Source organism: Leopardus geoffroyi, chromosome C1, assembly GCF_018350155.1.
Source record: "Leopardus geoffroyi isolate Oge1 chromosome C1, O.geoffroyi_Oge1_pat1.0, whole genome shotgun sequence".
Taxonomy (NCBI): Eukaryota; Metazoa; Chordata; class Mammalia; order Carnivora; family Felidae; genus Leopardus; species Leopardus geoffroyi.
The window spans coordinates 178,324,491-178,612,848 of NC_059328.1; the positions used below are offsets into that span (position 1 = coordinate 178,324,491).

A 288,358-nucleotide genomic window follows, 5' to 3' on the forward strand; every position below is an offset into this window, starting at 1 on the left:
ACTTAAATGTAATCAACATTCACTGGGCTCAGAATATACCATCAAGAAGAGGAGTTTTAGTCTGAAGTGCTAATGTAAAGCTGTGGCTATTTACCAGATGTAAGATGGTCACTAGAAGCAGAAATAGGGATTTAGCATTTGCAATGAGCTGGTCATTTCTCTGTGTCCTGCTGCAAAGATAAGCAAGGCAGGTATTACCCTCCCCCTCATGAAGCTTCTAACCTAGTACGGAAGATGCGTGTTAAACAAATACCGACACAAAAGTAAACAATTACAAATGTGCAAAGTACCAGGTCTTACAGGAACGTAAAACAGATGAACCTAACCTTGTCTTCAGCTCAGGAAAAGTGCCCAAGAGGAAGTGATAGTACAAGGTGCTCAGGATAATTAGCCAAAAGGAGGGATGTGCATTCCAGGCGAAAGAAATGATATTTGCATAGGCCCGTAAGCAGGAAGTAGCCTGCTCAAGGCAAACAACTGAGAAGGTTCCAGGATATATAGCTCAAGGGGAGAAAAAGTGGGACAGAGAGGCCAGAAGTTGAAGAGGTTGCCTGCTGGGCAGTAAGTATTAAAGCATTTTAAATAGAAAAAAGACACGATCGTGCGCATTGTTTTTAAAGGATGTTATGACTGAAGTGGGGAGGCTGGGTCGAATATGTAAGACCGGATGGGAAGGAACCAGTGCAAAAGCTTTTGTTTTACTTTAGCCAAATGATGATGGCAGCCTGAACCAGCATGGCAGGGTGAGAAGAAGGGAGGTGATTCATTCTCAGAAATACCAAATAAAAGCTGTGCTAACTAACAATAGGTTTACAACCTATTGTTATGTACAAAATACGTACGAGCCCATCCCCCCCAGTGGAGTCCCAAACCCTTGGACACTTCACTTCCTGATTCTTCTTTCCCTCTCCGTTTCACGGGCTTCTTTTCACAGGCCTTGCAATGCGTATGAACCTAAGAACAAAGGGAGGAGAGACTGAAAAATCTCCGTGTCACCTCAGGGAATGTACATTTGTTCCAGTTAGACTACTCTTTACCTTGTATGGGCATGGGCGACCTCCCAGTAAGGCTGTAGCCTATGTAGTACTCAGCCAATGAGAAACCGGGGGGGGGGGGGGGGGGGAGGGAGGGAGGCGGTGGGGGGTACTTGCATGCTAGGAGATAAATTGTCTGCTGTGACTGTCCAGGGTGTGCCTGTCTTTTGGACACGTGCTCTTGCAAGAACATTGACTAAAGCTCCACTTCACTGTGCTCTGGGTCGCCACGTCTCTCCTTTGATCGGGTTGATGGGCTTATTTCTTAAAAATTTTTTTTTTCAACGTTTATTTATTTTTTTGGGGACAGAGAGAGACAGAGCATGAACGGGGGAGGGGCAGAGAGAGAGGGAGACACAGAATCAGAAGCAGGCTCCAGGCTCTGAGCCATCAGCCCAGAGCCCAACGTGGGGCTCGAACTCACGGACCGCGAGATCGTGACCTGGCTGAAGTCGGACGCTTAACCGACTGCGCCACCCAGGCGCCCCATTGATGGGCTTATTTCTAACAGCAGGAAGCGAGGGGCTCTGAAAGCCACTGACAGCATGGATTCATTGATGGGATGTGTAAGAGGGAGGAGTCAAGGTTTCTGGCTTGAACAAGAAGATTGATGACATTACCATTGCCAAGGTAGAAAATACTGGAGAGGTAGCAATTTTGGAGGAAAATTCTTGTGTTTATTTCAGGATATTTTGAGTCTGAGGCACTAACACTCAAGAGGAGTTGTTAAGAAAGCACATATATATGTGTCGAGCTCAAAAGAGAGATTGTAACTGTTCATCCAGATTTAAGTCTTATCAATATACAGATATAATGGAAACTCTGAGGAGACCTTCTAAGGAGCAAGTCAAGTGGGACAAGGGAAGTTGTCCTGGGACAGTTCTTGAGGGAACTTCACCATTTTCCAAATTGGTAGCGAATCAATAATCAGTAATGAAAATGAATTAGGAATCAATAATTAGTAATGAAAACAGAGGCTGAGCTCAGAGCTATAGAAGGAAAACTGGGAAGTCCAGTTCCCCTCCCACCGAAAAATGATTATCAAAGAGGAAAAAGTCAATGGTATTGACAGCTATGGAGAAGTCAGGGGAGCTAAGAACTAAAATGTGTTCTTCGGATTTGGGGACAAGGAGGTCACCGGTGAGCTCGGTGGGATCAGTTTCTACGGCACATTGAAGGCTGGGGCCAGAGTGCAGTGAGCTGAGAAGTTAAACGTGAGGTAAAGAAATGGTGATAATACATGCTAAAAATATTTTCTAGAAATTTGGCTAGGAAGGTGACGTAGAGGAGGGAGTTTTTTTTTTTCCCCATGGGAGAAACACAAGCAATTTTAATGCTGATACAGCAAAGCTAGTAGAGAGAGAAAGAGAGAGAGAGAGAGTGACCTTGAAAATGCAGGCAAGAAAAAGATTCATCAGAAGGCAGCAGGGGATTGGACCCAGGACCCAGGAAGAAGGACAACTTCCTCCTGAGAAGCACGAGAATGAGGTAAGCTCAAGAACGCCTACAGCATCGGTAGCCGGAAGTTGGTGTGGTTGTCTATGTGGTGCTGGCGACTGGCTCTTAAACACAAAGGGTGTCGTCAGCTGACAGTCAGCGAGGGTGGGGTGGGAGCAGAGGGAAGATCTGAAGCAGTCGACGTGCTAACTAAGCAAGATGAGCACCCAGGTGAAATTGCAGACCCCTGACGTGCAGCCACACGGATAGAAGGTGAGCGACGTCTGTGGCCCAGAGGTCACCCGGAGATGGTGAACTGTTGGGCATGTTCACTCTCACATGTGCATCTGCTCCGCGCCCGCCCCTCTGCCGTGTGCCAGGTCAGACGATGGCAAGGTAATGCTGGGTGTTAACAAAAGAGTGACTTCAGTCGGGAACCACAGAATCTGAGCCGTGTGGGGGAGGAAAGACTTTTCCTTTGGCCTCGAAGGTTCTGAGCCTGGGCCTGGGAATTAAAGTGACAAAAGACGAGCATTCGGGTCTTACTTGGTGTGCCTGCTTTCCCGTGGCACAGGAGCCTTCAGAGAAAAGACAGCCAGACCCGAAGGAGCTGAGAGTTCAGAGAGCTCACAAACCACTTCAACAATGAACCATATGTTGCAGAGATGTGACAAACCAAGAAAAAAGGGTTTGGGGCAAGGGGCAGTACATTGTAAGACAGTGACAAGTACATATATGGGGAAACTAATGAAAGATAAGGGTTTTTTTTAGTGGTCTATTTATACAGATTCATCTCGTTTCCAGTGATAAGAATGTTCTCCTTTTCCTAGTACAGAGGGCATCTCTCTCATGGGATATTTACGTCCTGCTTTTAGGTAGAAAGGGGGAGGGCAGAGGGCCCTTTCGGCACATGCTGTTTCTTCTGCTCAAAATAATCAGTATGCCAAAGTGCCGTATTTGGGGGTGGCAGGTTCTGATCCCCTTCTGCTAAACGGGGGGAAAGTGAAGGAAAGAGAGAATCAATGAAAATGTAGACAGCAGAGTGAGAAGGCCACTGGAGGTCTCCATGAAATGAAAGAGAGGGTATCCTGGGGTATTTGTTATCACCACAGAAGAACAGCACTTTGTGGCCAGTGACTGAGGTTTCTGAGTGACTGACGTGAACTGTTCATATGGCTGTAAGAACTGGTGGCTGAGGTGAAGGAGGGATGATGTCCCAGCAAACAGAGTGATCATTTAAAAAAAAAATTTTTTTTTAACATGTATTCATTTTTTTGAGAGAGAGAGAGACAGCACAAGCAGGGGAGGGGCAGAGAGAGAGGGAGACACAGAATCCGAAGCAGGCTTCAGGCTCTGAGCTGTCAGCACAGAGCCCGATGTGGGGCCCGAACTCACAAAACGCGAGATCGTGACCTGAGCCGAAGTCGGACGCTTAACCGACTGCGCCACCCAGGCGCCCCAGAGTGATCATTTTAACATACAAATGTGAACATGTCACACTTACACATAAAACTCTGGGTTGTTCTTAGGAAAACCAAACGGCAAACAAACAAACAAAATTCTTAACACTTTCTGTAAAGTTATGCTTTCTGCTTCCAGCTTCACCTCATGACACCTCTTCCCAACCATTCTGGTCTCTAACCTTTGAAAAATGCTGTTTCTTTGATGTGGGCTCCCACTCTCTCCTACCCCTCAAGTCCTGTCAAGTTAACCCCTACTCAACCTTCAATATTTAGGTAACTGCGTAATGTCCCAAAAAGAGCCTCCTTTGCCCTCAGGCTGGTTCCACGAACTTTTCCCTCATAGCAATGATTGTATGTTATCACGTATTTGTGTGATCCTTAAAAAGTTATTTTTGAGGGGCGCCTGGGTGGCTCGGTAGGTTAAGCGTCAGATTCTTGATATCGGCTTAGGTCATGATCTCATAGTCATGAGACTGAGCCCCGTATCGAGCCCCACATCGGGCTCCATGTACACTGTGGAGCCTGCTTGGGATTCTCTCTCCCTCTCTCTCTCTCTCTCTTTTTTAAAAGGTTATTTTTGTGTCTCCCCCACCAAATCACAGGCCCCGTGAGAATAGCAAATATGCATGCTTTACTTCTAATTGTTTCCCAGTCATGAGTCCTGTGCCTAGTACATACTATGTACTCAATAACTATTTGTTATTTAGTAAGATTTAATTGGATAAAAGGTGAACTTACCCAAAGCCATTGATTGGACTTGCTAAGAATAACAACATTAATGTTGATAAAATGTGCTCATTAAATTTTACACCCTTGTGACGTTTGCATGTATGTCACAGTGGATGAATGACACCAACAGGCATGACTGATGGCAGAGAATATGAAAACTAAAGCAAACAAAAAGAATACAAAAACTTAGAGATAGTGATGTAACACGAGAGGTAACACAGCATGGAGGTTTGATACCCAGGAATCTTCCCCAGGATTTTGCCTGTAGAATGAGGGTTGCAACAGAGCAAAATGACCCCTTTTCCATAATCACAGGAGGCTGTATTCTATTCTGATCTTTCTTCCTGCCTGACCGTTGTGGAAATTCTAGCCACCTACATGCCTACCCACCAGGAGCAAGTAGCATGTGTGAGACAGCCAGTGCACATCCTTGGGACTCGACTGCCAGGCTGAGTGAGGAGGTCAGGTTCTCAGGGGTATCCCCCAGCAGGCTCCAGGCCTGTCTGAGGTCTAAACCTGCCCCCTCTCCTCCCTTATTGTCTTAAGCATTCATTTAAACAATTGATAGCACGATCACTTTGACCTATTACTTAAGAATTGTGTTCATGTGTTTTCTTGCAACCCTATGGCACTTCTCCCATTTTGCAGCTAGAGCACAGGCCATCCACTGACTTAGAGAAAAAAAGAAATATTTTCCTGACTTGAGTTCAAATGTATAAACCCTACAGAGAACAAGGTGTTCTCAGGTGAAGTTAATGGATTTGAGAGCATACACAATGATGCAGGAACAAGATTTTGTGCCCCAAAGGATTGTTTAATGAGTTAAGAGTGAGAAGTTTCCCTGAATATCGGAGGGGAAACAAAGAACATGAGCTACTAGCTTATTCCTAGAAAGAAGGCATCTCCCCCACCCTCGGTGTTGGATGAGAGACAACAGAAATCCCAAGTAAATACAGGTAACTGCAGCTAGTTACAGACAGGGCTTGAAGAAGTTTCAAGATGTCAGAATAGAAATGGCTATGCAGTTTGTCAATGAAATGTGTCTCAATTCATCGGCCTGACACTGTCTCGCAGAGGGCCTCCCAGCCCAGACTTGATGTGGTTTTGGGGAATGATTCCAGTTTGCTCATAAAGAGCACAGAACTTCTGGAGGACCTTGGACACTCTTTCAGGCCATACCACCTGACATTCAGGCTTCAGGAAGGGCTCTGAGAGCAAGGACAGTCCCCAACCACAAGGGGCCCTTTGGATAGGAGCGAGGTCCAGCCAAGCAGCCATCTGGCTGGCCAATCCCCAATGACCAGATGAGACAACAGACCTCAGTGGATGCGGCTTGGGCACCTACCTATGCCCCCATTCTTCCCCCATCGTGTCAGCTTCCTCCAACTTACAGCGGTACCATGGACAAGGAGAAAGAAGGTCTTTGAATTGTCTAGGATTACATTTCTGCTCTTGGAAGAATCTGAAGAAATGTACCTTTTTACTATTATTCAGGAATAAAACTTCTGTTTCTTGCACAAGTGAGTTTGTGAAAAGAGATGGATTTTCTACACACATATTGCCGGTTATCTTTTCTTGCATTGATGTCTAGTCTCTACAGCTGGACTGCAAGATATCCAAGGCTGGAAAGTAGCCCTTTCCTGCCTTCTTTTTTTTTCCTATTCAGTACCCTGTACATAATAGGCCCTGTTTTTGAGAGAACCCCTACGGAATAGGATGTGCATCGCTGTTTCATTTACACATTATTGGCCAGACCATCAGTTTAAGAGTCTCTTGGCTCTGACTTCATTTGTAAGTTACCGCAGATATTCATTTGTCACATTAAGAGATAGCAAATATTTGTCAAGCCCTTACAACATACATACAAGGCCTTACTTCTACCTCTTCCTGGGGTGCAGTCCTTGTTGCTAAGTAGCTCATTATTGGAGGTGCAGACAAGATGTAGTTGCATAAATTGAACATGCACTGACTTTAGGAAAACACCTAGGAGGTTTGTTGCTCATTATTTTAAATCCATGTATAATTTGATTACAAAACTAACACATGTTTATCTGAGAAAATTTGCAAAATTGAGAAGTAAACATATTGCACCCAATGGCGCAGAACCTGTAAAATTAGAAGCAGTCAATGTTAACATTTTGGTGTATATCACTAGGTATACATTGTAAAAATGTATCCTTATCTATTGGAGTGTGTTTAAGAAATCCCCGATACACTAGGGTGTGTGTGTGTGTGTGTGTGTGTGTGTGTGCGTGCGTGTGTGTGAGTGATTTTTGCTTCCTCCTTTTAAGGGAATGGTATTTAGGGGATGACGGTATTTGAGAGTTTCAGTGACTAAATGTATTCAGTGACCAAATACAGTAAATCAACAAAAGACATTTGAAAATGTATTGCTGATTAGAAAAAGTTAAGGGGCACCTGGGTGGCTCAGTCGGTTAAGCATTTGACTCTTGATTTCAGCTCAGGTCATGATCTCATGGTTTGTGAGATCAAGCCCCACATTGGGTTCCTCACTGACAGGAATCTGCTTGGGATTCTCTCACTCCCCCTCTCTCTGTCCCTCCCCTGCTCTCTCTCTCTCTCTCTCTCTCAAAATAGATAAACTTTAAAAAATCTTTACCAAAAAAAAAGAAAAAGTTAAAAATTAGATTTCTGGTGACTGGGTGGTGGAAAACCAGATAAGGCATATATTTGAGTCTAATCTGTGATGTATCCATAAAAATAGCTCTGTGGGTTAACTGAAATGTCACCCCCTCCCTGAGGCCCTCCCATTTTTCCTCTAGCTGGGTTAGCCAACTGGCTCCTCTAAGCTCCCAAACATTTTTACTCTCTATGTTTTGCCATATATTCATTATTTTAATACAAATAATAAATACTGCTATTTCTATATTATATTTTAGGGAGGACGCATAGTGTTGTGATTAAGAACATAGATTTTGGATTTAAACAGCCCAAGTTCAAAGTCTAGCCTTATCATTTGCTAGCTATTTGGCCTTGAACAAGCTATTTAGCCTCTCTGAACCTGTGTCCCCATCTGTAAAATGGGAATAATAGCACTTACTTCATAGAACTGTTGTGAGAGACAACTAGGACAATATTTGCAACAATGCTGACCCGCCCCCAAACACAGCCAATAAATAATAGGTATAATTATTTTTATTACAGAACTTGCCATGTTGCATTGCAATAACTGGTTTAGGAATGCTTTTGTCCCTTGACTGTGAGCATCCAGAGAGCAGGCCCTGCGTCCTGACCTCTCTCCTTCCCTGCAGAGTAGCTCATAAACAGTAAGCAAAAAGTAAGTAAATCTATATGTGTTTGCTGGAAGATAAGATAGTCATGGAAAGTGCCAGACCAAATGCTTTATCCTCCAGGGTACTGTACCCATACTGAGATTTTTAGAACAAGTTCTAACTACAAACCCTTGACTCTTAAAATCAATATTATACAGGGCCATTTCCACACTTAACATAAGCTAACACTTAATGAGCACTTACTGTGTGGCAGTTTTTATCCCAATGGTTTACACTGTATTTAAGCCATTCTGTGAGGTAGATATTGTTTCTTCTTTAACGAATGAGGAAATTGAGGCCCAGAAAGGGTGAAGTGAGCTCTGTGATTTCTGAGATTTTGTTAGGGTCCTCGGGAAAGTCCTGGCTCTCTATCTTTCCACTTGAGCTCCTAGGAAAACAGTGAGGAAAAGAAGCGCCCAGATGTTTTTCTTTCTCTTTAGTAAAACATTTTATTTATTTTGCATTCCCTTGTCTCTTCTGGAAAAACAAACAAAAGAAATTCTTGCTTCATTCATGATTTTACCCCTGCTGAGGTCCAGGGCAGAATTTCTTCCCTGCAGAGCCCCATTAGGGCACTAATGGAGGTGACAATACTCCGCTGAGTACCCCAAGCAGTAATTATTTTTTTAAGACCGGTTTGAAATAGACTTTCAATACATTAAAATAATAATAACAATAATTCATATCCCACCTATGTGTATAAAAACAAATCACCTGTGAAATCGTAAAACTACCAATAAGCTAAATGAAATTGAGGGTGGAGGGTATTAAGAATTTTTCAGAAAGCAACTTACTCTCACAGAGAATTTTTTTTTTCCCACGTGGTGGTGCGGTTCCATTAATGAAATTTATCAGTCACTTGTTCCTGTTGCCTACACGAGTGAAAGATGTTTTAGAAGTAAGAAAAACCTTGAATTTATTTTACTTCAAGGAAGCTGATTGGAACCTGTCCAGATTCCACATTTGTTCCTATTGACCAGAAGTCTTCTGACTTGGGAAAATATTTTTACTCCTCTCCCCCTTTTCCAAATGTCCTACAAAGACCTGCGTTAGGATGGGAAACATTTTCTGAGTCCCTAAGGAGTCTTCCATTGCCTGAAAGAGACAGTGGAACTGCGTGCTGTGAGGGGGCCCCTCAAGGACGAAGATGTCTCAGAATAACCTTTTCAAACATTCTATGCATATTTTCTTCATTCATACTAACATCTGCCGTACGACAGACAAAATGTGATTCTGGACAGCATTTACGATTTCCTTCCACATACATATTAAAAGATGCCCCCCCCCCCCATTGTCACTTTTAAGACAACTATTGCATGGGGCCTGGCATATTTATTACTTAAAAAGTTGGTTTCAAGTTTACTTCTGGAATCAGAGAAATAGCAGAGGCCACTACATTAGAGAGAGCTCAACTTTTATTCCTCTCTCAGGAAATAAATAAATTAAGAGGAATGAGGGAAAAGACCGACCAGTTCCCTGAAGTGGGAATTTTGCCTTAGTTTTACTAACATTCCCATAATAGTAATAAGCTAGAACACCTTAAGTAGGAAACTGAATTCCATCTACTGAAACCATCTTTTGATGTACTAACAAGAATTCGCACGTGAAATATGTAGTGAATTTTTAAATCAGTTTAATCATAATGGTAGCTGGTGTCATAAAGGTAGCAGCGTTTTCTGTAGTGAAACAGGTAGCCCTTCTTTGGAAAAATACTTCGAGAAATACTATCGCTGTAGAATTTTGTCCTGAATTTGCGGATGGGGTTGCTTCTGGCTTTAACTCTTGGAGGGAGATGATATTCTGAATGGATGAAATAAGAAACGTGTACTGAGAGTGGCAGATAATGTCTTCACTCAAGCTACTCATTAAATGTTTGGTAAATGAATGATGGAGAATGCTATTGGTTGTTTGGAGCATAAGGGTTGCCATTTGGGATACTCCAGAAGCAATGTGTCTCATTCACTTCCTTTAGGAATAGGTTCATTCTTCCTTTCTTCCTTCATTCATCTGTTGATGCCTGCTGTATGTCAGGATCTGTCCTTGGAACTGAAAATACAACTATCACTCTTAGAGACATTGCTCTTAGAAAGCTGACATCCTAAGAGGTGGAGAGCAAAACAAACAAACAAAACTTTAGTCAATAACCTCAGGTCGAACAAGCGTTCACGGCTCTGATCCTGTCTGTGTCAAAGTTAGGACGTGCCTGGTATGAGAAGCAGCAAAGATGGCCGGCCTGTCTTGGGAGCTCCTGTCTCTGGACCTTTCCTAGGGGGCTGATTGGCTCAAGCTTTATCATCTGAAGCTTGCAATTAAAACACTGGAATCAGAAGAGGGCACTGCACTGAGAAAAACCCAAAATTGTCAGGATAATAAATGAATCTCTTATGCCTTCTTTTTTGAAAAATGCTCATTTAGGAGTGTTAGGCTTTAGTTTACTTGGTTGTATCCACCATCAGAAAAATAGGTCATTTTATTTTATTTTATTTTTTAAAATTTTTTTAACGTTTATTTATTTTTGAGACAGAGAGAGACAGAGTATGAACAGGGGAGGGGCAGAGAGAGAGGGAGACACAGAATCTGAAATGGGCTCTAGGCTCTGAGCTGTCAGCACAGAGCCCGACGCGGGGCTCGAACTCACGGACCGTGAGATCATGACCTGAGCCGAAGTCGGATGCTTAACCGACTGAGCCACCCAGGTGCCCCAAAATCGGTCATTTTAAAGTGAATGTATTTCCTTGAGGAGCATGGATATTTGATCGGGTCTGTAGAACAGTGGTTATCATACAAGTTTCCTGTCTTCCCTGACTGCCCCTTCTCCCTACCCTTATCATCACCATCCTTCCTTGTTTTGCTTTATATACTATCATCAAGTAAAAAGTAGGGTTTGGAGTCTGCATTTACAATGAGGCTAGCCCACATCATCTTCTGAGACCAGACCATTTTCACTTCATTTGTGGCTCTGTAAAAAGGGTGCTATGTCCCTCTAGCTTTCCATGTTAAAGTAGTCATAATTTGCCTTTTTAAAAAAATAAATGTTTTATTTATTTTTGAGAGAGAGGAGAGAGAGCGGGTGCAAGCCAGGGAGGGGCAGAGAGAGAGAGAGGGGGACAGAAGATCCAAAGTGGGCTTTATGCTGACAGCAGCAAGCCTGATGTGGGGTTGGAACTCAGGAACCATAAGATCATGACCTGAGCCAAAGTCAGACACTTAACCAACTGAGCTACCCAGGTGCCCCATAATTTGCCTTTTATGACCAATATTTTTCTACCATGCAGAGAAGGAGGGAGTCAAAGTCTGGTTTCATTTGTTGCCAGTGGTTCTAGTTCAGGCAAGCCCTTCAAGTAGCTAGCTACAGATGGGGGAGGTCCCTAACCAAGAGATTGACTCTCAGTCTCAGATTTTAAATGTCTGGGCTGTTGAATTAGAATTCCTATGTATGACTCTAGTGCTTGGATGTTATTGCACAGTGAGTGTTTATTTATTTTCCAAGTGGGTCCACGGTTGTCATGTGTGAGCCATTGTTACCTTTCCTATGAACCGGCGTGACTGGATCCTGAAGAACAAGGGCACGGAATGGAGCCAGTCCAGCAGCACCTGGGGACTGCTTATCCTCTTCTTAGTGCTCTGGGCAGGACCATGCAGAGTCAGGGTGGCAGCAGGAAATCCAGGCTGCTGTAGGGGAGCAAGCGCTGGTGGCCCAATTTCAGGCCAAGCAGATGGAAGAAATGCCATCAGTCACCTGACGTACAATTCCGGGCCGTGTGGCACAGATGTGGGAGGACTGGCAACACCAAGATCAGGACACTTCTTAATCAGAAGGGAGGTGGCCTTGGGGCAGTTGGGTGGCTTAGTCGGTTAAGTGTCCAACTTGGGCTCAGGTCATGATCTCGCAGTTTGTGGGTTCGAGCCCACGTCGGGCTGGGCTCTGTGCTGACAGCTCAGAGCCTGGAGCCTGCTTCAGATTCTGTGTCTCCCTCTCTGTCTTCCCCTCCCCACCTCGTGCTCTATCTCTCTCTGTCCCTCAGAAATAAATAAACGTTAAAAAAAATTTTTTTTTAAGAAAAAAATAAATAAAATCAAGAGTTTGAATCCCAGCCCTCCTACTTAATAATTGTGTAACTCTTGGGAAAATTACTTAATATCTGTGAACTTGAACCTCCATTTTTTTAAAAAATGGGCATGATTAATTTACCTTCCACTTAGGGTTTCTGTGAGGACTGGATGATGTAATTACAGTGCCTGGCTTGTAGGAGGTACTTGAAAACTTGTGGATATAATGATTACCTTTGTAAGGAGCTCTCCGGGGTGCAGAAGAGAAAAGAACCACTGAACCGATAACTCAGGTTGGTCATTTAGCTGATCCTCATAAACTCGGAATAGTATCTCATGCTCTCTGCTCTACCAACATCTCTTATCCCTAGCACGGACCCATACGTTCATGAGTTTGAAAACTGTGTCCCGCAAATCACAACAGGAATGGCCAAGGTGATGTGTTTCAGAAATGGCATGTCTTCAACATTCGAAACGGTAGAACCGAAGCTACTGTTTTAAGAAAACCCGTGGAAGAAGATCATTGGCCGTTTTAATGCTAGGAACTTATTAGTACCTTAGAAATGGTTGCCATGAACTACTTTCTATTAATAACTCAGTTGATTAGGCTGAATATTGAATGGGAACTTTCCCATAGCAATAGTCTCTTTGAGCGGCTCAAAACACAAAAAGCAAAAACTAAAACTATTCCTGGATGAGGTCTCGATCCTGGCAAAATTATCTTATAAGACACTTTAGAGCTGCAGGCAGGCTTTCTGCTTCCTTTCTCATGCAGTTGAGCGTAGCCGGGTGAAGCGAACAAGGAGACGGATGGAGTTTGTACAAACTCCACACCCACAGTTCAGATGTGCCCTGCCTGACGCTCCTCCTACCCTGCTTTACAGGTTCTATTTCACACCAGCCAACTGGCCTCCTTCAAAAAACCTGTCACATGTTTCCACATGGCCATCTACTAGGCTCTTAACCAAAGTACATGGTTGGGCCCAGACATCTTTGCGCATCTGACGGAACTCACATACATCATCCCACACAGTAGGGTCCATGGAGCCCAGGAATCCAGTACTGGGCTTTGAAGTCCTACTCAATGGTGCCCAAAGGAACAGACACAGGTTCCAGGGATGCCTTACTTGCTTCTCCTAAAAAGATAGTCTCATCAAAGGCCTGAGTAAGGAAAGACAAAGATAGCAGTTATTTATCTGCATGAGCAGATTAACAGGAAATGTTGAGAAAAATAATGTGGGCTGAATTCTTTGCACAGACACATTAGCATCACAAAATAAACAGGCCAGGTGTGTGAATAGACCTTTTTTCCCCACTTAAGCACGGGCAGTGCTGTGCTCTTAGCAAGAGTCTTCTCTTTCTCAAGGAACTTCTTTATTTATTCTCCATTCCAAAATTAGTTCCCTAATTTGAAACAGCAATAAACAAACATTACTGAAGAAATCCCTTGGGCTGCCTTCTCCCACACCCTCTCCCCCCACACACATTTTTTTTCTGCCGCTTTGTTTGTTCTCAGTTCTCTTTGCCTTTGTGCCCAACACAAGGGCCTGCAGTGGTTTGACTTTCTGAAATCTCTTTAGAAGAATCTCAAAAGATACTTAAATTCCATTTTGACAGGAGGGAATTAAATTCACATTAATTTCAATCAATTACATATTAAATCCAAACAAATCTCGGTTCCATCAAAGTAAGGATTTTAGTACTCTACTGGTTTTTAGGGCTCTGTAATTCTTCTGTTGGCCTGTTCTAGATACGGCTGTACAGGGATACAAATGGAGCCTCTGATCTAAGCAGTTACTGGAGCAGACTTGGAGAGAGATCCTTCCCCTTCCTCCTATCTCTTCTTGACTTGCAATCTTTGCTCCCTCCTCTTTCTTTCCTACCTTTCTTCCTTTGACCTCCCCTCCTTCTCTTCTCCCGACCAGCAAAGAATTCCATAGCCGTGTGGCTTTTCTCTTCAGGCTCATCTGAGCACCGTCGACATGTAAAAGAACGCGCTGGTCACGTGCCTGGTTGCTCTGGCATTTCCCCTGCTCTGCTGTGTCACAGGGGACTACATTTTCTGGTTTCTTTGCCTTCTGGCTCCCACATAGGCTGAGCCAAAGGGAGGGATAGGTAGAAGATCGGGGGGTGGAAGGAGGGGAGAGCCAGGGAGTTTCTCCTCTTCTCTTTCTGTTCGGAGCCGTTTCTCTGGCAGTGGCTCCTTCTCCTCCATGCTTCCAACTGCTGTCAGACAGCCCCTCCCTTCGTGGTCTCAGCATCTGCCAGGAATCCTCCTCTGCGCTTCCGACTTCTCTCTGATGGTTCCATCTTCCAGTCTCTGATAGCACCACCTTCTCCCTCGGCTCCTCCAGCCCTAGGGGGTTAGCGCTTTCTGATTTTTGTTAAACTTTGGGTTATCCTCACCATCTCTGCTTAACTCTTTGGTTCTGGTTCTTCCATCACGTGTTTAACAAGTTCCTGTAATAAAATCCCTTTGCTTGAAACACCCACAGTAGTTTCCATCTTCTCACCTTGCTCCTGACTGAACAGAGGGCTAACGATGGTAACAGCAGCTAACGGCAGAACCTTCTAGATTGGTGCACACGTGGAGGTGCTGGGAGAGGGGTGTGCTTGAAGAGAGCGTGAAGTTCTGCGCCCTTTTCCACATACTTGATCCTTTGTGTCTCTTCCATCTGGCTGTTCCTGAGTTATATCCTTTTATAATAAACCAGTAATTGGGGGCACCTGGGTGGCTCAATCGGTTAAGCGTCTGACTCTCGACTTTGGCTCAGGTCGTGATCTCACAGTTCATGAGGTCAAGCCCCGCATCAGGCTCTGTACTGGCAGTGTGGGGCCTGCTTGAGATCCTCTCTCTCCCTCTCTTTCTGCCCGTCCCCCTACCTCTCTAAATAAATAAATACATACATAAATAAACGTAAAAAAAAATACAAACCAGTAATCTAAAATCAAGTTAAGAGATTATGACCTTCTCTGAACCTCTCAGTTCTCAAGTCTTACAAAGTCTTCATGAACTGAATCCAGATGACAAGAAGTCAGAGAACAGCAGAGCCTTAAGATGGAATGAACCCTAAATGACCACATGGAGGAGGGCAGCCTACTGAACTCACTCACCACCTCAAACTGGCCCGTGCACAAGAAAGAAGCTATTACTGCCTTTGTGCAGTTGTGTATTTGGATGGTTATTTGTTATAACTGCATATTCAGCTCCACTAGAGGAGAAAGTGAGCTGTCTGTGGAGAAAAGATAATTCTGATAATTCTCGGACAACAGCTTAAATCTTGAAAGTATAATTTATAGGCGTGCCTGGGTGGCTCAGCGGGTTAAGCGTCTGACTTTGGCTCAGGTCATGATGTTGTGGTTGGTGAGTTCGAGCCCCATGTCAGGCTCTGTGCTGACAGCTCGGAGCCTGGACCGTACTTGGGATTCTGTGTCTCCCTCTCTCTGCCCCTCCCCTGCTTATGCTCTGTTTTTCTCTTTCTCTCTCAAAGATAAATAACATTTAAAAAGAGTAGTTTATATAAGTAATCATAAAATACATATTCAACTGTTTACTGACTTTTGGACTAATGAGCTCATCAAATTTACACGTGGTAATGAAATTTTCCTTGTGTATAACTCAATCAGCTCGGCAAATGTGTTTGGACTAATGTGTTAGTAGGTCTGTCAATGTTGAAAAAGGAATACAAAATTCCCAGACACAAGGGGTTAATCATAATTTTGATGTAGTAAAACAACAAATGTGAAAATAACAAATAGGGGCGCCTGGGTGGCTCAGTCGGTTGAGCATCCGACTTTGACTCAGGTCATGATCTCATGGTTGATGGGTTCAAGTTCCGCATCGAGCTCTGTGCTGACAGCTCAGAGCCTGGAGCCTGCTTTGGATTCTGTGCCTCCCTCTCTCTCTGCCCCTCTCCTGCTCACACTCTGTCTCTCTCTCTAAAAAACAAATAAACATCAAAAATAAAAATAAAAATGAATTAAAAAAAAAAAAAAAAGAAAGGAACAACAGCAACAACAACAAAATAGCGACATCTCAGATCAATGGTTCTCCAGGATGGAATGCTGCTATGGAGGACCTTATTCCATGTCCCTTTGGGGGTTTTATACATGCAACAAACCTTATAAATTTTTTTTGATGTTTATCTATTTTTGAGAGAGAGAGGGAGAGAGACAGAGCACGAGCGGTGGCGGGGCAGACAGCGAGGGATTCACAGAATCTGAAGCAGGCTCCAGGCTCTGAGCTGTCAGCACAGAGCCTGATGCACGGCTTGAACCCACAGACTCTGAGATCCTGACCTGAGCTGAAGTCAGACACTTAGCTGACTGAGCCACTCAGACCCCCCAGGCAGGAAACCTTATAAAACTAACAGCTGTCAAAGGTAGGTTGGGGTGCCTCTGAGGGGTGCCCTAGGGAAACAGGTGAAGCGTCTTTTCCTCTGTGTGCCTGGGGCACCCTGTTGCTTGCACTCTTCTAAACATGGAGAGGAAGATTTTCTGGCCTTACCTCGCTAATATTTGAGTTTCCAGCAAAATGTTATGTGGAGTTCGTGAGCGATTTTCTTTCTCATTCCCATCTGAGTGGGCAATCCCAGCTGCTCGGCACCACTGTCTCAAGACCCCAGTGATGTGGTTTTGTTCACCGCTGTGTTCCATAATCTTGAATCTCAGCTGACGGTAGCATATCTTTGTTTATGAACCTGGGGAATATTTGCCAAAGAACAGTGGTTGGTAACTCTTTGCGAGTCGAAAGTGTTTTGGGAGAAACTGAAGACTGGTCAGAATCCTCCCCCAGAGAAATATGCATATGTGCCATAATTATAAGCAAGCATGTGCACACACAGGGGCATGCACATGTGCACACACGCACACACACACACACACACACACACACACACACACTTTGACATAACTCCCAGTAGGCTTGTTGATCCCAGATTAAGAATCTCTCACTCCCCTACCCTGCCACATAGTCTTTGGTCATATATCGTTCTTCTATCCATAATCAAGATGCCCTGGGTATGGCCTATGTATGTAGCTGCAGTTTTATAAATAATTTATTTTCTTCCCGTTCATCCCCCTTTTTTAAAGAAAATATAAAACCTGTTAGACACTATTTGGAGAGAGCCTTCCTTATTTTGGACTTATCCTAAGGCAGATAGTTCCATGTCTTACTTATGTTAAAAGATTTCTCTACAGCGATATTAAATGTTTCTGCACATGAAACAGTAATTTCTTCCTGCTGTTTTAAGATATCTGTCTTTCTTATTGGCACCACATGAGATAAAGTTCTGTAACTGGGACAGAGATTTATGGAGCGTTATTGTTGAATGTATGTTTATGTTGCTTTCCTGTGGTGAAAGACCCATAACACAAGACTTCCGTTTGGGGATTGATTTGGGGCCTAGTGTAACATGTAGGCTGTAATAAGTCACAGCAGATGCTGCTTACTCAGTCCCTGCTATCCCATGTGGTTTCCAGGGTGGATAATTTTGCTCATTCTTTTGGCCTTTGCTATGGCTTGTCAGGGACCGGACTCACGTTCATAACTCTGAGAAGTGCTCGGCTGTGAAATCAGTACTGAAAAGATGAAATGCAATTGATCCCGAGCCATTGTGATCTTTCAATCCCATGTAAGCAAGAAATAAGTATTTAAAGCGGCCCGATGCATCTTTTTGAGTTTAAAAGTTCATAGATGAAACGTATTTATGAATTGACTTGGGCAAGAAGGCTGGGGAAAACATACGTATTGGTGCTGCAAACAGATGGGAAGAAAGCAGTATGGAACATCGGTGATAGGCTGAATGAGGTCAGCCTACGGTGTCTGTTTCTATCGAAAGAAGACTGCTTTAGCATTAAAGTATTCTTTCATGTGCATCAGAAGTATAGGAGATGGCAGTTCCAAGATGGATTAAAAATGAAAAATTGGCTTTACAAAAACATTTAGAGCTATTTGTTGTATTTGAGCTTATTAGCTCAAACATCTTACTATAAGAGGAAAGTGGCAATCTTTCAAATTGAGCAATAAAAGCTGTACAGGAGCCACAAAAGAAGATCCTGGAAAAACTTTGCATTCATTCACTCATTTCACATCATCCTTTCTCAGAGGAGGTGATGTTTTCCAGAATGAGAAGGCGTTGGCCAGGAGAAGAGGGAGGGGGAGGCATCTCAGGCAGCAGAGACAGCGTGTGCAAAAGGTAAGTGGTACTGAGAGGTCCGGAGCTGGAAGGACTTGGTGGGAGAAGCCTGGGCTGGGGGACTGGTGTAGCAGTCACAGGTATGCCAGTGGAATATCCTGAAGTCAAAGGCTTTAGGAGAAGAAGGCAGAGCAATGAGTATGGAGAAAAGAGCATGGATACCTGAGTCAACTAGGAGGTAGAAAAACAACAGAACTCCCAGAGAGGCAGAGTCAGACGATAACTGAGAGAGCAATTTAGGATGGCGTTTACTTCTGGCTTGGGTTAGTGGATTGATGGAGGTGCCATTCACCATGACTGGGGATAAAGGACGAGCACTGGGGTTGGGATGGGTGGAGATGATGATTTCTCTTTTCATGTCGTTTCTCTTCTGAATATATTGGGCTTGAGGTAGGTGCTCAGTAGATACGCGAGTATTTGGAACTTGAGCTTAAGAGATAACAGATTCGGGAGTCATCAGTAGTTGAAGCCTTGGGTGTGGGTGAAATTAGGGAGAGGGAGGGTTGACAATAGAATCTAAGATAACATCATATTCAAAGGAAAAAGGCAGGGAGAAAGGAATGATAAACAATATTGAGAAAAAGCAGTGAGACCATTAAGAGGACAAGAAAGGGAGGTAGCAAACAGAAGCCGATAAAAAGAGGGTCCGAGAAGGCGGTTGGGAGTCATGTGATACAAGGACGTAAAACTGCCTTTAAGATGTGACAACTGAAAGATTGCTGAGGACGTTGGTGAGATCAGTTTTACTGCAGTCATAGGAGCAAAGGATTGAGGAATGAAAGGGAGGTGAGTAAGCAGATGAAAACCTACTACACTTTTGTAAAACTTGACTGGTGGGAGAGAGAGCTTTTAAAACCCAGGCTCCTTGTTCAACAAACATAAGAATGCAACCTTATTACCTCAAAATTCTGATCAGGTAGAACTCCCTTCTTGCAGGGGATCATGGCTCAATCTTCTGGATATTTCAGTCAACCAAGCAGATTGTTTCTAACTTTACTTATAATAATTTATACTATAAAATAATATTTTTCCAAAAAGATACTTACAGTATAGAACAAAATATCATCTGCTCCCCAAGACTTTGATATGCCCTGCTACCCATTGAGGTTGCTAATGGAGACCTCACTTGGACAGCTCAGCACCGTGATAGGGGCTTGGGGGGTTGCTTACACTCTTTAAGTTTCAAGGTCAGTTACAAAAGCAAAGAGTCATGGATAAACTATTATTAAATGGAAACCATGTAGAACTATGGTGTCTTCAATAGCAACTAGCCTAGGAAACAGCTAATTGGGAATTTGAAGATCCCATATGTAAGTTCTCACATGTCTGTAGTGAGCCAGCCACTTTTGAGGTTTCTAAGAGACACATGCCCTGATGCCCCATCTCTATCAGCTCTACCTAAGATCTTGATTCCATTTTTTTCCTTTGCATTAAGGCAAGGCCATCACACTGGCCCAGGGATTTTGGATGCATTGCCCTTGGCAGATGTGTCTCCACAGCCGTCATTCTCCTTTGAGGTGACCATCATAGCCAACCACCAAGACCGTGATGGAGAGACTTCCCCGAGCACTCCTTCTCACCTCTTATCCCTCCCACACGCTGCCCACTATCTGTGGGCACAAGGCAGATAGTGAAGCAGAAAGGACCTCTTCCACTGAAGAGTGTCCAGTAAAGAAATCCAAGGACCTTGCATTTAGAGCAAATGCTGTGTGTCCTTAACACAAACCCTCACTCGGCAGGAGTTGGTTATCAGATTTGCCAGTTTCTGACATATCCTGATGGAAGAGATCACCAAGTACGGAAATACTGATGGGAAGGTATTTTTAAAAAGTGTGTGTGCAATATTTATGTGTTTGTTTACCTACTAGGGCCAATTCAGAAAACACCACCCCCCCAAATTTATAGGCTACATATTTTGCCCAAGATAAAAATAGCTTTATTATATTTCTCTGATTATAAATTAATACATGCTTAATTACTACAAAAACTTGGACATCATTTGTATGAAGAAGAAGTAAATGTAGTTTGAAATTCCAAAGCCCATAGGAAGCCATAGTTTAAAAGACAATTCAAGTGATTTCTTAAATATTTTACTTTATGACTAGAAAAATGTCAATGAGTGCCTTTTAGCCACTAAATTTTTGAATATTTGAAAATTTATATTTAAATGTATGAAATGGAGGAACATAAAGGCAGCTTTCTAATCTTCCATTGAGAATGGAAATCCTGGACTGCACTGTAGCCATTGATCAGTTGCCTATCATGATCAAAAAAATGCTTGGGGCAGCATACGAAGGGCTGGGTGGATGGTGAGGCCTGAGGGTATGCAGGGGCAGTATCAGGACTCCCATCGCCTATAGGACTTGGAGGGCATTACAAAGGAAAAGGGAGTTATATCCATGGGATGAAGGTGCCAAAAACCTGGAAAGTTAGACCGTCCATTCCTGGAAGTTTCCAGACCCTGACCATCATGTTCACCATCCCATCCTAGTTATGGGCCAGCACAGGACTGAGTAGGCACTCAAATACTTCTTGATGTCGGTCAAGTTCCATCTTCTTCACTATTTGGCCCTGGGGTAATGATGGGAGTCCCCAGTGATGGGGCAAGAATGGGAGTCCCCAAGATTGAGCTTCTTCCATGGCTGATAATCTAGAGCAATTATGTAGCAATCAAAATCACTCAGTGGGACCAGACCATTTAGGCATGGAGAGCCCATGTGCCAAGAAGTAATGAGATTCTTTTTCCTATGCCCAAGCTAAATCTGGATGGTGACAACTGCTTTAGGCTGATAAAGATTCACAAAAAAAAAATTAAAAAGTTTTAAGCATGCTTTCGGATTCAGTGGAACTGTGGAAGCATGCTGGACCCTGCAGGACCCCTCCCGGAGTAGATGCTAGGGTTTTTATTTTTATTTTTAGCTTTTTAAAAAAAGTTTATTTATCTATTTTGAGAGACAGAGAGAGCACGCGTGCAGGGGAGGGGCAGAGAGAGAGAAAACTTCAAGCAGGCTCTGCACTGTCAGCATGAGTCATGGCCGGAACCCACAAACCACGAGATCACAACCTGCTGAATTCAAGAGTCCTACGCTTGACCAACTGAGCCACCCAGGGGCCCCGATGCTAGTTTTGATACGAGTTGTAAGACGACTTCAGGAGGTTAGGAACTCTTGAAGCAATTTATAGGTCTAATGCACCACAGAGGAAAAGGCATTTGAGACCACTGAGCTGTGCTGTGTCAGGGTCATTTTAGGTGCAGACTCAAGATTTGGGGAGAACTTGTCAAGCACCCACTTGCTGAAATGGGGGCTGGTGCAGGTGAGGCTGAGGCATGGCAAAAAGGCCCCAAGGGGGTCAAAGACATAGGCCTGTGCTCCCTTCCCTTAATCATATTGACACGTATGGATTTGGGGAGAAACATCCACATTTTGGTATGTCTGATGGGAGAGGAGGGTATGCATCTTTTCAATAGAAGTTACACTTGTTTTGGAAGTTGAGTTACTTTCTAGTGCCCTGGCCCATGTGGTCTCCTTCTTCCTCTGTATAGGGTGGACTATGCCTTGGTGGTATTCTCTTTAAAGTTTTTCCAGCTTTATTCAGAATTGAGGTAGATCATCACTGTGAAGCCATCATAGGACTTGTTTTGTTCTACCTTGCTGTGAAAGTCCTTGAAATTGCTCTGAGATCCATCTGGAAATAATTACTGAGATTATAGGCCAGTTCAATTTACTTAAAATAATAGTACACGAAATTCGTTTATCAGTTCAACAATATTTATTGAATATCTTGTATGTTCCCAGGCTCTGGGGCATACAACGGTGAACCAAAGAGACAAAAATTCTGCCTTCATGGAGCCTCTCACACAGATGTCAAGATTGAGAACACTGCGGAAGCGATGAGTGAACGTGCTATGAAGCCTTGGTTTATATTTCCAAGTTACATTTCAGTTGATTAGTCAATAGTACCTCAGCCTGGATTATATCACCTTGGTTGTTAATAAATTAATTTTTTTTTGTTAAGCATTTTCATATGCTACCACTAGTGAGGAGTGTCTACACTGGACTCAAATAAATGGGCATCTAGTTTTGGGGACCTACAGCAGAAACAGAATATTTTTTCACGTTTGCTAAATTGCTCTTCATTTGGGATAGACAGCCAGTACTCTTTCCCTCTGCCCTAATATTTGCTTTTCCTTACGGTGCTCCTTGAGTCTCCTCAGCAACGAGATGACAGCTCCCCAGTTATCATCGGAAAAATGAAAATACTTTTTCAAAAAGATTGGACAAAAGTCTGGCTGTTTTTCAGACAGATTTATTGTTTAACAGCAAGGTTTTGCCATAATGCTACAGCTTGAGAGGAATTTAAAAAGACAATTATTTTAGTAGTTAAAATGACAGAATGCCAAATTATAAAAATGTCAGGGGAAAAATGCAGGCAATTTAAATTTCCTGGCAATGGGTCTATAATTTATTTGTAGGATCAGAGTATTCTGAGCTACGGACAAATGCAGTTTGTGGAGAGAAAAATTACACCCAGAGTTTCACTGCCTGATTTTAGTGCTCAATTATACTGTTATGTTTTTATAAAGAATAGTTGCTTTTAATCTTCACATAGGCTAATACCTATAAGGAACCCTATCTGTGAGACCTTTGAATTCTTCTCCTTTTTTTTTTTTTTCATCTTCAAAAAGCTTTAGGGGCGCCTGGGTGTCTCAGTTGGTTAAGCGTCTGACTTCCGCTCAGGTCATGATCTTGCGTTTCATGAGTTCAAGTGTTGCATTGGGCTCTGTGCTGACAGCTCAGAGCCTGGAGCCTGCTTTGGATTCTGTGTCTCCTCCTCTCTCTGCCCTTCCCCTGCTTGTGCTCTCTCTGTCTCTCAAAAAATGAATAAATGTTAAAAAAAAATTAAAAAAAAAAAAAAAAAAAAGCTTTAGTGCATGTTCCTGCCCAGGAGAAATTCTATCAGTCATTTTACCCTCTAACATTCTTGTTGTCATTTATCTACAGTTTTTAATTTTTTAATTTAATCTTAGTTTTTATTGATGTATAATTGAAATTGGTATAACATTAAAGTAGTTTGAGGTGTACAATGTAATAGTTTGATATTTGTATACATTGCAAAATGATCACCAGTTGACAGTCTAGTTACTATTGTATTTTTTTCTTCTGATGAGAATTTTCCAGATCCACTCTCCTAGCCGCTTTCTATATACAGCTTCTTAAATACTTAAAGTAAGAGTAGTGTTTTTTGTCCCGGAGGCTGAAAATGCCACAGAAATATTTTTTACAATACCTAATGTGAATTTCAAATAATACTTTCAGTATTAAGTATTTATTTTCAAAGCACTCTTTAAATACATAAGAAAGATTTTCTTTCGCAGGAAACTACATAAGAAATACTAATTCAGTGTTTACTGTATTTAGAGCACTATTCTAAACTAAGAGATAAATACTAAAGAAATAAGACAGTACTTGTTTTTTGACATAAAAGAAACAAAGAGCTCACAGATTAAATGCTCACAAATGTGAGAGGAGGTATAGGGTCCTGAGGTGAGAGACTGAGCCCTGAAGCAAGACCGGCTAGATTGAAATCCTGGCTCTGATGTTACCATTGTGTAACCTCATGCGAGTAACTTAATTTTCCTCTGCCTCAGTTTCATCATCTGTAAAATGGGATTAATGAAAATTAAAGTAATGATCGTATTTGCTGTAATTATTGTGTATCACAACAATTTATAATTAATAACCCACCTCCTTGGGCTGTCGTGAGGGTAAATAATGAATTAACATACATTCAGAGCACTGAGAACACTTTTGAAAACAGAATAAGCTCTCTGAGATCATGCTTATTGTAATGGGCCTGGTGCTTTCAGACTGCATTGTTCTATTCATTCATTCATTCGTTCATTCATTCATTTCCATTTTACAAGAGGGAGAGAGTGCCTGAGGGAGGGACAGAGAGAGAGAGAATCCCAAGCAGGCTCCGCGCTGTCGGCCCAGACCCCGATGCAGGGCCTCGGACTCATGGACTGTGAGAGATTCTGACCTGAGCCGAAATCACGAGTCAGATTAACTGACTAAGCCACCCAGGAACCCCTGAATTATTCCTTTAATCTCGATATCCATCATCTCTAGTTGGAGAGGCCAAACATTTATAAGAGAAGAACTAGAAAGATGTTATAACCTGGAATACAAGAATAGGTACTGAGAGTCTGTGGCATTAAGATGTTACCCTGGAAGAGAATGCAGGATGCATTTCAAGAAGATGGTGAGGATAGAGGAGAACGGAGTTTGGTCCCAAAGGATAAGTAAAGCGGGGGAAAACTAAGTCTTTGGGTAGGTAGATGAAGAGAGAAAATATGGCAAAAACAAAGATGCTTAGGTTTTTTAGAACTGGGAATCCCTTAACACATTCAGGATGATGTAAAATAACTAAGGACAGAAAGCATGAAGCTTCTGGTTAAAATTCTAAAGCTGGCTGCAGATAAGGCCAGTGAGAACATGTAAAATTATGACTTCCAGCCCATTATTTCTTTTGCTACACCAAAATGAGGTAGAAGCAGGTCATATGGTCGTTTTGTTGTTCATTTCCCCAAAATTGAATTAAAATATTTTTTTTAGAGGGCTCCAGTTAAAAACAACTAGGATAAAAGAAGAATAAGAAATCCTGTGCATTTAGTGGTAATTCTCTTCCTGGGACACACAAATGTGCTTTATATATACATTTTCCCACAAGGATGGCAGGATTTCCCTTGTTTTAATTTAAATCACTGCATGTTTTCATTGAGGTGACGTGCACCTCTTATAGTCACTTTACTCCTATAATTTGACAATTTATGTCTCTCACCCTAAAATCATAGTGAGTCCATCTGCTTCTTCATACATTCTACTTCCTTTAAATAGACTGATGGGAAAGTAAAAAAAATGCTTTTGTAGTTGGTGGATTTATTATCCACGCTTGACAGTTATTATACCTGTAGTCTGCTTCTCTTAAATTCGAAAGTTGTTGATTGATTGACTTTTGAGAAGAATGGCCAGGAAGGTGAAAGTATTTAAAAACTTCATGGTATGTCTTCAGGAGTTGGATTTTGAGATTTATGAAAACTATAGGTTAATGGTGTTTTTAAAAGACAGGCAGAACTTTGCTCTGGAAACCCTTTTGGCTTTCTAATAGCTTCTTGGTTCATTTTCTCAATGTTTATCGGGATGAGTTCAACAGTTTCTCATATTTTCTTGTCTCAGGTTGCTGAAAAAGAGGGAGAGAGCCTCAAGTGTCCCCACTATGATAGGTCCTTCCAGAGGCAGAATTGTCCCAACGTAACCAAGTTCCCAATCTTTACCTTGGGGCAGGAGCTCCGAAGTCTTCCTAAGAGCCCCTCTCTCAGTAGTCCTATTCAGCACATACTTGTCCCAAACCTACTTTTGAAGAAAACTTGGCCTTTTTCAAAGGTGAAAAGGTTATAGAGTTCCCCTACTCTTTCAAACCATTTGTTCACGTTTTGTGTTTGCAAACCTGCCACTTGAATTTCTGTTAATGTTTGAAAAGCTGGACTGGATAGAGAGGTCAGGGGCCTCCTTATTGCCAAACTGCTCTAAGCCGTCTGTTTGGAACCTGATATCAAATGCACAAAATGGAAAAGTGAGTCTAAACGTGTCATCAGATGGCAGGCCCATACACTGTTGTGAATGCTGGTGTTCATCAGGCTGGGTTATCAAGGTCTGAGGCAGTAGGATTGTGGCGGAGACTGTGGAATCAGACGGCCTGGGTTCAAATCCCAGCTCTGCCACTATTTTCAGTTCCAGTTGCTATGTAACGACCACTCCAAAGACAATCTCTTTTTATGGTCCTCTCTCCTGATTCTGAGCACGGACTAGATTTAGTTAGGTTTTCTAAGTCTCTCGTGCAGTGTGGTCAATCAGTGAGTGAGGCTGGAGTCATCTCAAAGGCTCAGTAATTCACATATCTGACTGCAGGCTGGGTTCTCAGCTGGCACCATCAGCTGGAGCACCTACACATGACCTTCCATGTACACCAGGCTTCCTCTTAGCATGGCAGCTGGGTTCCCAGGGTGAGTGTTTCAATAAAGGTCCAGGTGAAAATTGTAGCTTCTTTTATGATCTAAAATCAGATCACATAGCATCACTTCTGCTGTGTTCTTTTCATTAGAATCAAGTCACTAAGTACAGCCCACATTCAAGAGGAAGGCAATTACACTCTTCAATGGGAAGGGTGCCCAAGAATCTGAGAACGTGTCTTCAAACCATCCTTGCCACTTATTAGTCGGAAGACCTCTCTGGTTTTGGCTTTCCCGGTCAGTAAAAGAACAATGAGAGTAACTTATCTCAGGACTTTGTGAAGATTAAACAAGAACAGAACAGTACCCGGTATTCAATACGCCTTAACTTAGACCACTGTCATGCAGATCTGAATTGATGCGGATAGGGTCGTCAATGATGATATAGCTCCAAGCAGACAGAGTCTGGGCAATTGCCACCTTTCCAAAATCTATTGGTGACATTTGACAAATCCCAGTGCCTGTGTTCTTATGGCTCTGGGAACAGAGTTACTATATATGGTCTGAATTCTTTGGTTCACCTCATTTTAGTGACAGTTTCCAGATATAGGTCAGTCCATTTAAACCTGGCCCCATTTATGGCAATTTATTTCGTTATAGGATAAAGTAGTTAGAATCATGAGTAATAATTACTGTGCCTATATTGCTTTTCACACCTTAGCCAAGTAATCCTCACCTCACCCAGTGAGTAAGGTTGGAGGAGCACCCTTCCTTCCTCCGGGATGAGGAAACCAGGACCTTGGTTAAGTGGCTTGTTCTACATTCCACAAAGAGGCAACAGGCGGGCTGGAGTGAGAAGCTGGAGGTCCTGACTCTCTGGCCCCTCCAACATGCCTAAATAATATGTAGACTAATACCCCATCACTGATCATTACCCAATGGCAGTTAATATGCTATTTTCAGATATACAGGTATTTGAAATTCCTTTTAAACTATCTTTCATTTTTTTGTAGCAGAGAACTGGCCAGTGTCTACTCAGCATAATGTGAGATATTACAAATCTTGTAAGTAAAAGCATACTTGGCTACTCAATACACCTTTTTTCCCGTTTCGGTCAAATTAATCCTTTCTGATATTCTTGGGTATCCGAACTTTTTTATCTAGGGCAGAAGGAACTGTTGAGAACACTCCCAGTCTTTGCTGGCAAGTGCCCCCAGGCTGGCTCCTAGGCGTCATCCCTCCTGCCCCAGTTATTACATTTCTAGTTTGATGTTAGTGAATTCAGGAGTAAAAAAAGGTACAAGGGCCATGCTCTCCGTGGGCGCTGGGCGGGGACGCCTCCCTTTCCCTCTCCTCTCCTCCCCTCCCGGCCCTATCTAGGCTTGCCCTCGGGTGCGGAGGCTGCCGCTCGCGCTCACCGGGGGGCGCTGTGCAGCCGGCACCGGGCGGCCGGAGGTGAGTCGGCTCGGAGGCGGCGGCTCCCGGTCCTGCAGGCGCGCGGAGGGGCGAATCCCAGGCGGCGAGGTCGCCGCCCCCGCCCCTCGGCCAGCCCCTCCGTCTGCCGGGGAGAGGGGAGTGGCCGCACGCCTCCCGCCGCAGCCCTGCTCTCCGCAGCCGCCGAGCTCTCTGCAGTCGGGCGCGCACCGGAGCCCAGCCTCGGCGCGTGGAGGCGGTGCGGGAGCGCGGGGCGCGCCAAGGGTCGGCAGCCGCGGGACAGCGTCCGCCCAGCAGCCTCCGCCGAGCAGCCGCCGCGGGAGCCCCGCAGCCTCGCAGTGGGCCCGCGCCCCGGAGCGCGAAGAGGACCAGGAGGCGGAGTGGCGCCCGGCGAGGTAGCGCGAGCGCTTTCCCCCTCTCCCTTGCCCTGCCCGCTCGCTCCAGCCGCGGCCCGCCAGGGGCGGTAGAGGGGGCGCCCCGCGCCTTTGTGCCCGAGGTCCCGGTGGCCCCGCCGCAGCCCGCGGGGCACAGGTCAGAGGGGGCTGCGGCGCTCTCGTCCCGGCGTGGCCGCGCTGCGGCGAGAACTCGCGCGTGCTGGAGGTCGCGCCCGGTGGTCGTGACTCCGCAGTCGTTTCGGGGGCGGGTGGGAGAGCAGGCTTGTGAACTAAGTTGCTCTTACTTTGTCCTATTCTCCTAGCACTGTGGGCAAAGTGGAATCCAGATCTTCCCCGTTCTCACCCACACCCCTCCATTTCCCTGGCCCACAGCTGTTTCCTGGCCCCCTGGTTCTTTGGAAGTGGCCTCCTCCGGGAAGGAAAACGGAGGGAGAACAATGGGGCGTCCTGGGGTGTGGGGTTCAGGTGCGGCGTGCCCCGGCGGCGGCTGCAGGGGAGAAGGGGGTCCAGGACCCGATGGGGCGTCCCGCGCGTGCAGCTGCGCCTCGCTCCTTTGTTCCGCCGCAGCGGAGGGGGCTGCCCTGGGTCTCGTTTCCTGCCCGGGATGGGATTGATTCACGGTCGTTGAGAGGGAAGGGGAGGGAGCGGGGCCGGAATGAAAACCAGATTAGGTACGGGAGCCCTGGAGGGTGCTAGCGGGGGCCGGGAGGAGGGTTGGGGAGGCGTTGATGAGAGTGCCCTGGAGAATGGATTGCAAACACACAACATTTTGTCTAGGGGCCGTGTGGGTTTCTGAAGCTTCTTTGTAATGCTTTGTTCAGGCTGTGGCCCGAGCGTTTATTGCCTCAACAAGTTGTGCACTTCCTTGAGTTCTAGGCGCTCCCGGTGTTAGTTTGCTGAAATCAAATCTTAGTTACAGTGGAGGAAGACTTTTTTTTTGTTATGGATCAGGGTATTTGTGTGTATGTGTGTGCCTCTGGATCTGTGTGTGTGTAGCCAGTGGATATTGGCTTGAATGGGTATGAGGCAAACTTTATAGAATTGATTTTGACATAAAATAATTTTCTCTATTGTAATATAGTATATAACAATGTTCCAGGAATGTTTGAGGGGAAACCACTATAAAATTAGACATTGCTAAATAAATGAATCAGATTATGTAACACTTGAGTTGAAAAACCCTTTTGCAGGCTTTCCCAGAAAACACACCCCACACACCAGTGTTTGGATTTTGAGTTGAAAAGCCACTGCTTCTGTGCTTTCACTCTCCCCATGTGGGCCACCTGGAATAAGAAAAAGAACTCTTACCATTATGGTGAATGGGGATTTTTTTTTTTAGGGGGGAGGTAGAATTAAATGTAATATATTGGCTATTTGTTGAGTGACCCTTTTCTAGATTGGAATCAAGAAACCCAGGAGGAAACAAGGTTGACCTGCTGAGGGAGCCAGGGGGCATTGAATGATGAATGTTGTTTGAATGGGGTATTCCAAGCAAACCTGTTTTGGGAGGAGGCTGACTTTTCCAGGCATTCATGGTTTGTGTCTATGGGACAGTAGTGGAAGGATCCCAAAGTGGGACTGAAGGTTAGAGTTACCGTGGTGATAATTTAGGAGACATTCAGGTATAGTAGTCTGGCTGCAGGCAGGGCCAGGAATGTAGTCCGGCTGCAGGCAGGGGCGGCAGATGACCCAGTGCTGTGTCTTTGACAGCTCTGAGGACCCGCTGTGAAACCACCCCATTGGGCATTCATGTTAGGACAACCAAGTTTGAAAGCCTCTTAACCTTAGCATGGGAATTAGGAGCTTACTCCAGGGGGAAAATATGTTTCCTGCCCACTAAGTGGTAATGGAAAAGAGCTGTGCAAGCTGCTGCTGAGGGTTTGTCTTTTTCGTGGGGGGATGTGGTCACATTTTCAGGCCGGGCTGAGAAGCAGTGGGACTTGTCCTCAGGAGCCATTATGATGTGAAGCTGAAGTGGGATGTAGTCCAACCATCAAGCTGTTTGTTGTTATAACTAACACATTGCCTGGCAAAACATTGTGCCACAGGCAGCAAACAGAGGGAACAGAGGGAGACTCCTTCCTTATTGTTGTGTTGCCATTTTGGACTCTTCATGTGTGCTGTGAATAACTCTGTAAAATGTAGCGCCGTTGGATTCCTCCCAAGTACTCCTTGGGATATACATTAACAACAAGCAAAGCATGAGACTGTGTTAACTGTTGCTGGGGACACGGGGTGCGGGTAGGGGGTTTCTCTTCCATAGCTTGTCTCTGGCCAAGGGCTCTCCCCGTGGAGCTCCTGTTGTGCGTTGAGGCTGACTACTGGCTGCACCCCCTTCATGGGATGGGATGAATCATCACTTTGTCAAGCCTGGCGTTAAAGACTGACTCTCCGTGGTTGCCACACAGTAAGGCAAAGCAAGGAGGAGCTGTGGATGTCAGTGGGGAAGGATTGGGGGTGGGAGTGGTTTGGCTAACAAGGGATCTTCAGAGTGTAAGATCCATGTGTTTAACATTTGTCCTTCTTTTTGGTGAGACTCTCCTCTCCTCCCCTTCCCTTCTACTGTTTTCAGTAGCTGGATATTTGGATTTTAATTAAATAGCCTAAGAGTAATTGTCACTATCCTTTAGTAAGTGTTTACCATGTGTGACGGGTTTTGCATACGTAACTACGAATCCTTAGAGCTTGATGAAGTGGATGTTATATCCATTTTACAGTTGAAATGAGGCCTAGGGAATTTAGTAGCTTGGCCTCTTACACCCTACTTGTGTAGGTAACTAGTGAGTGGTGGACGGGGAATTTGAACCCTGATCTCTGATTCCAAGGTCCCTAGTCTTTTATGTAGACACTGTATGGTATGATATCTGTTAATAATAGGAATAACAACAGTTTGATTATTTGATTCACCTTTTGCAAAGTTCGTATCACTTTCCCGTGTATTATCGTAACTGATCCTTTGAGAAACCTCTGTGAGATAGGTTTGGAAGGCACAGTTAATGACATCACAACCCTTAAAACTGTGTTGTTAAAAAGCTTTATGCTGTGTGATGGCCTGTGTGACTAAGCTTTAAGTGAAGGAAACTTTATTTTTAAAAAGTTAGGCTGCCAACACTTAAAAATACTATTCTTTTTTGGAGACCTTTAAAAGTGGTGGAATAGAATAGATCTTACGTAGTGTTTAAGCATTTTATATTTATTGAAATCCATTTTAGCTCCTTTTATCTTACAGCCTTTTCATAGCACAGCACACTTTGGAGACCCAGTGCCAGAGTGTCTTTTTAGAAGAGAAATAAGGAGGGAAGGAATGTGATTATGAAGAGGAAGTGGGGCATCAGAATTGGAAACATACGCAGCAGCAGGCCGTACATTTTCCCAGCACATGCTTTGGGTCCTGGCAGGCGCCTTTTACAGAAGACATCCTTCCTTAGGGAAGTGTCGAGGGCCCTTTTTTTACAATACCTCTGAGATCATCACATGTCTGTGCTCATGGGAACACATATTTCACGGGACTTCTGTGCTCATCCTTCCCCACAGGGGAAGCAAACGAGCTTAGTTGTCCGTGTGAGAAGGGAATGGAAGCTGTCTCCAGTCCTTGGGGTGGAATGGAGAGCGGTCGTGGGCAGGAGGCACCTGTCCTTGACCTGGCAGTGACCACCCGGTGTAGGAGCGGAATGGATTTTAACACTTGACATCATCGTTTGTTTATGGCTTTCTCAGAATGCTCCTGGGCGAATGGGAAAGTCAATATTGGTTTTGTTTCTAAGACAAGAGTGTGAAGACTGTAAGTTCTACTTACGTGTGTAATTGTTTCAAGCTAGGACCTCATTTGGGGTCTTCAGGGAGTATGGTGCAGATGCAGTAACTTTTGTCTCCTCCTTTTCGCCAGCTATTTGGAGGGAGCCAGACACGAGGTCTGCTGAGCTCTATTGGGGAGCACCTTCCAACTTAGCAGCTGAGCAGGGTGAGGGATGAGTAGCAGCGTCTCGCCCCTGTCACCTTTTCTGGGTTTCTCTTCAGTTTTCAGCGCCTTCTTCATCCATTCGTATTTTATTAAGCATAATGATGGGAGGCCATGCATTAAAAAGCAATAAAGGAAATCCATTGTGCCTCAAAGGACACACAGCAGGGCGGGTCACTGTGCCCAGAGTGGATGTTGGTGACACGAAGAAAGTGACTGTGACAGCTGTGGTGACCAGGGCCACGCCAACACTTGGTGCCAAGACAAAAGCTGAAAACAAAAGCAAGAGAGTGAGGGGGACCCTAGCACAGTGCCCGCTCCTTCTTTGTCGGAGGTTTCATTCCTCCAGCCTTTGATGGTGCGCAAGGGCCCGGGATCTCTGAACACCTGCCTCTGAAGGTTGGATTGGCTGGGATGTTAGGAAGCAGCATCCTGGAGGAGAGCCCGGGGGATCCTTTTGTGGATCCTGAGGATGTCTAAAGTGCCCTTCCATGGGGGAGGGTGCCGACCTGCGTGGTTGGCCCTGGCGTATTGTAGGACCTTGGTGCCTCCTGCTTTCTTTCCTTCACACCTGCCAGTGTCCTGTCCTCCTCCTGTGTTCAGCCTGGCTGGCGATTCAGTCCCGTTGAGGCTATTCACAGACTTCGGCTGTATTTGCCTTGTGGACAAGAAATGCCAGGTCCCCAAAGAATGAAGCATTCATATTTTATATGACGGTCATTGCTCTTGGGTGCTTTCTTTGTGTCAGGCCTCATGCTGGGTGCTCTCTACAGCTGGTTTTGTTGAATCCTCCTTGCTCTCCTCCAGTAGGAGATATTTGTGGATGAGGGAACGGAGTAAGCCCAGGAACTGTGTGCTTTCCAGAACAACATGCTGCCTCCTGGTGCAGTGTTCTTTGAAGCTTTGGGCCACTTTTTTTTTTCTTTTAAGTTTATTTATTTACTTCGAGAGAGTGTGAGAGAGTGGGGGAGGGGCAGAGAGAGAGAGAGAGAGAGAGAGAGAGAGAAAGAATCTCAAGCAGGCTCTACACCGCCAGTGTGGAGCTGGATGCAGCCCTCAAACTCACGAACCAAGAGACTGTGACCTGAGCTGAAATGTCGTCTGACGCTTAACCTCCTGAGCCACCCAGGCGTCCTGCGTTGGGCCACTTGTAAGGAGTATATTTTAAGGAGTTGGAGGGAGGGCCTGCCCTTGACAGTCCCTCCCCGCTGCCTTCCTTGCTTCCTTTGTCAGCTGGAGTCAGGGTTCCCGTGGGTGTCCTTGGCCAGTCCAGAGCTGGGCCGTTTGGTTGAAACGCTTCTCAGTTTCTCCTTCTTTTCTGGGCCTCATGCTTGGCTCTCCCATCGTGCCTCAGTCTACCCCAGATGAGGGCAACTTGGGGAACAGGATTTAGCCTGCTGGTGAAGACCCGTTCCTTGCCTGTGCTCTTTCTTACTCTCTCCTGGCACTTCTTTATCTGCAGGAATGAGACGGCCATCTGGGGCTTTGCAGGGGCCTTGTCTGGTCTCTGGTCTCTAGTCTGTCCGAAGGCAGACGGTGTGCTGCTGGTCATCCAGTTGGAGGTCAGGGCCCGACGTGTGTGAGTGGAATGGTGTGAGCACCGCTGTGGAGCTGGGGCTGAGGGACCAAGACTTCGGACCAGGCGGGGAAAAAGAGGGTTGGTGTAGAATTTATATTCTTGCAAGATAGGCAGTTTTAGAAGTTGAAGTCTGGAGAAAAGTGAAAATTGACATTCTTTCTTTTCTTATCAGATAAACAACACTGAGCTTCTAAAAATACCAGGTGCCTGGCTTTCCCTGATAGTTTGAGAGGCCAAGAGGAAACCAGGTCTGTGCCTTCCAGGGACTTTCCCACTGATCCTGGGTGGACCCAGGAAGCTTGGAAATGCACAGGTGTCTTCATTTTGCTGTGTTAAAAGTGAAAATACAATTCAAAATTGTACTTTATGTATTTTTAAACTTGTTAAAGAGAAAAGAGAGGAATTCGACATCCTTAAAGAGGTTTTCAAAAATTGAATGGAAAAGACGATGGAACAGGTTGTTAACTACTGAGTTTTGTGAACGGGGTGTTCATGTCATTTCCCTGCTGATTTTCACTGGTTGCCCGAAAGTAGTTTTCGTACACTTCAATCAAAACAAACAGCAACAACAACTCTTGGTTTTTTCAAAAACTTTTCAGCCTTGATGGAAAAATCCCTGCTAGCCTGCTTGCATTTTCCATCGCACCTTCCTTCTTTCTTCTCCCTGAATGCTGCTTCCTTTTAAGTTCTTTGTTATTAGACCCTACAGGGCTACTTGCGGTTCTTAGCTGATCTTTTTTTTCCCCTTGAAAGTACTTCAGAAGGATCATCATGATTTTATTCATTTTAGAATCCCAGGCTAAATGCTTTTAAGAAAAGCTTAATTTTTAAAAAATTTTTTAAAGTCTATTTATTTTTGAGAGAGAGAGTGAGTGTGTGGCACCCAAGCAGAGGAGGGGCAGAGAGAGAGGGAGACAGAGAATCCAAAGGAGGCTCCATTCCAGGCTCTGAGCTGTCAGCGTAGATCCTGATGTGAGGCTCGAACCCATGAACCGTGAGATCATGAACTGAGCCGAAGTTGCACGCTTAACCAACTGAGACACCCAGGCACCCCAGGAAAAGCTTAATTTTTATGAACCCCGGACTTAGGTCAGTGTGCATGGCTAGTGTTTTGTAGACACTCTGCTTAACAGTTGTAATAGGCTGACCACAGTTTTGATCTACCCCTGATGTGGTGAGCCATCTAGGAAGAAGTTCTCATTTGCCTGAAATCTTCAGGGTGTTGAGAGGTATTCATAAAAACATATGAATTGTCACATTGGGTGAGATTCAGCCTTCTGCTTTGTGCAGCAGCAGAATATAAGTTAACACAGTATTCTGTGACATCGGGGCAGGGGGCTGGAGTTAGATTTCATCGCTTCGTAGGTTTCATGGATAACTTTAAATATCTCTAATTGCATGATCTCTTAAAAACTTCTCATTCATATATTTAAATTCATATATTCAGATTCTTGAATATTTATTTTTGTTCTATATTCTATACATTTCACATCTTCAAAGGACCTTGATAGTATTGGTATTTTGACTCTCAAGTGCCCAATTTTTGGAATAGTAGAGTATTAAAGTTGAAAGAGCCTAAAGGTCACTGCTGTAACCCCTTCATTGTATCTGAGACCTGCTTAGGTTCATGAAGTTGACCTGGGACAGATCTGGGAACTTGACCGTAGCCTTTTCTTTTCTTTTCTTTTCTTTTCTTTTCTTTTCTTTTCTTTTCTTTTCTTTTCTTTTCTTTTCTTTTCTTTTCTCACTGCCCCCCGCCCCACGCCAAGAGTGAGCATGTGGGAGAGGGGCAGAGAGAGAGAGGGAGAGAGAATCCCAAGCAGGCTCTGCATTGTCAGTGCAGAGCGCTAGGTAGGGCTCGAACTCATGAAACATGAGGTCATGATGTGAGCTGAAGTCAGATGCTTAATGACTGAGCCACCCAGGTGCTCCTTGACTGTAGTCTTTTAACTTCTTGCTCAGTTTTCCTTCTAGGGGAATATTTCATTGTCTCCCCAAGTCCATCTAAATTCAAGCTCAGTACCCAGTACCTAATAGTCGATCCTCTTTTGACTTGGCTGTTTATGCTGATAGGATTCCCATCATCATCTGGACTTGGGATTCCAGAAGCATTCCCTACTTCTCCACTTTCTGTGACCCATCCATTCAGTTGTTTTATTTGGTTGATTATTGCCTTTAATTTCCAAGTCCTTAAGCCTCTGCTCTGGCTCAGGCCTCTAAAATGCTGGGTTAGTAGAATGTAGCAATTACCAAAGTGGGTTGTTCCATAAAAAGTTAGGTTGAAAAAAAAAAATCCCATAAAGTGAGTACATGTGTACTTCAGAAAGGGTTCCTTGGAGAAGTAGGTGTTGGTTCAATAACATTTTAAATAGGTTTCTTTGCAGAAAGACTTGTTACGGCCTTTCATTTGTGGTTGCGGACTATGACTATCCAAGAGAGAGATACAGTATGCACATGTCCCCATTGTGTGACCACTGAACCCCTTCTGGCAGGGGTCATTATTTGACAACACTGCTATAGTTACTTCACAGTACCATTTCTAGAGCCGTTACCAGCTGACTTTGTAGGAGAATGTGTATTCGTTTGATGTGAGCCACACTTGGTTCACTCTCAGATGAGTCTTAAGCTTTTTGACCTCATTATTCTCCTGGAGCTTTCCTTCACCCTGGAAGGCCCTCTCCACCCTGTTACACGTCTTTCACAGCCAGGTTTGTTCTCATCTCAACCACTTTCCCCCAGACTCTTGCTCTTCTGAACTTAGAGCATTTACTGTTTCACTGCTTAAAACAAAGAGAAAATATTTAAAACAGTCAAAATATTAGAAGGAATGTTGCACACCCCTAATAGTTAAATTACTGGAATTCATAAAAATGACACTTTCCCTATTTGTGTCTGTTGATGTGTCACACACACATTACACTCTTGCCTCTTTCTCCATACTGGGGAGCTTGTTCCCATTAGCTAGGATGTGGCTTTTTTTTAAAAAAAAATTGTGTTATTGTTATTACATTGCATGTATATAGTATGCAGGGAGAATTGAGATCTTTAGGGCTTCATGGCTTACCATCTGTGACCTGATATACCTCTCTATTTATTTATGTCTTTTATGTCCTCTGGTGAAATTTTATCATTTTGTGTCTGAAACTCTTACATCTTCTGTTAGATTTGTGCCAACGTGCCTCATGGTTTTCGTGGTCATTGTGAATGGATTTGTGTCTCATATCTCTGATTGGTGTTGCTGGTGTACAAGAGTGGCATTGACTTTGTGTTTGTTTGTAGATCGGTCTTGACTGATCAAGTTTCCGCTTAAACTTGGGTTTGTGCTTGGAGCCTGAGGTTGGGTGGCTTACCTAATAGAGCACAAAATACACCCTGTGGTGGAAATGTCACCTTTCCCACTTGTAAGATTACTGCAGTACTTTGAGAAGTAAGGGGAGGTGACTTTTTTAAATTCTTCAGTGTATGCATTTATTCATTCATCAGATGTTTGGGTGCTTATTATGTGCCGGACCCTGGACTGGGCCCTGTACTAGTCTTCAGTGGTGGTAGCACAGGCATGATTTCCGCTCTCATGGCGTATGAGGGGAGAGAGATGTTGCAGAAATGAACGCAGATATTTATGATTTATGAACTGTGATTGGTGCTGTGAAGGAAAAGGACAGGGGACTGTGAGAATAAGAAAGGCTAAGAGAGGTGACGTTAGATTGAGGCTCCAGGGAGGGCCTGTCTGAGGACGTGGACATTGGTGCAGTGGTCTTGAGAATGAGTCGGTGCTGGAGGAAGAGAAGCCCAAAGAGCTTTCCAGACCCTCAAAAACAAGCTCAGAAAGCCCCAAGATGGGGCTCTGCTGTTAATGGTAGATTGCTGGAAATTTTAGTAATCAGTGACTGAAATCAAGTTACTGCCTCTTAGTAAATCATCATGATAGTGGTATTCAATAGTGTGTAAATTATGATGACATGGGAATATTTATTTTTGGTCAGTAATTTCCTCTTCCGCCCCTTCCTCCTCAAATGAAAATGCTTGAGGGGTGCCTGCGTGGCTCAGTCAGTTGAATGTCTGACTTCGGCTTAGGTCATGATCGGCTTCTGAGTTCGAGCCCCATGTCGGGCTCTGGGATGACAGGTTGGAGCCTGGAGCCTGCTTCAGATTCTGTGTCTCCCTCTCTCTCTGCCCCTCCCCTGCTCATGCTGTTTCTTTCTGTCTCAAAAATAAATAAACATTAAAAATATTTTTTTTTAAGAAGAAGAGAAAACGCTCGAGTTAAGAGAGTGCCCCCGTGGTACGGCTTGAACTGGGCTGCTGCCCATCCTCCATCCCCAGTTGCCCATCTGAGTGCTGCCATTACCCCGTGTACTGGCACCTGCTGGGCACATCAGAATCCTGCTCAGACTGGGTCCTGCTCTGAGTCTGGACAAGCCCTCTTCCCTTCCCGGGAGGGGTTTGGAGCAGGGCCACCTTTGGCTCTTTCAGTGGCTAAGCCCTTACCCCCCCCCCCCGCCCCCCCTTCTCCAAAGATACACTGAAGGCTTTGGGGTAGGTGGAGGGGTCCTGTGTGAGTTACACTTAAGCCCACCTAGACTAACTGCTCTTTGGTCATTGAAGCTTTGCACCGGGGTAAGTGTGACTGAGTCTGGTTCTTTCTTACATGCCTCAGTGGGAGGCAGTGTGGTGCAGTGGTTACAGGCTAGTTCTAGAGAAAGTATTGGTTTGGAGACTTGACTCTTCTGCTTAATAGTCCATGGCGTTGGGCAGGTAGCTTAATTTGTCTATGCCTCTGCTTTCTCATCTGCAAAATGCAGGTCACAATAGAGCCTTCTTTTGGGGCTTGTAGTAAGGATTCAACGTGTTATCACGTGTATGTGTCTAAAACAGCGTCAGGCACAGGCATCACTCTGTGTAAAGGTTAGTTACTACTCCTTGGTCTTTCCTGAAAATGGATTCCTGGGGTTCTTCCTCCTCCCTGCCAGACCCCCAGACCTGTTTGAATCCGAGCAGTGCACCTAATTTATGATTTGATACGGGACTCAAGTTGCTCCTGAAAAATAATTAGGAATAAAGATGGCAAAGAAAGAAACCAAAATGTTCACGGCGATTGTGTTGGTGTAATTGTGGTGACTTACTTTTACCCCTCTTATTTTACACGTTTCCCATAATCAGGTTATGTTACTTCTGTACAGATGATAATATAATAACATCTTATGGAAAAAGGCCAGGCTGGCTCTTAACCCTAGTGGTTCTTTAAAGTGGGGCAGAAGAGGAGGGATGCCTGGGTCCTGCCTGCTCAGGTTGCTTTGACATGTGGTGGAGTACCTTCCGGTTTATGTCTCTCCGGGCAGAAGTACAACGGTATTTAAAAGTCTTTAGTAGAGATGGCCCCGAAAGTTAGAAGGTGGGGGATGTGGTTCCTAGTGAAAGGAAACTCTTCATTCTTTGTTTCTTCTTCTGTTTTTCCCTTTGTGTTCCTTCTTGCGCTCCCTGAGCAGGCCTCCAGCCATCTGTTACTCAGTCTCTTTTGGGCTCCTCATACTCCCCTCCCCCTCGAATATGTTCTGTTTCATCCCCCATCTTTCTCCTTTACTTGCTGTCGTGCAGTAAAGGAGATGCATACGTTTCTACGATTTAAAGAGTATTTTTTCTTTATTTTTAATCGTAAAACTAAATGTAACTTTTTGCCTTCAAAAATCTAAATTGAGTTGCCTTTTATTTACTCACACCTGTAATTAATTGATTGACTTAGTTTCTAACTAAATCACTAAACTCTGGGGGCGGGGGGGAGGTGGGTCTGTGCCTCCTGATAGCTCCAGGAATCATGGGGGATTGGGAGTCTGAAAGAAGGGAAGATTGAGGGGATGAGGAAGTTAAATTTCTCCTCTTTCCCTGTTTTTCTTAGGATGATCTGTATTGTTACCATTTCATTATGTGTCAGAATTTTTAAACGTTTCCAAACTGGAAGAACAGAATTCTGGACAATTACCAAGGTGCATTTTTACAAAGAAAACCTTGCCAAATCTGACACATTTCCTCAAAAGTCCGTTGTTTTTAATTACTTTTTAAAAAGTTCAGCAAGCTTTCCAGCTCTCCTTTCATGCTCCCTTGTATAATTGTGAGTGGAGAAATGGGCTTTCCTGCTAAGTTTGTTTTATCTGCAGGAATTTATGCGTAAGCAGGGGTATTCTATGAGTATCTCAAAATAATACCGACACAGGTTTCAAAGAGGATATGACAGCCGTGGAGTGGAAGAGCTACTTCCTTGAGAAATATTGCTAATTTCAATGAGATTTCACAGTTGAATGTGAAATCTAGTTGAGGGGATTTGAATGAGGTGATGCCTTCCCATCCCATATTTCACAATTTATAATGTTTTTCATCTCTCACCACAAATGCCCAATTTGAATGTGACATAAATATTTATGAGCATTCTTTCTGTGCTGTGAGGAAGTCTAGTACAATTACAGTAAAATCTAGACTTATAGAATGGGTATCACCAGGAGTTAGTATTTCTTTTTCAGAAGGATTCGTGATTAGGAATCCTTTAAATTAGGAACAATACACATACGACTTTTGAGTAAGGCAGCGGTCGGAGAAGGTATGTATGTACATGTACCTGTGCAGCATGTACCCGTTTTCGCACGGACTCACCTAGGTATGCGCAGGACTTTGTACATGTTTGTGGCTGTTGCCTGTTTCATTTCATTTGCACCAAAACGTGGAGAAGGAGAAATTTGTTGGGTTTGTTGGTATGAAGTGTACCAGGAATAGGGCATGAGCATTGAAGAAATAATGGTAAAACTGTCAGCCCAGTCTTAATCCTTGCCTTTTGTTGCTCATTTGGAAAACAAACAAAATGGTATGTGTAAAATGTTAAAGGAAACTTGTACCCGGTTACATCCTTGGAAGGGGCCAGTTTTCCGTCTCATGGATTCCAGGATGGAATAGTTGACAACTTGCGGGAGAAATGCCCCTCTTTACCTGGCACACAGGCTGGCGACATTGGCTAGGGAGGTGGCTTCACCTGTGATTTAGCTTCTAGCCTTACGCGTGCTCTCCTGGCCGCGGCTGTGCGTGATGATCTTTTCTTACTGGAACATTTAATTACCGTGGCAGATGTGGGGAGCTCAGTTCCGCAGCCGTACAGCTGTTTGTATGTCCAGTTGGATTTCTTGAGAGAATTAATCACTTTTTCGAGGATCTTATGCTGAGGTCTACAAGTATAATAGGATTTAAGGGGAAAGTTTATTGCATGGGAGTTTCCACTGGATGTTGTAACAGATGCAGCATGGAGGTGGAGTGACAGACAGCTGAGGGGGGTTCTGTAGTAAACTTCCCATTTACCCTGAGGCCAAGCAATTCACAAAGTCCAAGATTGCTAGAACTCTCATATGGACGTTCTGTCCTAGAGAGTCCTCTTAAGAACCTTACACAATGTTTGGAAAATGGAGCTAAAAAAGACACCTCTTGAGCCAGCTACTCTAAAATATCAACTGTAGTCACTTCTGAATATTCCTTTCCAAGCTTTTGATGTCTGTGTTTAAGATCTATACTGTTGCCTAGTTTTTCAAATAGATTTTATAATTGTATATTGTTGCATTGAGTACCATAATGTCCCCAAGCATTTTTTTTTTTAAGTTTATATTTTGAGAGAGAGCTTGCAGGGGAGGGTCAGAGAGCGAGGGAGAGAGAGAATCCCAAGCAGGCTCTGCACTGTCAGCACAGAGCCCGAGGTAGGGCTCAAACTCATGAACCGTGAGATCACGACCTGAGCCAAAGTTGGACGCTTAACTGACTGAGCCACCCAGGCCCCCCACACCAAACATTTCTTACTGTTGGGCATTTGGGTTGCTTCCACATTTTGCCGTGGTAAATAATACTGTGATAAACACTTTTGTACCTCTACCCTTTTCCATAGTTTGGATGCTTTTCTGACAGTAGACGCTGAGAACAAGCTGATTGGATCAAACACTGTTGTGACCATTTCGATAGCTGGAGTGTGGGATGGCTCCCTGGATTCTGGCCTGTGAGAGGTCGGGAATGGCTGGCACACACAGGCCCGAAGGGGGATGGGTTTGTTTGGGCTGCGGGGCCTCAGGGCGGTGTGTGAGGCTGAGCAGACCGCTGAAGTCCAGGGCCTGACGCTCAGGGACAAGCCAGGGCCTGAGGTCCAGATGGAGGCATCACGGGTATCTGGTTGAAGATGTTAAGATTGCTGGAGGGTGGAATGAGAAGAGAAGAAAGCGGATGATAGAACTCTGGTGAACCTTATTTTGTGACAGGCAGAGGAAGGAGAGGCCATTAAGGAGAATAAGGAGTGAGGGGGGGTGGGAAGTGGGCCGCCAGGGAGAAATGGCCAGTGGAAGCCAGGGCAGGAGTGAGTTTTGAGGAGAGAGTGAGGTGGGCAACAAACAGGTGGTGACATTTTTTCCGAGGCTGTTTCGGCGGCGTGCGCCAGGTAACGGGTAGCAAGTGTCAAAGGCAGGCCTCGTCAGAAACCTGAGGTGTGGAAGGAGAGACTGGAAGTAGGCAGTTGCCAGAAGGGATTGTAGGACGGTTTATTAGTCCGTTGGGGCTGCTGTAATAAAATACCACAGACTGGGTGGTATAAACAACAGAAATGTATTCTCTCACAGTTCTGGAGGCTGGAAGTCCAAGAACAGGGGGTCGGCGGGTCTGGTTTCTTCTGAGGCCTCTCCTGGGCTTGCACACAGCCCCCTTCTCTGTGTCCTCATGTGGTTGCCCCTCCATCCGTGTCTTCTGTGTCTGAGTCTTCTCTTCTTATAAGGACACCTGTCATATTGGGTAAGGGCCCACACTTATGGCCTCATTAAAAAAAATTTTTTTAATGTTTATTTCTGAGAGAGAGAGAGAGAGAGAGAGAGAGAGTGTGTGTGTGTGTGTGTGTGTGTGTGTGTGAGTGAGAGCGGGGGAGGGGCAGAGAGAGCGAGGGAGACTCAGAATCTGAAGCAGGCTCCAGGCCCTGAGCTGTCAGCACAGATACCGACACGGGGCTTGAAATCTCGCAAGATTGTGACCTGAGCCGAAGTTGGACGCCCAACCGACTGAGCCACCCAGGGGCCCCCAGTGGCCTCATTTTAACTTAATCACTTCTTCAGAGACCCTGTTTCTAAATCTGGTCACATTCTGAGGTCCTGGGGGTTAGGGCTTCAACAGACGAATTTGGGAGACAGACACAATTCAGCCCCTAACACGTGGATTCAGGCCTGGGGATCCACATGTCTCCCTCCGTGCTCCCCATCTTCCACACGGTTGATCATCTCCTTCTTGTCACGCTCATCTCTTGGCTTTGGTGACCTGTGCTCCTCTGGTCTCACCCCTTAGCTCCTTCTGACCCTTTGGTGTCCAGGTTCCACAGGGCTTGGGCCTTGGCCCTCTTCTCTTCCTGAAACGAAGTTCATCTGTCTGCAACTCCTTCTCAACTGCCGCTTTTCATCCTGTACCAAAGTGTTCATTCTTCCAGGTATCAGATTAACCCTTCTGTTATTTTGATGATGTTTTATTTGATGAGAGACTAAATCATTTTGTGATCCTGTCCTTATGGTTGCTTATCTCACAGTTAAAAAAAAAAAAAAATAGCAGGGGACGCCTGGGTGGTTCAGTCGGTCAAGTCAGACTCTTGATTTCGGCTCAGGTCATGATCTCCCAGTGATGAGGTCGAGCCCCGTGTTGGCCTCTGCACTAGGTGAGGAACCTGCTTAGGATTCTCTCTGTCCCTCTCTCTCTCTGCCCCTCTCTTCTTCTGAGGCAGAATTATTTTGGCAGCTATGGTATGACTGCCTTTTTTCTCCAGATGTAGTATTTTTTTTTTTTTTTTAATTAAAGCTATAGAGGTTAAGAATATCATATCTGATGCTGAGGAGGGAGCCTTCACATGCATATTGGTTAAGGGGCCGAGGTTGATTTGTGAGTAGGGTATTTAAACTATGTTTGGTTGTTTTGGGGCTTCTGGTATATGTGTGTTTACACAGTGTTTCTCTCAATAGCCTATTGAAATATATCAATAGGATTTCTACACAAAAGTTCACATTTTTATTGAAGAAGCCGAGTATCAGATTTCTAAAAGTATGTAAATTATGGAGAGATTTACTATTTGGCTACCTAAAATAGAAACACCCAGATTTTGCTGGGCAACCTTGAGAGGAACATTTATCTCTGTGGACAGTTTTAAAGAAGTATATAATTTTAAAGTATGAAACTCAAATTTAGTTTTTAATAGTAACTTACATGTTTATTCTGTCTTTAAGAGCAAGGTTATGGAATGACATGTGACCTTGTACTCTTGACTCTATGTCTGGCTGTGGGTTTCAAGTGTTATTTTTGTGCTTTCTTACATGACTTAAGCACTTCTGACTACATTTGGGACAGAAAAAAATACGGCAGTTGGATATAGTTTTGAAACACCAGCCAAACTTTTAACCTGGTAATATGATAGTACTACTCATTCTTTTACTTTTCTAGGCTCACAGCTTTAGAAAACAGTATAAGGTCTTAGTGACCTCCTGACTTGCTGGATCAGTTGGTGTTCTTTTTCTCTGTAAAATATATCAACTGGTGGCCCATAACACGCTAAAGGCTCAGAGTTAGAGGGCTACCCTGTAGTATGTTCTTGAGTTTCTGTTCCTTCCAGTGGGGGTGTGTGCATATCCAGACTCAGCTGTGTTTTCTTTCCCCCAAACCTTATGCCAGTTGCACTTACTACTCTATAATATAATGGTTTTAAATTGATGTGCAAAAAGAATTGCTGTTTTTGTGAACGTTTGTTTGAATTCATTTCAGTGTTTTGGAGACCACCCGATAAAAGTACGTTTCTAAAAAATGATTGCAGCTGATTTGAGAGTGGCTGAGGTAACTATAAAGGATTTGGGGAGACCCGAAAGAACAGTATTCCCGCTGGTATTGTCAGCCATTCAGGATAGGTGGGTTGAGTTGTGATCATGTAAACCCCAAGAATTTCGAGGCGCCTAGGTGGCTCTGTTGGTTAAGTGTCTGATTCTTGATCTCTGCCCAGGTCGTGACCTCACGGTTTATGAGATCGAGCCCCGCGTTAGGATTCTCTCTTTCTGCCCTTTCTTGCTTGTGCTCTCCTTCTCTCTCTCTCGGAATAAATAAATAAACTTAAAAAAAAAAATAGGTAAAAAATAAAACCCGAGAATCTTAGCGGCTCGGAGGAGTAATCCACACTCACAGGGTGCGTCCACTGTAGGTGAGGTTGTGGCTGTGCTCCGTGTCACCCTCACTCGTCCCCTGTCCCCCAGGACAGAGTCTGACGGAGCAGCGCCCTCTGGAGTGTTGCTGATCCCTGGGCTGGAGGGAAAGACAGCTGTGAGGTACGTATGACGTACGCTTACATTCAGTGAGGTGGGGGTGTAAAATCTTCCCACAGGGAGGAGTGTTGAGCATTTGTCAAGAATAATGTGGTCTGCTCCCTGTTGTTTCTCTCGTGTCTTTACAGCCTCACTCTTTCTTTACAGAGATTAGACCTGGAAGGTGGTGCCATGAGATGGCTTATCAAAGAAAGTACTGCTGTGTTACTATAGTCAGTGGACAGAGACTCAAAGAAAAGGCCTCAGTTTTACAGCAGAAAGATGGACAGATAAATGTATGATTATAGGGTTTGATTTAAAATAATATGTTTTAGGGGCGCCTGGGTGGCGCAGTCGGTTAAGCGTCCGACTTCAGCCAGGTCACAATCTCGCGGTCCGTGAGTTCGAGCCCCGCGTCGGGCTCTGGGCGATGGCTCAGAGCCTGGAGCCTGTTTCCGATTCTGTGTCTCCCTCTCTCTCTGCCCCTCCCCCGTTCATGCTCTCTCTCTGTCCCAAAAATAAATAAACGTTGAAAAAAAAAATTTAAAAAAATAAAATAATATGTTTTGGTTTATCTTTTTTTTTTTTTTTAATGTTTATTTATTTTTGAGACAGAGAGAGACAGAGCATGAATGGGGGAGGAGCAGAGAGAGAGAGGGAGACACAGAATCCGAAGCAGGCTCCAGGCTCTGGGCTGTCAGCACAGAGCCCAACGCGGGGCTCGAACTCACGGACTGTGAGATCGTGACCTGAGCTGAAGTCGGACGCTTAACCGACTGAGCCACCCAGGCGCCCCAGGTTTATCTTTTTAAATGACTTCCAACTTTGACTGAATTTTTAAAATTTCAACCCAGCAGCCAAACTGTCAATCCTTATACATTTGGATGAGAGAGCCTACTGTAGTCTCAAACCCTCCTGTCCCCCTTGCCCCCTCCATCAGAATTCCACCTTTTGTGATAGATTCATCTGTTATTTCTCTTGCACTTATTCTCTTATGTCATTTCCATTAGTTCTACCCTAGTTCTTATTCCTGAACTGCTAGATTTGTGCCCCCCACTGGTTTCCCTATGGCTAGCTCGTAAAGCGCCTTTACACAGTTAGACAAAGGTACCCTTCAGGAGTGCTTGGGTGGCTCATTTGGTTAAGCATCTGACTCTTGATTTCGGCTCAGCAGGTCATGATGTCATGGTTCGAGAGTTTGAGCCCCGGGTCAGGCTCTGTGCTGACAATGTGGAGCCTGCATGGGATTCTCTCTCCCCCTCTCTCTTCCCTTCCCCAACTCATGCTCTCCTTCTCCCTCTTTCTCTCTAAATAAATAAATAAACATTTAGAAAAAAAAGAAAAGAAAAAGGTACCCTTCAAAGCAAACACTATCCCACAGGAGCTTGACTTGATGTCAGTGTCCATTTCCCCCCTTGGCCCGGCCCACTTTTATGCAGTGCACAAACTGAACAACTGCACAGAGCAATCTTGCTTCCTGCTTCTAGCTCTCTCCCAACTAATTTCGACTATCCACTGATAAAACCTCCTTTAGATTTTTTGTCGTCTGTCGCTGCTCAAGGCATTTTTGATGGCTCTCTATCATCTATAATGGCTGTCTTTGATTTTATTTTCTATTGTACTATCACCAGTGACCCTCAGTCACACTTATTGCCCTCTGGATGTGCTGACTGCCACATGGACATCGTAGATACTCTTCCCTCTCCTCTCTCACCCCTTCCCACCACATTTCCAACTATAAGCTCCTTAGCTTGGACTCTCAGTCTTGTCTCAGTGTACCTTTCCTCGCAGTGTCGTGGCCTGCCAGGGCCTCGCACCTGCTGTCTTCTGCCGTTCCGCCTAGTCACTATCTTCTGAATGTTTTGTACTTCGTGCTTCAAAGTTCTTTTCTGCTTGATCACGTACTGCTCATCCTCAGAAAGCCAAAGTCAAGTTTCATGCCTTCAGCCATCCTCCTCTGATTCTCCTACACCATAATAGCCCCACGTCTAAACATAAACCCGCGTCTCTATATTGCTCCTTTGGAGGCGAATCATCTGCCCTAGGTGAGCGCTTATTTTATTAGTTATATTGCTCTGAAGTATTTTGTTTTCTCAGATTTCCAATGACTGGGAAGTAGTAGATGCATGTCTCATTCTTTTCTCCCAGAGTCTGTGTATACCAGCTACACGGGTCCCAGCAGTAGCCTGGAGAGAAGAGAGTCCAGTCTGGTTAATCATATAATATAGTCCTGGATGGAAGCTCAGGCTGCTTCTTCCTGGCCACAGGATATTGACCTACTTTTCCCTTCTTATCTCTGTGCAAAATATTTGTTGTACTCAGTGTGTTCTCCCTGTCACAACGAATGTTTGTCTCTTCCTTTCATACGAACCGAATGCTAAAGTGCTAGTTAAATCAGTGGAAAAAACAATGGAGAAGAAGAGTTGGTAAGCAGTTTTAATTCCTAAACGAGGGGATCTTATAATTATGTCATTTAAAAAGAACTCTATAGTTTTCCTTTAATCTCTCTGTCTGCCTGCCTATTGAGAGTCATGATTAAGGGTGGATTGTGAATTTTAAGTTTTTATGCCTTTTGATTTGATGACTTACAATATAATAATGTGTTATTTTGAAAACCTTTTATTTTGATAAATTACTTGTAGAAGGAAATCAACTTTTCTTAATCAGGCATATACAGTGCAGTTCACTATTGAATATTTTATTTCTTACTAAAATTTCTTTTGCAAAAATTTATTGAAAAATTATTTTGTACATGGCCAAGCCGATTAACTTTAAAAAGTGTATTTTGTGTAGCTTTACAGGTTAAGTGTGCCCTTCTGTTCAAGGGGAAAAAAAGTATGTGTATGGCAGCAAGGGGGGAGATTTGCATGTTTGTGTCTGTATATAAATATTTGAAATAATTGCTATATTGTACCGAACTTTTGGAAATTAGAACTATTCAAACTTTGTTAAAATTTATAAATTTAAATTTAGTAAACAAATTTTAGTAAAAAACATTTTAATTTGTGACTTAAAAAGAGTTATGAGTTATGGCATGCCTTATAGGTTGATTTGTTGTATGTTTGTTTTTCATAAATACTTTAGAATGTACTTGAGGCAATCTAACATATATGTTATGATACATTTGATTTTAAATTTAGTAATGCTTGCAACATGAGAAAAATTAGAAAAACACTGGCCCAGAAAATACTTCCAAATTCTGATTGTTGATTTTAATCTAAACTTAGGTGAAGTAACCCACTGCAATTTAGCTATTTTCTTTAAAAATTCTTTTTTAATGACAAAGTAGTTTTGCCTTCTGAATTTACATCATCAGTGTCTTTTTTGGAAGCATCTTAGCTATTTTTGTTTGATCAATTCTCAACTAATAAACACTCATGAAATCCTAATGTAAATGTATAAACATCTCTTCCTTTGATGACATAGTTTATTTATTAGACTCTGTTTTAGCGGGTAACTGCTTGAGGAAGTTTCTGAGTTTTTATTATTCTAAAAACTTTTTTTTCTGTTTTTTTTTAAGTCTTTTATTCTTTTTTAATTTTATAGAGAGAAAGAGCAGCAGCAAGGGAGGGGTAGAGGGAGAGAAAGAGAGAGAGAGAATCTTAAGCAGGCTCCGTGCTCAGCATGGAGCCCCATGTGGGGCTTGAACCCACGACCCTGGGATCTTGACCTGAGCCAAAATCAAGGGTCAGATGCTTAACCGACTGAGCCACTCAGGCGCCCCTACAAATTTTTTCTTAAGCACAAGTACAAAGATATTACCGAAGACATACTATTGAGTAATACATATTTTTTTCTCTCTTTTTTACTAGTATATAGGTTCCTTAGTTTGTAATCGTTAGACCCCTTTTTGCTTTCATGACTGGATTAACTTTTTAAAATAGTCCGTGCCATTCTGTAGCTTGCCATATAGGTGTAAACAGAGAATGCATTCACACCTGCCTTGATGCCTGCAGTTATGAAGATCCTGTTGACTCCATCCATTTCTTTCTGTGCTATGTATGATTAGACCCTTAATACATTTTTTTTTTTTTTTTTTTTTGCTGATGAGGTCAGAATAAAGAGCTAATTTCCTTAACCTCTGAGTAAATGTCATTGAGAAAGATTCTTGTGGACTGGCATTCTTGGTTTTCAACATTCTTTATAACCAGACACAGGATGCATGTTCACCCCAAAATTAAGAAACTCAGTCTTTCCAGATTTGAGCATTTTTTGCTGACTCAGTAATGACGGACTAGGACCGGCCTGGGAGATGATGTGTTCCCCCTTTGTGGGTAAACTGAGGCTCAGCGTTGGCAGTGTGCCCAAGGTCTCGCTCTCAGCTAGCTGCAGAGCTGAGTCTGCGACTTGGATATTCTGGGTGTTTTTTTCCTGGAGCGGCTTTGGGAGTCACGTTAACCTCTGTGGTCTGTTGCAGAATGCAACAGCTGCTGTTTCCCTGCGAGATAACTTGCTTCCTTCCCCCAAAGAACAAATGCACTAAATTCAGTACGTTTCCCTCCATTGTCACTTAAAAGAGCCTGAATGATAGGAAGGTACCTTTTACAATAAGGTAGGTCTGCTCTGACATACCCTGGGCTGTTTTATTGTGAGTGGCTTTGTTCAGCCAGATGTCTTCAAAATCTGATCCATGTACGGGATCCGACAGGGACGGGAAACCCTGTGTGAGTGCCTACCAGGTGCAACACACTGTACTTCTAATTGTAAGGGAGTACCTTGATGGGATGATGTGATCAGGTATCAAGAGAAGAGAAAGAAAGAATCTACAAGCATCGTAAGCACCTGAAGGGGGCAAGGGACAGGATGACTTGGTCGGGATATGAGCCTGTGGGATGAGATCTGGACCCTCAGATTAACAAGCCAATTAATTCATTTGGAAGGAAAGTTGGTTTTCCCCTGGGGGCTGTATTCAGTTTAATAACCACTGGTCGCACTTGGTGTCTGTGCACCGGCCAGGAACGAATCAGAGCTGTCTGGTGTGCCAATTAAATTTGAGCCGTTTTACATTTACCTAGGGGTCCTAGGGTCTCAGGTTTGCCAATCTAAACATAGTCAGCTTCTTGGAATTTTTTTTTTTTTTTAATCTACCTTGAGGGAACACATCGAGAAGTCTGTGGCTTATAATTAGCACATCCCATGTGCAGCTGAGTTTGTGTTTCTGGCCGTAACAGAGGTTTATGGGTCTTGGCTACCTTGTTCCATAGGAACTCATAGGACTTTTCAGACGTTAGCTCATTAATTCTCCTAATACCCGGTGGGAGTAAGAGAGTGTGACCATCACTTCCCCCTAAAACCACACGGTTTACTGTCCATTCTAGATCTTCTAGGGTTTTGGCTGGTGAGGGGTGCCAGGGTGGGTGGTGGGTGCTGGGTGGAGAGGGAGGGTTTGGGAGGGGCTTTCAGACCCAGTTTTGGTGGGGTGGTGGATGGCATTCTCCGATGTTGCCTGCCCTTTGGCAGTTGTCCCTGCCATGACTGTGTAGAGTTTCCTCTGGGAAATGATGGTGGGACAGTGATGTTGGCTGCATTTCCTCCTCAGGGCACCGAACCCCATGGAATGCCTAGTGCAAATGAGGCAGCTCTCTAGGTTTGTTTTTTTTTTTTACCTTGGAAACACCTGCCAGAAGGCAGCACAAGAAGAGTACGTGAGCTCCTCAGGGCCAGAGGAAGTGGGCATTGGGAAGGGAGGGATCTAGCATCCAATGAGACCCTGCCCTCTTCGGGGCTTTGCTTCCTCAGCAGCCTGCGTAATCACCCTGTGGAATGGATGTTGTCATCCCTGAGGTTTTAGATCAGAAGTTCAAATTCCAGAGATGAATTCCCTTGGATTTGAGCCCGGATCTGTGATCCAAAGCCTGTGTTGTTCCGTGTTGGGGCACATCAAAAGGGAATTCTCAGTCATGGCAAACTCTTGCCCCAAAACTTCTGTAGAAAATGATGCTTCCCAGTGTGGAGGTGAAGCTTCTCTGTAAAAAACTCGGTGTGTTGTGAAGAGTTTGCTCATTTGGGAATCAGATTGATGAGTGTATGTAATATAAGACGGGTGAAAGACCACTCAGACCAGTCAGAAAAGCTTCTTCCTCGCCTTGCCTCTTCCAGAAACCAGCTGTGCAACACCTTCTGGGTCCATTTCTCTCTCTCTTCACAGAAAGGTTTGCCTGAGATCTAAAGACGTTTTGCTCAGACATCAGAAGAGATAGTTGGTAGCTTGTAATCCAAAACCTTCAATGTTGTCATAGCAGCCACTGTTATTTTTGACTCAAAAATCCTTCTAATTAGTCTAGGTAATATACTCACCATTTTCACAGTTGGAAAAAAACCTTTCTTTTAACCTGTCACGTTACGAATTGTAAAGTTCTGTGCTGTCGTTCAAATCCTTAATAAGCAGCCTGTTCCTGGGATGGAGGGTAGCTGAGCTCCTGGTTGAAGGTGTGTGTTTGTAGGCCAGCCTTTTTATACCCAGACTGAAACAAACCTTAGCATTAAGGCTGGGTGGTTCCTGCCCCCCATCTGCCTGTGGGGAGATACCCCATGGAGTGTTAACTCCTAGACCACCAGGATGTTGACTTAATTGCCCCTCCATTAGACAGAACTTTTTAGGATTGGAGTCTGGCTTCCTGGCTTATAGGCTTCCGAATGCTTTTAGCTATTTGTTTTAAGTCCCTGTCCAAATCTATTCTACCTTATCATTGATAATTTAATGTTCTTTGTATTATCCAGTGTTTGAACACCTGAGAACAACTTACTGTATAGAAGTTGCCCAGTAGCTGGGCCTATTTCTTCCCTAATCCAAGATTCTAACAAAAGCCAACCTGTAAGAATCCATTAAATATTAGTAACAAAAAGCTATAGAGAAGGGAGGACCTTCAATACGTAGTGGCTTTAATGATGGAATAAAGAATTGGGAAGTCATATAATGGTATATTGTGAAGTAAATGCCGTGAATTGACATACCTTATGTCAGTTTCCCTAAGGAAGTATGTTGATGGGAGTGAGAATCAGTCACCGAGCCCTTTCACAGATGCATGTCAGTGCCCACTTTCTCATGTGCTCTGGGGAGCCTTCCAGAGCACCCTCTGTGGTTCTGTGTGGCCCCCCAACTCTCTCCTCCTTTGAAAACCATGCTGCTGGGGTCAACTGTCCTACCGCTTTGCCTGCCCTTTCGGCTGGTAAATACTGCGAAACCGTCTTGCCCTTTGGTTTCTGTCCCAAGTCTTTCCATTCTTGGGGGTTTTCTGATTATCCTGTGCCTGTTGTGGCCTGTATGGGAGGGGTAGAGGTGATGGATACAGTCTTGGAAGGAAAAATGGCTTGTGTCTCTCTTAAATGCGTTCATTCATTTGCTCTCCACCCTGGAGCTGTGGGTGTCAGCCGCTGGGCCGGGCAGTGGGGCGTCAGCACCCGGAGAACTCAAGCCTTCTCCAGGGAGGATGGGATCAGCGGCTGCACCGTTGTGCAGGAGGTCTACTGGCTTGCTTGGAACTTGCTGCCTGTGAGGAGTGGCTACTCACTCTAGCCCAGGTCAGGGGGTTTATGAAGCTTAGCTGAACCTCTTGAGAGCCTTCTACTAGAACTACTACTAGAAGTAGCTACTACAGGAGCTAAAGCATTGCACGAGGTTCCGTGCTGCTTCTCTCTGCAATGAAGCGCTCATTCCTCTCCTCAGATGAGCTTCCTCTGCAGGAGTCCGGCAGATGCTCCCCTGAATGACACATCCCATCCCCTGGATCTATGCTGCTTGCCTCATAGCCTCCTGACTGTAGTCTCTGTCGTGCCGATCCTTGGAAGCCGGCATTGTTCGGGCTGCTGTCTACCCCCAGCCCCATCAGCAATGGCCTGGGCCAAGGAACTGTTGAAGGCCTTGGCATCTTTGCGTGTTGTGCGTGTTGCCATGGGTGGTGGGCTCAACAGGGAGAGAAGAGCCTGAGGAGGAGGGCTGGGGTCAGGTTGTGAAGTCTCGATCCCTGAGGAGAAATTTTTATGTGGGTGGTGAAAGAGATACAGCATAAAACTTGCCACGTTAACCTTTTTAAGTGTACAGTTAGTTCAGTGGCATTAAGTGCACTCACGTTGTTGTGCAACCCTCACCGCCATCCGTCTCCAGAACTTTTTCTGAAACGCTGTGCTCATGAGACAACTTCTCATCCTGGCCAGTAACCGAAATTCCACTTTGTTTCTAGGAATTTGACCACTCTAGTTCTTCACGTAAGTAGAATCATGCAGTGTTTGCCCTTTTGTGACTGGCTTATTTCGCTTAGCGTAACGTCCTCAGGTTTGCTCCATTTTGTGGCATGTGTCAGAATTTCCTCAGGTTTTAAGACGGAATACTCTTCCATTGTAGGCACATACCACATTTTGTTTATCCACTCACCCGTTGGTGGGCCCTTGGGCCGCTTCCACCTTTTGACCATTGTGAATAGTATTGCTTCGAACGTGGGTGTGCACGTATCTTTTTTGAGTCCCTGTTTTTATACCCCAAAGAGGAATTGCTGGGTCATATCGAGGTGATTCTGTGTTTTCTTTTCTTTTCTTTTCTTTTTTTTTTTTCTTTTCTTTTCTTTTCTTTTCTTTTCTTTTCTTTTCTTTTCTTTCTTTCTTTTTTTTGAGGGTCTGCTAAGGAATTTGAATACTGGCTTAAAGGGACTGGAGAGTTATTGAAGGCTTTAAAGCACGGCTTACCTGATCAGGCTGTTTTCGAAAGGCAACTTGGGAAATGTGACCCATGCATGGGGGAAGCAGAGGGATGGCAGAGGCTGTGGCAGCAAAACAAGGCAGAGAGAGAGAGAGTGACCAGCGAGAAGGCTGTTGTCTTCCAGGTGAGAAAGGATGAAGGCTGAGCTAGGGCAGTCACAGTGAGGAAGAACACGGAAGGGATGAGAAGGGAGGGGGAGAGACAGGTTGGCTGGGGGGGGGGGGAGGGGGAGGGAGAAGTAAGAGACAGGGAGTGGCCAAGGATGAGAAACTGGGTGTGTTGAGACTTTACGGGATTTGGGGGTGGGAATAGGAAGGTTCTGTTTTTGTTTGGGGGGTATTTTAGTATGGGATGGTAGGAGATAGAAGTTGTGGACATGTGTTGAGATGTTAGACTCAGCCAAGTGAGCTAGATGGTTGATGGGCTGGCTATTGACAATATGGGTTGCTAATTTGCGGGGAGGGGAAAAGGTGAAGAATAAAGGGGCAGATGGCCAGGCAATGTGGCTGAATTGGAAAGCGGTGGGGTCGTTATTGGCGGAGCTTAAGAGTTTCACAGCTCCTATAGATCTGCTTCACATTCCTACCTCGAGGCAAAAATATATCAAAATTTATAAATTTATCAAAATTTATGTCAAAATGTATAAAACCAGAAATGATGGCCAATTCGTTGGTTGTAAAAATCGGGTTTCATAAGGGTTCTAATGAATTCAAAAGGATTCAGACTAAAATGTGAGAGTGTTGACTTTGGCTTGTGTTTTGCTCATCTGTATTTTCTGATTTTTTTTTCCTATAGTGAATATGTTTTGTGTTTAATCATTAAAAAGGTTATCTGCAATTTCAAAAGTGGTTTATTTTCTTTTCTTGCCTCATACTGGACCGTGAGCTTCTGGAGGGGATACTGCGGGGAGGAGGAAGTGCCAGATTATTCTCAGTGTGCCCTTCGCACTGAACACAGTGCCGGAGACCAAAGGGGCTCAATCCTGTAAATGGTGGTTGAGCTCAATTGCGTGGAAATTTAATCTAACTGCTCTCCGAGAGGAGATTCGTGCTGTTTTAAAAGATCTAGGAAGGAAATTCCAGTTTTTCTCAGTCACTTAGCTCATCGTATTAGGTACTGAACCACGTCCTATAGACTTGGCCCCTCTTTTGCCTTTGTTTTGCCATCAGGATTTGTTGAGATTTATTTTGTTCATGAAATCTTGCCACACTGGCCCAGTTTTGTTGCTTAAATGTATTTCTCATGTTATTCTTAAAAGCTTTAGTAATCTCTTTGGGAGTGAAGTGGCTCAATTCTGTTTCCTGTCCTTTGTTGATGATATTATGTTTTCAGAGGAATGGATCAAAGTGGCTTGAAGCAACAGTCATTTTTTGCCTTCTGGTCAGACCAACCATGGCAGCTGCGAGAGACCGTGCATTACTAAACGCAGTTGTCAATCGTAAATTTGCATACTTGTTTTCCCTTTGTATTTGTCTGAATGCCTACCATGTGCAAAGGCAGTGCACTATGCCTTTGAGGAAATAAAGATGAATAAGCTGTGATTCCTGACACCAAAGAGCTGATTCTCCAGCAGAGGGGCTATCATGCATACTTGACCACCCTGCAGGGAGGTCAAGAGTGGAACCAGAGTCAGATGGGAACAATTGTGTTCTTATGCTAAGAAGACTCCCCGAAGGTGTTCCCTTCTGACGTATACTGCTAATGACATTATAATAGATGTGTTTCAGATGTCCTCATTTACAGTTGCCAGTGCAATAGATGTCTGCTTTCATTAAGTTTTCCGGCAAGTGGTTTTTATGGCTTGGTATGAAAAGTTCCCTCAAGTTTAGGGGCACCTGGATGGCTCATTCGGTTAAGCATCCCACTCTTGATTTTGGCTCAGAACATGCTCTCAGGAGCCCTGTGTCAGGCTCCACATTGAGCATGGAACCTACTTGGGATTCATTCTCTCTCTGTGTCTCTGTCTCCTCTCCCTTTGCCCCGCCCCCATGCACACATATTTTCTTTATCTCTCTAAAAATAAATAAGCATAAAAAATAAAAATTCCCCTCATATTTAAAATTATGCTAATGACTCGATCTTAATCTTTGTTAATTATGGCAACCTCAGCTCAGTTTTGTGAATGTCCTTTCAAATTTTACGATAAAACCAGTTCGACTTAAAAATATATGTTTGTTCTCATCTGTGTTAACTCTGAGAACTCTGGATAACATGGGAGACCACCAGATGCTGTATTTTAGTTTATCCTTCATCTTTTCTTAGTTGTTAAATTGTTAGCAAATTAATTAATTATTAATTTGGAATAACTTTTCGCTGTTGCTGTTTTGCTATTGAATGGAATGACCACGCATTTCACGGGGGAAGTGCCCCCTGGTCTGGCTGTCTCTGTGGGGCTATTGGCTTGGAGAATGCTGGTCTTGACTCCCAAGCACAGATGACATTAAGGTGGTAGGTGCCTTGTAATTTAAGGGTGGTGACAAGGGTAGATTACTTACATTTAAATATTAGGCTACAAGTGGCCATTTTAAGATGCTACAGGATGTTTATGCTGTATTCTTTTGGATTTTGAGGAATTTTTGAAATGCTTTCAGTGTTTTAAATGGAATTTTTACACTCAGAAAGATGCCAGTAAATGAATTGGTATACATCGAAATATAGGTAGTTATTTTGGAAGTTTATGAGATTATAGTAGGTTGGGAAAATAATGGTTGCAATCATGTATTCTGCTCTTCTTGGATGAATAAACAGGTGGAAAGCTGGGGCACCCATGGAATCATCTGGCATCTGTAGATGGGCTGGTGCCTGGGCTAAATCAACACTTTTAGATAAAGAGACCCTGCCTCCAAGCTCCTCTGTGGTTCCTCCAAAGGCTACCCCAGTGATTGTATTTTGTAGATTGCTTTCACCAATGTAGGGAGAAAAAGGTTAGGTTTTACATAATAATGAAGCTGTAACAGTGGTATCATACTGTATTTGGGTACTGTACTGCACGTAGTGTTCCTGTCAGTTAGGGATCTTGGTTGCTTGCAATGCAGGAAGGATGTAGACACTCACAGAATTGCAGAGAGGTTGGAAGCCCAGGAAGGATACAGGCTTGGAAGATAGGCAGGAACCAAAGAAAGGCTAGAGGGCTGGGCAACAATATCCATAGCAGAAGCCATGCTGCAGGAACCTTCTGGTATTCATGCTGCTACTGTTGCTGCTGAGTGAGGAGTATTGCCTCCAGCTGTCACCCCCAGCTTTCATCATCACCTAGGACTCAAAGTCCCAGGAGGATGAGATCGACCTGTGCATAAGCCATGTTCCTTGGGGTGGAGAGAGCAGATCTATCTCCTTTGAATTCTGAGGTGGTGATTGGGTCCTGCTTCTCACTAGATTACTTCTCAGCACAAGGTAACTGGGGACTTCCTGCAAGGGAGATTAGGAGCAAATAGGAACAGGACTGTGTACTGGACAGTGACCCTTTAAAAAGAAAGATAAAGTCTACCATGGCTCTCCCCTTTAGCTGCCCAACAATCACATACACTTTTCTTACCATGCTTATGCAAGTAACATGCCCCAGCCAACATGATGCGAATCTCCCCTGTATGGCCGAAAGCTTAGCCACTTCCTCTTCAGAGGTGCTCCTCTTCAAGATCTTCTTTGTCTATGGCCTTCCATGGCCACATTTAAGATGAGCATTGAGGAAGATTGCTTTGGCAGGGACTGCAGTGCTTTAGCGTTTTATTGTTGTTGTTCCTGAGTTGGAGGTCTTGGGGTTGATTGTTTTAAGGATAAAGTAATTGTGGGGCGCCTGGGTGGCTCAGTCGGTTAAGCATCCGACTTCAGCTCAGGTCACGATCTCACGGTCTGTGAGTTCGAGCCCCGCGTCAGGCTCTGGGCTGATGGCTCGGAGCCTGGAGCCTGCTTCCGATTCTGTGTCTCCCTCTCTCTCTGCCCCTCCCCCGTTCATGCTCTGTCTCTCTCTGTCCCAAAAATAAACGTTAAAAAAAAAAATTAAAAAAAAAAAAGGATAAAGTAATTGTTAAGCCCTGTCAGCCAGACTTCTTTGGCAGCATCGATCCCTTGAACGTGTTTTAGCAGGGACGCCTGGGTGGCTCGGTCAGTTGAGTTCCCGACTCTTGATTTTGATTCTGGTCGTGATCCCAAGGTTGTGGGTTTGAGCCCTGTGTTGGGCTCCACACTGAACGTGGAGCCTGCTTGGCATTCTCTCTCTCTCCCTCTGCCCTTCTCCCCCACTTGTGCTCTCTCTTTCTCTCTCTCTCTCTCTCTCAAACTTGAAAAAAAGAGTGTTTTGGTTTTTAAGATTTATTGCTTTCCATGGAATAGTAACCAGAATCAGAGATCTGCCAACTGCCAGTGTTTTGAACCTAGGACATGGTCTGAGAACTTGTCTCCTGGCAGTGGGACCTAGCCGTGGATGCTGTGCAGAGTGTCTTAGCTCTTGGTTAATAGAAACCACCTGGGAACAGTTAAGAAGCATAAGAAGCAATAGAACAGATGATGCCTCTCCTGTGCTACATCTTCAAGGTGGGAGTACTATCCCTTCCTCAGGCCATAGAGGCAAAACAGTGGGCAGGTCACATCCCCTCATCATCTCCCACCTCCAGCCAAAGTGACTCCTTTAGCAGCACCATATATTCTCCGCCCTGGCTTTCCAACAGGCCACTTTCACAGCAAGCTTGTCTTTTTCTTGAAGATCCTTGAGAAGTAGCCAACACATACTCCAGCATCTGAATTTTCCTTGAATTCGCTAAAGTTGGAGGCACAAGGTCCAAGTCATAAGGTGTGACAAGCCACGGTTTAATCAGTTGTTTGCTATCACATATCAAAGACGATCATCTTTCCGGGCCAAGATGGTAGTTCCTCACGCCCCCACCCCACCTCGTAGTCTTGGCTCAGCCAGTCCATGCTCTTTGGCGTGTTACTTAGAACACTCCACTTCCTTGTACCAGCTTCTTCTATTAGGTAAGATGCTTACTGTTGCAAATAATAGAAAAATCCAACTCAAACAGCTTAAACAATAAGGAGAATTAATTGGCCTCCGTGTGTGTAAACTTAAGAGCTGTGGAGCAGGTTTCTATTGTAATTTGATCCAGAGGTCTGTGATGTTATCAGGGCTCCTGCATTAATTCTCAGCTATTTATTTAGTTATTTTTGCCTTGCTTTCCTCCATGTGATGCCATTCTCCTCGGACTACACACACTCCCAGTGTGAAAGCAGGCATGACATGGCCATGGCAGTTTCAAGTATCACATCTGTAAATTGTGCCATCCAGAGGTAGATAGAACCCTTGTCCTGATATACCAAGCCAAAGCTTGAGGCTCAGTTAAATGACAAGCCCCGAATCAATGACAGTCGCTGGGAGATGGGGATGTGTTGGTTGCCTTAGTCTAGATCATGTGCTACATTCCTGGCACAAGGGATAAAATTGGCTTCCTTAGAACAACATGGGTTTCTGTGGGGGGTCTTGGGAAGGGTGGGAGTGGGTATGTATGTGTCAAATAAGAAGTATCCTCGGTGCTCTATATATGTGCCCATTGAATTCTCCCATGTGACTTCTGATAGTTCATTGAAATCTTGAGTTTTAGCAGGTGATTCTGAAGCAAACCAAGGCTGGATATAGTAGTCACAGCAAGGGGATTCAGTCTATGTGTAGCAAGCTAGGGAAGTGCCTCTATGCCATTTCCCCAGTGTCCATTTTTACCATGAGAATGAGGGAGAGGGTGTCACTGTTTCTTCCCCCAAAGTACTTAGATGCTAAAAAAGACCAAACGAAACAAAACAAAACAAAACAAAGTGGGAATGGAACAAAACTGTGCTTGAATAACTAAATGAATGTTGGTATCTCCTTATCAGCTGGTTTATTGTTGTATTTTGGTTTGCAAAGGTTGTGTTTTCAGAATTTTTTTTGTCTGCAACTCAGCATTTGATTTGTCTTCTCCCCCATTTTGGATTATGAAGTTGAGATAGAAATGTAAAAATCAGAACCCCTACAAACGTGCTTGAAACTTGTATTTGAAAAGATGGTAAAGCAGGCTTAATTACAGAGAAAGATTACTTAATTATTGTTACCTGCAGCGAAGTCCTTGTCTTTCTGCCTCTGTTTCCATAAATAGACTTTATATACAGCCTGGAGCAAAGAGTTCCCATTCAGCCTCTTTGCTTAATTTAAATTGCTGGTTTGAGGTGGTTATTTTTGAAACCATTCTCAGGTTGACTTCCCCCTTAATCCCTAAACCTTCTTCCCTCATCTGCCAAATTATATGTAATGCATCGCAGCTAGAGTGCTTTTGGCATTTCATGAGTCTGAGAACTGGAGATTTGATTTAAATGTTAATTTATTGCGACAAAGGTTGAGCACTCATGTTCCTGTTCCTGTGCAAGTCTTTCTATGGGCTTGGCATGAGACCAGCTGCTCTCCCTGGCTTCTGCTCCATCTCCAGAGACTGGCAGGTGCCCCTCCCCCGCCTCCCACCCATATTGTTTTAAAACAGAATCTGGCCTACTTCTAAGCACATGAAACCATTCTATTGTTGGGCTTTAGTGATACCTAGGGCCATTTATTCTAGCTGTAGTTGGCATGAAATTAAAAAAAATATACATATATGTAAACAAAAAAGTTTGATTTTTCTTCTTTTGATTATTAAATACTTCCTTGGTGGGTTGTTTTTGTTTATGAGAGACCTTTCCTCTCTGCTTCTTTTAGTCTCTATATCTTTGGCTTTTCAGTGCACACATAAAAGATTTTTTTTTTTCTTAAAAGGGTCAGAAATAAAGGATGTGTTTGTGGATTCATATAAATCATCGGTAATTAATAATAAAGAATTATATAATTCTCACCCCTTCCCAGTTCTCTTGAAAATAGCCCAACTAGAATTGCAAACTGGTGCAGCCACTCTGGAAAAACAGTGTGGAGGTTCCTCAGAAAATTAAAAATAGACCTACCCTATGACCCAGCAGTAGCACTGCTAGGAATTTACCCAAGGGATACAGGAGTGCTGATGCATAGGGGCACTTGTACCCCAATGTTTATAGCAGCACTCTCAACAATAGCCAAATTATGGAAAGAGCCTAAATGTCCATCAACTGATGAATGGATAAAGAAATTGTGGTTTATATACACAATGGAGTACTACATGGCAATGAGAAAGAATGAAATATGGCCCTTTGTAGCAACGTGGTTGGAACTGGAGAGTGTGATGCTAAGTGAAATAAGCCATCCAGAGAAAGACAGATACCATATGTTTTCACTCTTATGTGGATCCTGAGAAACTTAACAGAAACCCATGGGGGAGGGGAAGGAAAAAAAAAAAAGAGGTTAGAGTAGGAGAGAGCCAAAGCATAAGAGACTCTTAAAAACTGAGAACAAACTGAGGGTTGATGGGGGGTGGGAGGGAGGGGAGGGTGGGTGATGGGTATTGAGGAGGGCACCTTTTGGGATGAGCACTGGGTGTTGTATGGAAACCAATTTGACAATAAATTTCATATATTGAAAAAAAAAAGAAAAAAAAGAAAAAAAAATAGCCCAACTAAATATAGTTTCTGTTGCCTCTAGGAGATCTGCTAGATGTTCTAGACTAGAGTGGGAAGACATTTGTTTAAATTGTTATCTCAAGGAAGCAGACCAACCTTTGTATAAGATGTAATGTGCCTGAGTGACACCTTAATGAGAAGAATTAAATGTACTTCCCCTCAGTGTTAGGGACATGAAGATATATGAATATTTGTTAGTATCTTGAGGTATTGTTTAGGATTCATATACTGAAGGTATACAAAATTGACTTCTGCATTGGAAGCATTTAGAGGGAATGTCTCAGATGAATGCACTTGTATATCCTGGTAATATTAGAAAGAGTAACACAAAACACATGTACTCTACTTTTCCGTGTTCGTATATTTGAAAGAATTTTAGTACTTTTGGCAGCGATCAGATCTGAAGGCATGGGGATTTACCATTCTACTTTTGGGTGCATTCATTCATATTAGTGGTGAGGGTAGAATGCTACCTTTGTATTGTGCCTCTGTTTCTACTTGGTAGGGTTTCTTATTGAGCTAGAGAGAAACTAATATTTCTGGTCTGTTCATTGCATGTTCATTTGATTTTGCTTTTGTAGTGGTGTGTCTGTTGGGATGAGAAGAACATTGAGGTCACTCTTGGCAAGTTATGTAAGCAACCTTTGATTTACAACACGGTTGTGTTCCTTTGTTTATGATGCAGTGTTGATGCCTGGAATGAAAGTTCCCCCCTTAGGTGCAGTGTTATAAGTGGTGATTGAGTTCTTTAACATGAAATGTAATACTCTCTTAAGTAATCATAAGCAAAATTTCTTACCTCTCTATACTTCCTTATCTTAAAATGGGGATAATGATAACAGTATCTACCTCACAGAGTTTTTGTGAGGATTAAATGAATTAATGCATGTTAAGTTCTTGATATAGTGTCTGATAGGTAGCTCATTGGTGGTATCATTTTAAAAACATTATTTCCTACTCTTGAAATCATTGTTGCACTATATGATAACTAACTTGGATGTAAATTTAAAAACTAAATTTAAAAAAAAACAACAAAAAAAACATTATTTCCTGGTGCCTGGGTGACTCAGTTGGTTGAGCATCCAACTCTTGGTTTCAGCTCAGATCATGATCTCACGGTTCATGGAATAGAGCCCTGCATCAGGCTCTGTGCTGTTGGCAGGGAGCCTGCTTGGGATTCTCTCTCCCTCTCTCCCTCTCTTCTTCTTTCCCTCTCTCCCTCTCTCTCCCTTTCTCTCCACCCCTCCCCAACTTGCTCTCTCTCTCTCAAAATAAATAAACTAAAAAAACATTTCCTGGGAAAATGCATTCTGAATTTCATCATGGAGTACTGAGGGATGCCATCTTGGGGGAAGCAGGTTCCTATGGGTTCAAATCTGACATTGGTATGCAAGGGCTGGTGGAATGGTGTGGGTTGGGTTCTCTTTTAGAGTTTTGCAACCTCTGGCCAGGGAGAGAGGATGGTCTAAAGAGGTATAAACTTCTGCTTCTAAAAAGTCACAGAGATGAAAAATACAGCATAGGAAATAAAATCAATAATACTGTAATAACTTTATAATAATACTGTAATAACACTGTGGTGAGCATTTTGTAATATATGTACCTGTTGAATCACAGTGTTATACACCTGAAACTAATATCACATTGTATGTCAGCTATACTTCAATTAAAATAAAAAAGAAAATGGAGATTCCAGTTTCTTAGTAGCTCCTTCTGTAGATGGAGTGAGCTTGGAATGGTGGACCGGTAGGGAGGTTCAAGCAACTGGGGCTTCTGGCGGCTTGGCAGGGATTGCGGCTAGCTCAGAGGCTTCTGATTGTAGGTTGTAGGGAGGGGACGTTACGGCATTTGAGAGGCAGACGAGGGCCATTTGAAACTACTGATGTTTCATTTCTCCAGTGGTGCTGAGAACCCATCTGAAATAATTTTGCCCATTTAAATTTTCCCTTTTCCCCCTCTTTCCTACAGCAAGAGACAATGGCCAAAATGGAGGTGAAAACGTCACTTCTGGACAATATGATTGGGGTTGGAGATATGGTTCTTTTAGAGCCTCTCAATGAGGAAACCTTCATCAACAACCTCAAGAAGCGCTTTGATCATAATGAAATATATGTGAGTATACACACCAAAGGTCATCTGTGGGGTTTGGACTTTGTATTTTGTGGCACAGAGCTGGCTTCTTTTCTCCAGACTCTTCTTTTTTCTGTTTGTTTATTAGAGTCCAGAGGTATGTGTTTAATCTCTCAGAAAGAGTTTTATGTTTGCTCATTTGGCACATGAGTAATATCGATTAGAGTCAAGTGAGTGTGTTTTCCATGTGGTATTTATAGAGTGCCAACCCTGTGCAGAGGATTGTACCGGGTGTTGGAGGCATCCTAAAGCAAGTAGAATGTTGAGTTCCTATCCTCTGAGGAACATATATTCAGGAGGAGTTTTAAAATCTATAGGTATCTTCTTGGGTGCCTTCATAAAATTAGCATTCTAACCTTTGAGAAGCTACCGATTAATATGCAAGGCAGTGAACTGTCAAAAAAGACATGAACCTTGTTGATATTTGCAGTTAATAGAGACAGGGACAGATTATCAGTTAAGAATATATATTTGGTTCCTGGAGGTTTGGGAATAGTCCTGTCCTGCTACAGAGAAGCATATCGTCATATAAAAAAATGAAAACATATGAAGATACATGATAAAAGGAGAAAGTTTATGTTGTAAGAATTCTTTATAAAGGATTTTACAATGTTACTTTACCTATCTGTTCCTTAAATATATTTAAAACATGAGTAAGTGGTGCCTGGGTGGCTCAGTTGGTTAGGTGCCCGACTCTTTGATTCTATCTTGGGTCCTGATCTCATGGTTCGTTTGTTCGAGCCCTGTGTCGGGCTTTGTGCTGACAGTGCAGTGCCTGCTTGGGATTCTCTCTCTCTCTCTCTCTCTGCCCTTCCCTTGCTTGCACTTTTCCTCTCTTTCAAAAATAAATAAATAAAAATAGTAACAAAAAAATAAAACATGAGTAAAAAATACATTCATATACAGCTTTTCAGGAATTTGCATAAAGCACAAAAGTTTGTATCTCTTCAGGTACGGATGCGTTGTTAACTAATCCAAGAAAACGGGGGTACCGATTCCTTGTCCCAGCAGTTGAGAAAGAGACAGCATGCTTTGGATGGAAGTGGGTTTTTTTTTTTTTTTTTCAATTTTTAATGTTTATTTTTGAGAGAGAGACAGAGTGTGAGTGGGGGAGGGGTAGAGAGAGAGGGAAACACAGAATTTGAAGCAGGCTCCAGGTTCTGAGCTGTCAGCACAGAGCCCGATGTGGGGCTCGAACTCCTAAACTGTGAGATCATGACCTGAGCTGAAGTAGGACGCTCAACCGACTGAGCCACCCAGGTGCCCCGAGGTGGAAGTAATTTTGTTAGATTCTGCCTTGCTCCTGAGTTCTTTCCCCCTCTTTTTATATCATATCTGTGTTTGCAGATGAATTGGATTATTGGGTTATGCTGCATATTTTCCTATCACTGTGGGAACAGTAGGAAGAAACATAAATAAGTGGAGAGATCATATAAGTATGATCACTTATTACTTTTGTGGAATTAATATATGAAAAAAATTATCTGCAAAGCTATATAATTTTATGCCACATGTAGCTTTCCTTTCCAGTTAGCCAGTCATGTTTCAAGGATAACTTTGTATAATTAATTTCCTAAGGAAGTGGTGGTTATCTTCTGGGAACTGAACTTTCTTATCTTTCTTGATTGGCGTTGCTGCAAGTAGGGAGGTTGACAGTCACTTGAGATGTGTGGATACTTCTTTTGGAATATTAATTTGACTGCTATGTATGAAGTTCAGAGATGCAGTTATGTAAAATGTTGATTCAAATGGAAAAGGTATAAAACAGCGCTGCAGAGGAGGGAGGGAGGAGGTGTCTTTTGGTTTGGCTGTGAGGCCCGGGGTGTCACCTTCCCTCAGAGCGTAGTGGCTCAGCTTTCAGGTGGGAAAACCTTATGTTTCTGCAGCTTTAACTGAAAGTATGGTCTGATATCGAATGAAAGACCGACTTTAAACATCGGTCTTTGAGATGGAGATAGGAGGAATCCATTCTATCGTTAAGTAACGTTGCTGATCATTTTTCTTTTTGGCTCTAAGAAACACAGTTCACTTTTCGAGGACTTGAAAATAGGAGGGAGACTGGAACATTGCATGCATTCAAATACCTGATTGTTTTTGTGCCCACTAAAATAAAGCAGTCCCCTTTTTAACAAAATGCCAAATGTTAATGTTCATGAGTCTTCAGCAGACGAAATGTCTGGGTTTCAGCGCTACGTAATTTTATTTTCTAACCATTTGAGGAATGCCCTTTCTGGTATAACAAAAACAAAAGCAGAAAATTGCCTTCTGCTTCTAGATAGTCATATCAATTAATGTTTTCCATGGTACATTAGGACTATCTTTTCCATGAGATGTGTGCCTTCATTTTTTGTAACTAAACATGCGTCATGTTGGAGGGTTGGGCATTCTCTATTTTAAGCCACAAAAAAAAAAAACAACAAAAGGGTGGAGGGGGGTTATAGAGTAATATGTAGAGTATGATCCTGTTTTTTTTTAATGGGGGGATATGCACTCAGGTCTGTATACTTGTTTGCACATAGAGAAAGGCAGGCTAACTTTGGGCATCACAGTGGAGTGAGCTGAGATACGGGGACAGGGAAGGGTTACTGTTTTAGACCTCTGTATTATAGAACTCATTAAGTCAAGCATGTATTGTTTTTGTAATTAAAAAAAATACTCTACGCTAAATTTGATGACCACACCTTTGGAACCCCAAATGTCAGGTATACCACCCTTGAGAAATCTGTTTCTGGCTCTTATTCTAATAATATTCCTCCTCTGCTTTTGTTCATGGATTGCTGCAGAATTGATTAGCCTGATGCCAAAGGTCGAGTTAATATGACATGTAGAATTTTACTATCTTGTACTTTGCTTGTTTTTAAATTCTTTCCCAGAAAATGAAGGTGCAGTGTTTTTTGTTTTGTTTTTTTTTTAAAATCTGTTTTGTGGTCTCATAGTTTAATACTATAAAAGTGGGTGGAGGTCTATGATGATCCATCATATGAACAAATTGAGCAGTCATTTGTATGTTCAGAAGCCATGGTTGATAAAGGAGCCAGTGAGTAGAAAGGCCTTGGCTCAGACTTTTGAACTCTGGCTGTACCCGCAGACTTAGTAGCCTCTTTTGTGAACCAGCTCAAGGTCAGAGGACCCTCTTTTTCCATTCTGCCCATCTATCCACTTGCCCTTACACCCCCAATATCTATTTCTTAAAATAGTCTCTGCCTTCACACAGCTCTCACAAGGGACTGGTTTGTCTCTAGATATGAGTTATCACCTCTCAAGAGCATTTATAATACTTAGTGATTTTCAGGATGCCCAGCCAGCTGACTCTGGAAGTAGAGTTCCTTGTGATCCTGTCATAATAAACCGGAACCTCTGGGTAGACCACTTGATTCACACACCTACTGCTTGGACCACTGATTGTGGCCTGCTGACCAGAATGAACTGAGTGGCTTAAGAAAATGATGTCCTCTCCTAAGATTGGGTAGGGCCAACTTTTTCCAAAGGAGGTGGGGTGTGTGTAAGTATGTGAATACCCAACCAAATATATTAACATGTTAAGAAGAGGAAAGGGGGAATGAATGCTCATGAGGTCACTGCTGTAAACCCATCACATGTTGGGTTGGGAGTTTGTAATGAAGTAGCTTTGTGGGTGTTGATATGAAAAGGATATGCCCCGTGAGAAGGATTTGTCATTTGTGTTCCAGGCTTCAGGTATACCCAAAGGCATGCTTCTCAGACTTTCTATTGGAGAACTCCTAATGGCAAAGAAGAGTAAATAGTTGCCTCCAGGGACTCTGGGGCCATAGTTGAAGTCCATCCACTTCAGAGAAGTTTTGTCGAAATACTTGCTTCCAAACTAATTCAGTTGTATTCTATTCTGTAACGCATATGGGTTTGTTTTATCTAATATGCTCCTTGCAACCCTTTGAGTAATAAGGTTTTTTTGGTGCTGATAAGTACATTTAGTTTGTTTTCTGTCTGAATTGTCAGATCGGGGATCATGTAGATACAGAGGTGTGAATTTGTCCATTTTAGGATTTTAAGTTAAACTAAGTTGTAATTACGAGTAACTGTTTTGACAATCTAGTAAAAATTGTCTTAATTTTTAGAAGTTAGTGCTACAATTGGGATCCCCGTAGAGATGGAATCAGATACTTTTCCGAAGGATACTTAACATGCACGCTCTAGGAACATCCATCATTTGCTTTGAGGTGGGTTCATGCACTGAAGCACTGGGTTGGTTCATCATCCAGTGTGTGGCCAGGCAGCGTCCCTAAATCAGGGATGGTTCCGGACGTTGATGTGAGCTTTGCAGTAAGAGCTGTTCAGTTGGACAAGTGGAGGATCGGGTGAGAAAAGAGAGAGGCGATGTTGGCCTGACGGGGTAACATGCAGGGTCAGAGACTCTGTTTGCTTTTATTCCTCCCTCTTGGCTGAGTGCAGTTCTGGCTGGGACAAGCTGCAGGATGTGATGTGCCTTTTGGTCTCCCAGTCTGTGTGGGGCCAGTGTTGGGAAATGTCGGTCGTGACATAACTGAGCATTGCTCTTCTGTATTCTTTCTGCTGCCTTGGTCAGACCTTCTTCCGGCCTCCCCACCCCCACCCCCCACCAGACGGAATGGTGGCAGGATTTCATGCGGACTTGTAACGTAGGAGACCCACCCAGACATGATTCTGTTTTTAGGGTGACTGGTCAGGACTGTGGTTCTGTTCAGGAACAGGAAGGCTGCAATTTAGGCAAGAACAAGGCCCAGGGCAAATTTGGAAACTAAAGAACCGAGGTGTCTGTTCTCCGACAAGAAGTATTTTTGGTGCTGACAAGTCGATGTAGTGTGTTTTCTATCTGAATTGTTAGTTTGGGGATCATCCAGATATAGAGGGCTGAATTAGTGTAGTTTTAGGATCTTAAGTTAAACTAATTGTGGATGTAAAAATGACTGCTTTGCAAGTCTACTAAGAATTTTCTTAATTTTTAGAAGTTGGTGCTAGAATTAGGATCCCCATACGGATGGAATCAGATGCTTTTATCAAAGATACACAACTATAAGTGCACAATCTCTTTGGTTTAAAAGAGTGCAAAGTAAATGGGGTTAACATTTATATACTTATTTGAAGCTCCAAAAACACTTCTCATTTACACACATGAAAATTCCTACCTACTGGCTGTAGATCTATTCCTGGGAATTTGGCATAATGATGTATTAGTTTTCTATTGCTGCATAACAGATTTCCCCCAAACTTTGCAACTTGTAATAACATACATTCCTTATCTCAGTATTTCTGGGGCCAGGAGTTTGGGCGTGGCTTACCTGGGTTCTCTGCTCTGGGTTTTACCAGGCTGTCATTGAGGTTTTGGCCAGGACTATAGTCTGATGGGAGGCTTGGTCCTTGTCTAAGCTCATGGGATGTTGGTGGAGAGCTAGAGTTTAGACATCCATTTTAGTGTTATTCTTACTTTACTCGGACATTCTCCAATCTTTTTTTCTCTTAAAATTTCCTTTAAAATTCTTTTTTGGGGGTGGGGTGGGGGTGTGTCTGGGTGGCTCAGTTGGTTAAGCATCCGACTTTGGCTCAGGTCATGATCTTGTGGTTTGTGGGTTCGGGACCCGCACAGGCCTCTGTGCTCACAGCTCAGAGCCTGGAGCCTGCTTTGGATTCTGTGTCTCCCTCTCTCTCTTCCTCTACCCCACTCATACTCTGTCTGTCTGTCTGTCTCTCTCTCAAATAAAAACATTAAAAATTTTTTTCTAATTCTATTTTTTTCATTATAGAATTAACAACTACTTTTAGAAAAAAAAAATCAGATGGTAAAGGGATGCATAACATAAAAATGTAATTTTCTCACCTCAGTGTCCCAGTCTCATTTCTAGAAGTAATAGTAGTTAAGAGAGTAGTAGGGAATTTTCCAGATTATGTTATCAGCTTGATTAAAAATTAAAATTTTTTTGTTCTAGAATTGGAAGTAGGAAGAGGTTCTTTTTCACTGAGATGAATGGCTCTTTACCCAGAGAACCCAGACCCAAAAATATTTGAGTGAAAAAAGAACCATTTTTACTGCCCCCTCCCCTCCCATCTAGACCAAGCAGGGAAAGGAGGAGGGATTCCCTGACCTGGTGAAAGAAAGTGCCTTGATTTGAACATGTATGAACGGTTCACCATGACTAGACTCTGCCTGCGTGGCTCATTGAAAAGGTGGATCTTTCAAAAGACATGAAGAGCAAATTGTGTGTGTTTTCAAGGGTATAGCTTTGGTGTTTGGAATGGAGACAGCGTTAGAAGGCTGGATAAAGCTGGTGAAAAATAGCAAATCACAAGGCTGAAGAGAAATGTTGTGTCTAATTTCTGAGCATAGTCTATCTCTTGGACAGTTTTATAATATTTTTCCAGAAAATCATTTTTGGTGATAACTTGCCAGTTTCAACCTGTGTAAGCTCTCTTAGCCTTTGGTGATTGGAAAATTTCGTCCTTCTTTGAACTTGCAAAATGGACACATCTTTATCTGTTATTTACCAAGCTTAAGAGAGTTGTTTCATCATACAGGCCCTATACAGTACTTGAAATGTTTGTGTGATATTTATAATACATAATTTAAATGTTCTGCTCAAAGGCCATATTTGAAGTTTATTTGGAGGAAATTAAGGCCCAACCTCGGGCCTGCAGAAGTGTCGTCTTTTGATGGCAATATGGTGGGTACTAGAAGCAAAGACCTGAGCCCCGTCCTGGCACGACCACTTATTTGTTCATTTAATTTTCACTGGAGTCCTAGGCATTGTAGGTTTTTTTTTTTTTTTATGTTTTTATTTATTTTTGAGACAGAAAGAGACAGAGCATGAGTAGGTGAGGGGCAGAGAGAGGGAGACACAGAATCCGAAGCAGGCTCCAGGCTCTGAGCTGGTAGCACAGAGCCCGATGCAGGGCTCAAACTCACGGACTGTGAGATCATGACCTGAGCTGAAGTCGAATGCTTAACTGACTGAGCCACCCAGGCACCCCCGTAGGTTTTTAAATTATCTTCATTTTACCATGAGGAAGCCGAGGCTCAGAAAGACTAACTAACTTGTCCAAGGTCACATAGCAAGTAGGTGATAAAGCTGGGATTCGCATGCAGGAAATCTGGCTCTAGAGTTCATGCGTTTAATAGTCCTGTTGACTGTATATGGTTGCTATGAGCATTCAGTGATACCATTAATATGCAGGTATTCACATTCTATAATGTGCTATTCAAAATAATTATGATATGTATAGATTACATACATGAGTATGTATATGTATATGAATGTATAGATTTGAAACAAGGCAGTCTCACCAATCCAGATGAAGAATTCAAATGATAATCAACATTCCTGCCACATGTTGAGTTAGCATTTAACAATGCAGTAACATGAACTGGCGTGACATGGAACGAGTGTGTTCAGTTCTAAAGTTGCAGGTGCCCACTAGTCAAGGAAAAGCGATAGCAACCGTTAGGATGATGTTTTTCCTTCTGGAGGGTGGGACAAGATCTTGAAAGGAAATTGATTTTCATCACGTTCACTGGATGGCAGGAGATTGACAGCTGCACGTGGCCCATCACTTTTATGAGCAGGAAGTAGAGGAGGAGGAGCAAATCACAGGGGACATGTGGCTGATTCACATGACCAACTCAGCTCCCCCCCCCCCCCCCCCCGCCGTGCATCTATTTCTGCTGTTAGACCTGTAGCACAAGTATATATTAATGGGAATCATAATTTCTAAAGAGACGCTGTTTTGTTTCTCAAACTCTGTTTTGGAGGGTTGGAGGCTGAGATACGAGGTGGCATGTTGGAAAAGGCATATAGAGCAAAGGTGGAATCTCGGCCACTTGCAACCACCGTGAGCGCTGTGAGTAATTGAGAGTCAGTTTTCTCATCCACACGTTAGGTATCATGATACTTATGTTGTTGAGATGTGATGGAGATTAGGGAGCATCTTAGCCTGGTGCTTGGCACATAGTAGGTGTGGAGTACCTGGTAGGTGCCATGACCGTTTGAAAAACTTGGAAACCAGAATGACTTTTCTTTTTTTTTTTTTAATTTTTTTTTTTTTCAACGTTTATTTATTTTTGGGACAGAGAGAGACAGAGCATGAACGGGGGGAGGGGCAGAGAGAGAGGGAGACAGAATCGGAAACAGGCTCCAGGCTCTGAGCCATCAGCCCAGAGCCCGACGCGGGGCTCGAACTCACGGACCGCGAGATCGTGACCTGGCTGAAGTCGGACGCTTAACCGACTACGCCACCCAGGAGCCCCCAGAATGACTTTTCTTTAAGGGCTCAGACACTGCGATTTCCTTGTAATTACAGTCTTTCTCTTTCTCCCCTCCCCCAACTCTCTCTTTTCCTCCCTGTCTCCCACTCTCTTCCTCCCTCTTTTCCCTGCCCCCCCTCCCTCTTTGGTATTCATTGAACAGATTTCATTTTTGTTGTATTACTATTTCAATTGCCCACAAATATTATTTTCAGATAGTAATAGACCTCTAACACAGGACTGCTCTGTACCTTAGTTAAGAGTTTTATTAGGCCTGGAGAATGGTACATTTTTGGAAAATACTTTTCTCATTGCAGAGTTTATCTCAACAAAGATATTATAGTATTGTGTTACTTTGCTCTAAAATAAAGGCTGCCCGCGGTGATATTTTTAGCCAGTATTTCAGCGTGGCATAGAACTCATATATAGTTCTGTAGTTCATAGTCTGAAATGACTGGCAGCCCAGGAAGAAAGGGTTGTAATATGATGGTAGTTAAGTCAAGCCTCGGACTGCTCTAACAGTGGCCATGGCTGACTAGCCTGCTTGCCTTCCTTGGCAGCCATGATTTGTATGACCCCCGGACTACGTGTGGGCTCCTGCTCTAAGACCGGTCATTTGTGGGACAGCAGAGACAAGAAGATGAACAGCGCTTGATTCTTTCCTCAAACTGTGAATTGAGAAATCCTGGAAAAATAAAACTATCAATGAAAGCAGATGCTGGCGGTCATGAGGTTGTAGGGCCATGGTGGGCCATGCTACAAGCAGGCACTGTGAGTAAGCCTCTTTGAAGTAGACCGGCTATAGAGTAGAAAGTGAGAAAACCAGTTAGGAACAGGCCCAGAGAAAAGCAGAAACATGAGCAGGGGATGAGCACACCGAGAGTGGAATTGGACGGGAAGTTACCACCAACTTGTGTTGCCTTAGTATGATGCCCTGCACTCATACTCACTCTTGGGTCACAGGCTGCTCAGGGGTTCCTGGGTGTGTTCCTTCGTTCAAGAACTTGGTACTTGAGGTATAGGAACTCAGGACTTGATGTAACACGACAGCATCACTGTGCTGAGCGGCTGAAACAGTCTGACCGAATCCCACTTCTCTGTTCTAATGTCACAGACTTTGGCGTAGAGCTTTGGCATAAAACTGTCTCTTCCACTCATGGGGAGACCTTGGGCAATTTTTTTTTTAAATCTTCGAAAGCCTCAGTTTCTTCTTCAGTAAAAATAGGCTGTTATTCATGAGTTCTCTCTATATATTTTGCATACGTATCACAAATATGTTCTTAGACCGGGTATGTGCGACGTACACACTGAATGACATTGTGTTGGATATAAGACCCAGAGAGAAGGCTACATCGGTATTGACCTTACGTTTGTAATTTTTTCACTCAGGCAGCTTTTCACAGTTTTGGACTGTGTCTAAAAAAAACCAAAGTGTTGGCTAGACCAAACTGTGTTTTTCAAAAACCAAATAAGACAAAAGTCCTCTTTGGGGGAATCTGGGAAATCTTACGGATGTCTAATGAAAAACACTGTGGCATGTAATATCTTCATGTCTTGTGATCAGATTCCCAGGATCTGGGACTCAAGAAGAGGATAAATTCCTCCTCATGAAGTGAGTCACGTGTTGTCATTTCTGAAGATCCCATCAGCTTATCCTGTATCATCATTTTCTCAGGATCCTAGGCGTTTAACATTAGCTTCATTAAGACGTACCTCACGTGCTCATCTGATAACTCTTCAATGCTCTGTATACAAAGACCATTTTGTAAGACTTTGGCATCATAGGATGCCTCGAATTTAGCTGAGTTACTAACGTATATTATAGGCTTTCAAGTCCTGGCTCTCTACGATGGCCAGCAGATTCCAATAGAGTGAAACTGTGAGGTTCTGTGATCACAGCAGGTAATATTTATGGGGCACTTGATGTATCTCAGGTGCTGTGTTTCATGCTTTAACACAGAATCTCATTTAATCCTCAGATGAGGGAAGAACCAATATTCTCCTCCTTGTTCAGATGAGGAAACCGGGGCTTGGAGAAGTTAAGTAGATTACCCAGGAAACCAGAAAACTGCCAGATAACTTGGAACCATAGTTAAACAAAATTTCAAAGGCATTTGAAGCAGATTAAATTCTGTATGACATAGAATCTGAGCAAAGAGCTCAAAAACCCTTAAGTCACTCTGATTCAGCATCTGACTCCCCCCCCCAAACACACACACACACACACACACACACACACACACACACACACACACACACACACACACTGACTGCTCTCAGACTGGATGGAGCTCAGTCCCCTCACTTTGATGTTTGAGGCTCTCTGCAATTTGATCCCAGTCTTATTGTCTGGGTGATTACTCACAGGAGGTCTTTGCTCTAGGCAAGCTGTCTCATTCCTGTCTTTGAAATATGGGTGGGTGGGCCTTTGTACCTCTGTCCATGTTTAATCCATGTTGGAGCATGTGTCAGAATTAACTTCCTTTTTAAGGCTGGATATCTTCCACTGTATCTGTATACTTCATGTTGTTTATCCATTCCTCCACCAGCAGATGCTTGGGTTGCTTCACCTTTTGGCTGTGGGGAACGGTGCCACAGTGAACCTGGACGTACAGAGAACTGTTTTGAGTCTCTGGCAATTCACACTTAAAAAAATTTTTGTTTTGAAGGATGCAACTATCTTAGTAAAATTTTAGAAAAAGAGAGAGGGGTTCAATCATTACCTAAAACCTGAATTCTCCTATGCCACTCTTTGGGGGAACATTACTTTATGTGAATCACGCCCATCCTTTTAGACCTGCTCAGATCTTCTGACTTCCTGGATCATCATTCTTGGACCTCTGCAGTTCACAGTGACCATTCCCTCAAGCAGACCCGACCCAAAGCACTCACCTAGGCAGTAAGAAGACTAATGACTCGGGGCGGCTGCTGGGTGGCTCAGTCGGTTAAGCATCTGACACTTGGTTTCAGCTCAGGTCATGATCTTGTGGGATTCTCTCTTCCCCTCTCCCTTTGCCCGTCCCCTGCTCGCTCTCTATCCCTCTCTCTCTCAATATAAATAAATGAACATTAAAAAAAAAAAAGATGACTAATGACTCATTTAGCCAAGAATCACTTAGATCTTATCTTTTTTTCGTGGCCAGACTAGTTAACTCTTAAATTTTATGTTTTATGATGTAAAAGTCTCACCTCCTGAGCTCTATTATAAGCTCCTTGGGAGCACCATAGGAGCGTCTTTTATTTCCCACTCTGCCAAACACGATGTTGTGCATAAAGAAGGCTCTTAGTAAATGTGTTGCTTGCTTGTTCAGTGGCTGTACCTAAATTCTGTCCAGGCAGTGCAGCCATGTGAAGTTTTATTTTTCCTTGGGTCCAACCCATCCTGGATTTGAACATGGCTTGGAGATGGATTTGGAAGAATCCTACACATGCTTTTGATACTTCCTTGGTGCCATTTTAGGCTAAATCATCAGGCATCAAGTAAGATACTTCATTAAATATTACCTGTGGCATTGCCACTCTCCTGGTTTATTTCTCTAAAGTTAAGGAATGATTATTATACATTGTTTTGCATTTCTTCACGCTGGAGGTACAACTTTGTGTGCTGGGATAAACATTAAAAAAAAGTTTTTATTGGGGCGCCTGGGTGGCTTCGTCAGTTAAGCATCCAACTTCGGCTCAGGTCATGATCTCACGGCTTGTGGGTTTGAGCCTCACATCCGGCTCTGTGCTGGCAACTCAGAGCCCCGCCACCTGCTTGGGATTCTGTGTGTGTCTCTCTCTCTCTGCCCCTCCCCTGCTTGCTCTCTCTTTCTCTCTCAAAAGTAAATAGACATTAAAAAAAAAATCTTTTTTTTTTTAAGATGAAAAATTTTCTCTGTAACTAGGTCTTTTCCTCCCCCTCCTCTTTTTTCATTTATCCCCGGTGACATAAGGATTTCAGCATTCCTCAGGTGATCAAATAAGAAGCTTCTGCCCAACAGATGGCTCTCTGTTACACAAAGGTGAAGATGCTGCCGAAAGGCATTGCACGGTGCAAGTTTCTCTGATTAGGCATTGCTCTTGGCCACTTTCCTCGAAGCTTCGGAGGCCTAACTGATAGCGTGGATTGAGTGCTCTGATGAGACGAAAGTGGACTCCTCGTCCTGACTGCACTTTTGTTAGATAATGTGCTGATACCGCTTAACTTCTTTGTGCTCCATCGTTATGGACCTTAAGGTGGAGACTTCATATCCATCTCATGGGGATTGAAGAAGAGTTTAGAAAAAAGGTGTTTAGGGGCGCCTGGGTGGCTCAGTTGGTTGAGTGTCCGACTTCGGCTGGGGTCATGATCTCACAGTCTGTGAGTTCGAGCCCTGCATCGGGCTCTGTGCTGATGGCTCAGAGCCTGGAGCCTGCTTCACATTCTGTGTCTCCCTTTCTCTCTGCCCCTTCCCTGCTCATGCTCTGTCTCTGTCTGTCTCAAAAATAAATAAAAACATTAAGAAAAAAAATAAAAAAAAAAAGAAAAAAGGTGTTTAAGTGCGTATTTTATACCAGCACTTTAAGATTTGGGGATGAGTTTTTTTTTTTTTTTTTTTTTTTTTAATTTTTTTTTTTCAACGTTTATTTATTTTTGGGACAGAGAGAGACAGAGCATGAACGGGGGAGGGGCAGAGAGAGAGGGAGACACAGAATCAGAAACAGGCTCCAGGCTCTGAGCCATCAGCCCAGAGCCTGATGCGGGGCTCGAACTCACGGACCACGAGATCGTGACCTGGCTGAAATCGGACGCTTAACCGACTGCGCCACCCAGGCGCCCCATAAGATTTGGGGATGAGTTTTTAAGGAGCTGCAGAGATGGTAAACAACTAACTGAAAATCATCCTGAAGAAAATAAGGACACTGGTAGATAGGCAGATGGGATGCCTAGTTAGAGCCTCAGCAAAGCAGGGGCTTTAAAAATATATTTTGGAAAAAACTGGTATTGAAAAGAGGTGCCAAAGTAGTCATCATGGTGAAAACAAGTCATCGTGGGGTTTCCATTACATGTATTTTATGGTTTAGTTACAATTTTATTTTCAATTTCATGTGGGGAATTGAAATGTAAACTTCTAGGGGCACCTGGGTGGCTCAGTTGGTTAAGCGTCTGACTTTGGCGCAGGTCATGATCTTGTGGTTTGTGAGTTCAAGCCTTGCGTTGGGCTCTGTGCTGACAGCCCAGAGCCTGGAGCTGCTTCGGAGTCTGTGTCTCCCTCTCTCTCTGTGCCCCTCCCGCCCCCTCCACTCTCTCTCTCTCTCAAAAATAAATATTAAAAAATTAAAAAAGAAATGTAAACTTTTAGAATTTTAGGTGTCTAAAGATCTTCATGTTGCCCCAGGAAGAGCTGTGGTACGAAGGACGTGAAACTGTTCTGACTTTCCTGTGTCTGTCTACTAATGTTTCGTTCACCTAGCATTGCGGGCTGCCACGCAATGGAGACTTGGAAAATATTCAAAGTACGTTTCAATGTTTAACTTGAAAAAAGTTTTTTTTTTGGTTGGATATGTTTCCAAAACGTGTATATCCTTGTCCTCAAAATCATAATACTCTGTCTCATTTCAGCCTTTCATCATCCTTCTTTGTTCTGACAAGATGCACTCAGGGCCAGCGGATCTGAGATGCAGGCTCTTACTCTAAACAGCTCTTCATTTTTATGCTCTTAAAATTATTTTGATCCCTTCTTACTCCTTTCCTTTCTTTCTTTCTTTCTTTCTTTCTTTCTTTCTTTCTTTCTTTCTTTCTCTGTCTCTTTTCCTTTTTTCCATTAGTGGCCATTGTGTCTTCCCTTAGGGTAGGAGTTCTTAACCTGGCATATCAACTGTATGCAAACTTTTTTTTTAATTGTTAAAGTTTATTTTATTTATTTATTTTGAGAGAGAGAGAGAGAGAGAGAAGCAGCGTGCATTAGCTGGGGAAGGGCAGAGAGAAGGAGAGAGAGAAACCCAAGCAGGATTCACGCCGTCAGCATAGAGCACCAACACAGGGCTCGAACTCAGGAACCATGAGATCACGACTTGAGCCGAGATCAAGATCCAACACTTAACCACCTGCACCCTGTAGGCACCCAGCTGTATGCACATTTTTGTTTTTTTTCTGGGGAGAAGCGTCATAGCTTTCATTGATGTTTCAAAGGGACCTACAACTAAAAAAAGGTTAAGAAGTGCTCTGTAGCAGTATTTTTCCAGCTGTAAGTTTCAACCTATTAATGGGTGATAAAAACCATTTAATGGGTTAGGGCCCGCAGTTTTTTTAAAAAAAATTGTAATGAATAGAGTTGAACAAATAATATCAGTGCATGACATGGTAAGAGTATTTAGGGTTTTGTGAGAGTTTGGTTTCATATATGTGTGTACGTGTGTGTACATATCTACTCAAATACACATACTTTGTCGTGATGAAAATTTATTTCTCACAATGAGTCGTAGTCAAACATTTGAAACACGCTGTGACAGAATGGCCCCAATTTAGAGATGTTGTTGCTGTTTCTCTGTAGTGTGCTGAGAGACCGTATGCCAAGTTCATTAGAAATGTGGCTAAAATGAAAGGACGTGAAGCTAGAAGGACTTTCTTTCCTTTTTGAAATATTTGCAGAATTAATTACATAGGAATAAGAGAGGAAAGTAAGATAGAAGATAGGTCAACAGTGACACTATCCCAGTGCTGCCACTGGGAGTAAAACACAGTCGTGTGGGTCCTGAAGGCAAACACCACAAGCAGTGGTTTTCACCTCTGGTTCCACATGGCCTTCTCTGGGGACACGTTAAAAGATGTGAGAGCCTGTCTGCTCCCAGACCATTGAAATTGAATCTCTGAGGATGGGGTTCTGGAAGAACTCTCTTCTAGAATAAAATGCATGGTCTTTGGGGTGTATATGTATCAGGGGTCTTTCTTCTGGGTTCTGAATTGCTGGATGCACGTCCTCCAGAAAAGACTTCAGTTTTCACTGTGATCACAATAGGAATACACAAGTATTATTTGGTTATTCACAAGGCATCTGTTCTGGAATGCTACAGATATCTGAAGTATGAAGACGGAGATTGTTTTGACCTGGGAATGTTTGAACATTCTTGATTTAATGTCTGCCCTTGAGAAGTGAAAGATAAAAGTTGCTAATTGTGCCCTTTGTGAGAAGGTAGAGCCTTTCCTCTTTCTCTTCCCTTTTCTTTCCTCCTTACTCCTTCCCCTCCCCTCCCCTCCCTTCCTCTCCTTCTCTTCCCTTTTCCCTCCTGGATGTCAGAGACTGGTCCCATAGGGCGGTGGGAATAAAGGGAACTTCCCAGTGTCCTGGTGGTGGAGTGCACATGCTTGAGTTCTTGGAGGTGCCAAGGGGTGGGAACATGGAGGTGGTGAGCTCGGTAGTGGCTGAGATGGTTAGGTTGGTTATACTGAATAAACAAGTACATACATGCATACATATGAGGCTAATGAGAGCCAGGCTTGTCTCTGTTGGAGAAGGTCGATAGAACCTAATTGGTAGGTGATCTTGGCCATTATGTGAAAGGAATGCCTTTCAGTGTAATTAGCCTAATGGAAGAACGTCCTCTGGATTCCAGTAGGAGTTTCTCTGTGCGAGTCCTTTGGGGCACAGGGACAAGGCTGAAGTGTGAGCCCAGCCATAGAAGTGGCCTGCTGGGAAATGAAGTAGGCTGTGAGACACCTTTCTGTGGGCTCCCTTGGTGCTGGCACCATCTGAGCTCTATAGTAGTAGTTTGTTGATGGACACAGGATCTATGCACCTCTTATTTCCAGTCAAGTAAGTAAGTGGAACTCTAGGGACAAGGGATGGATCCTTGTTGCTGCTCCCTTTTGTAAAGATTTGTAAGTATTTCTGTGTTTCCTTTTTTTTCTCCTTGGCATATTCAGAATAAAAAGGACACACCCAGCCCTTTTATGTACTTGTCTTTTTTTTTAAATTTTAAGATTAAAAAATTTTTTTAAAATTTATTTTTGAGAGACAGAGCATGAACTGGAGAGGGGCAGAGAGAGAGGGAGACAGAATTGAAGGCAGGCTCATGCTGTCAGCTCAGAGCCCGACATGGGGCTTGAACCCATAAACCCTAAGATCGTGACCTGGGCTGAAGTTGGACGCTCAACCCAGGTGCCCCTTTATGTACTTGACTTTAAGAAACTCTGTGTCTTGGGGCGCCTGGGTGGCGCAGTCGGTTAAGCGTCCGACTTCAGCCAGGTCACTATCTCGCGGTCCGTGAGTTCGAGCCCCGCGTCGGGCTCTGGGCTGATGGCTCAGAGCCTGGAGCCTGTTTCCGATTCTGTGTCTCCCTCTCTCTCTGCCCCTCCCCCGTTCATGCTCTGTCTCTCTCTGTCCCAAAAATAAATAAATGTTGAAAAAAAAATAAAAAAAAAAAAAGAAACTCTGTGTCTTATCTGCAACCTCTTGATGCCGGTGGTTACTTAATGAGTTCGTTTGTAGTTCTTTCTAGACCATGGTGCAATAAGAAGATACTAACTTTAGATAGTATACAGTTGCTTGTTAAAAAAAAAAAAAATGTCTGTCAATTGTAAGTCCAGGTGTTAATTGATGTAAACATGAACTATCTGGTCCCTGTTGTTCTGATCCCCAAAAGGGAGTTTTAATCTGGTATTGCAGTTACCTGAATGGAGAATGGATAGCTGCCTAAAACCAGAGTAGACCTGTAAACTCCACCCAGCCAATCAGCTGCTGCTAGGCATTCTTTCCTGTCTCAGACAAAGGAGGACTGTGACTGAACATTTGAGTTATTCTCTTGGTACATGTGGGAATATTTAAATCTTCAATTAATGCACATAGACCCTTCAAGGAAAAAACCCTTATAAACAGTAAGGGCAGGTGTCATGGTAGAGGACAAACCTAGTAGGAATTCATGATTAGAGGATACATATCTGAAACATATACATAAAGTAGAATGGAGAGATAGCACAGTTACTTTTACTGTTTCCTTATTGAGATTGATAAAACTTGCCCTTTACTGATTTGTTGAGCTCTGTTGGTGTATCAGTAATTGTTGCTGGGTAACAAACCAGCTCCCCAAATGAGTGGCCTAAAACAACAACCATTTATTTGTGCACAGTTCTCTGGGATAGCAGTTTGGGCTGATGTCAGCTTGGTGTATTTTCTCCTGGTCTCACCTGGAATCACACATCTGACCTTAGGCATCTGGTGGCCTAACTGGGACTGGATGGCTTAGAATGGCCTCAATCATATGTCTGATGGTTGGTTGTCAGACTGTGCAATTCAGGGCACCTTGGCCATCTACGTGGCTCAAGTTCATTTACATCCTGGCTTCCAGCCATAGCCATAAAAAAGGGGTTCATCCTATACAGGTACTACTCAAGCCTTTGCTTGTGTCTCATCTTATTTTTAAAAAAAAATTTTTTAACATTTATTCATTTTTTGATAGAGACACTGTGAGTGAGGGAGGGGCAGAAAGAGGGAGACACAATCCGAAGCAGGCTCCAGGCCCTGAGCTGTCAGCACAGAGCCTGACGCGGGGCTCAAACTCACGAACCGTGAGATCATGACCTGAGCTGGAGTCGGATGCTTAACCGATTGAGCCGCCCAGGTGCCCCTTGTGTCTCATCTTATAATGTCCCATTGGACATTTGACAGTCAAGTCACATAGACAAGTCCAAACTGAAAAGCTGGAGGAGTAAACTGTATCTCTTGATAGAAAGAGTGGCAAAGTCACATTTCAAGGGGGTCTGCCTGCAGGGGTGGAAGGAATTGTTCTAGCCATCTTTGCAAACAACATCCCACAGTAGGAGCCTGAGGAAAAAGGGTATACTTTCAAGATTTGTTCAGTGGCAACACGTGGCATATAGGTTTAATAAAATATTAGGCACTGTATACGTACTTGCTATTATGTTTCAACAAAAGAACAGTTACACGTGAGTCACTTTCTTAGGTGAACTGGCCCTGTCTGCATTGGTCGTTCAGTTAACCATTATTTATGGGTCATCATTAAAAGGTCAGGCCCTTTCTAGGTGGTAGGGAAAGAGTTGGGGAAAAAAAAGCACACGATTCAGTTACGTATAAAAGTCACAAGTAACACAGAGAAACGTATTAACTCAGTAGTGTGGCTTTTGATTTTGAGGTTGAGGTAGCAGAGTTTGCTCTTTCTGTAAGAATGCCACAGAGGCAGATTTTTATCAAGAGGTTAGCCACCGTGAAGTGTGGTTTTAGGGAGCACCTTGATCGTTGGTTTCTCCGCCAACAGCAAATACGTATTTCAATTATTGTGTTCGAGAAATTACCTAAAAAAGGAGAGTCATGTACTTTTCTACTGAAGAAGGCCGATCTTTTAATCAACAGATACTAAAAGAATAACCAGTCATTATATTTTCGTATCTACCAGTGTAGCTAGTATTAGTTCGAAGCTAGTGAGACAGTATTTCCATCTCTAGCATCCGCTGGCCCAGGTAGGTTGGAGTGTGAAGAAACCTTCTTGAAAAAGTCCTATCCAAATGGGGTAAGTGAGGAAACTTGGAGTCATCTCTTGTCAGGCCAGATTAATTGGTCCTTGTGATAGAATGTCAGAAATGAATGCCAGAAATAAATGGAGAAGCTTGCGTGGGAACAGAGTTTTCTTTCATAACTGTGGTCTTGTCTGTGCTTGATAGGATGAAAAAGTATGTGTAGAAATGACCTGTTCAGTTTTCCAGGTTGGGGGAGAAGTCTTTTGTAATTAAAATAATTGTGACCCATGTTAGAAAGAAATCCTAATGTTAAAGAATATTAAAATGTTCGTACTGTTTTCTATTCTGTTCAATTTTCTGGAAAGATCTTGACAGTCTTGAATCCAGTAATGGAAATACTGGACAAATTTGTTGCTCTAAAAATGCCACCTTTTGTTGCATGCGCTGGAAAGGTGGGGAAGTTAGAGCTGACTTTTTTTCCCCTTCTTTTTTTTTCTTTCACCTTTTTCTTAAAGCAGTTTTTATCACTTAATGTATTTTTGTTAGTGTCCCCTGTAATGTTGAAACTGAAAGGAAAAATGAAGCCACTAAAATGAGTTCCAGTTACGTGACTTTGGCTTGTGGCATTGTGCTAGTCTTTGTACAAAATGAACTGAACCAGACTTCTCTTGCTTGCCAGGAATTCCAGATCAAAATGGAAGGGAAGATTAATAGTGTTCCAGTTTGTAGTGTGAGAGGGTTAATGTGTGCTAAAATAAAGTATTGGTCCCTCCAAAAGTACATTTAAATTCTACCTTAAATTTAAATTCGACATTAAATGTACCCTCCTTTACAAAGTACATTTAAATTCTGATATTACAGTACATATAATATGAAATTATGTTGTTTGAAGGCCCAAGGGATAACTGTGGCTCTCAAATGGAGTTGGGCGCTGTCTGAGCCCTTTGGAGAGATTGAAAGGCTGGTGTAAGAGCAGTGCCAAAGTAGAGGCCTGTTTGATAGGTGGGGATGTGGCTCAGGAGGAGGGAGGCCCTGGGTTCCAGTGGGCTCAAACAGGAGGCTAAAGATGAGAGAAGGAAACACCAGTTGTAATGAATAAGAGAGAGCCTAGCTGTTGCTCAAAATTAGCTGTGGCTGGTGACGAAATTTTTGGCAAGCGTCACAGGATTTTGGAGAACTCTTATCCAAGATCATAAATTAATCTGGAGATTTATTTTGAAAGGTATTTTCAATGTACAAATCTATGCCTTCCACTTATCAACAAAATGAATGAACACTATTGACCATCTGCCTTCAGAGATATTAAATGTTCTTGAAAAGTGTGAATGGTCAAGGAGTAGAGATAGTTTTGTGTTTCAAGAGGGTGAAACCATGAGATACTGACCTAAGTTGTTAAAATACATCCTGTGTAATCATGGGGGATATTTTCTTCTTGCTTTTGCAGACGTATATTGGAAGTGTGGTTATATCCGTTAACCCATACCGGTCCTTGCCCATTTATTCACCAGAGAAAGTGGAAGATTACAGGAATAGAAATTTTTATGAGCTGAGCCCTCACATGTAAGTATGGTATTAAAGCATTAAGTTTCTCTTTCACTCCAGAGATGTGTAGTTGACAGATGTGTCCAGCTGTTTCCTTTGAGTCTCCGGAAAATGTTTTCGTCATTTTTTAAAAGTAGATAAAGGAATGTGGAAGTTAATTATTAATGCCTTATTTTAAAGAAAAAAAGACAGAATACTTCATTGGGCGTCAGGCCCTTTAAGTTCTGAAATATTTGGGTTCAGTATGTAAAATATGTTCTGTTAAAAATTTTGTGTAAGTAGCAGCTGCTGCTAATTATTGCTGCAAATAAAACAAGAATGTGCATTGTTTATTCTTTTAAAGAGCCCAAGCAGCATAAAGTTGGATCCAGAAAGATCCCAAGTGTTGAGTTGTGTGATGGTTTTTGAGCAAGAGGAAGAAATAGTACCTTCAGTTTATAATCTTCACAGACATTTTTCACCAGATGTGTATATCAGACCAATGATTTCACCTTCCCTGAAGCTGGACACTTGTTTGATTTTTCTGAAGGTCACTTGTTAGTGTAAAGAATTTTTGTAAATAATAATCTACAATAATCACATAGTGCCAAGGTTGAAAAACCCTGCACTAAAGTGAAAGAGTCTGCAGAGTTTCAGTTGTGTTCTAGCAGAAAAGAATTTTCTCTCTGTGATTGAAGATGAACTATGGGCTCTGTTGACTTTGATAGAAAGTAAAAGCTAATAATTAAAAGATATACATACCCCTGTCTTAGATGTTTCCCTTGTTAATAGAGCACATAGTGACATTTTTGGACTGTTTGGAACTAAAGATTTAAATAATTCCTTAAAATGGTTGTTCAAAGCTAAATGTTATCTATTTTACCAGTCAAGTGGATTCTGATTATTCTGTTTTCTTCCAGAAGTAGATTTTGCGAGTACATCTTGTTTCATTTTGCTTTGAAATTTGTTTTATAAAGTTATCCCTGAGGTTAAGTCCGTGTCGTGAAATCTTTTATTTGATGCCTGAATATTTATTTTAAATTCTCGGCCTTGAAGCCATGCTTCCCAAAATAAGATGCTTGGATAAGCTGTGTGAGAATCCCCTAGAAGCTTATGAAATACCTAGCTTCCTAGGTCTTACTTCTAACAAACCAGGAATGTACATTTTTCACAAGCTTTGCAGGCGATTCTTAAGTACGTGCACATTTGAGAACATGTTGTCCTAGATGTGTATTTACAGATGTTTTCCTTTCCTTAACTGCTTATTGCAAATCGTGATCTTTACTGCAAATAGTCTTAATGATATAACAATGGCTTGTATTCATTGAGCACTTACCGTGTGCAAGTACTGCTCTAAATACTTGACGTGTATGATAACTCATTTTATTCTCAAAATAATTCTGTAAGGCACATACTGTTACAAACGGGGAAGTTTCACCAAAGCCACACAGCTCATGGATGGGGAGCCGGGCTGTGAAAACAGTCATCTGCTGTGCCTCTCAGCCAGAAATGGATTCTGCCCTTTTCGTGGTAGGGACTCTTGCTGTGCACTTCTGTCCACACACGAGGCCCTCCAGGGTAACCTTAGCTATGCCTCCGTTTATCTCCAGAGACCATTCTTCTTCCCTTTGCAGCTTTAATTTCCAGTTTGGGGATATGTAGATATATAATAGATGTCTATTCTAGAACGAAGAGATTCACGCCCTGTTATATCCATGTTTATCCCTGCCCTTGAAAGATTTCTAAGAGTCTGTGTGGCACTGCTATCCCTAGTTTACCCCTTTTACTCCCCAAGGAAAACAGCTACGATCAGCTATAAAATAAATATCCAATGTGCTTAGAATAAAAACAAAATCTTTTTTTTTTTTTTTTTTTAACTCAAGAAATGTTTATTAGATTGAGTTAGGTGACAAAAACTTTTTTCCTTGGTCTATAAAACACTGCATGGGGTGACTGTGCAAGGTCCAAGTTTACCTAATGAATCTGAATTTGTGAGATATCGATCACACCCCTTTCCCATCTCCCTTTGTTCCTTCACTCCTTCCTACCTGTGTCATCTTTGCATATTCTGTGCCTTGGCCTGGAATGCTTTTCCCTCCCTTCTCCCCCAGGCAACTCCTGTTCTTCCTTTAGATCTCAGATTGCATTAGACCTCCTCGGGGAAGAACCTGCCCTCACCCTCTCTGGCCAAGGTCAGATCTATTGCCCTTGTCACAGTTACAATTTAACAGTGCTTTATGAGATTATTTGATTCCTGTCAGCCTCACCTGCCATGCCAGCTCACCATAATATTCTCAGCATCCGAAAGCAAGTTCAGTGCTGGGAACATGCTGAACACTTCCTTCCTCCACTTACTTGCGAACTGTGTAATCTTGAGCAAATTGAAAAAAACTTCAACTCAGAAATTAAGCAGTTTGATCTGTTGAATGGGAAAATAATTATTAACTCCTAGGATTTTTGTGAGGGTTAACTATCTGGTAGATGTTTAGATAATAATCTGGCATACGGAGAGTGCTTAGTATGGAATGGGCCCTGTAGTGAATTGATAGTGGCTGCTATTCACAGTGATTATAATTGTGTGTGGGACCCATTTCAGACCTCTAACACGCTCTTTCTTCCCAGTTTCTCCTCCATGGTGGGACATTTTCCTCTCCTTTAAGGCATTTTCCTGCATTATTCTTTGTGAATGTCCATCTTTGACAGTGTCTGAAATAGGGTCAGTGATACCTAGATTTCCTACTAAAACCTAATCTGACGTTCTCAGGTAGTAGTTGTTACAGTAATATGAGACAAAACGAGAGGCCTCTGGGTGGCTCAGTGGGTTAAGTGTCTGACTTCAGCTCAGGTCACGACCTCATGGTTTGTGGGTTTGAGCCCTGCATTGGGCTGACAGTGCAGAGCCTGCCTGGGAGTCTCTCTCTCCCTCTCTCTGTCCCCCCTCCCCCACTTGTGGGCGTGCTTTCTCTCTCACTCTTTCAAAAGTAAATAGCAATACACTTTAAAAAAAAAAAAGATAAGATTAGTTTAGGCTTTTGATGCATTCTAGCCATAACTATTTCAAGAATTTGGTCCCAGTTTGAAGAAAAATCTTAAATAGCTGCTCAGACCACATATACTTTGAGAATTTTGCCAATTAATTTACCTCAGATTACATTTGGAAATTAACTTGACCTGTTGTTTGCCGTGAGTCATCAGAACCTCCAGATATTTCCCTTACAACTCACGTTTTTAAAGGTGTCCAGAAATTATCTTTCTTTATTTTTTTAAACAAAATTTTTTAATGTTTATTTTTGAGAGAGAGAATGTGTGTGTGGGCAGGAGAGGGGCAGAGAGAGAGGGGGTGGAGAGATAGAATCCTAAGCAGGCTCCACACTGTCAGCACAGAGCCCAAGCGAGGCTCGAACCCATGAACCGTGAGATCGTGACCTGAACCAAAACCAAGTGTTGGATGCTTAACTGACTGAGCCACCCAGGCGCGTCTTATCTTTCTTTAAATGCCAGACAACTGAACAATATTTGCATTTCATGTAAGTATGGGACTTTGAGATAGCGGACATGTATAAATGAGTAAAATGAAAGTAAATAGTGGCTTCTTACCTACACTCCTTTTCAAAGGTAGTTTTATGTTGTCATACCCCTTCTCCTCTCTTCTCTGAACTCCTATCCGCTTTATGTTTGGAGTCACCCCTTGAACAGGCTATCCTTGGGGGGCATGTCCAGAGAAATGAGGGGTCCACAGGGCAGCATAGATGACACTGTGCCTTTCTCTTTGTGTAAGGAGTGTCTTTCCCATGTGATTTTCAAATTCTTTGCACGTAAGGAATTTTTTTTTTACCACGTCCCGGTGAGGACTTAGTACGTTTCAGGTAACTCAGGAACTGCATTCATGGAGAACTGCCTCAGACCACAGAACCTCATAGATGGGAAAGAATGGCGGGAGCGATGAGGAGACTAATTGACCTACTTAATCTCTTCCCATTCAGAACAGCACCAGGACAATACACCTTCTGAGATTTTATTTACCAAATCCACTTCCTTTTGGTGGATGATTGCTTTGTGATCTTGCAGCCCTAGATACCACTCTATTACCATTCTGTGGATCCTCCTAAAATCAGCACAGGCTACTTCCCTTCCCAGAAGCCTTCCTGGGCTCCCTATTACTAGTTGAGTGAACTCCCAAGTTCCGTGGCTTAGCATTCAAGCTCTGCACCGTCTAGCCTCAGTTAGTGCTCTTCTCCAGGCCCCCACACACCAGCAACCTCCTTCATGCAACCTCCTTCTGAGTCCCAGCCTTTTATGTCTCCTCCTGTTGCATACCCATTTCTGTTGTTAAAACCTCGCCGGTCTCCTCGGGTCTGTCTGAAAGCCCAAACCACAAGTGACTTCTCCTGCCTCTGAGTTACCGGAACCACCTGTGATCCCACACCCCACTTTTCTTACTGCGGTTTGTTGTGTTTCTGTGTCATCCTCTTTAATGAGATGGAAGTTACTGTAGATCAGGAACCTTGTCCTGCATACCTCTGTGGCTCTCTCAGTGCTTTTTCTCTTAAGAGTTCAGTGACAATAGAGCAAAAGAGCTTTTATAATTTTTCATTACATTTTACTTGTGTTATCTCATCTCTGGCAATTCAATGAAATAAAACTATTCTTAGTAGGATATTTACAGTGTTCAAAATTTCATGGAGTATAATGGGAACTTCTTCACATTCTTATAAAAGAAGTAAGCTAAAATAGTATTTTTATGGTGCCCTTCAACCCTGGGTGTTCAGATCCAATTTATTCATGATACAGAGCACTTTCCTGACATGTCTAGCCAAGGGACATGGTGACATAGAAGGAAGAGTGTGTTGTAGCCCCAGCCAGCAACCCCTTCAGGTGGTCACAACCCGAGAGAAAGCTGAAATGTGTCCGTAGCTTAGGATATAATGTGGTAGCCATATTACACGGGGCATTACAAGCACTGTTTGAAGCAAGCAGTCTTTCCCTTTTAGTAAATGAAAAAAAACCCTGCAACAAGTTTTAAAAACGGAGAAAACTGGCTTAAGGCTTTGAAAAATTTTGTTATTCTCACCTAAAAATGAGAAAGTAATGGAGGATTTGGACAGTGCTCATGTCAGTGGTCCAGACATGAGCCCTCTGTCACTAGGGAGCTTTTGACCCCTAATTCAGTGCCAGATTGATTTTATAGGACCACATGCCATCGCCCGTAGAATGACATTGCTGGAAGGCTTGTGTGTTTTGAGTCTTTGTTTCTTCTGTTATCCTTTTACTCAAGGTAAACCAGATAAATGTTATAAAGAACATTTCTGGCTATATTTCAAAATATACTAGTGCTGTGAGTGTCCAAAGCTTAGGATAAAGGTCCAGGACAGAAGATCCAGATGTTGTCCCTTCTAGGATATCAGTATTTTTTCTCTGCAGCAGACTTGACATTCTGTGAATAAAATTGTATTTATTTTGAGAACTCTTATGACAGTTCGATCCTGAATTCTCATAGAGGTTGCTTGTGTATCAGAGTGTGAAAGTGCTGTCTTAAGGAGAGACAGAGAGAGAAAGTTAGTTGATGCGATACCATGTTGCTGAGGCTTTTGTATTATTTCTCTCGTCTTACTTTTGGAGTAACTGAGCCTCTGATTGGTTCTGTACCTCTCCAAAAACCACTTGCAGAAACAGATGTGGGGCTTTCCCATTTAGCATTCTTTCCACTTACTGCTTTAGGAAAGTTACTCATTTACTGAGCAAATATTTATCGAGCGCTCCCCCTGTGCCAGGCTCTCTGTCCGGCCCTGGATGCAGTTGTGAGCAAAGCAGATAACATTCCTGTCTCCTTGATGGGGAGACAGTCTTCTGACTCAAGTATATAGAAACCCAGATTGTTGCAGCCATCAGTTAGGAGGGAAACCGACAGAGCAAAGGCAAGGAAGCTTTTGTGGAAGACAAAGTGAATGTAGATAGTTTTCTTAGAAAGCACGGTTGGTTCCCGTTCTCTCGGGTGGTTTGCGTCAGGAGCCGATAGGTTGTCGTCTGGAAGGTTTTGCATCTGTGCGGACCTGTGACCAGTGTGAGTGGCTTGACAGAGTCCACACTCCATCTTGAGTTCTGGTGTAGGCTCCTTAAGCTGACATTTCCGTGGAAGGACACCGCCATGAAAATAGTTGGAATTGCCTTGTACCTTTCTGCACGACTCTCCTGGCTCACGATGAGGAGAAGGCAGTCACCGTGCTTGCTTTTAGTCTTGCCAGACATTTGTTTGATTCTGGACAACCATGGATTAGAAAACTTCTTGATTTGGAGAGACTGTGGAGTTTCATATTAGCCGGACAGCTGTGCCGTGGAGGTGGGTGAAGGACAGCTGTTCAGTTGAAGGCTTCCTGAGTTCGTGGTGAGAAGGACCATTTCTGGGCCTAGCCCAAACTCAGTTTTTACAAAGCTCCGTGTACTGACTTCCAACCTTTGATGCCCAAGCCTTTATTCTCAGTTTACCTTATTTTTAAGTTTATTTATTTGAGAGAGAGAGAGAACACGCCTACAAGTGAGAGGGAGAGGGGCAGAGAGAGAGGAGAGAGAGAATCCCCAACAGGCTCCATGCTGTCAGTGCAGAGCCCGACGCAGGGTTCAAACTCACAGACTGTGAGATCGTGGCCCGAGCGGAAATCAGGAGTCCAGTCAGACACGTAACCGACTGAGCCACCCAGGTGCCCCTCAGTTTATTGTTTTATTGGGTATATATTCCTGGCAGAGAGACACCTCAACTAATTTCTCTTTCAGATTAAGAACCTTTCTAAACTAAAGTTGGAAGGTTGGATCTATGCCACCAGAATGAGTTTATCATGAAAATCATTGTTTCTGTATGTCTGAGAAGTCTCAGAGTCCTAATTTCTAGATCCCTAATGAGAATTTATATCACTTCTCACAGAGTGCACATCTCAGACTTGGAAGTTTATTTTGAGAAGTCTGTTGGCAATTCCTAGCACACATGCTACCCAGCATGCATGGTTATTTCACTGATACCCTCTTAAAGGGAAAAGTTTGGTTGTTTTTTTTTTTTTTTTTAATTAAAAAATCAAATGTTACTGATATTTTTTTTTAATTTTTTTTTTAACGTTTATTTATTTTTGAGACAGGGACAGAGCATGAATGGGGGAGGGTCAGAGAGAGGGAGACACAGAATCTGAAACAGGCTCCAGGCTCTGAGCTGGCAGCACAGAGCCCGACGCGGGGCTCGAACTCACGGACCGTGAGATCATGACCTGAGCCGAAGTCGGACACTTAACCGACTGAGCCACCCAGGCGCCCCGGAAAAGCTTGGTTCTTAGCAAAATAGGTTTCTTCCTGCTGGAGTGTTACAGGTCTTTGACAGGCCCTGAGAAATTCTCCAACATTCTAGAAAAGATCTATTTCATCCAAAGGAGTGGCACTGAGGCCTCAGCCCTGAAAAGGATTAATCTAACATTTTACTCCCAAAAGAGAACTATAGTTGGAGCCCGTGTGGGGAGCCCTGTCTAGAGAGAGTGTGTTTAGGGTAGGTGGCCAGGGGCACCCCCTTTGTTGTCGAAATGAGAAGCATGGCCATGTCTGTTGCTGGGGCTTGTGTGGCAGCAGGACAGGGTAGGTAGGGCAAAGGGAGCTGTGTCGAGTTTGTCTAAACAGGGGTCAGCCCATACTAGTCCTGATCCAGTCTGGGGCAGTTAGCAAAGCCAGAGATAATGGAAACAGAGTTTAGTGAAGCGTGTCGGGTCCCACACTTTGGAGACTGGAGAGGCAGGGGTGCGTCCTGGGGCTCTCCTGGGATAGACAGCCCCAGCAGGGGTCTTCTTGCCGCCGCATTGTCCAAAATGTGCTTCCTTCTCAGCCCCAGCCCATCTCAGGGATCCCACGTCCCCACGTGGAAGTGGGGACACCAACCGGGTGTCTAACCATCCACTTCAATTCTGACATGACTCAGATTTGGGGCAGGTTTCCCAGGCCAGGGCCTCACATCCCTGCTTTGGATGCCTGCTGCGAGTGGAGTGCCCCGGCCACCCACACTTCTGCTCAGCTGATCACAAATTTGGGGGTTTCCACAACCTTCCTTAGGTTCAGTAATTTGCTAGGGTGATGCCTAGAACTCGGAAAACACTTTACATCTGTTGGGTTATTACAAAGGAGAGAACTCAGGGACAACCAAAAGGAAGAGATGCATAGGACCAAGTGTGGGGGAGGAGGGGTGCACCGTTTCTGTGCCCTCTCTGGACATGCCAGCTTGCCAACACATCAGTGCTTCCACCAGCCCGGAAGCTCCCTGAATCTCCTTGTTTGGAAGTCTTTATAACCCAGCCTGCTGCTCCTTCTTCCCTTCCCCGAGGTGGGGAGATGGGACTGTAAGTTCCCACTGTTTCATCATGCATTTGGTCTTTCTGGTTAGCAGCCTTCATCCCGGAGCCACCCGGGGGTCCACCTTGAGTCACCTCAGTAGCATAAACTCAGGTGTGGGTGAAAGGCACTTGTTGTGAGTAACAAAGAACATTCCTATCGCTCAGGAAATTCCAAGGGTTTTAAGAGCTCTGTGCTAGGAGACCAAATACGTTTCTTACACCACAGATGTGGACATGTGCATGCATCATTCTTGAGGGTTAGCTTCCTGAAACCAAGTTGCTGCTGGAGTTTCTGTATGATGCCCTGGAAACCAGAATCAGTGCGCCTCCTTTTTCCAAGAAATATCTTAAGGGTAGTTCACCAGTTCAACTCAATAAACACTGAATGTCATAAAGACCCAACTGTCAGCTCCCGGCTTAGGCGCCCCCCTCCACATGGGCCCTGGATCCCATCCAGCCCTTCTTGTAGTCCTGAAGGACATCACTCGAGGATTTTCTCTCCACTGTATCCTCAACTCTTCCTTCTCCCTGTTCCCTTCCTACCGACCCACATGCTCTAATGGTTCTTGTGATTCTACGACTCTTAGCTGTAGCAGTTTCCTTCTGTCATGAAACTCTTTGAAGAAGTTGCACATACTTGTTGGGTTGGACTTTTATCTCCCCACTCACCTATGGCTATTCTTTTCAAGATCACTTGGGACCTCCGTGTTGCCAAATCCAGCTGTCAATTTTGAACCCTTATCTCCCTTTAAATATCAGTAACACTTGGGGCGCCTGGGTGGCGCAAGTCGGTTAAGCGTCCGACTTCAGCTCAGGTCACGATCTCGCGGTCCGTGAGTTCGAGCCCCGCGTCAGGCTCTGGGCTGATGGCTCAGAGCCTGGAGCCTGTTTCCGATTCTGTGTCTCCCTCTCTCTCTGCCCCTCCCCCGTTCATGCTCTGTCTCTCTCTGTCTCAAAAATAAATAAACGTTAAAAAAAAAAAATTAAAAAAAAAATAAATATCAGTAACATTTGACAGTATGACCAATTCCTTCCTGAAATCCTCTTTTAAAAATTTGGCTTTCTGGCCTCCACAGTTTCCTGTTTTCCCCGAGCCCACTGGCTGCTCCATGTCTGGCCTCCCCTGGATGTGCCTCTTCCTCGTGCTCTGAAAGTGAGCACGTCTGAGGGCCTGATTTTGGACCTTTACTTTTCTCTTCTGTAGGCATTGGTTACATGAGCCTCTGTGGGCTTTAAATACCCTCTATGTGCTGATGCACCCAGAATTAGGTGTCTAGTTTGGACTTCTCCCCTGAGCTCCTGGCTATTCAACATATTCAACTCTTCAGTATCTCCTTGGGTGTCCAAGAGGCATCTCCTTAGACTATTTTACTTTTCTTCATTAATCATTATCTGACATTTCACTAGGTGTTCATTCATTGATGTCTTTATTGTTTGGTGGGTTTTTTTAGTGCTTATTTATTTTTGAGAGCGAGAGACCTAGCACGAGTGGGGGAGGGGCAGAGAGAAAGGGAGACACAGAATCCGAAGCAGGCTCCAGGCTCTGAGCTGGCAGCACGGACTGTGAGATCATGACCTGAGCCAAAGTCGGACGCTTAACCGACTGAGCCACCCAGGTGCCGTGATGTCTTTATTGTTTGTCTCCTGGGCTGGAATGCCCTCTCCATGAGAGCAGGGGCTTTGTTTATTTCTCACATCCACGTATCCACAGCAGTTGGAATAACACCTGACAAAGAGTGGGCACTCCATAAAATATTCGTTGGGTGAGCGGATGAATGAATGAATCTGGGGTCTACTATTTGTTAGAAACTGTGTGTAAAAGGCACACATGGTTGTTGTCTTCAAGAAATTTCCAGTCTAGTTGGAGGGAGTGGGGAATGGCTACGTAAATGGGTCATTTTATTATAATAGCATACTTGCAATGACAAGGAACAAGTGGGAAGTACAGAAAAATTAGTGGCTTCAGGGATTCTGAAGACACCATCTGTGTTGAGTCTTGCAGAAGGAATTCTAGAAATAGGTGGCCACTATAGTGTAGTAACTAGCTATGTAGAAGATAAAGCAAAAGGCCAGTTTGGGCTACAGCACAGTGAACCAGGAATCTTAGGAAGGCAAAAAGTGTTTGAGTTGAGATGATAGCTACATATAGAACTTTTTTTTTTTTTTTAATAAAACATTCAGATACCAGTCTACTTGAATCCTTGGGAGTATTGAAGGGTTACAAAGGTCACTCCTAAGTAATAGGAGGAGAATTTGAGATGAGGGCAGTACTTAAAATTACAGGCTTATATGTCTGGAAAAATTGTCATCTTGCGTTTTCAGTCACCAACTGGAAAAAATGTTCAGACTTGTTAAATATGCCTAAATATGTATGTGTACAAATGCAGTGTTTTAATGAATGAGTGGTGAGTGGCTGAATGTTGAAATGACTTATAAGTGGAAACAAATGTTAATTCATTATGTTTTATGACAGAACCTCTAGTTGCTATTGGTGATCAATCATCTTATTCAGGAGGAGGAACATGTGATACAGACCATCAAAATCAATATACTGAATTTCAGCCATTATTGACTTCCATAAAGGGTGCACACTCCTTTGGCTATGAAGCCATTCCCTTGAGGTAGTGTTTGCTGTCTAGATGCGTGGGTGTTCAGCTGGTGGTCTGAAAATCATATTCTCAGTTACATTAGGAACATTCTAAGCCTTATAGGTGGCTTGGCCTAATGTAAAAAGATTAGCAATAGAGAAATAAATTAGAACGCATACACTTTCTATTAATCTTGTTCCTTCAGTCCACCTCGACTGCAAAAAATTAGAAAGCACCTGGAGGGAGAGAGGATTTGGCTGGTTTGCACCATGGATCTCTCTACCTTTGGGAAATGCATGCAGGCATATGCTTAGGTTGCCTCCTTTTTAAGACTTTAGATTGCCATTAGAGGGATTCATTCCCACTTTCGTATTCTATAGTTTCGTAAAGTATGGATCTCTAAGAGCTCTTGGATGTTTCTTTAGGATTGCTAATTTAAAAATTAGCAAAAGCTGTTGCTTTGATTGCTTTCAAGACGTACTCTCCTATTCATAGGCCCTACCTCACATTCAGTCCTGTAGTGTTGCTGTTGCTTCTGTGTTTATAACTGTCTTGTCCGTTATTAAGAATGGAGGCTTATATATAACTTGCCCATGTGAATAACATTATGGATAAAAACAAGGACATTGAAAATAGCAGAATCCCATTGAGGTCACAGAAAAACTCATTAAAAATGTTACTGAAGTATAAAGATGTTAAGTCATAGATTTATAAAATGAACACATGTGTCTGTTTAAGATAACATGATATGGATGAGTCATTGCCATCTGATTACTCATTACCTGGAATGTGGGTATAAGAAAGGAGGAAGTGTCGACATGTGTACGGGTGTTTGTTGGGCGTTGTTCCTAAAACAAATAGAAATGGTATATAATGCTTTGCATATTTGCTTCCTTTTCATAATGTAACATAATTTTCACTATAATAATATTGTGTCTATGATTGGGAATCACTCTGTCTTGCAGGCACAGTTAAGGTAGCATAACTGTTATCTTAAAACTTGAAAATCTGTCATTTTTTTATATTTAGGGACTTCACCTCTTCTTTGGTGTTCATATCTGGCATTGATTGTGACCAGAACTTTGACGATGAAAATCAGTCTTAAGTGAAGATTTTGGCTGTGGAACTAGAGAAGTTGAGTTTGCATGAAGTTGTGGCTGGTGATCAGTTGGTTGTGAGCTCTCCTTTACTTGGCCTCTTCCTGCCTGCCCCGCTGTTGCTTTCGTTTCTCCTCCTTTCCCGTCCCGTCCGCCTGGCCTTGTATTTTGTTACTCTGGCTCCACGCTTCTCCATATCCTCACATGCTCCTCCTCTTTCAACATGTGTCAGGAACACACCTGCATTTTCTTAGGGGTACACCTGCATTTTGCAGCTTCTTTCTAAAAGGCCACTTCATGGCCCTAACACCTATTTTCCACAGCATGCGTCATATCACGATTATATGGCACATTATTGTGTGCTGTCTTATATATTTCATTAATTGTTTCCTATTTGTGTATTGGACTTGAGCAAGAGGAAGCATCTTTTGAGCAGGGACTATGCACTATGCTTATTTTGTTGCCTTAAAATCCTGGTCTTAAGATCCATTCAGTGTGGATATTTATATACGGTTGAGCACATAATTAACTATTCAAGTAAATACCATGGAAATGTACTGTGTGCATTATAAAACGTACACAAGTATAGGGGGGAAAAGATGAATAAAGACATTAAAATAGAAGTTCTGATATTTTATATCCATACTCCAGTGGCTCATCTTGGTCAGGTCCTGGACCCAAACCTCACTTCGGAGGCCTAGTGTTAGGTACACGTTAGGGTCTCAGCACCTATTTATTTTTAACCTTTAGCGATTCTGTGCTGGTTGCTAACAAGATTTTTGACTGTCCTAGTGAAAGTCGGGGGTATAGGCTAAATAAGGCAGGTTACGCTTGGGTAACAAACCTTCACATCTCAAGACGGAACATGTGAAAGTTTGTGTCTCACTAATAGCCCCCGTCTGATGAGGGGATTTCCTCAGAGGCTCTCCTGCAAGTGGTCACACATATCCAAGCTGCTTTTAGCTTAGAGTTGTTAACAGCCGCAACACATGACTCTTAACTTTGCTGTGGAAGATGAAGAGAGAGCACAGTCAGGCCTCGTTCTCTGGCCCGGGGCACTCGGCGTGAGGTCACATGGCTCCGCCTAACTGCAAAGGTAGCTGGGAGGTACTTTCTCCCATGTACCCAGGAAGGGGAATAAGTGATGGGATTTGGTAAATGTGTTGCAGGGCCCCCTGTTTGCTGGGATCATCTGTTCATTTCAGTAGGGTTATTACTATTTCATAATTGAACTCACAGGTATTGTGTAAAGCAAACTTCTGTGCGAATTTAAATAGGAGTTCAGTCATAGAATATAGAAAGAAAACAGATCCTCTCTCAAGTAATTTTTCCTTGTAAGGACTGTAATTAGGGTGCATTTTCACGTTTCCACTTTAATCTTATTTGGATGCAGTTTATCTTATTTTTAGGATTTTATCTTTTTTTTACAGTTGTTAGTTTTTATTTATTTTGTAAGGAATCTCTGTACCCAACCTGGGGTGAATGCATTTAAACTACAGAAGTAAAACCGTTCACTCATTTTTCATGTTTCTGTTGTTATTCCTTTTCTTTTTTTTTTTTTAACGTTTATTTATTTTTGAGACAGAGAGAGACAGAGCATGAACGGGGGAGGATCAGAGAGAGAGGGAGACACAGAATCCGAAACAGGCTCCAGGCTCTGAGCGGTCAGCACAGAGCCCGACGCAGGGCTCGAGCTCACGGACCGCGAGATCATGACCTGAGCCGAAGTCGGTCGCTTAACTGACTGAGCCACCCAGGCGCCCCATTATTCCTTTTCTTTCACATTGCTGTTCAGCATAGAGGCTAGTGGCATATTGGTTTATTATGAACAAGGGTTTTTAATAGTGTCACATTTCGTTGTTCTTGTTCACAGGAGTAGTTAATATGCGAATATTTGAAGATGTGTTTACATGCTTTGATAGTTTATGGCAATATATCTGTCTTTGGTGCAACTCCCATATTTTTGATTTTCTTAGAACCAACATGTTTACTGGGAGTCTTAGAAAATTTGATGCTGACCTCGTCTGTATTAATTACATATTCATCTATTGGGAATTGTGGCAAAATAGTTCTAACAAGCTTTGAAATTTAAGCCAGTGCAGTGTTAATTTTTTTGGATTCAGGTCTTTTTCAGATGGGTAGTGAATAAATAAAACTCAATTTCCCCTGTACCGGGGAGTTTAAGCTGTGCTTACAGGATAACTTAGTTAAATTCTATTTTGCAAATACGGATGTAGCCAAAGATGGAAGGTGAAGAAGTATTAACATTTTAGAAATGATTACAGAACTATAATTCTTATTTTTAAGGCAATTATCTTGATTTTCATGGTAGGCAAACCAAAACCCATCTCTTCAACCCCCAATATAATGTCCCTTTGTATTTTCATATTATACAATGTAGATAATATGTTACTTCTGAATTTTACTGACAAATTTATATGATTCTCTTGTTAATTTTGGTCATGATCCAAGTACTTGCAAAAATACTTGAAGTATATCCTTTATATACTTTTCTTGTATCCTCTTAATCTGGACAAGTGTACTTTTTTTTTTTTTTTTTTTACAGTTTTATTGAATATAAAAAGCAAGTTCCAGTTTATGTATCTCTAAGCATTTATTAAAAAGCAAATCAATGTTCTTATGTCTATATATCTTGTTTTACCTACAACACAGTATCGCTTTTTGGGAACAGGGTAAACTTTCTGTTTTCTTTGAATGATTCAAGGGTACCAAATCCAGTATCTTGCTCATTGTCAATATTTGTAAGTCAGTGTATCCAAAGATATGGTTAAAATTCAATGTCAACCAACTCTTTGAAGGCATTAAATAGGGTATTAAAGCAGGATGGATAATTAGAATAAGATTCCAATTAACTATTAACACACTTGGGTGTTGGGAGCTTTGTACTTGCTGTTCTTCCTGCTTAGAATGCCCTGGCCCCTCAACCTGTGTGTGTGTCTGTGTATGTGTCTGCCTATATATCTATCATCTACCTACCTACATACCTATGTATGCCTGTGTATCTCTGTATGCCTCTATCTGTCTATCCATCCATCATCCATCCATCCATCCGTCTTCTTCACATGTCCTTCTCCCTCATCTCCTTCAAGTCTTTGCTCAACTGCCACCTTAGTGGGTCCTTCCATTGTATCCTCTCTAACAGTCGCAGCCTATTCCCCTTTTCTGCTCTGTCCCAACACTCACTATTCCTCTTGCCTGCTTTATTTCTCTTCTCACCACCTTCCAGCAAACTGTACTTTGCTTCCTTTATTATTGCCTACCTTCCATCTCCATCTCATCCCATAGAATGTGTAGTGTATCCCCAGTGCCCAGAACAGTGGCTGGTACAGGTTAGACAGTCTGTAATATCATTTCAGTAGATTCAATAAGCCTTAATCACATCATTCAAAAATGTCCCATGTTCCAGGAATTCCAGGATACATTGTAAAGACTTTATCTTAGCTTGATATTTAGCAACTGCCACAAAAGGAAAGAAAGAAAGAAAGAAAGAAAGAAAGAAAGAAAGAAAGGAAGGAAGGAAGGAAGGAAGGAAGGAAGAGGGAAGGGAATTTCAAATGATATAATTTTCAGTTATATAGGAGACAACTTTAAATATTCATAATAGAGAACAGAAAATAATAAAGTTACTCAAGTATGAGTTTTGAATGAATCTTGAGGTTATAGCTAAATATTTACAGATTAACTTGCACCATTAGTACAATCATTTGTGGTGTTTAAGAATTAATGATTTTTGAATGGGAAATACTCAACAAAGAATCTATGAATGGGAAATATTTAATTCTAAGGTTCTTTTCAAATGTAAAATTCTGTGGATATATGATTTTCCTTTTTGAGAAATGTATGGCATATTTTAGGAAAAATCATTAGAAATTTTTTTATGTTAATGAGGAAAAGATTTGCATCAGTTTTCTAGAGTAGTTAATGGGGCATATGTGGGGCAGTTTCATTCTGTGGAGTTTCTAAACTAGAGGTCATGATCTAAAGTGGAGTAATCACAGATGAGTTAACAAATCTAGATTTGAAGCTTGGTTTTGCCCTTTTTCAGCTTCATTGTCAACTGGACATTGACAGAATCTCTTCTGTCAACTTGGAGATGTGACTGAGGGGTGTTATTTATATTAAAATGTAGGCAAATATTTTCCAATTCTCTTTTTAGAGATGCCTCTCAAGAAATACATGTTAATTGTTTTTGAGTTATTGGTGGCCAAGGGTTGGTTTATTTACATTGGGGATTTCAGTGAATGGAACAATACATTCTCATAAGCATATTTTTCCTTTGTAGTGTTTCCACAAAAGCATGTAAGGAAAGAATCCTCTAGGAATTAGCAAGAAAGAATAATAATACTGGATTTTTGCAGAAGAATTGAGGAGGTTTGCGGTGGTTGGGTGATGGATTAGGGGATAAAGCACAGAATTAGGAATGCACAATTTGAATAGATACAGAATCCATGTGAACAGTCATGCATTTAGAATTCCTGTTTCCATAACATGTGGCAGGGAAATAGCCCTATGAAGTTTCTCTTGACTCAGTGTTGCTATCACTTATTCTGCTTGATACTGATGACTGGAGAACAGTTTTTGAATGTTATAGTTGTAAGTGAAAGTGAATAAAAGAAAAATTTCTGATCAATTGCCTTTCTTTTTTTTTTTTTTTTTAATTTTTTTTTTTCAACGTTTATTTATTTTTGGGACAGAGAGAGACAGAGCATGAACGGGGGAGGGGCAGAGAGAGAGGGAGACACAGAATCGGAAACAGGCTCCAGGCTCTGAGCCATCAGCCCAGAGCCTGACGCGGGGCTCGAACTCCCGGACCGCGAGATCGTGACCTGGCTGAAGTCGGACGCTTAACCGACTGCGCCACCCAGGCGCCCCTCAATTGCCTTTCTTAGCCGTGCTTATAAAGGAGTTCCTATATTTTGAAGCAGATTTATCTGTCTACTTACCTACCTGCCTACCTACCTAACCTGTCTGTGTATCCATCAATGTATCATCTCCCCCACCAAACAAACGAAACCCAAAGAAGAGTTGTTACTGTTTACATGGATTTCAGTCACGTTAGTCGCATTATTGGCTTTTTATAGTTCAAAAGTGTGTGAGGAATGTGAATGAGAGCTAATTATTATATCTCCCCACATCGAAAATTGACTGGAGGCAGCTTACTATTTTACAGTCAATATTATAAAGTGACTAGCTTTTTAAAAGTCAGAGCAAAGGAAACAGAGAATGAATGAGGCCCAAACAAAAGTTAATGCCATGATGTCCTGCATGTTTACTGAACTGGGATTTTCATTTGCTGGTGGTCAAAACAAAAAGGGAAATATGATCAGTTACAAAATAATTTTTGCACATAAGATCAAAGTACTTGAGTTGCTCAAGAGAGGTAGAGTTTTCCTTACCAGTTAGATTTAAAGAAATTTCTCTTATGGGACTTAGGATGTGAAGAATGTCATCTTGAACAACACCTCAAAATTTCCCTGCAGAAAATAGAGTCGTGAATTTTATACAGCTACTTCTTTTTTTTTTTTTAAAGAAAGGCATTTTTTTTTGTTTTTAATGTTTATTCATTTTTGGGAGAGAGAAATAGAGCATGAGTTGGGGAGGGACAAAGAGAGAGAGAGAGACAGAATTTGAAGCAAGGCTCCAGGCTCCAGGCTCCACACTGTCAGCACAGAGCCCAACACAGGACTTGAACTCACAAACCGTGAGATCACGACCTGAGCTGAAGTCAGACTCTTAACCGACTGAGCCACCCAGGAGCCCCTATATAGCTACTTCTTAGGCCACTTCACTATGTGGAAGCTAACCGAAGCTATGCCACTAAAGAGGATGTAACACCCAAAGCACAGGTTAGGAAGAGGGAGTCCATAAGACACATAAGTCAGTGGTTGTCATCCTGGGCTGCTTAGAACCGTTGCAGAATTTGATCAGGATCTGTGGAATGTGGAGGAACCGAGGAGCAAGGCATCAGCACCTACAGTGATTCCAATGTGCATCCAAAGTCACGAACCACCAATACAAATACCTAGCTTATTGATGGTTTGAGTTGATTCAGGAATGCAAGGAACAGAGAGATTGTGTTTCCTCCTTCCAGCGATGCGTCTGTGACAGTTTCGTATGTTCCCGTATTTGTTTTCTGTTTCCTCATAACTGGGTTTTGGATTAAAGGTCTTCTGCAGACATTTAGAGATTGTATTTTCTGGAAAAGTCCCAGAGTACACAGTCTCTGTTGTCCGTAAAAGAGCCTCAATTTTAAACCCACCAAGTAATAGGTTGGGCTGTCATCATTTTATGAAAATTGATGGCGCAAACTGAGACTTGTTTGAATAGGCGGCCCCCTCCTCTCTGTAGAGAGGTGGACTGTAACACATGATAAATAGAAAATTCCCTAGACTAGAACTAGTTTATGATGGTTATGAAGCAACTGTGTTAAGATATAGACATGGTTCCAGTCTTCAGGCCTGGAGAGTGATTGCAGACATTGGTATTTTCTCAGTCAGTAGGTTTTTGAAGTACGTATACGAGGGGAGAGCAGTTACATATGTGCACGTGCATGTGGGTGTGCATGTGTGTGTGTGTTTTCTTTTTTTTAAACCTTAGCCGTAAGGTTAGGTACATTAAATATCTTTAGGAATTGGGATTCCCTATTTGAATGACTGTTTACACAAATTGTAGAGAAGTCATCCTCCAGTATGTTCGCAGTTCTGAAACCTGAGGGGTGTGCCTTTGTTCCACATATTGTAGATTTTCTTTTCTGTCCTAAGCCTGCTATAGGCATATAGAAAGCTCCAGCAAGGGTTATTTGCCATCATTCTAGGACCTGTCACTAAATTGGTTGGATTCAGGGTGCTTGGGTGGCTCAGTGGGTTAAGTGTTGGACTCTTGATTTTGGCTCAGGTCATGACCTCAGGGTCGTTTAGAGCAGCTCTGCACTGACCGGGTGGAGCCTGCTTTAGATTCATTCTCTCTCTCTCTCTCTCCCGCCCCCCCCCCTTCCCCCTTCCCCCACTTGTGTGTGCATGCTCATGCTCCCTCTCAAATGAATGAGTGAATGAATGAATGAATGAATGAATGAGTTGGATTCACTATTATGCCAGATCTCAGTGGCGGGAAAGATACATGGAGAGGAGCAGAAGGATATTATCATAGGTTTTCCAGGCAGTGTTTTTACTCGTTTGAGTTATGAAGATTTAATGTGAGGAGTTTTTGAAGATTTGTTGGTTTATTAATCTAACAGAAATGTTGAGTGCCTCACCTCTGCAAGTCCCAGTGATTTTTTTCTTGGTGCAGAAAATCTGTCCTGAAGAACATAAATTTCAGGACATTAACTGTGTGCCTTCTTCCAGGGAGGAGATGAACTTGTTTGGGGGCCAGAAGGGGTCTGTGATGCGTGCGACTCTCAAGAGGCCATGGTGGAGGGAGAGGCTTGAACTTGAGAGTCTGGAGAGCAGAGACAGCTCCATTTTCATTTTTATACCCTGTGATGCTGGGTCAGTTCCTGGCTGGTTGTAGGCACTAGGTAGCTAGTGGCTATCAACCTTGGGAAAGAAGTTAGGTAAACATGATAATTTGCTCAGCAGGGACCTAGAGAAGCGACTGTACATACTTTAGAGAAGAGAGGTCCTATCAGGTGGGTCTCTAGGAAGGGTAGGAACAAGATATTCTCACAGCTAGCCCTAGAGATGACTGCTTTTGCCTGTTAGTTTAGGAACTGGCAAGATTCTGGAGTGCAAATATAATCACACTTTGCCTTTCTAAAGCAGAAGATTTCAGGTGATCATTTTGCCTGTGCCTTCAAACAGAACCTGCACAAACCAGCATCAGAGAGAAGTGCCGAATACTAAAACATAACCTAAACGAAGAATTTCAGCTGGCAAGCATGAAGTTTCCCTTTAACTTTCTTTTTCTTCTTTGAGTACTTTAAATCCATAGAGTTCTTTCTTGGAAAGATATGAATATGCACTTACATATGCATACTCGAGTAACAGTTCTCTTGATTTCTCCCTTATTAGGTTTTTTTTATAAATAGTTGGTAAGCAAACACAGACTCTGAAAATGCCATAAATTAATTTTTGTCCATTTTTTTTGTGTGACTAGGAGAAAGGACTGTTAGGATTCATTATGCAAATTTATTCTGAGCATATATGTCAGGCACTGAGATGGTGAGTCATAATTCCTGCTCTCAAGGGAGAGAAACTGTAATTAAAAAAAGTCCAAAAATTAAAACACGCTGGGGGTATAATACACGTATAAGTGGGATTTTGCAGGTATAGAGTCAGGGAGCTCCTGGAACAAGGGGAATCATCCAGGGTTTCCAGGGAAGAGGGTGTTTGGTGGGGGCAGTTGGGCAGATGAGGAGCCAAGAAGGAAATGAACCATTTGGAAAGAGAGCTAGACTAGCTCCTGGGAAGGATCTTGCTTGCTTTTTCATGCATCACACACCCATGAAAACCAAAGCTCCTAGAGACTAGATCCTGTGTGAGAAACTGCCTTATTTTTACCTCTCTGGGTAACCAGAACCCAGTCGAGCACCCATGAAGGAAGTTTTTAAGTTCAAGATTTTGTGTTGAAGATAGAAGCTTGTCTTGAGCTTATATTCTGTAACAAAAACATCCACCAGCACTATGCATAGCTCTCAAGGACCCAGTATTTGTATCCAGAATGCCTTAGGCACAGTCTGTTCTCATCTAGGGTCTCTCGCCCCTCCCTAGCTGATAGGGGATGGTTGCTGCTGGCTTTCAGGACTTTATTCTTAGTTTTTCCAAGGTTGGTCTCTAATGACAACGCCTTTATCAGATAGCTCACCCCCCCTCCCCGACACGTGGCAATAAATGCTGCCTGCTTGCAGATTGCAGTGTTTCTCAAATAAATATGTGATCTGTGTATGTGACATGTCATTTTCTTGCGGCCACTCTGCAGACAGTGTGACATGGCTTAAAGTACTTGAAAGCAGATGTTTGAGGGCTCTGTATTTGAGTTCACTTTGGAGCTGTGCTTTTGTGGGATGGAATAATACAGGAGTTGTATTTGATCCTTTTGGGAGTGTTAGGGCACTTCTTCTGGATCAACGTTAAATCTTCCTCCAGCAGAAGCTCAAAGCATTGCTGTTGCATCATTTCCTGCGAGAGTTCTGGACCCCTCTCTGCCAGAGTGGTGGAGAGCCAGGGGAGTGCGTCCAGGAGGGAGTGACCCGTTAGCATTTTAGAAGGAGGAGGGTTGCAGGGAAGCCAGCCTGCAGGCGGAGTGGCGTGTGGTATTTTTGATTTACCCATTCTTATGTGGCCACTTTGAAGCCATTTTAAAGTGACAAACGTTTCAGCGTTAAAAGAAAAATGCAACATGTAAGAAACAGTAACTGCTGTGTAGAACAGATCTTCTGGCATCTTGAGCCTTTCTTTCTTACCTTATCACGGAAGTCCCTTCCTCCTGGGTGAGGACCAAAACTGGGGTAAGGGAGGGAGAGTGGGAGTGAGAACCGTCTGGAAGACATACCCAATGAGCAGTAGTCACCCCTTGGTTCCCCACCCTGGGACCTTTTGGAGAGGGCCATCAGTCATCCCAGGGGTAAAGCCTGTGTGGGACTGTGGGGGTGGGGGGGTCGTGGAGTGGGGGAGTTCTTTCTTCATGGTCTGATTTGTGGTCCTCTGATTTCCCTCTTTCAATCACTGAGTTTCTTTTTTTTTTTTTTAATTTGAGACATGGATTTGACTGTGTAATAATGGACTCATTTGTTTTCCATATGGAAGCCCGGAGGAAAGGTTCCTGCATTTTGTTTATGAGCTGAATTTGCAAAGATTGGAGTAGATTTTAAACCCCATATTAAAACATTGGGGGTGTGGGAGGGAAGGGAATCTCTGGGCCACTAGGATCACTTGAGTCCAGATTCCTAGGAAATCCTCCAACATGTATCTAACACTTCTCTCTGATGCCTAAACAATGTAAGTGGGTGATACTTAAAATGGAGAATACTCCATAGAATCATAGTTTTGGAAGACAGCAATGATACAATTTTGCTTTACAGAAGCAAGCTTTAACAAACCTGGTTACAGAAACACCTAAAAGCAAGTAGTCAAACCTGGCTGCAGTGAGGACAGGATTAGGAATAGAGAAAGAGTCATGGTAATAAAAGTGACATTATATTTTAGCAGTATCGTATCAGGATGGCTTGTGAAAATATCTTGCCTGGTTATAGAAGGCCCCTTGAGGAGTTACTGATGCTCAGGCCAGAAGTGAGGAACTTGTCTAAGGCAATAAAAACTGGTGATGGGGAGGAAAGGAAGGGGTGGATTTGAAAGGTGTTGGATACCTGGATGAGTCAAGCAAAATTTTAATTCAAAAAATGTTTTTCCTGGTACCAGTATCCCTCATGCTTTAGAGAAAGTTTTTGTTGCTGTTTTTAGGTAAGCCACAGACCAAATGACCTGTCCTCAAATGATTAGATTATTATCTAGTTAGATAGTAGATGATTTCTCTACCTGGAGTGTGCAAGGGGAGGGATGATGTCACATGTATTCCTCTGCCTGCACACAGAATGCTTATTGAATAAATGAATACTGAATTCTCTTAAAATTATTTCCAAAATGTTTCCTCCTTTATGGTATCATGATGTGAATTTAGCTAATAACCGAAGTATAGTAGTATAGTAATAATAATAATTATTATTATTTTATGTATTTACTTCCTTTTCTCTGTAATGATGTGTGCAAACCCAGATGTTTCATTGCATATGCACAGTGGTCTGTGTGTGTGTGTGTGTGTGTGTGTGTGTGTGTGTGTATGTATGTATACATGTGTCTATTTATTATCAGGCATCTTGGTAATATTTGTTGATTTCATTGAATTTTGCATTCACTCTATGAAATGGGGGCAGGTCTCGCTTTCCAAAATGTGAATTGATTTGTGACCTCGATTCTTTAAACATGCAAACTTGGCCCCAGCTGGCCCTCCAGTCCTTTCCCGAGTGCCTGCTCCATTTCAGACACTGTTCAGGGTGCTTTATAAACATCATCTGCGCAGCTCCGTGGGCTGGAAGCACAGACCAACGCTTGAAGAAATTGGTAACCTCCCACTACTGCTCACTCCCTCTCCTCTGTGCATTTTTAAAGAAATAAAGCAGTGTGTACTTGGGGTTCCCATTCAGATGCCATCTCCATCCAGTCCTTCTGGGGTGGCCACAGCCAGATTTCGCTACGCTTCTTCATTCAGTGCATGGCGCCACGAAAGGCCCCCAGCATGGTGTCTTCTACTGTAGACAAGCATCCCTGTGTTTCCCGCTTCTCTTGGAGGAAAGCTGAGACTCTGCTTCATTGCATCCTGTGTCCATAGCAGGCACTGAGGGGCTATCCGAATTAAACGATACAGGTTTATATTTGAATGTTGTAAACCTGAAAGGTTCACTTCACTGAATTGACTTAACTATTTGGGATGGTGACGTGAGGTACCTTAGATCACAGTATCTGTTCCAAGTTAGACAAAGACACACAGAAGGTGCACATTTTTAGGCCTTAAATCAGTAAGGAACATCTATCTGGAAAATCAGTTAGCATCTTAAGAATGTGAAGTCATTCTGTTTACTTTAATGAGTAAAACATTAAGTCCTATGGGTGATTAGGAAGGTCTTTGGAGTAACTTCTCTTGGGATAACTTTTTCCAGGATTTAGTTGCCTGTAATAAAGTCATAAAACCTGACTATGAGATTAGTTGAAAATAATCCATTTTTCCAAAAGGCTTGGGAACAGTTGTGTTGGGAATTTGTTGAAATTGTGTTTACCTTGAGCAGGAAAGGCTGTTTTTATAGATTATAACTGTGTAATTATTTGTATGAGAATTGGGTGATTGTTAGTATTCTTTTGTTAAAACGGATACTAAAAATACTTGCAGGGCTTACTGAATTTGAATTAAGAGTCTAATTGTCTCTTTGTTCTTTCCTCTAAATCAGGTGTGTTTTGTTAATTTCTGGACAGGGGAAATAACATAATTTCCTCCTTGGTGTCTGTGTTCTCCCAGCCTCTGTCCTTGCATATTGCCTTGGGGTTCAGATATTGCAGCTTTCCGTGATACACCTTTCTCAGTAAAAGTCATTTCTCCCCTTTCTGAATATCTTTAGGAGACTGCTGATGTGCTTATTACCTTCTCCCACCTCCATTTTGGGGGACTTTAGTGTCTTTCTTGTTAGATTTTAAGCCTCTAGAGGACAGATTTTCTTCACCATTGTCCTCAGAATTTGCCTGGTGAGTACAATGCCTCCTTTCTCATGGGTGCCCATGAACTCCCTGGGAACCCCTTCCTCCACACACTCTTCCATTTTACTTATCAGGGCATTGATCCATTCTTGAATAGTAGGAACCATTTGCCCTTCGCTAATTTGAGGGATAAGGCCCTGCAGCAGTGAACACTGATGAAGGGGAATCAGCCTCTTTGCTTCCGGATGCTTGCCAAACCCAAAGCAGGATGCTACCCCAGTGAGGGCTTTCCCCCTGTGGCATCTCATGCTCAGGGCATCATTTTCAGAAGGAAGTCCTGAGCAGCACAAGGGATTACTACTAAATTCCAAACAGCAGCTTCCAGACCCTGAAAGCAGATGTTTCCTCCTCACTGCTTGCATATCTTAAGTCCAGTCCTTTTCCTTCCTGGCATAATTTAGTCTCTCTAAACCCCTTGTCTCTTCCTAATGCATGTCTCCAGTACCTGGGTTTTGCAATCCACCTTTGAAAAAGTATTAGCCCTTGGCCCAGTCCACCTTTGTATCAGTCTCCAGAAGAAGTGACTTATGGCTGGCTGACCCCAGATGGCGGAACACATGAGGATCTCCATGGTGATTTTGATAATGGTTAAGCACATAGGGTCAGAAGACTGTGTGTATACCTCAAAGCTTCTTCATCACAGGAGGATTATAAATAAAATTTCTAGGGGCGCCTGGGTGGCTCAGTCGGTTAAGCAGCCGACTTCGGCTCAGGTCACGATCTCACGGTCCGTGAGTTCGAGCCCCGCGTCGGGCTCTGTGCTGCCAGCTCAGAGCCTGGAGCCTGTTTCAGATTCTGTGTCTCCCTCTCTCTGACCCTCCCCCATTCATGCTCTGTCTCTCTCTGTCCCAAAAATAAATAAACATTGAAAAAAAAAAATAAATAAAATTTCTAAAATCTTGAAAGCAATCTTTGCTGTTTGTTTTAGATTATATTCCATAATTGGCATGTTGAACCTTTGAAATAAAGAGCTGTGCTTGTAAATTCTAAGAAGAGTTTCTTCCCCAATTACACAGGGATTTCTGCTGTTACTTAAAACATTATAACACAAGTGACTCATTTTATATATACAAGACATTCAGATACTGTGATTTTTGTCACCTTGGTGATTACCTTTGATTGTTAAAGATTAAAAAATATTTTTGACCCATTAAGAAATGGTGAGAGACCAGGTGTACATTGAGGTTGACTCAGCAATCTATGGAATTTCACAAAAATCCTGTGGGAGTCTATTTTTCAAGAACCAATGTAATTCTAAAGGAAGAAGAAACTTTCTTGTGCCTATTTGTCATATCCTATTTTAAAGCCTGACTTTTGAGCTTTATTTGATGCTTTACTTTTGTCACTTTAGAACAGATGTCATCTTAAAATGATTCATCCCTGATGAGATTATTTCTGTTTGGTAGCTAATAGAAACAGGCCCTTTCCAATTGTGTAGTGAAAGAAAGCTGTGTGGCTACTTAAGTTGGGGATATACAAATGTCTATGAATTTGGAAAATTAAGTATTGATTAAAAAAAAAGTGTTCTTACAAAAATGATTGTAGCCTATATTTTTAAGATAATTAAGTCTCACCTGCTCTCTGCCATATGCTGTGCCATTGCCTAGCATCCCTCTTAGGTGACAACTAGGGACTTCTTTGAGTTTAAATATATGAAAAAAAGTACAATATTGTATTTTTAAGCAATTGCTTATTTTAAATCTTATTTCCTTTCAGCCTATCTATGTCTTCCTATTTTAAATGTGGCCCCTATGGGCAACATATAGGTGGATTTTGCTTTTATATCTGTTCTAACATTCTCTGCCCTTTAATTGGAGTATTTTTGTCCATTAACATTTAATGTAGTTACTAATATGTTTGAATTTAGGTCTACCTTTTAATAATTTATTTTCTGTTTGTCTTCTCTGTGTTTATTCCTCTTTTCCTGCCTTTTTTTGGATTATTTGAATTTTTTTTAGAATTCCATTTTAATTTTTTAGTTACTTTGCAGCTCTTGTGTTATTACTTTTGTTGTTGTTCTAGGCATTATAATACACCGTTCAGGACTGTTATTGAATTAATATTGTATCACTTTATGTAAAATAAAGGAACTTTACAGCCATTTGAGTCCATTTACCATCCATCTCCCCTGAACCTATTCTTTATGTTTGTTTTCATCTTCTGTCCATTTTTACTTATAGTGTACATTTTGCCCATTGGTACTTATTTTGAAGAGAGACTCATTTTTGTTCTCTATCTTCTGTTGTTCTGAGGCTTGGGTTATGAGGAATGCTCACTGATGACGTGGCTATGAAGGATAACTGTACTGTGAAAAATATGTTAGGTTACCATGTCTGGCATAGGACAAGAATGCAATAAAGCTTTCCAGGATAAAAAGTTATAGTAACTTGTAATAAATAACTACAAACACTTATTTTCCCTGAAATTCTTCCTTCAGATGTGATATGATGAATGTGTGGTGGTAGAGCATTACACTAACTTAACAAGGTGATATTTTTCAGGGGGGTGAACATTTTCTGAATTACGAATAGGAGGGTGGTGCCCAGAGGGTTCAGTTGATTGGGCGTCTGACGTCAGTTCAGTTCATGATCTCACGGCTTGTGAGTTCGAGCCCTGCATCAGGCTCTGTACTGAGAGCTCAGAGCCTGGAGCCTGATTTAGATTTTGTGTCTCCCTCTCTCTCTGCCCCTCCCCTGCTTGCTCTCTGTCTATCTCTCCTTCAAAAATAAATAAACATAAAAAAAAAAAGAAGAGGCAACGATTGATGTCTGCAATAATGTTTTACATGGAAGGCCAACACTGAGGAGGGCACTTGGTTGGGATGAGCATTGGGTGTTGTATGTAAGCCAATTTGACAATAAATTATATTAAAAAAATAATAAGCAAACAAATCAACAAGCCTCAACGTTTCCATGTAATACACTCCACACATAATTCCCTTTCTCCTTTTCCTTTTCTCCCCTGTTCTTCTTGTGGACTGTCTCAGCCCTTGATTGGAGTTCAGTATGAAGTTAGAAATTGGTGGAACACTTGAAGGTTAGGAATTTTTGAAAAGACACTTATTAATTTTTTTTGTTATGTAACTTTAGAAGAACGTACGGCTGAGCCAGAGCTAAAAAGAGAAGAAATAGTTGAGATTTGTAGATCTAAATTGTAGATGAGAATTTTGAGACAGGTGATTTTAAGAGGGTTAAAATCAGAAGCAGAATTTCCCTAGTATGATTCTAAAATATTCTAGAATTCAGGATTAGGTGAAAGGGAATACCATCTTGAGAGCTTTTGAAGAAAATGACATGAAACAAATAGGTAGTAACAGTTTCGAACATTCAGGAGAGTTTTCTTAGACAAATTTTGTTCTGCTGAACTTTGGCTAATGGAGATAACAAGCTAACGAAATGGATCAGACTGTTTTAGGGAAAAGATCTCAAGCGACTCATTATGAGGTGAGCCAGAGACAGTGAAAAATAGAGATCTGCTTGGAAGAACATTGGCTTTAGGTAGTGGTGGTGATGTATTTCATGTGACATCTTTCCTGCTTTGCATTATAGATGAAATAAACTTAGAAAGCAGGTGGCAGGGTGGAGAGCCTAGAGTTTTGGGGAAAAAAGCCCTGCTGTCACCTTTGATGACCATAAAAGCAGAACCGCTGTGGAGATGGACATTCTGAGCAGAAATAAGATGGAGGAGAAGCATACGTACTGGCTACTTAATTTTTCAACGTGCAACCCAACATTGCGCCCCGACAGAAAATAACAGATGACCCAAACCAAACATCTAAAACCAAAAAGCAAGAGATACAGCTCAGCTGTTTGGAAATGTGCAGTAGGCATGCGTGGTGGTGTTCGGGAAAGTTTGGCTCTCAGTTAACAGCTGTGCAGCTGACCTGGAAATGAAGGGGGGACTTGCTTTCAAGCGTCAGGCTGTCTCTATTCTTAGAGCTCAACTAGAAGACAGAAGAAGTGGGTGAAACCCACGCTCTTGATGTGGTGGCATCAAACCCATGCTTGCCCCTGACGTTATCGTCACTGCGTTATAATAAACCATTCATTTCTGCGTGTGGTAAATAACAATGCTGACATGCTCACAAAATAATGTGAAGCATATGGGTCACAAGTGTTTTGAAGGAAAAACTTTTCTAAAGATTTATTTAGGTTCCTTAATTACAGAGTGGTTTGGAAGACTGGCATGTGGTTTCAGTTTATAGTTATAAATGTTGGCCGTGGCAATGGGTACCTGCTAATGTTGCCGGAGAGGAAGAGAACAAGGCCGGGGGCAGGGCTCATGTCCTTCATGGCCTGCCCTTCGGTCATTTTTTTAAATAAGTGAAGTCAAGGTCTGAGTTCATACGAAGTACATATACGATCGCATTTATAGTGTGCCTGGGCTGGGTGTGCCGACAGTCCCAGCCCATTGTTCCAGTGCTTGAGTACTTCAGTTGATAAATTTTCATGGCCGTCTAGAGTCTTGAAAGAATAACTCTCCCTTTTAGCCTTTATATTAAAATTTACTCCATTATAAATCAAACCCAGTTTTGGGAGACAGCAGTTAACTATTTCTGTCTGGACAGACAAGAAAAAAACTAAGCATTCAGCATAAGTGTTTTGACGTGACATAAACCCATGGCAGGGTCATTTGGTGATCTTCTAAAGCCTCGTGTATGTGTGTTTATGTGTGTTGTGTGCACACACACAGTCATATATTGTTATTCATGTTAGAAATAATTTTGAATCATTAATGGTGTAATATTTAAACCTAACTTGCAGTCTTAGGAGCATAGGAAAGGCTTGTGTTGAACAACCCATGAGGAAGTCAGTGAATATGTACAGTGAATATATATGTGTGTGTGTGTGTATGTATATATATATGTGTATGTATATATGTATGTGTGTATGTGTATGTATATGTATATGTATATGTATATGTATATGTATATGTATATGTATGTATATATATATATACACACACCATATATGTATATATAGTAGGAAAAGTTCATTTGTATTTGCCATAATGTGTTTTCCTGCATTTCTTGCCAGTGATGATAATGATAGTGGCATCTCTGAACTGTTGTCTGGAGGTGAGAAGAATGGCAGGGAGAGTGAAGCTAGTAAGAAATCTAAGCTCTGCTTTTCTTTCCTGCATCAAGGTCATAAGAAGAAATGACTTTCCTGTTTACCATTCTGCGGGGCTCACTCCAATAGTGACTTACTTTGTTGATATTTGGAGAGAATTCACTCATCTATTCTTTCCTATTTGCGTATTTTTGGCGTCTTATGCTTGTAACTCTGCAGGACGGCACAAAGATTAACTAGAAAAAAGGCGGTGCCCTAGAGGAGCTTACCTCCTGGTAGGGGTTGGGAAGATGTGTACATAACTGATTGTAGCACAGAAAGAATTCACACGTTTATTTAGGGCTTTATAACACTTCCAGAGCTTTTATACACCTTTCCTTAACCTTCTAAGCTGAAGTATGTGGTATGTGGCTCTGTTCTCCAATTGGTACGTGAAGAGACTGCCATGCAGCCAGGGTGAGGGACTGGCCTCACAGTAATGTAGGTGGGGAATTGTGGATCCGGGGCCTAGAGAATCCTACCCAGGGTGTCTTCTGTTCCCACAGTCATTGTATTTTTCACTGTCCTTACTGTGCATTGGTGTGTGCAGGGGCATGCTTGTTTTTACCTGAGGACATCAGAGAACACAAGAGAAGGAGGAGCCCCGCTGAGTGGTCTAAGGGGGTGAGCAAGGTGCTGGTTAGATAGGGAATGGCTGAGAGGGATTTGAGGAGAGGGTAAGACCTGCTGGGCAGAAGATCACCCCATGCACTGGTCTTATAAATGAGCTAAAGCCACCTGCTACTCAAAAAAGTCCCTTGTGCCAGATAGTTCCATTATTTTTTCCTTTCTCTTTTCATATTCATATGTTCATTCAACAAATGCTTTCAAGAATATACTTATTAGGGGCAAGGGATTGGATTCATTGAAATGATGGTTACAGAATAAGGCTCATGGTGGCTCTTTGAGGTCCCACAGTAGCTCTGCCAGAAGATGAGATCACAGATAGCCCTAAGAGGATGTGACAAGAAGGGAAGAATGTGGTACACAGTATTTCCAGGTTCAAGTTATGACTGTCCTGGGAAAGGGGTCACGGACACGTTGTGTCATTTCTCGGTCTGAGTTGGATCATTTATCCTCAAGGAGGCCAGCGTTTACTTCATAGAGCTGTTTTAAGGATCAAATCTGATTATGAATATGAGAGCACTTCATCCTGCTCAGTAAATTGTCAGTATTAATGATGCTCCTACTCACCTTTTCAAGAAGAGCCGGTCATTGACTGAAAGGCTTTCTGTGGTCTGGTCAGCGAAATGTAAACTCTCCCCGTATCGCCAGCCCTCCACTGATGTTCCTTATTCCAGATTGGTCTCCTATGCATTCTTGTGGCCCTGCCTGCCATGAAGCGGCAGGCTATCCCAGTGGTCAGGAGCAGGGGATCAGTTCTGGCTCTACTGTGTCCCATTGGCAGTGTAACCTTGGCAAATTATGTCTTTATTTTGTGCCACAGTTTTATCATCGGGAAGTGGGATTAATAATAACTTACCCTTAGTAGTTTGAGTTAAAATGATTAAATATGAAGGGCTTGGAGACAGTGCTGGTAAGGTTGCCATTTTTAGCTCTTATTACTATCTGAATCCTACCTGATCCTGCCACTCTCCTGCTTACAGTCCCGGAGTATGGCACCCTTATCATCTCTGCTCCTATTTGGAGTCTGCCCATCTATCTCCCTGGCTCATTGCTCACCCCTTCTTTATGCTCTGCCTTCCAGCAAGAAGGAACATCCACACTCTCGATTATTTTGTTTTTTGCTTTTTTGCCTACAAGCCCTTAGCCTTGTTAATGTATTCCTTAGGACTGGTTTCCTACTTCTGAAGAATCTGCGGCTCCCTTCCCCATCCCCTTGGGCCCCTGTCTTGTTCTGCAATGTTGTGCACATATCTTTCTCATTGCTCTTAACTTGTTGGGTTGCTGTTTTCTATTTGTATCTCTCTCCCCTGCTTTTGACTGAGAATTCCTGGAAAAGGGCTGAGTCTAGCTTACCTTTATATTTCCAGCATGTTCTTTACACAAGGTAGACTCTTGATAAATACTTGTTGATAAATGAATAGGGCTTTACCTTTTTTTTTTTTCTTTTTTCTTTTTCAGTTTGAGAGAGAGAGAGAGAGAGAGAGAGAGAGAGAGAGAGAAAGACAGAGAGAAAGGATCTTAAGCAGGCTACACACACAGTGAGGAGTCCCTGCTCAGGGCTCGATCACACAACCCTGGGATCAGGAGCTGAGCTGAAATCAAGAGTCAGAAGCTCAACCAACTGAGCCACCCAGGAGCCCCTGTTTTAAACACAGTATCATACTGTCAAAATTATTTCTCAGTTAAGGGCGCCTGGGTGGCTCAGTCAGATGAGCGTCTGACTCTTGGTATCAGCTCAGGTCATGGTCTCACTTGATCGTGAGATCAAGCCCCGCATTGGGCTCTGCGCTGACAGTGTGGAGCCTGCTTGGGCTTCTCTCTGTCCCTCCCCTGCTCATGCTCTCTCTCAGAATAAAAAAGTAAACATTAAAAAAAAAAAAAAACCCAAACAATTATTTTTCATTTAGCTGGCGGGGGCAAATTTTACCTTATTTATAAATTTTGAGTCAAGGAAGATCAACCTGGGGACTGGCCTGGTCTTGATAGGGGGCCCTGTTGTCAGCACAGGGCCCCGTGAGGAGCTTGAGGGCCTAGGACTGGAGCAGACCCCTGGCCAACCCATGGTCCTCCTTGCCTTTGGTGGGCGTTACAGTTTGTTATCTGTTTGTGAAGGCAGTAGTTCTGTATTTGGCTCAATGATGGTAATATCAGCCATTTGGCATTTGATAGAATTTTTTCTAACATTCGAAAAAATTTTTTTGAAATTCCAGTGTATTGTCCTGAAAACCGCTGCATCATCCAGTGTTGGACATGTGATGTGACATTTTCTTCTTGGTTCTCTGAATTGCCAAGATTTTAATAAAATGAACCATAAGTATCACATGTGGGTTAAATAAGCCTATCTTTAGAGGATGGTAAGTCAGTACCACTTTGTTTACTAGAGGATGTGAAGGAAAAGGGACCATGGGCCACAAGGATGGATGGGTTTATTTATTTCCTTTAAGAATTTGAAGGAAATAAAATCTGACGTCTTGGCTTTCTATCTGCAGCATACCAGTGTCCTTTAAAGAGCCTCTAGTTACATCTCATAAACACATGAATAATGAGCTGAATTTTAAGGACTTCTCTCCCATTCTCCCCTACAGCTTTGCCCTGTCAGATGAAGCGTACAGGTCCCTAAGAGATCAAGATAAAGACCAATGTATTCTCATTACCGGGGAAAGCGGAGCAGGAAAAACAGGTAAGGCCAGCCCCAGCCTACCTTCCTTTCTCCTCTGTAGAAGGTCAGTGCTGCACAGATGATGGTATAGCAAAGAGGGCGGGGGGGGGGGGGGGGGGGGGGGCCTCATTAGCATGAAGCTGCACTGGGCCACTGTGACCGATCCTTTGTGGGAGGCTGCTGATTCGGATCATGGAATGTTCTCTGGGAAGGACTTACCCCATCTCTCACATGATGAAACAGGTACCTGTCAAAGGGATTTCAACCAATATGGGAGTCTGTTTCTGGATTCTGGATCTTCTGGTGCAGTGAGCGCTTCAGGGTCTCTTACCTTTCCCATAAGACACCAGACCTGTGAAGTCTTACCACTTCTGAGGAATGACAAATTGTTTGGGCTTTGGAAGACCACAGGCATATCTTATCTCTGCTAAAGAGTGAGGAGGGGGGGCATCTGGGTGGCTCAGTCGGTTAAGCATCCGACTTCGGCTCAGGTCATGATCTTGCGGTTCGTGAGTTCAAGCCCCGTGTCGGGCTCTGTGCTGACGGCTCAGAGCCTGGAGCCTGTTTCGGATTCTGTGTCTCCCTCTCTCTCTGACCCTCCCCCGTTCATGCTCTGTCTCTCTCTGTCTCAAAAATAAATAAAGGTTAAAAAAAAAAAAAAAAAAAAGAGTGAGGAGGGAAGGCACCAGAAAGATGCTTAATTTCACTCTAGAATAAAGTCTTTGAAGCCTAACGAATTGAGATATTTCTATATATTTTTACATTTATTTCTTTATTTAAGTGTTTATTTATTTTTGAGAGAGAGAGATAGCATCAGCTGGGGAGGGGCAGAGAGAGGGAGACAGAGAATCCAAAGCAGGCTCTGCATTATCAGTGCAAAGCCCAATGTGGGGCTTGAACTCATGAACCGTGATATCATGCCCTGTGCCGAAGTCAGATGCTCAACCCTACTGAGCCCCAAGATTTTTCTATATATTGTTAGATGGGTTGGCACCTTTCCATAAAACAAACCCTCGAGTGGAGAGGTTGTGCTGTTTTTCATGTGCTTTTAATAAAAACAATTTGTATGATTGATGTTCTCGAGTGAAAAGTGATTTCACACATGATGCCCAGCCACCTCGAAAAGGTCCGAAAGAGCTGTGCTCTCTGAGTCCAGACTGGGGCAGGTTGAAACTGCTGTTATCAGTGAGCTTCTCTGATGGAAGTGCTAAGCCCTGAAGAAGGAGAATGTGAGGGAGATGGTATTTTCACGATTTTATCTGTAAAATGTTCTTGTTTTCTTCACAAGATTCTGATGATTCTACTAGTTTGCCAGAGTGGGATTTAAATGTTTGTACTTTGCTTGGCTATGAAGTGATTAGATTAGCATACTTTGAGTCTCTGATTATTAAGAAAGTTGCCCATGGATATTTCAGTCAACTGACTGAAATGAGCCCCTCCTAAGATTTGTGCCTTTAAAGTCTCACTATCAGCTCTGAGAGGGCTTTTCCTTCTGCACCTGTTCCTTCCTCCGCTCTCTTTAGGAGTATTCCCTCCCTGCCCCCAGTGTAGATAAATGTATCCAACTTCCTAGAGCCCTCCAGAAACATAGCAAGTACACACTTTCTATGCGAGGTTCTAGGCCCTGGATGGGCAGAAATAGGAAAAGACTGGTATATAAGAAGGTAAAGTAACAGAAGACCCAGTCTCGTATGGTTAGGAAGGATTGTAGGTGTAGACCACCTACTGTAGGGTCCTTCCCATAGAACTGCCAAGCTCCTTGTTTTATTTTCTTTTTTTGTTTTTCAAGTTTTTTAAATGTTTACTTAATTTTGAAGGGGAGGGAGAGAGAGAGAGAGAGCGAGAGCGAGAGCACATGTGCACAAGCAAAGGAGGGGCAGAGAGAGAGAGAGAGAAACAGGATCTGAAGCAGGCTCCGCACTGGCAGCAGAAAGCCCCATGCAGGGCTTGAACTCATGAACCATGAGATTATGACCTGAGCCCAAGTCAGATGCTTAACCAACTGAGCCACCCAGGCTCCCCCAAACTCCCTTGTTTTGTGGTGATAGAGGGATCACTGCTTTGTTTTGTTTTGTTTTGTTTTTTTTCAACATTTTCATTTATTTTTGGGACAGAGAGAGACAGAGCATGAACGGGGGAGGGGCAGAGAGAGAGGGAGACACAGAATCGGAAACAGGCTCCAGGCTCTGAGCCATCAGCCCAGAGCCTGACGCGGGGCTCGAACTCACGGACCGCGAGATCGTGACCTGGCTGAAGTCGGACGCTTAACTGACTGCGCCACCCAGGCGCCCCTGCTTTGTTTTGTTTTTAATTTTTTTTATTGTTTGTTTATTTTAGAGAGAGAGACAGAGCATGAGCAGGGGATGGGCAGATAGAGAGGGAGACAGAGAATCCGAAGCAGGCTCCAGGCTGAGCTGTCCGCACAGAGCCCGATGCAGAGCTCGAACCCACTAACCGTGAGATCATGACCTGAGCCGAAGTCGGATGCTTAACTGACTGAGCCACCTCGAGAGCTTACTGCTTCGTAAAGCAACCTGCTAAATTTGTCATACAGATTCAGCTATCACAAGTTCTTTCTTACCTAGATTTGAATTCTGCCTCTACCTAATGGCCTTAACTCTGCAGTCTGGAACCTCCCCAAATTAGTGTACTTTCTTTTCTATAGGACAGTCATTGGGTTATTTGAAGTCATCCATCATAGCTTGCTAGGTCTAAACATCCTTGGCCTTCAAAAATTTCCTGTGTGATGCACATTCATTTACTCATTCATCCAGGAAGTAATTTTTGAGTACCTTAAAGGAATACTAATAAGGTGAAAGTACTGTACTAAGTACTAGTGACACATTGGTGAGCCAGACACCATCCTTGTCCTTATTGAATTTTGTAATCTAGTGCAGGAGATAGACAATAGCGCTCTGTTACATGTGCATGTGCACAAGTATGGGTACTGTATATACACATATACCTATGTCGCATGTGTACATGTAGTTTATATAGAAAAGGAAAAGTATGGGGTGCTTATAAGAGCATATAATATGATCAGATCTCATTCTCAAAACCCTCACTATCATGGTCATATTATTCTCGAATGATCCCTGTTTGTCAGTATGCCTCATAAAATTACATCCCAAGGAGAGAAATAAACCAAATAAATACTTCAAGTTTGGTCTTGGTTATGGGGGAAACTGTTACCTCTCTTAATATGGATACCAGGCTTCTGTTAATATAATATAGCGTATGTATTGAGTCTTACCAGTCTTCCCATCAGGCAAGATACTGTAGGTTTCTTGTATGTCAGCTTCTGGTAGGTCAGATGTGCTCAATCTAGTGTTGTCCAACAAAGTTATTTTAAGCTTACTGATAGAATCTTTATTTTTATAAATTTAGACCATTGTTAATAGCCTCTTGTGAAACTGACAAATTCTGATTCTGTTCCCTTCCGTAGAACCACTGCCATGCCATTGGGTAATAAGGGTAGCTGTCCCGCATAAGTATTTCCATTGTGCTGGGCATTGTGCTTTAGTGTGTTACACATAGAAGTATTCTTCTTACCCCCATTTTTATCATGGGGAAATTGAGCCACACAAAGGTTAACCAAGTTGCCCAAACTTCCCAGTGAGTAAATGGCAGAGATGAGATTTTGAGCACAAGTAGTATATATAGCTCTAGAGTCCCCACTTTTCTTAGTCAGTTCAGCCTGCGTTAACAGCATACCATAGACAGGGTGGCCTAAACAACAGATATTTCTTTTTCTTTCTTTCTTTCTTTTTTTTTTTAATGGTTTATTTAGTTTTGAGAGAGTGAGAGAGCAGGGAAGGGGCAGAGAAAGAGGGAGCTATAGAATCTGAAGCAGCTCCACGCGCCGAGTCGTCAGCAGAGTCTGATGCAGGGCTCGAACCCACGAACTGCCAGATCATGACCTGAGCCGAAGTCAAGACACTTAACCTACTGAGCCACCCAGGAGCCCCCAGACATTTATTTTTAAGTTGTGGAGGCTGGGATGTCCAAGATCAAGGTTCCTGCTGATTTGGTTCCTGGTGAGAACCTTCTATCTGTGTCCTCACATGGGAGATAGAGATGGAGATGGCGGGAGAGGGGGAGGGAGGAAGAGAGGGAGGAAGGGAGGGAGGGAGGGGGAGAGAGAGAGAGAGAGAGAGAGAGAGAGAGAGAGAGAGAGAGAAACACTAATCTCAGAGCACCTGGGTGACTCCGTTGGTTGAGCGTCTAACTCTTGGTTTCGGCTCAGGTCATGGTCTTGCAGTTTGTGGGATGGAGCCCTGCGTTGGGCTGTACTCTGGCAGCAAGGAGTCTGCTTGGGATTCTCTCTCTCTTTCTCCCTTTCTCTCTCTCTCTCTCTGTCTCTCTCTCCATCCCTCCCTTCCTTCCTCCCTCTCTCCCTCTCCTTCTCCCTCCCCTCTCTCTCTGACCCCTCTCCTGCTCTCCCACACACGTGTGCTCTCTCTCAAAATAAATAAATAAACTTACAAAAAAAAAAAAAAAGAACACTAATCCCATCATTGGGAGTTTTTGAGCTTTTGAGGAACCTCTGTACTGTTCTCCATAGTGGTTGTACCAATTTACATCTCCTCCAAGGGTGCAAGGGTTTCCTTTTCATCACATTTTCTCCAACGCTTGTTATCTCTTGCTTTTCTTCATTTTGGCTGTTCTAACAAGTGCGAGGTGATAATTTTGTAACTCTGAATTGGAATTTTGAATTACATTCTTGAATTGGAATTTTGAATTACATTGCCCTGATAGTTAGTGATGTTGACTACATCCTCAGGTCCTTGGTAGCCATTTGAATATCTTATGTGGGAAAATATCTGTTCAAGTCCTTTGCCTATTTTTAATCAGATCATTATTATTATTTATTGCTATTGAGTTGTAGGAGTTAGTTACATATTTTAGATACATGATCAGATACATGATTTGCCAAGTATTTCATGCATTTTGTAGATTGCCTTTTCTCATCGATTGTTTCTCTGGCTCTGCAGAAGCTTTTTTGTTTGACGTAGTCCCACTTGTGTGGTTTTGATTTTGCTGTCTGTGCTTTGCATGTCATAGCCAAGACAATATCAAAGGGCTAAGACCAATATTAAAGGGCTTTTTCCGTATGTTTTCTTGTAGGATTTTTATGGCTTAAGATCTTATATTTAAGTCTTTAGTCCATTTTGAGTTACTTTTTGTGAGTGGTATAAGATAAGGGTTCAGTTTTATTCTTTTGCGTGTGAATATCCAATTTTGCTGGCACCATTTATTGAAAAGACTGTCTTTTCCCCATTGAGTATTCTTGGCTCCCTTGTTAAATATTAGTTGACTGAACATACATGGCTTTGTTTCTGGGCTCTCTATTCTGTTTCTTTGGTTTATGTGTCTTCAAAAAAAATTTTTTTTAATGTTTATTTATTTTTGAGACAGAGAGACAGAGTGTGAGGGAGGGAGGGGCAGAGAGAGGGAGACACAGAATCTGAAGCAGGCTCCAGGCTCTGAGCTGTCAGCACAGGGCCTGACGCGGGGCTCAAACTCACGAACCATGAGATCATGACCTGAGTTGAAGTCAGACGTTCAACCAACTGAGCTACCCTGGCGACTCTTGGTGTCTGTTTTTATGCAAGTACCATACTATTTTGATTACTGTAGCTTTGTAGTGTGGTTTGAAATCAGGAATTGTAATGCCTCCAGGTTTGTTCTTCTTTCTGAAGATTGCTTTTGCTATTTGTGGTCTCTTATGTAGTTCCATATGAATTTCAGGATTGCTTTTTCTTTTTCTGTGAAAAATGCTATTGGAATTTTGATAGGGATTATGTTGAATCTATAGATTACTTTGGGTAGTATGGGCATTTTAATACTATTAATTCTTCCAGTGCATGAACACAGGATATTTTTCCACTTATTGTGTCTTCTTTAATTTTCTTTCATCAATGTCTTATGTTTTCAGTGAAGAGATCATTCACCTCTTTGGTTAAATTTTTCCTAAATGTTCTGTTGTTTTTGATGCTCTTGGGAATGGGATTGTTTTATTTCTTTTTCAGATACTTTGTTGTTAGCATAAAGAAACACAACTGATTTTTGTTTGTTTATCTTATATCCTACAACTTCACTGACTTAGTTTATTATAACCTTTTTTCTTATGGCATCTTTAGAGTTTTCCATATAAGATCATGTCATCTACAAAGAGACAATTCTACCTCTTTCTTTCTGATTCTGGTGTCTTTGATTTCTTTTCCTTGCCTAATTCTCCTGGCTAGGACTTCTACTACTATGTTGAATAGGAGTGGTGAAGGTGGGCAGCCTTGTCTTGGGCCTCATCTCAGAGGAAAAGCTTTCAACCTGTCACCATTGAGTAGAATATTAGCTGTGTGCATGTCATTTACGGCCTTTATTATGTTGAGGTACATTCCTTCTATACCTAGTTAGTTGAGAGTTTTTATCATGAAAGGATATTGAATTTCGTCAAGTGCTTTTATGCGTCTCTTGAGATGATCGGATGATTTTTATCTTCTTATTCTATTAATGTGATGTATCACATTTATTGATTTGCATATGTTTGAACCATTCTTGCATCTCAGGGATGAATACCACTTGATGATGGTTTGTGATTCTTTTCACAAGCTGTTGAATTCAGTTTGGTAGTATTTTGCTGAGAATTTTGGCATCTGTATTCATCAGGGCTATTGATCTGCAGTTTCCTTGTAGTATCTGGCTTTGGTATCAGGGTAATGCTGGCCTTGTAAAATGAGTTTGGAAGTTATCTCTTCTTGAGTGTGTTGGAAGAGTGAGAGGGATTGGTGTTAATTCTCCCCTAAACGTTTAGTAGAATTCACTAGTGAAACCATCTGATTTGGGGTTTTTCTTTGGGGGGGAGGTTTTTGATTATTGATTCAATCTTATTTGATATTAATCTGTTTACATTTTCTATTTTTTATGATTCAGTCTTGGTAGTTTGCATGTTTCTAGGACTTATCCTTTTCTTCTAGGTTGTCCAGTTTGTTGGCATGTAACTGTTCAGAGTACTGTCTCTTCAGGTTCTTTGTATTTACATGATATTTGTTGAATGTCTCCTCTTTCATTTATAATTTTATTTATTTGAGTCCTCTCTCTTTTTTCTTGGTTAATTTAGCTAAAGGTTTGTCAATTTGCTGTATCTTTTCAAAGAACCAGCTCTTAGTTTTATTAATCTTTTGTGATTTTCCATTTCTCTGTTTCATTTATTTCTGTTCTAGTCTGTATTATTTCCTTCCTTCTGCTAACTTTGAGCTTAGTTTGTTCTTCTTTTTCTGCTTCCTTGAGGTATAATATTAGGTTTATTTGAGGTCTTTATTCTTGTATGCACTTGTGACTATAAACTTTTCTCTTAAAAGTTGCTTCTCAAAAGTTTTGGTATATTGTTTTTCTGTTTTCATTTGTCTCAAGGTATTTTTTATATAAAAATTTTTAATGGTTTCTGTTGCACTAAAATAAATGTCAAATCCAGTGTGCTTGTTAAGGTTCTGTGTGATCTTGTCCCTACCTACTTCTGCACCTTTCTCTCATGCTTTTCTCCTTTTTGGTAATTGCACCTTGTGCTACTTTTTGTTAAAAATTTTGCTCCGTATTATATATAGATAGTATTATGGGGCACCTGGGTGGCTCAGTCTGTTAAGCGTCTGACTTCAGCTCAGGTCATGATCTTGCGGTTCGTGGGTTTGAGCCCCGCATTGGGCTCTGTGCTGGCAGCTCAGAGCCTGGGGCCTGCTTTAGATTCTGTGTCTCCCTCTCTCTCTGCCCCTCCCCTACTCATGCTCTGTCTCTCAAAAATGAATAAATGTTAAAAAAAGTTTTTTATATATAGACAGTATTTCATTATTTAGTGTCCCATCCGTTTTTGGATCATTCATCTGAATCTCTGGGTATGGGCTCTTAAACCTCTATTTGCCCAGAAGTTTGTGAGGTCTTTGTTCAGAACTCTTTCTTTACAGTAGGTACTTTAAGAGGACACTGGTGTCTTGGGAGAAAGTGTTTGCCTCTTTTCTATCACTAAGCAGTTCTTTCTTATGAAACAATTTAATTCTTAGAAGCAGTACAGCTTCTTGTTTGTTTCCAAGTTGACCAATGAAAATGGTAGCAAGGCAAGTTAAAAACTATGCCTCTTGACAGAAGGCATTTGTATTGGTGGTGTATCTCATGCCGCCTGCCCCTTCCCCCAATCCTTTTGACTGTATCTACAAGCCTACTCACTTCACACTTTCTTTTTATTTAAGTGTGAAGGAGGAAGAGATGAAAATATTCCTAAGCCTATTAATTTTTTTTAAGTTTTTACTCATTCTTCATCGTGACTAAAGATACATTTTTTGAGGGTCTGATTGTATCACTTTGTTCCTAAGTGAGTCATCAGAAGTGGGTTGTGGTCATTGGTTTGATTGGTGTTGGCCACGTCTTCATCTCCGCTGGAACGTACATTCCACGAAGACAGCGCATCTACTAATTAGCCATGTCAGTGTATGACCTCCTCCTTCTCAGAGTGTCATAAACTGCACTGCTCCCTCCTGGAGAAAGATTCTATCGCTTGGTGGGCTCGTGTGTCTTCCTTATTGAAAAACAAAGTGGAGGTTGCTGGTACTATTTGAGAGGATTGGTGTTCATCCTTTTCTGAGAAAAAAAAAACGCCTCATTCCTCTGGGGGAAATCTAGTGGCGTGGAGTTCATTCTTCTTTTCTGTAGTTTTCTCTTCTCTTGATATTTTTTTAAATTAATAACTTGTCCTTTTGGTTTCAATATCGCATTCGCCACTTGGAATCCTTTTCTCCCAATTGTCTTCCCTAGATTTAGTCCTTCCTTGGATCCCTTTGTTCTCTGTCATAAGAATAGGCAGCTGCTTGTCAGGGCCTTTGCTTTTCCCCTCCAGTGGGGCCATTCTGTTTATAATAGAATAAAGCATTCTGGGTACTGCTTTGAGTGGGAATCTGGAGGAGGGTACCATACACATGCTAGGATAGTGCTTCTCAAACCCTCTACCGTGGAACACCAGTCTCCCTCCTTCCCAAATCTCTTCCTGACTGATGCCAGAAAAAGGAAATAAAGGTATGGAAGAACCAATCTCTAATTTTTTTTTTTTAGCTTTAACAGGCAAAATGAATCACCAAATTGCTGTAAAAACTTATGAGAGCCTACTCTCATGTGCAGACTGGTAATAGTCCATGGAACAACCAACTTTGAGTAGCACGGGGTTTTGGATCATACTTTGGGTAGTACTGCCTAGAGGTCGTTTGATGCATTTGTCTCCATTTTGATCCGCTGTGATTCCTGGACCTTGTGATGCTTTGGTTTTCCATTATCACTAAACCTCCTAGTGCCAGGAGGTAGACCCTACTCCTGAGAGTTGCTGTTTTTCTTTTCTTTTATTTTCTTAAAGTTTATTTATTTTGAGAAAGATGGAAACAGCACGAGTGGGGGAGGGGCAGAGAGAGGGACAGCGAGAGAACCCCAAGCAGGCTCCACACTGTCAGCATAGAGCCTGATGCCGGCTTGAACCCACGAAGCTGTGAGATTGTGACGGAGCTGAAACCAAGAGTTGGACGCCTAACCAACTGAGCCACCCAGGCATCCCAAGAGTTGCTGTTTTTAAATATCCACTCAACTATGCTCTTTGGTAGCTGCTAACAAGTTCTTCCTTTTCATTTCTAGATCCCAGCAGCATCTCCTACCTCTGTCCCCAGGGACACATCGTGCTTTGCTTACTTATTCCATTTTTTCCTACTTGTCTTTCATTTTGAAAGCAGTGATACAAAAATTGCTTCAAATTTTATCTAGGTTTTCGTTGTCATTAGACTATACGTTCCAGTAAAGTATAGAACTTATGTATTAATTAATGTCTGTTTCATGGAGATTACTTCCGGGAAAATGAAATGATGGAAAATGATACAGAGATTGCAGCATGGTAGTGTGAGGAATTTGGAGAGGGGGTTTAGTTATGTGGGAAAGAGGGATGCCAGGCTGTTTTTGAAATGTCACGTCATCTTATCCACTAAAATTGTTTCTGAGTACACAGTCACTAAAAATTTTGTTACTAATTAAATGAAAGAAGAAGAGAACTAATATTTATTGAGGGCCCAGAGTGTGCTATGTGCTTTATACGTAGTGTCTGTTTTCAGTAAGAATCTTTACTTGACAGCTTATACAGAAGTACCCTGCAGTATCAGAGGGCTTAGTTTATAAGAAGTAATTAATTTAACGAGGTTGTAAACCCCCTTGGCAGATGATGATGTTATTGGGCTTAAGCATCGGGTACACTCTTATGCTGCATGATTATATAATGTGGGCACTCAGGGAGAGGCGTGAACTCTGAGTCCTTTGGGGCCCTATTTAATTCATTACTGCTGTGCTAAATAAAAAATTCATCGTGCCTCATAAAAGTGCCCAAGTATTTCTAGGCAGTGAACTCAGAATTCACTACCGTGAATACAGATAGTTTATGGAGAATCATTCAAGCCCTGATAGGGGGCAGGGGGGCAGAACATGAAGGAATCATCGTAACTACATTTTTCAAAAACATCAAAATGAATCTGTGGGCCTAAGAAGATGATCCTGATGTGAGAAAACATTATGAATTATTTGGTTTCTAATTTTACAGTTACATCGGTTTCTAGGAACTCTCTAGCCGTCTGCTAAAAGAGTTATGGAGCCTGCCTTGCTCATTAAGACCTTTGGTTCTGAACCCCAAATGACCTTGTACTACTTTGCATCTCTTTACAGAGATATCACATCGAAGCAGAATAGCTAAGCAAACAGAAACCCCAAATACAGTGAGCTTTTGTTTTGTTTCTTCCCCATGTGAGAAAGGCCTCTCTCGATCCACGTTTTATATGAATTATCAGAGATCTTGTGGCCAACTCTCAGAAGCAAAGCCACTTGTATACATAGTTGTATTTCAATAAAACGTGGCCTGTCATGACTCCTCTTAGAGTAAAGGCTGCGTTTCTCATTGCAAGACCCATGCGTTGTGTCCCATGCTTGGAACAGTTTGCGGTTGCCTGTCTGGTTAGTTTGGATATGCTGCAGCTGGGTCATTTGACAGCATTGCAGACAGATGACTGCCAAGAAGGGTGTTCCTCCGTGTTGCAGCATCCTTGTTTCATTGTGCACAAAGGTGGCCTCGTTGACTTGGGGAGTCTTACTGTTGAAGTCCCTGGGCCAGCAGACCTATGTAAGCTCAGTCCGTAGAAAAACTTGGGTATCCTAGCCAAGGAGATAGAGAGGTATAGGAGCAGATAAATCTGTCAGTTTTTTTTGTGTGTGTGAATGTATGGTTCTCTCTGTTTGCTGTATGCGTACGTGTTACATGATCTATATGTGACACCGATGGTGTTGTGTGTGCAATGAACGGATACATGGATACCTGTTAATTCCTGGATGAATTTAGGAGAAATTCTGGGAAGAAAACCCAGAATAAGCCCTGCTTATATTCATACCTTAAAAAAAATAGTTTTTAATGTTTATTTATTTTTGAAAGAGAGAGACAGAGCGTGAATGGGGGAGGGTAGACAGAGAGGGAGACACAGAATCTGAAACAGGCTCCAGGCTCTGAGCTGTCGGCACAGAGCCTGACGCGGGGGTCGAACTCACAAGCCGTGAGATCATGACCTGAGCCGAAGTCATATGCTTAGCCAACTGAGCCACCCAGGCGCCCCATAATCTTTATTTATTTTTAAGAGAGAGAGAGAGAGAGACAGAGTGCAAGCGGGGGAGGAACAGAGAGAGAGACACACACACAGAATCCAAAGCAGACTTCAGACTCTGAGCTGTCAGCACAGAGCGCAACGTGGGGCTTGAACTCACAAGCCGTGAGATCATGACCTGAGCTGAAGTCAGAGGCTTAACTGACTGAGCCAAGCAGGTGCCCCATACTTTTTTTTTCATGATACAGTGACTGAGTCCACGGGAGTTTGCTGTGAACATGCCCTGGTTTTGATGTTTTGGTGCAAATGTCTTTCATTGAGATGTTTGTGTTTCCCTTCTCATTCACCTACTGCTACTTCATGATGCTTTTGTTCATAAAAATATTACTATATAATTATTATGTAATAATTGCCTAATAACATATAATATATATTATTCACAGCCTTTTGCAAGGTACCAGAGAATACTGAGATAAATTAGTTATCATGTGTTTCTTACCAGGAATTTAAAATGCCCAGAATCATAAACTGTCTTCTGTAACCCCTTTACATTGTTTGTCGAAATGAATTTTGATCTGGATCAAAATGTTGTAGGCCATTTTCCCATTAGTGCAGAGTATCTATTTAAGCTGTAGGTGTTCTACCATTTTCTGGTGAGAAGAAATGTTTACTTTGAAGACTCAGTATTTTGTTAGTCTGACTGTTGATGAATTTTAGGGTTCAAGTTACATTCAAACATATATATGTATATAAATTTGTATATGAGAAGTATCTATGAGTGAAAGAAAATGATGAGCTGAGAATTGATTCTAAGCAAATGCTGTTACATTTTGCCAGTTTTATTTTTATTATTAAAAAAAATTTTTTTTAACGTTTATTTATTTTTGAGACAGAGAGAGACAGAGCATGAACGGGGGAGGGGCAGAGAGAGAGGGAGACACAGAATCTGAAGCAGGCTCCAGGCTCTGAGCCATCAGCCCGGAGCCCGACATGGGGCTCGAACTCACGGACCGTGAGATCGTGACCTGAGTTGAAGTCGGACGCTTAACCGACTGAGCCACCCAGGCGCCGCACATTTTGCCAGTTTTAAATGCCAGTGGACTCAGGGCTAAAATAGCAGTGCTTTTAGAATTTTGAGTACACGTGAAGAATATACCTTTTTGTCTCAAATAGAATCATTTTATATTTTTACAGTATACATGAAAGGCATTGTTGTTAGTATGATTACTGGATTAAAGTATCCACAGTCTGTGTTGCTTTGGAAAATGCTTATAATTTTATGCTGTGATTGCCAAGGTCATGGTTAGTTGGTTTCCATTAACAGTCAACATAACTCAAAAACTAGACTTTGAAATGCAGAAGATGAAAATTCTTGATTCTTAGAAATATATTTCATTCATAGAGGGTATTGCAGCAAGTTTTGATTTGGATAAATATCTAAATACGTGAATGAAGATATAAATTTATTTGAACTTTAGCACAGAGGGGCCAAAAGGAAATGAAGCAGAAAGCTTCATGAGATGACTCTTATTTCCTGTTTCCAGCATGGTGAAATATTATGAGAACAGTCTTCTAAACGATGTTGGAGCTTGCAACTTCTCCTTACTGTTCTACTTAATTCTCTAAAGTAGTGAGTAGCTCATGAACTACTTAAGTTAAAGAGCAAGTATTATGTCAGGAAAAGAAATTATAAGTGTTGTCTCTGTGAGATCATGAGACTGTTTAAAGAAAACTACTCTTAATCCTGGCTTCCAGAAATGAATTATTAAAATAAGCCCAGTATTAGATTTCCTGAAGATAGTGAAGAATTGAATGTACAAACTTTTTTTTAACAATTTAGGAATAAGTATCCTTGAACAGTATTTAAAAATTGTATTTGAATGACTTACATAGAGTCAGTAAAGGTAATTCCTAGTTTCAGTGAAGTTAACTCATCTTTGTATCTCAGTAGATATTGTGAGTTTATATGCAATTCAACAGCTAGGTAATGTAAGTCCAATTCAGATTCCGAAAGATCTATATCTTGTACCATTTTTTAACAGATGTGACTCTGAGAAAACTTGATTCTGTTTCATACTAGCTGTTAAAAATTCTCTGAGAGGCCAAGTCAATTACAACAGCCACCAGACAGATTTGATTCTTGGTTGATTCCCACCCTCCCCTCCCCATCCAGCATTTTGTTCCTTAGAGTCCATCCTGGACCAGAACAGGATTTCTAGAGAATTTGGTGTGGTCATGTATCTGAAGTTTGAGGTTTGGCTGCAGTGAGGTCCATAATCATTGGAATAAGCAAAACAGCTTAGCCTGGACTTTTGATATTTATTGTCAGTTTACCTAAAAGGAAACTTACCTTTTCATCTAAAATATGTTTATGTATGTGTGTGTGTCTAAGTGTAGTTGCCACTATCTGAGACAGTTTTTGTGCCTGTGAATGTTTTTAGTCTTCTAATAGTATACTAAGTCGAAAGACCAGAAATTCTTGCCAAGAAAGAATATAGTAACCTATGTGAGGGTGTAGGTGAGTATGGGGAATGAAGGTAACACTGAGAAAGCAGAATGATGAGAAAGCAAGCCTGGAGGTGAGTTGCTTCAGAGGCCGGTACAGAGCTGGGACACGTGGGCAATTCAGGAGAGGTGGCCCCGAGTTGGAGACCTGTCAGCACCGGATGTCAGGAATTTATTGGGAGGGCAGCGTCACTTGAACTTGAAAGCCAGAGAGTCTAGAAAGAAAATCCCCTGATGGGACCAGAAAAAGAGTTCTAATTTGGACTGATGGGTGGAGGGAATTGTGGCACCAGAAGTCAGAGGACATGTGATAACATATAAACTCATTGTCCATGTATAATTCCCCAGCTTTTAGAGACTGGGAACAGTGGGAACATGTGGTTCGGGAACTTTATACAGTGGACAGTGTGTGCAGGAAGGGACCCTGCCCTTTGGAGGAAGGTAATCGCAAAGATGAAAAGACTGGCGTTTCTTGGTTACAGTCCCTAAAAGGAGACAACTGAAATCAGTCATCACAGACCACTGGAGAATCTCTTTGGACCCATTTTCTTTACCCAGAAAGCAAATTGGAGGAAGACTTAACTCCGACCATCGCAGAAGTCCCCAGCCTCCCATGTCATTCCTCAGGGCTCCACGAGATCCTTTAACTTTCCTACAACCCTGCTTGCTCGTACTCCGTGAGCAGTCACCTTAGGCCTTGAGAGCTTTGTGTGATGTGCGTAGATTCTTTGTGCTCAGTGGCTCTGTTAGTCAGTGCTTTTGGGTTGCTCTAAAACCCTAAAGCAAGTGTTGGCAATGTGCCCAAGGTGGAATTCCACTTGCTCATTTATTACCTCGTGGTGGGGAGTGGGACTGGAAGCCACCTGCCTGTCATAGTGTGAGAAATGACAGTGTTGACATTTGCCCCCTTACACACCTGAGGGCACAGGTATGGTCACTCACACCTGAGGAAGGCTTCCTGCTCTTGGGCAGTGGCACCAGTCCACAGACTTCAGAGAAAGCAAGATTTGGGCGACTGGTCTTCTAACCTCAACTGCCCAAATGAGGGTGTGTGTTGAATTCTGCTGACAATTAATAGTTGAGCCATTCCCAGACCTTGGTATGGAAAATCAGAATGAGGACAGCTCAGTGAGAAACAGATTCCATAGTAAACCAGTTTAGAAAACGTAGCATTCAAGATCCTTCTCCAGAATTCCACAATGCACATGATCCTCTGATAAACCCTTTAAAAAGAAACCCATTTCACTTCCTCTAATTCACTGTGACTCTAAATTCAGTTGACTTTGGACCTCATTTCCCCTGAATATCTATTAATGTTCCTTGGCACACAGTATTAAAAGATCAGGTTCTGGGAGGCAGATGCTGGGAGGGCCCACAGGCTGATAGGTAGACACCAAAGAATAAAACCACCAAAAACAAATCTTGTCCTCCTTTGAGCTAAGAAATCTTCGTGTGCCTCAGGTAGCCAGCTTCTTTTAGCAGGTTACCTTTCAGAGTTACGAGTGAAATCTATGAATACAACTGTGCCCTGAAAAAGCTATCTTTCTTGTTATCAAATCCTTACATTAGCGGCTTAGGGTTTTTGTTTTTTAATGCTTATTTATTTATTTTTAAGGGAGAGAGGGAGCATGAATGGGAGAGGGGCAGAGAGAGAATCCTAAGTAGTCTCCACACTGTCAGTGCAGAGCCTGACACGGGGCTTGATCCCATGAACTGTGAGATCCTGACCTGAGCTGAAACCAAGAGTCGGACTCTTAATGAACTGAACCATCCAGGCACCCCTAGCTGGTTAGTGTTTTAACTGAGTTGAAGAGTCATTAATTTAGTCTAGTTGTGAGCAGACCAGTCGGATTTGGAAATATTTTGGGGGAGAACAGTTCTTTTAAACTTTGAAAATACTTTTGTGGGGCACCTGGGTGGCTCAGTTGGTTGAGCGTCCGACTTCAGCTCAGGTCATGATCTCACAGCTCATGAGTTTGAGCCCGCATCGGGCTTTGTGCTGACACCTCAGAACCTGGAGCCTGCTACTGATTCTGTGTCTCCCTCTCTCTCTGTCCCTCTCCCCCCTCATGCTCTCTTTCTCTCAAAAATAAATAAACGTTAAAAAAAAATACTTTTGTAAAGCTACCAAGTTATTTTTGAGTTGAATTACTGTGTATGATACAGTCATCGTGTATAAATGATTGCTTTAAGAAGATAGTTCTGACATGTTGTTGGCTGTATTACTCAGCAAAATTTTCTTCTTCCTGGTGATAACCTTTAAGCACAGTTCCTATTATATCTGAATTGATGACATGTCATTGAATACAAAGCATAAATGTTTTATTGTTTTTTAGTTTTTTTTTTTTTTCAACGTTTATTTATTTTTGGGACAGAGAGAGACAGAGCATGAACGGGGGAGGGGCAGAGAGAGAGGGAGACACAGAATTGGAAACAGGCTCCAGGCTCTGAGCCATCAGCCCAGAGCCCGACACGGGGCTCGAACTCACGGATCGCGAGATCGTGACCTGGCTGAAGTCGGACGCTTAACCGACTGCGCCAGCCAGGCGCCCCTATTGTTTTTTAGTTTTTACATTTTTTGTTTTTATTTAAAATCAGTGTTAACATACAGTATAATGTTAGTTTCAGGAGTACAGTACAAGGATTCAGCATTTCCATACAACACGCCGTGCTCAACACAGCATGTGCCCTCCTTAATCCCCATCACCCATTTTACCCATCCCCCAGCCTCCCCTCTGGTAACCAACAGTTTTTTATCTATAGTTAAAAGTCTGTTTCTTGGTTTTCCTCTCTCTTATTTCCCCCTATGATCATTTGCTTTGTTTCTTAAATTCCACATATGAGTGAAATCATGTGGTATTTGTCATTCTCTGACTTATTTCACTTAGCATTATACTCTCTAGCTCCATCCATGTTGTTGCAGATGGCAAGATCTCATTCTTTTTTATAGCTGAATAGTATACTCATTCATCAGTTAATGGACATTTGGGCTCTTTCCATAATTTGGCTCTTGTTGATATTTGCTATAAACGTCAGGGTTCCTGTATCCCTCCGAATCAATATTTTTATATCCTTTGCGTAAATTCCTAGTAGTGCAGTTGGATCATAGGATAGTTCTATTTTTATCTTTTTGAGGAACCTCCATACTGTTTTCCAGAGTGGCTGCACCAGTTTGCATTCCCACCGACAGTGTAAGAGGGTTCCTTTCTCCGCATCCTCGCCAGCACCTGTTGTTTCCTGTCTTGTTAATTTTAGTCTTTCTGACCGGTGAAAAGCACCCATATTTTAAAATATTTCCAAAACATTATTTACTCCCAGGTATAAAGACATCCTGACACATTATTAGTGGATCTTCTACCCCTAATTTCCTTCCTTTAAAAATTTTTTTTACAGATTTCTGCTTAATTTACAAATACGGTTTGTTTCATTCGCAGAGGCCAGCAAGCTTGTTATGTCCTACGTAGCAGCAGTTTGTGGAAAAGGAGCAGAAGTGAACCAAGTCAAAGAACAGCTTTTACAGTCCAATCCAGTCCTGGAAGGTAGGATTTCCTGTGCACACTGGGTCAGTGTGACTTGAACAGTAGAGCCAGTCTGCAGGGCCCTTCAGGTACCTGGTGGGCTGGGAGGTGGGCTGCAGGGGAAGAGGAAGGAAGAGATTCAGGCCCTGACCTGCCAAGCAAGTGAGCTGTGTCCTAAGAACTCTTGCCTTCAGGTGCTTCCAGGAGGAAACCGTTCACTCATCCCAAAGGAGCTTTTCCACTTACAGTCACTTTTTTCCGTTTCAATTTTTATTTGACTCACTTTGACTTTGCCTAAAAATAATCAACTGATGTTTGCATTTGATTTGATGGCTAGGAAAAACTTGGTGAAAAAGAGCAGCGTGAGCACGGTGCTATTTTATCATTCAGGATAGCACATGTGAACGCTTCTTTCTTTTGTTAGAAAGACTGTGCCAGAGAAACAGCTAAAGAATAGTTTTTTTTGAGGGTCACAGAAAGTCTAAACCTGACTTTAGAGTTCAGATTCTATGGTTGGCCATCTGTGTTAGTCAGGTTGGGCTGCCATAACAAAATACCAAAGGCTGGGTAGCTTAAATGACAGGAATTTATTTCTGGACTTTAGGAAGCTCAGAAGTCCAAGATCAAGGTGCTGGCAAAGTAGGCCGCTTGGCTTACAGGTGGCCACCATCTTGTTCTGTGCTCACATAACCTTTTCCTTGTGTGTGGTGGTTGGGGGCAGGGACCCTGGCTGGCTCTTGACCTCATCTAACCCTAATTACTTCCCGAAGGCGCCAGCTCCAAATACCATCACATTGAGGGTTAGGGCTTCAACATAAAAATATACATACATGTAGCTCATGCAACCATCAGAAAAAGCCAGAGGTGAGCCCCTAATGCCATGGAAGTTGGCATAAAACATAGGTATAAGCCGTTCTTTGCTTTGGAAACAATAGATCAGTCTTTCCCTATTGATGGCAAGCCCTTAATGTTGCTTTATATTGTAAGCATGCCTTTGTTGTCACTTAATACAGTTGTTGGGATAGAATAGGGTTTCTCAACCTCATTTGGGACTGGATCGGTCTCTACTACGGAATGCTGTCCTGTGCATTCACTGGAAGACGTTTAGCTGCATCCCTGGCCTCTACCCACTAGGTGCCAGGATCACCTCTGCCCCCAGTCATTGCCATTGAAAATGTCTCCAGACATTACCAAATGTCACCTGGCAGGGAAGGGTCAGAACCATGCCTGGTTAAAATTTTTGGTCTAGAAGAGTAGGTTGGCTCGACTCTTTGTTCAAAGTCACTGAGGGTCAAGGCTTAACAGGGATTAAAGCAGAGCTGCTTTGGGGTGAGTTGGATACCCCCTCCCCAGTGTGGAGGGACAGAACCTTGCCTGTTGTCTTTATTTCCTAGACCCAGCCCCTCTTTCCTGCTTTATTCCAAGGAGATACCAGGCATCTTTATCCCTGCAGAAAGTGAAATAAGACTACTGAAAATACTTTAGCCTGTGAAAAGCAAAGGCTGAAGCATCTATTCCATTGTCACCGACCTTTCTTCCTCGTCAGTACCTTAATGAATAAAGAAGCTATTATAGAAAGTGCTGTTATCTTCATTTTATTTGGCTTTTTGTTTACTTTGTCTTTTGCTTTTAAGTGAGGGTGATATACATGTATTTCTGTATTTGTTTACTTTAAGAATGCTGTGATATAAAGGAGAAGCACTGTGGAATGCTCTAGCTTGCATCTGTGATTAGAATCTGACCCTTTATTTGATGGTATTTGGAACTAGGCCCCAGCGCAGGAAATGGAAGAAATGTCTGCTGTGGGCATGTATTATCTTTTATGGGAATACTTTACTTTTTAACTGGAACTGCTACTGTAAATGAACATTTCAAACAATGAACTTAAAAAAACAATTGAGGAATGTGTCTCAAGTGTTCTATAATGAAACACTTGTTTTTGATCCTGTGGCTCACAATAAAAGACCTTAGTGTTTAGCGCTGTGTATGCAACTCAGATTTGTTTGATGAAAAGATGGTTTTATGGTGTGCAAATGGCGCCCTGAATAAAGTTTTTTTGAAGCAATTCCTTCACTTGCCCTTGACCTTCAAACCACAATAAACTGTCCTTTATACATCAGCATCTCAAGTTGGACTTTGGGCTATGCAAGTTAGTTAACTTGGCAGGCCTACGTGTTCACACCCACCAGGAAGACTAGCCTGTGCAAACATGAACGATGTCATGGTCTTCATGACAACTAGAGCAGCGCTCTGCATTTTCAAGGTTGCATTTATGAATGCCTCTCAGCTGGTGGTAGACATGGATAATGATGCGATTCTCTTCAGTTAGCATCCTCTTTTGAGTATTTCCTGTGTGCAGGTTTCCCCACTCAGTAGAGCATCTCAGCTTATTTTCTACTGAAGAGAGAACTTGGCATCTGGGACCTGCCAGGCGGTTCCCGCCCCAAGCAGAATCTCTGATACAAAGAACTTTCCCTGTGTTGACTTTGTACATTTTGTCTTAAGTGAGCAGGAACCAACTATTTTTAAAAAATCAAAAACCTGAAAAAGCCAGCTAACATGAAATAGAACTCATCAGGTTTGGTTACTGAGTATCCCAAGTGAACTTCGACTTTATTATTTTTTTAAATGTTTATTTTTGAGGGAGAGAGAGAGAGAGCCAGAATGAGTTAGGGAGGGGCAGAGAGAGAGAGAGAGGGAGACAAAGAATCTGAAGCAGGCTCTGGGCTGTCAACATAGAGCTGATGCAGAGCTCGAACTTGTGAATCGTGAGATCATGATCCAAGCTGAAGTCGGACGCTTAACTGACTGAGCCACCCAGGTGCCCCCAAATGAACGTCAACCTTAAACACAGGTCTGCACCTAGATCATGTGACTGCTTTCAAAACTTGGATCAGCTTTTAACTCTTAGTAATCATTTGAGCTCTTGTTACTCTTTTCTTCCCTCCCTTTAATTTAATGCACTTACGGGGGGGTTTCCAGGGATTTGATGCCTGGCCTCTTAATCCAAAGATTTGTTTCGGGTTGCCATCTCACTGTGTGCTCTTCAGTCCTTGCTAGCTGCAGTGGGCCCATGGATCCTAGTAATAGCCTGGGGGTGGGGGTGGGAGTGGGGGTAGTAATGGTAGAAATGCAGAATTTCATGCCTACCTCCAGGCCCATTTAACAGGATCCGCAGGTGCCTGTTTGCACGTTGAGGTTTGAGGTACACTGCTGGGCCTCCAGAGCATCAAAGTGGGATCCCTCTGCTCTTACACCTTATATTTATCCCATGTGATCCTCAGATCAATTTGCCCCTCCCTTGTGCACAAGCTTGGTGAAACACCCCTTTCTCCTTATGACACTACGAGCCAGAGGTATTGAACAGGATCATTCTGTGCCTGAGCGGCATCAGCCTGTGGTTCTTACACTTATGTGCCTTCATTTTCTTAAAAGGGACCCCAATGGGAGGTTGGGCTCCACACAGCAGCTAATGTTGGAACAGACTTGGATTCTGCGTTATGGGCCAGTTTGGTGTTTTTTCTTTTCTGGAAAGTTTTACTTAGGTCTGATGGATGTGGACTAATGAAACCATGTAGCATTTTTAGCCTATTGGAAATGATGTTAGTTTCCAAACCTCTTACTCTTTCTGTGTTTCACAGTTATATATGTAATCACATTGAAATAGGTTTGTTTTAAAATTAATGAAAATTCAAGTTTATTGTGATTTTTCCATCTGGGAACCTCATCAAGTTCCCCAGAACCTTTGATAACACCACGTAGATGTCTCTGAAATAACCTTATTCACCGATGAAAATAGTGGAAGAGAATACAAGCCATTTTTGCCAGCCACTCAATTGACTGCTCTCAAAGCAGTAAAGATATTGAATTATACAGGATTACGGTTATAGTAATATTTGAAAAAATTCCATGAATCAGAGGAATGACTCTCTTTTTTCTGTGAACTTATGATAAGAGATGGTAGATATAACAACTTCTTTTTTTTTAATCTTTTTTTTTTTTTTTTTTTTGACGCGGTAGCAACTTCTTAAGACTTCTGTTAAGTATGTTTCTATGGGAAGTTTGGACGGAAATGTCATTGCTACAAGTTGTATTTTCTAGGATTTATAACTGTCAAATATTCCATTCGCTTTAAACTGCTGCTTGAAATTATTTTTCTGTCAATTTTACCCACGCATCTGTTTCTTTCTTACTAGCTTTTGGAAATGCCAAGACTGTAAGGAATGACAACTCCTCTAGATTTGTAAGTATTTGTATAAGCATAAGTGTTAACACTAATATTTAGGTCATGTATGTTTAAACAACCAGTAGATGTTTAGTGTTTCTTCATATACACATTTGAAAAATGAGAACACCATTGCTATTGAGACACAGCTCTATAAGGCCTATTTTTGCCTTCTGGGGTTTTTCTTTTTAATTCTTTTTGGATGACAGCTATTTCTTTCATATTTTCTTGTCTTCTATCATACAACCCTGTGGGCAATTTAAATGAGGCTATTTATTTATTTTAAGGAGGCTCTGTGCCAATGTGGGGCTCGAACTCACGACCCCAAGATCAAGAGTCGCACAGTCTACTGACTGAGCCAGCCAGGCGCCCCTAAATGAGGCTATTTAGAATAACTCTTTACTTATCTGAATTTTGGTATTTAGAAATCACCATTAAGAATCAGATTAAATGAAGTAGAAGGAAGGATAAACTGGGTGTCAAGCTTGTATACAGCTTTTGTCCTTTATTCAGTGGGACTGGAGAGGATGGAAGGTGTACTAGAACTTTATAGAAGGAAGGTCATTAGGTTTGACGACCAAGGGCAGGGGATGGGGAGGGGGACTGGATGGTCAAAACTGCCGCTAATGGATGTTTTGGCTTTGGCTGAGGCGGGAAATGCTAATTCCAGGAATACAAGCCTTCCTGGCCTCACGCCCCAGCACTCTGCAGCACGTACTATGCACCGCGGCCCGCTGGGGTCTCTCCAGCTGTACACGTGCTGTCCTGTGTTATGGGGACACAGGCACTGCCTGGTGGCAGCGGGGAGATACATGTTCAGTGCGATGGTGACATTTTTAAATTGGCCCCTTTTTTCTATAGTTTAGCCAGCCGTATACATTTTATAATAAAAGGTCATCTACTTTATAAGCTCTCTTCTCATATACATGGGACCATTTGGGGTGGTTTTTGTGCCTCTCTGTCGGAGACTCTTCCTGCCCTTTCTCCCCCACTACTTTTAGCCTCCTTTTTGCTTTTTTCTGGTTACCCAGTGCTTAAGGCAAGACAGTGACCTCAGGCAGAGGTAGTTTTGATAGTTCGGAAAGTGGAAGGCTGTGGTTCCCAATTCTAGTGCCGTGAATTTTTTCCGTTGGATTAGCCCCCTTACGTTGCTAAAACTGATTGGAGCTGGGCCTTCTCCTGTTGTGGTAACATGGCTAATCTCTTTATATAAATAGAGTTAGAAGCAAAGTGTGGGCAGATAGAAGTAATTCCAATAAATCAAGCTCCCTTATGGAGGCTTTATTTTTGCTGTTTGCAAATTATACATATACATTTTTAAAAGATTTCTAAACATATTTAGTTTCAGACCATAAAAATGCAGAAAACTATATTGCTTAAAGTGTCATTACTACTTTGTGATGTTTGAAATCAAGCGAAAGGCTTGGCAGGTGATTTGGCTTAATAAGTAACTTCAGAAAAATCCCATTATAATATGGGTATTAGGATATGAGATTAATACTTGATTGTAGGCTAAATCATTTCATGCCCAGTTTTTAGTAATTTCTCTGCTTTGTAGCCTGTGACTTGACCAGTAATATACTGAACTCCGTGTTATGATTGGATAGTAGGACTCTGCTATATTTCACGTCCCTACTCTATATAACTGTGGCTTATGTATTATATGTTTGTGCTCCAAGGGAATTGCGTTTCCTTTGACCGTGTTTAATGGGTCAGCCTAGAATGAACTTCTTGCTCTCTTCCCTGAGCAGTGTGATAGAAGCCGAGGTCATGTACTTATGCATGCTTGTCGTAGCCGCCATAGTGGAGTGCTTCTCAGTGCGCCCCACCCAAGTGCCTCTAGTTGGATAGATTGAACTTCTACTGAGAAAGTGACCCAGCGTTTTTGAAAAGAGAATCACTCTTCCCAACCAAGGATTTCAGAGGAGGGAAGAGGGGTAATAGCTGAGTGTGTACTATCTGTAGAGAGCCAAGCTGGGCACTAAGAGGAGAAAATCCACAGGGTCAGGAAAATTCCATTACCAAACCTCTCATTCCGTAAGGATAGAAAAACCCATGCAACATATCCATTTGTTTGAAACCTCTGTTGTTTTTTTAAACACAGTTAAGCATAGGTCTCCCTGTATCTCCTCTTGGAGCCTTCAGACCTTTCCCTGTTGGCATCCAGAGTGACCTTTATAAACTTAAGCCTCATCACGTCCCTGCTGAAAGACCTCAGTGGCTTCCTCTTGGACCTGGAATGCAGTACAGGCTCCTCCTGGAGCTTCCCATGCCTGCCTACATCAGCCAGGGCTTGCTCCACCCTGCCCTCGGCCTCGGTGGCACAGGCCCTTGTGACTGTCAAGAGTGCTGAGCGCCTTCTTGCTTACATCTTTGCACTTGCTGGTCCTTCTGTATGATGTGCTTGTACCCAGATCATTACACAGCTGCCATCTTGTATCATTTAGATCTCACCTCAGGTGTCACTTCCATGATGCTTTTTATAGACTCTGACTTCATCCTGTTTTTGTTTTTTTCGGGCATTCATTAGTCTCTGGAATTATTTTTTTTTTAATTCTTTTTTTTTTTTTTTTTTAAACGCTTATTTATTATTGAGAGACAGAGAGAGACAGGGCATGAGCAGGGGAGGGGCAGAGAGAGAGGGAGACACAGAATCTGAAGCGGGCTCCAAGCTCTGAGCTGTCGGCACAGAGCCCGATGCGGGGCTCGAACTCACAAACCGTGAGATCATGACCTGAGCCAAAGTCAGATGCTTAACCGACTGAGCCACCCAGGCGCCCCGTCTCTGGAATTACTGTATTCACTTTCTCTGTTTCTCTCTGATCATGGACCTTAGAGAGTAGGGGCCATGGGAGCAAGTACTCCAGCCTTCGTATTCACGGTGGTGGCCCCACAGTGCCTGGCGCCATAGTAGACACTCAGAAATCATTGATGAATAAATACCTATTTTTAAGAAGCTTATAGACTTAGTCCGAAAGAATGAACATGTCTAAAAGTGTTGTGTTCATAACACAACACATAAAATAGTAAGTTTCCCATGAAAGGTACAGGTTGCATTTTATGGAAGTTCAGAATAGAGAAGCTGGAGGAGTCTGGGGCAGGGGACAGTTCTGAGTGGGCCCATAAGATTGAAATGTGCCAAAATTGAGTAGAAAGCAGGAAGAGCTGGTGGCACAGTATGGGGAAGCTGAGGGGAGAGACCAGAGAGGATCTGCACTTGTCCAAGTTAGTGGCTGGATGAGAGGGTCAGTGAAGGGAGCTGGGGGCCAAAGGCCTGGAAGGATGGGTCGGGGCCTCAATTGGAGGGCTTGGAGTTTCAGGTTCAGGTCTTGGACTTTATTTTCTAGGCAGTGGGAAGTAATTGGTTTTCTCTGAGTAGACTCATGACATGCTCATGGGAAGAATGCCATTCCAAGATCATCTGAATTCTCTGTGCTGCCCATTAGTTTATTCCTGGTCAGCTTCCTTTTCCATGCTCTGCAGTGTTTAGTCTACTGTCTTCAAACCTCCTATCCTTTACTCTGATGGTGTTATGCTTACTTCATGGAAATCATTATCATCATCGTCTTCCTCTTCCTCCTCATCCAAGTCCTCAGCTTTGGTGCCTCACCTGGCCCTGTATCTACATAGATACCCTCCTGTCACACTGGGAGATTCTCAACTCCTGTCTTGCACTACTCCCTCCACCTGTGCTCTAGATCTGGTCACTTCCTGTGTCTAGGAACCACCCTCCATCAAAATCACCCCCTCTCATATGGTCAGCCTCTGACTCTCCTATGAAGTTATGCTTTCTCCCTTCCTTTGTGTCTGCTGCCATCATGGAGGGCATAACTGATCACTAAGTTGCCTGGGCCACATTCCTGGACTTTTTAATCATTGCGCCTGTCTTGTGTTAACCTCGTATGTCCAACCGGGATCCGTCATTGTGACTCTCAACTCCATTTAATCTTCCCTTTATCGCTACTGCTGCTGAAAGCCACCAACATTTCTCCCATGACTACTGTAACTTCCTATCAGCTCTGTCTGGTTTTGTTCCTTTCAGTCCATTCCACATTATCTAGGGTGATCTTGCAAATAGGCAGGTCTGATCATGACTTCCCTGTTTAGGAATGTTTATTGACAGGACTTTGCTGTCAGGTGAATGTTCTGATGCCATGATACGCTCCAGCGTCCCTCACCATCATCATGGATGCCAATTCTTTTTTTGTTTTTAATGTTTATTTTTGAGAGAGAGAGATAGAGCACGAGTGAGATAGGGTCAGAGAGAAGGGGAGACATAGAATCCAAAGCAGACTCCAGGCTCAGAGCTGTCAGCACAGAGCCCGATGCAGGACTCAAACTCACTAGCTGTGAGATCATGACCTGAGCCGAAGTCAGATGCTTAACCAACTGAGCCACCCAGGTGTCCATGGATACTGATTCTTATGCCTGCTCCTTCCTGCTCTCTCGCCTCCTTGCTGCCTTACTTAACCCTGATACTTAGCATTTAAGCTAGGGTTGACTTCACCATTCGTCCCCCTTTCTTTGTGCCCCTGACCCACCGTAGGATCTATCTCCAGACACAGAAATCTCCTCGTTACCTACCTCAATTCCCCTCAGGCTGTAAGTTCCTTGAGGGTGGGAACTATGCTCACTTTTTTCCTTGTGTCTATGTTAGTATCTAGGAAATGCTTAATAGGCATTTGCTTAATGAATAAGAGAAGACTTAGGACAGGTGACCCTTGACCATGAAGAAAGAAAAGGGCGAGGGAGCATATATAAGCTAATAAAAAGTCACAGATTGCATTGTTGACTGAGTGCCATGTGATCATGTTTCTTCCCCCTTACTGTGATTTTGAAAACAGAAGGAGTTAAAGTGGTAATTCTTTGGGAGAATTATTTACAAGCCATCTATGTGACTATTACTAAAGTAGAACATGAAACAAAAGGACCACTTATTAGATCAACAATCCCTTTTCCAAACAAAAAACAGCTGTCAGGGTTACTCTGTTATACTTGTTACTCTTTAACTAGATAGTTATAGACCAGTTCTTTAAAAATCATAGTATGAAACTCCATGTGTGTTTCTGTGTGTTTAAAATACCATCTATAAAATGTAATAGGAACCTGGGATATATATATTGCTGTATAGTCTAGATCAAAAACCAAAGAGAGTAATAATGATCAGTCTTTGATTCTGGATTGGCCACACCATATAATCATGCATTTCATTTGAGTAGATATAAAAACAGTACTTTATGTGTTCCATTTTATCCACTATCCAGTATGCTTGGGAGTTTCTTAGCCATGGCTTAAAACCATTTTGCTTATAAAAGTGAAATAATTTATATTCCCGACCAGTGCATATACAAGGAGTACTGCCTTTCCCCAGTTTTTATTCTTGAATTGAATACACACACACACTTCAGAGATTTGAAACACGTATCTGAAATGGAAAAGTCACATGTTGCCTAAGAAGATCTATTCTTAAATTAGCAGCATGATATGTTAGCTTTGAGCTAATGGGGTATTTAGTATGAATTATTTATGGAGGCATATTGTTAGCCTCATGGTTACATAAATTGTCTGTTAATTACATTTAAACAAATGTATAAAGGGCTTAGTATGCTATTTTCTGAGAAGATGTGCTGACTGAATATTTTGAGGTCAACTTGAAACTCACAAAGTCTTTCTTTGGCAGGGCAAATATATGGACATTGAATTTGATTTTAAAGGCGATCCACTGGGAGGAGTGATAAGTAACTGTGAGTATTTTACTCGAATCCTTTCAAAGAAGTTCAGAATAGCAAAACATATATTAGAATATTTTAGATACTTGAGTCTTTAAGAGATAGATATAAGAATACAATTTCTTTTTCTTAGACAATGTGTTTCAGACTTTGTGTTATGTTAGACTGTGATTTCAGATTGTTTTAGCATGTCTAAATCTTTTTTAAAGATCACTTAAAGTCTTTGTCTTTGAAAATCTTTAAAAGTTTGCTAAAGAAATAAGAATTAGTCCAACCGTATTTTAGATTCTTTAGGTCTTTAAGTTAATTCATTAACAAAAAGGATCCTGCGATGGTTCATTTCTTTAACAAAATTATTTCATGATTAAAAGTAGAATATAAATATGCGGCACCTGGGTGGCTCAGTCAGGTAAGCATCTGATTCTTGATTTCAGCTCAGGTCATGATCTCACAGTTAGTGAGTTCAAGCCCCTTGTCAGGCTCTGTGCTGTGTGCCTGGAGCCTGCTTGGGATTCTCTCCCCCACCCCCACCCCCCGCCCCTCTCCCACTAGCATTCTCTCTCTTTCTCTGCTCTCAAAATAAATAAATAAACAGTTAAAAAAAGTAAAATAGAGTTTTTTTAATTTAATAACTTTTTAGTAACTTTTGGGGTAACATTTATTGAATAAAATGAGTGGACCTGTACTTCAGATTTTATTGTGGGAAATTTTGTTTGTCTTGGTGTAATTAGATAATTAAAATGTGATAAACCTGGTGGGAAGAACTACAGATTTATTAGCCTCCCTTAGTCATGATTAGTGATTATGGAAGTGAACTGTCCTTGTCAAAGGTGAAAAAATGAACAGCCCAGGTCCAGAGTTTTCTAAAGTGGGCGTGATTGTTGTAAATATGGCCCCTTCTCCAGTGACTTTGAACCTGCAGTACGTACAGCACTGCCCTCATATTTCTGCTCGTATTGATTTCGTAGTTGCTTCATTTGGAAAATAGGAAATGACAACTTAGGGTTTGTGCACTTCCTCCCGGAACCACAGCCTGGTTATCCTCTTGAATCCTCCTATGTTTTTGAGGCCGCACCACTGAACCTCCCATCACCGCTGGCCTCCTCACCACCTATTGGGATTGAAAAAAATCTAAGTTTGCACTAGAAAAAAAGGTAATAAATTGACTCAGGTGTCCAAAACAATGCCCTTTAGATTTGTTATAGCAGTGGCATTCTTCCTTCAAATGAAATTGTATGCCGAACCCCAAATAGGAAATAGAGGAAACAAGATCTGATCTGGTAGAGAAGATGAGTAACCAGAACCCCAGAACCCCTCTGGGGGCCCCTGAGATCTTTGCTGGTGAACTCGAACCAGAGGAATGCCATTTGAAAATTAACATTTTAAGTGATTTGAGGAAAGTGTGTAGCTGATTTTTTGTTTTTAAGTTTTTAAATCACATTTCAGAGAGAAACCTAGGGCTAGGGTTTCCTTATCTTTGTGTGTGTGTGTGTATGGTTTTTTTTTTTTTTTTTTTTTTGAATGTGGCAGAGGGATATGTTTTTTAAATGTTTATTTTTGAGAGACAGAGCACAAGCTGTGAAGGGGCAGAGAGAAGGAGGAGACACAGAATCCGAAGCAGGCTCCAGGCTCTGAGCTGTCAGCACAGAGCCCGATGTGGGGCACGAACTCACAAACCGTGAGATCATGACCTGAGCTGAAGTCGGACGCTTAACTGACTGAGCCACCCAGCCTCCTCTAGAGTTTCCTCTCTTTGAAACAGTGGGATTGAAGTGGAGGAATTCTATGGTTCTTTCCGTTCCCACTGTTCTGTAGTTTTTACATAGTTTGATTTTCTATTTTAGTTTCCACTTTGTGTGCCATACATTGGGATTAAGCCATATTTTTAAAAATACATACTTGTCAGAGAAACGTTTGAAGAGAATCTTTAATGTGAAATGAAAGTGGCTGCTTAGGTTAAATGGCTTTATGTCAAATATGGAAACAAAAAGTATTCATGCAAACCATATATGATGTAACCAGAAGCACTGATGACCACCCTTGTAAGCTTTCCGCACAACATCCGGTGGCTCACGATAGCTGTGAAGGCAAAAGGATTTGACCCGGTTTGAAGACCACCATTTCAAGGAATGCTTAATTTTTATTCTGAAAGATATTTATATATCTTTAGCACTTTATACAAGACAGATGAACTCTAGTCATTAATTTAACAATACCCTATTTTTAAAATGAGGGTAATAATCTAAACATTGTGGAATGACTGAATCAAAATTGCTTTTGAGGACTCTAGGAAAATATTTAAGGATTATTTTATTGTAAGTATTAGAAAGTAACTTAGGTTTTACATTTTGAAGAGTATGTTCCAAACAGAAATGTCTTCCTGCCCCTGATTCTTGCAGTATCCATGGAGAATAAATATTAAACACTCATTTCGTTTCCAGTTAAGATTAATATATCCTCATGAATGGATTTTTTATGGTGTTCGTTACCATTTGTTCCCACAATGAAATTAGATGGAAATTTGTCGTAGTGGGAACACCCTGTATTTTAGAGTACCCTTTGCTACAGAAAGGAAAGGACTACATGCGTGTTAAGAGCAGGAAATTTCACCCTATGTACACAGAGCACTGACTCATAGGTGGTCAGTGGGAGTTGCTGTCTCCGGGCTTCAGGGGTGTAAAGCAATGGGCAGACTCATTCTTGTTCTCTCTAAACTGCCAAAAGTTAGCTTCTTGTAGTCCAGAAAAGAGGAAAAGATTTGCCATTTTGTGGGAAGTCTGTTTTGCCTCACCTTCCAGCAGCCGTGTAGTAACGGTGTAGATCATCGTTGCTTGTACTTAATACATGGAAGAAGACACGTGATCAGCCAAGCTAGTCGGGCTCCCTGCGAGTGGAAGAGAAAGCCCCATAACTTACTCTCTCTTTCTAGAAGAGGGATGCTTGAAAACCTAAGTCTTGAACTCGCCTGACAACTGTATCTCTAAGGTTACTATCGTTAGGCAAGGGGCATTATGGAAATAGAAAATGGCACCCATGCTTCAGTAGGGAAGATAAAATGTGGAAGCACAGTTAGCACATCTTATTTTATGAGGTAGTATTTCTGCTACTTTGTTAATGCTTGTAGGTGTCATACGATTTATACATTTGTGTTTGAGGATTTTGGACCTAGTGTTATGAACTAGAAACTTTTGGCAACCTGTTGCTTTAATTAATAGTCTAGGTACTTTCTTATAGCTGTGGCACTTGATGGCAGTTTTCGCTGTGAAGAAAATGTGAGAAAAGTCCGGAGGGATTTTATCTCCTAAAAGAAGAATAGCACTGATAGATATGCTGTAAAAAAGCCTCATGTTTCAGGTGTGCATATATACTTGTCCTTATAGTTTAAGGACAGGAGGTATGGCTTTCCTGTTCACAAGAGTGTATGAAGAGCTCGTGTAATATCTGACACACAGCAGGTGCTCAGTAAATCCAGAACTGAAGATGGAATTGGTTAAATATAGGCAGGCCCTACCTTTCCCTGCTTCATTATTTGGGGCTTATCTATGAGGCTACTTGAGCAACTCTTACCATGTGGGTTCTCATGTCTAAACAACGAGACAGTAAGTTACTTATTTCTCTGTGTCTCCCAGTTTTTCATCTTTGAAATGAGGTAGTAAGAGTACCGATCTCATAGTGTTGTGAAAAGGTGTAAATTTTTTAACATCTGAACTCTTTTAACAATGCCTGGCACCTAGTAAACATTCAGTAAATGTTTACTTTTTCTCGTTATTACATACTTACTTTCTTGTTGTCTCTAGCCCCTAGCCAAATATATGCCCTATACGGACAGAGACTTAGTTTGTGTGGTTCATTGCTGAATGACACCAACCAAAATAGCGTCTGACACCTAGCATATGTTTCTTGAATTAATTAATAAACACAAGTACACAGGAAATAACAAGTGATATCGCTGTGACATAGACAGATTTATCAAGAAATAAAGCTCCTGCTTTATTGGGTAATTTTATCTGGAATATTTAAGACAATTTTATATTGAGATAGAATTGACGTACAGCATTATGTGAGTTTCAGTGTACAACATAGTGATTTCAAATAAGTATTGCTAAATGATCACCACAATAAGTCTAGTTAGCATCTGGCCACCGTACATCGTTACAGATACTTTTCTTTCCTGGTGATGAGAACTCTTAAGGTCTGCTCTCCTAGCAACTTGCAAATATGCGGTACAGGATAATTAACTATAATTGATATGCTGTGCAGTACATCCCTATGGCTGACTTATTTTATATATCTGAATATTCTATGCTATTCATTTTTAAAGGCTTTTTCTAAATCCCAGAAAGGCAACAAAATTATTGGTATTCAAACTTCATCTGTCACTGCCTTCTCTTTTTGGCTTGAAAGAAATACTATCCTGTGAATTATGAAGGAAGGCAAATATTGAGATTAGTTTGTTGCCCACTTATCAATCCACCCCAAACTTAGTAGGGTGTAAAACAATGGCCCTGTCATAGGCTGTTGGACTCTGGGGATCGAGAATTCAGGTAGGGCACACTAGGGTTGGCCTGTCTCCCTAATATGTGGGACTTCAGCTGGGAAGACAACTGGTTGGGTGTGACTTGCGTGAGTGGATGTTGGAGTCTTCTAGAAGTTTGATCGTATGTCACATGTCAGGCTCCTGGGCTAGGATGATTCAAAGCATGTGCTGAACTGGGACTGTTGACTGGAGCCACCTACATGTGGCCTTGTGTGGGCTCTCACAGGTGGCTAGGTTCTGAGAGAGAGTGTCCCAAGAGGAAACATCCTGCAGTAGTCTGAGAGACCATACAGTGTTACTTCCACTGTACTTTATTAGGTCAAAGTAGGCACAAGCTTGCCCAGAGTCAGAGGTGAGGCACGTAGTTCCTGCTTCTCAATTGGAAGAATGTCAAATAATTTGTCACCATTTTGTTTTAATAAGCTCCAATCTGATAGATTTTTTTCAGGAATGGTTACAATAATTTCTCACCTTGTGTCTACACCCTTGAGCAGTCCCCTCTCTCGGTGACTCAGGGTTTGGCCATGAGTATTGTTTTGGTCAATGGAACAATAGTAGACGTGGCACAGCCAGAGACTTGAAAGTTGGTTGCATACTGGAGTGTGTCCTCCCATGCTCCTCTTGGGAACCCTCTCATTACCACCATGTGGGCGAACCTGGGCTAGTTTGCTGGATGGTGAGAGACCACGTGGAATGTACCACCAGACATATGAGTGAGGGCACCTTAGATCAGCCAGCTGCCCGCAGACCACCAGCCTATGAACAAGCCCAGGAGGGATCAGCCAAGCTGGCTCAGACCAGAACTGCGAAGGTGATGCTCAGACTCATGAACTGATAAATGGTATTATTAGTTCAAGCTGCTAAGTTTGGGGAAAATTTGTTATGCAGCAAAAACTAACCGATGTAGTGGTCTAATAGACAATCTACTTTCCCCCACCCAGTTTGGAATCCTGAGAAATAGGCACAGGACTCACTTTGGAGAGGATGCAGCTTTCTTACTGTTAGAGGCAAGGTTGAAGAAAGTGGCTTGTGGTTTCTCACCCAAGCAGGTGTGCTAGTAGTCCTGTGGCACCCTGGCAAGACTTAGGCATCACAGCGTTAAGCAACCCCTGGCCTCTCCTTGTGTGCGTTGCCCCATTTATCTTCAAGCGCTGGTAAGTAGAGCTGACTTACTTACCAGAGTAAGCTGAATGGGAACACAGTGTGGGGAACCAGAAGGCTGAAGTGTGTGTGCATGCTCACATCCCTCTCCACACCTCACTGCTCAGAGAAGTCCCTCCTCCTGCCTGGGTGAAGAGTGAGGAAGAGGCTGAGAGAGGCTAGGGAGTTAGTCTAAGGAGATCCTTCCACAAGGCATCCTTAGAGCAGGAAGGAACAAGGACCCCACTCACAGGGGAGAGGGGGGACGGAGCCAGTCTCTGAACTCCTGTTCTTTATATTTTTTTGAATTTATGATACAATTGGCTTACACTTTTATGTGCTGTCTACGTGTTTATATATATCCACATCCATGCCATTTGTAGGAAATGGAATATAGTTTTACTCTTTTAGATGGTTTGGGATTTATAACTTTTCTTTTTCCTTTTGGATCATACCTTTGCTATTATTGATGACAAGGTGCTGACTAGGAGCAAAGCTGCCTGTTGGAATACTTCCTAAAGGAAACTCTGCTCTGCTTTGTTTTCTGAGAATATGTAAATATTGAGGCAGAGGTGGAGATTACCTGTACACGAGTCTGTTCTCAACAGCGAGTGAATATTCATCAATAAACAGTGTCTTTTTAACCTGTCTTCTTTAGGATCGAAATTCGCCAGAAACTAAGACACACATTGTCTGGTTTATAATACAAGGCTGGGCATTTTTTAGTGCTTCAATATTCAGAGCTTCCAAAGAAGACAGAAATAATCCATCATTGGTTGTGAAGTATCCGTAGCAATAAGACAAATTTCCAAGAGCAATTCTTTTACCCTGTAATGGATGGCTTTGTATAAAAATCCATGCTTTTCTTTTTCTTGGTTTTACTGTGGCGGTTTTTCTTTTACAAAAATATTTTTACTGGAGCATTTCGGTGGCTCAGTCGGTTGAGCGCCCGACTCTTGATTTCAGCTCAGGTCATTCTCTCACGGTTCATGAGATTGAGCCCTGCGTTGGGCTCTGTGCTGACAGTGTAGAGCCTACCTGGGATTCTCTCTCTTTCTCTCTTTCTCTGCCCCTCCCCTATTCTCTCTCAAAATAAATAAATGAAACCTTAAAAAAATTAAAAAAAATATGTTTACTCTAAAGAAAGACTGTATGTTTACCATGAAACAAGATTATATACAAATATAGAAGAAGCCAGGTGTTTGTTCAAATATATCTAAATTAATTAGGATAGTATATCTAATAATAAGATATCATGGGCTGTATCTCATTAATTTTATTTCAGAGTTGGGTATGGGGTTTTAGATTCAGGTATATACCTATGCGAGTAAATTTTTAATCAATAACCGTTAAACTTATATTAGAAAAAATCAGTTGTGAAAATACACATGTGCTATATGTATGTAAACAGATGCTATAATAAAAAACAGTAGTTGATTAGATAGATAATAAGCCAAGTTTGCCTGGTGTTTTAAAGCCCAGTTTGCACATGCAGACACAGAAACCCTTTCATAGCTTCTCATACACTGAGTCCAGCTACCTATAGTGTTGACTTAATAATTCCAGGACACTGATTTTTGAGAAAACTTTAAGGTGATTTCTGAAACATTACAATGCCGCAGTGGAGGTGAGGGTCAGGGTAAAATTGTAATGTTGTGGCGTACCACGTGGTTCATGTGTGTCAAGACCTGTGGCCTGCGGGTGGATGGAGATTCCTGTGATCCCCAGACTGAGAGAGAGCCCCATGGCGAGCGTTCTCATTTGCTCTCCCTGTAACACGCATGCACGGTGCAATTTGTAAGAAGACCTTTGTCCCGTCTTTTTGACTTTAAAATTTGTTACTAGTGAAACTTCCTGATTGTCATCCTTGAAGGCTTTGTTGTCTATTTCCAGGAAAAGTACAAGGTTGACTTTAGAATGTACACCCTAATCCATGAGCACACTTAAGCTCATAGAGTTTTCTGCTGAAACTACCATCAGTCATGCTCCGTAACTCACTGGTTACTTAGAGCGCAGGCCCATCGGTATTGGTAAATGCATCAGTGAAGGGGCATAAATGGATTCGAAAAACCTGAATGCCACTCAGACACTAGATCCATAATATTTATCTCTGAGCAATTGGAGAGGAGCACAGGATCTCTGGGGGTGGGTCAGTGTTGTGCATCATGGGCTTTTTCATTGTCATTCTAGCCTTCCTAGCAAAAAAGCTGATGATTCCTTAAGTCTTGGACTTGGACCATTTCTTTTTTTTCAGGAAGGTAGACTATACATAAAATACATTTAATCTTGCCATCTCATCCTTCATCTGTTATGTTCTAAAGTAATGTGATGTTCTTTTTTCTTCCAAACCACTACTTATCCTGCTATTCCTTTGCCAATTAAAAGACTTCCTTCTCCAGCAGGTGCAAAAAACACGGACATTTTACTTCTTTCATGTCTTGTACTGAGGGGAGGCTGGCCTGTGCTGTGCACAGGCACATGTCCCTGCCGTAGACTAGCTGGTAATTAGTCAGGACTCGGAAAGCCCCTGAATGACAGGCTCATTCTGGTAATAGTCAGGTGGCAATACCATGCTGGGGTAGGTGGGGAAGTTTTGCTTCCAGAGCCTGTGTCCCTGTCTGTTGGTTTTCTCCTTTAGAATGGCTTGATAGATTTATTTCTTCCCTTAAAGTGTAAGTTTGTATCAGATTTAATGGGAACTTAAGTTTGTATTTGGAGAAAGAAATGCATCTGCATTGGAATACATGGAGACTCCTACTGTCTTCTTCACTAGATATCTCCACTAGATATTGGCATATCCTGTACTGTTCTTTACTAAATCTTCTGAGCAGAGGCTCAATCAGTGGTGGCAGGAGCATGCGAGGCCAAAAGGAAGGCTGAGCCGGTGTTTGCTTTGACTTAATTCAGGGGAACATTCAGTAAATTAATTTGGTCGGGTAGCAAGTCTTTATAGTGAATTTAATTTATGTTCTGTGCTTTGAGTAATTATTTGATATGGCTTCATACTCTTAGATTATGTTGGTGCATGCGCCTTTAAAAAGGTAGAATAGGGGGGCGCCTGGGTGGCTCAGTCAGTTAAGCGTCCGACTTCGGCTCAGGTGATGATCTCGCGGTCCGTGAGTTCGAGCCCCGCACCAGGCTCTGTGCTGACAGCTCAGAGCCTGGAGCCTGTTTCGGATTCTGTGTCTCCCTCTCTCTCTGACCCTCCCCCATTCATGCTCTGTCTCTCTCTGTCTCAAAAATAAATAAACATTAAAAAAAAATTTTTTTTTTAAGTAGAATAGGGAATGGTTTTACGCATCAGCAAATTATTTGGGGCAAACCTTTTCCCTGATTACTTTTCTACCGAGAAGCTTGTAACTTAGGAGAAAAGTCATAAAGAAATAGGAAGCTCTGGAGTAATAGACTAAGCATTTTAGGTGATAAAACCTTCAACTGCTTTGTAATAAAAGGTTTTTTATTTTGTGACTGAGTTGCTTAGGTGAAGTCATGTATTTTATGTAAAGTATGGCCTTTCCTAGTGTTTATGGATTTTGCATTCTTTTTGCTGGAAAATTACAAACAGCAGAAATGTGATATCTTAGTCACCTGAAGCTTTCAATTCTGGCTGTGTCACTTAGTAACAGTGTGATGTGAGCCTCATTTTCTTCTGTATAAAATAAGGATTATAAAGCCAACTCAGGGGAGGTGTTTGGGGTTGAATAGGATTACGAATGAGAAGCACGAATGCAGAGCAGGTCAGTGAAAGTTCTCTTCCTATTCCCCTTTGTACCTTTCCTTTTAAACACACATTGTAGTATGTTTTGTATTTGAAAATGATAGTAATCACTGATCGTATCAGCACGTGTGGTTCAAGAAGTACATCGACCAACATTCCTTTCCACGCTGTGCACATTGTTCTTGAACTTGGTGGCTGTTCTCTGCTAAATCTTCTAGCCGTCGCCGTTTTATACTCTTCATTTCCTGTCAGCATTTGTGCAAAGAGCGCCAAGCATTAGGCTGGCAATGCATTGCCGTTGTACAGTGTGGCCCTGTCTTGCTTTGAGGGTGTTATTTCATGTCTTGAAGTACCACAATTTGCTTGTTGGACTGTGACCAGATAAGTGACATCAAACAGCTGTCATCCTTAGTAAGGTGCGCCTATGAAATGAGAGGGAAGCAGGCTGCCAGTACTCTGAAGGTATATGGCAGTATTCTTAACGCTATGGGAAGAGCCTGGGGGTTGTGGGCTTTGACCCACATGGTCATTCTGCCTTCCCCACCCCCACCTCCTGCTCTTTCTTAAGGGCCTCGCCATCCCACCTTGGAAAGAGTTGCTGCTGTTGGCTTGGGTGCTGGGAGAAATCGGGAGCAGGTGTGGCTCTCGAACGTCTTCATATTAGCAGTCGGTGCTGGGTGCATTCCCAGTCCTGGCGCGTAGTGGGTGAGCAGTAAGTGAGCTGATTTGAAGGAAATGTGTGTGAACAGATGAAGTGAACCATAGCATTTGTTTATATTTTTCATGTAGTTGAGTTACTTTCTTCGAGGCTCGAGGAGTTTCCTATGAGGATTAGCTTCTCCATGAAGAATCTGCTCATGCTCTGTAGATTCTTTCTTCTGAAACTGTGCCTGTATTCTTAGAACCCCATAGAAGCTTGGTCACATGATCGGTACAAGCAAACTGCATTTTTATCTTATCTGCTTGTTCTGTCTTCTGCTTTGTGCATCAGTATTTACTTCTTAACTGAAACAGTCAGTCCTTAGAGATGATGAGTAGTACACAACCCCTTCTTTTCTAAATTTTGTCTCACTGGTGCTTTTCAATTTTCAATTTTCTTTCGTTTTGCTTAATATAAAGTCTTCATTATCCTCCATGTATGATTTGAGGGAGGGTGTTGGCAGTTATCCAAGTCAAATGGGCGCTGGAGATGAAAATGAAAACTTGGGAGCATCCCGTTACTATAATTTTTGAATTTACATATTTTTGTTCTTGTTTTAGTCAATTTAATTTTATGTGTCCTTGTAATCCATCTCTTCATTCTTATAAATGACCTTGTGTCTGGGGAACACCCTAGGACTTCTCATTTACCAGATCCGCACTCTTTCATTCTACCTAGGCTCCTCTTTCCATGCTCATATGGATTCCAGAAATACAAATGGAGAAGTTCAATGACCATGCCCAGAGAACTTGCACGTCTTTTCTCTCTCACTCATTTGTTGATAATGTTTAGATTTCAACCTGATTGGAAATCAAATGTGTGTGTTCTCTAAAATTAATAATGGGATCACTGATTCAGAATTTTGTAACTCAATTTGGCTTTTGCCTACAGAATCCAGAGCCCCTGTTATATCACTGGTCGGTGGTAAGCAAGACTTCAGACAGGAATCCCCTCTGCCATTGTACTTACTTTGCCACCTCTTGTGTACTGCCACAATGTCTCTTTTTTGTGGTTGGTTGGCTTTTTTTCCGTCTCTCCCTCCTTCCTTCCTCCTTCCTTCCTTCCTTCCTTCCTTCCTTCCTTCCTTCCTTCATTTTTGCATGAAAGTTTGAAAACTTGATAAGACATCTCATCACTGGATAAAAGTATCTGGAATCAAAGAAAGTATCACATATAACACCAAAAGAATATTAATATGGAAAATGTGTTGTCTTTAATCAGCTTGTCGAATGTATTGTTGAACTTATTTTGCATATTTGCTATTGTTTGAAAAGAACCTGGTTTGTTTAATTTGGTAATTTTAGTTATAGTGAGGCTTCTTCCTGAAAGAACTGAAAATGTAGTTTCTGTTATTATTTCATTAAACACAGAAAATGAAAAAGAAAGTGGGGGGGGGTGGGGAAGAAGAACCATGGTAGATTTGAAAGCAAATTAATAATATACTATGATTTGACTCTTTTCTCTTTAGATCTTTTAGAGAAGTCTCGAGTTGTTAAGCAACCGAGAGGTGAAAGAAACTTCCATGTGTTCTATCAGCTGCTCTCTGGTGCCTCTGAAGAGCTCCTCAGTAAGTCCCTTTTTCTGTGTTTTAATTTAATTTTTAGTGTCAAAGCATTTTCCAAAGCATTCTTTTTAATTTTCTTCAAAATTTTCTATGACTGTGGTTGAAGTGAAGAACATGGTATGTTTGCTTCTGTCATCCTACCCCAGAATTTGCTGGCTGTACGTCCCTGTGTCTCACCAGATGCTGTGCATAGGTCTCAGATGGTTTACTCAAAGAGCTAACTGAATATTGGAGGAGATGGATCATAATTTTGTTTTGATGTTTTATTTGTTTTGGAGAGAGAGAGAGACAGCGCAAACAGGGGAGGGGCAGAGAGAGGGTGAGACACAGAATCCGAAGCAGGCTCCAGGCTCCAAGCTGTCAGCACAGAGCCTGATGCCAGGCTCGAGCTCCTAAATCACAAGATCATGACCTGAGCAGAAGTTGGACGGTTCACTGACTGAGCCACACAGGCACCCCAATCATAAATTTAAACAATAAAATGGAAGAATATAATTGTTTCACTGTGGAAGAAGAAATTAGCAGGAGCCGGGAGAGGAGAACAATTATTAAAAAAAAAAAAAAAATTGCTCAGTGAAAACTTAAAAATAGTGGGAAAACATTTGTAATTGATAAAAGAGTTAAAAATCTGACCTCTGGCTATTTTAGAGAACTAATACAAGTCCATCAGAATAGTATCCAATAACTAATAGCTAAGTGATAAAAGTTTTGAGCAAATAGTTCAAATTGTAAGTATGGAAAGTAAATGACATTTGGGGAAGAATCATTCTCACTAATAATCAACAAGTGTAAGCTAAAACAGCACTGAAGTGTTCACTATTTACATGTATTAGCAAAAGTGATTAAAAAGGACAAAGCTGGCAGAATTGTCAGGCCCTGGTCGGCTTAGAGCTTGTGGGTGTCACTTCAAAGTGAGGACTTCTTCCTGGGGACTAATTAGCAATCCAAAATAAGTCGTAAAATGATCAGAGCCAGGCGCACCATTTTTTAGAATATATCCCAATGAAGTAATTCAAAAGAATCCAAAGAACATTTTATATGAAGACCTTTATCGCTGCCCTAATGTTCAATGGCACGGAAATCACTAGGCAGACATCATGTTACAATGAAATAGTATATTGAAGATGTTTTGTATTATAAAAATATGGAAGGGGGCTCACTACAAATAAATGTAAAAAAGTAGTTTGAAATATGTACAACAGTGGTAAAGGTGGATTTTAGAAAAATGCTGTTGGTATTTGGGTATCAATTTTTGTTCTGTTGATTCAGTATCTAATATATGAAAGTCACTTTCATCTGGAGGTTTTAAGGAATGAGATATTAAAGACGGTTAGACTTACTGAGTAACTTACCAACACGTATGTGTGATTCAATAGATAAGCTTACACTCGAGCGAGATTTCAGCAGATATAACTACCTGAGTTTGGACTCTGCCAAAGTTAATGGAGTGGATGATGCAGCAAATTTCAGAACTGTTAGGGTAAGTAAGATACAGTCCTTTCATTACTGTTTAACGAGGTGCTGCCTTCACCTTATTCTGTGACTGAACATAATCAAGGTAAGCAGCATTCCTTTTCTTTTTTCTTTTTCTTTTCTTTTTTTTTTTAACATTTATTTATTGCTGAGAGACAGAGAGAGACGGAGTATGAGTAGGGGAGGGGCAGAGAGAGAGGGAGACACAGAATTCGAAGCAGGCTGCAGGCTCCGAGCTGTCAGCACAGAGCCCGACGTGAGGCTCAAACTCACAAACCATGAGATCATGACCTGAGCTGAAGTCGGAAGCTTAACCTACTGAGCCACTCAGGCGCCCTCCTTTCATTACTCTTTAAAATGAGTGACACTCTTTTGCTCATTTGGAACTGGTAACAATTCTGAGTTTTCTTAAAACCATAACTCATGCCCCCTAAGGTTTTAGAATTATACAACAATTTATTGTATTCTTACTAAAATCCTACAATATTGTAAAGGCCCATGCTTTACTGGAGCATGCGATTTTGCTATTTATCAACAGGAGCTTTCTCATTATATTATCCTAACTCTTTTAATGCTGTTTTTAAATTCCAAATATTTTTGTAGCCATAGCTTAGTAGTTAATTTCCAACTGTAAGAACTGTCCCAGGAAAGCATTAAATCAATACTGTTTTTGAGAGAAAACTTCAAAAGTCACATGTAAGCCAGAATGAGTAGCATTTCATGTTCATTAGAAAATAAATTATTTTATTTTTATTTTTTTAATGTTTATTCATCTATTTTGAGAGAGAGTACGAGTGGGGGAGGGGCAGAGAGAGAGAGGGTGAGAGAATGCCATGGAACCCAGCGTGGGCTCGATCCCACGAACCCTGCGCTCATGACCTGAGCTAAAATCAAGAGTCGGATGCTCAACCAAATGAGCCACCCAGGCGCTCCTGAAAATAAATTATTTTAAACAATATCCTATCTCCTATGTTTATGTGCGCTTCAAAAATTACTCCTTTATGACATGATATGGTAACTGTACTTTAGCTGTGGTGGTGGGGAGGCAGGAAGTAGGTCAGATTAGCAGAAATAAGACTGGCATCAGTTGATCTTCAAGGCTGAGTGAAAATAACTTGGAGTTCTTTTCCTGCTCTCTCTACTGTTGTGTATGTTTGAAATTTTCCATGACAAAAAAATTATATTACTCCCATTGCTAGGCTAGGTAGTCTCATCACAAACAAACAAACAAACAAATAAAACAAAACAAAAAAGCTGTTGGCATTTATTCTCAAAAAGAGTATTTCTCTGAGTATGTCATTTGTTAAAAACTCTGTAAGCATCCTCATACTGCAAGCGTCTCGCTTCCTGGACATGAATTAAGAGTTGAGTTCAAGTCCAGTTCTATAACTGCCTTGCCTGGCAAATCATTGGCACTTAATAAAAGCTTATGACTGAAGGAATGTTCCCTGTTACCTGTAATGACTTGGGTCGGGCACTTCACCTTTGCAGACCAGTTTTTCTCTTGTAAAATAAACGAGGAGGTTTTTATATAGGAGTCATAAAAGCTTTTTGTTCGGTTTTATTTCTAGCAGCAGAACCCGGTATAAAAAAACAACACGTACTCACACGCATACACGCATGTGTGCACACGTGCACACAGACACACACATACACACCGAGCTGCTGCGGATGAAGCGGGGGGTTGGAACCCAAGGCTTGGCTCTTAGCCTCCTCTTCTTCCAAATTCCTCTTTGCTCCCCTCCACCTCTTTGCCCCAGCATGCAGCGTGCCCCAGGGACCCTTGAATCACAGCTTGAAACCATTAAACAAGCTACAGCCCCAACTGGTGCTGTCAGGTCTGTTCTTAGGTTTCCTCTTGGAGGGCTTATTCTGGGGCGCTTTGTCTTTTTTGTTATTGTGTGTTTAGAAACAAATCTGTTGCATGATTCATTAAAAAAATAATATAAAGAGTGACAGAAAGAAAACAGCTGCTTTTCTCCCCCCACTCCCAGAATGCCATGCAGATTGTGGGTTTTATGGATCACGAAGCTGAGTCTGTCCTGGAGGTGGTGGCAGCCGTGTTGAAACTGGGGAACATCGAGTTCAAGCCCGAATCTCGAGTGAACGGTTTAGATGAAAGCAAAATCAAAGATAAAAATGGTAAGTCAGCAGAGAGTCAACCTTATATAGCAAACTTGCTTTTGAGCATCTGCCCACTTCTTAATCTAGAAAGAAAACTTCTGTTCACTGGAAAACTTCACTGGAAAATGCTTTCCAGCGAAACTGAACAGAAGCATAATTCGAGCTGAGTTTTAAGTCTTCTGAGTTCTACGTTTTATACTATTTGATTTGAATGTGCTTTAGGAAGAACATCCTAAGCCTTGACAAGGATTTTTAGCAGCACATGTGTAGTCACTTTTTGTGTCCGTCCCCCAACAGAGTTAAAAGAAATTTGTGAGTTGACCGGCATTGATCAATCAGTTCTAGAACGAGCTTTCAGTTTCCGAACGGTTGAGGCCAAGCAGGAGAAGGTTTCAACTACACTGAACGTGGCTCAGGTGGGTGAAACATCGTGGCCAGAAAGTGAGTTTTTAAAAAGTCTGTGATATTTTTACATAAGTGGACGCAAAAATTTCATTTTGCAGGTTGTTATCTTAACTGTCCATACTGTATTGCAGACATCATTCTAAGCACTGGGAGCACAGCAGTAAACTAAACAGATAAGGATCCCTGCCCTCGCAGAGGTTAAAATTTTGGTAGGAGGAGTGGCCATAGCCAGTAGGCCTCATAAATAAATGAATTTATACAGCAAGCTAGCAGCAGACAAGGAGAAAAACGAGAGCAGAGTAAGGGAGACCCACTGTGCTGGGGCAGGGAAGTTGCGTCTGAGTGAGCTGGGAAATGATACCACTGGCATGATCTGCCTTGTATTTCAAAGGGTCATTCTGGCTGCAATGTGGAGAGCAGAGTGCAGTGGGAGAATGGGTAAAAGCGAGGTGTCCTAGTTGGGCTACTATAACAGAATACCATAGTCTAGGTGGCTTAAACAAACAAAAAGAACCATTTATTCCTCAAAGTTCTGGAGGCTGGGAGTCTGAGATCAGGGGACCAGCATGGTTGCATTCTTGGTGAGGGCCATCTTCCTGGTTGACAGATGGCTACTTTCTTGCTGTATCCTCTTCATAGGGCAAGGGGTGGGGGAGGGGAGGGTGTGCTCTGGTGTCCTCGTCCCCCTATAAGGACCCCAGTTCCATCATGGGAGCTCTGCCCTCATGACCTCATCTAAATCTATCTCCTAAGGCTCCCACCTTCAAATACCATCACATTGGGGATTAGGGCTTCAACTTATGGATTTGGGGCTGGGAGATGATACAGACGTTCCGTTCATGGCACCAGGAAGCTGCAAGGAATTGTGTGCTAACCTAGAATTGATGGTGTTTGAACCAGGTGGTAGCAGTAGAGTGAGAAGCGGTTACACCTGGGTACATTTTGATGCTGTTGGCTTAAGATGTGGCATGAGAGAAAGAGAAGAGTCAAGGATGGCTCCCAACATGTTTCACTCAAGCAACTGGAAAAGTAGGATTGCCATTCACTAATTTGGAGAACACAGTGGGAGAAGCCAGTTTGGAGAGGCCAGATTGGCTTTCCTGCCTTCCTTTTCGTATACCGTCCATCTGAAGACAATGAAATCTTTCTAAGACTCAAGTCTGATTTGCTTACTTCTGTCCTTTGGTTCAAGTTCAGTGGATGGATGCATGGATGGATGCACATGTGGATGTTACACCAAGGAAGCTTCTGAAGCCCCTTTCAATGTAAAGCCTTTGTTCTACAGCTTAGACATTTTCCCACCCGTCTGTGCTGATCTGCACTGGAATTCAGTGACTGATTCAGCACTTTTGGCACAGAGGCCTACTTTATTCTCACCCTATAGTCCAACTGTATTCTCCTCCTCTTTGTAAGTGGCCTTAAGCATCTGTAAGACAGTAGGTGGATTTAGTCTTTCTCTTTGCCTCTCTGAACTGGTCTTTGCTACTAACCCAAGGATGCCTATGTGTCTGTAGCTTTCAGTGTTGATTTCTTATTTCAGGTGAGGTGCTTTGACTATGAAAAATACTATAACTTCGGTTATATGTAAATTTGATTTGTAACAATCCTCTTCTGGTTAGAACTGTTGTGTGTCCTTCTTCCTAAATTACTGCTTCTGCTGTCATGTCTGTCCAGGTCAGTCTCACTCATGCAAAGTCAGATGGTGAGTCACTGACTTAATCAAGAAAAATTCATTGAGAGCCTGCTCAGCACAGGCCCCCATCTAGACCACTAGCAGGGACATAAGGGATGAAGGAAGATGCCATGGAGAAGATGGTTTCTGAGCCAGCCTTGAAGGATTTAGATGAATAAAGAATGGGCAGTAGGGGGTTTCAAAAAGAAAACTGTGAGAAAAGCCAAGTTTGGAGTCCACATCAGGGGGAGGGGCGGTCTAGCTTGGCCGTAGCTTTAGACACGCGAAGGGGATTCAGAGCAACGTGGCTGGGAAGGTTCAGTGTGGAGGTGGTTCTCAAACATTAAAACTTGAGTGTACCTCAGTGCCACCTGAAGGGTTTGTCCAACACGGTTTGCAGGCTGTGCCCCTAGGCTGCTGTATTCAGTAGGCCTGAGGTAGGACTGAAGAATTTGCATGTCTAACAAGTTCAGTGCTGCTGCTGCCGGTGGTCCAGGGACCACATTTTGAGAACCACTGTACTAAGGTCACACTGAGTTTAGACGTTTTCAATAGGCAGAGTGGGGATCGTTAAGTAAAAAGTATTGCAATGAGAAAATGCCTCCTGTTTAAGAAGGTCCTTTAAGAATATCCACATGTACGTGGATATATATGGAATATATATGTGGGTAAATGTTGGTCTGTTTTTACTGTGTGTTTTACTCTCGCTTTTTAATCATCCTCTCCGGAAACCGGGCCCAGGTGCGTCTTACTTTATAAGCTTGAGTCACCTTACATCACTGGGTTAAACTTTTCCACATTGTTTTAACCTTTAGCATGAAAGAATTTGGCTTGAGGTCCTCGATTTTTCAGTTCCTTATTCAAGTTCTTTTTTTTTTTTTTTTTTAATGTAGGGTTTAGGTTTCTACCAGTCTTACTGCCTAAAAGGTTTTGGTTCCAGCAAGAACTAATTTGTTTTATTAATGTTTCCTCATAGCTTCAGTTCTTGGACCCCATCATCATCCATATTGCCCCATTCCTCATTTTGCCCAAGGCATTTAGATCTTTCCTCAGATACAGTGACTCATGGTGAAATGATAGGAACTCAAGACAGAGTTGTAGTTCAGCTTTTGCCACATCCTCTCTCCTTGGCTTCCAAGCCCTCAGTAATCTGACCCTGCACCCTTTCTTTATCTCAGTTTATTCCCTGCTTCTATAAATGCCATGCTTATTTTTACCCAGTGCCTTCGCTCTTCCTTATCCCTTCCCCACATGGCGTGGCTAATTCTTCCTGCCTGTCTGAATGGTCCATCTAATTACCCCTCATCCAGGAAGATCACATAGTCCCCCTCTTCTCCCTTCTGGGAATTCCTTTTTCCCCTGCTGTTGGACACTCGTTCTCTGATTGTTTCACTCATGGATTTGGTCTCTACCACTCCACTGTAAGCTGCTACAGGGTAGGCCCCCCCATGGCCATGCATCTCTTGTGTTTCCACCTGGGCCACACCTAATCCCAGTCATCGCTGAAGCACATTTCACTTGGGATTTTTTCAGTGCACTTCATGCCGCTGTGGAAGTGCAGTCTCTTCATATTGTGCTTAGAATCTGAGATGGTGAATCCATGCTCTCAGTGTCTTCCTTGATTTCTGTACACCTTGTTAGTGATCCTCAAATGAGAATAAACATTCCTTCCCGTACTGTGGAGGATGTTATTATGGCGATTCGGTGGCATGAATCAGACTCAAGAAATCAGGGCTGGCAGATTGGCAGCCCCTGGTACCAGATATAGCTCAATAGGCATATTTTATTTGATGAAAGGGTAGTTTTGTTGTCTTGTTGTTCTGTTTTGTTTTGTGTGCTTGCTTTTTAAATTTTGAATTTGAGTGCCTTTAGTGTGGAATGCGTCTACAGATCATACTATTTCCCATTCATTTCTGTCATGTAGTCCCTGGAAACATTTGAGTTTGAGACTTCTGGAATAAGTATTTGTTTGAAAGAAATAAAGAAGATGAACATGGGCTGTGAATACATTTTAAAAAATATAAAGGAGTTTGCCAGAAAGAGTTGTCACTATTAGTTCGGTTGCATATTGAAATGGTGGTTTGTTGAAATCAGCACATAGCTAAAAAAAACTGGATGCCATTATGATGACATTCTGTTTATAAATAGGTAATGTTTTGAGGTTATGCGGTGTTTTGAGATAACTGGAATTTACGAGAAGAAAGGGGAAAGGATTAAGAAAGAATTCTATAGGCTCACAAGTGGGATAGGAAAAGGATACTTCAGAAATCGTAATATAAATACATGTATAGGCTTACTCTGTGCCAGGCGCTGTTCTAGGCACTTATATGGCCTATGTGAAGAAAGTAAAAACTAGAAGGAGGATAGAGAAAAGGCATTCATCTAAATCCAGGCTTCTTTCCCCATTTCAGCATATATATGCATTTTCTGCAGTGGAATCATTAACCACTGTTACCCTCCAAGATGACATTGTGTGCTTGGGTTTTATTTTTTTTTGTGCCAATTTATTGATGGATTTTCTAGGGAGAGGTTCAGGATTAGCATGGAAGTGTCAGATGAACTGGAAAGGTACCATAAGCTACGATTTGTTGCCAACGAAGGGCCTATGTTATTAAAGCTGTTACACTTCATTTAGAAAGAAATGTGGGAAAAGAATTTCTGTATAATCTAATAAGTTGTGTTCTTTGTCACATAAAAATGTAAAGCTTTAATAGTAATGCTCAAATTTCTGCTTATAAGCAGTGAAATGCATGCATATGGCCAGAGTATTAAACACAGCAGCAAACTGGAGCGACTAGGTGGCTCAGTCAGTTGAGCATTCAACTCTTTTTTTTTTATGTTTATTTATTTTTGAAAGAGGGAGAGAGAGCACAGGAGAGGGGCAGAGAGAGAGGGAGAGAGAGAATCCTAAGCAGGCTCTGCACTGTGAGTGCAGAGCCCAATTCAGGGCTTGATCTCACGAACTGTGAGATCGTGACCTGAGCCAGAATCAAGAGAAGCGTCTGACTCTTGATTTCAGCTCAGGTCATGATATCAGGGTTGTGGGATCAAGCCCCAGTTGGGCTCCGTGCTGAGTGTGGAGCCTACTTAAGGTTCTCTCCCTCTGTCCCTTTCCTCCCCTCATGCGCTTGCTTGCTCGCTCGCTCTATTTGTAAAACAAAACAAAACAAAACAAAACAAAACAAAACAAAACCCAAAATCCCAGCAGCAGACCGTCTTGCTTTCCTCCCCAGAAGCTGCTGGCGCTCAGGCCTCCCCAAGAGCGCTGCATCACATTGTTGGTGTGCACTAGCTAAATGCTCGTGGCACTCGATATGTGCAGGGGCTCTTAGGTGCTTCCTGGCAAGGCTGACTTTCTCCAGGGTGTGCCTTCTAAGTCAGGGGTGGAGAGACTATGTCCTCTGCCTCTTCTTTGGCAAGTAGCTCTGAAGAGCTTCAAATAAATGAATAAGCAAATAAAAGCATTTATTTGTATTATACTGTATATTGCCCACAGTGTATCGTGACTCTAGCCTCTAGATGTTATGGAATATCTTTTTTAAAATGTTCGGAAGGGGTGCACCTGGGTGGGTCAGTAGGTTAAGCATCCGACTTTGGCTCGGGACATGATCTTGCGGTTCGTGGGTTTGAGCCCCGCAGTAGGCTCTATGCTGACAGTGCGGAGTCTGCTTGGGATTTTCTTTCTCTCTTTCTGTCTCTGCCCTTCCCCTGTTCGTGTTCTATGTCTCTCTCTCTCTCTCTCTCTCTCTCAAAAATAAATACACATTAAAAATTTTTTTTTAATGTTGAGAAGGTTGAATGAAGGAAAACATTTCTGAATCACATCAGTCAAAACCATTTTAATGTTTTTCCGTTGAGTTTCCTTTCCTACGTGTAGGGGTTAAAAAGATATAGTCACTGTATTAAATAGACAGATTTTTATTTTCACAAAACATAAGCATTTTCCATTTTATTACCTAATGTTCATAATGATCATTCTGTGATAACTGTGTAACTTCCCTTTCAGTAGGCTTTCATTTATTTTTCTTACTATTCCCCTGTTGTTGGACTTCTAAAGTGCCTCTGATTTTTCTCTGTTCTGTAATACAGAGATGAGTATCTTTATGGAGAAAGTGTTGGCAATATTTAGAATTAGTTTCCTGGGATGCAAAAAAATATAATGATTGAGGATAAATAATTTGCCCAATTCTCTTAACGGTTTAATTGTTCATCCAGAGTATAGTAAAAACTGGCTCTGAAAATAACTTGAAATACAAGAACTTTAAATATTTAAAAAATACCTTTATTATTTTATTGAAATTAAGCATTGTGACAATCGTGGGTGTTGAGTTTTTCTTGTCTTTTCTTTTCTTTTTCAATAGGCATATTATGCCCGTGATGCTCTGGCTAAAAACCTCTATAGCAGGTTATTTTCATGGTTGGTAAATCGAATCAATGAAAGCATTAAGGTACTGAATCTCTGCAACCAGATAAATCAGCTGTAATAGATGTGTTCAGATTATAAACGTTAAGTTAAAGATATTTTAATTTTATAATCAGATAAGACTGTTCCTTGAAAATAATTTACCTTGCATAGAATTGAAATTTGTCAGGACTCTGTTTTGTTTTGCATAGATGTTTTTGTGAGAAATCTCACGGGTCAGTGGCCTCATGGGTTTTGCAGAGTTAACTCTGAGAGTCTGCATCCCAGGTCCTGGTCGCGGCTCATCTAACTAGTTGTACACACTTGGCTGAAAAGGTCACTTGACCTCTCAACCTACTGATATGTTTGTCAATAAAATGAGGGTATTGGAGTATTGGGAGTTTGAAAGGCCCGACCTATTGTAAGATTCAGTGATTGTTTATTATAATTAGGCGTCACTAATGCCTTCTTTAAATAAGTCATCTATCATTAAAATTTCTGGAAAATTCTATACCAGTATCCTATGTCATAGATTAAAAAACAACAACTAAATTATAGTTATTCTAGTTGTGAAACACAGTTAACTTGTAACATAAGTCTATCTTCCTTAGTATGCTTTTAGTGTTATATTTCAGGCCTAAATTCAACTCATTATTTTAAAACTTTTTTTAAGGCACAGACAAAAGTGAGAAAGAAGGTCATGGGTGTTTTGGACATTTATGGTTTTGAAATTTTTGAGGTAAGCTTTTTTCTATTCTTTGTATTGTTTCTATTCATGCATAATAGTTGGAAATTAAATCATATATTCTATAGACAGCATTTAATATATAGTTAATATAACTTTGAATCTACAAAAAACCTCTGTGCTGATGTAACAAAACGTGTGTGTGTGTGTGTGTGTGTGTGTGTGTGTGTGTGTGTGTGTGTATGTATTATATGTGTGTGTGCTTAACTGCTGAGAGCCAGCATTTTGGAGACAATGCTGTTTAGGAAGAACTTCTTGTATCAGTATTTGACTTTTGTAATTGCAGATTCAAAATTCTTACCGGGCAATTTCCAACAAGGTTTATGGACATCGTGCCTGTAGTCATTCAATCATTTGTAGGAAAGTGAGACAAGATGATGCCATGAAAAAGCCAGGGACGGGAGAGCCAGATGCCAGTCTGGCCTGGCCAGTGCTGGCATTTCATCCTGATGGGCTCAGGCTCAGGGTCTGGATTGGGTGATTTGTTGGGTCTCATCCAACTGCAGTCTTACAGTGTGAGTTCTGTTGGAAAGATTGAAAGAATTTCTGGTAAAGTTCATAATGAATTTTTTAAAAAGACTGCATGCTTATTACAAATTAAATATTTAAAAATTATATACTTATATTGGAATTTCCTATTTATCCTTTTGCTTTGACATTTAGAAGTTGTTTTAAGAATTTTTGTTTCTCTTTGTTTTGCTTTATTTTTTTGTTTTTTGTTTTTTGTTCGTTTTTTTGTTTTTTGCTCCTTTCCCCATTGTAAGGATCTTTTAAAACTCTTATTTCTCGGGAGTGGTATTTTAGTTTGGTTCAGGAAAATGACAAGTAGATCAGGCTCCTCCTCTCTTCATTCTCCCCATAAGTAATGATTTGTGAATTCCTTTAAATAACCAGGCCCTGCCCAGAATGACCACCAAAAGTGTTTATGTGTTCCAAATTATCAGGTTCACAGAACAGAAAAAAAAACATCAGCCCCCTCCCTGCAGCTAAGCCAGGACTTTCCAACAAATATCTTTTTCTTACAACATTTATTTTTGTAATAAATTTTTGTAAATCAAGATCCCTGCTTGATTTTGTAAATCAAGATCCCTGCTTGATCATGTTCTGTATTTAGTAGCCAGGGGTAAATCATTCTTGAGGGCTGACTGTATGCAAGCATTGTGGGAAGTGTTACATATATTGTCTGATTTAATTTTCACAAACACTTCATGAAATAGTTACTACTATTCCTGTTTTACAGGTGAGTAGGTGAGGCTCTGAAGGTCAAGTCACTATGCTGGAGTTACATGGCTACAAAATGGCAGACTCAGGACCTAAATCCTAGGCCCCCTTCATAAATAATAAAAAACCTCTGATAGGGCCTTTTTGTTACTTTTCTCCCCAAACTCACAGGGTCCCCAGTACCTGGAAATAAAGGAGAAAACCCAAACATGTTAAGTTTCTCAATCCCTATTTCTGTACCATTGTCCTCATTCCAAACTGACCAGCATGGGGAACACCCCTGGAGTTCTTCTGCGTGCTGGTGGCCAAGCGTGGGACACCTGTGCTGTGTCCTGCCTGCTGCCCCCTGTCCTGCCGACCATTGAAAACTGTTCTTCAGCACAATGTCCACTTGTATTGATGCCTCTTTAGCAGACTACGCAAAAGAAAGTTTCTGGTCTTGTGGCAATGGGGAAGAATTTGAGGTTTGTGAGTGAGGAGAACTTCTTGAGTATACTCAGAACTCATGGTGATGAAATTACTTTCTTTCTAGCAAGTCCTCAGGTTACTGTTACCAAAGGGCAGCCGGTCAAAATCATTGTTTATAGTTGGCAGGGAAAATGATTTCTTACCTAGCACACTGCTGATCTATATTTAGATGGTTTCAAGAACAGGACAAAAGTAGAGATCTTACTAGAAAGTTAGAAGGAAACACACACACACACACACACACACACACACACACACACACACACATTTAATGATGTATCTAAAATCAAAGAAACTGGTTTTATTTTATTTTTATGTTGCCATAAGAAGATTTATTGATCTGTTAGGCCAGGTGCCTAATGTCATGTCACAATACATGAAAACTTTTTTTGATAGGATAATGGGGTCATGAGGGGACATCAGCTTGTCTTTACATTCTGGTCTGTCCTAAGATCTAATCAGCCATGTGGTAAGTGACCACACAGCACTCAGGGAGCTGAGTTATACCCCATGAGCAGTTTAACCATGCCTAAGTGAGGAAGTCATTTGTCATTATTTATTTACTGCCTAATAGGAATCATATTCCTGCGCTAAACAAGACAGCTGTTCCTTCCCTGCATGGAGCCTACAGTGATATTAGCCGACCCTAAGACGGAGGGTCTGTTCCTGGCTGAGGGCACATCCTATCTGGTAGGAAGGTCTAATCAAGAAACTAGGTTACTTTTTAAAAATGCGTTTGCTACAGATCTAATCCAAACAGAAGTTAGAGGGGCGCCTGGGTGGTTCATTCAGTTCAGCTTCGGACTCTTGATTTCGGCTCAGGTCATGATCTCGTGGTTCGTGAGTGTGAGCCCCGTGTTGGGTTCCATTCTGTCAGTGCAGAGCCTGCTTGATACTCTCTCTCTCTTCTTCTCTTTCTGCCCTTCCCCTTCCCTCCCTCCCTTCCCCCCACCAAATAAATAAACTTAAAAACAACAACAACGACGACGAAGTTAGGTGTTCTGAGTGGACACAACCTGTAACTTGGGACGGGGTAAAACATCCTGTAGCAATGTGGCAATATTTTTTACTTAATGGCCAATTCAGGTTTCTCTCCAAGCCCATCTTGATGAATGTGCTTCACTTCTGCAAGTTATATCCTGATTTTACTCAACACTGTTACAATTATGGACTTCAGTTATGAAAACGCCTGCATTATATTTGAAAATGCCCTTCTTTCTTCTTCAGAAGAATGTTCCAGCTCAGTAGTTCCTAAACTTAGCAGCATGTTGGAATCACTTGGGGGAGCTTTACCCAAAAGCAAACAGGTTATATTTTTATTCTTTTTAAACAGAACTTTCAGGAGAGCCTGGGTGGCTCAGTTGGTTCAGCGTCCTACTCTTGGTTTTGGCTCAGGTCATAGTCTCAGGGTTTGAGAGTGCAAGCTTGGGATTCTCTGTCTCCTTCTCTCTCTGCCCCTCCCCCACTCGTGTTCTCTGTCTCTCTCTAAATAAATAAACTTAAAAAATAATAAACAGAACTTTTGGCACGGCATAAGGAATATAGTCACCAATATGGTAATGGCATCCTACGGTATATGTGCTGCCGAAGCGAGCACTAATGGCATCCTATGGTGACAGATGGTAGCTACCCTGGTGGTGAAAACAGCACAAAGTATAGACTTTTCGAGCCACTATGTTGCACACCTGAAACTAATGGAATGTGTGTCAACTGTACTCAAAAAAACAAACCAGAAATTTCAATCAAGGCCAAATTAACCAGTCATGTCTATAGCAGATCTTATGATGGCCCTAAAATCATGAGAAGTTATTTTTCCTTCTCCATGCGATAGATGCTTTGATTTTTTTTCCGTTTCCTTGAGAGAATTAAGACTTGTCTTTCATTATAACTAATCGTTCTCTGCATTTTCCTGTGTAAACTTTCTCAGATTAATCTTCCAAACATCTTGATTCTTAGTAAGCTGCTTAATTATTTATTTTACAATTAAATTTATTTGGGGAAGCACAGAATAGAGATTTGGGTGTATGCTTTTAGATACTTTTACCTGCTCTTTGATACAGAATTAGAAATGGTTTTTTTGCTTGTGATTTATTCACATGCGCACCCCAGATGCCATCCCATCGTTTTCCTGGATTCTCAGCAAAATTAGAAAACATGGAAACGTCAGGAAGTTCATACTGTTGAACATAAGGAAGCCAGATAATTAAGGACTTAAAAGTACCACAAGCTGAAATATAAGGGCGCAAGGTCTGACTTAGGGAGAAGTATTCAGAATCCTCATCAGTGCATAAATGAAAATTTCTGTGATACTGTCTACCCCAGCGAAAATAAACTGATAGAACATAATGAAAATTCTGCCTTTACTTTCCTTGAAATTGACTGCAAGAATTAAGGGTTCTGCCTTGTAGAACACCCTGGGCATCACTTTAAAAATTGGACAGTAAAGGTCCAGAGAAGAAAAAAAATTTTAATGTCTCTAATTCTGCCTCCTGACCCCATTGACAGTTCCCATGAAAACACTTTTCAGCTGAGCTGGTGGAAACCTTTCATCCATTTTGGTCCGTCTCTAAACGGAAGAGGGAAACTGATGCATTAAACCATGGGATGGTGACACATGGATTTGACTGCAGAGCATTCCAGGGCCAGCTGTGTGAATAGCCCTGCCTTGCTGGCCGCATGTGATCTGATGTCAGTTTGGAAAACAGATTAGTGGAACACTGATACCAAAAAGAAGGGGAAGTGAGTTAAAATCCACAGAGAAGAAAAATCTAGCCAGAAATCCTTGTTTAACGTCAGTCCGATTTTGTAAGGGAAGAGAGTTATATAATCCAGACACTCCAATTCCACACAATCAAGTTTGGATGTTCTTGGAACTGATCTCTGAGAGACGTTCGTAGCATCACCATAAAAGAACAACAGCTATTCTTTTTAAAAAATTAAATTCAAGACTAAGTTTTGAGCCATCTGAATCGATTTAGCTTCTTGCTAAGTGCTTATCTGGGAAGTACTACAATTGGCAGGTAGTTTACTGGGAAAATTAATAAATTATTAGCATGCCATAGGCCAAAACAGAACAACAGGCTGGATATTTCACTTTTCATACAATGGAGCTAGTTTCGTGCAGGCAAAGGGCTAGTTATTTTGAAGGGCTAGCTCTTTATTCATCTTGCCCTTTTGAGCCTCATATACATATATGCACCTCATATACATATATTGTATATGAACCATATACAGTAAAGATATGAGAGGCTAGATGCAATGATTGTTCCAAATCAAATGACCTAATAGTTGGGTAAGAGTCAGTATAGCTTGGTAAGTGTGCCTCGTGGTTATGAGATTTGTTTTCTAAATTGTTTTTAGAAGAAAATTGATCCTGGTTATAGGCAGTCCCTTCTGTTCCAGCTTTTTTCCTCTGATTTCGTTCTCCATGTGCTAGAGAACTTGAAGGAGAAGATTTAAAGTACCCTTTAGAGTGAAAATGGAGGGAAATAATATGGTTCATAATAGTATGGACGTCATTACTCTTGCTTTAACCTTTTAAATCAACGCTTAAAGTATTTAAGAAGAGCACTATCAGGCTGTTTTTCTTAAAACTTACCATGTTTGTGTACTGGGAAGAAAAATGTTACGTATTTAAAGAATACAAGACTGAAATGTCTCCCTGTCTCATAGTGTATAAGATATCATTAGCCTCCTCTGTTGCCAAGAAGATACAAAGAAATTAATAACAGGCCAGTATTTTTGATCCATCTTTCAGAATCCTTCCAAGCAGAAAGTTCATAGTTGATACTTAAGAGTATAAACTGGTTGTGAACTTCATTGGGGGGTATGGTTTGCTGCTTCTTTGATGTTGAAAAGGTGGACTCAAACTCAGGAATTCTTGACAGAAACCCTAGACTTTAAAGTTTTGGTATATTACATACTTCTAAACCTACCAAGTTCTTCCTATCCCGGTATACTCTTAGTGACTACAGTGTAAAACAGTATCAAACGTAGACACCTTGCTGTTTACCTGTTTTTCCTAGAGCAATCCAGTGGGGGTGGGATGGTTCTGGGCTCCATTCAAGGAGATGGTATAATGGAAAATTCTGGATGTGCGTATTTGAAGATGTTCCCCAAAGTTTTAGTTTTCTCCCTTAGCCTTTGGGGATAAATGTGACTTAGACAGTGGAGACACATTCCATGCATGGGGCATGGGTAGAAAACTGGAGACGGGAGGGGAGATGAGTCATTCAAGTTCCTGCCCACTTCCTCCTTAGGAGACTTTGATTCATGAGACTGACATGTGGGAGACAACGCCCAGCTCAGGGATCTCTGGCCACCCACGGTTCTCGACACACAAAAAGCATCCAAATATCAAATTGCTTCGGGGCCTTTGTATTCATGTGATGGTTCCTAGATCCAGTTTAGCTGTTTTCTAAAGGGAAGAAGGACCCGAGTGGAAAACCCAGCGGTGTTTAGTGCCTGTGTGCGTGAAGTCACGTTCAGAGCCTGTGCAAGGTGCAGCTATAGGAACTGCTACCAGGCTGCTCCTTAATTTTTTTTCTTTTTTTGCAAATTATAAACTTTTGCATGTTATTTTTAATGATTCGTGAAGTCCCATTTCCCCAAACATTTGGACAATGTCAACAACTCAAACACAGATCATAAGAAATGCGATGGCCTTCAATTTTGGCAATAATGATTGCTCTGGTGATTTGTAACACGTTTTGCAGGCTGTGAGGTATGTTTGCAATAAATGCTCAGATACTTCTGTGGGGAAGTAAGCTGGTTTCTGCCTTGGTGATTGTGCTGTTCTATTTTGTTTTTGTTCTTTAAGCAACAGGATAAGGTAGGAGAGACCAGTTTTTTTCTTAGGCTGTCTCCAGAACGCTCTCTCCTTACCACATTGTTTATGTTTGAAGGAGAGACATAGCAGGGACAGCACGGGGGGTGAGGGGGAGTGCGGTGGTGAGAAAGAGGAGCTGCTTCTGGATCTTGCTGGATCTCTTCACTCTTGTGGTGACCTGCTAATTGCCTCTGTCTCTGACTCCCTGGGGCGATGGGTTATACATACACGTTTTTCCTGATAATTTAGAATTAGACGCATTAAATCCTGAAGCCTTGGGACTTCAAGCAAGTCACATGAGGTATTGTCTGAGTCAGACTTTTTATCCTGCGTAGCTCACGCCTCGCAGAACCACAGTTCAGACACCACTTGTAGGTATTGTAGACCTGTGGTTTGAACTGGTTGGACGTGTGTCTTGATCTCGGAGTTTTATGCCAATCAGAAACATAGCCCGAATGGTAAAATCTGTCATTTGCACCAATGAATAACTGTCGGTAAGTGTTTACTGTTAGAAGTTTATGGCAAATTAAGAACTGATTGCATTTTGTATAATCTGTCCCTTTTTGCACCAGAATGCAGTAAGTATGAACTGTTTGCAGTGACAGTCTGTTGCATGCTCCTGTGTTAATGGCTTCTCCAACTGTGTGGATTTTGCAGTAAATGGCCATTGATTAACTGTGTGCAGATATGAAATAGAGAATTCATACAGGAATCTTTAAATGTTGAAGGGAAATCCAGTTGAGTTCTAACTTACTCCTTGAGTGGCATTGTAATTGTGAAGCTTTGCCTCTGATTTCTAACCTGCTTGTGTGTATTTCATAGTCCTGTTGCAGAGCGTACTTCAAGCTGTTCACGGTCATGTGATGTGTCCAAGGACACTACTTATTCTCCACTTCCTTTTCCTCATTAGTTACCATATGAAGTTCAGCATCATTTTGCTTAAATGGCTCCATGAGCATAGACTTATTAAATTAACAGAAAGGATTTACTCCATGAATTTCATGGAAACCCATTAAAACTTTAATTTTATTTGTAAGTTTAATTTGGGGTAGTGGTATTCTATAAGGATATATTTTACCAAACTAAGAAAGCCAGACTTCCTCATTGAGAAATGACCTTATCCTGACCATAATCATAATAAGGCATCAATCCCAGATGGGCTTGTGCTTCTGACAAAAATTGTTAAGTTCCAAAGATTAGAACACATAGCTTTTAAAATTTTATGTGAAAATGAGTATTGGGGAAGTCCCTTTGTACCTAAGACTGTGTTCGTCTTTAAAATCAGCGTGTGCCCTTTAGTAAGAACCTGCAACATTAAAAACAAAAAACAAAATAGCTTTTATCCTTGACCAGATTTAGCATTAAAAGATTAGTCAGTGATAGTGTGTATGTGTCATTTAAGGTTTAGAGGTAGAAGTTTTCCCTGATTAATTAGTTCATCACTGGTGATAGGAAACCCTTAGCTGACTTCCGGCAAAGAATGTGGTCAGATACCGCGTGACTTTTTTGCTTTCGTCACTCACGGAGAGATTCGAAGGCCAGTTGCTCTGTGTTTTCACAGGAAGCGACGAGCTTCAGTTTCACGCCTGGACACTCCTAGCTCATTAGGCCAGGAATAGCCACCTCAGTGGGACAGGAGTCAGGTTTATCAGTGGTGAGGTCATACCATCCCTTGCTCCCGTGGCTACCATCTCCTGTCTGCAAAGACATATGATAGAGGTGAAGAGAACATGTTTTCTTACCAGATCTACCTCTTCCGGAATGGTGTGGTTCTTGGCAAATTGTATTCATTCCACAGGCACGCATTTTGTGCCCTCAGTATATATGTCAGTACATTAAACCCTGCGGATTGTTCAGAGATGATTTAGGTATGGATCTTGCATCGGAGTTCATAGGAGGTAACTCTAACATGAAGAGAAACTGCTGAGGGGCCGAAGGGTGATAAATATGTGAGCCTTCTGAGAGAAGAGAGATTGTTTCTCGCTGGGGAGATGACTTTGATGTGCCGATTCCCTTGGGTCTCTTATTTTTTAGGCACTTCACTCATTCATTCACTCATCAAGAACGTGTGGAGAACTTGCTAGGTGCAAAGTCCTGCGCAAGGCATGGGCTTACGTTGGTCAGCAAGAGAGATACATGGTCAGCCCTTGCCCTTAAGGAACATACAGTCTAATGAGACAGATGAGGCTGAAACTAATCAATACATGTGTACACATATGCACACGCACACACGTATATACACACAGCATGATTTTTTAAAAAGTGCTGGTATCTAAGAGTTTGAATGAGGGAGCTGACCTCAGAAGGGGGCAATAAGTGGTCAGGTCAGGAAGACTTTCTTGGGCTCTAGAGTTTCACCTGAGAGTGGAAGATTGAAACTTGGGTGACAGAGATTATAAAGCTCACTGTTCCTTTTCTGATCCTTTAGGAGAAACTTTTTTTTTTTTTTTTAACCACATGTAGAGTGCTTCTCTGTCAACTAAAAGTCTTCATCTTTCAAATACTGCATAACGTGTGTATACCTCATTCATTCACTTGACTCGTGAACCATTTCTTGAGTGCCTGCGGTGTGCAAACCCTCTGTGTGCTGGGCCTCGGTGTCCCAGGAGCTGTGTGCTGGGCTGCAATTAAATCTGCGAGATGGCGTGTGATGTCTCTTATGGATTGAGCTGTTGGAGCATCGCTGCTGTGGGACAGCTAGTGCATGGTTCATAAGGCCGTTTTCATTTTTCTCCATATAGGACAACAGCTTTGAGCAGTTCATTATTAATTATTGTAATGAAAAGCTACAACAGATCTTCATTGAACTTACTCTTAAAGAGGAGCAAGAAGAGTATATACGGGAGGTAATGTTGAAATATATGTTTTTTAAATGTTCCTTTTATACTCATAATACAAATTGTGGATTTAGAAGCCTATCTAAACATGATCCTAAAATCAGATTTATCTGAGTTTAGCCATGTTGTGTCTCTTAAAAACCCATTTGTTATGACATCTAAGCTACCTGGGAATATCTTTGCTGCTCTGCTGCTAGTGCCTCGAACAATGCCTGGCACATAGTAGGTGCTCAGTGAACATCAGTTGACTGACTTGAGTCCTGGTGGATTCTAGTGCAATGATGTAAAATAATAGTGTGTTTAAAAAAAAAGAGTCTGAGATGAATGGACCAACAACTGTGACATCCATACAAGGAAACACTACTCAGCAGTTAAAAAGGAACAAACACGGGACGCCTGGGTGGCTCAGTCGGTTGAGCGTCCAATCATGATCTTGCGTTCATGGGTTCGAGCCCCGTGTCGGGCTCTGTGCTGACAGCCCAGAGCCTGAAGCCTGCTTCGGATTCTGTGTCTCCCTCTCTCTCTCTGCCCCTCCCCCACTCGTGCTCTGTGTCTCTCTCAAAAATAAATAAACATTAAAAAATTTTTTTAAAAAAGGAAGAAACGCCATTTGAAACACCAGGGATGGACCTAGAGGGTATTATGCTGAGTGAAATAAGTGAGACTGAGAAACACAGACACCGTATGATTTCCCTCCTGTGGAATCTAAAAAACAAAACAAATGAATAAACAAAAAGCAGACCGATAAACACAGAGAGCAAACTGATGCTTGCCAGAGGGAAGGCGGTGGGGGATGAGCAAAGTGGGTGAAAGGGAGTGGGAGATACAGGTTTCCAGTTATGGAATGGATAAGTCACAGAAATAAAAGGCCCAGCATGGGGAATATAGTCCATGGACTTGAAGTAGTGTTGCATGGTGACAGATGGCAGCCACACTTGTGTTGGGCATAGACTAAGGTATAGACAAGTTGGGGCACTAGGTTGTACACCTGAAACTAATGTAACAGTATGTCACCTCTACTGAAAAAAAATTTTTTTAAACCAACAAATACTTGATCATGTGCTCATCTGAAGAATTTTAATCATGGCTTTTCCAGAGTAAAACATATTAAACATGAAAGGAAAAAAATAATAAAATAAAAATGGTGGTCCGTTGTCCAAAAAAAAAAAAAAGGAAAGAAAAAGGAACAAACAATTGATAAACACCATAAAATGAAGGATTCTCAAATGCACTAATGCCAAATGAAGGAAGCCAGACTCAAAAGTCTGCATACTGTATGATTCCGTGATATGTTGTTCCAGAAAAGGCAAAGTGACAGAGACAGAAGAGTTGGTCATTGCCAGAGGACGGGAGTCGTGAGAGTGTGACTACCAAGGGGAAAAACAAGGGAATTTTGGTGGTGGTTACATGACACCATGCATTTGCCAAAACTTATGAGAACTATACACCCAAAAAGTCAGTATCACTCTGTATAAATTTGAAAATATTTTGAGGCTTTGTTCAATCTTGAAAAGCACTGATTTCCTAAAATTTTATAATAAAAACAGGTAATACTTATTAAGCTCTTACTGTATTGCCAGGTGTTGTACAAGTGCTGTGTATGGATTATCTCAATGTAATTTGAACGTAATCAGAATTAGTGTTTACAAAGTCCTTGTATCCTTAATTGTAAAACCATACTTTGTTTTCATCCTTTCATTTTTTAAATAGTTAATGTTTTTGGAAGTATAAAATTATTTCAGACAAAAGGAGAAATCATTATATTCTGCATATGTTGTGTTATATTTTTGTTTCCTTTTCATTTATTTGCTTTAATATTTGAATAATGATACTACCTATTTTTCTTCATTTTCTATAGCATAGTTGTAAATCATTAAAGACACTGAATCCTTTTTTTTTTGCCTCAATATAGATTTTTCTAATGTGATTGTTATCCCCAGTGACTTAGTAAAATAACCCATCTACTTGAAAGCTACATCATAAATATTTCATCTTTCTTTCAGAATGATCATCATGGTTTAGAAACGTTTTATACTTTTCTGGCACTTTTTTAACGTAAACTTCCTAAAAGCCAGATTCATTCCCTTCCTGTCTTCTTACCATAAAGAGATTGCCCCAACTTTGATGTGTAACTTAAAAGTTTGTACAGATTGTCTGAGACACGTCTAAGAATATATAGGAAGATCCCTAGCTTGCTGTATGAATTAAATTTCTTCCCCTTAGAAGAAAAATAAATGTTTACACTTATGGGCAGAGTATAAACAGATCCAGAACGATTACATTTAGCCTCACAGATTTGGCTTTGTAGCTAGCATTAGAACCAGTGGGTTGGTTTTTTTGTCTTTCCTTATGTTGAAAATATTTTGTCTTAGCACTGGGATATTTTTACATTTGAAATAGTCAACTGCCCTACAACATGGGATTGACTCTAAAATTAATTTTTTCCTTGTGATTACAAATCAAGAACAGAAAAATGTAGGCCCTAGATTCCTGGGATCAAGTTCTGACTTATTTCCTTATAAACATTGTAAATATACACAGAGTAATATTGACCCAAGGGCCTGTTGAGTCCGTGTTTGGCACAGAGCCAGGGGAGTGCATGGGAAATTGTCACAGATGGCAGAGTGGAATGAGGGGCAGTCTCAGAACAGGTCAAGGGTGTTCCTTCAGTCACATCGTGTCAATGGCGGACTGCTACAATTAGGGAAGTTTTGGGAACCGGAAGATGACATTTGCTGCATTATTGTGTAAAGGAAATATTCAGAGAGGAAGTGAAATATATTAAGATGGCAGAGTCTGTTTTATAGATGGTAGTGTTGTAGTATCATCATCGTATGGAATCTGATTTTGTTCTGTTTTCTTTCTCAGGGCATAGAATGGACACACATTGACTACTTCAATAATGCTATCATTTGTGACCTGATAGAAAATGTGAGTATTAGGTATAATTTTCTAAAAAATTCTCAGTAATAATTTACTGCTTACAAAAGACCTCACTGCCTTGGTGTCTTCATGATTTTGACACTTCTGAGAGCTGTGGAGTTCTAGAGACTTTATTGTAGCCATGAGGAATCATACACAGTTCTTGAACACACATATAGACAGCTGGACATTTTGATCCTTGGCTAGGATTTCCTGTGCTCATCTTGTGGTCGCATCACAGAGCCCTTTAGGGCATTAATATGCCTTAGATGCATCATTCTTTTCTGTATACTGGTAACCCAGGTCCGGTCCGTGGCTCCTGGGAATATGAGCACTGGTCAGAGGAGGCTCTGAAAAAAAGGTTTTCGCCAAATCAAATATCCATTTCATTTCTAAAACTCTAGTAACTTCTTCATATCCCGTTCAGTGGTTATTACCAAAAAGATAATTATTGGTGAGGATGTGAAGTAAAAGGAACCCCTGTGCACTCCTGGTGGGAATGTAAATTAGTGCAGCCATAACAGAAGATAGTATGAAGGTTCGTCAAAAAATTAAAAATAGAACTACCATACGATGGTAGCAATTCCACTTTGGGAATATATCCGAGGGAAACGGAATCAGGATCTTGGAGAGAGAGATTTACTCCCATGTTAATTACAGGGTTGTTCACAATAGCCAAGATATGGAAACAGCCTAAGTGTCCGTCTATAGATGAATGGATAAAGAAGATGTGTGTATATACAATGGCATGTTATTCAGCCACGAGAAAGAAGGAAATCCTGTCATTTGTGACAACGCAGATGGACCTTGAGGGCATTACACTAAGTGAAATAAGTTAGTCGGAGAAAGACAAATGCATGACATCATTTATATGTAGAATCTAAAAAAGCCAAAGAAACAGAAGAGAATGGCAGTTGCTAGGGGCTGGGAGTAGGGGAAATGGGGAGATGTCAGTCAAAGGGTACAGACTTTCTAGTTGCAAGATGAATAAGTTCTAGAGATGTAATGTGTAGCATGGTGATTACAGTTAACAGTGCTATATTATGTATTTGAAAATAGTTAAGAGGGTAATTTTTAAATGTTCTCATCACGAAAAAGAAATGGTAATTATGTGATGTGATAGAGCTGTTAACTAAGGTTATGGTGGTAATCATTTTGCAATATTGAAAGGGTACCAAATTATCGCCTCGTATACCTCAAACTTACACAGTGTTATATGTCAATTATATCTCAGTAAAGCTGGGAAAAAATTTTAAGTAAATAAAGAACAGGGGCGCCCGGGTGGCTCAGTCAGTTGAGCGTCCGAGTTCGGCTCAGGTCATGATCTCACGGTCTGTGAGTTCAAGCCCCACGTTGGGCTCTGTGCTGACAGCTCAGAGCCTGGAGCCTGCTTTGGATTCTGTGTCTCCCTCTCTCTCTGCCTCTCCCCCACTCATGCTCTGTCTGTCTGTCTCTCTCTCTCTCTCTCTCTCTCTCTCTGTCTCTCTCTGTCTCTCTGTCAAAAATAAATAAACATTTTAAAAAATTTTTAAGTAAATAAAGAACAACAAAAAAACATGCCCTTCAAGTTAAGATAAAGGAAGATGAAGGGAGAGTCATGGGAGCTGAGTTAAGTAGGACCCCAGGAGTGGCTCAAGTATTGACCTAGCCTTGGTTCAGAGAACCTATGTGGGGGATGTCTTGTGTGTGACTTTGCAGGTGGCCAAGAGCCACAGGATTTTTCAGGTGACCACATTTGTCTGTATATATGTGAAAAGACTTTTGAAGTCTAAAAAATTACTAGATATGTCTTAGATTCCAAAAGGTTACTAAATATTTTATTTTTGTATCATCGTCTGTAGTTTATTATAAATCAATTGACTGCAGGAAGATTGATTTGTATGTGAAAACCTGGAAAAACTTATTTTATGCTTAGGATTACTCTCACTCCTGGCTTTGATAACAAAGTTATTTGAAACAATGCATAAACTTTATTGTCCTCCAGTGGTTTTAGTTGTCAGTGGTAGGTGAGTGCTGTGTTTTAGGAATAGAATCACAGGCTCTACATGTCACAACAAGTGCCTTTCACAAGACCTTTTGGAAATTATATAATTAGCCAGTTATCTCTTCTCTCAGTTTTCAAGATATTCCTGAAAGCTGCACCTTTAATTAAATTGAATATGCTGAAGCGTTACTGTTTTTCTATTAATAAGTAAACTTCGTTTTGAAAAATCTGGACAGTGTTGGAGTGTGAATACTAATGTTCCATGTAAGCAGTTCAGAACTCTAATATCTGGGAAATCAGTAGACTGACTGGAAAGTTTTCCTGGTAAATTTTGTGGAACCCAAATTGTGGGAACTTGACTTCCAGAAGTCATGACTAGCACATTTTCCTTCATAAATAATAACCTTGAACTTAATTATTTCCCTTCAAGAAGGAAAAAAAGAGAAAACAGTGTTCATACACTTAGTTTAATTAGATTATCTCAGCCCTAAGCACCCTTGCACATATGTTTGAAGAAACTCATGTTCACATAGGAGCCTGGGCCCATAAAGGAAGTGTTTCCTTCCAGCGTTACCTAAAAGTAATGTTTACTCTGGGGTTGTTATGAACATACTTGATTCCTGAGAGTCCACACTTCCCCTGGGTTTTGTGTGGAATCAACAGATCCTGGTCAGAGGATGTCCCGGCCTTGTGGGGAGAAGGAGAGAGGAACCCGGGACTCTTGCCTGGTGGATGTGGGTGGGGCTGATGGTCAGTAGAGTGGATTATTCTCTTGGGAACGGAGACATATGAGCCTATAGGGGCAATCCAAGGAACAGCGGCCTTTATTTAGCAAAGTAGAAGATTCCTGATTTTTTACTCCTTTTAACTGGGCTGGCTGCTCTTGGGATAAATACAATCATAGGGTCTGAATACATAACAAATTCTCACTCATGTTCAACACCCGTTTTGAAATTTTATGTGGAATACGAGTTTTATTCTAAACAGATACTCTTGAAATACAGCTTGATTGCATTGATCCCAAATCACATCTTTTTTTTTTTTTTACTACAAAATAAACCGTATTTTGAACACAGGAACAATTTGAAAACATCTGAAACCAATTTCCTTCTCAAGCTATGAATCAAATAATGGCCTTAGAAAAGACTGTGCTTTGTGATTTATGACCACATGTTGTAGAGACAGCATTGTCACATTAGTTTCTGACGTTTAGATTTGTGTTTGAATGTGTTTTGAATATGAGGTCTGACTTGCCTTTTTTGAACAATGTGACTTGCAGTCATCAGCCCGCTGAGGTGGCTGAGGTGACTCCGTAGGTCCTGTTCTGAGGGCGGAAGGGAATGGGGGAGGGCAACTGATACAGACCCCTCCTCCCCAACATCACACACACACCTGGGACACTGTGGAAGGGGACCGACTTCTGTGGCTTTTTGTTACTTGTTTTGATTGTCTGCTTTTCGTTGTAACTGAACGGAATTTTCTCGTGACTAAGTTTTTTAATTGTGTTTGACGGTGTAATTAGGAATCATTATGAAAACAATACAGTGAGGAAGGAAGGAAACCTTTTCACTTCCTTTCTCGCAGAACACAAACGGAATCCTGGCCATGCTGGATGAGGAGTGCCTGAGGCCTGGCACGGTCACCGACGAGACCTTCTTGGAGAAGCTCAACCAAGTGTGTGCCACCCACCAGCACTTCGAGAGCCGGATGAGCAAGAGCTCTCGGTTTCTCAATGACACGTCCCTGCCTCATAGCTGTTTCAGAATTCAGCACTATGCCGGCAAGGTATGGGGGAGCCGCAAGGTATGGGGGAGCCGTGAGCGCTCAGCGGGCCTGCGGCTGTTCCCCCGAGGAGGCCATGCCTCAGAGGTAGCGTTCTGACCAGTGCCAACTCGTGAGGAGAAGTTGAGTTGCTAGAAGAGTAGAATCAGTAAATGTTCAGTAGAAGTAGAATCTGGGTCATGTTGAGCAAAATCTTACTAATACTGAGAGCTGAGAGGAAAGCCAGTGGACTTCATGAGAGAGTTGGAATGTATTTTAAAAGTCGATTTTGTTGTTTCTCAGCTCTGAGATATCCTATAAAAATAGACCCGTCAACATTAATAAAAGGAGACGTGGTAGTAAAAATTAGGAGACACTAAAGACTTACAATAAGGTTTTACAAGCACACAAATATTATGAGTTCTTAGATTGAGATTTTGAAACAACAGTGGGGAAATACTGACTTTTTAAGAAAAGCATTATTCATTTGCTTTTGTGAGGGAATTTTATACCATCTAAGATACATAAAAATGTTAAAAACAGATTTGACCGTAGCTTAATTTTCAGAGTCCTGAAAAAGTATTGATTGACTTTAATACCTCCTTTCTTCTAAATAAGATTACAAACTTCAAAGAGGAAAACATTCTCAATTATGTAGCTAGTAAAAATTAAGTATATAGTATCTGAATTACTGTTAATTTCAAAAAGTTGGAACTTGGTACTCATTCCCCCCCTCCCCAGCTTATGTTACTAAAAGATACTTTTCTGTTCAATTTCTCTGCTCACCTAGGATGTCTGAAAATATCAGTGCTATCTCTATTTTCTCCTATCTACTTAAGACTAGAATTGGCATATGTGAACTTAAAAAAAAAAAAAAAAAAAGTAAAACCTCAAAAATGTGCTCAAACACCAAAAAAGCCTAAAATCCTTTGAAAATGTTATGAGAGCATTTTTGGAGTTTATTCTTGCAAATCCTGAAGGGTAATAGAATTTATTTTGAACTCTTCTGTGATTTAGACAGATGGAATTTAAACTTGGAGGCTAATTCGGTATTAGGAGTGTGACTAATGTGTCGGGGGTTTTTTGATGGAGAAAGAGGAGGCGGCAATAGAGATAGCCCTGGAATATTTTTAACGGTTATATGACGTTCTGGAGTGCAGTTTATCAACTGCGGAGTCTCTTGTGCTTCTCGTAGGTGCTGTACCAGGTGGAAGGATTTGTTGACAAAAACAATGACCTTCTGTATCGAGACCTGTCCCAAGCCATGTGGAAGGCCAGCCACACCCTCATCAAGTCTTTGTTCCCAGAAGGGAACCCAGCCAAGATCAACCTGAAAAGGCCTCCTACAGCAGGCTCTCAGTTCAAGGCATCCGTGGCCACGCTGATGAAAAACCTGCAGACCAAGAATCCAAACTACATTAGGTATTTTTGGCACATAAAATTCTCTGACAAGTTCATCATGAAGGCACTTTCAAGGAAGATCATTTTCCTGTTTGCCTTAATCTGAATTAGCCCCAGCAGAGGATAACTGAAGCTCTTACACATCGAATAATGTGGTATCTTGGGTTTACTTAAAAAATACTCCAGTGCCCTTTACCTGCCTTCAAGTAAGGAATTTCAGACTGGGGGAAAAAAGTGTGGTGCGGGATGGGAATAGATATTTAATGAAATCGCATTGTTGGCTCCTAGGGTTCTTAACTTTCTGTATCTCTTTTTTGTTTAATGACAAAATCAGAAACGTATACTTTTCTTCTGGTAAGGGTTTTGCATAATACTCTTTATTGGATTCGTTTTGGATTCTTGTTACATTAACTTAGAATGCAGCATTAAAGCAGGTGGGGCTTTAGTTAGAACTTTGGTGTTAGAAAATATGTGCCTCTTTCTTTCCTAGGAGACTTGTAGATTTGAAGAAAGGAATGACTCCCCAGACAATCTTACATTTTTCAAAGCAACAGAAAGAATTCCTTAAGAAGCATCTGGTCTCTTTTTTCTTTTTCTGGGCATCTTAGATCTCAAGATTCAGTAAAGACCAATTAGGATTAGAGTTTTACATGTGTGTATTTGGTGAACTAGATAATAGGAGATGTGTGTCTAACAGGTCAGATTTCATATAATGCATACACACCCACACATACCTTCCATAATTGCCTTTGAAAATACAGTTGCGAGGAAACTAGGGTGAAGAACATTTTTGTGTCTGGCTTGTTTACCAAATATTGATATTAGTAACAAATGTAAAGAGTCAGAATCCCCTGGTTTGATTGCAGTCAGTCAGGTTGGAGCATATATTGGGTAAAGATCCTAGTTTCAAAACAGAAAGAAAAAAAAGGAAATTTTCTGTGGTCAATTGCTTTTGTTATTCTCAATTAAGTGGACTTTAAAAAAATCATTACTTAATAATAATTTACATGACATGGTATGCACAGATCCTAGGTGAACAGCTCAGTTATTTTTTTCACCAGTGTATATATACACTTTGGCAATCACCACCCTGGTCCAGATATGGAACACTCTGTTACCCCAGAATTGTTCCTTCATTCCCCTTCCCTTTTAGTGGTTTTAATGTATTTCTAAGAAGTCTTAATGAACTAAAGTTTGTGAATATTATCATATTTTTTCCTAGAGTCTTTGTAGTTTCAAATTTCATATTTAAGGTCCATATTTTTCCATATAGATAACCTGTTGCTCTGGCATCATATATTGAAAAGAAAAAAAAAACTCTTATTTTTTATTCAGTTATCTTGATGTCTTTATTGAAATTCAGTTGAAAGCACATGTAAGAGTCTAAGTCTAAACACACTAGTCTGTTCCACTGATCTGGTTGTCTATTTTTTTTTTTTTTTTAATGTTTATTTACTTTTGAGAGGAAGACACAGAATCTGAAGCAGGCTCCAGGCTCTGGGCTGTCAGCACAGAGCCGGACATGGGCTTGAACCCACGAACCATGAGATCTTGACCTGAGCTGAAGTCGGACGTTTAACAGACTGAGCCACTTAGGCACCCCGTGGTTGTCTATTTTTAAGCCAAAGAGTGGACATTATTTTTACAAATGTTAAAGGAGAAGCATAAAAACACTGAGGTCATAAGATTTAATTGTTCATCTATTACATATGTGTGTAGAATTTATTTAGCAGTTATAGGTAGGCAAATGTAACCATAAATGTTTAGCAGCAGTGTTAATGAAGATACAGAGGTTGCTTCCATAAGATCCAAACATAACAATGGCTTAAACAAGATTGTCATTTATTTGTTATGTAACTTCTGAGTATAAGGACTCCAGGGCTAATACGACATCTTTGTTTTGTGGCTCTGTGATTCCCAGGGTGTTTCTCTCATCCATATTGTCAAAGATGGCTCTCCACCATGGCTACATTCCCAACGAGCAGTTAGCAGAAGAACAAAGGGAATGCAAGCCCCTTCCTTTTAAAGACACTTTCGGAAGTGCCATATGTTAATTCTGCTATGATCCTAGTGGCCACAGTTTTAATCACATGGCCACACCTGCTTGCAAAGGAGGCTGGGAAATGTTGTCTTTCTTTGAGCAGCAAAATGCCCTGTTAAAAAGGAGGGAGAGGGGCACCTGGGTGGCTCAGTCAGTTAGGCATCCGACCTCAGCTCGGGTCATGATCTCACAGTTCATGGGTTTGAGCCCCCCATCAGGCTCTGTGCTGACAGCTAAGAGCCTGGAACCCGCTTCGGATTCTGTGTCTCCCTCTCTCTCTGCCCCTCCCCTGCTCACACTCTGTCTCTCTCTCTCTCTCTTTCTCAAAAATAAATAAACATTAAAAAAATTTTTTTTTGAAAAGGAGGGAGATATGGGGTTATAGGGAGACAACAGTGTTTTTAATAATGTCACTGAAGTATCTAATACACATACAATACAGTAAAGTGTATGACTGTTCATTGTACAGCTTGTTTAAGTTTTAACCCCATCTGGACCAAGATATAAAACATTTCTATCATCCCATAAGATTCCTTTATGCCCCTTCCCTGTTGATCTGTACCTCTAATTCTCCCCAGAGGTAACAGCAAACTGGTTTCTAACCATAGATTTATTTTTCTCGAACTTCATATAAAAAATGTACTCTTTTATGTCAAACTTATTTCAGTCAACAAAATGTCAGTGATACTCATCCATTTTATTGTATGGATTGGTATTTTACTCTTTTTTAACTCACATGTATGTCACATATTTTCTGTAAAGTGATTTGAAATAATTTTAAAAGAAATGACTAGGTTACCCAAGAATAATAAATAATTATCCCAAGCAGTAAATAACTATATACTATATTTTATAAAACACAGACAGATATATCCGTAAGAGACAGAGTTTAAAACCTAAAATCTTTGTAATCTTTTAGGTGCATCAAACCAAATGATAAAAAAGCAGCACACATCTTCAACGAGGCTCTTGTGTGTCATCAGATCAGGTACCTGGGACTTTTGGAGAATGTCCGAGTCAGGAGGGCAGGCTATGCCTTCAGGCAGGCCTATGAACCTTGCCTAGAAAGATACAAAATGCTTTGTAAACAAACATGGCCTCATTGGAAAGGACCAGCAAGGTAAGAAATTCATTGGTTACATTTAATAATGAAGTTATAAAGGATACAAATAACATGCTGTTTTCTTCACGTGCTGTTAGTATACAGAATTTGACGGAAAGTTGGATGTAACCTCTGTATTGGACCATCTTCCATCTGGATACCATTTTGTATTAATTATTGATTGATTATAGAGGTCTCAATTGTAAGGTTTGGATGGGGCTTATCCAATCCACGAATTTTAAAAATACTCTGTGGCAAGTTAGTAGGAAGGGATCTGTAATTGCTAAGTATTTTTGTGTAGAATCATAAAAGGGTGGAGTTAGAGGTATCTTGGATCAGTGCTCTCACCCTTTTGGTTTTTTTCTGTAGGGAATTAACCCCAGAGACAGACAGTGGGTGGGGGTGAGGGTCTTTCTCTTTGCACGAGGTCCGCACCCATGGAGAAATAGATATAGGAGCAGATTGGACTCAGAGAGTCAGTGTTATTGCTGATAAAGCGGGATTGAAGAATATGGCAGAATCTGGGCCATGCAGCTTTCAGTTTATCTTCCCCGAATTGTACTTAGCCCTCCCGTCCCAGACAGAGCGCTGGACCACTACAGGCCCATCCCATGGAGCAGCCCCTGTGAGCTCTCCACATGCAGAGAGAATGTGTGTGCTGGTTGGGGGGGGGGGGGGGGGGCTGCTGCAGAAGAGAAAGTGGGCTTTGCCTGTCTGGTGGTCTTTCTTCTGCTCTCACCAGTCAGAGGAGTTGCCCCTTCTCTGTAGGTTGTAGAAGCTCTCCCAACTGCCACAGGAAGGCCAACGTGCCTCTTTTACGGGCCCGTGCAGAGACTAGGGATTTGATTTCACCGTACTGGTATTGCGTCCACATTCTTACTGGACTGGCCTTTAATAGGGACATCAATAGTATTAGACACTCACCCTTTACTACGAGGAGATGAACTCCAGACATATGATGGGGTCTCTGCTACAAAATTCAATACCCAGATGATATAGAACGTGGGTACTGTTTGTTCCCACTGCTAATTTCCAGGTCAGAACATGTATTCACTCCCTGCCTGGCACCTAGGCCATAGGTTGTTGGGATAAAGTTTAGTTAGAAATTGCTGTTGAAACCGGGGTCCAGGATGGAGAAGTCAGAGCCAAGTTCAGGCAGGCCTCGCTCCTACCACATAAGGCCTATGCTTCATGACACCCCATTGGTCTGGCACTTAGCACTCTCTTCTTGGGTCCTGCCCACACTGTGAGGCACGGAGGCGCAATATTAAAAATATTTTGGAGAATTAACCATGCGCATTCAAAATAGGTGTGAATTTCTTACACACCCTCTGGGTTCTGACTGGTGCTTTGTGATGGGTATATCTGATTCAAAGATTACCTCTGCTAATGAAATCAAGATACGATTTTAATACCCTATTGTCTTAGACTGCATAGTTCTGAACCCAAATTTACTTTTTTAGTGTTACCTGGATTTGGTTTAATTCGTGGAATTCAGTCTGAAGATTCTTTGATAGAAGGCTGCTTACTAAAAGACCAATTATACTTGGAAAGAAAGCTATTATTTTATACCACTGAGAACCTGATACTGTGATTTCAGAGAAGATAACCTCTTTTTGTAACTCAGAAAAACTATTTTTATTTATTTTTATAGGGCTGGCGTGGAGGTTCTCTTTAATGAGTTAGAGATTCCTGTAGAAGAGTACTCCTTTGGTAGATCAAAGATATTCATCCGGAACCCAAGAACGGTACGTAACCCAAACCTTTACAGACTGAACTTATGTTATAATCATATAGGCAAGTTCTTAAACGATATTTAACTTCATAACATTACCCAAGATGCTGCCGATAGTGCCTCATTCAGTTTTTTCTGCAAATGTCCGAGAGGATGGGCGAGAAGGGGGCATTAAAAGAACACGTGTATTTGTTTATGAAACATCAAAATCTTAGATTGTACAACACTTCATAAATCATAAAGGAACTGTTGTTACAACAACAAAACCTTCTTAACTCATAGGAATTGGAGGTAAATTCAGTCTGTATTTATAATACCTGAATTATGCAATAATCTTAGGAAAGACAGCCCTATTATTTTGAGGTACATGAAAGCCCTCATATTTAAAAAAATTTTAAGCTGAAAATTTTAAGCTTAAAATTCTACTTAGGAACGTCCAAGGGAGCATTTTTTTATAAATGAATTGGCATGAAGTATAACGAATACAACAGTGTTTTGGGTAATTTGGAAATTTGGAGAATCTGGAAGAATGTTTGAATTGTTAAACAGAGACCTTATCAGCACTTCCCTGCCGTAACAGTTGCATTCTCCTGGGTAGAGTAAAGGTAAATCTAAGTGCCCAGTTCAGCCCTTCTCTGATTTGTCATAAATTCTATATCACGTAAGATAAATAGTGATCTTGTATGAATTCATGAAAAGAGTTTTCTCATGGGTTATTATCCATATCATCCATAATCAAGACAGTTATTCATTTTTTTCCTCAAATGGGGTTGACTTTAACATCATGACATTTTTCTGCCTGGGGATGTCTTTCATGTATGTCATAAGGTTTTGGTAGAGTTTTGATAAATCCAGCTATCTTTTCTTATTAGTTATTCAAGCTAGAAGACCTGAGGAAGCAGCGTCTTGAGGACTTGGCCACTCTCATTCAGAAGATTTATCGGGGGTGGAAATGTCGTACCCACTTCCTACTAATGAGAAAAAGCCAAATCGTGATAGCTGCCTGGTACAGGAGATACGCGGTAAGAGCCTCCACCCTTTTACTCTGTAAGAATGATGCTCATTGGCTAGTATTTGTTATGTACTTTGCGTGTAAGTTTTACGTATTCAGTCCTCCCAGCAACCTCATAAATTGAGTGCTTTTGTGGTACCTTTGTTAAAGGTGGGAAAACTAAGGCATGAGCCGTTGAGTAACTTGCCCGTGGTCACGCAGCTGCTAAGTGGCAAAGATGAGGTTTGAATCCAGGACTATTTCATAGCTCAAGTTGAGTATATCACACTGCCTTCCAGTGATAGAGGTCCACATAGTGGGAAATCTAAATCTTGAATTTGCTCATCGGATTGGAAGAGACGGTGTCATTTAACCCTTTTCGTGGGGTAGGCTCAGTTTTCCAAAATAATTGGCTGTTTTCCATGTATTGTAGCAGCACTGAAAGTGGCTTAATTCCAGAAAACTGATGCCACATTTTAGTAGAATTCTGGATTTGGTGAAAGGATTGGATTTCCTTTAGTCCTCAGATTGCTGGCCCTATTATCTATGGGAAAAGACTTAAAAATAAAGTATGTTTAGTTAATTGACATGGAATTTCTTTTGGGAATTTTGTTTCTCACTTGATTATAGATATTTCATTGGAGGCATAACAGGTTTGAGGGAAATCTGAAGGTTTGCCTTTAGGCTGGCTTAAACTTAGGCTGTGTTCTCACAAATGAATTTTGTGATAAGAACACTACTTCTGAATGCTTTTTCATTCTGTGCTTTTTCTCTAAAGAATCGGAAGATGAATTGAATTTACAATCACATCTCCTTTAGGATACTCTCTTTTTCTGCTCTGGAAAAGTTTTGCTATGAAGCAGTGTATAATCAGGACACAGTTTTGCTGACCTATTCCCATGTAATACATTTTAGTGTAATATGTCCACGTTTGAGAAATTAATGAGATATTTAAATGATGAAGCCAAAGGAAAAAAACTGCTTCAGCTTTAAGGGAGTATCCTTAAAATGGTTTGAAAGGGTACAGCCAATGGTACTACAGCTGTTCACGTATGAACCTATCCAGCCACAATGAGAGATTCATTCATACGTATTCTACAGAGGCACAGAGGACTGTTGTCACTAACCTGTCTGTGGTGGATTCTCTTCTGTGTACACAGTAATGGCACTTGGCTCTTCTGCAGATTCATAATGCTCTGTTTTATATTTGCCTGAGAAAGGAAGGACCAACACATAGCCAGTGGTCAGGGAACCCTTTTTGTCATTTTTTGTTTGCAGATCATTAAGAAAATCCAAGTTGGAAAGTGTAGTGAATTCATCTATCTTGAATTCAACAAATACTTTTGGAATACCTACTCTGCCAGGCTCTGGGGATAGCAACATGAACAAAACTGATGCCTGACCTCATGGAGTTCATACCTAGTGAGGGGCAATATGCGTGTAAGCAAGTAAATAATCAGAACAATTATAGACTGTAGTCAGCTGGGAAGGAAACAGATTACTGAGATAAAGAATAGTGAGGAGATAGGATATAAATTTGGATAGTATGGTCAAGGAATACCCTCTGGAAGGGGGCATTTCATTAGAGGGATGAGAAGAAACAAAGCAATGAACGAAGAGAGCGGGTGCTATTTTACCTTCCCTCCCTATATAGAACTTTTATATCTCCAAGTGAAAAAAGGAACCACCATATAATGTATCATTAGCTCATGATGGTGAGTTATAACTAGTATTAATTGGGAGAACAGAAACAAATAATAAGCCCAACTTTTAGAGAAGGTATTAATTTCGCTCTAGTGTTAGTTACATCTGTTTTAGAATTTGAACTAAATATCTCAGCCAGTTAACTACATGTTATCCAAGCTAGTGATTAAACTCAACCTTTTTTCTCAACCAAATAACTCAAAGATTTTCTGAATGTCCATCTTCAGTTGCTGATTATTTTAAAATCCATATTCCGTTATATTTTATAGCTCTATGAGACGAATTTTTTTAAGGTTTATTTTTGAGAGAGAGCACGAGCGAGCATGAGTGGGGGAAGGACGGGGAGATAGGGGGTAGAAGATCCAAAGCAGGCTCTGTGCTGACAGCCACAAGCCTGACGTGAGCCTTGATCTCACAAACCATGAGACCATGACCTGAACCAAAGCTGGTCGCTCAGCTGACTGAGCCACCCAGGTGAGATGAATTTTAAAGTTAGATAGAGTTGTTTTCAAGCCATTTAGGAACTTCAGAAGAAAACATCAAGGTATCAGATGCATGTCAGAAGTGATGGTCAGATATCATAGATATAGTTTGTTCTATAGCCACGGAATATGGCTCTGTGAGGAATCTTGCCGAGTTTCTAGCTCCTCATTTGACAGATGAGGAAACCGAAGTCCAGAGGAGGTAGTGATTTGTCCAAAGTCCTAGGGTTCTCTTTGTCTGTCTGGCATTGTCTTTTGTTCTGCTGCTCATGTGTTGATAACATCACTCTGTTTCCTCTGAGCTTTCCAAATCTAGCCTAGAGGGCTGGAAGGCATGTGTCCCACTCAGAAAAGGGAGCTGAGCAATCCAGCATTTCCAAAGTGAGAGAGGCACAGCATGACTTCATGGCTTGGTTAGAAAAGCTGTGAAATGTCATCACAGATGCTGACATGCTGGTGAATATTCCACATTAAATACAATACGAGCTCACTTTTCTAGGGACGGTATTCCAGTGGCCTCCACTCTTCCGAGTAGAAGTAAAAAGGGCCTTTGGGCATTGATCTTGCCGTGCCCACATGCATGGCCTGCCGCACTGGGTTTTCTTTAACCTTCCCTGCCTGGAAGTAACTTTGGCTGTATCTCAACCTACTTGGTGCTCACTTGACTCTCCCAGGATGTGGTTTCTATTTTACATTGCTGATTGGTACCCAGTGCGAGTCCTTGAGTGCAGGAATGGAGTTGGAGTCACTTGTATAGCCTCAGTTCAATTAAAGTGATACTCATTTAATTATATTTAGCACCCTTGAAACATACTCCGGATTAACTGTAATAATTTTGGATTGTTTGATATTTGGGTTTCTTTACATATTGGTTCCCAGGAGGAATATGGGAGATGAAGGGTTAATTGCACTAAGTGAGCAAGTACTCTGTCTCAATCCTTGCAGTATAGGTATTATAGATGTGTAAACAGAACTGGTAACAATCTCCCCCTTTTGTCCCACAGCAACAAAAGAGGTATCAACAGATAAAGAGTTCTGCCTTGGTAATTCAGTCTTATATCCGGGGTTGGAAGGTGAGTTTAAAAGAAGTGAGCCTTATTTATTGGGGGTTTTTAGGTTCTTCACAAAGGAGGATGATGTCTTTAAGGTCACCCTGCAGGGGGGAGCTCCTCATCTCCTGCCTACCCTGTAAACAGTCAGATGGAAAGAATAAATATTATGGGCTACACTGGGGCCCTTGTGACCATGTCTTGGCCGCATCCTTCTAACTGGCTCTCTTCTCAAGAGCTTTGTTCTCGAAGCAGGAAGTCTTGAAATAATACCGTACATGATTTCAATATCCTCTTGCCCCCCGTTTGCAAGGGAAGTGGTAGTCCAGAAGGCTGTCTGTCGACACTGTTGCCTCCGCACCTGTGCGTCCTGCCCGGCCCAACTCCTTCCATAACTTCCTGGTGACCATCTTGTGGGCTGCCCTGTCATGATCAAAACATCCTGAGCTCTGGCCATTCTAGTCGGGATCACAGTGTACCCATCACCTAGTTCCAGATCCTGGCTGCAAGGCTTGGTTCAGGGGTCAGCAGTCCACAGCCTATGCCTGTTTTTGCACAACCCCAGAAGGAAGAATGGCTTTTATGTTCTTAAAGCATTGTTTAAAATAACAGAGAGAACTTTTCATGACATGTAAAAATTATATGGAATACAACTTTCATATGAATATATATACAAATATAAAATGTATATAAATATGTATACAAATATAAGTACAAAGCTCATATAAATAAAGTTTTATGGGTACAGACCCTTGCTTATTTATTTACATCTTGTGTGTAAATACATCTTGTGCTTTAGCGCTCTGACAGCAGAGTTGAGTAACTGTGATAGAGACCTATAAACGGGAAAGCCAAAAATACCATCTGGCCTTCTGCAGAAAGTTTACTGTCCCTGCTCTAAGTCAAAGAACCTTCAGAGCCTATTCTGACCACTTCCCTACTGGGAGATTTCTGTGGAGTGGGCTAATGCAGAGGAGCTACTTCAAGACAATTCCCAGGCCCAGAACCCCTTCACAGAGGGTACAACATTGGGCCGGGAGTCCAGTAGCATCGATCGACCTTTGTCTAGGCCATGGGTCAATTTGGCGGCTGTGCGATAGTAAATGCCAGAATATAAATGCAAGCACATAGAGTAAGTGAAATCACTGCCTGCAAGTCCTTCTTTGACCTTATTACTGGATCATGGGTCCGTGTCTCCAATCTAGAGCCTTCAGACATTCCGAGCCCACCTCCCAACCAACATGTCCTCCGGGCCCCCATAAAATCAGTTTCTGGTAACTGCCTGGGAGAAGCCACTGGTTTTGGACTAATGAGATTTTCTTTAGCAAGTTTTTAAACATCTCTTTCGCATAAAAACTACAGCTGAGGTGACGTCGTGTACAACAATGATGAAGGTGGTAAATGGGTTTTGGAGCACTGGAGATCCTCCGACCGCATCCCGAGAGCTATTCCTTCCATCTGACGTGCACCAGCTTCTATGGCTCGTGCTCACATTTCTTCATGTCCCACGTTAGGGCACAGGAGGCTGCTGTCTCGGTCTGAATGGGGGCCACACTGCTGTGCTTAGTGACCTCTTTACTTACTACCTTCTCATAGTCCGTTTAGGCCGAATAAGCAATGTCCCCTTTTCCTTTCTTTCAACGATAGATCTTTCGCTTGACAGTGGATGTTATGACTGTCTCTGCAAGTATGTTTTTCAGCCAGTATGGCATCTTACTTTTTGTTAACTTCCTACTTTCTCTGGGTGATTCTTCACCTTAGGCCCGAAAAATCCTGCGGGAACTGAAGCACCAAAAGCGCTGTGAGGAGGCAGCCACCACCATCGCGGCCTATTGGCATGGTACCCAGGTAGGCCAGACACTGCCCCCTGGAAGGCAGCGGGGGCGGGTGTCAGAAATTGTTTCACTGGCTTAAGCTACTGAGCACGCATTTACCTGTCTCTCTCTCTCTGACGTTTTGGTGTGGGGTGGTGGCACACGCTTTCGCGTTTGCTGTGTGATGGTGACCGGTGTCTTTCTTCTCTCTCCTTTGGGAACCAGCAGTAACCTTTCCTGCCTTAAACTTTTCTGTAACTCCTTTTCAAATGCATCACAGGCGCGAAGGGAACTGAGCCGGCTGAAGGAGGAGGCTAGGAATAAACATGCTATTGCAGTTATTTGGGCTTACTGGCTCGGATCTAAGGTACTTGATTCGCACATCCCATTACTCCGTCCCGGAATCGGCAATAACCAGTTTGTATCTTTAGCCTGTCAGGGGGTGAATGCCTACAGTTAACAGTGCCTCACCCCGGTGCATGTCCTAGCCGCCGGATCGAATAAACCTGGATGTGATAGTGTAGTAGTGCACGTTAGTAGGAGCCCTAAGCATGTGTAGGCCAAAAAGACTAATTGCTTATTAATGAGGCACTGGTCCAGTTGCTCTTTAACAAAACAAAACAAAAACAAAAACAAAAAAAACCCCTCAAGTAACATGCATGTTTCATTGTTTTTTTTTTTTTCCTTCCCTTTTCTCTCCCCCCTCCCCCCAGTATATACCAGCAGTTTTCTAGAGATATTTTTGTTGGGTGGGGGGTTGGAGGGGCATGTTGGGAATGTTAAGATTTGGGCTTCAGTTGGTCTTCTGCAACATGGTGACAGGAAGAACACCTTTAACGCATGCCTTAAAAAATATTAATCCACGAATGAAATTGTTTTTTAGGCTCACTGTGGCCGCCATTGATTATTATAAGCAAAATATTGTATGCGAAAAGAATGATCATTTGTGATTGAACAGAAAGCTGTGTTCATGCAAAGCTAGCTATCATTGCCGCTGAAGAATCCCAAGAATTTCAGCTTCAGCTGTTTGTGTTCAGAAACAAAGGCCTCCTGAAATACTCTCACTAATCCCCAGGCAGAGTCGTGGGCTCTGTGAACATTTCACATACCCCAAGGGACGAGACTTTTAGATGTTTTTGTTACTTAGAAAATCAAAGGTCATCTCTGCTAAAAATGTGTATTCCAGTTAGAAACATAAATATCAATATAATCCTATGTTTTTAAGTTTACCTTGTCAGCATTATAAGTCCATCTTGTGAGAAAAATGAGAAAAGTCAACATTTGCCTGTATAAGGATCTTAATTTGCCAAAAAAACTCACCAGAGCTGTTCATTTGTGTCCCCCACCCCTTGAAAAATCTGTGACGAACAGGCTAGTTCCTTTAGTAATCAGAGGGAAATGTCCTAGCTGAGGCAGAAGGACTCTTAGACAGTTATCGCTGGGGTTTCCCCACTGAGGTAGCCCATTTCCCAGTCTGAGTACCAAAAGTGGTGAAAAATCACTGCATGTTTCATCTTTCAAAGTAGCATGCTTCAGATTGACTGTTCCCTAAGATTAATTTTTAAACCATAAGTCGTTTCACTTTTTATCTTGCTTCAGTGTATTTCACTGTCCGGGGCCTTAGCTCACACTGAATTTTGATATGTGCTACTTCTAATTTGCTAATGGGAAAGAAACAACTTTATTCTTTCCATGTTCTAAATGGTTGTTCTCAAGAGTTGTCTTTTTGTACGTGCAAATGAATGAACACAGGAATTCCTAGACTCTAGTCCTGGGTACTGGCAGCAAAGGGAAGTCTGCTGAAGTCACTAGGTACCACTCACAGCTCTAAGGCTTGGGTAAGGGAGAGAGAGAGTGTGGAGAAGTAGAAGAAGGAGAGAGAATGAGGAGGGAGGAAAAAGGGAAAACTGGAAGTAGGGGGGCAGAGGCATGGCTTACCTCCGGTACCACATAGATTGCCTTCCTCCGGAACAGAGGCTCAGTGCACTAAACATACAAAGGACTGCACCAGACTTACGCGGATTCTTTGGGTTTAAGTGATTATGCCCTATTCTTCTATCATTCTGAGATCCTTATTCATAAGTTGGCTCTTCTGTTTGGTGGGGTATCTTCTTCTGGTCATTTGTGCTGTCTGCATTGGGCCGTCTCTTTTATTTACTATCTAAAACGTTCTAGGCTCGAAGGGAATTGAAACGCTTGAAGGAGGAGGCTAGGCGTAAGCATGCAGTCGCTGTCATTTGGGCTTACTGGCTTGGACTAAAGGTACTTCCCCACCCCTTCTTTCTGTCCACGGTGAACTCAATGAAGCCTAGCACTTACTAACCCGGAGAAAATGATTGATGATGCTTGCTTATGGTCTGCACAGTCTTTTACAGTGTCACCTTGCCTAATTCCATTTCTTTTTGAGAACAAACCTGTACACTAATATTTTCTGATGTTGTTGTGTATTTCTTTAAATAATAGGTTTAAAGTATCTAAAGCATCTAATAAGACATTTTGTTATCCAAGTCCTATTTTGTGTTATCTTTATGAAGATGAAGTTTGTGTTTTGTTTTTTGTTTTTAATTCATGAGACAGAGTTACAGTAGTTGAGCTAAAAGCTGACCCATGGTCTACAGTGGCCAGCCAGGGGATATCTGGCTTTTGTTTCCCTTTGTCTGCCTATTCTGCTCCAGCGATGGCTCCTGGAGCAGAGTGTTCTACAAAGTGACTGCCATTCTAATTGTTCAGCTTAGAAACCAAAGGGTTTTGCATTAAAAGTACAGATTTTGGCAATTAAGACCAGCAGTGGCTCATTCGGGTTAAAGAGAACTTTAGATTCAAATGCCTTTTAATGTAGGGTAGGGTTTATTTCAAAGTGGTGCTTACTGCTTTAGGCAAGATATGCGTAAGTAAACATGACTGAGCCCCAGAAACAACTTTTTGCCATTGAGAACAACTTTCGGGCAGTGTAAAGATTGTGTCTTCCTGTTATTCAATAACTCATCACCTTAGGGTACCATCCATATTGTCTTTTAGGAATAATTAGGCCCCTATTTGACACTATTCCTCTTTATTATTTTTGCTATAACCATTCATCTTCTTCTAAATATTTACCATCCAGGAAGCCACTGACTCTGAATCTAAACAGCATCAGCAGTATCTGTATGTTCTGCTTTTGAGTAATCTGCATTTTCCCCTGAAAATTTAGCCTGTAAACTTTCAGTGAATTAACCTTTTTGATTATACTGAATATTCATCAAGTAATTTTTGAAGTACTTAAGAAGTAACTTAAGTATGAATTTAAGATGTTCCATTTCAAGAATTCTAAACAAGTTCTAGAACTACTTTTTTTAAAGGATTTTATTTCCCATTTTACTCACTTGTTCTGATTTGCATCCTGATTGTCATAAAAGGAGGGAACCAAACATTGAGTCAGGATTTTTACCCTGTATAATATCTACCAGCAGAATCACATTTGTCTTCAGTTTCTGGGTTTAACTCACTGCATATGATTTCAGAAAATCTTTCCATCTTAGGGGTATATGCTAGTAACCTATAAATCAAATTCAGTTTGTAGGTGAATGGTGTTGGAGCTGAAGTTAACGGGCCCTACTCTAGATGTAACTGCCCCCCCCCCCCCGGTTTCCAATAAAACAGAAGTATTTTAATATGTCACCATTATCATTGTTCTGAAATAAGATTAAACTTCTCTGAAGTCCAAGAATGTAATAATTTTGTGCTAGTGTTTTTTAAAGAATGATGTTGATAAGAGCAGTAGTTTTGCCCTTTTATGTGATTAGGTTCTTGTGGAATTGATTACAAAGTTCAGTGGATCATTTTTGGACTGCCAGGGTCCGTGAGGGGAGCCCATTTTATATGTCAACGTGTCACCAGCCTTTTCTATTTATAGCTGTATTTCTGGAGAATATTTCAGGGGAAATATTCCTGTGAATATCAAAAAGCATGTTGCAGTGAACTCGCTTACAATGACATTCAACTACATATGGTAGGACTTCCAGTATATTTCTATGGATATGTTCACATGAAACCTTACTCTAACTTCTCTGCTTCCCTATGCTATTAAAATTCCAGGAGCCAATTAAAAGGTACCATTTTTCTTCCCTTTGTCCCTTCTAACTTTATTAGTTTGAGATTTGAATCTAGCAACTCCTTGGCTAAAGGAGAAAGGATAATCAGTACCATAGAATATGAACAAAAGGAGGAACTTCCTGTGTGGTATCTGGGGGAAAAATTTTTTAAAATCTATTTTTGAGAGAGGGAGGGGCAGAGACAGAGGGAGAGAGAGAGAGAGAGACAGAGAAACCAAACAGGCTCCACACTGTCAGTGCAGAGCCTGATGGCAGGACTCAAACTCATGAACTGTGAGACCATGACTGAGCCGAAACCAAGAATCGGATGCTTAATTAACGACTGAGCCACCCAGGTGCCCCTGAAAAAAATTTTAAACCTTAATAATCCATAAGCGTAGAGAATGGGTCTGGCGCTTACGTGTCCCATGGGACCAGGGAGGTCACAAGGATGAGGGAAGTAGCAGATGGAAGGTGGATCAGGAAGGATGGGGCCCTGAGCAGTGTGGAGCATCCTGTCTCATAAAGGCAGCCACAGCTCCTGTGGTCTCGTCTTTGTCATGTGGGAATGGGGCTCACCGTTGCTAGATCTTAGAAAACTTGAAGAGAAACGTGTAGCCTGAATTTTCCGTGCGAAGTGCTTCATTTAAAAATAGGCATATAAAACATTTTTCTACAAACTGAATTTGGCTAGCAGGTTGTGAGCTTGGATTTTGAACATGTGCAGTTAAACCCAGAAAAGTAAAGACAAAAGAAAAAGGCATAGCATGTCTGAATTATTCAAATAGGCTGGTGTTTTGCTAAAATCTAACATTCTCATTGACAGCCGAGTGACAATCGGTATTTTAAGTAGTTTTTAGTTTTTTTTCTCAGTTTCAAATCTTAACTGTATCATTCATTCATTCATTCAGTAAACACCTCACCTAGTGATTTGATTTGTTGAACACTAGTGTGCAAAGTGCATATGACAGTGTAGCAAGGAAGAAATAGGGAAACTAAAACTGTAACATGTCCTGAGTGTTGTGATAGTGTTAGTAGAAACTCGGACAGGAGTAGAGATGAGAGAAAAATGAATGCAGTTAAATGGGAGATTTCTAATGGGAGACCACAGGCTTCTTTTTAAATTCTTATTTTTAGGCACAGTGAGCTCCCAGCGCACGGCACTGAAGTCCTGTCTTCGTATGCAGGGCTTTGGAAGCTGTGCTGGAGTTCGTCAGGCATTTTCTTTTTACCTTTTAAGAACAATTTGCAGTGAAAATTACCTATGTCATTTTTTTTCTGATATGTATTTTGATTTGTGATGAGTTTGTAGCCATGCCTGTAGAGTGTTTCTTGTCAAATCTTCAGGCACTTTAAAAACGAATTGAGAGGATTTAAAACATTAGAACATTCTGGTATTACCACTTTGCAGCTCTCGTTTCTTTTTCTCTGATTTAAAATCCACTGTCTCAGTGTGCTTCAATCATTTTACTATATCCAGAAAGTCACTTATAAATTTGACTTGTTCCACCTTTTTTTTTCATTTTTGATAGAAGGGTATCATATGGGCACCTGCCGGCCACACGTTAACCTCTGTGTTCTGCTGCTTCTATTTAAAGGTCCGTCGGGAGTACAGGAAATTCTTCAGAGCCAATGCTGGAAAGAAAATTTATGAATTTACACTTCAGAGAATTGTAAGTCTATACTTTCTATGCGGCTAATTAGCATTATAGGACTAACTAGTGAATAGCATCACCTCAATCGTAAATGACTTGTTTGGTAACTATTAAACCCTAGCTGTGACATTGAGAGATTGTGACCTTCTATCATTTCCCCTCAAATTCAGGTAGAATTGTGTCAGGTTAGCGGCCCACATATGATCAATGAAATGTTCTTTGACAGAGAGAACGTTCTCTGGGGAAGGGGAACCCAAGAAAGCCTGGTGTGTTGGTTCAGGCTACTATAATGAAAATACCATAGACTGTGTGGCTTAATAAACATTTATTTCTCATAGTCCTGGAGACTGGGCAGCCCAAGATCAGAGTGCCAGCATGGTCTGGTTCTGGTGAGGGCTTTTTCCTAGTTTCCTCACAGGAGAAGAGAAAGAGAAGCAAGCTCTTTCCCGTGTCTTCTTATAAGAGCGTTAATCCTGGGAGCACCACCCCTTGTGACCTTACTCACCTAATTGCCTCCCCAAGGCCCCGTTTCCTAACACTATCCCATTAGGGGTTAGGATTTCAACATAGGAATCTGAGGGGAACACCAAGATCTTGCCCTGCTGAACTGCCACAAGCTGCTGCAGGGCGAGGTTGGTCAACGAGGAGAGCAGGGCTGTGCCACGATTCCGGGATGGATTCTAACATTTCCCTCTGGCTTCCAGAGAAGTATATGTAGTGGTAACATGCAAACTCTGGAGCCCGCTCACTCTGCCATGTACAGACTTATGGCTTGAGCAAATCACTTAACTTCTGTGAGCCTCATTCTTGTCGCCTGTAAAATGGAGTGATGATTGAAAGCTCTTACAGTTCCTGGCTCATATTCAGTACTCTAGAGCAGTGCTGTCCAATAGGACTTTCTGCAGCAGTGAAAATGTTCTAGATCTTTGTGGTGCAGTAAAGTCTAGCCACATGTGGCTATTGAGCACTTGAAATGTAACAAATGTGATTGATGAACTGGATTTTTAACTTTTTTTTTAATTACTAAAGATTTAAATAGAAATAGTCACAGGTGGCAAGTGGCTGCCTATTAAACAATGCAGCTTTCTAGTGTTAGCTGGTGTAAGTATTAATGTTAATTTTAAAATTAGTATTCTTCCTTTCTCTTAACCATTTAGTGGAGCTTAGATTTTCCCAACCAATACAGAGAGTTAAAAAGAGATTTTCCAGAGGAGTTGCAACATTTTATAAACTAAAACTTGCTAAATTCCACCAAGTGGTTTGCTTGATCCTGGTTTATGTAAAACAATGACTTTTCTGGTATATTTTACTTATCTAGCATTTTTTGTCAAACTCCACATAGGTGCAAAAATACTTCTTGGAAATGAAAAATAAGATGCCTTCCTTATCTCCAATAGACAAGAACTGGCCATCAAGACCTTACCTATTTTTGGATTCTACTCACAAAGAACTAAAAAGGATTTTCCACTTGTGGAGGGTAAAAAAATGCCTTGTTAGGTTTTTTTTTCAGAGACTTCTTAACATATATTTTGAGCGTTTGAAAAATGTTATGTAAAAGCAGATTTTTAACCATGCTCTTCCTCTAACCTCAAAGAGACGTATCTGAGGACCTTGGTATTTTTGAACCGTGCACCGTACTTGGCTTTGTGTGAGAATTTCTAGAGCAGCCAGGTGTTCCCATGACTGTCACCTGTCATCCTTGTCTGGAAAGGAGAGTGTGCATGGCTCCAGTGTCTTTCCCTTCCAGATTCCAGTTGCTTTAAAGTAGTTCAGGTTTTTGTTTTGTTTTGATGTGCTTCTGTTATTCATCTTTACCTGAAGGAATACTGCCAGAGATAGAAATAATAAAATTTGGGGGCGCCTGGGTGGCGCAGTTGGTTAAGCGTCCGACTTCAGCCAGGTCACGATCTCGCGGTCCGTGAGTTCGAGCCCCGCGTCGGGCTCTGGGCTGATGGCTCAGAGCCTGGAGCCTGTTTCCGATTCTGTGTCTGCCCCTCCCCCGTTCATGCTCTGTCTCTCTCTGTCCCAAAAATAAATAAACGTTGAAAAAAAAAATTAAAAAAAAAAAAAAGAAATAATAAAATTTGAACATCTTCACAGGATATAGTTAAATCTTGAAGATTGTAGGAGTTTACTTTCTAAGATGTATTGAGTACGTGCATAAACGTACGCGAGAACACTACATGTTTTGATGGACTGGGGAAAAAAACGGCTTTAGAGTGCCTCACAAGACATCAAAGAGATTAAGTTTCCCTCAACCTGAATTAAATGGAAGCTAAAAATCTATTTGACATTGCCTTATATTTTTAGCTTCCTTAATTTTATGAGAGCATAACGTGTTACTTAGGTGTTGCCCAGAAGTACGTGGGTTACTTATATAGATGTTGACTTTATTTTAGTAGTTCAGTTGATATATGGAATGCTAAATATGTACAAGTGTCAGATACGATATAATCATTAATATGATAATCATATAATCCTACGATATAATCATTGAAAGGCTTATTATATTTGGTAAGTGAATGACTGATGGATATCACTTCCAGGAAACTCTTTCCTGCTGGGCACTGTAGGCTTGTCCCTTTCCAGAATTACATATGTAGAGTGACATTATCACTGAATAGTGTAATATTGGTGACACAGCATGTGGAACTGGATTCTCCCTTCTGTTCCCTAACTTAGTGAGTCAGTTTGGTGAAATTCACCAGTGTCTCAATGCTCATCTCCCTCTTTGAGTCTGACAGTGAGACTATTTTCAGAAATAACGATGGGGAACTTCTAATGCCAGGAGTCTGCTCTGCCTCTGCTCTCCCCTGGCCCCTGGCCCTTGCATTTGGGGATAGAGAATGAGAAGGATGTGTTTATTCCTGAAAGGGTGGGCAGCAATGCTAACATTCCCTTATACAATTATATCAGTGGGTCTCAACTACATTTGTAACTGAATGTCTTAGAGTTCATCTGAAACACCTGGCCTAGGGGCACCTGGGTGGTCAGTCGGTTGAACGTCCCAACTTTGACTCAGGTCATGATCTTGCAGTTTGTGAGTTTGAGCCCGATGTCGGGCTCCGTGCTGACAGCTGAGCCTGGAACCTGCTTTGGATTCTGTGTCTTCCCTTCTCTGCCCCTTCCTTGCTCACGCTCTGTCTCTCTCAAAAATAAATAAACATAATAAAAAATAAAAATAAAACACCTGTCCCTGCCCCTCCAGCCACCCCCTGTGTCCCTTCAGTACCATCTCAGAATCCAGCCAAAGGAGAGATTTCTCAGGTCAGGTGTCCATACCGTAAAATGGCAATAGGGGATTCAGAGCAGTGTTTTTCAAACCAAGGGTTGTAGCATATTTGTGAGTCGTGAAATCAATTTAATAGATTACCGACCAGCGTTTTAAAATGAAGTACAGTAGGATAGAAGACGTCCACGTGGCCAACCGACACATGAAAAAATGCTCAATATCACTCATCATCAGGGAAATACAAATCAAAACCACAATGAGATACCACCTTACACCTGTCAGAATGGCTAAGATTAACAACTCAGGCAACAACAGATGTTGGTGAGGATGCAGAGAAAGAGGATCTCTTTTGCATTGTTGGTGGGAATGCAAGCTGGTGCAGCCACTCTGGAAAACAGTATGGAGGTTCCTCAAAAAATTAAAAATAGAACTACCCTACGACGCAGCAATTGCACTACTAGGTATTTATCCAAGGGATATAGGTGTGCTGTTTCGAAGGGATACATGCACCCCCATGTTTCTAGCAGCACTATCAACAATAGCCAAAGTATGGAAAGAGCCCAAATGTCCATCGATGGATGAATGGATAAAGAAAATGTGGTGTGTGTGTGTGTGTATATCTATCTATCTATCTACACACACACACACACACACACACACACACACACAATGGAGTATTACTCAGCAATCAAAAAGAATGAAATCTTGCCATTTGCAACTATGTGGATGGAACTGGAGGGTGTTATGCTAAGTGAAATCAGTCAGAGAAAGACAAAAATCAGATGACTTCACTCATCTGAGGACTTTAAGAGACAAAACAGATGAACCTAAGGGAAGGGAAACAAAAATAATATAAAAACAGGGAGGGGGACAAAACAGAAGAGACTCATAAATATGGAGAACAAACTGAGGGTTGCTGGAGGGGTTGTGGGAGGGGGGGATGGGCTAAATGGGTAAGGGGCATTAAGGAATCTACTCCTGAAATCATTGCTTCACTATATGCTAACTAATTTGGATGTAAATTTAAAAAAATAAAAACTAAAGTTAAAAAAAAATAATAGAGTACAGGGCATGTTGAAGGAATTGTTTTGTGAAGCTTTTGTGTCAGTTGTCTATGTGTGTGCATGTAAATCAATGTGTGCAATGAGTTGTGATGTACAATGTCATTCTTAGGCTAAGTCTTTGTGAGAAGAGTGTGACAGCCTGAGGCCTAAAGGATGTTGGGGGTTGAGGGGGGGGGGCTGATGTCATAGTGGGAGGGTCAGTACTCCCAGTAGGGCCCTTGCTAGCAAGGCCCTCGCGTGTTCTGAAGAAGCATCCCAAGTTCCACAATACAGACCGTAGTTTTTATGGCATTTTCTAAGACCAACCTTTTAAAACCCAAAAAGGAAAAATGCTCTTGGTTTTTTTAAATGGATATTTTGTACACATTTACTCTTACTCTTCATGTTACTAAATTGGCTTAGCATATTTAAGAATGAGTAATGACTTATGTAAGTGATATCTTTTTTTTTTCTCCTTTTCATTTTTCACAGTGTAAAAAATACAGAGACCAATTCACAGACCAGCAAAAGCTGATTTACGAAGAAAAATTAGAAGCCAGTGAACTCTTCAAAGACAAGAAGGCTTTATACCCATCTAGGTATTATGGCTTTGCTTTACCCATAAAAGTCAGTATTTTAAAAGCTCCTCAAATATATTTGTAGGTTGCTTCTAGTGGAGTTTGATTTCAGTGATACATGAGAGATTTTTAATTCTATGAGTTATTTTATGATCAGCCTAACTCTTCCAGACAAAAGCAAATGGCATGTATGGGTTTGCTTAGGTCACTAGATTTCCAGTTGACATCAGTTAATCACTCTCAATTCATACTATGATGAAATATTTGTATTTTAAATAGAAGATAGGAGTTCTGTGTTAAGACTATTTGTATTCTGTACTTAAAGTCAAGTGGTTTTAATCCCTTATTTCCTTTCTTACAATTAATTGTTAGTGAAAAATATTTCATAATGAAATTCATCTTGGAAAACTAGAAAGAGAAAAATGGCAAGGTAATTGTTGTTCTGTTTTCCATAATTTAGAATTGAACACCTAAAATGAGTATTTTGTAGTTTTATATTCCTTTTTAACCCATTCAGTGGAGAACGTCCAGCTTTTCTCCCAAGTTGTATGCTGATTCTAATATGTATTCGACATCAAAGATAAACATGTAATAAACATGGAAATAAAGCTCAGCTCTGTTGAAAAAAGTACACTTAAACACTTTTGAGCAATGGCTTTCATGGCATATTGTAATGAAATGAGATTACATTTGTTGGTTTTATTTCATTGGCATTAGCCTAAACACTTCACTAAATAATTAGAAGTCATCGTTTAAAATACAAATTGCATAGGCTATTAAGATAAATCTTCATCGTAAATTCTTGTTCGTTTTCCATAGTTTTCAGAGGCCGGCCCAATTTCTGCTGGTAATATACTGTAATCCCCATGCCAGTCTTCTTCCTTGAACCAGCTGGGTCAGGCTCATTTGTATTGTAAAGAAGAGCGAGCCGGTCTGTCATTCTAAGAGTGTTGCGGGAGCACTGCTCTGTGATGGCCTTTGGTCTGCTAACTGCTTGGCCATGACGTTAGTGGCCTGTGCAGTCAGATCAGTCTCTTTATTGTAGGCACCAAGCACTCAATAAAAGAAGCAGTATCAGTTGTAAGTTTACCAAGTGAAACCCTTGGTAAAGACCGCTTATCTGAATATTCTTTTATCTCCCAAGTTCATCATTTCTCCCCAGAATCCCTATCCCTTTCTCATCTGTTTTTTTTTTTTTTTAATTTTTTTTTCAACGTTTATTTATTTTTGGGACAGAGAGAGACAGAGCATGAACGGGGGAGGGGCAGAGGGAGAGGGAGACACAGAATCAGAAACAGGCTCCAGGCTCCGAGCCATCAGCCCAGAGCCTGACGCGGGGCTCGAACTCACGGACCGCGAGATCGTGACCTGGCTGAAGTCGGACGCTTAACCGACTGCGCCACCCAGGCGCCCCTCTCATCTGTTTTTAAATAAAAAAGTAGGTTGTACAATTTCAAGCGAAATCTTTAACAACCTTTAGCTTCTTCCAAAGGACGGCCCAGAAATAAAAAGTATATCTGCTGAGTATATTCACATGTATTCCATGTGCTGTGCTTGTATTCTCTGTGTCTTTAGGGACACAGCCTCCTGGGTCAGCTGACCTGGTGACTTGAGATGGTACATACTCCCCGTGAGTCCCACGTAGCATCTTCATCCGAAGTTGTCCAAAGTGCCTGCTAAAGAAAGCACATTCGAACACGAAAATGGTCCCTGTGCTCTCTCCAGCAACTAATTGATTTAACTTTTTCTTTATATCTTTTTCACTTGTAATCGTCTTAATTAACATTCCCTGTGGGTGACACTTCAGAAACTGAAAGGAGAAAAATGCATTTTTGAAGAAACAAATCCAGAGACTCTTAGCACTTTTTAATTATTAAAAACACATTTGTTGATTCTTCCTTTAAAAACATTAAATGAATAAAGATGCATTTGACTATGAACAGCAAGAAAAAAATATTAACATCAAGCCAGGTCCTCTTTGGGTAGTGTTCTGTGTGCATGCTCCCCCGCAGCAGTCAGAGGGGTGGGATAATTTAGCCTCCCACCACTGTGTGAAGCAGCGGCCCTTCTGGGTGCCAGCCTGACCACCTACGTGGATTTTTCTTCCCTATTCCTCCACCCACAACACAAGCATTTAAAGTTGTATTTGCAAATTGCCAGAACTTTACAGCTCAGAGTGAAGCCACAGTTTGTTGTTGTTGTTGTTGTTGTTGTGGGGTTTTTTTTGGTGTCTTTGAAGAAGCTGTCCTGCAGGTGTCACCCCACAAACCTTTAAGGGAAATCGACATCCTAGCGCATGATTGTGCGACTTGTAAGATACAGTTTGTTTGAAAGAAAACTGCTCTGCTTCTGAATGGTGACCTTGGCCCCTTCTGTCCGAGTAGGGGCATATCCTAGGAGGAAAGGCCTGATTCTTCTTTCATACGTTGCCTATTTAGAGCCAGAGTTATATGGTAATATTAAGTGCTCTGTAGCTTTCTTCTAAAGCGGTTGCTCTGGATCTGTTCTTCCCAGGCGGCCTATTGATTTTCTGATTCTCTGCAAGAAAATGAAGTTTTTCTTTGAAGCAGCTGATGGTAATGATCTGTGCTCTTTTTTCCCGTTGCCACATGTTGTTTAAAGGCATTAGAAGCCCTTTGTGGGTAGCTGTTAACTTTATATTAACAGATTAGAAGGATTTGCCTTTTCCTTGAGACCATGCACTTGGGCCTTCGCTGTCTTTCTTGTGACAGGTTTCTATCTTGATTGTTCCATGTGATAAGATTTTTATCAAAGTCCTACCTACAAAATGCCATGATGACATCAAAAATGTATTTGAAGTAGGTTTCAGGTTTCATTTCCAACTATTTAGGACATGTGTAAAATGCATAAAATTAACTCTGATGAAGTTATCGCTCTTCAGAATCAGCTAACGTGTTACCTTTCTCCCATAATACTTCCATCTGGAACTGTTTCTAATGTGAGGGGAATTTTTTTTTTCCCTCTAGTGTTGGGCAACCATTCCAAGGAGCTTACCTGGAAATCAACAAGAATCCCAAGTATAAGAAACTCAAAGATGCTATTGAAGAAAAGATTATCATTGCTGAAGTGGTGAACAAAATTAACCGTGCCAATGGGAAGGTAAAATGCTATCCCTGAAGACTTGTAAGAAGTGTTTTTCAATTGGGACAGTCATCTTTAGTTTTCTGAATATTCAAATTTGCATTTCATTTTCTCAGCAGAATTCTTATAAAGGAAGATGTTCCCCCTTACCTTTAAGCTTAGGTGGACTTTTGCTTGTTCTCTGAAACTTTCATGATTTAAGATACGTTATTTGTGTTTTTAGTGTGTTCTCAGTTTACATAGGTATGCATGCCGAAAGATACAGAATAAAATGGGCATTTCTGCAAATAACTAATACTTGAAACTCAAGGACCACTTGGGGTGTTTTTCATCATTGGTTTTACATCCTTATTTGTTTCGTTTTGTTTTGTTTTGTTTTAGAGCACATCCCGGATTTTCCTCTTAACAAATAATAATCTCCTTCTTGCCGATCAAAAGTCCGGGCAGATCAAGTCAGAGGTTCCTTTGGTGGATGTGACCAAAGTATCGATGAGCTCACAGAATGATGGCTTCTTTGCCATCCATCTCAAAGAGGTAAAGGTCCAACTATTGATTTGTTTGAAAGATTTCTGCATTTGTCCAATCTCCGAGGCACTGATTGAAAATTTTCTACATCTGGGGCGCCTGGGTGGCTCAGTCGGTTAGGCATCCAACTTCGGCTAAGGTCATGATCTCATGGCTTGTGAGTTCGAGCTCCACATCAGGCTCTGTGCTGACAACTCAGAGCCTGGAGCCTGCTTCAGATACTGTGTCTCCTTCTCTCTGCCCCTCCCGCCGCTCGCACTCTGTCTCTGTCTCTCTCTCAAAAATAAAAAACAAAAACATTAAAATTTTCTACATGTTATTGATTTGCAGATTTGGGCTATATTCACTCCTATGTAAAATCTCAGGCTTGGCTTTTCAGTGATTGAAATTGACTAGTTGAAATTGAACTGATTAATCACATTTATTGTTCATTGAATTCTGATTTCCCTGAGCAGCTTTTGTTTGCACTCACAGTGATGTGCTTTATTTTGAGAATAATACATGGAAATACCAGGATGTTCATTGCTTCCTCCTGTGGTTTTTTTCTGTATACGGCTTGATAAATGTCTGTCCCCTTATTCATCTTTAATTTGTGGTTTTTTAATTAAAGAAGGCAACCACAATGAAACAACTGCCTCATAACTTTGACCTAAAGACTTTTTAACATTCAGTGCTTTTTTAGCCTAACTAGGACTTCCTGATTTTTTTTTTTTTAATTTATTTTTGAGAGAGAGAGCACAAGTGGGGGAGAGGGAGAGAAAATCCCAAGCAGGCTTCATGCTCAGCGTGAGCCCAGTGTGGGGCTTGATCTCACAACTGTGAGATCAGGACCTGAGCTGAAATGAAGAGTCAGACACTTAACTGACTGAGCCACCTAGGTGCCTTGAGGACTTCCTGATTTGAACGAAGTAGTTAAGAATGTAGGCTCTGGAGTTGGTCTCACCAATTTTACAGTGACCTTGGCCGAGTCATTTAACTTCTGTGTGCCTACCTAATTTTTCTCCTCTTTATGTTTTATTGTATTTATTTTTTTAATGTTTATTTTGAGAGAGAGCACATGTGCACAATGTGTGTGCACACGCGTGAGTGGGGAAGGGACAGAGAGAGAGGGAGAGAGAGAATTCCAAGCAGGCTCCTCTCTGTCAGCGCAAAGCCAAATGCAGGGCTCGATCTCACAAGTCATGAGATCATGACCTGAGTCGAAATCAAGAGTCCAACTGGGGCACCTGGGTGGCTCAGAGCCCAGAGCCTGCTTCGGATTCTGTGTCTCCTTCTCTCTCTGCCCCTCCCCAGCTCGTGCTGTCTCTCTCTCAAAAATAAACATTAAAAAGACTTTCTTTTAGAGAGTCGGACACTTAACCAACAGAACCACCCAGGCACCCTTTTCTCTTCTTTAAAATGAAGAAAATAATGGCACTAGTTCATAACGTTGTTATAAGGATTCAGCGAGACACTGTGTAAAGTGCTCAGCATAGTGCCTTTCATATAACAAATAGTCACTGAATAAGCAGATGTCGGCGAATATCAATCATATTTAGGGACCTGCATCTAGCTGGTAGTGCACGTAGCTTGCTGTTTCTACACTTAGGAAAGTCCCGTATGCTTCATTCTGCCTCTTTTCCCCACTGTGGGTCCTAACTTAAAGGGAGCATATCCAGTCCTAACACGGCGATTCTGAACCTTGATTACACACAATAATGCTGGTGCCCAGGCTATGCCCCCAGTCCCCTCAAACCAGAGTTTCTTGGATTGGGGCACAACCATCCTATTTTGTATAGCTTAGCTGGAGAGCCACTGCCTTAGGATATTTGTTGGGAGTGTTGTTGTTCTGCTTATGTTTTTAACGAAACCACTGAAGAATTTTTTAAACAGCCCTTTCAGATTGAGTTGTAGGTTAGGTCAGTGCTTCTCAAGCCTGAATGTGCAAACAGATCATTCAGGGATCCTGGTCAGTGGGCCTGCGCTAGGGCCCGAGGTTCTCCTCGTCTAACAAGCTCCGAGGTGATGTGGAAGGTGCCTGTGGTCTACCTACCAACTTTGGGTAGCGTCAGGTTAGGTAACCTTACTAAAAGTGCCCCGAGCAAGTTGGAAGAAATACGGCTTTCATCGTTATTATTTATTTGGAAGAATGGACTCCAGTAACTAATGTTTTTTTAAAGAGCCAGTAAATACGTTTTCAGCCAAGCCTGTAAACATTTACCTCCTAAGCTGTCTTTAATTATGATGGTCTGACTCTTGCTTTGTCCTTTTAGGGCTCTGAAGCAGCTAGTAAAGGAGACTTTCTCTTCAGCAGCGATCACCTTATTGAAATGGCCACAAAGCTGTATCGGACGACTCTCAGCCAAACCAAACAGAAGCTCAGCATCGAAATTTCTGATGAGTATGTTCATAACTGTTTGAATGTGGTGTTTCACTTTCTGCTTTCTTGCTTTAGCTGAGCACTCTAGTCTTACTCATTAATGCAGCCACTACCTTTAAGTAGCGAGTGTGCATCTGATATTTATTCTAGATGGTGGACGGGCAGTGAATGGTACTGATCAAGTCCTTGCCTTCATGTCCCTGACATCCTGGTGGAAGAGACAAATATGCATACATAATAAATAAGTAATATGACTTTGGTTAATGACAATTGCTTGTGGAGAGGGAAAAAAGGCAGAATAAGGCCCAGAGTGTGCTATTTTTGATAGGGAGGTCAGGGAGGCTTGTTTGATACAGTGACATTTGAGTCGAGGCTGAAATCAGTGGAGCAAGCCAGGCAACCATCTTGGGAGGTGCCTTCCAGGGCAGGGAGGCAGCAGGTGCAAAGGCCCTGAGATGGGAATGAACTTACTGGCAGAATGAAATGGTAGGAAAAGACCCTGAAGAGATAGACAGAGACCCGGCCATGTACAGCTTGGTAGCTAAGGTAAGAAGTTGAGATTTTACTGAGGACAATGGAATGCTATTATAAGTTTCAAGCAAGGATGTGGCATGATCTGATTTGTGATTTTCAAAGATTCCTCTGGCTGCAGTGTGGAAAATAGCTCTAGGGAGGCAAAAATGGAAGTGGAGAAAAATTGGGAGCTTCTCTGAGCTGTCTAGGATGATGTGGCTTAGGCTAGGGTGGGAGTGGGAGGTAGTGAGAAGTAGAATCCAAATGTAATTTGAGGGAAAACAAGAGGACTTATTAACAGATTGGACGGTAGGTCTGGGGCCTGAGCCCAAATGGTGGTACCATTTACTGCCACAGATGACGCTCAAGAAAGAAGGGTTTGGGGGTGGCTGGGCTGCAATCAAGAGTGCTGTTTTGGATGTATTATATTTGCTATGCCTTTTTCTGACATAGATAGATAGAGAATAAGCATTCCATGTTGACAAGGTTGACTGGTATGCTAAGACTGCTATATATAAATTTGAAATTTTACTGTTTTTACTTCACAGTAGGGCTCTAAGGATAGAGACTGATTATTTATATGCAGGTTGGAGCATTCCCCCCACTTATGAAATCTATCGATATGAGCTCATTTGAATGAATTTGAGTTACTGTGCTGATTGATACCTGATTGGTTACTTTACTTTTCAATAGAGTGTTTACTACCTGTTTATATACTTCTTTGCATGTACAGTAAGAAGTCACGGAACCAGATTGCTCAAGAAATGATTTTATTTTCTAATTAAGATTTTTGCCAGCCTATTCTATTTCAACTCTTTCTAAAAGTCTTTCTAAAATAAACTCATACCTATTCTTGGGGTGCCTGGGTGGCTCAGTCGGTTAAGTGTCTGACTTTTGATTTCAGCTCAGGACATGATCTCACGGTTCGTGAGTTTGAGCCCCGTGTCGGGGCAGAGCCCCAATAGTACAGAGCTTGCTTGGGATTCTCTCTCTCTCTGTCCTTCCCCCGCTCCTGTTCTCTCTCTCTCTCTCTCTCTCTCTCTCTCTTAACATAAATAAACTTAAAAAAATAAAATAAAATAAAAAGCAAAATAAATTCATACCCATTCTTATCCCTCTGTAGGCCAAGCTAACTCTCCTTGATGTTTGAGGATGTACAGAACCTTGGGTTCATCATCTGTCCTCATTGTACACCAACAGTGGTATTTACATTTGGTGGGAGATTGACCTTTATGTATACTCTACATAGGAAATTGCAGTTTGTAGTAAATAGCTTTTCTTGTCATTAGGTCCTTTCTCATTAAACAAAGAATATGTATTAGGAAAAAATATAATGGCTACTTGGGTTCTAGTCAATTAAGATTTTAACCTGTTAGGACCTATTATAACTTTAAGCTCCCTTTAGTTGAAATGTTTTATAACTTGGGATGCAGGGCTTCTGTTTCGGTGGAACTGGTAATTCCCACTCATCCCGGGAAGATTCTGTGTATTCCAGATGCAGGAGCTCCTTGGAATACGGATGAAGCAGCGTTACGGTTGACTCACTACATTAATGAGGTTGTCTTTACAGAGAAAGTCACATCAGCATCCAGGTCACAAAGGATCGCTACTCTTAAGCATTTCTCAAGCTGGTATTGTAGGAACACAGCCTCTGCTGTGAAGAAAGTAGTGGCTCGTGGAAATGTACAATCTGTCTTTACTACAGGTCTCCCCAGATGTGCTGTGTTGTCACACATCATGACTCTTCAGAGGGGCTGGGCAGGATAGCGTGTGCTGTTTCTCATACGTCATCCACCACAGAACCCTCCCGCGGTTCTCACATTGTGTGTGAGGCACACAGTTGTGCAACACTGATGGGGATGGTTTGCTTGTGGGTGGCAGGGACCCTGCCTTGTCAGAGAGAGGGGTATGATGTTCTGGATGCGTAAGCTTTCAGTAAACATGCTTGTGGGAGTGAAGGTTTACAGGGTGGTCATGTGAAGAAAACAAAACATTTAGTCGCATCGTAAACCAGTCCAAAACACCTTTCCTTTTCCAATTCCTAATCGTTTTTGGTTTCATAAAAACAAAACAGCTGATGGCATCCCGCAGAGCACCCGTGGTCCCCTGCCCAGGCTTTAGGGAGCCACATGGCAGAGCAACGGTCAATGTAGCCTGTTTCACAACCTCTAGAGCTCTTAGGCAAGGATCATACACCTCCTTGGAGCGCATTTTAAGTTTAAAAAAAAATTTTACAAAGTCATGGGCAGGGGTGCCCATGATGTATTTTTTTTTGCAGTCCTAAGTGGCTTTAATCCATTTCACTGCCAGCTCTACAGATTAGTAATTTTTTTTTAAATTTATTTATTTTGAGAGAGAGAGAAAGCACACACACAAGTGCAGGAGAGGGAGAGAGAGAGAGAGAGAGAGAGAGAGTCCTAAACAGGCTCCGCACCGTCATTACAGAGCCTGATTCGGGGCTTGAACTTATGAACCGTGAAATCATGACCTGAGCCGAAATCAAGAGCTGGACGCTCAACCGACTGAGCCACCCAGGCACCCCTCGGCAGATTAGTATTATATCCAGTGTGCAGTTCAATGACCGAAACCTTCCTCAGTGTGTCCTTTTCAGAAGCAGAAGTAATATTTTAATACACCTAGTCTCCCTAGGCATTATGGATAAACTGGCTGTCAGTTTACAAGAGGAGAGTCAGAGTCCTGTTTACTCCTTAGAGCAGTTTTAACCTGCTTTGTAATTCCCAGTTCTTATTCCCAAACGGTTCAGTCCATAAATAGATTGCATTTTAAGGACCTTAAATAAAATGTGTAATATTTCTAAACAGTTTCTAAAAACGAAGTCCTAAAAGTATTGAAAAAACCAAAGTGAATTTGTTCTATTAAACATTTTAAATATGTGTGTGTGTATGTACATGGGTACACACACATAATATACAAACGTGTAAATCATTCAACATATGCAGTTGTTTGTCTGAATATTTTAAATCAGAACAAATCATCTAAATTCTTTTTGCTGTGACGTTCGAACTGGTATTGATGCTGTGAACGAATGCATTCAACATTATTGTTTGCTGGAGGGTGATTCTCTGATTACCATGCCCTCACTGTGGGCCATGCTCCAGTTTTCTCTTTTATGAAGTGGAGAGGAATAATATTACTTGCCTATGGGGCACCTGGGTGGCTCAGTCGGTTAAGCATCTGACTTCAGCTCAAGTCATGATCTCACAGTTCATGAGTTCGAGCCCCGCGTCGGGCTCTGTGCTGACAGAGCCTGCTTCAGACTCTGTGTCTCCCTCTCTCTCTGCCCCTCCCCCAGTTGTGTGTGTCTATCTCTCTCAAAAGTAAATAAGCATTAAAAAAAATTAATAATATTACTTGCCTCATAGGATTATTTTAAAGTTGAGTTAATATATGTAACTTACTAAGAAAAGTATGGTGCATGGTGAACATTCAATAAATCTTGCAATCATGCATTGTGAACATGAAGACAGCCAATGCTAAAGTTATTGGGGAAGAGAACTCCCTATACTTTCATTACACTATAAGTGGTCTTTGAAAATTAAAATGTCAAAATATTTGATTTTTTAAATGTGTGTATTGGCATTAAATTCAAAAGGTGCTTTCTTTCTTTGAGGCACATAGATACAAGTATATATGCTGGAGAGATGCGATTTTGGAGCCATAATTCTTTTTGTCAGTACTTTCAAGGTAAAAAGAAATAGACCATTCCAAAGCAGGGAAGTACTATCCTGTTAAAACAATTGATAAATCAGGAGCGTGTGTGTCACATTTCACTCCTGTAGACAATGTTTGCAAAACACGGACGGGTTCTGTAGACCTTGACGCTGAGACTAATGTGCATGGAACAGAGCTGTTTTGATGTTTGCCGTTGTCGTGGATCCGGTGAGCATGCGATCTGTCACACGGTTGTTAGAGTGACTCAGCTATATGCCAGCAACTCAGAAAACTGTTCCCTGAGAAACATATTGCAAATATGGCAACGTTGTACTGACTCTTATGCTGGAGTGACGAGCACTGGCTTTGAGATGGGAAAGCCCGGGTTCTGGTCCAGTCATGCCGCTCTCCTTCCTCCACAGGGATGCCATCCTTGAGGGCAGGGACCTCATTTTGTATGGCCAGGTGTCCCTTGCAGCCCTGAGTCCAGCAGGAATGCAGTACGTTTGTGGTAGGAAGGTGTGACAAATCATCCTGTGGACGAGCACTTGACCCCTAACAGTCTATGAAAGGACAGATTAGAACTAGAATATGGTTTCACATGTTGTACCACATGTACTACTACTGTAGGATAAGAAGTGGCTTTGAGTGTGCACTGACAGAGTGTGTAAGTGTTTTGATTATATGTATATGCTATATATGTATATAGTATATATGTAGTTTGTATTAGTAATATATAGTGTATATATATATATACTATATATATACTATTATATACATACTATATATACTCTACTATATGTAGTATATTATATATATATTTTAATGGACATTAAAAAATATAAAGGGAATATCAAACTTGCAATTTTATTATTATTCCATAGGTCACAGCTATTTTGAAATCTACTTACTTAGGGTTAGAAACAACTATTAGCATAGTGTGTGGATATGACAAAAATTGTTGAGGAAATAATGTCAGTAACCAGTGTTTGGAAATCATAGTCTGGAGTGTCTCTAGACCTCTTTAATGATATTTTTTCATTTAATTTTCTCAATCTGTTGGTAATTCAATAGGAACCTCCCCCACCCCCTGCCAGTTTATGGTCTTACTATGCAAAAATGGAGAAAAATGGGAAAAGAGCAGGTTGGTCTTCATTTGAAACATGGAAATAATTCTTCTTAGCCCTTCTTACCTTACTGGAGTGTGATGAGTTAATGAACTTCACTTTCCTTAGGGGCTAAGTGATGGCTGTTGCAAGTGCTGATGGAAAGAGGCAATACTTGTCAAGGTCAATATCCATTAGGAAACAAAAGCTAGTTGGGGGCACCTGCATGGCTCAGCCGGTTAAGCATCTTACTTGATTTGGGCTCAGGTCATGAGCTCAAGGTTCGTGAGATCGAGCCCCACATCAAACTCTGCGCTGACAGCTTGTATTCTGTCTCTGCCCCTCCCTCCCCCTCTCTTTCTCTTTCAAAATACATAAATAAACTTAAAAAAAAAAAAGAAACAAACAAAAGCTAGTGTTAGTGTCATCATCAGCTGTTGTGTGTGTACTTTTCTTTAATCTGCCCTATTTTTTTCTTCCAGGTTCCTGGTTCAGTTCAGACAGGATAAAGTATGTGTGAAGTTTATTCAGGGCAACCAGAAAAATGGGAGCGTCCCAACGTGCAAACGAAAAAACAACCGTCTCCTTGAAGTTGCTGTTCCTTAACTGGCTCCTCCTCTCTGCTTTCACGGACTCGTTTCCCTGTAATAGTGCAATTTTGTTTTGTTTCGTTTCGTTTTGTTTGGGGTTCATTGTATGTTTGGGAATTGCCAAAGGCTAATACTGTTAAGAGTCCCTTGGCAAAATAAAAATATTCGACTAATCAATTTTTAGTATGGGAATAGTTTTAACCCTTAAAATACACAGCGTGTCCTGGCCTGTAACGTGTCACACGTGTTTTCTGTTTAGTCATTGTGTTAGATCTGTGTACCTTAAATCAGCATATTACTCATGAATCAGTAATTACGTATAGGAAATGGTCCCAGAAGATAGTGCATTCATTCATCAGATATTTATTGCGTGCCTGCTCTTTGCAAGGCACTGTGCTGGATGCAAGGAAAACTTATTGGGAACCCTTTTTTGTTTTTCAGGCCATGGCAGGCTGGCTGCTTTGTGCTAACTTTACTAGGGCTGAGAGAGGTTGAGATGTTGAAACCAAAACAGTAACTGTTGCTGACGAACAGCATTGTTCTGAATCCTGTAGTGTGATCTTTAACAAATATACTTCAAGAAGGGCTGGTCCTAGAAAGTAGAAATATATGACTGGGTAAAAAAATGCCTCTCCACGTAGTTTCTATTTGAAAAGAGAAAACTGACATTTGAACAGGACTTTTAACGTGTCCGGATCTTGTCATTGCTTTTAACACTAAACAACAGAGTCATTCTTATTTCAGAAAAAGTGCAGAAGCAGTCCAAATAAGTCTACAAATAAGATTGTATTTTCCTGTTTCTGGTAAGCAGCATCTATGATCCTATATAGGCTCATATTTGCAGAGTGTTTTCACCCAAGTTTGAGGAAATCCTTTAAACAGATTATACAGTAAAGAGCTGAAAAGCCTTTCAGATAGTGGCAAGCATTCTGTACAACGTGCAATAAACATCCAAGATCTTTTTTGAAAGTTTTATTTATAATATACATTTTGTATGCGAGGTGATTGGTACAGGGTGCATATTTTAGTCAAGGGTCAAAATTGTGTTAATTTGCAGGACTTTTTTTTTTTTTTTTTTCAAATTTACAATAAGGATTCATTTTGGAAACTACATTTGAAACTTTGGAATCAAATTGTTTCTTATTTGGGAGGATAATGTATATACATTGGTATGTTAAATAATAAAACTGTTCTAATTTGGTGCCATTTCCTGAATCACAACTGTATTTTTGTATCTCGGGCTCTTTTTTCATGTTGTATGTCAATGTAATATCACATAGAAAGGCTTTACAATTCAAACAGTGTATGTGTTCTGTGTAATTGAATTTCACTTAGCCTTTTATAAACCAGAAACATTCATTGAAAGTATTTGGGTGGGGGAGGACTTTCTTTTTAATTTTTGTACTTAAAATGATTGCTCCCATAAAGAAATTCTCAGAAGCCTTTATGTTTATTGGTGCAGGTAGAGGATATCATTATTTTCTCTTAGTCTTCTCCAGCATGTGCCTAAAAGTGGTAGATTCTGAAATAGTTCCTGAAATAAGTGAGTAGAAATTTGGAACTAGAGGGGTGCTTGGGTGGCTCGGTTGGTTAGGCGTCCGACTTCAGCTCAAGTCACGATCTTTCAGTTCATGGGTTCAAGCCCCGCTTCAGGCTCTGTGCTGACAGCTCAGAGCCTGGAGCCTGCTTCAGATTCTGTGTCTCCCTCCCTCTCTGTCCCTCCCCAACTTGCGCTCTGTCTCTGTCTCTCTCAAAGATAAATAAACATTTAAAAAAAATTTTTTTTAAATAAAAAAAATTGGAACTAGAGAGGGTTTTTTAAAAAATGTTTAAAAAATATGTAATACATTCATACTGTTCAACATACAAATAAATGTAAGCAGATATACAATGCAAATTCTCCATCCTGTCACTCAGCCATGTGCTCAGTTACCATCCCCCCCCCCAAGTTAACCATTGTTTTTACTTGCTTTTGCCCTGCTTTATGCATATGCTTCCAAAACAAAATAAAAATACAGATTTTTACCTCTTGCTTTAGTAGACAAAAGCTAATATGCTAGATAGACTTTGTTCTTTACTCTGCCTTTTTTGCTCAGTATTCTTTTTTACTGTGGTACCATTTTCCATTGTATGGATGCATTTCTCCAGTCCCCTCCAGATCATTGTTGGGTTGTCTTCCTGAATGGAAATTTAAGTCTGGGATGGAGAGGGCGAATATTCCATGGGTCTTACTTGTTAACTTTTCCCAAATACCTTATCTGCAGATGGTTCATTATGAAGATTAGCAATAATAGCAGTTAGCAATAATATATTTTCCAAAGTTCATTTCCAAAAGAGAAGCCATTTGATCTCAAACTTTGTTGTAGGTGTTCTGCAAGGATTTAAAAATATCTCTACAAGGTAGTTTTAAATGAGAGTGTTTTTGCATACACATCCATCAGTTCTAGTCTTGTCATCGCAATAATAAGTTTTGGTCATGAAATTCATTCTAGGTGGGTTGTGACTTGACTTGGAGAAGTTTTTCTGAACTTTAGCAAGAAAGCCTCCTGATGTACCAGGGTGAACTACGCATCCTTGGAGTTTCCTAAACTAAGCTCGCCAGCTGGGGAGAGCATCCTTGAAAGGTACAAATTGGAAGCAAGAGTTCTCAATGTTTTTAGTGTATGTAGTGGTGCCTCCTTTTTTTTTTTTTTTCCCCCATAGGGAGCAAGTGTTAGTGATTATTTCCATAGGGAGATAATTGCTGAGAGCAATTATTTAGAGCTTTTCAGCTCAGCAATAGAGTCTTAAACCCTGGTTTTCAAACATGAGGTTAGAGTTGGGTCAAAATCACGAGGAAAGCTTGTTTTTAAAACACAACCAAAACAACCATGCAGATTCCTGGGCCATACCCCTTCCCAACTGAATTGGGAATCTCCAGAACAGAGTTTGAAAATAGGCACTTAAAATCTCCAGGCGATTAAGCACATTCAAGTTTGAGAACCACCAAGAAAAATCCTCGAATTTCTCTGTAGCCGCCCAGCCATCTGTCTTAACAAGTCCTCCGGGAGGTGGTTCCAACACGTGCCCACGTGTATCAGAACTGGCCTAGAGCCTTTCTGTAGCTGCGAGCTGCATTGTTTGCCACACCTGCCGGTGCCTCCCACCCACCCCCAGTGCCTGACTAGATGTTACTGATAAACTGTGGCATTGTTCTGTTATAATGGGTGAGCAACCAATATTTCTTTATCTTTGAATTTCTGTCGCTGTCCTGCAATGGCGGATTAAAGTATTACTGGCACTCCGGATTTCCTCAGTGCTCTGGCCTGGCCACACAGCCCTAACTTGTTTCCAGCCACCACTTACTTGCCCAGCCCCTGGAGTGACTTGTAGGTCTAGACTAAAAGAGGTGCTTGCAAAAGGTAACCAGGTAGTGAGCACCAAAAATCAGACCATGGCAGTTGCCGAGTATTCTTGACCTTGACTTCCACGTGCCACGGGGCAAGAAAGGAACATAGGAAAGTCACTCTCTAACCGGTTGGTTACAGTTTTGTATTTCCCACTCTTGGAATAATGACTTGGACCCAGCACTCAGACGTAAAGCCTTCAGCTCAAGTTTGAATAGCTTTTCTCCTACCCCAGGGGTTCCGAGGTGTGTCTGTGATCCTAAGGCACCATGGTCGCGAGTTCTGAGAATCATAGGTGCCCCCTCAGGTTTGAGGCTTTGGCAGAAATCTAAGAGGATAAATGGTTTTATTATGCCATTTCAATTAGTATGCAGAGTGAGAACTCTCAAATTCACATAATTAAGTATAATTACGGTAATTAGGATATGGTTCAAAATTCTTAGTCTAATAGACAACAGCGTCCTTTTTGTGTGCTATTTTTCATGTAATAAGTGAGGTGTTTAGGTTCTAACGTATTCAGATAACGAGCACCCTTTAAAATGGTGTATGTTGCTGGAGAAGGATTTTGAAAACTCCTAATGTGTTTATTAAGTCTTATAGAAGCCTTTGTTTTTAAGCTGGGCGTTCTCTGCTAACGACCGCAGCATTCAAATTCACTCAGTTAGGTGCAGGGGATAAAAAGGAAGAGAAGGAAGGACAGTAGTTTTCCTCCTGGTGGGAAAACACAGCTGTAAGGTTTCATTGTCCATTTGAAGATTTGATGTTGAGGACTTAATGTTTCATCACTGGAGGGGCTCTTTCTTTGCATCTCCTTGTAAGGAACACTCCATTCCATGCCCTTCACTCTCAGCTTCTGGTCAGCTAACCCTCAGGAAGCCACGGCCTGGACCAGCTGGCACTTGCTTTCTGCTCTTTCCGGCTTCTATTCCAATAGACACTCAGTAGAAAATTAATTGTTTTTGAGTTGGTTTCCTGCAAATCTTGGAATTGTTTGCCTCATTCTCTTTGGTTTGAAGATCATTTTCAAAATCTGGAGTTAATCACAGCACAGCGTAAACCACAGCCTCTTTCTCATTAGCTTTTTTTGCCGCCATGGTGGCCAGATCTCCTCTGCTCTGTTCCGTAAAATTCAACAAAAATCTGGCTTTGTAACCAAGGAAAATAGTGTCGGCTTCTCAGCATTTAAGGAGGAAACTGGGAACAGGATTTAATTCCATATTCACCCAATGGCCTGGCGATACTGAGAGAAAGAAACAAATCAGCCAGCCACCTTATTTCATGTACCTAAAAACATTTTTGCGGGTCTAGTTTTGATATCTAATGAATAGTACTGTATGTATTAATTTTAGATGGATAACAATGATTTGATATATGTGTATATTGTGAAATGATTACTACAATATTCCGTGAACGTCTGTCCCCTCATGTAGTTATTTTTTTCTTTTTCTGGTGATGAGAACTTTTAAGGTTATTCTCTTTATTTTTTTTTAATGTTTTTAATGTTTTTATTTATTTTTGAAACAGAGAGCATGAGCAGGGGAGGGGCAGAGAGAGAGGGAGACACAGAATCCGGAGCAGGCTCCAGACTCTGAGCTGTCAGCACAGAGCCCAATGTGGGGCTCAAACTCACAAACCGTGAGATCATGACCTGAGCCGAAGTCGGACACTTAACCGACTGAGCCACCCAGGAGCCCCAAGGTTATTCTCTTTAGATTATTTCACTTAGTTTATACTCCCTCCAACATTCCTTTTCTCATTTTCCCTTTCCTTTCATCCCTTCTCTCACTAATGAGTGGATCTGGCATATTCTCTACAAGTACATATATATACATTTAATGACCTACACATCAGAAATGTTCACATACCAGAAAAACTGAACACATCCGTGTAGTAGCACCCAAAACAAGAAGCCCCTTTGTCCGCCCTAGCCACAGTCCCCCCACAGAAGTAACTTTCTCTTGTATTCTAGTACCATATATTAGTTTTGCCCTTTTTGTTTGTTTGGTTTGGGTTTGGGTTTTTTTTTCTCCATATAGATGGAATCCTACAGTACATACTCTTCCTTCTGACCTCTTTCATTCAGTATTATAACTGGAATTCATTCACATTGTTGCTTGTAGCTAAAATTTGCTTGGCCTGTGTAATACCTCAGTGTGGGTAGGCTGCAATTTGTAATCGATCTTACTGTTGATGGGCATTTGGCTATGACGGGTAGTGCTCCTTGCAGACGTTCTTGTACACATCTTGGTGAGTATCCGCCCTCCTGTCTGCGGGGTGGATACCTAGGAATAGAGCTGTGGGGTCACGGGGTAAGCTTACGTTCACCTTGAGTAGATTGCATCAAACTGACTTTCAAAGGAACTGTAGCAGTTAACGCTCCCACCAGCAGTGAGGGGACAGGGGGGCGTGCATTTTCTCTATATCCTTGCCCCACCTAATGTCGTCAGTCTTCTTAATTTTGGTCCCACTGGTGGATCTTAACTTTAATTCACATTTTCCTGACGACTCATGAACTCAAATACCTTTTCAATATAGGCAATTTGCACGTCATCTTTTGTGAAGTACCTATTCAAGTAGTTTGCCCTTTTTTTTTTTTTTTTTTTTTTCCTGTTGGGCTTGTCTTTTTGATTTGTAGCTATATTTTGGATAGGAGCCCTCAGGTGTGGGGGTGGCAGGCATCTTTCACAGTCTGTGGTTACCTTTTTACTCTCCTACTAGTATCTTTGGATGAACAGACATTGCATTTTAGTGAAGGCTGGTTTACCAGTTCTTTCCTTTAGGGTCCATACTCTTTCCTGTTGAAGAGATATTTGTTTGCTCAAGGTTATGAGGATACTTGTGGTTTCTTTCAGAAGCTTTATTGTTCTGCCTTTCACATTTAGCTCTTTAGTCTACTGGAATTGATTTTTTTTTTTATGATGTAAAGTAGGGAGTGAGGATTCATTTTTTTTTCCTCCACATGGATAGCCTTAAAAAGACTGCACTGTTTCTAGATTCTCTCTTCCGTTAAATTGATTATCTGTCTCTGTGTTAATCCCAAACCGTGTCAATCACTACAGCTTTGGAACAAGTTGGCATGGTCATTTGGAAGCAAAATTCATAACTCGGAGGTCCTACACTCTTGTGAAAGCAGGGAGTAAAGCATTAAAATTAATAAATACACATTCATGTATTTGGAGTAATGATCGTTCATCAGAGTCCTGGAAATGTGAACATAAAATCAGCCCTTTAGCCACAGGGATTTGGGCATGGGAGTCCCTTAATGGGATCATATGGCGAGAATATTAAGTGTTTCCTTGAAGTCAGTTAATGTCTAATTTTACATGATATTTTGGTTTTCCATTGACGTAGCAGTTTCGATCCATATTACTAATTATCCCCACTTTAAGTTTTCCCTAAAATCTTCATAAAATTACTATCTTATATAAATGAACGTATTTCTTTTTGTTTTCAGGTAAAATTGTCTGTTTTCCTCAAATGTGCTTCCTTTGGTGGTGAGAGAACTCCGATGGTTTTTCTAATTCTTTAACTATCTTTTACAACTATTTTTACAGTCTTTACAATGGATTATCTCATCCAGTGATGACAGTTTATAGATGAAGCCAGATGGAACTAGAAGTCCCCTAGGACCCTCAAACTTTTATTTTTAATTTAAAAAATGTTTCTAAATAATTTCCTTAGCAATCACCTAAGCTCTTCTCTCGTGTGCTGTTTGGAGCTAAATTCAGAATGGGCTTTTCTAAAATGATTGCTACAAATTCAGTTTCCTGAAGTGAACGTTCTAATTGACAGAGAGGAACACCACTGAAAAGGCATGTAGTAGCATTTTTTTTTTCAGTAGCATTTAAGGTACATGCATCTTCTTAAAAAAATATATATTTATTTACTTATCTATTTAGGAGCATGCATGCGTGTAAGTTGGCGAGGGGCAGAGAGCCAGGGAGAGAGGGAATCCCAAGAAGGCTCCACACTGTCAGCGCTGAGCTCGATGCAGGGCTCGAACCCACAAACAGTTTGATCGTGACCTGAGCCGAAACCAAAAGTTGGATGCTTAACCAACAGCCACCCAGGTGCCCCCCTGTGTGTGTGTGTGTGTGTGTGTGTGTGTGTGTGTGTGTGTGTTTCCACGAGGGGCCAACTGTAGACAAAGGAAAACGTGTACTTTTCATGTTATATGCAACAATAATAATCAATTGCCTCGAGAAGGTACAAGTGTGTATAAGTCAAATAGGAAATAATATATACTGAAGGGAAAACCCAGAGTTGTTGAGGCATTGTATAGTAGAAAATAAAAATGTTTCTTCATTTAGAAACCTGAAAGCAGTCCTTCAGCTATAAATTCAACCTTCCTTGGGGCGCCTGGGTGGCGCAGTCGGTTAAGCGTCCGACTTCAGCCAGGTCACGATCTCGCGGTCCGTGAGTTCGAGCCCCGCGTCAGGCTCTGGGGCTGATGGCTCAGAGCCTGGAGCCTGTTTCCGATTCTGTGTCTCCCTCTCTCTCTGCCCCTCCCCTATTCATGCTCTGTCTCTCTCTGTCCCAAAAATAAATAAACGTTGAAAAAAAAAATTAAATTCAACCTTCCTTGTGTATTCAGTAATGTAACATGTGGTGAGACTGCCATTCTAGTGTCTTCTTTTTGTTTTTTTTTTAAGAAACTATTTCCAGCATGACTATTTATTAAAACTACATATACAGCATATTTATTTGTGATTGAATATGAATGTTATATTTTAAAGATAATGGTCTTTCCCAAGTATACGTTCTTTTTTTTTTTTTTTTTTTAGTGTTTATTTAAACTCCAGTTAGTTAACATATAGTGTATTATTAGTTTCAGGTGAGCAATATAGTGAGATTCCACACTTCCATACAATGCCTGGTGTTCATCACATCAGGTGCCCTCCTTAAATCCTAACTTCTAATAAGGGGCAATGTCATCTTTAAGCAGAGTAATCAAAACTTACTCTCCTTGGTTTAGCCTCTAAAAATGACCTGAAGGTTGAAAACAGCTTTTAGAATAGAAGTTCATAGAATATAACTGTATCTGTTAGATTTGACTCAACACGGTTTTATTCAAATGAAGCTACCTAATACTTTCTGATGGAGGAAAATCAGTAAGTTTCTATTGAGATGACCAACCTGACCATTTTTTTAAATGTTTGTTCATTTTTGAGAGTGTGCAAGTGGGGGAGGGGCGGAGAGAGGGAGCAGAGGATCTGAAGTGGGCACTGTCCTGACAGCAGTGAGCCCAATGCAGGGCTCGAACTCACGGACTGCAAGAATGTAACCTGAGCCAAAGTCTGATACTCAACTGACTGAGCCACCCAGGTGACCCCCAACCTGACCATTTTTTTTTTTTTTAATTTTTTTTTTTTTTCAACGTTTATTTATTTTTGGGACAGAGAGAGACAGAGCATGAACGGGGAGGGGCAGAGAGAGAGGGAGACACAGAATCGGAAACAGGCTCCAGGCTCTGAGCCATCAGCCCAGAGCCCGACGCGGGGCTCGAACTCACGGACCGTGAGATCGTGACCTGGCTGAAGTCGGACGCTTAACCGACTGCGCCACCCAGGCGCCCCGACCTGACCATTTTTAAGAATCAAATTCAAAAAGGATTTTACAAGTTTAATGTTGCCCAACATACCATGTGCACAGGAGAGGAGAGAAGTTATTCGTATTTTGAGCATTATTTTGTAGAATTTGAGTGACTGTAAACAAAAATGTAGGGGCGCCTGGGTGGCTCAGTTATGCGTCCGACTTTAGCTCAGGTCGTGATCTCACTGTTCATGGGTTGGAGCCCCCCCTCGGGCTCTGTGCTGACAGCTCGGAGCCTGGAGTCTGCTTCGGATTCTGTGTCTCCCTCTCTCCCCCTATCCCGCTCGTGCTCTGTCTCTGTCTCAAAAATAAATAAATGTTTTAAAAAAATTGTTTGTAACGTAAAGGAAGATATTCTTAGCTATTTTGGCATCTGTTTCTGTTGGAAAACACCCTCACTTTACTGTAGTTTTGAAAAGGAACGGGCAAAAAGTTCTTATGTCTGGGTATTGTTATGGACAGACTTGGCACGAATTAAGGTAGAGATCCAGAGAACAGCAAAAGTTGGAATTTAGTCTTTCTGATGATCATGGGTTGTTTGGTAACAGCTGTCTTTACTTCCTCGCACAATTTGGACTTGGATCTGAAAAAGAAATAGGATCTAGTAACGTTAAATGAAAAGCACTTGGGAGCTGTTGCTGAAACATTATAAAATGGGAAGGAAATCCACCCACCAATTTGTTCTTTCCACTAGAAAAGAAACCCACAGATGAAGATGCCATGTGTGGTGTCTTGAACTGCCCCCAACCCATACCAGACACACTGTTTATTCGAGTTTATTTCATGAGTGTGGTTTGATACATATAGATGTAGACACTCCATTCGTAAAAACAGAACAACAGCCATTTGTGATGAGTCCACGAGACTAATTAGGAAAATTGGTACAGATCTGCTCAGAAGTCATCTTTAGTAAAAAAAAAAAAAAAAAAAAAAAAAAAAAAAAAATTCATCATTAGTCACATAGTTGCCACTTACCTCCCAAACAAACCTATCTTTGAATACTTCATCTTTGAGGCTCCCTCTGCATCATTTTTTAAAAAGTTTATTTGTTTATTTAGAGAGATCTCTTGGGGCACGTGGATGGCTCAGTCAGTTAAGCGTCTGACTTCAGCTCAGGTCATGATCTCATGGTTTGTGAGTTTGAGCCCCACATCGGGCTCTATGCTGACAGGAGCTGCTTCAGATTCTGTGTCTCCCTCTCTCTCTGCCCCTCCCTTGATATTACTCTGCCTCTCTCTCTCTCTCTCTCTCTCAAAATTAAATAAAACATGAAAACAAGGGAAAGCTCGAGTGGGGGTGGGGCAGAGAGAGAAAGGGAGAGAGAATCCCAAGCAGACTCCGCACTGTCAGCACAGAGCCCAACTCGAGGCTCAAACTCAGGCACTGAGTTTGGCACAGGTTGAGTCGGGACACAACCAACTGAGCCACCCAGGCACCCCTGCATTTTTTAAAATATGTTCTGCTGAGACATGGTACATTTTAGTAATAGGAACTGCTTTATGTTGAGGGTGGAGATTTTAATTCTTCCAATTTTGCGATCAAGTCCAATTTTGATGTGGTCAAATCACTTATTTTTCAATAACTGCATCACCATTTGTTCTTTTCAATATATTCAGTATTCAGTTATTGGGACACCTGGGTGGCTCAGTCGGTTGAGCGTGACTTCGGTTCAGGTCATGACCTCACAGCTTGTGAGTTCGAGCCCCACGTCAGGCTCTGTGCTGACGGCTCGGAGCGTGGAGCCTGCTTTGGATTCTGTGTCTCCCTCTCTCTCTGCCCCTGACCCACTCGCGTTCTCTGTCTCTCTAAAAAATAAATAAACTTTACAAAACATTTTTTTAAATATTCAAGTATAAAACACTTTTTAAACCAAAATTAGATCCCCTAATGGGCCGTTTTGCTCTATCTCAGGCTTCACCTCAAGTTTTGCCAAATGTGTATCATCAGACAAAACTGCCAGTCGGCACAGTAGAAACTCTACACTGACCTTCAAATGAAGTTACATATAAAGTGTCTGAAAGGCTGCCATCTTGATTTAGAACATGGATGCTGAGATTAAATGTGTCAATGAAGGAAAAACACTTCCAACTCTTACCTAAAAAGAATTTTCCCTTTACACATGGAATTTCAAGAATATCAGTGAAATAATATTAAGAAATTATCTCTGTCATCTAGGGTGGTTCCCAACTTTTTCTAGTAAGAAGATCCTTCTTAATTTATTCATGAACACTTGCATGTGATGATCATGCTTTTGGCATCTTCCGATTCAATAAATAACAGGATTTTTATAAATGCATTACTGAAATAAATTCACATTTTCTTAATCATAGCACCTCTCACCACATTTGCAAAATGGGATTACATGTGTCTGCAAGTCTTATTAATACAGTCTACAGACTTGGTTCATGTGGATTCATAAATCCCTTGCAAAACCTCCAAAGTTTGTGAATTGCCCGTCCATATCCTCTAATCCCTTTGCTTTACAAATAAGAAATATCAGGGCCCAGAGAGATTCAATGATTGGTCTAACTTTTTTTTTTTAAGGTTATTTATTTTTGAGAGAGAGAGAAAGACCACGCATGCGAGGGGGGAAGGGGCAGAGAGAGAGGGAGAGAGAATCCCAAGCCAGCTCCATGCTGTCAGCACAGAGCCCCACACGGGGCTCAATCTCACAAACGTGAGATCATGACCTGAGCTGAAATCACGAGTCAGACGCTTAAACCCACGGAGCCACTCAGACGCCGCTGGTCTAACATTTTATGATCACTGGCAGCACTAGACTGTAATCCATGTCTTCTGGTTTTTCCACTCTCCACCACAGGCTCCCTTAGGAGGATAAGGAAAAGATACCCAAACTCCTGTGTTTTCTTCTGTGAATTTACAGTGGTGGATATTAATGGAAGATGCCACAATACAAAAAATATGCAGGAAAGGTGAGATCCCAATGTAGAAGCCAAAACTGGCAGTGTCTGGCACCTGGTAGTTGTTCAATAAATGGAGCAGATGGAAACCTGACTTCTTTTCCATCACTAACACTCTGCCCTCCCTGAGTGTTCTGGTTCCCTCAGGCTTGAAGCTCTCATTGTCCTTGTTCATGCTAGTTATACAGTTGAACGTTAAACTTGCTTTTTCCCAAAGATACTTATCAACATTAACTCAGTTCCCACCCCCGTCCACTCTCCCCACCGCCCATAATAACTGTTTAAGGGACTCACCTTCCATGCCTGTGGACCATCCCTCCGGCGAGATCAGGACGTAGACACAAACAAATGGATTGTTCTCATTTCCCAGGCAAATGTTTCATGAAGAAACTTGATCTCTTGAGGGTCTAAGGAGAGCAACATTGAGATAAACAGTAAGTTTTCTCTTAGTCTTCATTCATTCTTTCTAACATAGGAGTTATCTCTAAGCTAATGAAGATGGTGAATAGTCCAAAATCAAATGACATCTTTCATACCGTAAGTAAAACTACCCTGCAGCAGGAACACCTACTCCGGAAGCACATTTGCATCTTCCTCACGTCCATGATATTGTTATTTGAATCCCAGTGCACTTGTTTTTTGGTTTTTGGTTTTTGGTTTTTTTTCTTTTGTGCAAGAGCCAGTAGAGATGTCCAAGGAAGAGTGCTTTGTGTTAGGCAGAGCCAGGCATTAATTCAGACGGCCCTGTGCAGGACTCAGCGCTCCTCCAGACAGACTGAGCTCCTACTCTATTGATTCCTCCCAAAGGGAATTGGAGAGAACAGACATCTTCCTCCTGAAAAGACGTGGGGAATTTAGACATTTTGTCTCTTAAAGAAAATCGTTATTTTAAGCTTATTTGGTATTGACCATGTGTGAAGTAATAGTACTTAAGTCTGTATGAGACTTGGCACTTTGTTGTTTTGGTTTTTTGTTTTTTTAAGAACAACTGTCAGGGCGCCTGGGTGGTTCAGTCGGTTAAGCGTCCGACTTCGGTTCAGGTCATGATCTCACGGTCTGTGAGTTCGAGCCCCCACGTCGGGCTCTGCGCTGACTGCTCAGAGCCTGGAGCCTGTTTCAGATTCTGTGTCTCCCTCTCTCTCTGACCCTCCACTGCTCATGCTCTGTCTCTCTCTGTCTCAAAAATAAATTAACACGTTAAAAAAAAAAAAGAACAATTGTGGCTGCTAGCAACGTGCCATTTATTTCATAAGAAGGATCAGGGAAACTGACAGCATTTCGAGAGCCTGAAATAAACCAGTGCCTGCTACCTCTGATAAGCAAAGTAGTGATGGGTATTTGTACAGATTTGCCCTGCTTAGACTCAGAGGCTCTAACATTGTTTTATCTTTTAGGAAGAGCATCTTAGAGCTGTTTAGAAGCTCCTGCTACCGTTGGTCGGCTCCATTAGGTCTTCACCCTGGTTTATAAACACACACACAGCCCAGGGCTTCTGTAGCACACAGTGACCCACGTTTGTTTCTTAAGGACAAACCTTCGCTAATGCTCACCGTGCTCTGTTAGTCCCCTCGCTTGTGTCAACCTCTCTAATCCCTCCATCTCGCAGCTTCCTCAGGACAGGTGCAAAGCAGGAGCCCAAATTATCCCCACTGGAGTTGGCCCCTGAAGCAGTCCTGAGATACACAAGGAGGATTGCTCACAATTTCCTCACAAGACATTAGAAATTCAAAATTCATAATTTGGGGAAATTGAGAATAAATTGATGAAGATTCAAAGGGCACACAGTAACACGTGCTTCAGATGCAAGTTTGGCTGGAGAGCTACTGTGAAAACTGCCACCGTAAATTCCTCCTGGGCTCTCATCTAAAGCAACTCTGGGGAAGCCTGTCTTCAAACTGCAACAGCATCGTGTTCTCGTTTTAAAAGTAGAGGTTTCATAATCCCTCTTCCTTCACCCAAATATGGTATGAATCCTGGCCCTAGGGTCCCCTCATGCAAGGCAGTCAGCCGCCTTCTGAAAACGCAGCCCCAGACCTACCCACAGTGCTCTTGAATGTGACAACCCAGGGTTCTGCAGCCCCGGAAGAGCTGACGTGTTTGAAGCCACTTCCAGTTAGAGAAAAATCACAAACAAAAGCCATCAAAAAGAAATTTAAAAAGTGCAATGATGAGAGGTGATTGGCCGGCTCAGTGAGTAGAGTTTGAGCCCCATGTTGGGCATAGAGGTTACTTAAAAATAAAATCTTAGGGGCACCTGGGTGGCTCAGTTGGTTAAGTGTCTGACTCTTGATTCCGGCTCAGGTCATGATCTCACAGTCATGGGGTCGAGCCCCGTGTCAGGTCAGGCTCTGCGTTGTCAGTGTGGAGCCTGCTTGGGATTCTCTCTCTCTCTCTCTCTGTGTCTGCCCTCTCTTCTGTCTCTCTCTCTCAAAAAAAAATAAATATTTAAAAATAAATAAATAAACTCTCAAAGAATAATAATAAAATGAGAAATAAAATCGGCAAAAACGCTAAACTTTCCAGAACATGCCTAAGAAGGACATGTTTGTATTATCCTCCTGGGGATAGATTTTGTCATTGATGATTATATTCTGCATAGCACACGGGTTTTGTGTGTTTTTTTTAACAAAAAAGAAGTAAGGTATGATTCTCTTTGTCGGATCTCTTTCATTTTCGAGACCCCCGTAATAAAATGACTTTGCAGCAGCAGAAAATTGGAATAGTATGATCAGATTTGTGTTCTATAAGCTAAAATAGCTACAGCTTTGAAAATATTTTTTTCAACTCCTCAAGCATGAAGTAGGAGAACAGTGGTTGTAGCATCTTGAGCATGTCCTTCGACACTTGGTGTGAATGACAGCTCACAGAGGACACAGAATGGCAAACTGTTGCCTGAGCACCAAATGGCCCTTGAACCCACCCAGCTGGTGCTTTGGACCATAAAGAGAAATAATTGCATCTGCAGAGCTTAATTTATGCTTCACTTAAGATTTGTAGGGAATAGCTTACCACCACTGTTCCCCTTTAAAGCCTTGGGGCTCAGACGTTAAAGAAGCTAACTGCATAGACTCTTACTGTTTCTATTTCTGGCCCTTATTCAACGGGGAAGCCTTATTTGCATTTAAATTTTAAACATGGGGCCTTTCTTGACTTAGCAGTATTGTTCATAAGATTTCCATGTGCTTGTGACTGACAGACGGATATTTAAAACAATCAAATGTAGATTATTCCTTGAAACCATACGACTCAGTCTCTCTTGTGGATAACTTGCTTTCCAAAATAGTAAGTGTCTAGAATCCTCAGTTCTGAATGGGTGTGTGTGTGTATACCCTCGTGCATATGCACATGGGTTTACATTAAAACACACACATGCGTGCGCATGCACACACACACACACACACACACACACAAAACCTTTGCTTCATGCTTGCTTCTTTGAACTTTAACCTCATCTTGCAAACAGGCAGATCTCATCTGTGATGCATCTAATCAGGAAGTACTGGAGATATTTTTGTAACTGTTTTGCAACATAAAGCTGCATCTTTCTGCTTCCCTTGAAAACAACACGTCCTGTTCCTGAAAGATCATAACACTTGGGTTAAAATTTTAAAAAGCAAAAGAACAAAATAGAATTCCATGATTCTGGCTTGGACTATATCCACCACCTTCGACCAAAGTCCCAGATGCCAGGCCCCTAGAGGTCACTGTTAATTCCTTCCCTGCTACTGGAAAAAATGCATTTTCCTTTCATGCCATCAGAAAGATGTCCCATCATGGGGCACCTGGGTGGCTCAGACGATTAAACATCCGACTCTTGGTTTGACTCTTGGTTTCAGCTCAAGTCATGATCTTATGGTTCGTGGGTTCGAACCCCGTATCAAACTTGGGATTCTCTCTCCCTCTCTCTCTCTCTCTCCCATTCTGCCCCTCCCCTTCTCGCACTGTCTCTGTGTTTCTCAAAATCATAAACTTAAAAAAAAGAGAGAGAAAGGGGCGCCTGGGTGGCTCAGTCGGTTGAGCGTCCGACTTCGGCTCAGGTCATGATCTCACGGTCTGTAAGTTCAAGCCCCGCGTCGGGCTCTGTGCCGACAGCTCGGAGCCTGGAGCCTGTTTCGGATTCTGTGTCTCCCTCTCTCTCTGACCCTCCCCTGTTCATGCTCTGTCTCTGTCTCAAAAAAATAAATAAACGTTAAAAAAGAAAAAAGAAAACAGTGATGCTCCATCCAGTCTCCACAGGGTGGACGGTGTGTTGGCCTGTGTGGCTCTAGGGCATTCTGACAAAGCAATGGAGGAAAGGGTAAGATAGATGGGAGAAGCAACAATGACATCATGGAGATAGCGACAGGACGTGGTCAAGCTGTGTGAAGAGAGCGGCAGGCAAGGTAGGGCTACCTGGGATAAGACTGCGGGTTTGGACTGGTGACAAGTGGGAGGAAACCTTGCTGTGACGACAGAGGCGATTTGAGTTGGATGCCATGCTCTCTAATTAATATAGTGTCAACTATGTCCTTATATTTCTCCTTCCAATTAGCCTTCCAGAATTCAATTATAGAAATAATTTTATTAAATCAGAAATAATTTGTCTGAATCATTAAATTAACTTTTCAGAAAGACAACGTAGGAACCCTTAAAAAAAATTTTTTTTAATGTTTTATTTTATTTTTGAGAGACAGAGAGAGATGGAGCATGAGTGGGGGAGGAGCAGAGAGAGAGGGAGATACAGAATCCGAAGCAGGCTCCAGGCTCTGAGCTGTCAGCACAGAGCCTGACACGGGGCTCAAACCCACAAACCGTGAGATCATGACCTGAGCCGAAGTCAGATGCCTAGCCGACTGAGCCACCCAGGCGCCCCAATGTGGGAACCTTGTAAGGGACAAAACATCCTGTATAATGGAATAAAGTAGCATTCTGTCTCCGTCGTCCCCCACCAGTGTGCTCCCACTGACCCATGCTGGGCATGGCACCCATGCTGCTTGGCACTGCGGAGGACATACCCTCCTCTCACCTGCTTCTCTCACCTACTGCCCCCTAGTGGTGTCATACCGCTGCGTGGGCCATTTCTCTTGCCTTTCCATTGCTCAGTTCACTGTAACCCCGAGAAGTTTATTCTCTTCCACTTGCACACACTCTTATACTTTCCTTCCTTCTTGCCCCTTAGCGTCTCAGTTTTTCTTGGAAGAATTTTGTTGCTTCTTCATCTTTATGACATTTATGAGCAAAAGTGTGTGCTAATAATGGCAAAGTAACTCTTTCCTTTAAGACTGCTTAGCTGTCTTTAAATGTTTATATTACATTCATTAGTGAGATTCTTTTGTGAGTTTCTCTCTCCCCTAGAAGAGACTGATTTTTCTCACTCCTTTTTAAAAAATACTCCCAGCTTCTATATAGTGGCCGGCACACGGTGGCTACTCAATAACATTTGCTGAATTATTGAATGGATGAATGTTTGTAATATTTACTGAGCACCTACTATATGTCAAATACTGACCTAGGTGCTGGGGATATGATGACCAATAAAATAGACAAATAAAAGCTCCTGAAGCTTATATTCTAAATGAAAAATGCATCAAATTATCTTCATTTAAGAGAAAGAAAAAGCAACTAAAAGTTGACATCATAAAAAACCAGTATGATCAAGATCTAAAATCCTTGAAAAATAAACATTCTATCACCTCATCTTTTTCCAGTTAAATCTCTCTTATGTGCCAGTTTCAAGTGGAAATAGTTCCTTTTTTACTTCGTTATTCTTCCTCTTAATGACTAATATTGCATACTATTATTTTCAACTCTGCATTGTTACAAATGTGGTGGTGTCAGCCACATTATAATATGAATAAGCTTTGGCTATGAGCATAGGAACCCAACTATCATTTAGAACAACCTTTATAAGAAAATATATTCAGGTGTCTCATAATGAACTTAACTCCTGAAATATAGTCAATGCATGATTAGATGGGATTTCAGCATGGGCCAAACCCAATGAAATGTTGAAAGAAACATTGCAGAGTGTTAATAACCTGGCTTTTTTTTTTTAATGTTAATTTATTTTTGAGAGAGAAAGAGAGAGACAGAACATGAGTGGGGTGGGGGGCAGAGAACGAGGGAAACACAGAATCCAAAGCAGGCTCCGGGCTCTGAGCTGTCAGCACAGAGCCCAGCGTGGGGCTCGAACCCACGAACAGTGAGATCATGGCCTGAGCCAAAGTCACTCAACTGACTGAGCCCCCCAGGCGCCCCTAGTAACCTGGCTTTTTAAAAGATAGATGCGGGGCGCCTGGGTGGCGCAGTCGGTTAAGCGTCCGACTTCAGCCAGGTCACGATCTCGCGGTCCGTGAGTTCGAGCCCCGCGTCGGGCTCTGGGCTGATGGCTCAGAGCCTGGAGCCTGTTTCCGATTCTGTGTCTCCCTCTCACTCTGCCCCTCCCCCGTTCATGCTCTGTCTCTCTCTGTCCCAAAAATAAATAAACGTTGAAAAAAAAAAGATAGATGCAAGTATTTTATCTACTCATTGCCCCAATAATATTACTATTAAGAGGAAGAACTTGGCAGTGACTCTGCAACACAGGTGTTTGTTAGTCCTATGTCTCCTTCCCCGATTCCTGGCTATCCGTGACCCGGACTTGTACTCTTCCAAAGACAAAAACCAACACAAACACCACTTCTGTCACCTCTGTTGATGTTGAATACCATTCATCAACTAGAAGAGGTGGCGAACCTTTCCAACAAATCACTTGAATTCTTGTCAGGTATTAAAATTTAAAGGCATATTGTGAATAGTGTCTCCCAATGAAAATGCTGTATTGATTTTGCAGAATTTCTTGTTTCTTTATTTTCCTGCATTATTGCTTCCTTTTAGTTGATTTATTCATTTGTTTTTTCAAAAACTCAGGAATATTATGAAGACTTTTAACAGCATAAAAGGTGGTATAATACTCCCCATAAAAGTCAGAAAATAAAAATTGTGCTCTGTGTATATACTATATACGTATGCTGCATGTTCCATTGTCATTAAAGTTACAAGACTGAATTTAAAAGTTATGGTAGCAATGATCTTAAATTGAGCCTAACTCAGGTTGAAGCTTTCGCTATCTTCTGATTTATTGCATACAATTCTGAGTGTGGCAAAAGGCAACACGTATGTCTATATTTAAGATAATGAAGGAATGGCATATATTCATTCAAATGTATTTAATTCTACAGTATGTTTCTTATGCATAGCAATTCTGCTTAAGTATTTTCTCAAATTCTTTGATAAAGACCCTCTTGAAAACAAAATCTGTTTTCCTGCTCTGGCAAACTCTTTTTGAGTCTTGCTAACATTGCTGAAAACACCTAAGTGTATATATGCTCACGTGAATTATGGTGTAATGAGCGGCATAGTGTGAATACGGGTAAGCCTATGTGTCAAAGCATTTACTTGTAAGTATGTGCTATTCTGAACACTCTTCTATGAACTGGAATCTTCTATATGCACACCTCACTTAAAGAAAAACTGGCATGGGGGCGCCTGGGTGGTTCAGTCAGTTGAGCGACCGACTTCGGCTCAGGTCATGATCTCACGGTTTGTGAGTTCAAGCCCCGAGTCGGGCTCTGTGCTGACAGCTCAGAGCCTGGAGCCTGCTTCCGATTCTGTGTCTCCCTCTCTCTCTCTGCCCCTCCCCCACTCATGCTCTGTCTCTCTCTGTCTCAGAAATAATTAAACATTAAAAAAAATTTTTTTTTAAAAAGAGAGAAAAACTGGTATGGTTACCTGTACTTGGAAAATATAATTTAGGGATAGTTTTGCTTCCTTAAAGATTCCTTCCTATGGGACTTTTTTTTAGATGGCCAACAACATCAGTGAATTTTTAATAGTGAGTTTCCAACTTTCAGAAAGACTGATACTGCTTAAAGAGGAGCTAAGACTCCTACGTTCCCTTTCCATAATTCTTCCATCCCCCTAGAACACCCTGTTTTGGTGTCTTTCATTGCTTTAGCGCCCCTGACTCAGTGAGCACATTTTCTTTCTTCCTTCCTTTTTCCTGTCATGAGCCTTTTCGTCATTCCTTGGAAGTATAGTCAACACAGCAGCCCCGTACCTCTTAAGAATTTTTACCTCCTGCCTCAAGCATTCTGCTCAGCGCAGGTATTATAATCCAGCTAGGAGGTGCTGGCTAAAGTTCTTCTAAAAAAAAAGCTTTCTCTCAGCCCGTTAGGGAAAAGGCCACATAGATTGCTTCATGATATTGCTGGAACGCAGTGCGTGCCTCCCTCGGAAAGGGCCTGCGGTCATCAGTGAGGGGAAACACAAGCCTGGCACTCAGACTTGCTTCGGGCTGGCCCCTTGAAGATGGTTTCACCCTACCTCATTCCCAGTGTGGGAAGTGGGACAAAGGGTTTCAGGAGCCTAAGAATCAAAGTTAGACCGGCACTCGCCTGATATAGATGGGGACTTGAGCAGGCCAGATGTTCCAAGTCACATGTGGAGAAGTGTTTGTGGTTGGATTCTGTTTGAAACTGATTGTTGATACTCTCATGAGACAGCCTGTGACAAATTGTATAATAAAAATGTTAAAAATAGCATATTTATTCCCTGGAAAAGCCGAGTTCCCACAATTCAGTTAGCTGGGAAAATTGTTAAACTTTTTAGACAGAAAGTGCTGATTTTCTGTTATAAACCTTTCATTACACATAGGATTTTTCATTATAATTTTTATTCTTCTGAACTTTGAACAATGCTACAGCTACCCATTAAAAAAAATAAAACAATAAGTCAATTTATATTTTTAAATAAAATTTTAAATCCAAATAAAATGTACATACAATATTGATAAGTTAATAAGTGAATTTTCCAGAAAATCCTTTTATGTATATATGCCAGCCCTGGGGCACCTTGCTGGCTCAGTTGTTTAGGCGTCCAAGTTCAGCTCAGGTTATGATCTTGTGGTCTGTGAGTTCGAGGCCTGTTTCGGGCTCTATGTTGACATCTCGGAGCCTGGAGCCTGCTTCAGATTCTTTGTTTCCCTCTGTCTCTGCCCCTCCCCTGCTCACGCTCTGTCTCTGTCTCTCTCAAAAAGAAATAAATATTAAAAAAAAAAAAAGAATTTATATATACCAGCCCTGCCCAATGGAAATATGATGTGAGCCACAAATGCAATTTGCATAAGTAGTTTAAAATTTTTTAGTAGCCACATTAAATAGGTAAAAAGAATCAAGTGAAATTAATTTTAACAATGTATTTAATACATTTTATTTGACCCCCATATCCAAAATCTTACAATTCCAATATGAAATCAGTGTAAAAAATTAGATATATTTCACACTTTTTTCTTGAATTAAAGTTTCAAAATTCAATATGTATTTTACACTTATAGCATATCTCAATTCAAACTACCTATATTTAATTTTTTTTAATCTTCATTTCTTTTGAGAGAGAGAGACAGAGTGTGAGCAGGGGAGGAACAGAGAGAGAGGGAGACACAGAATTTGAAGCAGGCTCCAGGCTCTGAGCTGTCAGCACAGAGCCTGACATAGGGCTTGAACTCATGAACTATGAGATCATGACCTGAGCTGAAGTCGGACACTTAGCTGACTGAGCCACCCAGGCGCCCCTAAACTACCCATATTTTAAATGCTTACTTCCTATAAATAGCTAGTGGTTACTGTATCAGAGGCCTATGCATTACCACAGTCTTAATATTTCAACAAAAGTGAGAAAAAAAATTAATCCTCTGTCTAAAAATATGGAGATACTTACCAGTGTTTCTTAGGGCCTTTGATACACAGTGGAGTGGTAAGATTCTCAGAGGCATAGATGTTGGTCGAGAATGTAGGAGGTTGAAGAATAAGTAAAGACAGAGCAGGGAAATAATTTGTGTGGTTGGGACTGGGGTTAACTAGGATGAGAAACGTTTGAATACCTAAGTCATTTTAGAGATTTCATATAGCACTATTATCAGGAATGCTACAAGTAACACAAATTTGAATTATAGTGATTGTGTTGGTTAAATCATTTTATGTGTGAACTTGACCAGGTCATGCTATCCAGATATTTGGTCCAATATTATTCTGTATGTTCCTGTGGGGGTGTTTTTGGATGAGATCAACATTTAAATTGGTAGACTTTGAGTGAAGCAGATTGCCCTCCATAATGGAGTGGGTTTTATCCAATCAATTGAAGGACTTGACAGAGCAAAGATTGACCTCGTCCTCCGAGCAAGAGGGAATTCTACCAGGAGATGGCCTTGGGACTTGAGCCACAGCATCAGCATTGCCCTGGGTCTGGCCATCCTGCAGATTTTGGACTTGCCAGCCTCTATAATCGTGTGAACCAGTTTCTTTAAAATAAGCTTCTTTCTATATACATACACATCCTATTGGTTCTGTTTCTCTGTTTAGTATATTAGATCAAGAAAGGTATATTTTCAAAAACAAAAACCAAAAACATACAAGGGTTTATTTTCTCACAGAAGATGTCTGGAGACAGGTAGGTGCTGATTTGGGTTCACTGGTGATGTCACAACAGTGTGTCTGGGATTTTCTGGGCCTTCCCCTCATGTGGTTGCAAAGTAGATGCTCTATCTCCAGATACCATGCGTGTATTCAAGACAGAAAGGGGGAAAAAAAAAATTGGGACGATATTAAGAAAACAAAGACTTCCAAAATCCTTCCTATAATCTTTTTTTTTTTTTTAACATAATTTATTGTCAAGTTGACTAACATACAGTGTATACAGTGTGCTCTTGGTTTGGGAGGTAGATTCCTGTGGTTCATCACTTATATACAACACCCAGTGCTCATCCCAACAAGTGCTCTTCTCAATGCCTATCACCCATTTCCCACCCCCCTCCCCCATCAACTCTCAGTTTGTTTTCTGTATTTAAGAGTCTCTTATGGTTTGCCTCCCTCTCTCTCTATTTGTAGCTATTTTTTCCCCTTCCCTTCCCCCATGGTCTTCTGTTAAGTTTCTCAACTTCCACACATGAGTGAAAACATACGATATGTCTTTCTCTGACTGACTTATTTCACTTAGCATAATACCCTCCAGTTCCATCCACGTTCCTGCAAATGGCAGGATTTCATTCTTTCTCATTGCCAAATTCTTTAAAAAAAATTTTTTTTAACTTTTATTCATTTTTGAGAGATAGAGAGAGACAGCGCATGAGCGGGGAAGGGGCAGAGAGAGGGAGACAGAGAATCTGAAGCAGGCTCTGAGCTGTCAGCACAGAGCCCGATGCGACTTGAACTCACGAACTGCGAGATCATGACCTGAGCCAAAGTCGGACGTTCAACCAGCTGAGCCACCCAGGTGCCCCAGGTGTATTCCATTCTATGTATAAACCACGTCTTTATTTACATCACAACTATATCTCAAAGTTCCTAGAAAAATCAAATGATTTGTTCTTCCAGCCTTTATAACAGAAAGTAGCAAGAGAGGAAGAGGTTGAAAATTACTGTTGGATCAACCAGTTTATGGCATAAAACACTAAGTGCAAGTTGGTATAATCCTTTGGGAAGGGAGTGTGTGTGTGTATATATATATATATATATATATACTTATACAATATGCCATACGAATTCCAAAATTTCTGTAAGCAATAAGCATTGAGCTATTGCTTTCATTGTTATCTACAATTTCAGTTTATGAACTTGTCATTTTAGCTGCCCAGCCTCCAAACACCTTTTCTATTTAGAGGGAAATACAAGAAAGGAGTAAGGCAGGACCCACCACCGAAGGTAAAAAGCAGCAGATATTTTTTTCCTCTCTGAAAGCTATATCGTGGTCAGAGGACCTTCACAGTGACCCAGACACTCATGGAATTTGCGGTCTTTGGGGGACCAGTGCAAGGTTCAAGGCCCATTAGAGATTATTTGAATCTCCTGCTGCAGGGAGTCTAAAACCCAGGGTGCCAGGGCAAACATCTGAGGTGGCTGTGCTTGGCGAGGCTGCTGATCGTACTGAATTCACAGGTTTCTTGGAAGAACAGGTGAGATGCTGTTTAACAGAGCACCTGGTGCACAGCGAGACCTCCACGTGCATTTCCTCTGGGTGTTATGTGATATCACAGACCTCTCTTCATTGCACCTAAGCAATGCAGCGCCTCCCTTCTCTCAAAACAACCCCCTCTGTGCTCACTCCGCTTGCTAGAGTGTGGTTGCCTTCTCTCAGCACCATGTTTTCTGGTTTGCAGACCAGATCAACTGGCTTTTGACATTAAAAAAAAAAAAAGACTCTCATCACCTTCACCGACTGAATAAAGTCCAAATCTCAGAGCCTGGCAGCAGGACAGCTGCAGAATGCCCACATGGAAGAGACTGGAGACAGCAATCAAGGGAGGGGATTGAGAAATCGCCTTTTTCTTTTTCTTGGGTTACATTTTAGACATCAATAAACTTAGTTAAATTTTTAAAAAAGTCAACTTCTGGGGCTCCCAGTGGCCATATGAGGGACAATTTAAGCAATAAAATGCGTGAGGGTGGTAACAAATTACCAATAAGAATAAGCATAGATGAAGAAATAAATGGAGGAAAAGGGAAACACTTTCTTAAGTGGCAGTGTAAGTAGTAACTGTAGAAGGAAATGTTGGCAAAAACTATAGTAGTAATTGTTTCAGGCAAAAATCATCAATGGATGCCAAAATTAGTAGGTGAAAGTATCATGAGAAACACTATATATCTATGATCTTACATGACACATATTATTTTTATAAAGGGTAAAATATTAAATTTACAGTAGAGAATTCTGACAGAACCACCTTAATGAAGTGATCAAGAGTTAACATCACCAGTAATGGAACAAAGCGTGCCTCCTGATGCGATGTTATGAGAACACCTATCGCTTGTGTGGTATCCTTGCCCCAAATACGTAACTTATATTAGTGGCTCTCAGCTGAAATTGATTCCTTCTCACACTCAGGGGGCTTTTGAAAATGTCTGGAAATATTTTTTTTTAATATATGAAATTTATTGTCAAATTGGTTTCCATACAACACCCAGTGCTCATCCCAACAGGTGCCCTCCTCAATACCCATCACCCACCCTCCCCTCCCTCCCACCTGTCTGGAAATATTTTTGATTGTCAAGACTGGAAGAGTGTTCCTGGCATCAAGCAGGTCAAGGTGAAGGGGGCCCTTAAACATACAACAAATACAACGCAGAGAACAGGCTCCTTTGATAAAGAATTTTATGGCCCAAAATGTCAATAGTGCCAAAACTGAGATATCCTGAAGTAAATTTAAGTGTGAGGAACCATCAGATAAGCCCAAACTGAGTACAGTCTAGAAAATAAGTGGCCAATATTCTTCAAAAATACTAAAGATAATGAAAGATGGAGGGATTGTTCAAAGGTAAAGGAGACTAAAAAGACAAACATCCAAATGCAATGTGTGATGCTGGACTGAATCTCAAGTAGGAAAAAGGATATTAGCAGAACAACTCATGAAATTTAAGCGAGGTCTGTAGATCAGATAACAGAGTTACATCACTGTTAATTTCCTGATTTTGAGACTTGTACCATTAATATGCAAGATGTTAACATTTAGGAAAACTAGGTGAACAATAGTCAGACATTCTTTGCATAATTTTTACAACTTTTTCTTGTCAGTCTAAAATTGCTCTAAAGTAAAAAAAAAATTGAATGAAAAATACTCGCAGTGCAGAGCCCGGTGAGGGGCTCAGACTCACGAACCATGAGATCGTGACCTGAGCTGAAGGCAGACCCTTAATCGAGCAAGCCACCCAGGCACGCCTAAAACATTTAAAATTTTTAAAAATAGGAGATAAAAAGGAAATGAAAGACATAAAAGAATTTGAGGAAACACAATCAATATTGAAGAGAGGCAAAGAAGATAGAACAGATGGTTAGTATGAGAATCTTCCTGAGATTAAAAAAAAAAAAAAAGGACTTGAAACTGAATATTGAAAGCATACACCATCTATCCTGAGAATATTGACCCATATTGACCAACACCAAGATATATTCTAGTAAAATAACTCAACTTTAAAGAAAAGGAAGCTATCCCTTGAGTATCTTTAAAAAAAAAAAGAGTAGGTAATTTATAAGAAAGAGAAAAATTAGGGGCACCTGGGTGGCTCAGTTAGTGAAGCAGCTGACTCTTGATTTCAGCTCAGGTCATGATCCCACAGTTCCAGATCGAGCCCCACTTTGGGCTCTGTGTTGACAGTGTGGAGCCTGCTTGGGATTCTCTCTCACTCTCTCTCTCTCTTCCCTTCCCCAACTTGCCCTCTCTCTTTGTGTCTCAAAATAAATAAACTTTGTGAAAAAAGTGTAAAAAAGAAAATTAGATCATTACACTTTTTGACACAAATGTTCTATGGGAGAAAAATATGCACTAACAAATGTAAGATCTTCAAGGAAACAAGTGTGAAATCAAAAAAACTTTTTAAATTTATTTATTTATTTATTTATTTATTTATTTATTTATTTTAGAGATAGAAAGTGCACAAATGGGAGAGAGGGGCAAGGGAAAGGGGGGGAGAGAGAGAATCTTAAGCGGGCTCCATGCTGAGAGTGGAGCCCGACACAGGGCTCATTCCCACGACCCTGGAATCCTGACCTGGGCTAAGATCAAGAGCTGGATGGGCAACTGACTGAACCACCCAGGCACCCCCAAAGATTTTTTTTTTTGATCAAGCATAACCTTCAAGTATAACGGGCACAGATAGAACTCAAAATCCTGTTTTCATGGGCTCTTCCTGTGAAATCTTCTAGAAAATAAGCCTCAAACAACAAAATAACTAGACAGATGTAGACTGATATAAGAACTGTTGGTGAGCATTAGGTACAGAAGTTCCTGGAACCAAGATGACTAACTGACCGCTGAGACAGCACGTGCAGAGCTGTATCTTCTGATAGCATAGATGTCCTACAAATGTTTCAAAATAGAGGGCAAGATATTTTTAGTCATCACATCGACATTAGTCTTAGAACTGCTATCCTGAGACTGTTATGTGTATGACATAGGCTAAAACAAAAGAGTACTTATGAGATCTTCAATCCTATCATCTCCTTTGTTCCTGAGAACAGTTCTATCATCTCATTTGTCCCTGGTTCCTTGAGAACCAGGATTCTTGATATGGATGAAAGAAGATACTAAAGTAGTAGAGAAGAGGTTAAGTAAAAACTCTGTGGTCTCAAAACTGAATTGGAACTATCAAGATAAACCCATGAAGTACTTGATCTTATTTTACTTCCCGATATGTCCACTGAAAAGACCTAGAAACAACAAGCTACACAATAGCAATGAGCATCTCCAGCATGCAGATCGTGGCCTTGCAACACCACTTTTCACTACAAGGGACAAGGTCTCTTTGGCGAGATGATGGATTCCAGGTCTAGGGCAGGAAATTAGCAAGATGACCCTGGGACATCTTGTCACACCAGATGGCACAGAAGCTATCAAAGACTACGAGGGTCATGTCTAAAGGACTCTGGAGTCAACTTTAAGAGGCTCCCACAGGGGCGCCTGGGTGGCGCAGTCGGTTAAGCGTCCGACGTCAGCCAGGTCACGATCTCGCGGTCCGGGAGTTCGAGCCCCGCGTCGGGCTCTGGGCTGATGGCTCAGAGCCTGGAGCCTGTTTCCGATTCTGTGTCTCCCTCTCTCTCTGCCCCTCCCCCGTTCATGCTCTGTCTCTCTCTGTCCCAAAAATAAATAAACATTGAAAAAAAAAATTTAAGAGGCTCCCACAGGCCAAAGATGGAAAATTTTGAGTTTATAATGATAATTGCAGTGGATTGAAATTCATCAAATATGTTTAAATCCACAATTTCATAAAACTATGGTAAGTAATTATTACTTTTTGGAGGATGATAGGAAGCCAAATTATTATCTTGAAATCTGGCAAACAGAGCTGCAGAACTAAGCATTTATCCTCCCTTCTCTATATGAACTGTGTTACCATGTAACCAGACATTGGAAGAGGGCAAGTGTCTCTTTATGAAAGTATTCTAACTAATAAATGAAAAAAAATAGATACCTCGAATATCATCATTTTTGCAGCTTATGGGGAAAGGAGGGGCATGTTGAAGGGCTTCTGGGGTGACTGATGAAATTCTGTTTCATGACCTTAGAAGTGTTGGCCTTCTAATGATTCACAAAGCCGTACATTTGCTGTGTGTGGTTTTCTGTATTAGTGTCTTATTTTACAATAAAATTGAAAAGGAGATGAAAAAGAAAGAAGCCAGAATAACCAAAAGACCGAGTGAATTTTTCCGTAACTGTTAGTTTGGCAAGGCGATGCCTTACAGAGGTCAAGGGTTGATCTGACATAGAAAACTTGCTTCTAGGGGACTTTGGGTTAAGTTTCCTCCAATTTATTGTAACCTTTCATGAGCAATAGGTTTATTTTTAAAAACAAGTAAACAAAACAGTGATAAGCTTTGTCCCTTGCTCTCCCAGAAGTGGTGAGAAAATAGAGTTATGTGTTTTCTCTTGCAGATGCATTGCTTAATATTACCTAAAACATCTTTGTAATTTATCAGGGCAATAAATTTCTGTGAACCAATTAGGCCACGTGACAAGATACATGACTCTGGATTGTTTATTTATGTTCAGTGCCTACTAATTCATATTACCTAGGTGGACCCTTTTAAACACGTTGGTACTTGCACTAGAGGTATATGGAGACAGTGCCTTGCATACTGAAGAAACTCAACAAATGTTTTATAAAGTTTAAGTGAATAAATTAGACAAAAGAACATATTAAACTGCACCATGAGTATGCACATAGTTAAACACAGACTGTGAACTTATGTGCTGTTTGTAACTTTAGGGCAGGAAGGTCTTCAGCCAGAGTTTCTCAGAAGTCAGTCTTCTCTGTTAATCCCCTGCATCATCTCTTGGCTTTAATTAAACTGATGACTATCACATTTATATCTGCAGCCCAGACCTCTCCCCTGATATCCACATAGAAGTTCAAATAGCCTACTGAATAGCTCTACTTGGAGGCCTAATAGGCATCTCAAACTTATTACGTCCCAGACCAAAACCCTGATTTCCAACTCTACAAACTTTCTCCACCCACAGTTTTCCCATCTCAACATACAGCTGCTTCTTCCCTCCAACTGCCTTAATCCCAAATCTTGGGGTCATTCTTGACACCTCTCTGTCTCTCACACCTCATAGCCAATCTATCATCAAAATATCATCAAGTACTATTTTCAAAATATACTCAGAAATCTGGGGCACCTGGGTGGCTCCATTGGTGAAGTGTGTGATTCTTGATTTTGGCTCAGGTCATAATCTCATGGTTGTGGCACTGAGACCCGCACAGGTCTCTGTGCTGAGCATGGAGCCTGCTTAAGATTCTCTCTTTCCTTCTCCATCTCCCTCTGCCCCTCTTCCTCTCTCTCTCTCTCTCTCTCTCTCTAAAAAAAAAAAATATATATATATATATATATATATATATATATATATATATTCAGAAATCTGACGATTTCTTATGCATGACTACCACTGTGGTTTAAGCTGCCATCATTTCCTTTTATTTCAATATAATTTCAAACTTATAAAACAGTTGCCAAAATTGTATAAAGAACTCCCATATACCCATTGCCCAGAGTCATTAATGTTTTACATTTTTCAATGACTTTATCATTCACTTATCGTTCTTTTCTTCCCTCTCTCAAACACACAAACATCACACACACACACACACAAATACATATACATAAACTTTATTCTGAACCTTGATTAAAGTGGTATCTATCTGGTTTTTCAGTGTTAAGTTATAATTAAGTTTATAATTAGTAGGTAAATTTTCCCTTTATAATTAATAAATCATTTGGAGGGAGATGTTTAAGACAATATATGATGACGCTGTTCTCATCAAAGTTTCACCACTCGTTTGAGCTTCTGTTGATGATTTTCAAAATGCGCCATCTTGACATTTATTAGTTGCCAACATTCTGTGCAGAAGAAATTCCCTGTCTTCCCATTTATTTATGTATTATGTGTTTGTTTAAGTCAGTAGGAACTTGTGGACATATCCATTGTGTTCCATTTTGTTACTTTCATGATATATTTTGATGCTTAATTGGATTATCCCCTCATTTTGTATCTACATATGTTATAAATCCTATAATACAATAATGCAACATACTCTTTGCTTTAAAAAGTGAGCAGTCTTGGGGCACCTGGGTGGCGCAGTCGGTTAAGTGTCCGACTTCAGCCAGGTCACCATCTCGCGGTCCGTGAGTTCGAGCCCCGCGTGGGGCTCTGGGCTGATGGCTCAGAGCCTGGAGCCTGTTTCCGATTCTGTGTCTCCCTCTCTCTCTGCCCCTCCCCCGTTCATGCTCTGTCTCTCTCTGTCCCAAAAATAAATAAACGTTGAAAAAAAAAAAAGTGAGCAGTCTTTAAAATTAATTGAGGGAAAAAAAGATGGCCTTTTATTTTGAACCCACGTATTTACCATTTCAGTGCTTTTTATTTCTTCCTGCAAATCTGTTTTCATCCGCCATCCTTTCTCTCCATTTTGGAAAAATAAAAATCTTCTCTCGTCATTTCGGAAGTGCAGGTCTGTTATTCTATACTCTCTTCTCCTTCTGGAGCACCAAGTACACAGATATTAGACCACTTGATACTGTCCCGCAGGTCATTTGAACTCTATTTTTTAAAAGCTTTATTCTTGGGGAGCCTGTGTGGCTCAGTCAGTTAAGCGGCCGACTTCGGCTCAGGTCATGATCTCAGGGTCCGTGAGTTCGAGCCCCGCGTCGGCTCTGTGCTGACAGCTCAGAACCTGGAGCCTGTTTCAGATTCTGTGTCTCCCTCTCTCTGACCCTCCCCCATTCGTGCTCTGTCTCTCTCTGTCTCAAAAATAAATAAACGTTAAAAAAAAAAAATAAAAGCTTTATTCTTTCTGTTTCTTAGATTAATTTCTATTAATTTCTCTCTGCTCCTTGGATTGTTATAATTTCTATCTTGAAAGTCAGAGACTCTTCCTTATGCTCTCTTGTCCACCGTTAAGCCCATTCAGTGAATTTTTCATTTGAGATATTATACTTTTCAGTTCTAGAACCTCTTCCCTCCTTTAACAAGTTTCCATTTTTCTGTGGAGGTTCACCAATAATTATGGCCACATTTTCCTTTAAGGGCTTGAGGACAGTTAGAATAGCTGCAATGAGTTTGTTTTTTGTTAATTCCAGTATCTGGTCAGAGCTGGTTTCCACTGATAGCTTTTTGTCTTGGCCATGAGTCACATTTTCATCTTTTTTTTTTTTTTTTTCACATCTAGTAATTTGGATTTCCAACTAGACATTGTGGATGATATATCTCACACTCTTTGGTTCTGTTAGCCAGTTATTCTAGTAAACAATTCGCTTGGCTGAACTTAAACTTTAAGCTTGCCTCCCCTTCTGTGAGCAGTAGTTAACATCTCTGGTTGGTTGTTACGGTCTTCTTCCTTTGTTTTCCCCTGGGCTTTTTCACCCCGTATGTTTACAGTTCAGGGGTCATTCGGGGAGTGGAGTGGAATTTATATATAGATTTCTGGGCTCCCCACTCTGTGGATTTTTCTGCGATTTTTCTGCTCAAGTTCCAGCTGCTCTTGCAGTCCCCAAGTTCCGTCCTCTGACTCTTCAAACCAGTGAGACTGTGCTTTCTGAGGGGGTTCTAGTTGCCCCAGTTATACAGACCGGAGCCTGTTGTGCAGTGAAAAGCCACAATCTCACTCATCATGATTCTCTTCTTTCAAGGGTTTTGTTCTCTCCAGTTTCTTCTGTCTGTTCCTGATCACTTGACAGTGTCTTAGATTTTTAAAAAACATTTTGTCCAGAGTTTTACACTTGTGATCTGTGACAGCTCGAGTCTGATACATGTTACTCTGCCACTCCTGGAACCAGAAACTGCCATGGTTTCTTCCCTAGAGTAGAGCAACGGCCACCTAATTGGTCTCCTCACTCATACTCTTGCCCCTTCAGTCTGTTTTCTACCTGGGAGCCCAATGTTGCCTTTTACTAGTTATGTTATATCGCTTCACTTCTCTGGTTAGAACCCTTTATTTATTTATGACTACATTTAGAATGAAAGCCAAATTCTTTATAACAACCTACAATGCTCCACCTACGATGGACCTACGATGCTCCACCATCTGGCTCCCTCCTTAACCTGCTAACTGTATCTCATGTTCTGCTCTAGGTACGCTTGCCTTCTTCCTGTGCTAACACACAAGAGATACACTCCTGTCTCAAGGCCTTAGTCCTGGCCATTCTCTCTTCCTTCAGATATCCACCCTACATACTCCCTCGTTTCCTTCAGGTCTGAATCAAATGTCACCTTCTCGGTGAGCCCCTCCCTGACCATTCGATTTGAAATGCACCCTCCTCTCCTCCCCACTATCTCCACTGGCATTCCTTACTTCCATTTTTTGTTGTAGTTTTCTTCATAATACTTACCACCACCTAAAATATCATTTTACTCTTTTGTTTATTATCTACCTCCATTGGGGAAAAGCAAGCTTCATGAGGGCAAAAGTTTTTTCTCTTTTGTTCATTGCTCTTTCCCCAGTGCCAGAACAGTGCCTGGCAGTTAGAAGAAGTTCATTGGGCATTTGTTCAAAAAAGACTAAATAAATGTGGATTATTCCTTTGTCAAGCAAGTCTATACCTAAACTATAGATGTAAGTTCAACGATGTGAGTTTGACTTCTGTGTAGGGATCAGGCAATAGGATGGGTCTACTAAGCTTTTACTATAAGATAAACCCATACTTTTCTGTCCTGATATGGAGAACGGCAATAAATATTCTTCATTCTACCTAAAGACCTGTCCGACACTAAATTTATATGGTAGTTTAAATGCAGTATAATACAAAGCTCGCCGACTTTGGAGTTGGACAGAGTACTATGAACTTTATTAGCTAGATGGCATTGAGTTATTTAACACCTCTGAGACTCAATTTCCTAATCTGAAAGGATGATAATGGCCATATCTAGGTTTTTTAGTTGAAATTGGGTAAAGAATTGGGAGTGACAGAAAAATCCCAAATAATAAAGCATCAAACAAGATAGAAGTTTATTTATCTTTCATGAATAAGTCTGGAGGTTGGTCCAGAGTGGGTATGGTATTCCATGCTGTTAGGGACCCAGGCTTGGCTCCTTTCATCTTATGACTCTGTCTGTAGAAGGCTTCATTACCAAGTTCATCTAAATTTCCATCTAAAGTTCCTGCTCTAGCTACTATGTCTACTCTCTGGCCAACAGCAATGACGAAGTAAGCAGAGAGAGAGAGAAGCAGTCTCGAAGTCTGACCCAAAATATTTATCCTAATCACTAGAACTCAGATAAATAGCCATCTACACCGTGACCGGAAATGGAGTGTTAGCTTTGAAGAGCTATGAGCCCTGTTGAAAATTTTATTACCATGGAAGAAGGAAAGAATGAATCTTAGGAGCAAATAGTAGCCTTCCTCACTAGTTTATTGTAAAGATTAAATTACTAAGATTCATAATATCTAGAAAGCATTTAAACTATTAACTATCTTCCTCCTTTTCTATATTAAATCATCTCTTGGCCTTCTCTTTCAAGAAAATGGACATTCTTTAACCTTTTCCTTCTGGTTTTTATTTGTTACACATTTCTGCTGTATTTCTCTAAACCTTCTCAGTCTTCTACAAGTTTTATAGGTAGAGATGAAATCTACTCACACCAATCTAAATAGGGATGTTCTAGGTGATGCTAAACCATTAATGTCCATCCTTTTCAAAAGGTATTTCTCAGATTATTGGAATTCTTGGGATAAGAGGTAATAAGGCAGATGTATAGCACTTTATTGGTGCTTGCTCTGATACCTTTAGCTCTTGTCTCAGCCCTTCGTACAAAGTGAGGTTCTAAGATCTCATTCACAGTTTCTAAATGATCGATGCTTTCATTTTAAGTGGAGGAATTATTTCTTCAGATAAAATCTTGTGAGTGTACCTCAAACAGATCAAAGGCCAATTTTACCGATTGAAGCCAGGGTGAGGCTCTAGGCAGGTCTAAATCATCACTTTACTTGCTGAGAATCAGTTAATAGGGGATGAGAACTACAGATTACAAAAAGGGATTTGGCAAGGAAGTCAAGATTCTTATTCTCTTCAGTTAACTTCAGCTATAAACTGAGGCCTGGTTGCCTCGCAACTCAATCCAATCCAGGACAAACTCTGTCAATACGTCCCCCAGACTCTGCCACTAAAAGTTGCAGAGTTAATGATTAAAAGTCAAGCAACTGATCCACAGAGTTATAAATAAAACATAAATGAACAAACTGCCATCAGGCCTTCAATGTGTTGGGAGCCCGAAGGCAGAGGAGGCAGAACGGGTGAGGAGAATGAAACCAGCGTGCAACCCTCCAGGACAAATAGTGACCAGATCTCATTTTCCAACTGCTCCCTTTGCCTGCACTCCTTCCCCCCTCGCCGCCCCCCAAACCACAGCATTGCCTTTTGCACTTCACCTTTCTCACTGTTGTCGTCTGTATTTCACCTTCTGGGTCCCAGTCTTCCCCTAAGCTCTCGGTTTAAAAATTGTCTCTCCTGAATTTTGTCAAAAATGCTCTTCTGACTTTTCGTACACATGGACATATCTCCTTCTAGTTTGTATGTCTAATGTGACAGTTCTCAGATGGGGGCAGTTTCGTCTTCTAGGGACATTTGGGAGTGTCTGGAGATCTTTTTGGTTGTCACACTGGAACTGAAGAGTGGAGAACTCCAGGCATCTAGTGGGCAGAGCCAGGGATGCTCTGAACGTTCTACTCTGTGTGCGTCACCTGCACCGCCCTGCCCCCGCCTGCACCACCAAAGGATTATCTGGCCTCAGATATCAACAGTGGCAAGGCTGAGGAACTGGTCTAAAGCCTATATTCTCAACAAGGATAGTAACTTAAGTATTACAATGGCTCAACCTAACCCTACCTGACAAAAATCGTACTCCTTACTTCTTTGGTATTTAATTTCCTGGGGAGAAGAGTAGAAAAATAGGGGGGCGGGGGGGGAATGTCAAAAAAGGCTCCTTATGGGAGCAATAATGAAAAAAAGGTTGAGGAGCACTGGTCTAACGTTAGGAAACTTTTAGGGTGAAGAATCAGTGTATTAAGCCCTTATACAAAGCACACAGTTGCAATTCAGCAAAAGCTGGCTCCCGGCATTGGCATAGAGCAACTGCCTCGAATTAAATATGAGTTTCAAATAGACTGGTCCTGATTTTCCCAGGAAGAAGGGCAGGCAGGCCATCTCTCAGTGACCGAGTCCTTCTTTGAGGAAAGCATATATATTCCTTCAGGCCCCAAAGGCACCTTAAGATGTTTTGGGCCAGTGATTTACTTAATGACACCCAGTGACCTAGAAGAATTAATGTGCCTTTAAATGATGAGTTTTTATGGCTTCCCCAAAGGCCCTAATTTATTTGGTAGTTGGGCACTGTAATGCAGGAAACAGAAGCGAGAATTTTAGGAACATCACATTCTGCTCTCAACTTAGTGTGTTTCTTTTTGCTTAAGGGTATTTCTCCTATTGAAAAGGTTTGCAATCCCATTTCTTCTCTGAAGGTCAAAAGCAAATGTATCTTGCTGGGACATTTTATCCTGCCCAGGGTATTAGAGAGGTCAAACAATAAAATGACTAATATAGGTAACTTCAGACTCTGGGTCAATAACTTTTGTTTCTTCCAACTAGTGAACATTAAAAGAAGTTATTAATACAAGTTTTTATCAACACTGGTTGGAATTTCCTGAGATATCACATTTTTACTGAGAGAAAACAGAAGATAGTAAGAATGTGTAACATTGGGCAGACTCTCAGTTTGACGCTCTTTATTTGTTATTTATTTTTAATTAATTTATTTTTAATGTTTATTAATTTTTGAGAGAGAGAGAGAGAGCAGGAAGGGGGGAGGGGCACAGAGAGAGGGAGACACAGAATCCAAGGCAGGCTTCAGGCTCTGAGGTGTCAGCACTGAGCCAAGGCAGTGCCTGAACTCAGGAACTGCGAGATCATGACCTGAGCCAGTCATGGTCTGAGCGAGACCATGACCCGAGCCAAGGCGGACGCTTAACCCGCTGAGCCACCCAGGCACCCGGATAGTCTTTCTTTAAAGCCTGTTTGGTCTTACCAAGCTCTTCCACCCAGTGCCTGGGAACAGTCCCAGGAGATAGTTTACTCACGGAGAAGAGGCTCCAAGGCACTTCTGGGGGTGGAGCCCACAGCAGTGGCTGGCCTGGAAGAGGTGAGGAGTCAAAACATTTTTTTTTAATCGGAAAATACTCTTACAACTTTGAGGACAGACTTTGGGGCTTTGTTGGTCAGAGTAATTAAGTGGAGGTCGGTCCAGGAATGTGGCCTCCTCGAGCCACACAGCTGCAGAAGACTCTGGGAAGAAAGGCTCCTCACTTCCTGTGACTGTGGGTTGTTCCACTGGGACTTCCTGTCCCGGGCTGTCCCGAGGGCTCCAACCATCCCCCCTCCCCCCCTCCCCGGCTATTAGTCTTTCCTCCTACCAGTTTCCATCTTCTTTAAACAAAAGGAAAAGGGGAGAGTGAGCTCATTGAAAATGATGCCAAAAAGATATTTTACAGCAGAACTGCTTTCTAAATGAATTCACATGTCTCAAAACATTTTTTCTAAGTAATTTTAGTTATAGTTTAAAAAACAAAATGAGGCAGGACCAGGAAAGAGGGAAAGGCCTTTATGAGGCCAAAATAGAAGTTTTATTGGATTCCGTTTCAAAAATAGAGTCCCCAGGTTCAGATCTTGCTGTGACAATATAAGGCAAAACCATGCAGTTTTATATGCATGCCATATTTTCATTTTAAACATGGTCTGGTGTTCCAACAGAGGAAATTATTTTGGCCTTGTGGAGTTTGCTTTTCAGAGTCCTTTAAGAACAATTTCACTGAGATTCATGGTGCTTTATATTTTTAATTTTAGTGTTACCATCATCAATTTTATTTAGTAGTGCATAGAACATACATTGTCTCTGCTAAACAAATAAATGATCTAAGGACGTAGAATGACCATTCCACAAGCCAAATGCAATGGTATGAAGTACACATGCAGTTTTGTACGCTTAGCCCTTCCTTCACACTTCCAAATAACACACAACCAAGAGAAATGAAATATTTTGTACTGATCACATGAATCATACACAAAAAGAAATGTTCTGGCCTGAAAGCTCAAAGCTGTTGATAATAATGCGCTAAGCTGGTGTGCATTTCATCAGTTTTCAAACACTTTGTCCATATGTATTTCCTCATTTGATATTCTCGGTGATCTATCAGGCAGGCCTGGCAAACATTATATAGTGGCTATGGATCTCATGTAGAGTTTAGGTATGGAAGACTAGAGCTTGTCTAAGATTCACATTAATTTTTGACTCTGGGTTGGTGGGAGTAAACTTTCAGGGCTCCGCTAACAACTAATTTCCCAAAGCACCTCTTCTGGGTAGCTTAAGGGTAGAAAAATCACAAAAACCCTCTTTCTCTAGGTGCAGGGCTTGGGGTGCAGAGAACACATGGGATTCTCCCAGCCTGCACGTTCACCCTTTGACCAGGCACTTTTGTATGAGATGCAACAAATACATGCAGGTGTGGTAGTCCTGACAACCTTCGTCTTTCTTGGGCTTCTCCCCAGTTCTGTTGGGTAAGTGCCATAGTTTGGATTCTGTGAATTTCCAAGACCTCAGGAGGGGGAGGTGGGAGAGTGGGAAAACACCTTCTGGTTGTCCATACATGTGCCCTTCTGATGTCCATCGTTCTTGTCTGTTTATTGTTGCAGGCCCAGTGGCCCTCTGCTGTTTCCATTACATGCTTAGGGGCTGAAGATGTTGGTTCAGAAGCCCGTGATCCTTTGCCCACATGCCCCGTGCAGCCATTTCCCCTCAGAGCTTCTGCAAAGAGCAGCATAGTTGCCCTCTGCTTATGGATCTCACTCTTTCAGACTTCGCCTCCGTCTGCATCTCTCATGCTCACTTGCTTTCTCTCTCACTTTCTCCCCACAAACAGACCAAGAGATCCTTTTCTCATCTGGGGAGAGAGGGCAAGAGAGCTACGGAGCTCTTCCTTAAGATTCAGGCTTTTGTAAGACAAAGCCAGACCTTTCTCTAAGCTGCTTCTGTTCCAGCCCTGCTACAAAACCTACCTAAAGACCATGAGAATGAAGCTATTTCCTTGAATAGAAGGGAGAGAGAAGGAAAGAATATAGGTGGAGAAAAGTATCTATTCACAAGCACTATTTTTTAGATGGAAAATAAAGTGATATAAATGTTGGAACCAAGGTAGAACAGGTCAGAATCTGCTGGATGTTTACGTCACAGCATGATAGAGCAAACTTGGTACTCAATTACCAGGAAAAAATGGATAAGCCAACCTGCCTATGTTTTGAATTGACTATTAGATCAATATGATAAAAAATAAGAACTAAGTGGCTCCATTTTTTTTTTTCTCTCCACTCCATTGGATGATAGATCTTCTCTTGGGCGTGATGGAATCCAGTATTTCACATGTTCTCTGGCAGGCTGTCAGGCCACGAGGCTCTCTGGGAAACACCAAAAGTAGATGGCTAACATGGATGTGGAAGCCTTGGGTCCTCGTAATTCCCATATGTTGAGCATATTGAAAGGCATGGCATTCTCAAAGCAGCCCCTTTGATGTGTTGTTTTTCTAATGGAGAATAACATGTGCTTTGGAATACACAGGAAGGCTTCAAATCTGGATGGGGGTGGGGGTGGGGGTGATCGAGGGAGAAATGCCATCTACAGGGAGATGTAAAGATTGACTTTAAAGAGAAGAGTTTGAGGGAGAGAGAAGAAATAGGAGAAAGAGCATATACAAGGCCTACAGGTGAGCAGACACGGCTTATTGGGGAAACGGAAAATTGTGTGCTACTGACAGGAGAAGTGCAAGGGCAGGTTAAGGGAATGGGATTGGGGGAGAATTGGACATTTAAGGTTGAAAAATTAAGGAAGAGAAGTTAGCAGAGGTGAAATTAGTTGTATGCAGCAGAAAACTCAACAGTGGCTTAAACAGGGTAAACATTACTTTTTCTCATGTGATAAGTAGGAGATGGATAGGTATTTGCTGTTGTGGGTTGGGTGGTTCAAAATCATCAAGGCCAAGGTTGCAGTGAGCCTCTTGGCCCTTTTTTCATGGCTCCAGTCAGAGCTTCCACTTCCAGGAATTAAGGAAAAAGCAGAAAGGGCAAAAATGGTGCATGCTTATTGAATCTTACTTTTAAAGGAGTTTTTCTGGGAGCCCCTTGTCAAAGCTTCAGTTTATTTTTCATTGTCCAGAACGATATCACAACAGAGACTTATTTGTCTTCCAGACATCACACAAAAATGCTGGGATTCACTTTGGGTTTTAAAAAAATTTTAGATTATTTTTTAATGTTTATTTTTGAGAGAGAAAGAGAGACAGAGACAGAGTGCAAGACAGGGAAGGGCAGAGAGAGAGAGAGATGGAGACAGAATCTGAAGCTGGTTTCAAGCTCTGAGCTGTCAGCACAGAGCCCTACATGGGGCTTGAACCCATGAACCACAAGCTCATGGCCTGAGCTAAAGTCTAACGCTTAAACAACTGAGCCAGCCAGGTGCTCCCACTTTTTTTTTTTTGTTTGTTTAATGTTTGTTTGTTAGTTTGTTTTGAGAGAGAGAGACAGGGAGGGAGAGATTGTTCGCACATGCGCGCCAGTGGGAGAGGGGCGGAGAAAGAGAGGGAGAGAGAGAGAATTCCAAACAGGCTCCATGCCCAGCACAGAGCCCAACATGGGCCTTGATCTCACAAATGCTGAGATCATGACCTGAGCCAAAATCAAGTATCAGAAGCTTAACTGACTGAGCCACCCAGGCACCCCTGGATTCACTTTGAATGGATAAATTTGATACATATTTCCATTTTCCTCAACCAATGTCTATGACCGATGCACTGATTAAGCTACTCCAAGCTCTTGTTATATTATTCCTGAACTACACTTACCTAATTTCATCCTGCCAAGCCCTGGCTCAAGAGACTTCAGACGTTCCGTTACTGTAGGCCAGCACCCAGGACTCTCCTCCAATGCTTCAGTGGTTAAATTCAACAAAAATATATTAGACATCTACCACAGGCAGATGGGCTGGACTAGCCCATGCAGTCTAAGCAAGCACGGTCATTTCCATGCCCACACCTTGTTCCCTCCTTCCCCTCATTCATCCTATATGCATAGGATCCATTCACCTACTTGATTCCAGTGTATCCTTCAAGACCCTGCTCAAGTCCCAGGGTGTTACCCTGCACATCGGCTTCTGAGATTCCTTCCTTCTTCTGATTCACAACACTCACTGACCAATACCACATGACTAGCAATTGAAAATGGACTACCTTGGGGCGCCTGGGTGGCGCAGTCGGTTAAGCGTCCGACTTCAGCCAGGTCATGATCTCGCGGTCCGTGAGTTCGAGCCCCGTGTCAGGCTCTGGGCTGATGGCTCAGAGCCTGGAGCCTGTTTCCGATTCTGTGTCTCCCTCTCTCTCTGCCCCTCCCCCGTTCATGCTGTGTCTCTCTCTGTCCCAAAAATAAATAAACGTTGAAAAAAAAAAGAAAATGGACTACCTTGTTGCTACTTGGTTTTTATATTATTGAGCACTGTTCTAAGCCTCCATATAAATATGTATCTTGTCTTTACATCTTGCATATATAACCTCTAGATATGTTTAATGTTGAAGGAAGAAAACCAATGAATGAATGAATGAAAGGTTACAACTTAACTGCCCCCAAAACATTCAATTACAGTCTTAAGATTGTTATGAAGCTTCCTTAGATTGAACTTGTCACTTGTCCTCTGAATTATGTTGCCAGATTTCCATTGAGAAGTGAATCCAAATACACTGGGCACTAGGAGGACTTAGTCTGTTACACCTCCAGATCCTTCTTTATTTATTATAGTCACTTTCTTCTGCAGATGAAAAACTTGACTTCACAGAGGCTTAGATAAATATTAGTTAGGGCACTAAACAAGTGTTAATAGCATAGGAAGTTCAGCATGTTAGTATCTGTCCGAGAAAATGGAACATACATGATTGCTAAATCGCTTGTTAAAACAGAAGAAACTCAGATCTCACAGCTACTATCTAATTTGATGCATGGCAAATGGATGTCTTCAGAAAAGTAATAATTTATTGCTAAATACAGTTATACCTGACTAGTGGCAAAATTGTCTAAGAAAGCCTAATAAAACTCTGGAGAGTTAATTTTGAAATAGTGAAAAATTCAACTTAGACTTATATTGTATTAGTCATCAACCTAGCTTTATGATACTTCTCAAAACGTCAAGGGGCCTTTGGCTTTTTAGTAAAAGCGATTAGGACTTTAAAGCCTGTAACCATTTTTGATTTATCTCTACAGACAACAAGGAAGTACAAGGTGGCTACATGAGGTATGCTATCTTAATATGGCATCTGAAAAGGAATTCTTTCTTAGGCCTGCTGGCATTGAGTATATATGCACTTGTCTTTAAGAAGAGAAAAATGTCAGTCATGAATAATGCCTGGAATACTTTTTCCAAAATAGAAAATGTTTTGCTTTCCTACTTCAAATAATTCTGTTCAACAAGTCTACACATTAAAAATTAGTGCCCAAATCTTTCACAATGTGAATTAATCTCAGTGTCTCCAGCTCTTCCTCAAATTGGGTCAAGATTCACCTTGAGGTCTTTTAACATCCTTCTGACTCTGGATAGCAGCTTGAGGCCCATGGTTAGTAGGTTCCATTAACAGCATAAAATGGAGCAGACAGCAACAGAGCCTCTTCCTTAGGGTCTCTGCTCCCCTCCATGCCTGGTCTTTGCTTCACGACTTGGGAATCCTGACTCTAGACCCATCAGCCTGTCTCACCACCTCCTACCTCTACATATCGTTCTTGGAAACACTTGTCCTCCTGCTTTTGTTAAATTCTTGCAAACTGTTTTCTTTCCCAGTTAGATCTCTGGGAGTACCAATGAACACCCCTGACACAAATTTAAACTGGACTTCTGATCGGACTTTGACCTAAGCTTCCTTCTCCATTCAGTGCTTACTTTTGCATGTTATTTATTTAATGAAACCCTCCACTGTCTATATTTCACCTCCTAGTATATTTGGAAAGACAGAGCTTTCAAAAGTAGCTATCAAATTATGCTCATCCTATGGGATCAGGTCTGGGAGGTGGTAAGTAAATTTAAAAAGTTGATTACCGTATAAAATCATAAAAAGGATATGTAGTTATTTTAAACATTCTATTTTAACCTAAAATATTTTAATATACATTTATTTACCAACTTCTCCATAAAGGGCCAAGTTCTCTCTGATTACAGTTCTGAGTTGTCTCTCTTGCATAAACCATTCCATTGTATTATTTTTAGTGTTGGTTTCTCTATAATGGAAGGAGAACCTAAAGATGCTTTTAAACCTGAAGTTTATGATTCTTTCAATCTTTTATATTTTATATGCCCACACATAAATTTTTAACAATATTTTGTATAGTGCTTTGCTTTTCTCAAGTCTTTCCTCAGCATTTATCTTTGTTTTCATGGGTATAAGTCTCTTTGCGTATATCATTGATTTATACAGCATACACTGTGTTACATAATTAAAAAATTTTTTTCAATGTTTATTTATTTTTTGAGAGAGAGAGAGACAGAGCGTGAGGTGGAGAGAGAAAGAGGGAGACACAATATCCAAAGCAAACTCCAGCCTCCGAGCTGTCAGCACAGAGCCCGATGCGGGGCTCGAACTCACAAACTATGAGATCATGATCTGAGCCCAAGTGGGACGCTTAACCAACAGAGCCACCCAGGTGCCCCACCGTGTTACATAATTAAAGGAAAGAACAGGTGTTATAAGCAGGTTTGGAAACAAATGCAATCGACTTTTGATAGAAATACAACTGGACCAATAGGAGGAGAAATGAGAAAATGAGACTGTATTCTAGAAGCCACAAGTGAGTAATGAAAGTGCTGTGGGTATTATTCAGTTCATTCTGAAGGGATGGACACCATCTGTTGGAGACATATCAGTGATCAGTTGAAAGCATCTACTAGACAATGGTATAGAGCATGTCCCAGTTTAGGCAGCCCAAGAGAAAGAAAATTCTCCTGCTCTCAATTTTATATAGCAATATAGGGGAAGAATATCATTGGGTCATGATCTACCATGAGACTGACTACGGTTCCCAGGGTCCCAGTGTTCTGTGATGGCCCAACTTAGGTCATAGTGAATCCGAATGACACTCCTGGAGTTCCCTGCACCATCGGTACAGCAGCCCTAGAGGAAGTGACTACTTCGGTAGACCAACCCTGATCTCCTTAAAAGCAGAGCCTTGTGCTAGGAAATGGTAATGGAAAATTCTTACAACGAGGCTATATTAGTTCAATATTAAATTCCTCTCCTCTCTTTTTAGGATGGCTTAAAGTTTCTTAAGAGTAAAAGGTGTGATATAATATTAACAGTAATAACAAAAACAACAAATGGCTACCAATGACAGCACTATTACGATGTGCTGTTCCAAGTGCCAACAAGTCAGGCACTGTTCCAAGCACTTTATATGATTGTTACCTAACTGATCATCTCATAAGCACTAATCTCCACTGGGCCATTTACTGCCACCCAGCCATCTACCCACATTTCCCTAGTTTATTCCTACCTCTCAGATAACTGTTTTACGCCTTCATGGCTTTCCTCAATCTCTCCATCCCTGCCGTCTTTACTCAGTTGATGAGCTTGCTTGTTATTTTACTAAGAGAAAAAAAGGAGTTCTACTTGGGTGCTGAATCGCCTGCATCCCCTCCTCTATACTGAGGGACTTACCTCTGTCAGTTATTTCTTCTCCCTAGGGCATCATCAAATTTTCCCTTTCCCCTTTCCATTTCTATCAGCATACAAGTCTGCTATAATTTCTCCCATCTTAAAAAAAATCTCAAAAAAATCTCTTGTGACCTTATATCCCAGACTAATGACTACCCCACTTCTCTACTCTCCCTGATGGAGCAAAAATGCTGGTGGAGTTATCTACACTTGCTGTCTCCAATTACTTTCCTTCCTTTCTCTCTGGAACCCTCTGCAGTTAGTCTTTGGCTCCTACCGCTCCATCAGTGATTAAATCTCTGTCCCCATCTTGTTTGGTTAGCCAGCAGAACTGGACAAAGCTGATCATTCTCTTCTCCTTGAAAACACATTTTTCATCTTGTTTCTAAAATAATCTTCAGTTTTACTCCTACATCACAGCTGTTCTTTTTGAGTCTCCTTTGCTGGTTGCTCCTCTTCCCTTTAACCCTTGTATTTTGGAATATCTCAGTCTGATATTCCCAATATCTCAGTATTCTCAATATTCTCTGATATATTCAATCTCTGTTTGATCTCATGGATTTAAATACATGTATAAACCAATGACTTTTTAATTTATTTTCCTTACTTACAAGTGTAGGCATCGATGGCCTTTTAATTTGTATATCTAACTTTGATCTCTTCCTTGAATCTGAGACAAATATCTCCTTCAATATCTCTACTTGTATGACAATAGGAGTCTCAAAGTCAATACAATCAGTTCTGCTGTAACACGTATTTTGAAATTGTGGGTTTGTTTCCACATGACTGATACACCAGGGAATAATTTCGGCATGACACTAATCTTGCTTTTGCTTATGTGCAACGTCGTCTGTGAGAAATATTAGGTAAATGCATAAAACCGCAACCAGCTGAGCCCATAGGAACACCCAAAGTGCACACATGCACACAACGTCTACCAGCTACCTTAGCTCACATTGTGTTTTACCTTACTTTCACTTTTGTGAACTTTTCTATCTTTGAAAACACTTATTTGACATCCCAAACACCTAAGTATCCTGGCTCAAAAATGTCAAGCAGTGCCTGCCAAGGAGCAGTATTTAAGTATTCAAGAGAAGCTTTGAAATAATAACTTAAAAAAAATTTTTTTTAATGTTGATTTATTTTGAGAGAGACAGAGAGAGAGCACGAATGGGAGAGGAGCAGAGAGAGACAGAGAGAGAGAGAGAGAGAGAAAGAGAATCCCAAGCAGGCTCCATGCTTAGCCTGGAGCCCAACACAGGGCTGGATCCCACAACCCTGAGATCAGGACCTGAGCTGGAATCAAGAGTCGGACACTTAACTGCCTGAGACACCCAGGCGTCCCTAATGTGTTTTTTAAAAAATGAAAGAAGGGGGCGCCTGGGTGGCTCAGTCGGTTAAGCGTCCAACTTCAGCTCAAGTCACGATCTCGCGGTCCGTGAGTTCGAGCCCCGCGTCAGGCTCTGGGCTGATGGCTCAGAGCCTGGAGCCTGCTTCCGACTCTGTGTCTCCCTCTCTCTCTGCCCCTCCCCCGTTCATGCTCTGTCTCTCTCTGTCTCAAAAATAAATAAAACCTTAAAAAAAAATAAAAATAAATAAAAAGTGAAAGAAGACAGGTATTTTTTTTTTTGCTTTGCAGAGTATCATGTTAACTGATACTCATGCAGATAGGAAGGAACTGTCTGCTCCCTTGCATGATTCTGTAGTAATGACATATCTCAGCAAGGACACAATTCTGAAATGCACGAGTTTCTGTTAACACAGTGTCGTGTAAAACAAGGATTGTATGTGACATGTCTTGTTAAATAGGCAGAAAGGAATTCACATTACAGACTGTGATAGACAATGCCATAAAAGTAAAATCTTAAAAAGTCTATGGCCGGAACAACTTTGAGTACTGTGAAGTCAATCAGAACATGGCCTAAAGACATGGACGAAAGGGAAAGATGGTTGAACATAGGGGTTAAAGATCAAACAGTGAAAAACATTTGCTCAAACATATCAGTAAGGCTTTCTTTTACCAGAATTTCCTCTTCCCTAGAATTTCACTCCTAATTCTTCAAGTCACAGTATTCTCTATCTGCCTTTTTCACTCTTTTCTTCTTAATAAAATGTATTGCCATTAGACAGTATATACAGTATTTTACATATTTTTTAGTTTGTTTCCTATCAACCTGTGGAAGTTTTAAAACATGGCTGTGAATTCTTTGGCACTTTTCTCATAGAGAAGTAGGGTCTAGGCCCCACTCTTTGAATCTTGGCAGGCCTGGCGAGAATGACTTCTGAAGCAAGGTCACAAAAGGCCACTAGCTTCTGCCTTGCTCACTGGAACCTGCTCTTGGAGCCTGAGTGCCCTCAGGTAGTCATGCTGTGAGGATGCCATGGTTAAACTGAGACATTGTATGGAATGCCAGGGGAGGGTGTCAGCCAGGCCTGGTTTTTGAGACATGCTAGATCAGGCGCTCAGAGTCTAATGGAAAGATGGATGTACAAGTAATTATGATAAATAATTACAATTCAGTGTGAAAGATGCTACAGTGACTTATTTCCAGATGGGGGAAATGAGAGGAGAGAGTCATTAATTTTTACTGCAGAACTGTAAGTGAGGGCTCAGAGAAGAGATGATATTTGAGCTGCCTTTCAGGATAAGAAGGTATTTGCCAGGCGGATGATGAAAGAATTGGACTCTTGGCTTCTTCTTCTGTCCAACACTCAAATGGCTTTGAGGGCAAGGAAGGTCCATCCTTTCTGACAACAGGAATCAACCAACAGTCGACTGGAAGCATAAACCGAGCTATATAATGAGTACTGGGATTAGTACCTTGGTACTACAGAAACAAAACCAGCAGGTTTAGGCAAGGCTGTAGATGGAGATCAGCAAAGCATTTCCCTTTTCTGGGCCTGATTTTGCATCTGTAAAAGACAGGGGTTAGACAAAAAAGTGCAAAATTGGTCATTCTCTCTTGTCAATTCTGTGATTCTAGCTCTTTCCTACCTCTGATCCTCTCGAGGGTAAACAGTCTCCATTCCCTCAAGTGTTCCTCACATTATATGTTTCCCAAGACCTTTAACCACACATGTATCTCCCTTTGCATGGATTCTGCTTTGTAAAAGTCTACTTTAAAATGCCCCCTTTTCGGGGCGCCTGGGTGGCGCAGTCGGTTAAGCGTCCGACTTCAGCCAGGTCACGATCTCGCGGTCCGTGAGTTCGAGCCCCGCGTCGGGCTCTGGGCTGATGGCTCAGAGCCTGGAGCCTGTTTCCGATTCTGTGTCTCCCTCTCTCTCTGCCCCTCCCCCATTCATGCTCTGTCTCGCTCTGTCCCAAAAATAAATAAACGTTGAAAAAAAAAAATGCCCCCTTTTGGGGGCACCTGGGTGGCTCAGTCGGTTAAGCATCTGACTCTTGACCTCTACCCTTGATCTCTGCTAAGGTCATGATCTCACAGTTCAGAGCCCCACATCAGGCTCTGTGCTGGGCAAGGAGCCTGCTTGGGATTCTCTCTCTCTCTCTCCCTCTCTCTCTGCCCCTCCCTGCTTGCGAGCACTTGAGTGCACTCTCTCTGTCTCTCTCAAAATAAATAAACAAACTGTAAAAATAAAAAAAAGTTCGCTTTTGTACTAGATATACTAGATATTGTGCTTCAATTGGAGAAGGCATGTCTTCATCAGCTGTCTTCCAGTCACAACAAAGGTTCAAGGCTTATTTTACATCAACTTTTAATTAATTCACCCATGTACCATGTAATGTGAGCTTAGGCAACTGACTGAACCTAAATGTAGGACTTGACATTCATTCATGTTAAATTTATCTTTGTATTCCTAGAAGCATCTAGCGTAGTTGGTCAATAAATACTTGTTGAATTGATTTTCGTTTTGCATTTTGTTTTAGGCTGTCAACACAACAAAAGCTTTCTGAATTTTTATTATTTTTATGTTCTATAACCCTTAAGCTTTTCTACATTATTTAAAAAAATTTTTTAAAATGTTTATTTATTTTTGAGAGACAGAGCATGAGCAGGGGAGGGGCAGAGAGACAGGGAGACCTAGAATCTGAACCAGCCTCCAGGCTCTGAGCTGTCCGCATGGAGCCCAGTGCAGGACTTAAACTCAGGAACCACCAGATCATGCTGAGCCGAAGTCAGAGGCTTAACCTACTGAGCCACCAAGGTGCCCCAAGGTTTTCTACTTTAAAAAGTAATTTGAGATGTGTTAGCAAGACAACAGGCCCCAAGTGGAGTCCCTTATACTAAGCTCTGAGTCATCAAACCGAGAAGTAACTCTCCCATTAATAAAATCTTAAACCAATCAGAAGTCTCCTGATCAGCAGGAGTTACGTAATCTGCCTGATAGACCCCTGCCCTTCCCTAAAGGAAAGTGCATCAAGGAACCCACGTTTTGCCTAGTAGAACTTCCTTGTTTCTGCTCCCTTCTGGCTATAAAATCTTTCATTCTGTACAGTTTCTTGGAGCTCCTTTCTTTCTGCCAGATGGATGCTTCCTGATTCAAGTCAATATTTGCTCAAATAGACTCTTAAAATTTTTTAATGTGCCTCAATTTATATTTTACCAAAGGAGAATCTTGATGCTGCATTTTTTGTGAGCTATGTGCTTTCTGTAAATCAAAGAAACCTTTTTGTATCCATACTGAATGGAAAAGATGTTTATCGGGTGTTTGCTACCAGCCTTCTCCATTAACGAGTAAGATGTGTCCTGCTGACAACGATGCTGACCATGTGAAGATCACAAAGCACGCCGAAAGCAAAAAATGACCAAGTTCTGAATGTGTAGATTTAAAAAACTTTATAAATAAGGGCACCTGGGTGGCTTAGTCAGTTAAGCATCCGACTCTGATTTCAGCTCAGATCATGATCTCATGGTCACATGATCTCGTGCGAGTTCGAGGCCCACATTGGCCTCTGCGCTGACAGCTTGAGATTCTCTTTCCTTCTCCTTCTTTCCTTTTCTTTCCGTCCCTCTCCTGCTTCCTTGCATGTGCACACGCGCTATCTCTCTGTGTCTCTCAAAATACATAAACTTAAAAAAATTACAAATAATAATAGTCCTTTCGAGGAAGGATTCACAGGTGCAAATACTCCATGGAGTGAGAGATGTGAAATTTCTGAACTTCCCTGTCAGTTACTCTCTGGCCCAGGACTCTGTTGATATAAAATAGGCTTGAATCTGAAATTTCAAATCAGGCCCATCGCTTTTTGTAAAGGATTTTAGAAGTTGTCCTGAATCAAATTGTTCAAGACAGTTTCTATGACCTTAGGGGGAAAAGATCCTCAGATACAGCAGGAGCAGAATGGAAAACGTTAAGATCCAGAGGCCCATTCTTCCTCGTTGGTCCTGAGTGTTCTTTTTGCTCCAGAAGCCGTGCCCTTGCTCCCAAGGTCCCATCTCAAAGAAGTTACTGGATACCTTCCCCTCCTCCTTGACAGATAGGGGGTAAGAAGGGGTGGAACCAAGAGGGACAAAGGACTCTAATGATTGTATTTTCCAGCAATTTTTTCTTTTAATTCTGTGCTTTTTAAAAACTGCAGGAGTGACTGCATGTAAATAGACCCTTCTAATGGATGTCTGGTTACCATTGACTTTTTTCAGGTTTAATCCATTAAATGCCTTCCATACAAAAAGGACACAATGCCCCACAATGCACAGGGTCAACCATAAGAAATAAAACACAACCTGAATGGGGCAGTGCAAGAAGAGAAATCCAAACAGCCTCAGACGGTAAAGGGCTCTTTGTAATTTCTTTTTTTTTTCTTTTTTTTTTTTCAGAATGGAAGCTAAATCAGGAGCCTGATGCTTGTGCTAATCTTTTTTCTTTCCTTTTTCTCTTCTCCCTCAGGAAGGAAGCCATTCAGGCGACAAGCAGGCTCTTATCCCTGGCTTCTTATCATTTACCAGAGGAGCCTGTGCTGGAAATGAGATTCAGAGCCACGACCAGGGAAGGCTGCTTCCTTAATTGAGTGCCTCCCTTTTGAAGTCCTGTCTCCCTGGCAAAGCCTGGAGCTGCCTGGGTCCCCCTGGCCAAGATCACTCGTGTGTAATCTCTCGCACACCAGAGGCAGATGCTCCACGACATGGAGCTTTTTTGAAAGGCCTTTAATGAGATTTCTCAGTCTTCCACGTGGCTGGCAGGCGGAGGGAGGAACAGTTTTCAGAAAAGCCTCTGATCAAAGGGTTCAAGATTTTCAGCATTCAGGGGCTTTCCTGCCAGATATACCGGTCCAGGATCTGCAATTCTGGGGGCATGCTCAGCACTCTGAGAGTGTTCACTCTCCTGCCCCTCCCCCTGCTTCCCTGCCCTGTCCCCATAGGCTTAAGGACCACTTCTCTCCAGGTTCCTTCAATTCATGGAAATTGAAATTTGTATTCTTTGAGATTTCTTTATTTATTTGGGGCTATTTGGAGACACATGTGGTCGTCAGGAGCTCTAGTAGAATGTTCAAAAGCTGAAGCAAACACCCCATTTGGAGTTGACTTGGGGCAAGGGGCTATTTTAAAAAATCAGCCAAGCTCACGTGAATTTGGAGTTAATTAAGCTCTGAGTCCAAATATTGTCTGTAAATGAGGGCAATACCAGACATAAGGACAAGATCATCACGGGAATTAGATAATGTAAAATGTGAGAAGCCGCTAGCACGAATGTCCGGAAGGTCTCAGAAATGTTTATTATGATTTTATTACTATCCCTGTGGGAAGGAGAACCCTTAGCCAACCGACAGACTGTCTAAGCCTAATACAGAGTGACAACATTAAGGCAAAAGAGTCAAGGCTTTGTCAGCTGTTGTAACACAATCACACATGGTTGGAGAAAGTAGATTTTTTTCAGTCACATGAGCGCTGTCCTCAGTCTCGGTCACACCTTGCCCGTGCCATATCGCTTCACCCGTTTTTCCCCTTTGATGTTGTCCCCACACTCAGCAAAACCCCGAACCAGACCAACCTCATTGTGTGGGGTTTTTCCCTTCTGGCCCAGATGCTGAGTTTTACAGAGAAATCCTGCTGCTCAGATCACGGGTTCCGACAGCAGTAGGGGACGTCTCTCAATGTCCCCAATTCACAATGCAAAGAATTCACGCTGCCCAGGTCCTCTCCACCTTCCTCCCACCTTCTCAGCAGATGACCGGGTTTTACTGAGCAAATGGAGGCCCCCAGGCAAATATCCCTCAGCCTGCGGCTCCTCTCGCTCTACAGTTAGCTGCACTTACATTCATCTCTCTTCCTTTTCTGTCTACAGCACTGGATACATCTTTTCCCCCTTGTTCTCAGGGTTCCATCTCTGGCATCCTACCCTTGATGAGGCTTCTTAAATTCCCCGAACCGCATTCCTCTCTCTCTCTCTCTCTCTCTCTCTCTCTCCCACATACGCCCCTCCCTCTGGATCCCTTTCATTCCTGCTTCTGCCTTACTCTCTCTTCTTCCCTTGAGGTCAAGCATCCCTAATGTCAGCTTCATTCTCACTGCACAGTCACTCCTGCAGCCGGGCTCCATCCTCTGTCCCTCCCCTCTCCCGTGAATCCACCTTGCTGCTAAGTTGAATAGGCTCTTTCCAGGAGCTGTGTTATTGATTTGGCTGCAGCATTTTCTGTTAACTTCCCAGCAGCACTCCATGCTGGTTTCCATGACAGCACTCCATCCTGGTTCTCCTGCCTCCCCAGTCACACCTCAGCCTCCTTTGTGGGTGGCACGTCCCTGGTTTACCTGTCCCTTACACATGAATGGTTCCTCCCTGGGTTCTAGCCTCAGCCTTCTCCTCCCTCCACACATTCTCCCTGGTTATCTGATCCTTGTCCCTGGCTTTAATACCACCTCGCTCCAACCCAGGTCACCTCCTAAGGTCTGAAGGCACATAACTGCCTATCAGACATGTCTGCTTAGATGTCCCACAGGCACCTCAAAATCAAGATCTTGTCACCAATTCTCACATCCTCTTACCTAAACCCACTCTCATCTCCGGTATCAAATTACTCACCAAAGACGGTTGATTCCACTCCTTAATTTTCTCTCAGATGTTTCTGCAGCTCTCCATCCCACAGATACTACTAATTTCAGGAACCTCTTTTCCAGCCTAGATCACGGCAACAGCCCAAAACCCATGTCTCTGTCTCCAGTCCTGTGCACCCCAGTCCATCTCCCACATTGCTATCAGAGACAGTCTTCTCAAACCAGATTTAATTGACCCCTTTTGGGTCCTTGATGACCTTCTTCTCTAAAAACCCAAAGAGGTGGGTCCCTGCAACTGAGATATGATCCTAACCCTCCCTGGCTGCAGGTGACTGGATCAAGGGACACATGTGATCCAAGCTGATCCAATCAGATTCTCCTAAGAATTTACAGTGAGGTCCCGGAAGATTCTAAACCTTCAAGTCAGCACTTACATTAAATGTATGTTCTCTATGTGATTTAAATTTTCTTCTTTATCCTTTTCTGTGTTTTCTAAACTAAAACAAACAAAGAAAACACAAGAAAGAAATTTAAAAACCTTTTTGCTGGTTTTAAAATTAAAAGTCTCTGATTTGGTCTCCATATCCTCAAGTCAATTCTTACTTGATTGCTTACTTATGTTAACCATAAACAACATTATTTATTTATGTTGTCTAGACAGTATCAGGTCATAGGAATTGAGGAATTCTTCCTGTTAAATCCCTTTCTTTCTTTCTTTCTTTCTTTCTTTCTTTCTTTCTTTCTTCTTTCTTTCTCTCTTTCCCGTGGTTCTCTTGTTAAATCTTTGAGCTTCCAGCGGGTAGTGGTAGAGGCTGATTAAAAGTCTGTCTTTGGAGGCAAACAGATGGCCAAACTAGCTTTACTACCAACAGGGTGGTGACAAGCTACTTAACGTGTTTGTGTCTCAGTTTTGTCCTGTGTAAAATAGGATAGTAATGCCAATGTCACGGGGTTGTGGTCAAGTTTAAATGGCACTGTGTACATAGAGGGCTTGACACAGATTAAGTGTGCAGTAAGCAATATTACAATAAATGTATTCTGTCAGCTTGCTGGGAGCCCCATCATTCTTTATCCCCTCCTCCTCTTCCTCAGTCAATCTTAGCTCTAACAGTTTTCAGAATGGGGACTCTGACGCCTGGGTATGGAAATTACCCATCTTTCCCTGGCCATCCTGGGCCTGGGCAGAGAACGAGGTTAGAACTTGAGTGTTCCAGGAAGTGGCTACAATCCTAGACTAACATCCCAAGGAGAACGTCCCAAGAAGAGCCATCCCAAGTATGGGCCTACATGATGGACCTCTCCATTACCCCTCTACCCAACCTCCTACCCCCTTCCTACTGGTTTACTACCTTCCAATCACAGTGTCCTTATTCACTCTTCTCCATACCCACCATGAATGTCCCTGCCCCAAGGCCTTCACCCCTGTAGTTTCCCCTAACTGGCAAGTCCTTCTTCTATGGTCTTACCTGGCTGGCCCTGGTCTTCATTTAGTTTTCTGCCTAAATATTAGTCAGACCTTCCTTGGACACTATCTGGAAGAGCTCTCCTTCCCCAGGTCATCTCTGCCACCCAACTTTACATTCACACAGCACCTATTGCTATCTATACTACTATTATCTTACTTACTTGTATATAGGTTCATGAGAATAGAATCTTTGAATTGTTCTTTGTTAATGCCTGGCAGGATGCCTGAAATATAACAGACTTTTGATAAATACTTGTAGCATCTAAATAAAGTGATAGAGCAACTATAAGACAAACATGTCAGCAATATAAGTAATTAGATAAAAATACATGAGCTTGGGGGCTTGGGAGAAATGATGGGTTTGTACTGATAAAAAGAAACCAGAAGGATCATCCAACAATAGGACACGTCAAGGGAAACGTTGTGTAGCCTAGAATGACTCAGATAAGTATAGGTGACAGTTAAGGAGACTGACTTGACTAGAGCAGAACTGCTCTCTTGAAGACTAAAAAGGGGTGAAGAGATAGTGATGGTGGTGGTGGCTGTGGCCGTGAACTCAGACTGCCATGTAGGGCTGTGTGTGTTGTGCACCACACAAGATGTATCATTCACATTGGGAAGTTTTCAGACATTATTTCTTCTGCTGCTTTTTCTCTCCTCCCTTTCTGGTACTCCCATTATGCATATGTTGGTGCACTTAAGGGTGTGTCACATTTCTCTGAGGCTCTATCAATTTTTCTGCATTCTAGTTTTTCTCTTTTTGGATTGAATAATCTCTGTCCATTTAAGTTCAAGTTTGCTGATTCTTTATTCTCCCAGCTCAAATCAACCTGAGAATTTACACTTAGTTCTTTTTGAATAGTTTCTGTCTCTTTATTAATATTCTGTATTTGCTGAGACATAGGCATCCTTCTTTAAATGTGGTTTCCTTCAGCTCTTTGAATATCCATATAATAGTTGTTTTGAAATCTCTATTAGATTCAACATCTGGGTTCTATCAAAGGCAATTCTTGTTGTCTGCTTTTTTCCCCCCTATGTACGGGTTATACTTTCCTCTTTCTTTGTCTGTCTTATAATTTTCTGTTGAAGACTGGATATTTTAGGTTCTGTATTATAGCAACTTTGGATCCTGATTCCCTTCCCTCATCTCTGGGGATCATTTCTGTAATTTGCTGTTTTACTTATTTAGTGACTTGGCTGGACTATTTGAGTGAAGTCTGTTCCCTCTCTGTTTCACCCTCTGTTGGTGTTGCTCTTCAGAGAGTGAAGACAGGTGTGTACACAATCGCCCTGGAATGACGGTGCTTTTGGTGGGGATCTCTGTCTCTTTCTCTGATCTCCCTCTGAAGATGCCTGCCTCATTTGGTATCATACTCAGCTGTAAAGGTCCACTGTCTACCGGTTGATTGATGTATTCTTTCCCAACGGTGCTCGGTGTGTAAATTATTCAGCATTCTGATCCAATAAAATTTGGGCCCTTTGGCACGGGTGGTTTTTGAGGTTTGTTCTAGTCCCAGGAACGCTCTTTTTAGCTGTCTCTTTCCTTGGTCCTCTGGTGAACTACGTGATCTATGGTTTAGCTTGTTGCTCTTAATTTAAAGGAGCTATTGTTTCCAAGAGCACACTTAAAGCTGGACTTTCCTATACTTCGTTCCTTTAGAAAGTCAACTTCTTTGGGAAGAACATTGCAGCTTCCTTTTCTTGAGGACTTTGTCCCTGGTCAAAATCTCAAAGCCACTATACTGGGTGCTGGGTGGGGTGACAGCCTCCAGTCTTCTCAGCTTGCCTCTTCTGGGGTAGAACTTCTGCTGTAGGAGCGAGTTGAGGTGTGGACGATCAGGTCCCAGGATTCCTGACCTTCCATGTGGCAGGTACAGCCCCTCCTGTGAGCGGCAGCTGGGTTGCAGAAGACAGCCTCATCTTCTCAGCTGCCCTCACCAGGCATGTAGCCTCTTCCACTCAGAGCTGGAGGAGATAAGAAATGATAAGCTGGTGGTCTGCTTCTCCTGGTTAGATATGGTTAACCCCTAACCGAGAGCTGAGGGGAGAGGGAGCCCCATCTTGTTGGCCCTACCTGCCCAGAGTGTTGTTTCCATCCAGTTGAGCTACAGGGGAAGTGGGGATGGTAGTGGAGGTGAAGAAAGTGGGTTGTGGTTCAAATACTATAGGATCTTTCTGTTTTGAAATAGGATTTTAGTACCTTTTCTTGAATAAAGGTTTCTTCAACTGCCATATGCCCTGAGGACAACTTCCAGAGACTTGAAGTGCTATTGTTGTTGTTTCAATAGTTTTTACCCGTTTGTCTCTCTGGAGCAGGGGTTGGTGGGGCTCCTCTGGCTGCCATCCCAAAGTGATGGACCTCATTCCCACTGTAGATATAGTAGGTTTGTGTGTTCACAATAATAAACATTGTCTAGCAGATGGCTGTAAGATATCTTATTCTAACAAACTCAGAATGTTCCAAAACCTTTCATCAGATAAAAGTCAAGTGTCTTGAAAAAGGCATACCTTTTTCTAATTGGCACTAAGACTTCCTTGAGTCAAGCACTGGCTTTGGTGGTGAAGGTTACTACGGTGGGAGTGTAATGTAGTTAGAGGTGGAGGTAATCCGGGCCACAGTGTGGCATTAGAGTTGCTGCGTTTGGCTGTGCAAGTTATTTATTGTACAGAAGTAGGGACATCGTAGATTTAGATTTATACTCACAATCCTGTTGAGTGACTGCCAGGTGCTTCTCCTGATCCCCTTTCCCACCCTTTCTTGCTCTGAGTCCTAAGAAGTAGACCTGTGTGAATTGCCTCAACGGGCTGCCTTGTTTTCTGGTTTTTGGTTGTATTCACAGACAGGGGGCAAAAGGAATGTGAAGCGGAATCATCTCTTTCTTGCTATGTCACTATGAGTTGACCCTTTACTGAAGGGTCACAATTCATGTCAAATAGCCCTTTCCATACACCCACCTACCTCTAGGTTGTGATAATCACACCCTGCCCTTGAGCCTTCAGCCTGTTTCAGATTCTGTGTCTCCCCCTCTCTCTGCCCCTCCCCTACTCATGCTCTGTCTCTGTCTCTGTCTCTCTCCCTATCTCTAAAAATTAATAAATGTTAAAAAATTTTTTAAAAAAAGAAATTTCTTTTTTTCCTGGCATCTTTGTAAAAAACAGACGGGGACAAAGAAGAGCTTAAGAAAAAGAAGTCAACTGGAAAACTAAACGGGGAGAGACTAGACTTCAACTATCCTTGAAACGAAATCCTTGAAACTAAACGGTGAGAGACTAGACTGGAAAAGAAGCCCTACGAAAGAAAGGGAGTGTTCCGATGCAGGGAAAAGCTAAGCTTCCTGGCGAGTTGTGTTGGAAATAGAAGGAAAGAAAGGCAAAGAGCAAGGAAAATATAGTACTTTTTGGGTAAACTGGAGAGTTGAGGCAAATGATAGAAATAATAATAATGACAATGATTAACTGTACCTTAGATTTATTAAATGCTTCCTGAATTATAACAGCAAGTTTCTAAGAGCTTAATGAATATTAATTTGCTTAATCCTTCACCAGCTTTGTGAAATAAATCTTATATGAACATTATACAGATGAGGAAGGAAACAGAGGCACAGAGAGCTCCAGCTACTTCTGAAGATCTCATAGTAAGCAGGTTAGTGAGTGAGAGATCTGAGATTCAAACTCCAAAGCCTAAGCCCTGATGCCTCTTGAGATACACAGAGATACACAGGGAGTACGGGGGGGGGGGGGTTGTCAGGGAATAGCGCTCCTAAATCAACTATCTAAGTGTCTTTACCCCAGGTGCCCACCCAGATGGCCATAATTCTTGCTTTTTTCATACTCACCTCTGAATGGAATGCCCTCACCGTCTTGCTATAACAGCAGCAACAACAAAAATACTACAGGTCTTCCTTGACTTACAATAGGATGACATCCCGATAAAGCCATTGTAAGTTGAAAATATCACAAGTCAAAAATGCATTCAATACTCCTAACCTCCTAATGAACATCATAGCTCCACCTAGCCTACCATAAATGTGCCCAGAACACTCACATTGGCCTACAGTTCGGCAAAATCATTAACACAAGGCTTGTTTTATAATAAAGTGTTAAATATCTCATGTAATTTATTGAATACTGTACTGAACGTGAAAAACAGTGGTCGTATGGGTATGGCTTTTTTACCCTCATAATAGTCTGGCTGAGTAGGAACGACTTCTTTCTGCTACCACCCAGCATCATGACAGAGGACCACACCACATATCGCTAAGCCAAGAAAAGATCAAAATTCAAAATTTGAAGCACGATTTCCACTGAATGCATATCACTTTCTCGTCATCGTAAAGTTAAAAAATGTTAAGTTGAACCATTAAAAGTCAGGGGCTGTCAATAATAATAAAATAATAATAATAGCTAGTGTTGAGCATCTATTATATGGTGTCACTCTTTCACGCACTTGACATGTGTTTGCTCCTTAATCTTCAAGACAACCCCATGAGGTAGGTATTAGTATTATTCTCATCCACTAAGATGTACACGGCGGGGAGCAGTTTCTGTCTCTTTTATTCATCGGGTTGCTACCTGGTACATTGTGGTACTCAGCAAAGGTTTGTTGAGTGAATGAACTTTCCAGATGTGGAAACTGAGGCACGGCTAGGTCAAAGAAGAAACAATCAGTACACAGTGGGGACAGGCGGGAGCCCAGCAGTCTGGCTTCCTAGGCTGTGCGGAATCAGTAACTCACTCCAATGTAGTCTTTGAGGCCAACACCATGTCCCCCCCCCCCCCCCCCCCCCGCCTTGGGAAGATGGAAGGGAAATTGATCTTCTGGGAAAACCTTCCCACCCCTCTCCCTTTCCTGTGGGACCTCTGAGAAGAAACTGCCTCCTAGGCTGCAAGCAAGAGCACTCGCTAATCATGTAGCATCTTGCTTGATTTCAAATCCTGCCCTGCGTCTTTGTGCTCTTCCTCACCTCTCCATGGCTTCCTCCCTCATTCTTTTCTGTGTTTCTAACCTCTTATGCACTCATTCCGAATTCCCAGGATCACACTCCCACCCTCAGCCTTGCCCTTTATCTCCCTTAGCCAAATTCTGGCAGTGACACTGTCCATGCAGCCACTTCCCCCCCATTCCCTGGGGCCCATTGTGCTTGCTCTGCAGAAGACACCACTTGGGTTTCCATTTCGATCCAACCTTTGATCCTCTCCAAGCTCTTTTTATAGTCTGCAACTTGCATTTCCTGTTTCCTCTCAAACTTGGAAGTTAGGCAGTGTAGGCTGACCTGGGTGTGGTAAGCGAAAAGTCGGGCTGGCATCACCTCCTTCCTGACTTCTCATATAGTAGCAGCAGGGAGAGGACTCTCCATGAGTATTTATGAGACACCTAATAGCAGCCCAGCGAGGAGATAAGGTGAGCATACCTGTTGGGGAGGGAAGTCCGGCCTTAGGCGTATGCTGCTGTTGCAAAGCCTTGCCTGAACCCACGCCTTAACATTTAGCAAAGGGAAAACGCCAAAGGGCAAGTGGCCTCAGACTTCCCAGATGGGAGCAGATTGTATCCATGATTGTATTCTGTTGAGCACTGCATTTGCTAAGACTTAATGTCCCATGAAGAAGCTGTGGATCCAGCAACTGATAATAATAACTGAAACCAAAATCTAAGTTTTTCCGGTTGGAGGATCAGAATTCATTTCTGGAGCCATGAGTTTAGGAGGAACTACTGTGTGATATTTCGTACACCACAGATACTATTTTCTCTCTGGGGAAGAAATCCGTTCTTAGGAAGCCAGCTATGGAAGGCAAATTGCCTTTTGTGGTCTCCTTGCGACTCCTGGCTCTCAGAGCTTGTGACTCATAACCACAGACTTCAGCCTGAGCCCAGGCAACAGCTTGGAGCTGAGATGAAGGTTATTACTGGAGGTGACTAACCAGCGTCCAGCTGAGGTAGCGGAATCTGGTGCTGCTAATGAGAAAAGATGACTACTGCCTTTTCTTTTCCACAAGCTGGAGGTTTTCTTTGGCTGATTTTCCTTCTCTGCAAGAAGCAGCGGACTTGCCTCTCCAGACATAACATTTCCACAAATGTAGAATTATAGAATGTTAGAACTAGAAATTTCCTTAGGGATAATCTTCATCTTCTCAAATTACACAGAGAGAAACTAAGACAGGGAGACCAGGTAACTTGGTTTGTTAATAAAAAGACTAGACTGATGTCTGAGTCCAGGGTTTTTGCTGTGGACGCTACATGGATGTCTCCATGGGCATCTGATAGTCTGGCACAGAGTAATTAGAGAGAAGAGAATATATATATATATATATATATATATATATATATATTTTTAATGAATGACACTCTGTTGACTCCCTTTCTGAGGTTTGGCAGTATTCTGATCATCAGTGACATTGAACAAAGACAATGCCTCCAGTGCCATCCTGCAAGTGACAGGAACAGAAAGACCACGAACAGAGGAATTACAGATCTGTATGGAGTTTGAGCGTGACCTGGCCATGTTGGCCAGAGGGGCTTCATGCATATGGCATCCTTTCAGCCTGCCAAGTATACAGACTGTGTGGTGGGTTGTGCTCCGTCAATTTATCTCATCTTGGAACTTTGTTTCCCCAAATCCCCCTCCGTGCATGAGTCAGCTTAGAGTTGGCCAGAAGTGGAAGCCGCAAGAGGTTTGAAAAGCAGAAGAGAGAGGTGGTGGCCATTACTTTCGGAAGGTCTTTTCCGAGCTATCTACGGTGACTGATGGGCAAAGCTTATCCTCACTCCGCTCTGCATCCCGTCCTTCCAGCCCACTGACCCTGCTGACCGACAGCAGCCCTAAGCCCGCCACCAGCTGCTCGGCTAAAGACCGCAGAAGCAGCAGACACAAGAGCTTCCCGTAGATGTCTTCATGGCTCCACCTCACAGTCCCCGTTCAGCCTCTGGAACGCTGGAACGAGCTGATTCTTCTATTTGACTAGTTGATGACTCCTTCCCGCCTTTTCCAACTCACTGGCTCTTTCACATCACTTGCCCAGCCCCTCCCACCAGTTCCTAGAAGAGCTCCTTTATCCTGTAGGAGAGTGATTGCACCTCTGGCTGAATCCTGAGTGCTTCGTGCTGGGTCTCCAGGAGGAGCCTGGGGCAGGCCAATGCACTGGCCTCTCCCTGAATTTGGTAATCCACCAGGAAACCAGCGTGGCAGCGGGGGAACCAGGAAGTGCTTTCGCTCTGTGCAGGCAAATACATGTTGTGGGCACCTCCCTGTAAGACTCCTCGGGTGAAGAAGGAGTCCCTAACTCTGACAGCAAAGGATAGTCAAGGGGATAAGGGAAGCTGAGAGCCATACATCCTGGTGGGTCTGCCCGTGGGAACAAAGCTTCTAGCATCCAAAAGGCTTTCCCAACTCTTGCAATCACCCCAACACTCTCTTGCTGCTTACCTCTATGCAAAGAACTGAGCTGTACTATAAGACTTGATATCCTTGTTGTCTAATTGATCTACAGAGCTGAAGACTGGCTTCCTTAATCTATCTTGACAGTTCCTATTTCCAGACCCTTCCGGGACTAGATACGTTGTGAAAATCAATCTTAAAAGGACTGTGATTAACTGAACTCTTCCAACCCCTATAAAATACATAATTTGTAGCTTCTCACATTATTATTTCTTTGCCCTGTCATTTAAAAAACATGAAATGACGGTGGTAAAAAGTCAGAATATCATTTCAATGAACTTCCTGGTGTCTAAGACAAAAGTCCCCAAATTTGAAAACTGCTCAACTCACCACATTTTAGCTGAACTCTAAATGGCAGAGGAAGGGTGTGACTACATCTGACAGTAGGACATCAAGTGATTTTTTAAAATAAAAACCTCCCTCTTTTCTTTTTTTAAATGTTTTTATTTATTTTTGAGAGAGAGAGAGAGAGCAGGAGAGGGAGAGCATTGGCAGAGAGAGACGGAGACACAGAATGTGAAGCAGGTTTTAGGCTCTGAGCTGTCAACACAGAGCCCATGTGGAGCTTGAACTCACAAACGGTGACACGACCAGCCGGAGCTGAAGTTGATTGCCCAACTGACTGAGCCTCCCAGGCGCCCTTCCCTCTTTTCTTCTTTATTGGGCAATGCAAATTGTGATTTTAAAACTGTGCATTGCTTTAATTTTTTTTAACGAGCTAAATCAGCGGTTCCTGAGAACACTGATAGGGCAGTTTGTTGAACAGATGTTTCAGAAGAAAGGATTCTCTGATCAAAGAAAGTGTGAGAAATACTGCTTCTTTCAAAAAAAGTGACAGAGTGCTTCCCTGTATCAGGAGCTGTGCTGCACACAGAGAAAAATATACCTGGTCCCAGCACAGTTAAATAGGCTTCCTTTCTGGAAGATTCTTGAGGGCCTCTACAATACAAATATGCATTGTGAATACCACAGGGAAATTCTGTGCCACATTTTCTCAACTGATTTGACCACTCTTCTCCTCCTCTTCTTCCTCCTCCCCTACCTTCTTTTCTCTGTTTTTAAGCTTACAGAGTAGAAAGGTTATACTTAGGCTATTTGTGAAAAGCTGATCCAAATCAAATAAAATCCTGAGCCTATCTAATTTGCAAAAAAGAATATTTCTAAAAAGCAGCATTGAACTCTTGTCCAAGTTGAACCTGATATCATTTTAAAAACTAAAAATGAAAAGACGCTATTCATTTTTTAATAAAATGAGCCAAGAGCATTGCCATCATATTTGTTAGCCATGCAAAGGTGGATTTTGATGTTTTCATAACTTTAGTGGAACAAATGTTTAATGTCTCCGCTATAGTGGTGATAATTCACAAAGCAGAAAAACAACAAGCAAATTCTGGAATTAGGGCTGTCTTCATACTTCTGTTGTAAAACATTAATTCAACACAACTTGATGATATGTAGTAGAGGAAAAATTTGAGTCTGGATTGTTCTTTGGGAATTATAATCCAAGTGTTTGCCAATATCCACTCAAGGATTATCTTCTCTGGTACTTTGGGAGGAAAGGGAGCTTGCCTCATTTTTGCTCCAGGGTCAGTCCAAACCAGCCCACTTGTCTGATGTGCCCTGCTGCACCATTCACTTGGGCCCCCACTTACCTGAATCCTGGTCCCTGAGGATTCTGGCATCCCCCCTTGATATCATGCTGCTGTCTCTGGACTCAGCTGAGTGGGGCTCCAGGCAAGGCTGCCACATTTGACTTCATTATTCTGTTCCTGAATTTCCCACTGTGCTGTTGGTGTTGGGGGAAAAAAACTTTTTGTTTTTTAAGAGCTGGAGTAGCTGAGGATGCAGATGAGATGTAGATATTACTCTCAAAATTCCTTCGCCATTTTGCCATGGGAAATTCCTAACCTCGTCACAGCCTTGAATTACCTCTATCTTCTTTGCCCCTTTTCTTCCCCTCTTTTTTAAAAGTTGAGTATGTTCAGGTGCCACTTGCATATGGTAAAATTCACTCTGTTTAGTGAGCAACAGTTTCATGACTTTTGACAAATGCTACACTTGTGTAACCGTCCCTGCAATCAAACAAAGAACATTTCCTTGACCCCCCACCCCAGATTCCATATAGTCCCTTCTAGACACCCACTTACCTCACCCCCAGCACTTGGCTACCACTGACTGATGTTTTCAGTCTCTCTATCTTTATCTTTTTGAGAATGTCATAAAAAAGGAGTTAAAAGAGAACCATACAGTATATGGCTTTATTTACTTAGCATCATCTATTTGAGATTCATTCATGGTTTTATGTGAATCAGTGGTTTGTTTGTTCCTATGCTGAGTAATACTCCATGGATGAGTGTACCGCAGTTTTTTCTTTAAACCCATTTGCCAGTTGAAAGACGTTTGAACTGTTTCCCATTTGGGATATTTATAAATAAAGTCACTATAAACATACACATACGGCTTACATGTGAATGTAAGTCTTCATCTCTCTTGGGTGAGTACTTAGGGATGAGATTACTGAATCATGGGATAAGTATGTGTTTAACTTTATAAGAAACTGACACGCAGGTTTCAGAAGTGGCTGTATCATACTGCATTCCCATCAGCAATGTATAAAATTTCCAGTTGCAAGTCCTTATCAGCACTTGGAACTGTCAGGTGTTCTCCAAGCAATTCTAACAGTGGTGTCTTATTGTGCTTTTTAATTTGATTTTCCTCATGACTAATACTTTTAAACATCTTTTCATGAGCTTATATGCCACCCATACGTCTTTTCGGGGGAAGCGTCCAAATTGCCCATTTAAGAAAATTGGATGGTTTGTTTTCTTAATATTGAGTTTTCAAGGTTCTTTGTAAATTCTGGGTATAAGTGCTTCATCAGATGTGTTTTGCAAATATTTCTCCCAATGTGTGGTTTGTCTATTAATTTCCTTACTTGTGTCTCTCAACGGAAATTTTAAGTGTTGATGAATTCTAATTTATCATTTTTTTTCCTTTATGGATCATACTTTTAGTGTGGTATGTAAAAATATTTTACCCAACTCAAGGTCACAAAGATTTCCCACTAGTTTTCTTCTAGCAACTTTATAGTAGTGGGCTAACATTTAGGTTTAGATCCATTTTTGTAGATGGCTCAAGATATGGGTTAAGCTTTATTATTATTGTTCTTTCATGTGGAGATCCAATCATTCCATCCCAATTTGTTGAAAATACTGTCCTTTCTCACTTAAATTACTGTATTAGTCAAGGTTTTCCAAAGACTCAGAACCAATAGGATATATATATATATGTATATATATGTATATATAATTATTATATAAATATAATTATTTCTTATGCGGAATTGGCTAATTCAATTATGGAGGCTGAGAAGTACCACCATCTGCTGTCTGTAAGCTGGAGCTCTGGGGAATCTGGTAGTATAATTCTAGTCCAAGTCCAAAGGCCTGAGAACCAGGGACGCAGATGTTGTTAAGCCCCAGTCTGAGAGCAGATGTTTTAACTCAAGTGCTCAGGCAGAGGAGGAAGAAAATTCTCCCTTCATCGGCCTTTTTTTCTATTCTGGCCCTCAGTGGATTGGATGATGCTCACCCATTACTCAGTCTACCAATTCAAAAGCTGATCTCCTCCCAAATTGTCCTCACACACACCTAGAAATAACATTTAACATGATTTCTGGGCATCCCCTGGCCCAGTCAAGTTAACACATAAATTTAACTATCCCGATGACCTTGGAATTTTTGCCAATACTCAATTGACCATATACGTGTGGCCCCATTTCTGGACTCTATTTTGTCCCGTTGAACAGAACTATGTCTTAATTGTGTCTCTTAGAGAGAAGTTTAAAATTTTGATTAATTCTAATTTATCAATTTTTCTCCTTTCACCATATGACATAGTCTTGATTAATGTTACTTTATAAATTAATTCTAAAAATCAGAGAGAAGTACAACTTTGTTCTTTTCAAAATTGTTTTAGCTTTTCTAGTCTCTTGGCTTTTACATACAAATTTTAGCATCAGTTTGTCTATTTTTGTAGAATATCTTGCTGTGAATTTGATTTAGGTTGTCTCTTTAGCTAAATTTGGGGAGAATTAATTACTTAACAATATCGAGTGTTTGAATCCATGAGCACAGTAATTTCTCTATTTACTGAAGTCTTCTTTAATTTCTTTCATCAGTGCTTTATAGTTTCTAATATACAAATGCTCCACAATTTTTGTTAGATTTATACCTAAGTCTTTCATGTTTTTCAATACATTTATAAATGGCACATGTAAAAAATTCAATTTCCAACTGGTCACTGTTAGTATATTCAAGAATGTTGTTTTTATGTGTTGACCTTGTATAAAGTGCAACCTTGCTAAACTCACTTAGGTATAGTGCATATTTGGAGACTTTTGGGGGATTTTCTATGTAGACAATCATGTCTGCAGATAGAGATAGCTTTATTTCTTCCTTTCCAATGTGTATGCCACTTTTCTTCTTGCTTACTGTAGTAGCTAGAATCACCAGCAGGATACTGGTAGGAGTGGTGAGAGCAAATATCCTTGCCTTCTTCCTGATCTTAGAGGGAAAGCAATCCGTCTTTCGATTAAATATATTAGCTGTAGGTTTCTAAATGATGCCCTTTATCAGATTAAAGAAGTTCTGCTCTATTCTTAGCTTGCTGAGAGTTTTTAACATGAATAGTAATTTTGTCAAATGCTTTATCTGAATCTATTAAAATGATCATGTGTTTCTCTTACTTAGTCATTTAATATGGTGAATACCATGATTGGTTTTGAAATATTGAATTGTATTTCTGAGATAAACCCTACTCGGTATAATGTATTATTCTTATTGCTAGATTCAGTTTGCCAATATATTTTTTTTTCGGTTATATTTTTGTGTGTCAGTTTGGGCAAATTCTGTCACTCTTTCTTCAAATTCATTTATTCTTTCCTTAGTTGCATTGTGTCTATGGAGATAGCCCACTGGTGTTACTCTACATTTCTGATACTGTGTTTTCTATTCCTTGTATTTCCATTTGTTTCAATAGTTTTCTCATCTCTGCTGAGACTCCATCTATTTATTCATCTTTATCACTAGATGCTTTGACATATTGATCACAGTTATTTTAAATTCCCTGTCCAATATTCCATGTCATCTTTGAGTCTGGCTTTGTTGATTACTTTGCCTTGAGATTGTTTTCCCTTGCTTCACCCCCCTCCCCTCCCCCCCCACACACACAACCTTGTAATTTTTTATTGAATTCTAGATATAATGTATAGAACAGGAAAGATGGAGGTAAATTGAATTCATGCCTGAAAATGAACGTGCCTTTTCTACTAGGCCATTCATGTGGCGATTTGAGGCAATCTAGTCAGAGTTTGATGGGTTTGTGTTGTATCATTGCTGTGGTTACCTTTAGTATGGCACCAACCTTGAATTCCTTTAGCCTTACCTTGTGCTTAGGGTGGACATTTGGACGGCTAGTGGGTATTTCTTAGTGCTCTTTTTTTTTTTCACCCTTAGTTTGTATCATTGAGTATCTGTACCCTAGGTGGATCGATTCATGCCCTTACTCCTCCCTCACCAGTAAATGGCTGTTGCTTGTTATTAGGTGCTTACTAGCCCACCAAAGGTGGGAATCAGAGAGTGGTCCTCTAATGTCTTGATCCAACTTCACTCTTAGGTAAACCTTGCCTCACTGAATCTGGGGGGCCAATATTTTTCAGTGCTCCTGCCTCTTCTCCCACTGGCAGGCAAACTCTACTTTGTATTTTTGAAGGGGATTACAAGGGAGAGAATTCTCTGCCTCTCCCCCAGTGGTAGAAGGCCTGGGCCCACAATGTATCTAGGGGAGAGGTTTGTCTCTTCCGTTCCCCCACCCTCGTGGGTCTTCACCTATGCCCTGGGAGAGACAGATTTTCTTCTATTTCCCCAGAAGCTTATGGCTTTTGTTCTAGTGGGGAGATGGGTCCCAGCGGGGTTTGTGTTTTTTCCCACTATGGTAGCTACTCTCTCCTCTAGACATCTACCAGCTTGCTCAGGTCTCCTGCCCTGCCCATCTTTCTCGATAGTACTTGGAGTCAGGTGGATGTTTGTGGAGACTGTGAGTAGGTGCAGACTTCTTTGGTGTCTCTGGAATTCCTGGAGTCACCCTTGGCATTTAGGAATTTATTAAACATTTATCTGTATTCTTCTTATTTGTGTGTATGGCATCTAGTGTCTCTCCTTGCTCTGGCTTGAGCCAGTGCCTGCTGCTCGTCTCCTTGGAGGGGCCTGTCTTTTCTTAGATTTTAGGTTAATTGGTTAACTATGAATTCAGCTATATGATGGGTTCAAGAGAAATTTGATTTTGCAGTTTATGCAGCTTTTTCTTGTTATTGTGGCAGTTGACGTGACGCTTTCCATAATCTTTATACAATCTACACAGAAGTACCATTTCCTTTCTCTTTATATAACCTCCATACATTTCTCACTTCTTTCCAATTCTCTTGCTTCCCCCTCACTCCAAGGTATCAACAGAAATGCCAGGTCCAATTTCATTAGGCAGAAAAATCTAGCTCTTTGTCCCATTCTCACACATCCAGGCCATGGTTAGGGACTCTTATTTTTCTTAGTAAAAAAATAAAACAAAACGAGAGTACATGAAGATCTTTTATATAACTGAAGAACTGTGGAGAGCTTAAAACTGTACATGTTCAGCTGAAAGTACCAGAAAATACAGTAACTGTTAAACCACTATGACGTTAATTAGTACATTGCAAGAAATATGGAAATGATCAGTCCCAGGGTTAATCTGATAGTTTAATGATGTTTTCAATGGTGCTAACCTCAGAGTCTAGCGCTCTTCCTCATACACATTACCTCGTGGTTGCAAGATGGCTGCTATATCACTGGACATAGCATCTTTTTACAAAATAGTGTTCGAAGGAGGGAAAGTAGTAAGGAGACAAAATAAAGAAGAGAGCTTATATTGGTCACATTTCTTAAAGCCAGACATCCAAATCCACTCTAATCAGAAAATGATATATTAAGGAATAGTAAATAGTTCACAGAATTTTTTAGAAAGCCAGAAGAACAGACTTTCTCACCAAAAACAATGCAACCGAACAATGACCTATCAAACCTTAGGCTGTTATAGATGAAACGTGACTAAGATTGCCACCTTGCAGCACTGATGATACCAGAGCCCTACCATAGCTGATTGGTAAGAATCAGATGCTTCTATCAGGGCGCACAGGTGGCTCAGTTGGTTAAGCGTCTGACTTCAGCTCAGGTCATGATTTCACAGTTTGTGAGTTTGAGTCTTGCATCAGGCTCTGGGCTGACAGCTCAGAGCCTGGAGCCTGCTTCGGATTCTGTGTCTCCCTCTCTCTGCCCCTCCCCTGCTTGTGCTGTCTCTCTCTCTCTCAGAAATAAATAAACATTAAAAAAAAAAAAAAAAAGAATCAGATACTTTTATCTCCCTAGATGCCAGAATATGAGCCATGGTGCTATGTACACAATCTAATTCTAATACTGTTACATCCACTTAGTCAAACCAAGGTCATATGCCTCTATCCTAACTGCAAAAGCATCTTTGAAGTTGACTTTTCAGTTTCCAAAACTGGGGCCACATGCATATGTCAACACCAATTATTTGGCAAGAAGACCGTGATTCATTCTTTGGGGTGAGCATATTCTTTTTACCAAAACTGAGAGTCTCTTAGGAACGTACGAGGGGAAAAGTTGTTGGGTAGGCAGACAATATTTATTTCTTCAAATACTTGGGCACTAACTACACAGTTGGGCCTAACACTTTTCTAGTGGCTTGGGATATCTCGGTGAACCAAGCAAAAAGTATTCTTGCCCTTGAGGAGATTACATTCTAGTTGGGGTGGGGGGAGGCATCATTAATGGGTTTATAGTACTAATATGTGTCATGTAGAATGCGGTAAGTGACACAGGAAAGAGAAAAATTAGAGCAGGGGATTAGGAATGTAGGAGTTTGAGGTGGAAGGACGGTTTAGATGGACTTCTTGAAAAAGGGAAATTTCAGCAAAGGGGAGGAGAGCCAGTGCCCTGGGAACTGCGAGCCAGAGACCGGGAGCAGCTGGGGCAAAGGCGTTCGGGCCGGAGTGTTCTGCGTGGGCAAGGAGGTCGGTGTGACTGGAGAAGAGCGAGGCGGAGTGGCAGAAGGTGAGTTCAGTGAAGGAATTCGTGGGGCTCGTGGCCACTTTAAGGACTCTCGTGTCTAGATGCTGAAATGGAGAGCTTTTGTAGGCTTTTGAGCAGAGGAGGAACATGACCGGAGTTATTTGAAGATCACTCTGACTGCTGTGTCGAGAATCGCCTGTTGGTGGCCAGAGAGGCAAATAGGGGTACCTGTTAGGCAGAGGCAAAGGCGATAGGGCCGGGGTGACACGGTGGAGGATGGTGAGCAGTGGTCCAGCCTGCCATGTATTGTTAAGGCAGAGCCAGGAACGCAAGGGCTGTGAATGGGGAATGAAACAGCACAGCAAAGATGACTCCAAGGTTTCTGCTTTGCAGCTGGAAGGATAGGGCTGTCACCACCGGCTGGGAAGGCTGTGGGTGGAATGGATTGGGAGGCAGGGGGCAAGGAGCAGAAGTTCAATTTCGGAGAAGCAAGTCCGAGATGCCTTTTAGATATCAAGAAGAAATAAATATCTCATGGGCAGTTGGGTGTATAAGCCTACAACCTGGGTGAATTGTATGGGCAACAGATATAAATGGTCTCGCAGTGGAAGCAGCAGCTGGCAGCGGCTTTGCTGGAAATAGGAGGTTATTCCCCCCCCCCCCCCCCCGCTGCAGGGCCTCCAAATTAATAAAGTCTTTTGATGCTTTCCAAAAGCAAATGTCATTAAGACACATTAAACGCATTTTTCAGACATTAAAACACATTTTTTATGGGAGATTTAATCAAGATAAGGTAGCTAAGGTAAGACAAAGAGTTATTAACAGAATTAAGGCTCTTTTGTACGTTTGATCATTATTCTTCTGTCTTCCCAGCTGAGTTTCGAAGGGAGGCAGGATGCTGAACTGTGAAGTGTGTGAACTCTGGCATGAGACAGACCAGGTTTGAGTCCAGCTTCCAGCATTTATTAGCTGTGGGGACTTGGCAAATTACTTACCCTCCCGAACTTCAAGGTCAGGAGTAATTATAGCACCTACTATTATTAACCTTGTTAAAATAATGCTTCTCCGTAGCACCTGTCAGAGGGCTCGGTCATTCATTTATTCATTCGTCCAGCAAATAGTCATGGCCACCTATAACTTGCTAGGTGAGGAGTGTGCACCATGAATAATGCAGGCTGTCCCTGTCCTCATGGACATTGCAGGGTAAGAAGCAAGCAGTTTATGAAAGAAGAATCCCACTGATGGGGGAAATGCAAATTAAACTCACAATGAGAAATCACTTCACTCCCGTCAGATTGGGTGGGGGGAGGGTAATAAGACCCAAGTTTGGTGAGGACAACGGGGAAGTCAATAGGTCTTTTTCCAGTGAAAGTGGGAATTTAATTTGTGCACCACTCTGGAGACCAGCCTGATGATATCGGGTGAAGTGGAACACGTGCGTTCCCTTGCATCCCAAAGTTCCGCTGGTACGAACGACCGTGTGCCAGAGAAACTGTCACAAATGCTCTCTGGGCCGCATGCGCCGAATGTTCGCGGCAGCACCGGTCCTGACAGCAAGCAAGTAGAAGCAACATAAATGTCCACCAGTGGAGGGTTCAAATAACGGATTAGTATTCAGGATTTAAAAATAAACAGAATGGGGCCGGGTGGCTCACTTGGTTAAGCATCGACTTTGCTTTAGGTCATGATCTCACATTCTGTGGGTTCAAGTCCCTTGACGGGCTCTGTGCTGACAGCTTGGAGCCTGGAGTCGGCTTCATATTCTATGTCTCCCTCTCTCTGCCCCTCCCCTGCTCGCACTCTGTCTCTCTCAAAAATAATAAATAAACTTTCAAAAAAATTAAAAAAAAAAAACCAGGCTAGGTCAGTGTGGCAAATCTCCCCCCACAAAATGGGTAAAAATGCAAGTTGCAAAGACAGTTATCTTTTGTCTAATTTCGACACCACATAAGACAATATTATATGTTCTTAAGTAATAAAATGTTGAAATATACATGGGAAGGATATACACAAGGTTGGTTACCTCTCTGGAGGAGAAAGGAGGAGAAACAGTAAGGAAATGGATGGGGTGACAGGGGTAGTTTAGCCACACTTTAAAAAAAAGAAACATTGGACATGTCTTTAAAAAAAAATGAAACAAACATGGCAAAATGTAAGCATTTATTAAGTGCAGGAGCTTACTGGAAATGGCTTTTTTTGTGTACTTTTATGAAAATATTTCATAATTGAACATTTAAAAATGTCATGGTAAAATATACATAACAAAATTGCACCCTTACAACCATTTTTAAGTGTATGCTTTGGCGGTATTGAGTGTATTCACATCATTGTGCGGCCATTACCATCATCCACCCGTCTTCGGAACTCTCGGCCACTTTTATTGAGATATAATTGACATATACGTTGTGTTAGTTTTTGGTGTACAACGTCATGATTTGATATAAGTGACTATTGCAGAATGATTACCTCAATAAGTCCAGCACATAGTTACAAGTTTTTTTCTTGTCGTGAGAACTTTTAAGATCTCTTAGCAACTTTCAAGTATACAATACGACAGAACGTTTTTCCTTGTCCCAATCTGAAATGCTGTGCACAGTAAACACTAACTTCCAACTCCCCCCTTTCCCCAGGTCCTGGCAACCACTGGCTCTGTGTCTAT

At 41.7% G+C, this 288,358-nt stretch overlaps 1 protein-coding gene and 1 long non-coding RNA gene across 8 annotated transcripts; one reads left to right on the forward strand and one right to left on the reverse strand.

The window, feature by feature from the left end:
- Positions 1-27,623: 27,623 nt before the first annotated feature.
- Positions 27,624-218,255, forward strand: MYO1B (myosin IB). Of its 7 annotated transcripts, none has more exons than XM_045480562.1 (32): positions 27,653-28,043; positions 63,095-63,238; positions 83,381-83,496; positions 116,080-116,174; positions 133,747-133,851; positions 138,027-138,073; positions 143,736-143,799; positions 155,348-155,446; positions 156,820-156,923; positions 158,911-159,058; positions 159,338-159,456; positions 165,479-165,565; positions 166,193-166,258; positions 173,354-173,359; positions 175,523-175,627; positions 178,487-178,549; positions 182,109-182,309; positions 183,481-183,707; positions 186,647-186,847; positions 188,484-188,577; positions 189,437-189,586; positions 192,746-192,814; positions 194,552-194,638; positions 194,885-194,971; positions 196,780-196,866; positions 200,273-200,347; positions 201,672-201,806; positions 205,097-205,203; positions 208,170-208,302; positions 208,666-208,818; positions 211,062-211,189; positions 216,942-218,255. In XM_045480562.1, the coding sequence occupies exons 2-32, from the start codon at positions 63,104-63,106 to the stop codon at positions 217,063-217,065; spliced, it is 3,417 nt and encodes a 1,138-aa protein (XP_045336518.1). In that variant the 5' UTR covers positions 27,653-28,043; positions 63,095-63,103; the 3' UTR covers positions 217,066-218,255. The 7 variants fall into 7 exon arrangements, with proteins under 7 accessions (XP_045336520.1, XP_045336518.1, XP_045336515.1 ...); XM_045480558.1 differs by lacking the exon at positions 27,653-28,043 and adding an exon at positions 47,194-47,324; XM_045480559.1 differs by lacking the exon at positions 173,354-173,359 and having other exon boundaries at positions 27,664-28,043.
- A 4,751-nt stretch (positions 218,256-223,006) lies between these two features.
- Positions 223,007-225,525, reverse strand: LOC123599240. The gene is made up of 2 exons (XR_006713064.1): positions 225,013-225,525; positions 223,007-224,780 (listed from the first exon to the last, which is right to left on the reverse strand). It is a non-coding gene; the product is annotated as an uncharacterized LOC123599240 (long non-coding RNA).
- Positions 225,526-288,358: the final 62,833 nt, after the last annotated feature.

Bases quoted from the DNA above. Each gene is read 5' to 3' on its own strand.
- MYO1B (XM_045480562.1), top strand. From the start codon at position 63,104: ATGGCCAAAATGGAGGTGAAAACGTCACTTCTGGACAATATGATTGGG. The intron at 63,239-83,380 runs GTGAGTATACAC...TTGCTTTTGCAG, and splicing joins TTGATCATAATGAAATATAT to ACGTATATTGGAAGTGTGGT. The intron at 83,497-116,079 runs GTAAGTATGGTA...TCTCCCCTACAG, and splicing joins TATGAGCTGAGCCCTCACAT to CTTTGCCCTGTCAGATGAAG.